At 40.4% G+C, this 288358-nt stretch overlaps 2 protein-coding genes across 5 annotated transcripts; one reads left to right on the top strand and one right to left on the bottom strand.

Moving 5' to 3' along the window:
* The first annotated feature begins 19193 nt into the window (after positions 1–19193).
* On the top strand, positions 19194–112722 carry LOC132822949 (zinc finger and BTB domain-containing protein 46-like). The gene is made up of 6 exons (XM_060836386.1): positions 19194–19337; positions 37067–37181; positions 53463–54439; positions 73945–74199; positions 104163–104338; positions 110367–112722. The coding sequence occupies exons 2-6, from the start codon at positions 37123–37125 to the stop codon at positions 111120–111122; spliced, it is 2223 nt and encodes a 740-aa protein (XP_060692369.1). The 5' UTR covers positions 19194–19337; positions 37067–37122; the 3' UTR covers positions 111123–112722.
* Positions 112723–141276: 28554 nt separating this feature from the next.
* Positions 141277–261134, bottom strand: LOC132822948 (zinc finger protein 704-like). Of its 4 annotated transcripts, none has more exons than XM_060836385.1 (9): positions 260981–261134; positions 259144–259385; positions 166649–166758; positions 161995–162227; positions 153036–153136; positions 149732–149993; positions 147795–147899; positions 144449–144564; positions 141277–143822 (listed from the first exon to the last, which is right to left on the bottom strand). In XM_060836385.1, exons 2-9 carry the CDS (start codon positions 259383–259385, stop codon positions 143711–143713), a joined length of 1281 nt encoding a protein of 426 aa, XP_060692368.1. In that variant the 5' UTR covers positions 260981–261134; the 3' UTR covers positions 141277–143710. The 4 variants fall into 4 exon arrangements, with proteins under 4 accessions (XP_060692368.1, XP_060692366.1, XP_060692364.1 ...); XM_060836383.1 differs by having other exon boundaries at positions 260985–261134; XM_060836381.1 differs by lacking the exon at positions 260981–261134 and adding an exon at positions 259941–260421.
* Positions 261135–288358: the final 27224 nt, after the last annotated feature.

The raw sequence follows: 288358 nt of genomic DNA, 5'->3' as shown, positions 1-288358 counted from the left end.
TGAAGGCAGGAGGAGTATACTTAAGAGGTAAATCAGGAGGGAAAAGGGGGGACATGAGATAGCTTTGGCAAATAGAATTAGGGAGAATCCAAAGGGTTTTTACAAATACATTAAGGACCCCTCAAAGATCAGCAAGGCGGCCTTTGTGTGGACCCGCAGAAATTGGGGGAGATAATAAATAAGTATTTTGCATCAGTATTTACTGTGGAAACGGATATGGAAATATATGGTGACACCTTGCAAAATGTCCATGTTACTGCTGGATGTCTTGAAATGCAAAAAGGTGGATAAATCCCCAGGACCTGATCAGGTGTACTCTAGAACTCTGTGGAAAGCTAGAGGAGTGATTGCTGGACCTCTTGCTGATATTTGTATCATCAATAGTCACAGGTGAGGTGCTGGAGTACTAGAGGTTGGCAAACGTGGTGCCACTGTTGAACAATGGTGATAAGGACAAGCCAGGGAACTATAAACCAGTGAACCTGACGTCGGTGGTGGGCAAGTTGTTGGAGGGAATCCTGAGGGACAGGGTGTACATGTATTTGGAAAGGCAAGGACTGATTAAGGATAGTCAACATGGCTTTGTGCATGGGAAACCATGTCTCACAAACTTGATTGAGTGTTTTGAAGAAGTAACAAAGAGGATTGATGAGGACAGAGCAGTAGATGTGATCTATATGGACTTAGTAAGGCATTCGACAAGGTTCCCCATGCAGACTGATTAGCAAAGTAAGATCTCATGGAATACTGGGAGAACTAGCCATTTGGATACAGAACTGGCTCAAAGGTAGAAGACAAAGGGTGGTGGATATTTTTTTCAGACTGGAGGCCTGTGACCAGTGGAGTGCCACAAGGATCGGTGCTGGGTCCTCTACTTTCTGTTATTTACATAAATGATTTGGATGTGAGCGTAAGAGGTACAGTTAGTAAGTTTGCAGATGACACCAAAACAGACCTAAGGGGTAACCTTTTCACGCAGAGGGTGGTACGTGTATGGAATGAGCTGACAGAGGAAGTGGTGGAGGCTGGTACAATTGCAACATTTAAAAGGCATTTGGATGGGTATATGAATAGGAAGGGTTTGGAGGAATATGATCCGGGGTGCTGACAGGTGGGACTAGATTGGGTTGGGATATCTGGTCGGCATGGACGAAGGGTCTGTCTCCATGCTGTACATCTCTATGACTCTATAAGTATCAGAAGAATCTGGAATCAGAGTTAGGAGTTTACCACATGTAAATATAGAATGACGTAGTGATGGAATACCACCCTCTGCGGAGTTATTTCAGATATGTTTAAGGTTATGTCGTGGAGAAAATGTAGAGAATCACCAGGGGACGCAGAGAGCTCTTCAATAGTAGGTCTGTTATTTGCAAACAAAAAACTGTGACACGAAGAAAGCAGATTCTTGAATGCCCACAAACCGCAGGGTCCATGGCGTTTTATATATTTTTTATCATGTTTCTGTTATCTTATCAGCATGTCCAACTGTATTAATCAAAGTACCTTACTCTAGCTACACAATAAACCAGTGATGTTAGTTCCCATTATCACTTTAGTTGTCCATTCTACTTAATGTTATTCTAATGTCACAGTTAGATATTTAGTGTCAACATTTTGCAACAATGGTCTTTCATTCCAGACCCTACTTAATATTTTCGTAATGTCATGATTTGGTATTTATTATCATCTCTGCTACAGTGGTTTTCCATTCCAAATTAACCTGTATTTATTAGATATTTAGCTATTCCATCTATTACAATAGTCTCCTGTCTCAAGCTGACTCTAATAACTATTAAATAGATATTTATTGTCATGTCCCAAATGCTTATGGTCCCAATCTTGTCATAATGACACTTAATATGGAGACGACCTTTACTAACTGTTATCTCATCTCGTTATAGTGACCTTCCATCCTCAACCTTACTCTGCTAATTGGTGTCAGAGCCTTCCACTATTCTTAACCCATCCTGCCTTCCACAGATCACAGATTGCCAGTGGTCTTCATGCTTTAACCCTTCCCATGCTTTCATGCTCTTCATTTTCCATGGTTGCAGCATAGTGGTATTTGTAGTTAATAATTTCTTTTGCTCCTCATTAAAGGAGAGGCTTATTTACAATAAGTTTGGTTTTGTACATTGATGAAACCAGGTGGAAATTTCCTTTGTCTTAGATATCAAAGTTAGGTTAATTTGTCATCTTCATGATTCAGATGTGAGCATGTGATTGTAATGAAGAGATCGCGTCATGATAATATCACTGAACTACTAATCCAGAACTCCGAGGTAAATGCTCCATAGATATAAGTTGAAATCCCTCCATGACAGATGATGAAAGTTGAATTAAAATAAAATCTGCAAATGAAAAGGCAGCCCAATGGTGACCATATAACCACTGTCAGTTATTACTTAAAAATCCATCTGGCTTGCTAATATCCTTGAGGGAAGGAAATCTATCATTCTTACTGTTCTGGTTTCCATGGGATAATGATGTGGTTGACTCTGAAGTGCCCTCTGGTCATTTAGGAATGGGCAATTAAAGCTGGCCTAATCAGTGACATCCCATGTCCCATGAATGAATTTATAAGAGGGTTAAATCTCACATTCCACAAATGGAGTTTAAAAATATGTTGTCATAACTTTGTGTGTGTGAGACTGAGTTGATGAAGGCAGGGATTTTTGAACATAAGCATCATTTTTTTTATGGCTTGGATTTCAAAATACTGGTATATGGGGCTGGTTACTTTTGTGAGTGGTTTAAGTAAAAACTAGGTCAGACAGACTTCCCAGAACAGTGATCTAATCCAGTATATGTCTAAGGGCAAGGTGATGTCTGGAAAGTTGATGAAAGATTGATTTTACTGTCATGAATTATGACCAGCGTGGTAAACATTGAATGCCATTAACTTGATTTTGTTCAAAATAATCGAGTTGACTTTCGCTTTGAGAACAGACATGAAATGTTTTGGGGAGTTTGAAGGAGAATTTTATTAAGATTTAGACAAGATAAGTGAATGGGCAAATGCACAGCAGATGCAGTTTAATGTGGACAAATGTGAATTTATTCATTTTGGTAGCATAAACAGGAAGGCAGATTATTATGTGATTGGCTATAAATTGACAGAGGAGAATGAGGTATGAGACCTTGGTGTCTTTGTGCACCAGTTGCTGAATGCAAGTATTCCTGTGCAACAGGCAGTAAAGAAAGCAAATGATATGATGGCCTTTGTAGCAGGAGGAGCAATATCTTGCAGCAGTTATACAGGTCCTCAATGAGATTACACCTGGAATATTGCAGAAAAAGAACAAAAATTGCTGGAGATTCCCTGTAAGTCTGAGAGCACTTGTGGACAGAAAGCAGAGTTAACATATTGAGTCTAGTGACCTTCTTTGAAATTCCTATATCCTTTGATCCACTTAGCCTAAGTGCTATATCCAACTCCAATTCTGAAAAAGGATCATTGGACTCAAAATGTTATCTCTTCTCTTTCTCCATAAATGCTATCAAATCTGCAAAGTTTCTCCAGCAATTTCTGTTTTTGTTTCAGATCCTCTGCAGTTCTTTTGCTTTATCCTGGAATACTATGTACCATCTTGGTTTCCTTTATCTGAGGGAGGATGTTCTTGCTATAGAGGGAGCACAGCATTGGTTTATCAATGTAACTTTGGGATAACAGGTATAGCACTTGGAATGAAAGGGATCAAAGGATAGGGGGAAAGTGGGAACAGGCCATTGAGTTGGATCATCACCCATAGAGTCATAGAGTCATCAGCATGGAAACAGACTCTTCAGTCCAATTTGTCCGTGCCAACCAAGTTTTCCAAACTAAACTAGTCCCACTTGCCTGTTTTTGGCCATTATCCCTCCAAACCTTTCTGATTCATGTACCTATCCAAATGTCCTTTAAAATGTTGTAACTGTAACTGCAGCTACCACTTCCTCTGGCAGTTCATTTCCCCCACACATGAACCACTTCCAGTAGAAAACGTTGCCCCTCATGTCCCTATTAAAATCTCTCTCCTCTCACCTTAAAAATATACCCTCCAGTTTTGAACTCACCCATCCTAGGGAAAAGACGTTTGCTATTCATGTTATCTCTGCTCCTCATGGTTTCATAAACCATTTTAAGGTCACCCCACAACCTCCTACCCTCCTGTGAAAAAGGTCCCATCCTATCCTAATAACTCAAACGCTCCAGTTCCAGCAATATCCTTGTAAATCTTTTCCAAACTCTCCCCAGTTTAATAATATCATTCCTATAGGAGGGTGACAGGAAGTGTACACAGTACTCCAAAGGTAGCCTCCCAAGATCATCTACAACCTCTACATGATGTCCCAACTCCTACACTCAATGGTCTGAACACTGGAGACAAGTGAACTAAATGCCTTCCTCACCACCAGGTCTACATGTGATGCAAATTTCAAAGATCTATGTACCTAAGTCCCTCTGTACCTAAACAGGTTTCTCTGTTCAACAACACCAAGGACCCTGCCATTAATTGTATAAATCCTGTCCTTGATTGGTTTACCAAAATGCAACACCTTACATTTATCCAAATTAAACTCCATCTGCCACTCCTCAGTATATTGGGTTAATTGATCAAGATCCTTTTGTAATCGAAGATAAGCTTCTTCACAGTCAGCTCTACCACCAATTTGGTGCCATCCGCAAACTTACTAACAATGTCTCCTAAATTCTTCTTGAAATTATTTATATAAATTACAAGCAAAAGTGCTTGTACAGATCCCTGCAGAGCATCACTGGCCGCAGAACACCACTGACCACAGACCTCCTGTATAAAAAAGCAACCCTCCAATACCACCCCTGTCTCAGACCATTAAGCCAATTTTGTATACAATTGAGAATCTCTCCGTGATTTTTTTTCTCCTGTGTGTAGTTCATAAACTAATTCATTTTGTTAATTCAAGAAAGCAAGGTTAAATTGTCTCTTTTTAAAATATAAATTTATTTGAGCTTGGGAGAAAAGTATCCATAATGAAAAGGATCTGTTTTTAAATTAAACTTGTGACCAAAAGGATAGCCAGTTATCCTTCTTCACTGGGAAGCTTAATGATTTGATGTATCCCACCCGGATCTGTTACAAATTGAGGAACCTCAACTGGCATCTTTGGATGGTAAGATTTGGGCTTGTCCATGATTTGATGATAAGAAATTGGGGGCTCTTGTTGTGAGTTGAACCAACAGATGAGGCAAAAGAAATAGTGTGTAAATTGTTGCTGTGAAACGAATATTAGAGGAAAGAGATTGCAAAAGGCTTGAGATTGCGTTGCTAAATTTCAGAAACGTGTACATTTGATTCCAGAGAATACCAAACAAAATTAGAAGTTAATTCTGAGGATGTAAATTTTAAAAGAAGTGGGCAATGGTTACGGACGGAAATTGAGGGAAGGTGCGAGTACTGCAGAGTAGTGGTACAGAAACTAAAATTGAAATAACAGAAATTAGAAGTTCAAAAAGAGAAATGGGAAAGAGGTAGGAAAGGGCAAAGAGAGGAGAGAATTTCAGCAATAACTACTGGAAAAGGAGAATAAATCCGAAAAGCTCAAGCTGAGAAAAAGGAACACTACTATATCTCATGGAGGCACACCTGACTCAATTTTGAGGGCCGAGGCAATTTGTTTCGTTCATTTAATCCCTCATTTTGAGGATGCAGGGAGAGCATCTTTCTCATTTTGCACATGGTTGATAGAGCAGTTCAAGTGGTATTTCCAACATTACTCCAGCAGAGTAAGCTTTCAGTAACAAGGCACAATATTTACTTGCTCTTGGCTGAGGAAAGTGCCACTGATTTACAGGTAATAAAAAGGGCTATTTTAAAGTACGTAGAAGTTAATGTCAGGGGTACACCAGTAAAAATTCCATACCTTCAGACAATGGACTGATTAGATGTATCTGGGACTTGAAAGGCTGAGATAACTTGCTGTTGACGAGTGGATATGAGCACTAGAAACAGGGGCCACTTCCAAAATGAAATCTGAAATAATCTGCTTCAGGAATTTAATAATGTCAACCCCTTCTCAATAAGTATATACCTCAGAACAGAGAGACTGAATCAAAGCAGGCAGGTATAATGGCTGATGAATATGAGCTAATCCACAAACCCCTGTTCCAGAAGAAACCTTTCCTAATCACCCCAATCAACTGGAAAAGATTGAGGCCAAGTGAGATGGGAGGGGGAACTGCTGGAGTCTTTTCTTGGGACAGAAAAGGGGATGCCGAGATGAGAGTTGATGCCAAGAAGCTTGTCCATTTTAACTGCTGTTAGGTTGAGCATATTGGTCCAACTGCTGGAGACCACAGGAAAAAACAATGGGATTTATCAGGGCACATAATCCCAATACAGATAATAGGAGAAAGTCAGAAACCAGAGCGGATTCTTGTAAAGACACTCTCGATAAGGTTAAACAAATCCCTAACTTCCATGGAGTTTGCATCGAACAGGGTGACCACATTTCCCAGGGTGAGGCAAATAAAACATGGAGTGATTTTGGGGTCTGCCAAACTCTACAGCTCAGAAGAGGCATGACCCTCTCATCAGATGGTGCAGTACGTGCCATTGTGCTCATCAAAGCAATTAAGGAGGGTATATGTCATCTTCCCTTTACTTAAATAATCTAAGATTGTTTATTGTATAACATCTCCATGACTCTGGACTCCTTTGGCTATAAATTCTGTGAGCATGATCTTAACCTCCACAACTCCAAAAGCTAGTGCTTCCAAATAAACCTGCCTGACTACAACCTGGTGTTGTGTGATTTTAACTTTGTCCACCCTAGTCCAACACCAGTACCTCCAAGTCCCTTGACTGGTTGTTCCTGGAGTGTGATCTTTTGTTGGTACTAGTGACCATGGGAGTTATAGTGAATTTACTTGTGGATGGGATCAACCTGCTCATTGGAAATGACCTGGAATGATTAAAGGTAATAGCATCTTCAATAGTCGCAATATTTCTTATTTGCTCACCTAGGTGCAGAACAGCAAATAGATTTAATGAGGCTGCTCATTGTATTTAAGGTGGTATGCAGATTCAAGCCAGATTGCGTTACCCTTGCTCAACATGATGTATGATGTAGAGGTGTCTGTGTTGGACTGGGGTGGACAAAGTCAGAAATCACATAACACCAAGTTCTAGTCCAACTGGTTGATCTGAAAACACAAATTTTCAGAACGTACTCCCTTCATCAGATGAAATGAGAGATGTATATGTACATATAGATGTGGGAGATGCCACATTCCACTTAGCTATGCCTAGAAAAGCTGGCCTTGGTTTGAGAGGAGATGAACTTGCAAGAGCACCAATAAATGGAGACTAGTAGCAGGAGCTGGAGCTCCTCAGTTGTACTCTATCTCAAGCTGTACAGTTACACAAGCTCTGCATGACATTGAGAAGTTAATGTTCTTAATTGGAGCTGACTCATACCCATACACTTGCTAGAAAGTGGCAATGTTGGGAGTAAAAGCCACCTTACATTAACAAATAGATTTACTCAAGTGTTTTGGGCACTTTCCCCTGACTGCCCACATGAAGGCAATATCTACCTTCCAGATAGGTCATAACAAGTGCCAAGTCATGCTACTTGGAGTCTGAAATGTCCAGCCAGCTTTCAAAGGTTGATGAACCAGATAATGGCAGATTTATCTAATTGAAGAAGTACCTAGGTGACATCTCAGAATAGGAAATATGCCTGGGTCAACAGCAAGCTCTCTTCCAGAAAATACAGTAGCTAGCCTGGCAGTGATCAATCTCAGAAAGAATGAGTTCACTAGGGCCCTATTGACCAACCAAGTCACGTTGTGGAATAAAGACAAGTACCACCCAGGACAAAAAATGTAAAAGCTGTAAAATAATTACCCATTCCCACAATAAAATGGGAAATTATGAGGTTCTTGGGAATGTGTGAGTCCTAGTGAAAGTTGGTCCCAAACTTCAGTATAATCGCAGTACTACTGACAGACCTGCTTTAGCAAAAGCAATGTAATAGGGTCTGAGAAATGCCAAGCTACTCTTGAAAAGCTGAAGGCTACTTTAACATTTGAGTCTGTGCTTAAAATAGCCATTGATGCAGATAACACCAAGGTCGGGGTTATACACTTTCAGGCAGACTAACTTAGAATTGACAGACCAATTGGGTACATCTTCGGAAACTAAACAAACATTCAACACAGTATTCTACAGTAGAGAAGGAAACCCTTGGTTTATTACTGGCTCCCATACAGTTTGAGATATATGTCTGAAATTGGGTGCAGAGAGACCACAGTCTATATTGACCACAACTTGTTAGTTTTTGTGGAAAGTTTTAAGACAGAGAATACCAGGTTATTCCATTGAACTTTATTCCTTAAAACACCTCAAAATCAACCAAATTGTTGCAAAATCAAATGTGATTGCAGACAGCCTGTCTGGAATTTAGACAGATGCAGTTAGAGCCGAAAAAAAGATGTTGACTGAGGCTAAGAGAAAAAGTGTGTGTGTGTGTTCATTTCATATATTTAATTCTTTTTCACCCTTTGTGATAAAATGTAAATAAATCCAGTTGAATTTTTTAAATGCAAGGTAAGTATTATACAACCATAAATCAGAATTCTGAAATTCTATGGATATTTTTAACTTGCAATTCTGTGTTTTTTTTTGAGAAGGCTAATTCAGCCAAAATTGCTGCAAAGTTGAATTAAGTGACTGTCTAGAGAGACAAACCCACAGAATTTCACATGTATGGATAAAAAGGGACAGTCTCATAGTCCTTCAATGGAGGGAAGAGACAAGTCAAAAGAGATGGTGTTCTCTTCAGACAGTAAGGGGCTGCTGACCTGATGGTCAACAGCAAGCCACTCTCTGCAGACTATGTCACAAACTGTAGAAAGATTTTTATCTTTTTCTTTTGAGGAATACACATTGACTGAGATTAAAAAGACAGCGAGTGATTAGTACTGCTGTCTGACAGCACCGGGGATCAGGGTTTGACTATGACTCAATAACTGTCTGTGTGGAGTTTACACATTTTCCCAGTGTTTGCATGGGTTTCCTCCGGGTGCTCTGGTTTTGCACCCACAATCCAAAAATGTGCAGATTAGGTAGATTAGCCATGCTAGATTGCCCATAATGTTCAGGGATGCCCAGGCTAGGTGGGCTAGCCATAGGAAATGCAGAGTGACATTGAAAGGTTAGGGGAATGGGTCTGGGAGAGATGCTTCTTGGAGAGTCAAATGGACTCAAATGGCCTGTTTCCATACTGCAGGAATTACATAGAACATAGAACATAGAAAAATACAGCGCAGTACAGGCCCTTCGGCCCTCGATGTTGCGCCGACCAAAGCCTACCTAACCTACACTAGCCCAATAACCTCCATATGCTTATCCAATGCCCGCTTAAATGACCATAAAGAGGGAGAGTCCACCACTGCTACTGGCAGGGCATTCCATGAACTCACAACCCGCTGAGTAAAGAATCTACCCCTAACATTTGTCCTATACCTACCACCCCTTAATTTAAAGCAGTGTCCCCTAGTAACAGCTGACTCCATTAGCGGAAAAAGGTTCTCACTGTCAACCCTATCTAAACCCTTAATCATTTTGTACACCTCTATCAAATCACCCCTAAACCTTCTTTTCTCCAATGAGAATAGCCTCAAGTGCCTCAGCCTTTCCTCATACGATCTTCCTACCATGCCAGGCAACATCCTGGTAAACCTCCTCTGCACTCGTTCCAATGCCTCCACGTCCTTCCTATAGTATGGCGACCAAAACTGCACACAATACTCCAGATGAGGCCACACCAGAGTCTTATACAACTGCAACATGACCTCAGGACTCCGGAACTCAATTCCTCTACCAATAAAGCCCAGTACAGCATATGCCTTCTTCACAGCACTATTTATCTGGGTGGCAACTTTCAGAGATCTGTGTACATGGACACCAAGATCCCTCTGCTCATCCACACTACCAAGTAGCCTACCATTAGCCCAGTAATCCATCTTCTTGTTGCTCCTACCAAAGTGAATGACTTCACACTTAGCTACATTGAACTCCATTTGCCACCTTTCTGCCCAGCTCTGCAACTTATCTATATCCCGCTGTAACCTGCCACATCCTTCTTCGCTGTCCACAACTCCACCGACTTTCGTGTCATCCACAAACTTGCTCACCCAGCTTTCAAGCCCCTCCTCTAGGTCATTTATAAAAATGACAAACAGCAATGGTCCCAAAACAGATCCTTGTGGAACACCGCTAGTAACTGCACTCCAAGATGAACCTATACCATCAACTACTACCCTCTGTCTTCTTTCAGCTAGCCAATTCCTAATCCAAATCTCTAATGCACCCTCAATGCCAGACCTCCATAGTTTTTGCATTAGCCTACCATGGGGTACCTTGTTGAACACCTTGCTAAAATCCATATACACCACATCTACTGCTTTACCCTCGTCCACTTCCTTGGTCACCTTCTCAAAGAACTCAATGAGGTTTGTGAGGCACGACTTGCCCTTCACAAAATCATGCTGACTATCCTTGATCACATTATTCCTATCCAGGGGACTTATCTATTTTCATCCTTTTCAGTATTCCCCAGACCTCTTCCCTACATACCTCAAGGTCATCCATTCTAATCACTTGTGACTCAATATTCACATCAGCAACAGTGTCCTGTTCCTGAGTGAATACTGATGAAAAGTATTGATTTAGCGTCTCTCCAATCTCCACCGCTTCCATGCACAACTTCCCACTACTATCCTTGACTGGACCGATACCTACCCTAGTCATCCTTTTATTCCTGACATACCTATAGAAAGCCTTTGGGTTTTCCATAATCCTACCAACCAAGGACTTTTCATGTCCCCTTCTCGCTGCTCTTAGCTCTCTCTTTAGATCCTTCCTGGCTACCTTATAACTCTCAATTGCCCCAACTGAACCGTCACGCCTCATCTTTACATAGGCCGCCCTCTTCCCTTTCACAAGGGATTCCAATTCCTTATTAAACCACGGTCCCTCATAAGACCCTTTACTCCCTGCCTGACTGGTACATACTTATCAAGGACACCCAATAGCTGTTCCTTGAACAATCTCCACATATCATTTGTGTTCTTCCCTTGAAGCCTATTTTTCCAATCCACGCATCCTAAGTCATGCCTCACCGCATCATAATTTCCCTGCCCCCAGCTTTAACTCTTGCCCTGCAGTGCACACTTATCCCTCTCCATCACTAGAGTAAAAGTCAGCGAGTTGTGGTCACTGTCCCCGAAGTGCTCACCTACCTCCAAGTCTAACACCTGGCCTGGTTCATTACCTAGAACCAAATCCAGTATAGCCTCATCTCTTGTTGGCCTGTCTACATATTGTGTCAGGAAACCCTCCTGCACACATTGGACAAACACCGACCCACCTAACGAACTCGAGCTATAGCTTTCCCAGTCAATATCTGGGAAGTTAAAGTCCCCCATGACAACCACCCTGCTACTTTCACTCTTCTCCTGAATCATCCTCGCAATACTTTCCTCTACTTCTCTCGGACTATTAGGAGGCCTGTAGAAAACTCCTAACAGGGTGACCTCACCTTTCCTATTTCTAACCTCAGCCCAAACTACCTCAGATGGCAAGTCTTCCTCCATCGTCCTTTCCACCGCTGTAATACTATCCTTGACAAGCAATGCCACATCTCCCCCTCTTTTACCCCCATCTCTGACCCTGCTAAAACATTTAAACCCTGGAACCTGCAACAGCCATTCCTGTCCCTGTTCTACCCACGTCTCTGTAATGGCCACAACATCGAAGTCCCAGGTACCAACCCACGCTGCAAGTTCACCTACCTTATTTCTTATACTTCTGGCATTGAAGTATATACACTTCAAGCCACCTTCCTGTTTACAGACACCCTCCTTCGAGATCAATGCCTTGTTCCTAACCTCCCTACTCTCAAGGTTCTGTACCCTAAAGCTACAGTCCAGGTTCCCATGCCCCTGCAGAGTTAGTTTAAACCCTCCCAAAGAGCACAAGCAAACCTCCCCCCAAGGATACTGGTGCCCCTCAGGTTCAGGTGTAGACCATCCTGTTTATAGAGGTCCCACCTTCCCCAGAAAGAACCTCAGTTGTCCAGAAACCGGAATCCCTCCCTCCTGCACTAACCCTATAGCCACGCATTTAACTGCTCTCTCTCCCTATTCCTCGACTCTCTATCACGTGGCACAGGTAACAAACCAGAGACAACAACTCTGTTTGTTCTAGCTCTGAGCTTCCAACCTAGCTCCCTGAAAGTCTGCCTAACATCCTCACCCCTCTTCCTACCTATGTCGTTGGTTCCAACGTGGACCACGATCTGGGGCTGCCCCCCCTCCCCCTTAAGGACCCGGAAAACACGATCAGAGACATCACATACCCTTGCACCTGGGAGGCAACATACCAATAATGAGTCTCTGTCGCCCCCACAAAACCGCCTATCTATGCCCCTCACTATTGAGTCCCCAATAACTATCGCTCTACCTTTCTCCACCCTTCCCTTCTGAACAACGGGGACAGGCTCCGTGCCAGAGGCCTGAACCTCGTTGCTTACCCCTGGTAAGTCATCCCGCCCACAAGTATCCAAAACGGTATACTTGTTCTTGAGGGGAATGACTGCAGGGGGTCCCTGTACTGGCTACTTCCTCCCACTCCCCCTCACTGTCACTCATCTCTCTATAACTTTCGGAGTAACTACTTCCCTAAAGCTCTGATCTATGACCACCTCTGCCTCCCGAATGATCCGCAGTTCATCCAACTCCAGCTCCAGTTCCCTAATACGGTCTTGGAGGAGCTGGAGATGGGTGCACTTCTTGCAAGTGTAATCAGCAGGGACGCTAATGGCTTCCCTCACCTCATACATGTTGCAAGAGGAACATTGCACTGCCTTCGCTGCCATCCCTCTAAAAGGTAAACTTTAAAAAACTAGATCTAAAGAAACAAACAAGCAAAATGCAGCACTTACCTGCTTACCACAACGGGTCTTATTGTTAGGTTAGAGGAGGAGGGCGGGTGGGAGGCTCTACCCCTGTAGTGCCTCGGGTTCCTCGCCTGCGCGCTTATATAAGAAAAAAAAACCTTCCCAGATAAGCTAGCGCGACACCAGCTTCCGGGTCCGCTAGGCGCATAAAAAAAACCTTTAAATTTTAGCCGTTAAAAAACAAAAACTGGACTATACCCGCGACTTAAAAAACACCACCAGACAGCCGTTACCTGCTCCGCCGAGAGAGCGAGCTGTATTCTATTCAAACAAAGACTCCTCTTACTCTATAACTGGGATTCAATTGTGATTGAAAAAATCAGAACAACAGAATATCAATCAATCTACAAAACTAAGGAACTTGAAACTGGTTGTTGCAACTAACCTTATGGAATTGTCTATTATAACAAATAATGGATCATCATTTTAGGTCTGGCATAAAAGAGTGTATAACTGAGATAAAGAAGAGAAGGACTCTTATCATTATGTGAATGTGGGTGCATGTGAGTTGAAGAAGGTAGAAATTATTTTATTTGTGTGCCTGTGACTGAGTTGAGTAGACAGGGACTTGTATTTGTGTATGAGTGATTGAGTTGAGGGAGGCTGGAACAGTTGTATTTGTGTGTGTGTGTGATTAAGTTGAAGGATACAGAGGTGTTGGTGTTGGACTGGGTTGGACAAAGTTAAAAATCACACAACACCAGGTTATGGCCCAACAGGTTTATTTGAATGTACAAGCTTTCAGGGTGTAGATAATGTGGGGCAGGATAATAGGACACAGAATGTTGAAGGAGGCAGGGACCATTGTATTTTTGTGTGTGATGGAGTTGAAGGAACCAGGGACTGTTGTATTTGTGTGTGCATGTGACTGACTGAGTTGAAGGAACCAGGGACTGTTGTATTTGTGTGTGTGACTGAGTTGAAGGAACCAGGGCCTGTTGTATTTGTGTGTGTGTGACTGACTGAGTTGAAAGAACCAGGGACTGTTATATTTCTGTGTATGATTAAGTTGAAGGAGGAAGGGACTGTTGTACTTGTGTGTGATTGATCTGAAGGAAGCAGGGACTATTGTGTTTGTGTGTGTGACTGAGTTGAAGGAAGAAGGGACTGTTGTATTTGTGTGTGATTGAGGTGAAGGAAGCAGGGACTGTTACATTTGTGTGTGATTGAGTTGACGGAGACAGGGATTGTTGTGTTTGCGTGTGACTGAGTTGAAGGAGGTAGGGACTGTTGTGTTTATAAGTTTGTGTGATTGAGTTGAAGGAAGCAGGGACTGTTGTATTTGTGAGTGTGCTTGAGCTGAGGGAGGCAGGGACTGTTGCATTTGTGTGTGATTGAGTTGACAGAGTTTATTTGTGTGTGTGATTGATTTGAAAGTGGCAGGGACTGTTGTACTTTTGCGTCTGACTGAGTCAAAGGAGTTGAAGCTGAGAAGTGGGGGCGTGGAGAAGATCTTGGTGAGATGCTCATCCTCATTGATAATGTGTTGCAGGCTGCAAAGAACATGGCGTAGCTTTTTGGCTCCTTGGAAGTACTGGACAACGGAATGTTTCCTTTCGGTTGTAACTCATGTCTGTCTCCTGAGGAGGTCATTACAGTTTCTCACTGTGGCACGTCGGAACTGGTGGTCGATGAGTTGAGCATCGTACCCCGTTCTTCTGAGGGCAAGGACCCCATGGGTCTTGCAGCAGACACAGGGGAATTCATCAGACGAATGAGACTCCGGGAATTCTTCCAAGATGCCAGCAATGATCCCAATCAGCCAACCAAGAAACTGGAACAGTCATCATAGGGATCCGTAGAGGAGCGACCAAAATAGGAGTCAACTTAGACCCCAGCGGAGGGCCGCTGTACTGGACTTGACATGTATGCTAAAATCATCAAGAAATATATAAATGCCAGATTTATCAGCTGCACCCACAAGGGAGAGTAAAACATCACCCAATCACAATGCAATGCCACCCATGCTCTCAAGACCAATCACAACATTGTCATCAAACCAGCAGATAAAGGAGGAGCCATCACCATTCAGAATAGAACAGACTTGTGCCTGCCCCTCTTCCACAGGTATGTCAGAGCCTGGGTGTCCCTGGAGAGGGAGCACGCGTTGTCCACCAAAACCCTCGAGATGTTCAGGGAATTGTAGGGAGTGGAGTGTATTATTTCCCCCTTCAACTCTATTTTGATTTGATCCCTGCCCTGCCCCTCATGACTGATCATGCAACATTGCCCTCTGAGAAGAGCACTGCTTGTCACTGACCACTTGGGTGTTTCCTTTCTTCGTGGTGGTGGAAATGGAATAAAGATTTATACACCTGTTGTCTTTCACTGTGTCTCACACCTAAAGAGAGGAGAAAAAAAATGAAAAAGAAAAAAAGAAAAAAATAGAATAGATTACTGCAAGGAAGTGAACTGACAACTGAACGACCAGGAACACCATAGGCAATTACCAGTTAATCCGACCAAGGAGCACACCCGTGAACTAAACACATTGACCAGGACTTTGGATCCAGTCCTTCAGAGTTCCCTACATGTCCTCATCCCACATACTTCTTGCGTAGGTGACTCCTATCGCTTTCCAAAGATACACAAGCCAACATACCAGGACGTCCCATCATATCAGGCAATGGGACCCTGCGTGAACACCTCTCTAATACACACACACACACACACATCCTCTCATACTTACACCTTTACACTCACACTCACATACATACACACACTCTCTCACAGACACTCATCCCCCGCACCCCCCACCCCCCCCACCCCATACACAACTGCCCACATGCACAAAGGTGGCCTTTGTGTAGCTGCAGGAGATGGGGAGAAACTGAATGAGTATTTTGCATCAGTGTTGATTGTGGAAAAGGACATGGAAGATATAGAATGTAGGGAAATAGATGCTGACATCTTGAAAAATGTCCATATTACAGAGGAGGAAGTGCAGGATGTCTTGAAATGCATAAAAGTGGATGTATCCTCAGGACCTGATCAGGTATACCCAAGAATTCTGTGGGAAGCTAGGGAAGTGATTGCTGGGCCTCATACTGAGATATTTGTATCATCGATAGTCACACGTGAGGTTCCGGAAGACTAGAGCTTGGTTAACGTGGTGCAATTATTTAAAAAGGAGGTAAGGATAAGCCAGGGAACGATACACCGGTGAGCCTGACATCGGTGGCGGGCAAGTTGTTGGAGGGAATCCGGAGGGACAGGATGTACGTATATTTGGAAAGGCAAGGACTGATTAGGGATAGTCAACATGGCTTTGTGCATGGGAAATCATGTCTCACAAACTTGATTGAGGTTTTTGAAGAAATAACAAAGAGAATTGGTGAGGGCAAAGCGGTGGATGTAATCTATATGGATTTCAATAAGACATTTGACAAGGTTCCCCATGGGAGACTGGTTTGTAAGGTTAGATTTCATGGAATAGTCATTTGCTACAGAACTGGCTCAAAGGTAGAAGACAGAGGGTACTGGAGGGTAGGGTTGTTTTTCAGATTGGAGATCTGTGACCAGTGGAGTGCCACAGGGATAAGTGCTGGGTCCACTCCTTTTCATCATTTATATAAATGATTTGGATGTGAGCATAAGAGGAGTAGTTAGTAAGTTTGCAGATGACACCAAAATTGGAGGTTTAGTGGACAGCGAGGAAGGTTACCTCAGATTACAATGCGATCTTGATCAGATGGGCAAATGGGCTGAGAAGTGGCAGATGGAGTTTAAGTTAGCTAAATGCAAGGTGCTGCATTTCAGGAAAGAAAATCTTAGTAGGACTTATACACTTAATGGTAAGGTTCAAGTGAGTGTTGCTGAATAAAGAGACCTTGGAGTGCAGGTTCATAGCTCCTTGAAAGTGGAGTCTCAGGTAGACAGGATAGTGAAGAAGGTGTTTGATATGCTTGCCTTTATTGGTCTGCGTATTGAATACAGGAGTTGGGAGGTCATGTTGCGGCAGTACAGGTCATTGGTTAGGCCACTGTTGGAATATTGCATGCAATTCTGGTCTCCTTCCTATCGGAAAGATGTTGTGAAGTTTGAAAGAGTTCAGAAAAGATTTACAAGGGTGTTGCCAGGTTTGGAGGATATGAGCTATAGGGAGAGGTTGAATAAGCTAGGGCTGTTTTCCCTGGAGCATCGGAGGCTGACCTTATAGAGGTTTATAAAATCATGAGGGGCATGGATAGGATAAATAGACAAAGTTGTTTCCCTCCGGGTGGGGAGTCCAGAACGAGAGGGCATAGGTTTAGGGTGAGAGGGGAAAGATATCAAAGAGACCTAAGGGGCAACATTTTCAAGCAGAGGATGGTACGTGTATGGAATGAGCTACCAGAGAAAGTGGTGGAGGCTGGTACATTTGCAACATTTAAAAGGCATCTGGATGGGTATATGAATAGGAAGGGTTTGGAGGGATATGGGTCAGGTACTGGCAGGTGGGACTAGATTGGGTTGGGATATCTAGTTGGCATGGACAAGTTGGACCGAAGGGTCAGTTTCCCTGCTCCACATCTCTATAGCTCCATGACATATAAGTTTGTGGGTTAAATTTGTACTTGCAGAATTACATATTATTTTCCCCAAAAACTGCATGAATCCATGTAAGATTCTGTCAATCCCTTTTTTAGATTAAAATTAGTCTGAACATTGGGGCACAGGCAGTCTCACACAGGCTACCTGACACCTTAAATGCATTATCTGGCCCAACATGGCACCTATTGTTAAAGTTCACTTGAGAATGTAACACAAAAAAAAATTCTGAGATTTACATATGAAAGAATTGAAACCAAAATGGTCACTCTAAAAGATGAGAGACTTAATAAACAATCCAGGTCTTTTTCAAATTATAACTTTAATTACATCAGACTGTAAACTTTTGCTGTCAATTTTGTGTCTTACCATCTTATACTCCACAACCAGTTGATGAAGGAGCAGTTCTCCAAAAGCTAGTGCTTCCAAATAAACCTGTTGGACTATAACCTAGTGTTGTGTGATTTTTGACTGAATTGAAAGAGGCAGAGACCATTGTATTTGTGTGTGTGTGTGTGTGTGTGTGTGTGATTGAAGTGAAAGAGGCAGGGACTGTTGTACTTGTGCGTGTGTGATTGTGTTGATGGAGGCAGAAACTGTTATATTTTTGTGTGTGATTTAATTGAAGGAGGCAGGGACTGTTGTATGGTTTGTGTGATTGAGTTGAAGGAAGCAGGGAATCTTGTATTTATTTTTCTGTGACTGAATTGAAGGAGGCAGGGACTGTAATATTTGTGTGTGATTGGGTTGAAGGAGTCAGGGATTGTTGCATTTGTGTGTATGATTGAGCTGAAGGAGACAGGGACAGTTATATTTGTGTGTGTGATTAAGTTGTAGATGGTAGGGACTGTTGTATTTTTGTGTGATTGATTTGAAGGAGTCAGAGACTGTTGTATTTGTATGTGTGTGAGATTTAGATGAAACAAGAAGGGACTGTTGTATTTGTGCGTGTGATTGAATTGAAGGAGTCGAGGACTGGTATTTGTGTGCATGTAAGTGAGCTGAAAGAAGAAGGCACTGTTGTATTTGTGTGTGTGATTGAGTTGAAGAAGGCAGAGACTGTTATATTTGTATGTGTGTGAGATTGAGATGAAACAAGAAGGGACTGTTGTATTTATGTGTGTGATTGAATTGAAGGAGTCAAGGACTGTTGTATTTGTGTGTGATTGAGTTGAAGGCTGTACAAAGTTAAAAATCACACAACACCAGGTTATAGTCCAACAGGTTTCATTGGAAGCACACGAGCTTTCGGAGCAACACTGGTTAACCTTTGTGAAAGAGAGTGACTATTGTATATGTGTGTGTGTGATTGAGTTGATGGAGGCAGGGATTTTTGTATTTGTTTGTGAGATTGATTTGAAGGAGGCAGGGACTGTTGTATTTGTGTGTGAGTGTGACTGAATTGAAGGAGGCAGGAACTGTTGTAGTTATGCGTGTGTGACTGAGTTGAAGAAGGCAGGGACTTTGTATTTGTGCATGTGTGATTGAGTTGAAGGAGTCAGGGACTGTTGCATTTGTGTGTGTGCTTGAGTTGAAGGAAGAAGGGACTGCTGTATTTATATGTGTGTATGAGTGAGTTGAAGGAGGCAGGGACTGCTGTATTTGTGTGTGGGATTGAGTTGAAGAAGGCAGGGCTGGGTCTTTGACTTACCCACAATACCAGGCTGTGGTTTCCGCTGGTGAGGGGGAGCAGGTTCCTGGTTACTCAGGACTGGGAGGAGGAGGCAGAGACTGCTTCTCGGGATCATTTTTTTTTCTTCCCTCTTCAGTGGTTTCGGGGCCCTTTTCCGTCGCTGCACACATACATGGGGTGATCGGTGAGTGTGTGGGGCGCGGATCGCTCTGATATTGTTCAGTCGGCGTGCTGTATATTTGTATTTTTGCTCCGCTCTGGCGGTGGGTTTAGACCCGGAATGAGTGTGCGGCCCGAGCCCCGGGGTTGTGGGGGTGGGGTGGGGGGAAGCGAGGCCCGGGCTCCATTGCTGCTGCGTCAACGCCCGTCTCTCGGCTCCACAGACCCCCCCCCCCCAAAGGCCTGTGGTGGGGCTGGAGCTCACTCTCCCTCAGCCTGACCCCCCGCCTTACCCTGCCCCCCACCCCCTTCTGTGTCCGGCCCTGGGGCGGGCTGAAAGCGAGTGAGGGGGGAGATGGCGGTGTGAGGCCTGCTCTGGCCAGGCCAGGCCGGGCATTGTCTCCCACCCAGGCCCGACTTTGTCTGGAGGCAGCTTTGGGGGTGGGGGAGATTATCCAACCATCCCCCCTCCCCATGACTTAAACCAGTAAAACCTCTTAAAACCGTCTGGATTTTGGGAGACCGATCTCGCCTCGTTTCATCTTCTGACTTTTAATTATAACGGTTAGTCCTTTTTTTCTTTTTAATCTTGGGGAAGAAACTCCTCGACCGCTTGTTTCAAATTTCAGTTTTTGTTTTGCGGAAAAAAAACCCTCCAGATTTTTGGAAGAGTTGGGGGTGTAAACTGTTAGTCTGTACACATGATTTCTCCCATGTGCCGCTTCCTCCTTGCTGGCCGTAAATAGAGGGCTGGTTAATTTATTTTGCTTTAAATATTTGCTGGAAAAGGTGGTAACAGGTAGCAGAGCATGTTGTATTTTTCCGAGTTTGCGAGGATGCTGTTTAAACGTAAAGGGCAAAGTTAGATGTAGTGTATTTACGTATTGCTTTCCACCAGGAAGGAAATGCGAAGACCCCTTTTTTTTTAAAAAAAGAAACGCATATTGCTTGATTGTTTTCTTTTTTCAGGTTAACCTTAACCTTATTAAATTATTAATCCTCTTGATTACATGTGCGATTATTACATAAGAATAAAGCGTTGAGCACCTATTATAGTGATCACAAGTGAATCATTCATAACAACAAACCTTCAAATAATGGAAATGTTTTATAACTTAGTCCGACTTCGCAAATCGGATCCCTATAAAGAAAAATAAACATTAGTTTAGGACTTGTGAAGAGCATACACCTAGCACGGTTTGGTTATTTTCTTTCAGGAGTTACACATTTTGGAACTTGGCTGTGTTAATTAAAATATCGTTTTTTTAAAAAAAAACCACAACCGTGTTTTGGGGGTTTCCACTTGGGTAGGAAAACCTGATAGTTTGGCTGCTGGGCTAAGCTAGGGTGCTGTTTGCCCACATCCTTCATTTGTTGGTGCAAATGTGCTCCAGCACTGCATGCATACATTCGCAGGGTTGTAGAAGCAGTTGCATCCTATTCAACCACTTCCTGGTTGGAGTTTCCAATGAAAACAGATATTCCCGGAAAGGGCTTCCCTATTCTATGAAATGTTTCACGGCTGAAGAACTGAGATAATTCATGAAATATGTTTGATTTCACAGTTCATATTTAATGAAAACATGTTGTTGAGGTACTGCTTTATATAAGGAATATTCTTTTGTAATACTGAATTTTAATAATTTATCAGAAATCAATGGTTGTGTCAGAGGATCTTAAGACAGCAGAAGTAACTTCAGTCATATTTGTGTGTTTACCAGCTGCTCTTGACGAGTAATTTGTGCAAATAAATCAATTTAAAAAATAAACTCAAACAGCGCAAATATTTTTAAAGCAAGTGGGATGTGCTGGTTATCTTTAATAGAAAAGATGGGTTAAGGAACTGTGAGCAGAGACAGAGGACTAAACAAACTTCCATACTTGTTCTGCTCAGTAAAGTTGGCACAAGATTTATGATTGCATTCGGGATCCTTCTACCAACAGTATTGGTAGATGAAAACTGCTGAAATTGATTGGAATGTTGGAAGTGATGCTTGGTTTGTTGTCATTAACAAATATGTGAATGAGAAAACTGTCAGAAGTTTGGGAACCCACAAGGTGGTTCTGAAGCTGTCCTCATTGATCCTGTTGAAATGTAGTAAATTGGTGCCAAGATTTGAAATGTTGTGAAGCTGTGTACACCTTCATGTTTTGTGTTAATGAGAAAGTTGAGCTGAATATTTGTGCTGTCCAATGAGAGGAACAGATGTTTAGCTAAATACATGAATAACTGAGTGGAATGAGAACTTTGTGATCCAATAATACTCCCAGATAAAGGGGTGGGGGGGGAGAAATATGTTTGGAATGCAGTGTATTTGAACAAATGTATTCTAAATGTTTTTGACACAACATAAATATTATGTATTTCAGTACATTCTTATCTATATTTCACTTCCAATTCCTTCCCCTTCCAATATTTATGCATCTCTTTTTGCTTATGCTTCCAACTTTTACTCCGTTTGGAAGTTGCATACAGTTTTCAGGTGATGAATTAAGGTGCATGCTACACTGAAGTTCTAGATTGCTGCAATTCTGTATCATCACAAAACATTAGATCTGTGACGATCAAGCTTTTGAAATCTTCATTGTATTTTAGACAGGAGTTAGTAATCCGAGTAGTTAGTTCAAATAAGAATTTGAAGATTTTCAACATTTGATTTGAGCAGTCCAGTGTCCGCCTTGACTTTTTTTCAAATTGAGCCTGCACTGACCTTCCGAAAAGCATTCCACCCCTACCCTATCCCTATAACCTGGCATTTACCGGGCCTAATGCACCTAGCCTGCTCATCTTTGGATTGTAGGAGGAAAGTGGAGCACTGGCGGAAACACAGGTAGATACATGGAGAACATGCAAATTCCTTACATATAGTCACCAGGGCTGGAATTAAAACCCAACTGTACTGTGAGGCAGCAGTGTTAACTGCTGAACCACCATGCTGCCATAATTTGTTGTCATTACTGTGGGAGTAAGCACATTTGAAACTACAGATACTGTAGTGTATCAGTTTCTGATTTGGAGGTGCTGGTGTTGGACTGGGGTGTACAAAATCAACAACATCAGGTTATAGTCCAACAGGTTTATTTGGAGGCACGAGCTTTGGAACAGATGAAGGAGCAGTGCTCTGAAAGCTAGTGCTTCCAAATAAACCTTTTGGACTATAACCTGGTGCTGTGTGATTTTTAACTTTGTCTCAATTTCGGTGTGTCTTTAAACACACCTTCAAAGATAATGTCAATTCTGACAAAAGCATGGCAACTTGATTTGTACTCCATGTCCATGTCATCTGTTGTTTCGTCAAACTGTCTGGAAGCAGCTTTAAATGCTGACCACCATTATCTCTGAGAGGACCATTGATTGTGAACAGTGATGTTTCAGATTCCATGGAATTTTTAATCATTGTGGGCATGCTCAAGAACAAAGCTTGTACTTAAATATAAACACAACAAAATATACCAATAATTGCCCAAACCCTTTCCACTTGGGGGAGTTTGTGGTAAAGATATCTTTTAATTGTGTGCAACTGGGAGTTTCCCATTACAAATTTCCTGCTCAAAATGGATGGAGTGGGGGAGGAAACCATCGTACTGGGACACACTAGTGACAGTCCAGTGTTTAAACTGATGGTATATGTTTTGAAGTCACAGCAGCCTTTCTTTAAGTTTATTTTGTGAGATTTGGGGCTTACAACAATGTGAATTTGCCAATCGAAAATAACATTTTATGTGATTTTGAATAACTGCGGCTTGCGGGTCTTTGCGTGCTTGAGCAGCAGGAGCAATATTCAGGGAGAAACTTGGATGTAATCTTTAGTTCAGACATAATAAAATCACTCCAACTAGTCAAGTAAGCCAACTTGTTAGGTGGTGACAAGCACTTAATCAGTCAACCAAATGTAAATTTATATTTTTATGTCCAAACAAAAATTGCAGTGTGAATTGGAGTAGTGCTAATTGTAACATTGCCTTAATTTCCTGATTTGAATAAGGAAGCTTTTTTTGGTCATGCCTGAAGGAATTTTGTAGCCTGATTCTTGGGCCAGTGTTGTCTCTCTGCTATTCTTTTTAGTTTGTCATGATGTATCATTACTTTTTTAAAAATAAAATGTTAACAGTTCAATATAAAAACATATTTTTGAAATTCTTAGATTTCTTCCTGAGGTCAAACTTTTATTTTCTGCTGTTGTCCTCCTTGTGTAACGGAAGTTGGCAGCTAAGACTGTCAAATCCTTGTGCTTGAATGTTTTAAGAATGCAGTGCAGATCAAGGCAAAACAAGCCATAAAGATGAATAGTTCTAATAAAGGAAAAAGAGAAATGTAAATGCATATTTTGCTAGGCTTTACAGTAATCTGTTGTTTGAAGGAAATAGTGTCTCTCAGATTTGTTGTTTTTTTGAGGAAGTACCTGAAACGATTGAGGCCAGAGCAATAGACATTGTCTGTATTGACTTCAGTAAAACTTTTTGACAAGGTTCCGCATAGTTGACTAAGTAGTAAAATTAGATAATGTGGGATTCATGTTGAGCTTGTCAATTGGAAACAAAATTTCCTTGATGATAGGAGAAAGAGGGTGGTGGCACAAGGTTGTTTTTCGGCCTGGAGACCTATGGCCGTTGTTCCGTAGGGATCTGGTTTGGATCTGCTTTTGTTTGTCACCAATTATAAATGATTTGGATGAGAAGATAGGAGGCATGGTTAGTAAATTTGCAGATTATGTCAAAATTGATGGTATAATGGAAAGTGATGAAGGTTATTTAAGTTTCCGAAGAGATTTTGATCAATTGGGTCAATGGGCTGAGGAGTGGCAGATGGGATTTAATTTGGATAAATGTGAGGTATTGCATTTTGGTAAAACAAACAAGGACAAGACTATACAGTTAATGGTACGACTGTGTATAGTGTTGCCAGACAGGAAGACCCAGGGCTTCAAGTGCATGATTCCTTGAAATTGGCTTCACAGGGTGATTTAAGAAGGCATTTAGCACGTTTGCCTTTCCTCACTCAGACCTTTATTTGTGTATAGAAGTTGGGATGTCATATTGAAGTTTGGTAGGGGGAGGCCTCGTCTGGAGTATGTGTACAGTCCTATCGCCCTGCTATAAGAAGCATGTTTTAAATTGGAGAGGGTTCAGAAAAGATTGAGCGGGATGTTGCCAGGAATAATGGAGGGTTTGAGTTCGAAGAATAGGCTGGGATCTTTGTCAAATGAGTATAGGAGGTTGAGGGTGACCACATGTGTTTGAAATCATAAGGGAAATAATGAGTAGCAAGGATCTTTGCCCTCATGTGGATAATTTCAAAACTAGCGGGCATATTTTTAAGGTGAGAGGCGAAAATTTTAAAAAGATGTGAGGGGCAACTAGTTTTACAGAATGGTTTGTGTATGGAATGAACTGCCTGAGGAAGTGGTGGATGCAGGTACAGTTACAACAGTTAAAAGGCATTTGGATAGATCTGTGAATAGGAAAGGTTTGGAGGGATATGGCCCATTCAGTCAAGTGGGACAGATTTAGTTTAGGAGCATGCTCGGTGTGGATGACTTGGAGTATAAGGTCTGTTTCACGCTGTATGACTCTGACTCTGGTGTCTGTCAAGTTTCTAGTCATGTCATTCAGAAAAATTTTCAAAGGAATATTTGAAGAGAGTGAATTGAAAAATGAGTAATTAAATCTAAAGTCAGTTTCACATTTTTTTCAAAGTGAACTTGTGGACAGTTAGATTGTCTCACTTTTTTTTGAACATCATGAATTATGGCCGAACACCTTGCCGAGCCTCGTGCTTTGTTGGTCCATATTGGAGAAGTAAAATCTGTGTTTCCTGTTGGGTATTTTTGGCTTTGTAAGTTGGATTGCAGCATTTTAATCTGTATTTTTTAAAGAACTAAATCACTCTGTTTATCATGTTCGGTGCCTCCCTTCTGATAGTTATTTGTTTTGAACTGAGTTCTCCATAGATGGGAAGTGACAGCATCATCATTCTGCTATAACAGTACATGGTGGCCTCCAATATGGAATTCCTGCGTGATGTAGCTGGTGTGCGTATTGCACAAACATCCTGTTACTTTGACCATATTCCACAAGGGTTGTCATTTTCTGACAAGAAATGCTTCTTAAAAAGAGCTCCAATTTTCAGTCTGACAGTTCAAATTGTATCTAAAGTTGGAAAGTTAAATTAGACTCAGTCATAGAGATGTACAGCATGGAGACAGACCCTTTGGTCCAACTCGTCCATGCCAACCAGATATCCCAATCCAATCTAGTCCCACCTGCCAACACTTGGCCCATATCCCTCCAAACCCTTCCTATTCATATACCCATCCAGATACCTTTTAAATGTTGCAATTGTACCAGCCTCCACCACTTCCTCTGGCAGCTCATTCCATACACTTACCACCCTCTGCATGAAAACGTTGCTCCTTAGGTTTCTTTTATATCTTTCCTCTCTCACCCTAAACCTATGCCCTCTAGTTCTGGACTCCCTGCCCCAGGGAAGAGACTTTGTGTATTGATCCTATCCATGCCCCTGATGATTTTATAAACCTCTATAAGGTAACCCCTCAGCCTCCGACGCTACAGGAAAAACAGCCCTAGCTTATTCAACCTCTCCTTGTAGTTCAAATCTTCCAATCCTGACAACATCCTTGTAACTCTTTTCTGAACCCTTTCAAGTTTCACAACATCTTTCTGATAGGAAGGAGACCAGAATTGCATGCAATATTCCAACAGTGGCCTAACCAATGTCCTGTACAGCTGCAACATGACCTTCCAACTCCTGTACTCAATACTCTGACCAATAAAGGAAAGCATACCAAACGCATTCTTCACTATCCCATCTACCTGCGACTTCGCTTTCAAGGAGCTATGAACCTGCATTCCAAGGACTCTTTGTTCAGCAACACTCCCTAGGACCTTACCATTAAGTGTATAAGTCCTGCTAAGATTAGCTTTCCCAAAATGCAACACTCACATTTATCTGAATTAAACTCCATCTGCCATTGGCCCATCTGGTCAAGATTCCATTGTAACCTTTGTTGCCCACTTTTGGTGTCATCTGCAAACTTACTAACTATGCCTCTTATGCTCACATCTAAATCATGTATATAAATGATGAAAAGTAGTTGGCCCAGCATGGGTCATTGTGGTACTCTACTAGTCACAGGTCTCCAGTCTGAAAAGCAACCCTCCACCATTACACTCTGTCTTCTACCTTAGAGCCGGTTTTGTATCCAAGTGGCTAGTTCTCTCTGTATTCCATGAGATCTAACCTTGCTAGTCAGTATCCATGGGGAACCTTGTCAAATGCCTTACTGAAGTCCATATAGATCACATCCGCTCTGCCCTCATTAATCTTCTTTGTTACTTCAAAACCCCAGTCAAGTTTGTGAGACATGACTTCTCACAGACAAAGCCATGTTGACTAACTCTCAGTCCATGCCTTTCCAAATACATGTACATCCTGTCCCTCAGGATTCCCTCCAACAACTTGCCCACCACTGAGGTCAGGCTCACTGGTCTACAGTTTCCTGGCTTGGCCTTACCTCCTTTCTTAAACAGTGGCACCACATTAGCCAACCTCCAGTCTTCGAGCACCTCACCTGTGACTGTCGATGATACAAACATCTCAGCAAGAGGCCCAGCAATCACTTCTCTAGCTTCTCACAGAGTATTCGTGTACACCTGATCAGGCCTGGGGACTTATCCACCTTTATGCGTTTCAGGACATCCAGCACTTCCTCCTCTGTAATATGGACATTTTGCAAGGTGTCACCATCTATTTCCATATCCTTTTCCACATTTAGTATCTACCCCCATTTTCTGTGGCTACACACAAAGGCTGCCTTGCTGATCTTTGAGGGGCCCTATTCTCTTGCTAGTTACCTTTTTGTCCTTTATGTATTTGTAAAAACCCTTAGGATTCTCCTTAATTCTATTTGGCAAAACTATCTCATGTCCTCTTATTGCCCTCCTGATTTCCCTCTTAAGTATACTCCTCCTGCCTTTATACTCTGAGGATTCACTCGATCTATCCTGTCTATACCTTACACATGCTTCTTTCCTTTTCTTAACGAAACCCTGTGTTTCTTTGGTCATCCAGCATTCCCTACACCTACCAGCATTTTCTTTCACCCTGACAGGAATATACTTTCTCTGGTCTGTCATCTCATTTCTGAAGGCTTCTCATTTTCCAGCCGTCCCTTTACCTGCGAACATCTGCCCCCAATCAGCTTTTGAAAGTTCTTGTCTAATACTGTCAAAATTGGCCTTTCTCCAATTTAGAACTTCAACTTTTAGATCTGGCCTCCCCTTTTTCATTACTATTTTAAAACTAATAGAATTATGGTTTCTGGCCCCAAAGTGCTCACCCACTCACACCTCAGTCACCTGCCCTGCCTTTTTAGACTATTTCACAACTATACGGGTAGAATCGGTTGTAGATATATTAGCAACAGGATGCGTAAACTACTTCGTTGCTTGATCCAGTCGTAATCCTGGTTGGTTGAATTACCAGGCTTTGAGGAGCATTATTCACTGTAATAACAGATGAATGGAGTACGTGCAGCACACTGTTATGGCAAATATGTAATTTCATATATTAGATAGATTGCTCGGAGAAATGACTTTTTGCTTAACATGAATCAAATGACAAGCTCTAAGCTGGGGGGCTAGTTTATTTGGGCTATTTCTTCTCTTGTCCTATGGGGGTGCCTTATACTTGGGTATAGTTACGTGTGTTTTGGCAAGCGTCCAGTGCCAAATCAGAACCCAAATCAGCTTTCTTCAAATATGAACCAAAACAGTCAATGTTAGCAGGCTGCTTCAACAGTGAGGACTTCATAACTGAGTTTGATTTTTGTCTACAGCTGACATCTGCATATGTACACATCCAAGTAGAGAGCATTTGATTGGATGCATGAGCACAAAATCTGGTTCTTTTCCTCCTCTGTGATCCTCTTCTTGTGATCATCCCCCACCTAGCCATCCAACTGAAATGTTCTAATTTATTTTAATTTTTGGTGAGGAATTGTCGTATGACTTAAATAGGTATATAAGGGACTAAATTAATGTTGTGCTTTTTTATGTTTGTTAACCTTTTTTTAACACAATCTCCTTTTTGCAAAATGTAATTCCTGTATTTTTTTTTCTTTTAAAGTATTCTGAATGATACAGAAAATTCTGGGTTTGATGAGAATGGGAGAATTTTAGCAGCCTTTGCTTTTGGCTTGATGCCTTATTCTGCATCTAAACTTAAAATGCCCTGAACTAATGTGTAGCTTGAGAACAGAAAGTTAGTGTGCGTTTTCCATGTGGACAAAAAAACAAACGAGGACAGTTGGATAGCATCAGTTATTACTAATGGAGGGAGTCATACAGCATGGATCTTTCAGGCTGTTGTCTATGCTGGACAGCAAATACCAAACTACACTAATCCTGTTTGTCTGCCCTTGGTCCATAGTCTGCTTTGCCGTTGCATTTTAAATGCTTGTCCAGATGCTCCTTAAATGTTGCAAGAGTATCTGCCTTTGCCATCCTCTCAACAGCACATTGCATATTTCTGCCACCTTGTTGAAAAAAAGTTTTCCTTAGATTCTTTCTAAACCACTTACTCGCCTTAAATTTGTGCCCTGTAGTCTTAGACACGTCTGCTATGGGGAAAAGATTCTCATAATCTACTCTAACTATATCTTCTGATTGAGGTAGACTAAATAATATCTCCACTCAGCCTCTTCTGCTACAGGGAAAACAAACCCAGCCTATCCAGTCTCTCCTAATAACTGAGACTTTCCATCCCAGGTAACAACCTGATGAATCTCCTCTGCCTCCTCTTCAGCACTATCGACAGAACTGTGCACAGTATTCTGTGGCCTTTGCAACTAGATTTCCTTGCTACTGTATTCTATTCTCTGACTAACAAAGACAAGCATCCTTTATGCCACCTTCGCCACCCTATCTGCCTGTACTGACACCTTCAGGAATCTGTGGACTTGTACACCAAGGTCTGTTTGTTCCTCAAAATTTCTGAGACCTACTATACACTGTATGCCTTTCCCTTATTAGACCTCCCAAAATGCATCACCTTGCACTTATCAGAATTAAATTCCATCCACCATTGCTCCGGCCCAGTTTACCAGCTGATCACTATTGGACTGTAGTTTGAGACCATCCTCCTCAGCATCACCAATTTTCATGTTATCTGCAAAATTACCAATTATATCGTCTGCATTCACATCCAAGTCTTAAATGATAACAGCAAAGATCCCAGCACCGATCCCTGTGTTACACCACTGAGTGACCGGCTTCTAATCACAAGTGCAACCCTTCATCATCAACCTTTCTTTAAATTTGAAAGTCAATTTTGGATCCAGTTTGCAAACTTGCCTTGGATTTCGTGGGCTCTGACACTTTGGACCTTGTCCAAGGCCTTGTGAAGTCCATGTAAACCACATCAATTGCACAATCTCATCAATATATTTAAGACATCTTTTCACAAAACTCCAGTAAATTAGATAGGATTTCCCTGTAATAAGTATGTGCTGATTACTCCTGATCAAGAATACCTTAGAATTCTTTCCAATAATTTCCCTATCCTTGACATAAGACTAACTGGTCTGTATTATATGGCCTGTCCCTGCTACCCTCCTTGAACAAAGGAACCACACTAGCTATCTTCCAGTTATCCAGCACTTACTTATATCTCTGCTAGGGCCCCAACAATCTCCTCCCTTGCCTCCCACAGCAGTCTGAGCTAAATCTCATCAGGCTCTGAGTTTTATAAAATGGTTTGGAGTCTTTTTGAATTATACTTGCCCTCTCCCTCCCCCTTTGTCCTCTTAACTACTTTAAACACACTCCTAGAAACTCCTGCTAAAAGGGTTCCCTGCTTTTAATCACAAAACTAAAATTTCTGGAAAAGCTCAGCAGGTCTGGCAGTGCATATAGAGAGAAATCAGCGTTAACACTTCGAGAAAGTGAGGACTGCAGATGCTGGAGATGGGAGTCGAAAAGTATGGTGCTGGAAAATCACAGCAGATCAGGTAGCATCTGAGGAGCTGGAGAATCAAAGTTTTGGGCACAACCCCTTCAGTAATGTTTTGGGGGGTGGGGGGGAAGGAGGTTGAGAGGTGAATGGGACCAGGAGTTGGACTGGGGGGGGAAGGTAGCTGGGAAGGCAATAGGTGGATGTAGGGTTGGGGGTGAAGGTGATAGGTCAGGGTGGAGCAGATAGGTGGGAAGGAGGATGGACAGTTACAGCAGTTCAAGAGGGTGGTGCCTGGTTGGAGGGTTGGATCTGGGCTGAGGTAGGGGAGGGGAGATGAGGAAACTGGTGAAATTGTGGTTAGAGGGCCCCAAGTTGAAAAATGAGATGTTCTTCCTCCAGGCATCAGGTGGCTAGCGTTTGACAGTGGAGGAGGCTCAGGACTTGCTTATCCTTGGTGGAGTGGGAATTGGAGTGGTCGGCTACATGACTGTGGGGTTATTTGGTACATGTGTCCTGGAGATGTTCCCTGAAATGTTCCATGAATTGGTGGCCTGTCTCCCCAATGACGAGGAGACCACATTGAGAGTAGCGGACAGTCGATGAAGTGTTTGGATGTGCAAGAAAATCTCTGCTGGTTGTGGAAGGATCCTTTGAGGCCTTGGACAGAAGTGAAGGGGGAGGTCTAGGTGCAGGTTTTAGACCTCTTGCAGTGGCAATGGAAAGTGCTGGGAGTAGAGGGTGACTTAGTTGTGGGGGTGGGGGCGTGGACCTAACAAGGGAGTTGAGGCGGGAATGGTCTCTGCAGATTGCTAGTAGGGGTGTGGAGGGAAATATATCTCTCAGTGGTGAGGTCTGACTGTAGGTGGCAGATATGGCAAAGGATGATGTGCTGTATCTAGAGATTGGTGGGGTGTAATGTGAGGACCAGGGGGTTTTAATACTTGTTGTGGTTGGATGGGTGGTGTTCAAGGATGTACTGGAGGGCATTGTGGAACATGTGGAAGGGGCATTTGCGGTCCTTGAGATAGGAGGCCCTCTGCAGTGTTCAAGAGTGGAATTGCTCCTCCTGGGACCAGATACAGTGGGGGCACAGGAATTGGGAGTAAGGGACAGCGTTTTACTCGAGAGGGAGTAGGAAGAGATGTAGTCCAGGTAGCTGTGCGAGTCTGAGAGTTTGAAGTCCATTGTGGTCGTCAGAAATGGAGATTGAGGGGTTCAAGAAAGGGGGTGGGGGGGTGGGGGTGCAAAGTGTCTGAGATTGTCCAGGTGAATTTGAGGTTAGGGTGGAAGTTGTTCGTGAAGTTGATGAACTTTTCAATGTCTTTGTTTTGGGTCAAGTGACACTTGAGCCATGTGACTAGCTTCATTTTCTAGGATTAGATCTAACACTGCCCATCTCATGAAAACTATTTATTTACTGGCATGAAAAAACTCTCCTGGATACATTTTATAAAGTCCAACCTATCTAATCAGAGAGTCATAGAGATTTACAGCTTAGAAACAGATGCTTCGTCCAACTCATCCATGTCTGTCATCCCATCCCCCAAGCAGAACACCCACAGTATGGTATTACCTCCTTCATCTTTATTCTGGGCCCTGGAGGGAGAGAGAAGAATTGCCCATGTGCACCAGGACACGAGTTCTCCAGTTCTCTCTGGAACAGCAGTTTCTTAATGAGTTATAAAGTCATTTTGCAGGGAGCAGCATTCAGATAAGGCAACATACATTTTGGTTGGGTGACCATGAGATTCAGTGAGTGCCAGTCGTAAAGATTAAGCCATCTGCTATTACACAATGAATAACTGGCTTCACATAATGAATACTTATCACCTTGTTAACTTTACATATTGAATGTTTTGAATATTGTTAAATGGCTCCACATAATGAATGCTTTTCCACCTTGTTAACCCATTACCCTTGCCTCCAGCACACCATTTGTTAACTGCAACTTTTGATCTGAGTCATGCTCAGGTGAAGCTCTTGTTTGACAAAATTCAAGACTTAACTCTTCCCTACCTGCTCATACTCTGTATATATTTTCATACCAAACAGATATTCTAAATTACTTGAGTCCCATTTGCCAGTACTTGGCCTATATTCCTCTGATTCCTTCCTGTTCATATACCTATCCAGATGCCTTTTAAATGCTGTAATTGTACTAGCCTCCACCACATCCTTTAGCAGCTCATTCCATACACGTACCACCCTCTGTGTGAAAAAGTTGCCTCTTAGGTCCCTTTTATATCTTTCCCCCTCCCTCTAAACCTATGGCCTCTAGGTCTGGACTCTCCCAACCCAGGGAAAATACTTTGTCAATTTGTCCTATCTATGCCCCTCATGATTTCATAAACCTCTATGAGGCCATCCCTAAGAGCCTAATCAGCTTCTTCCTAAAGTTCAAACCCTCCAGTCCTGGCAACTTTTGTCTGGTTGATGGTTGTTTTTGATCTGACTTTGTGAAGTCAGGAGGTGAACTGCTCACCGAAGAAATCATTGACTCTTGATCAGCAATATAAATATTGGCTTTGAGTTCAGTCCCCAGAATGATAATAGTGAGGAATTCAGTAACAGGAATGTGACTAAATGTCAAAAGACAATGGTTAAGTTTTCTCTTGCTGGAGATGGTTATAGCCTGGCACTTATAACATGAATGTGATTTGTCATTTATGAACTCAAGCCTGCTGTTGTCCAGGACTAACTATACATGGACTGCTTCAATATACAAGTAGTTGTCAACAGGGTTGAACATTGTACGTAGATTAACACATCTTCACTTCAGATTTTATGATGGAACGAAGGTCATTAATGAAGCAACTGAATATGGTTGGACTGCCCTCAGGAGTTTATAGCATGGTGTGCTAGGGATGACACCAACCAGTGGTCAGTCTTCCCTGATGACCAGCCTTACTCTGTCAAAAGCTATCTTGAATCAAGAGCAGTCATTCTCAGCTCATTGTTGGAGTTCACAAAACAGAGTTAATGTTTTGAGACCAATGTGACTCTTGTTTGGACCTGAGGAAATAGTAAGTTAAGTAAAGAGAGATTTTTAAATGGTAATGTCATCAAGATGTTTGGGAACAGTGCAGAAACGTGATGATCCATGATCTCGAATGGTGAAGCAAACAGTGAAGGATGAATGGAATAGTTCTGCTTCAATGAATGTCAAGCTGACAGATCTGTAGTTCTCATCCTCTTGCTCTCTTTTTGACATAAAGAGCTTACATTTGCAACCTTTCAATCTGCAGGTATGAATCCAGAATCTGAAGGACTTTGAAAATGATGAGCAAAGCATCCACATTCCTTGTAACCATCTTTTTGAATGCTTGAGGATATAGATCATCAAGCCCTAAAGATTTGTCAACTTTTTATTTGCCGTTTTATTTGCCCAATGTTTCTTTTTAAAATTAACACTAATTTCTTTCAGTTTCACATTATTTCCAGCCGCTTGGATATCTTATTTCTGGGAGTTTTTAAATCATCATCCATGAGGATGGACGCCAGGGAATTATTTAGCTCCTCTGCTATCTTGCATATCTGTTTTAAATTCCCCTGTTGGGGTCTGTAATGGACCCAAATTTAATTTAGCTAATCTTTCCCTTTTATATATAACCAGAGAAGTTTTCAAATTCAAGCTAGCAAAGTTGAAGGCTGTACCTTCAGAGATTAAAAATCAAACTTGAGTGTTGGTTTTCTATGCCTTATTTTTGAACTTGTGCAGTATTGTGAAAATGTTAAAAGTAATAGCTGTCAATAACCATGTAAATACACCATCTTGTGCATAACCGACAATGCAGGCCCAGCGTTCTTTGTCCACTGTCTCCTAACAAAATGTTGAGAATGGTGTTGAATAAAGTCCAAGCTTGAACATTGTTCTGGTGCTTTTCTAGGTTGTTATCTCTTCTTATTTGTTTCTCAATAAGAGGAAGAGCCATTGGCAAAGTTTAAGAATGCAACTATGTCTCATATAAATCAATGTCTTCCTATTGTGAAGGAAAGAAAGAGGATGGTGTAGCTACTTAATGAGACAATAGCAATGTCATGTCAAGAAACTACCTGAATTATAGTGGATTTCTATGAAAAACACCTCCCTTTATTTCTGTTGCTAAGAAACTGAGTGTGATCCTTTGAAATGAGAAGTTGTCATGATGGCGAATTTATTGCAATCATACATTTGCTTTATTTGGTGAAGTATTGTTAAAAATAACTGAAACATTCAACGCATAAGCCCATGTTTGAAATGGGCAGCCATTCGTATTGACCCCAAAAAGGACTAGCTGTTAGTCAGTTGCTTTAATGTTAGTTTCAGACTTGCTGGTTATAGCATCTAAAAGTTTATTTTGGCCGGAACAGCTTGTTTACAATGGTTCACCTCTTTTAAAGTTTCATTTTCATTCAAGCCACCTCTGTATTCCGTCCTTGGTTTTAGCTTGTCTATTGTGGAGTAATGCATTCTGATTATCTTGTCCAATCCATATCCCATGTGATTTGCACTGTGATTCCTTGTTACTGAAAGGCCACTGCTTTTTTTTCCTCTCTGAAGCACTGTTTTTCGCCTCATGCAAATGTTTTGGACATTTGTCACATTGCATTTTTGAAGAACCTTGAATATGTGTACATTTAGTATGGTTGCTCAGTAATTAGCACTGCTGCCTTACAGCGTTAGGGACTTAGGTTTGGTTCCACCCTTGGGTAGGTGGGGTATGTGTATGGTTTGCACATCCTCCCCAGCTGCATAGGTTTCCTCTGGATGCTCCGATTTCCTCCCAAAAAAAACGTGCAGGTTAGGCGGATTGGCCGTGTTAAATTGCTCAGTAGTTTCGAAGCTTCAGAGGATTGAAGTTGACAAGTTGGGCCAAATGACCTGTATTGAAACTGTAGCATTCTATGGATTTATTGGCATTTAAAAGTATCCTAATTGATTGTGCAAGGCATTGAGATGTTTGACATGAAAACTGTTTAGTTTCTCTGTCGTTGCTAAAATCTTTAAATGGCTGTGTTTATGCATTTTACGAACTGTTTGGGCCATTCCCCATCATTACAAAAGTTCAGAAAGACCTGTGTGGGCTATAAAGTGTAGTGGGGCCCCCTGAAATCACGGCATCGGTTTCATAAAATGTCAGTTTGTTATGAATTAAGAATGTTCAACACAGATTACTGGTGATTTTGGCTGATGTTCGTGCAGTTTTATATGTAGAAATGTGGTATGGCAATGTTGTGAAAATAGTATAGGTTTAACCTGCAGCCTTCATTATTGTTGAAAAACATTCACACTTGTATAATCAAAAAGGTGAAGTTTGTTCCTTCAGGTTAACTTTTAGTAACTCCGGATTTTTTTTTTCAATTTCTTTTTTTATGGAATATGGGTGTCACTGGTAAGGCCAGCATTTATCATCCATAACTAATTGCTCTTGGAAAGGTGGTGAAGAGCTGCCTTCTTGAATCATTGCAGTCCATCTGATGTAAGTACATCTATGGTGCTATTAGCGAGGGTGTTCGAAGATATTGGCAGTGACAGTGAAGGAGTTGGTATTGGGTAGTTAGTAACTTGAAAGGAAATTTGCAGGTTGTGGTGTTCCCATGTGCTTGCTGTTCTTGGTGGTAAAGTTCACAGATTTGGAGGTACTGTTGGAGTACTGTGATTATTGCAGTGTATCTTGTAGTTGGTATACTGCAACTGCCATCTGCCTGTGGTGAAAGGAGTGAATGTTTAGTGTTAATGATGGTTAGGCGGAGTCCAGGCATATGCTTTTCTAGTAAGAGTTTTATTTATCCTCTTCATAAACTCCACTAACATTGCTTGTTCCCCTATAAACTTCACCGAATCAAATGCACACCCAATTATCCCTTAATTATCATATTACCATAATCAGTTCCTGATTTATGTTTGGTTTTGGATATCCCTGCCAGGCTTCACTAGATTTAAAGGTTGCACACTTGGACAGTGAAGACCTGCAATTTGTGGACCTGGGATGATTGATTTGCAATAAAGACAACCCACCAGCATTTGTGGACATGGGATCCAAAAATGATTAGTTTTTCCTCAATACAAGAAGACTTCAGTTGTATGCAGACTCTTTTATTCAGCACTCCCTTTGAAATGATTAACCTTGTGCTAGTGAACTTGAATATAGAAATATCCAAGACCTTTTGCAATTGTTTGTATGCAGAGTATAATTACAGCATGAGTAAATTTTTCAATATTTCAACAGTGTTCAGCAATAAAAAATATTACTCATTTTTAGGTGCTGATTTCAATGCTTTGCCGTCTGTTCATTATCTGTTCTTGCTGCTGTTTTTTTTCAGGGACTAATTTTTATAGTTTATACTTTGCATTAGGAGTTAAACAACTGATAGCTATGTCAAACTGAAATACAGGTCATTCTGTTATAAAGCGTGTTTTAATAACGAGAATTTGCTATAACATTGACGAATTGGGAACACTTTCTAAAGCGCGAACTTTTAAAATGTGTGTTGGCTGTAACGTGATTACGTAGGCAACACTTCAAAGCACTGCATGTAAAATGCAATTTTTCTATGCTATGGTGTCAGACAAGAATGCAACCGTTGCTTTATAGAAAAACTACCTGTAGAAACAAAGGAGAAGATGGTCACGTTTATCGGCCTTGTTATTAAAATGTTTCATGTTCAAATTTGACCTTAACTGAAACCTGTAGCTTATTGAGCTTTATTCGTTACTTTGTGCCTGGCTGCTAATTGATATTGCATCATTGGTGCTATTGTGCAAAAATGACATTTGCTGATTATACATTTCACTTCAGGTGGGAGTTCTCTTCATTTTAAAGCGCTAGGAGATTGTGAGCAATCCTGAGACACAATGGGGAGAAACTGGCACTACGTTGATGAAGGAGAGGGACAGCGAGACAAAGAAAGACAGTAAGTAAAAATAAGTTGAAGTATAATAAAGAAGTTGCTTTTTTTTTTGAATGGAGATAATGTAGGAAAACCAGAAAAGGTCGGATCATAATTGAAGTAGATTTGCTACTTTCAAACATTATTCTCTGTTAATTCACGTATACTGAAATGGCTCTGATATCTATTTCTTAAATGTGCAATCTTGTACTCCAGAGGATCACAATGCATTAAAGTAAAAACCAGCCACTACATTTATCTTGTTGGAACTGATCAGCTAGTTGGCAGAGTAGACATTGCAGCTTGCACTGCTGTTTGCTGAAAGTGGATTGGATTTTATTGGATTAGATGGCATGGTACACTTGTGAGCTACTAAGCTGGTGCTTTGCCATGCAAAGAATTTCTGTGAGAATATTGTTGAGATGAAGGCGACCACTATGAAACTTAATAAACCACTATGTTTTTATGGATTATTTTTGCAGTTGCAGAATACCTTATACTTCTGTTGAACTTGGTTCTAGATAGAATGCATCTAATCAACCAATCTGGAATTATCCAGTGCTAAAAACAGAGTGTCAAATTGTAAGTGAACTCCAAAGTAACTTGCCACAACTAAATGGTCAACGTACATTTCAACACAGAATACTCCTCTTCCTCGACTTGATCATATGGATTCGTTTTGTTTCTCTTGAGAAGGTGTACATCAAAGTGATGTAGGGAAATCAGTATTACTCACTTTTGTTTTCTCTTGTCCTCAACCTTCTTGATGTCAAAGCTCTGCTTGCTCTTTCTGGATAGAGAAATGTTTTTAGAAATAATTTGTTGATGTGACTGTTAAGGCGTGCGACTTGGCATTGAGTATTTGATTCTGAAATGTGTGAGAACAATCCTATCCTGTCCTTACACATGTACTTTTCAACAGTAGTAGTCAGGAATTCCTGGACAACAACCAAGAGTGGAAGAACTGAACTTGTTTTCTTTCCTTCCTTGTAGTTTGGCCATTTGCAGGTCAACTGTCACAGCCTTACTGCTAATCTGTGACAGAATAGTTCCAATTGTAGATTGGACTGAATTCGAGCATTTCTCTGAATTGTGAAGCTGGTCGACACTGATGCTTGCTTTAATTAAAACTTTACAGTCTGTCTTAGATTTTACAAAAAGGCTTATCATCTTCATTGGTTGTGAGAAAATCAAAAAATATGTTGTTTCACTATTCAGTTTTCCATCGTTACTTGTGTTTGAGCCATGTATATGAGAGAACTGGATATTGACTGTCATCCCATGTTTTTAGTTTTCTGCTTCAAATATGCACACTTGAGGTCCTGTTTCATTGTGTATTCTGTCTTTCTTTCCTTTGCAAATATTCATTTCAAATTGTTCCAGTAACATTTGGAATCAAAGTGCTGTCTATGTCAAATTCTGTGTCCAATTTCCAATCCCCATGTGGTCTTTGGTCAATCATGTCAAAATGTAACACAGTGGAGGCTAGTGACTAATAAGTGTACATCTTGTAATGTTCATTGATTAAGTTACTATTTAAGGAATGCTATTCTTTGCAGATGTTTTCCACTTAAAGGGGAGGAGAGAGGGAGGTTTGACATGGCAAATTTGAAAAGTTCACGACGGGCTTGTTGCCAGACATGCATGTTGACCGTTAGCAGCCCTCTTAAGATCGGTATAACAGCAGTTGAGCAGACTTGGTTTGCAGAAAACCATTGATGTATTTTTAAGACAAGTAACCTTTAAAAATCCAAAGATGTGCAGGTCAGGTGAATTAGCCATGCTAAATTGCCTGTAGTGTTGAGCGCATGAGTCAGAAGGAAATGGGACTGGGTGGGTTACTCTTCGGAGGGTCGGTGTGGACTTGTTGGGCTGAAGGGCCTGTTTCCACACTAGGGAATCGAATCGAATCGACTCTAATCTATATTAGGAAGTCCATTTGCATTTGGATTGGCCAGAAAACATTAAAAATGTTGTATTCAAGGGTTAGGTATGGTTTTGCATAGTTTTGGCTAATCTTTCTCTAAGGGTCCTTAGAATTCTGTTGCTACTCGACATCAATACCAGTGATGAACCACAACAATCTTCAGGCCAGGCAATATAAGTTGTTTCGTTTTTAGCATTTTTAAAATTAGATTTTAGGGACTTTGTAAAAACTGCATGAATCTTCTCCATAACTGATAAACTGCATCCTCTACTAAAACTCTGCCATATGTATGGCTTAGACATATTACAGTACATTACGGTAATGGTTGTTAATCAACACTGAGCTGTCAGCAGACTTTTCACCTGGTCAGTGAAGAGCTGTGTGGGCATGGCTACAGGAAGTATCTGTATACAGTATTTTAGTCTCTATTAATGCATAAACTAACCAAATGTTTTACCAGGTACATGTTACTGAACCTGTGTGACAGCCATTGGAAGGATGTGTCTCATATGTGTATGCTTTTTGTGTATGATAAAGCTCAATCGTGCAATTAAATTAATCAATGCAATCCATTCTGTAATGATGTAATCTCAAATGCATTCACCTTATCAGCAGTACAAGTCTAGGCCATAAGGTGACATTCTGCCTGCCCAGAAGTGTCCGAACATGTCCAAAATAGTTTGGTTTAAAACAAAAAAATCAAGGTGAGTTGAAAGTGACTTTCCTTGATATCAAGGTGATGTTTTGACCAATTGTGGCATTAAGAAGCCTGAACAAAAGTAGCCAAGGGGAATCTGAGGGGTGTATCTCCACTGGTTGGAGTTATATCCAGCACAAGGAAAGGTGATTTGGTTAATAAATTCAGTTATCTCATTTCAAGATATCTCTGTAGGAGTTCCTCAAGATAGATCGATGATTATCAGCTTTTCAGCAAGGTTGTTACATACCTCTAAAGCAGGTGGCATTTGAACCTAGACCATGACTCCGAGGTAAAGTTCCTCTTGTCGATGTTTTCTAATTTACTTGCCTTGCGATGCTATTATCCACATCTGGAACTGGTGAGACTTGAACTTGGTTCTTCTGGCTCAGAGGAAGTGAGACTAGCACTGCAACACAAGTCTTCTTAGTTCCTCAAGGTAAACCAGGCCCAATCGTCCTCACCTATCAATGAGCTTCCCCGATCATAAGTTTGGATATCGGAATGTTCGTTTATGTTCACCATTGGTGACTGTGTCAGTATCCGAGGAGTCAGTGTCCAAATGCAGCAAGACCTTGAGTTTGGATGATTAGATTAGATTAGATTAGATTACCTACAGTGTGGAAACAGGCCCTTTGGCCCACCAAGTCCACACCGACCCGCCGAAGCGCAACCCACCCATACTCCGACATTTACCCCATACCTAACACTACGGGCAATTTAGCGTGGCCAATTCACCTGACCTGCATATCATTGCACTGTGGGAGGAAACCGGAGCACCCGGAGGAAACCCACGCAGACACGGGGAGAATGTGCAAACTCCACACAGACATTCGTCCGAGTCGGGAATTGAACCCGGGTCTCTGGCGCTGTGAGGCAGCAGTGCTAACCACTGTGCCACCGTGCCGCCCAAATGCATCGGTGGCACGATGTTCTCAAACAGTTATTCCACCTAGCACTAATGATGTATACTTGTCTACAAGAAGCATTGCAGAAATTCACCAAGACCCTTTAGTACTTCCCAAACTTACAGCTACTGCCATCCAGAAGGAGAATGGCAGCAGATAGATGGGAACACGACCACCTGCAAGTTATGTTCCAATGCACTGTCCATCCTATTGGAAAAATATCATGTTGTTTTGGTGTCAATGGATGAAAATCCTGGAACTGCTTCATAAGGGCATTGTGGGTCTGCTTATACCATATGGACTGCAGTCCTGATGAAGGGCTTTTGCCTAAAACGGCGATATTTCTGCTTCTCAGATGCTGCCTGACCTGCTGTTCTTTTTCAGCACCACTTTCCTCTTAACTCCCAAGCAGTCAGCTTACCACTGCTTTATCAACAGAAACAAGGCATGGCTAATAAATGCTTGCCCAACCAGCAACACCCACAACTGATGAATAATTTTATAAGGAAAAATATCAATTTGGATCATTTTTAAGGATTGTTTGGAAGTATATATTGGAAAAAGTGAAGGTATGCAACTGTTTGCACACTTCATTAATTGAAAATCCCTTTATCATTTGGCTTCGGAGAAAATGAGGTCATTAGTTTATTGTATGCTGTGATCTGTCAGCTCTTAAAATGAAATTACTCTGGACAAAAGTTAATTAAAGCTTTCAGGGAGATGAGAGATGTGTTGATGGCCTTTACTTGATGGAAAACTAGGCCTCTGTTCCACTGGTTGCCTGCAGTCTTGAGTCTCTGGAAACGAAGAAGCTGTCAAAGTTGGCACAAAAAGAAGCCCCAAGAGTTGCAAGTGTCTCTCCTTCTCTCAGTGGATGTTTCTTGGAACCTGAGATTTTACGATTACCAATATTTTTAACTATGTTAACGCTGGTGAACTAAACTGTGACCACTTTCCGAAGCCTCTGACCCAACTTTATTTCAGTCCAAACTGACTGACTATCATCAATATATGGTGGTCAACAATTTTCATTTTGTAAACAAGATGACCCTTGGATTGTAAGGGTTCATCAAGTTCTATCCTTTGTTGGCTAAGTGTCTGAAACAGAGGTGTTTTTGTTCCGTTTTAAAGCAAGTATTAATTTGCAGAGCTGATAATCTTTTTTGAGGTATTTTGTGAACAGGAGATATCATTGTAATTCCAGAAAATAGATTAGTGTGAGTTAGAGTTTACCACTCATAAATAGTCAGTTTTGTTTGATAGTCTTATTTTGGGTTATTTAAGAAGCCTGGTCTAAGTCTTGCTATCTGGTGGAGTTGGGGAGCTTCATTACCAGTCCATTCCTCATGTCACAGTTGAAACAGCTCTGTCTGAAAATAAGTGAGAAGTTGCACAACATTTACATTAATTGAAATTAAAACTGTTTTTGTGCCCTTTGAAAAGCTGGAAAATGGCACCATTATTTATTGAGTGTCAGTTATCTGTTGTCGGCATCAAATTGTAGGCCTGTAACAATATTGGTTAGTTCAAGAATGTGTGGTAATACCCATGCCAGCAACTCTGAGAAGCAAAGATTTGCTTTATTGTTTGTAGTTAGAGATATTCAGACTTGGCTGAAATAAATTAAAAACAAATGCAAGATCAGTGCTTTATTTATGGTGTTATTTCAGAGCTTCATATAATAAATATAGAATTTGTTTTTACTGGCAGATTATTATGACTAAGAAGGATAGCAGTTATGTAGCGTTAGTATATAAAACTTGTTCGGCTAAAATTGTGTAGTAAAGTTGAACTTAGTTGCTGTCATAATATCAGAGGTGTGACCCATGCTTACTTTATGAAGTCTGATCTGGAAAAAGCTGAGTAGTCTGGCATTCGAGTAGCCCAAATAAAGAGGATTCATGGTCAGGATAATTTCAATGCAATGAATAGATGCTGATTTCAGAAATAGAATGAAGTGATTTTTCTTTTGATGCTTTAGGATTGTATTATTTATGTACTGCAGGGGACACAAAATAAATACTTTAAAATCTAAATTACTAAGTTAAGCTATGTCTGTCTCAAATCTCTCATGATCCTTATATGAAAAGGAAATCTGAGATTTTGTTGAGAAAATCATGAGTTTAATGTTACTGCTAATGAATTATCTAGCAATTTATGGCAAGGAAGCAACGCATTGTGAATTGCTTTAAGATATTGTGGTGTCATTTGTCCTTGGCAAAACACAGCACACCCACACATACCCCATGCATTGTGAAGCTAATGCATTTTCACTAATGGCCAATTAAATGTTTAGTCAAAAGTTGGTCTCTACTGAACCCCAGTATCTTGTTAATGAACTAACAAACACTTTAAATACTTGTCAATATCCCCAGTTTAAATATTTTCCTTAGCATTATGTACTTTTCTGATGCATCCAATTTTTAATCATTAATGTTGATCTTCAGTTGGTACACCAAGCACTGCTTAATTCTTGGTTGAATTTAATGTCTACTAAAAATTGAAGGTATTAAAATACAAGCACAGAAATTGGGAACAGAAATAGGTCATTGGGCCCTTCAAGATGGCTTCACCATTCAGTGATATTTAGCTAATCTGATATCGACATTCTGGATTAGTGGTGCTGGAAGAGCACAGCAGTTCAGACAGCATCCAAAGTACAGCGAAATCGACGTTTCGGGCAAAAGCCCTTCATCAGGAAGGGTTGTGCTCTTCCAGCGCCACTAATCCAGAATCTGATATTGACATTGACTACTTAGCACTTAGTCAAGCATCTGTGTATCTTTACCTTAAAAGAAAACTCAGACATTGTCACCACTGTATGAGGAAGAGTTCCAAAGATACAAAATCCTCAAAGCCCCCTTATTTTTAATTACTGATCCCAGTGCTAGATTTTTCCTTATGAGGAAACATCTTCCCACATCCACTCTATAAAGACCTTTCAGGATCCAGTATATTTCAGTCAAGTCAGTACTAAGTTCTTTTTTGTGAGGTGCTTACACACTTGATGCAACTGCAACATACCAACTTCAGTGAACAAGGAACCAAGTTTATTAAATACAGTACAGTACAAGCTTTTGGAGAAACTTTGAACATTCCTTGCCGTACTTGCAAGGCATGTCTAGGGAAGCTCTCTCTGAACAAAGGAAACAGTCCTTCCTTTATACAAAATCTTTACGTCACAGTTAGTAATGCTAACAAGACAACCCCCAGTCACTTCCTCACAGTCATATGCCACTCGATACAATGCAATGACCACCTCACCTTAAGAAATAATGTAATGCAAATCATCTCTTAATGGTCAAATCTGGTGTTAAATTTTTCAAGTACAGGGAGTAGTCAGAATTCCAACTATAATGTTCTTATTGATTTCTGAATAGGTGATGATGACAGTGTAAATCATCACTGAATGGCAAGGGATGGAAATATAAATCTCCGACATTCTACCGATAAGACAGAAACAAAGACCCACCACCCTACCCTCAGGACTTTCAATTTCTAGCAGGTCAACAGAGCAAATTAACTCTTTAATATTCCATCACCTCTTCCTTTTTGAAACTCCAGTTGGTAGAAGTGTCGTCTGTCTGAGCTTTATAAGAAATCCACACAGTGCAGGTATTAGTCTCTGTATGTTTCTCAGAAAATACCCCAAAGCTTCTGATAAACCATTGATCCAGGCTGTTTATAGGCACCTGATTTTTTTTTCCCCATTGTAAATGGAGATTAAAATCCTCAATGATCACTATACCTTTTGGACAAGCTCCGATTCTTTCTTGTTTGTAACCCATCCTACAGTGTGCTTCTCCCATAATTGATGACTTGTCTTTCGCATTTTCCATCTCTACCTCAGTCACTTCATACATCTTGGAGTCCTGAATTTAGGCCACCCCTCTCTATTGTGCTTGTACCTTCAGTAATTGAACAAAACCATTTTTCCATATTTTTGCAACCCCATGTACTAAGACGTTTCAGTGTCTCCAAACCTATTAGAATTGCAGTGCCATCTCTCATATGTTCTGGCATCAGCTCTTAGTTACTTCGATTTGCGCACTCAGTTCATTTGTTTGGTTCTGAATGCTATGTGCATTCAGTTACTGAGTTTTACTTTTGGCATTCTATTATTATTGTAACCTGTATCTGATCTACTGAGTCATTACCCTTTAACCCTTTCTGTCATGATGTATCTTATCATTTCCTTCATTCATACTTGTTGGAAAACTATCAATTATCTGTCAATATTGCAGAAACAGTCACTTAAAGCCTGAATAACTTCGTAAGTTTTATGTAAACTTTAAAATGGTGCTCTTTTATTTTGGAAAATTTGGGATATTTATTGTTGATAATATGAATTCAAGTTAATTATATTCCAGCTTCAGTATAATGTGTAATGTCCAAGAATAATTTTTGAATGTACCTTTTCTTTAATTTCCAGAAGCATTGGTATTTTAGTAAGAAATGTAAAGCCTACAGCTTAACACTGAATGACCTTCGTCTTTTAAGATAACATTTCTGGAATTGGTTTGGTATATGCAATGTTACCAACAAATGGCTCTACTTTACTCCTCAAATGATTGGTGGATTTGAGTTATGTGACATCGAAATTGAGGACTCTTGACTGGTTTGATCTTTAAAGCAACAATATATCAAACATTGTCACGTAATCATGGGAAACTATTGTTGATAAGAAGTTGTATAAGTGCAGTAGCTCAGTTCATCTGACTTTCAGATGAATTTATTTTGTTTTACACTCTCAGTTCATTTGCTTTGTTTTGCGTGCTGCTTGCATTCAGTTACAGAGCCTTGGGTTTTGTTTAGAGCCAAAACAGTCTCCCACAGTAGACTGTGTAGGCCATAGAATCAGAGTGAAAATGTGTTGCTGGAAAAGCGCAGCAGGTCAGGCAGCATCCACGGAACAGGAAATTCGACGATTCGGGCATAAGCCCTTCATCAGAGCTTATGCCCGAAATGTTGAATTTCCTGTTGCATGGATGCTGCCTGACCTGCGCTTTTCCAGCAACAAATTTTCAGCTCTGATACTCCAGCATCTGCAGACCTCACTTTCTCCTCATAGAATCAGAGATGTCCAGCACGGAAACAGACCCTTCGGTCCAACCCGTCCATGCCGACCAGATGTCCCAACCCCATCTTGACCCACCTGCCAGCATCTGGCCCATATCCCTCCAAACTCTTCCTATTCATATACCCATCCAAATGCCTCTTAAACGTTGCAATTGTACTAGCTTCCACCACTTCCTCTAGTAGCTCATTCCATACACGTACCACCATCTGTGTGAAAAAGTTGCCCCTTAGGTCTCTTTTATATCTTTCCCCTCTCACCCTAAACCTATGCCCTCTAGTTCTGGACTCCCCGACCCCAGAGAAGAGATTTTGTGTATTTATCCTATCCATGCCCCTGATGATTTTATAAACTTCTATAAGGTCACCCCTCCGTCTCCGACGCTCCAAGGAAAAAAAGCCCCAGCCTCTCCCTGTAGCTCAATTCCTCCAACCCTGGCAACATCCTTGTAAATCTTTTCTGAACCGTTTCAAGTTTCACACCATCCTCCCGACTGGACGTAGACCAGAATTGCACGCAATATTCCAACAGTGACGTAACCAATGTCCTGTACAGCCGCAACATGACCTCCCAACTCCTGTACTCAATACTCTGACCGATAAAGGAAAGCATACCAAATGCCGCCTTCACTATCCTATTTCCCTGCGACTGCACTCCCTAGGACCTTACCATTAATTGGATTGTGGGAGGAAACAGGAGCACCTGGAGGAAATCCACACAAACATTGGGAGTACGTGCAAACTCCACATAGACTGTCTCCAGAGGCGAGAAGCGAACCCAGGTCCCTGGCGCTGTGAGGCAGCAGTGCCAACTACTGAGCCACCGTGCCACCCCAAACCTAAAGCATATAGCCCTGTCCCAGTCTTTCATGTGACAAATGGGAATATTAACCACGACACTACTGAGGACAGCAACATAGGGAATATCTATTATTCAAAGAGGGAAAAAAGGCTAGTAAAAGGTCTTTGCTTCCTGATTTCTTTAAGAGGAACCTAATTTGGCTAGAGTCATAGAAATGTACAGCTTCAAAACAGACCCTTTGGCCCAACTCATCCATTCCTAGTCCTATTTGCTGGTATTTGGCCCATATCCCTCTTAATCTCATCTTATTCATGTACATATCCAGATGCCTTTTATATGTTGTAATTGTACCAGGCTGCATAATCTCCTCTGGCAGTTTATTCCATACATGTGCTACCCTCTCATGAAAAAGTTGCTGCCATAGATCCTTTCAAAATCTTTCCCACTCTCTTTAATGTATGCCATCTAATTTTGGACTCTCCCACCCTGAGGAAAGACTGTCTATTCTTCCTGTCCATGCCCCTTATGATTTTATAAGGTCACCTGTCAGCCTCTGCCACTCCAGGAAAATAGCCCCAGCCTATTCTGCATCTCCCTGTAGCTCAAACCCTCCTATCAGGCAACATGCTTGTTATTTTCTGAACTGTTTCAAGTTTCACAATGTCATTCCAAAGGAGGGAGACAAGAATTGAATGCAGTGTTCCAAAAGTGGCTGAACCAATGTCCTGTACAGCCATGGTATGATGTTCCAACTCCTATACCCGATGAATTGACCGATAAAGGCAAGTCAAACAAGCACTACTTTCACTACCCTCTTTGCCTGCAGCTCCACCCTGAAGGAACAATGAACCTGCACTCCAAGGTCTCTGGTAAGCAACACCTCTCAGGACCTTACCATTAAGTGTATAAATCCTGCCCTGATTTGCCTTTGCAAAGACAACACCTCATATTTATCTAAAGTAAACTATCTGTCACTCCTCAGCCCATAGGCCATGATCAAACGGGCCATTCTCTGGACATTTTCACTGATTTGCAAGAACTACAGAGTGATTGATTGGCCTGGAAAATATCTCTGATGTATCAGTTCAGTTGAGGCAGGAACGATTAATGGTTTTCTCAAGATAAAATCTTTTTTACTGCAGAGAGCAGGCAGTTTCTGCTGGGAAGAGCAACTGTGTATCTTTCTTTATTTTTTCTCTGTGTACTTCTGTACTTTATTTCCAGTTCAGTCATGTTCAGTTAGCTAAGAGCCAATCCACTTCACTTGTAAACAACTCCTCAGCTCGAGATTTGCCTACACATTGTAGGATCTGATAGCGACAAAAATAGAGTATAAATGAGTTTAAAATACCTTGCTGTGAAATTCTGGAATTCTTGTAAATCCCTATTTATAAAAAAGCTGTTCATTCTCATTGCAGTTCACAGTTTTTAAAGATGCAAAAATAAAAGACATGTTTCTTATGTAGATGCGACTCTGACTGAAAGATACAAAAATGATGTAATTTGCGGAGTAATAGTATGCAAATCCTTCTATCCTTAAAGATACGGCAAATTTGAAATAACTACCAGTGTGGATGTTGCCATTTTTTTAAAAGCGCCAACCATATGCTTAGTGTATATAGGAAACAAACCTGGATTCTGACATCATTCTGTCTGAAAATAATGTTTAGTGCCACAAATGTAATGAGTTTGAAGGTCAGCAGAGTTGAAGTGTGAAAAGGAACTTCCAAGGTGAGAAATTACCTGCTGAGGTTGAAATAGAGAAACATAACCCAGAAAGCTTACTGATAAATAATTTCCAGATTTTTATGAAATCTGGCGTTAGTCTAATTAAGAAGGACCTCCTCATTGCAGCAAAGTTGTGTGAAAGGAGATCAAAATTTGTTTGTAAATTATTCTCTGTAATATTGGCTGCAAGATCAGTACCCAGTTTCTACTTAAGAAAAATGAAAAGAATGATTAGTGACAGGTTAGTCTGTTTGATTGTAGGATGCGCATTTTAAAACTTAATTTTTACAAGTGTGATGCATGGACGTTTTTACATCCCACAAGAACAGATGAATATGACCTTAATTGAACTGTTGCAATTACCTGACCTTTGACATCAACAATGATTTATCCTTGTATTGCTCCTTTAGTTTCATTTAATTGCTAAAAGGGTATTCTGAAGGGTGTCATCAAGCAAAGTTTGACGTCAAATTACATTCCTCACTTCTGCTTGCTAGGTGGTGGAAAGGCTTTTGGAAGTTAGGTGGTGAGTTGCTGTAGGCTACTAAACCAGTTCATGTTCTTAGTGGTTTAAAACTATTTTGCTCAGAGGTTGCAAACATTTTAACTGCTGTCCCATGTTGGAAGAACCTTCGTTTTTAAAACAGCTAAAGATAGTTGAACCCAGGAGATGGTGAACTCGTCCTGGACCTGAGATGATTGGCTTCCAGCAATCACAACTCTCTTCCCTTATGTTATGTGTGACTTCAACCAATGATGATCCTTTCCCTGATAACTATTTGGCTTCAGATTTTCCTGTATCGCCACACTCAAAGGATCCCTTCTGTCATGGGTAGTTGCTCCTCTCTGCTCTGCAATTTACCTCCATTGTTTGGACCAAGATGAAAGTGGGGTGTTGAGCCAAATGGCCATAGTTGTATTCCTGTTATCAATGCAAAGTTGTTCATGTTCCCTGTTATGCTGATAAAATACAAAATGTGTCCAGCCAGTGGGTCAGCCTAAAACAACAATTTTACAACATTTTTTGTCATCCGAAATGGCTGCACAAATTGTCAAATGTCATATTTGTTCATGTTGCCCAAGTGAGGAATTATTTCACTCTAACTCATAGTTTGGAAGGCTTTGCTTGTTTATGTTTCTTGCTTCACTTTGTTCCTTTGCTCACTTACTGTTGTTAGACATGATTTTGATTGATATGTTGGGATCAATTCTCTGCAAACTGGGAGTAAGTTCAAGTCTCCCACTTCTTTTGAATTACCCAAGAGCTTGAGGAGCCTATAAGTAAGTCCACATCATTTGCTATATGGAAATGTCTGGATTAACCAGAGTTGACTTGCCTATCAATCACAGCGATTTCTCCTGGGGTATGGATTGTTGCGATTGTTTGAACTTGGTGTTCTTGCATTAGTCCTAATGAGTGAAAAATGAAAACTTCAGCAACATCTCTCCGCTCAGCACTCATGTTCTCTATGACCAAGTGACTGTTCATTCTCTTTGTTTTGTTCAAAGCATAGCTAGTTTCTCAAATGTTAATATTTTACATATAAGCTTTGTTTTTATCTTGCTTTAGTTATTTGTGCTGAGACTGACATAATAAGGGTCTTAAATAATTAGCTTATGCTCCGGTGGGCACTTGAATTAAATGTGTACATGTTAAGTTCTTTTTTGTGAGGTCCTTACACACTTGATGCAACTGCAACACACTGACTTTTGTGAACAAACAACCAGATTTATTAAGCACAGTACCGTATAAGCTTAGAAGAAACCTTTAACACACCTCGTAGGGCTTCAGGGGTCATGACAAGAGCTCTCTCTGAACAAAGGAAACAGTCCTTCCTTTACACAAAATCTTTACATCACAGTAATGCCCACAGTCACATGCCACTCAAGATACAATGCAGTGACCACCTCACCGTGAGAAACAGCGTAATGCAAATCATCCCGTTAGCGGCCAGATCTGCTGTGAATTATATTTTTTTAATTACAGGGAGTAGTCAAAACTTCAAATTTTATTTCTTATTGATGTCTGAATAGGGGGTGAAAAATGTAAATCATCCCTGAATGGGAAGAAAATGGCCATGTAAACCTCCCACCATCCGCCTATAAGACAAAGACCCACCCCCTTACCCCAGGGCATTCAATTTCTTGAGATCAGTAGAATAAATTAACTCTTCAATATCACACGCAAGCTGTAAAATGTTTGCCACAATAAAAAGAAAACGCTGGAACTATTCAGGTGTGGAAGCATCTATGGCAAGGGATACAGTTCAAATTTGAATGACCCAAAGAGAGGTGGAGAGATAAGTTGTGTTGACTAAGTGGCATGCTGCACAACTGCTTGGACAGACTAGAAGAGTGGGCAAAGAGATGGCAGATGGGATATATTGTAGGAAAGTGTGAGATTATGCCTTTTGGTAGGAAAAATAGAGGGTTTGACTATTGTCAAAAGTTTCTAAATGTTTTGAAAAATCAGATGCACTAAGGGACTTAAGATGCCTAGTTGAGGATTCTAAATTTGCTCTACACGTTTAGTTGGCAGTTAGGAAGGAAAATGCTATGTTAACATTCATTTCAAGAGGGCTAGAATGGAAGAGTAGGGATGTCCTGCTGTGGCAGTATAAGGATCTGGTCTGACCGTATTTGAAATATTGTAAACAATTTGGACTTTGATATCTAAGAAAGGATATGCTGGCTTTGGAAAGGGGTCCAGAGGAAGTTCACAAAAACAATCCCCAGCAATGAAAGGTTTGATATGTGAAGAGTGAATGAGGACTCTAGTTCTATGATCGATGGAGTTCAGGAGGATGCAGGGGGGAAATTCTGCTTGAAACTTGCAGAATGCTGGGAGCTCAGGATAGAGTGGACCTGGAGAAGATGTTTCCACTAGTAGGAAATACTAGGACCTGAGGGAGAAGCTTAGGAACAAAGTGGCGATCCTTTTGAACTGAGGTGAAGAGGAATGTCTTCAGCCAGAGGTGGGGAACCTATGGAATTCATTGCTGGAGCCGGCTGTGGAAGCCAAGTCATTGATTGTATTTAAGACAGAGATAGGTTCTTGATTAGAAAACTGATCACAGGTTGTGGGGAGAAGGCAGAAGAACAGGGTTGAAAAAACATTAGCCATGATAGAACAATGTAGCAGACTCTGAGCCGAATGACCTAATTCTCCTCCTGTGTTTTAATGATCAGGATTAGAATCTGGGAAGTTGGGACTTAGACAAGCTGAGCAAGTTGTATCCAGGCAGGACTGGGATTTACTACTTAGCTCCATCCAGACTCATGGATTGTGCATCTGGATTTTCTGAGCCAATAGCTTTTCTACCTATTGCACTGATTTCATCTTTCACTAACAACACAATCCCAACTCCTTTCTGGCAAGTTATTTGTTAGTACTATGAAGGACTGAAAATCGAGGAGCAGGAGATGAGAACGTGGAGGGCAGTGACAATAGTAAAGCAAATAGATGGAAATGAAAAGTAGAAAGCAAAGCCTGAAGGCAGTGGAAACAGTTAGCAGCAAATCGTCATGGTACAAAAATACTAAAAAGATAAATATATTATATCCTAGAGTCCACACAGCATAAGATTGGTGAATTAACAACACAGGCATAAAGGGCTATACGATTGTGATGACAAGACAGGGCTACAAGGTGACCAAGATTAAGGAATGTACAAACGAGATTATTCAACCTTTAAGAAGGAAAGGCCATTCTTGTACAAGGATTTGAATATAGAAGCAAGCAAGTTTTAGTGCAAGTACATATGGCTTTTGGTGAGACCACATCTGAAGTATATTGTTTTCAGTAAGGAGACCAAAACTGCACAATGTGTACTTGCCAGCCAAAGAGTACAACAAAGGTTTACTAAACTGATTTGTGTGATAGCAGATTTATGTTAAATTGGAAGCTAAAATGCTTTCAACTTAAACCCAGCTTATGTTGAGCTTCATTAGAATAATACAGCAGGCCAATGATATAAACGTGACCATGCAAACAAAGTGGTGAATTCAAATGGCAAGACATTGGAAGTTTGGGGTTCTGTTTGTGAATTGAACAGAGGTGTTCCACAAAGTGATCATTCTGTCTGAATTTCATTTCATTGATGCAGTGGCAATGATATTGTGACTAACAAATGTGTCATAGTAAATTGAAAGAACTACAGGTAAATTGCTGTTGCACAAGAAAGGAGTGATTTAAGGTTTTAAGAGAGGAGATAAAGGGCAAGGTGTTATATCACCTCCAGTTGAAGGGAAGGTGCCATGGGAAAAGGACAAGGTGTTGAGGGTGATTGAGCTGTCAGAGAGGCAACGGTTCTGGCAAAATACTAATTGGAGGGAAAGTTTTGAGAAATTAGAAGCAGCATGGTGGAGAAGGCTGAAATAACAAAGACTGACGCATTGAAGACAGAAGCTGATGTGTTTGAAAGTTGGGACAAGGAGAATCCTCCAAGATGGGATAGAAAGCATGAAAACCGAAATGCACATACTGAGTCAGAAACAGTTGAGGGCCTCATCGACCATGGTTGGTGAGATCCATAGTGAGATAAAAAGAGAGCATCAGAATTGCTTTTGTAGAAAGTGACATGAAAAGAAGAATTGCACTGGAGAGACTTGAATAGTAGGCAAATTGAAGGAGGCAAGGTGTGAGGAAGTGCGATCAGAGTAGTTGCAAATAGCCCATGCCCAAGAAGGAAAGACAAGAAAAGGAAGTGAAGGGAACTGTTGGATTGATCATCCAAAGGCGAGAAGGATAAGCATTGGAAGCGAAGCTGAAGCTTTGGCGTGCCTTCTCACTTAATAGTTCATTCTGTCCTATTAATTCTTTTGTGGGCCGTGCTTATCATCTGCATTCTAAAGGTTTTAACTCTAAACTGTAGAAGAAACTACTGCTTTTCTTGTTGTTTTGGGTAGCAAATTGATTTTAATGAACTGTATGCTACAGTACTGAAGATTGTCGTGCTGTGTAATGTTTTCTGAATGTACATTATGAAATATTCAGCAATGTTTATGAATTTATAGTTGGTTCTGTTTACTGTCAGACATAGCTTTGCATTTGGTGAAAATTATATTGTTCATGGCCACTTAAAATTGGATTAGAATTCTGGTTTTGTTTTACCATTCATGTTGTGCAAAGTTGATACTGATTTTCTTCATTCTTTCCTGTTATTAGGATTCAGAAACAACAGCAATATCTGTCAATGAATAATCGGAAGGATGACATGGAGATCACTTCCCATTATCGCCACTTACTGCAGGAGTTGAATGAACAGCGACAACATGGCATCTTGTGTGATGTCTGCATCATTGTAGAGGGGAAAATATTCAAAGCACATAAAAATGTCTTGCTTGGTAGTAGTCGCTACTTCAAAACCTTGTACTGTCAAGTGCAGAAGATGTCCTCAGACCAGGCCACAGTGACTCATTTGGACATTGTCACAGCGCAAGGTTTCAAAGTAATCATTGATTTTATGTATTCAGCACACCTTGCACTGACTAGCAAGAATGTCATTGAAGTGATGTCAGCTGCAAGCTATTTGCAGATGACAGACATAGTTCAGGCATGTCACAGTTTTATCAAGGCAGCTTTAGATATCAGTATAAAGACTGAGCCATCAGAGGATATAATGGAGTATGATATGGGAGCTCCCTCAAGCAGCAGCATTGATATTGTGACACCAGTAGCAGTGGGCAGGAGTAGTTCTCCCTGGTTGGAAAGGCGACGAACAAGCCCTGCAAATTCTTCTGGCGATTCGGCGATTGCAAGCTGTCATGATGGTGGGAGCAGCTATAGTAAAGAAGAACATGAGCAGAAAACTGACAGTCATGATGACATCTCATCGCAGTCTCTCTGGTCCAGTGATGTTGGTTACAATTCATTTAGAGTCAAGGAGGAACAGATATCTCCTTCCCATTATGGAGGTGTTGAACTGAGAGAATCTCATCTTGGCAAGGGCAGCACTTCACAGAACACCTTTTCTGATCCGGTCCCTGAGGTGTGGCAGCTGCCTGGCCGAAAAAAGAATCGTAAAAATAAGCAAACAGTGCGCCATATTACACAGCATGTTGAAGTCGACAGTAGAGCCAGCTCTCCAGTGCCATCGATGCTTACTGTTACAGGGTGGCCATATAACAGCCGGGATGGATCAGGTAAGCTCAAGATTAAAATAAATTAATGTTTTCTTGAAATGTGATGGATATTGCCAATTACTAAATCTTGCACTGCAGAACAAAATTATTCCTTGAATTGTACCTGGGCTTTTTGATAACTGTCCAAATAGTCCTGTTGTTCTTTCCCTCTACCTCAAAATATGTTATAGTAAATCTGACAGTAATGTTAAATTTGTCACTTAAGTTAAATAGTCTAACCATCTTTTCATGGTAAGAATAGATAAAACATTTTCAGTGGTTAGGCGCAAAATTTGCACATTCGCAAAGAAATGCCATTGAAGCTGCATGCATTGATACACAAGACTCTGTTTTTTATCTCTGCAAACAACGTAAATATACTGTGTCTGTTCCACCTTGGCAAAATAACTGACAGTCATTCATTGCTATAGTTCTCCAGGAAAGCTGCAGTAATCAGCGTTAACCTAGCTGGTTTAAAATTTAAAACGTTGCAGTTAAATTTAATCATTAATTGATGCACTTTTACTAATTGGAATCCACCAGTCAACAAATCAGCACTCTTGTACAGTATAGCTATTGGTTTTCTTCTGTATTTGTTTACTTGTCAGTTGTCCTGGTGAGTTTGTTGAAATGCATTGAGAAAATGTCTTAGCAATAATCAAGTTCTGTACTACCAAATAACTAAGAGCTAATTTATTGAATTTGACATAAATCATGGTGGGTATTTTCAATTTTCATTTCAAGATTGAAAATGGAAATTTTTTTTGCCATTTCAACATTTGAAATGATTGCACTGTGGAATATGTTGTGTGGACTGCAACTGTGTTAACTTGCCTAAATTCTTAGGTATGGTATTGAATTTCTATGGACGCTATTTGAAAATTTGAATGAAGTGGCTTTTAACAACAGCTTTGAATCTCAAGTTTAGTTGTTCACATAGTTGAAGCAGACTGAAATTTGGAGTTTCTATTTGCATGGGGGTTCAGCGGTTAGCACTGCTGCCTCACACAGCACCAGGGTCCCAGATTCGATTCCAGCCTTGGGTGACTGTGCAAACTCCACACAGACACACACATAGGGAGAACGTGCACACTCCACACAGACATTCTCCCCGTGTCATGGTGGCTCAGTGGTTAGCACTGCTGCCTCACAGCACGAGGGTCCCAGATTCGATTCCAACCTTGGGTGGCTGTCTGTGTGGAGTTTGCACATTCTCCCCATGTCTGCGTGGGTTTTCTCCAGGTGCTCTGGTTTCCTCCCACAATCCAAGGACATGCAGGTCAGCTGAATTGGCCATGCTAAATTGCAGGAATGCTGCCTGAACTGATGTGCTTTTCTAGCACCACTCTACTCCAGAATCTGGTTTCCAGGATCTGCAATCGTTGTTTTTACCATTTTAAATTGCCCATAATGTTAGGTACATTAATCAGAGGGAAATGGGTCTGGATGGGTTACTCTTCGAAGGGTCGGTGTGGACTAGTTGGGCTAAAGGGCCTGTTTCCACACTAGGGAATCTAATCTAATGCCTGCTGAATAGTTGCTGGTTATTCCAGAAGTTAAATTCAAATGTGTGAGATTGTCATTTGATTATTCATGCTTCATATGTTTAACTCTCCTACAATCAGTTCACAGTGCGATATTTTTATCTCTGTTGATTTGAGCTGAACAAGGGACTGACCGATTTATTCTTGAATGAATACATGTGCTTTTGTCTTCTCTTGTCTGTTAAACGATTGCCTCCCCTACAGTTCACTTGCATGGAATACACTGTGCCCTGCAGGCAGCTCTTTTGCTGTCCATTATTTTCTAGCAAATGGCTCTAGACTAGGCAGGTACGAATTAATCACTTAACACAAGGATTCCTGCCTAAGTGTCTTATGAATTTCCACCTTGATTAAAGTTGTTGCGATCGTGAACATGTTCATACGTTGTTTAAAATACTCCCTTTTGTTTTGCACTAAGTTACTTAAAATACATTTTTCAGTTTGCTCATGTAGTAAAATGAAGGGACTGGAAACTCAGGATCTCATGTTAAATTAGTAAAGCTGTTCCACAAATTGACTAAATTTGCATTTAGTCATTCCAGTGCAGAGGCGACTACACTGAGCATGGCCTCTTAAATTCAAAGTACGCAAAGTACTAGACAAAATGCTAAGCTGCATCTCTTGGAGTGGTTGAGGTTCTAGGTGATGGGAATTAACTCCCGGTATAAAGCCTGAGTCAGTGAGTGGTAATGATTACATCAGTTGATCTCATCAATATGTCTTGATGTATAGTACATACTAGCAAAGGTGCAAGTAGAGTAATCCGAGTGAAAGATGATGAGATGAGGTCAATACTTTTACGAAAGACAGAGGAAAATGTGGGAACAAATCAAGTAATGACAGGAATGTCAATAAGGAAGAGGTCAGAGCAGCGTTCCAAGGATTGAAGAATGGAAAAACAGTGGGGTTGGATGGTATGGAAGCAGCATTATGGGCCTGTCTGGGTTAATGTGAGGTCCAGGTCCTCAAAAGCTAATCATTTATATCATCATAGAGAAAATCTCAAGGCCATGAGGCAAAGCATGTTGGCACCAATAGTCAAAGGAAAGACAGACATTCAGCTTGTAAATAAACATAAGAATTAAACATGAAACATGAGTGTGTTTATGGAAACCTGTGATGCCAAGAGGAAGCTTACAGGTGCAAATCTTGTTTTCAGGCAAGTGGTGGAGAAATATCAGGAAGACATTGAACATTGAAGGTTGTGTTCATTGCTCTAGGAAAAAGTTTATGACTGGGTGCTTAGGATGGAGCTGGTTGTTGTTTTCCTCGAAGTGCATGCTTAAGGAATACCAGACAAGTGAGCAGCAGTGTGCAGAAAGGAGAAAGTTTCAAAGCCAAAGTTTGGGTGGCTCTGTGGATTGGGAACGGAGTCCCTTTGTCTGGATATTCCAGCTGAGCAAGTGAGACGGGAAGTGCCACGGTCAATGATGTTTGCACTGTTGTTGATCCCTTCCATCACTTTATTGATGATCGAAAGCAGACGGGTGGAAATTGTCTGGCTTGAATTTGTCCTGCTTTTTGTGCACAGCAAGTAGCTGGACAATTTTCCACATTGCAGGGCAGATGCCAGTGGTGTTGATGTATTGGACTGCTTGGTTTGGTGCATGGCAAGTTCTGAGGTTCAGGTTTTCAGTAATGCTCCCCGAATGTTGGGGCTCATGTCCTTTGTAGGATCTAGTGCTTTAAACTGTTTCTTAATGTGGGAGAAGCTGAAAGACATAATAGATGAGTTTTGCTTAATTTGTCCTGTATATTGACATAGTTGTGTGAACTTACCATTTATATGTTACAAAGTAGCACTTGTGTTGAATTAATGTAGTGCCTAATGAGCTGGTCATTTCAGTTTTGCCTTTAGTCCTAGGAGAAGATATGTCCTAATATTCAAATGGGGTCCAGCTGATGACACGAAAACATCTAACAATGGCAATTAGTGCAGTGTCAGGCCACCTCCAAATGAATTTGTACAAATTTGCAGTGTAATTGAGTAAACATTATAAGTTAGGAGTTATTTTTGTGAAATAAGTACATTCGTCATGCCAGTCAGTAGATTTGCCTGTTGAACAGAACAGTGGGGAGAATGTAATGTCATGATAGTGGTAAAATACGAAGAAAGAACTTTGGATACTAGAGATCTGAAACAAAAATAAATTTGGTGAAATTCAGTAGGATTGATGGGGAGAAATCAGTTCATGTTGTGAGTCTGGTGATTCTTCATCAGAACTCAGATCAATTTTTGACTCCTGTCATCTGATTTTAATATCTGGGACCGGTTATCAGATGTTTCATGGAACTCTTGAAAGTATGCAGCAACCGTCGAGGTTAGATCAGTTCCATGAAACATCTGATAATTCTCCATTTGACTTCCTCCCTCTCAAAGGACGTGATCTCTTGATACAGCAATTTGGATATGTGTTAATGTACTGAGAGCAAAACGTCAATTAAACGATCTTGGTCTTCGATTTTAATCTAAAACCTCAAATTCACTATAAGGACTTTTATAATTGCATATACTTTTAAATTGTTTTAGTGTTTAGCACACTCTCATTTTTTAACATTTATACCAGTTTTTCTATGTTTAATGCCATGCCTTTTCTTAGTGTTTGCAATCAAAAAATAGCTTTTCCTTTCATTCAAGTAATCCTTGTCGTTAGTTCCTTATTCGATTCTGCTGGACTGGCAAACTACATGAAGAATGGCTACGCTGCACAAAGAATTAAAGATGTTTGTTGCAGCCAGCTAAGATGATTAAAACCCAATTCATCCTCCTCACCTAATTGTATCAATAGATAGACTTGAATAAACGAGTGGAATCCTCACATTGCCTCTGACTTGAAAAGAAAGAAGTGAATGATTTAAAGCAATGAGAATGAGCCATGTTAAGCCAGAATTACTTGCTGATCAATTCATTTTGGCTTACTTTGGAAATTGCCATGATCACAAATGCCAAGCTTCAGCCTGTTTGGTTCTCACTACATTGAATTAAGTGAAAGCATATCACATGGTGGCTCAATGGTTAGCACTGCTGTCTCACAGCACCAGGATCCCAGGTTCAAGTCCAGCCTTGGGTGACTGTAAAGTTTGCACATTCTCCCTGTGTCTGCGTGGGTTTCCTCCAGTGCTCTGGTTTCCTCCCACAGTCACAAAGATGTGCAAGTCAGGTGAATTGGACATACTAAATTGCCCACAGTGTTAGGTGCATTAGTCAGAGGGAAATGGGTCTGGGTGAAGGGCCTGTTTCGATGCTGTCAGGAATCTAATAACATGTGGACTCTGATAACATCCCTTCTGCTGTGTTGAAGATCTGTGTTTGAGAGCTAAGCCATGTTTGTTGAAAAGTTGTTTAGGTGCAACATTGGCTTCTGCTCAAAAAGAGTTTAGTATTTTATCAGTCATGTCCTGTGTGCCAAAAAGGGAAAATCAACCCTGGCCTATATATTGGCTGCGAAACTACTCTTATTCATCAGCAAATTAATCTAATGTATTGGCAATATTATCAAGCAATATAACTCTCCATTCGTCAGAATCAAAGCTTGCACAAAGCTGCCTGTGGTTGTTTTGAAGCCAATCATCACTGCAGGAATTCCACTGGGCAGTGTCTTAGGCCCAGCCATCTTCATATAGCTGCTTTATCGGTAACCTACCTAGTAACAATATGCATGGTGTAATTGCTGCCTGCCACTTAAGTGTCAAGCATCGAAATTCTCTAACAACTGGGTTTCTAACCAACTTAAATTGATTTAGCAGTATTACCACTGTAAATACCTCAATGTCACCATCCTGGAGGTCGCTAAAATAAAGCTAAGAAGTGTGGATGCTGGAAATCTGAAACACAAACAGAAATTGGTGGAAAAACTGCACAAATGTAACCATACCTGCTGAGTTTCTTTAATTCCTGAGTTTGTTTCAGGTTGGTCAGATTTACAAATGGATCGTTCACCAACATTTCGAGAGGAAACTTGGAATGAGCAGTAAAGACCGGTTACTAATTTTTGTAAGCGATGAGAGAACAAATATTACTAAGTGGCACCCAGTTAGAAAAAAGCTTTTGGCTGTTGTTTGGGTTAAAATATCTGGTGTAACAATCAAGACATTCGTATCTCATTCTTAAATCATGCCCTCTGTGTTTGGTTCTTTTCGTCTTGATTGTTGCACACTTGATGCAACTGCAATACGCCAATCTCTGTGAACAAACAAAATTTTATTAACCAAGTACAAGCTTTGGAGGATCACTTAACACTCTTAGCTTGCAAAGTGTGTCGAGAGAGGCTGTCTGAACAAAGGAATAGTCCTATCTTTATATAAGATCTTTACATCACAGTCAGTAATGCCCACAAGGCAATCCCCAGTCACATGCCACTCAAGACGCAGTGCAATGATTTGACCATTTCCAGAAACAATGTAATGTAAGTCATTCCCTAAAGGTAAGATCTGGTGTAAATCATTTTTTTTAACAGTAGGGAGTTGTCAGAATTTTAATTGCAAAGTTCTTATTGATCCTGAATAGATGATAATGTAAATTCTTTTACGTTGTACCAGCAAGATAGAAAAACATAGCACCCTACCCCCGGGCCATCCAATTTCTGACAGGTCAGCAGAGCAAATTAACCCCTTCATATCTCGTTAGCTTCCAGATTATAACATTAACAGAATTAGCGCATCTATTACAACAGTTATTGTCAGGGCTGCAAACATAATGTGTAAATCACTCAAATATCTAAATTGATGAAAGTTAAACCTGGTCATGAGAATGTGTATAAGGAATGAGCAGGTAGGGAAAGAGGTAAAAACAATGACTGCAGATTCTGGATCAGTGGTGCTGGAAAGAGTTGAGTTTAGGGTTGCAGGACAAAAGTTCAGTTAGCATGACTGTGACCAGCTAAGAACATGCAATAAACAGTGATGTGCTGGAGGCAAGATAATGCTTTAGCGAGGTAAAGAATATCTATTGTTAAAAATCCAACAACACCAGTTTATAGTCCAACAGGTTTAATTGAAAGCACACCAGTTTTTGGAGCGCTGCTCCTTCATCAGGTGATAGTGCCTGATGAAGGAGTGGTGCTCCAAAAACTGGTGTGCTTTCAATTAAACCTGTTGGAATGTAACCTGGTGTTGTGTGATTTTTAACTTTGTACACCCCAGTCCAACACCAGCATCTCCAAATAATATCAATTGTGTAATGCCAGATGGCTTAATCTTTACTGTTGATGCTTTCAAATTGTAATGGTCACCCAGTCAATATAGCCGAGGCTGTTGCTCCCTGTAAGTGACTATGTAATTCCTGAAGAGTCTGCTCTTCGAGAGAAGGCTGTGAACTCATGTCTTTGTGAACATGGTCGATCATGTCTTCAGGGCTTGGAATAAAGATGAAGGAGGTAGAGCCATACTGTGTCTGAGTGTTTGCTTCGACTTATACAGAAACAGGGTGACAGTAATGTGAACATGAGCAATCGCTTAAATGTTTTTTGAGCATCCAACAATGGCAAAATACACAGAATATTTCATGGAATTACTGAACAGTATTGTGTTGCTTAAGGATGGCAAGTTACTAAGATTTACAGGAGTTTAAAGTATTGACAGAAGTTTGTTCTGTTTGGAAGTAATTCCATGTAATCTGTGCAGGTATTATCTTTTAAGATTTGGACTAATAATTATGCATGAGTTTTTCCATAGATAGTGGAAAATGTGCTGATCAGAGCAGCTCCTCAGCAATGTCCTTCCACAAATGTACTTTTAGTTAGTGCTTAGAATCTTGTGTTTTGCTGGTTGTTTTGACACATATTACAATTCCCAAACAATTGATAATCCATCTAATTACTAAGTCCAGAATTTCACATCTTGCCAGAACAATTCAGTCAGATACAACTGTCTGGAATAGTTGACAAAACTTTGCACTTGAGATATTACTGTACAGTATTTCATTAATATCACTGATTATGCTCTCCAGGCTGTATTTCCCCTAAACTATAACTTGATATTTACCCCTGACTAATCACCTAACCTACATAGTCCTGAACACTGGACAATGCAGCACGGGCAATTCACCGAACCAGCACATCTTTGGACTGTGGAAGGAATTCTATGTAGACATGAGGAAACTGTGCAAACTCCACACACAGTTGTCTGAGGCTGGAATTGAACCGGTGCTGGTGCTGTGAGGCAGCAGTGCTAACCACTGAGCCCCCATGCTGCCGCTTTAAACAAGTTTCTTTATAACGCTGTGTAATTGCTCTTTAAGTTGAGGGCAGTGGTTCGCTATGAATTGCTTTCTCAAATTGAAATTGGCATTCATAATGTCCTGTATCTGTCCTTGCAAAGCTCCGTTTTCTTTCACCCATCCAGCTTGATGAGTTGAAGATCCCAGTTCACTGTGATGTAAGGGCTGTTTTATGTATGTATTAATGTCATGTATTTTAGTGATTGGATTTTGAATTAGTGAGCATGTGGATTTTGGTCTCTGAGGAGATTTAATGATTAACTAGTTTGATTATTCTGGAGTTGTGATTTTTAAAAAAAAAGTTAAGAGATTTGTTTGTGTGTAATGGGGCATAGTTTCTATTGGGTGTATTTTACAGACAGAAAAAAACAATGAAGGCTATTTAAACATCCAGTTGAAGGATTTAGTTTTTTGTCTTTCGGAAAAACAACCATTGCTTGGAAGGCCTTTGGATTTCAGTTAGCGCAAGTCCTGAAAGATGTTAAATGTGTACAGCAGTTTTCTTTGAAGAAAGAAGATAGCTTAGAAGTGTTAGGGAATAGTTTACATCAATGTAAGGAATTTAGTTAGAAAGTTCCAGATCAGAAATGTTTGGTTCGAACGCTGAAGGGATTATTTGAAGCTGAGAAAGTCTAAGCTTATTTGAGTAAAAACTCGAGGTCAAGGACTCAAGACTAGGAATTTAAAGTAAGAATTGACTCAAGAAGAGACCTCTCCTTTTGGTATTTAAGTACAGTAAAGGGCTGCTATTGGGCCAGATGAGTAGTGTATTTTAGGATGCATTTCAAAATATTTCAAGTTATGTTAGGTGGAAATTATTTTATTTTCATTTCTTTTGCTTAATCTTTATTTTTATTATTGCAACCAAATCTGTAGCAAAGCCTTTAAAAGACCACCTTGTTAAATAACAAAAATGTGTTTTATCCAGCCAGTCTGGCATCTGAATAAGGAGAAAGTGAGGACTGCAGATGCTGAAGGTCAGTGTCGAGAGTGTGGTGCTGGAAAAGCTCAGCAGGTCAGGCAGCATCCAACGAGCAGGAGAAGTGATGTTTTGGACATAATGTTTCCTTCATCAGGAATTCCTGATGTGCTTTTCCAGCACCACGCTCTCAACTCTGACCTATACAGTAAATACATGAACTGGGATCATACCACTTTATCCATTCATACTTTCCCTGATCGGATTCACATTATATCTTTCCCTTAGCTCAATGTCTGAGCTTATGCCCTTCAGTCCTCCCTGGGGTCTTTGAAGAATTCCCAGTGAACTACAGATATAAATACTCATGTGGAGATTATTAGACTAGATTACTTAGTGTAGAAACTGGCCCTTCGGCCCAACAAGTCCACACTGACCCGCCGAAGCACAACCCACCCAGACCCATTCCCCTATATTTACCCCTTCACCTAACACTACAGACAATTTTTAGCATGGCCAATTCACCTAACCTGCATAATTTTTGGACTGTGGGAGGAAACGCACACAGACACGGGGAGAATGTGCAAACTCCACACAGACAGTCGCCTGAGGTGGGAATTGAACCCGGATCTCTGAGGCTCTCAACTTCATTTGAGAGAAAAACAAGTCACAAATTTTAGTAGTTCTGTCATTTCCTGCCTTTGTTTAACTTTGGCGAGTTTTCATATTAACCCCAAATTTCTTCTTCAAACCAGCAAAATGGCACAGTAAAGAATGTTTATTTGTGAGACGTTGGTTTAGTAGCATGTTGGTACTCACTCTGAGTTAATTAGAAATTAATTGAATTAACTTGCATAATTTTTCTCAGGAATGAGAGTCAGGAAAGGAATTTGTCCTTCTTTGATGGTTAGTAGTTGTCAGTGGACAGAAATATATTTCAATATTTGGTGATATAGTACATCGTTTATCACAATACAAAATCTTTAAATTACATGAGAGATTTCTATTTATTATGCTCTTCTCTGAATTCTAACAAAACTGAAATTTTACAGCTCTTTGTTAAACAAAAGTACCGTATATACTTGTGTAAAAGTCAATCTCGTGTAAAAGCCGACCCCTTATTTTTGGCCAAAATATCTTGTATTTTACATATATCTTGTGTAAAAGTTGACCCTAATTTATCGCATTATGAACCTCTTACAAAGGAAATTGCATGTTCCCATTAACCCACTTAAACGAAATCACTTGCCAGTAACTCAAATTATCACTCTTTGTGTACGATATTACGTCTCTCTTCATTCATTTATTCATAACTCTGCTTAGCCGACTTGGTTTATAACAGCACGTTTTGATTAATTCAGATTGGTACTAAGTCTATTGGTACTTATCACACTATGTTCACTATGCAGACCAAACTTGATTGTCTGGCTTTTGATTATCCGGCAAGATCGCAAAGTCCCGATACTTGGTTTAAATTGTTATCTGACATTTGATTATCTGGAATTCGGTTTAACTGAACAAAATACTCTCTGCCCATGTCTTTTAGGATTATTGAGGTTCCTCTGCACGTCCAAAAGTTAATATCGTTAAAAAGTTGATCATTTTAATTGTGCCATTATATCTGAATAAAAGTGAGATATATTAGCTGCATATATCTTTATATCTTTGACAAATTTGTTAATGTTGCTGAGTTTCATTACGTGTGAAAGTAAATGGGAGGGAAACGGAAGAATTTGGTGGGAATGTTCAAGATGCTTACACATTCAGAATTTCATAAATGTTTCATTTTAAGTGTGCCATTATACCAGGCCATGACATTGTTGAACAGTATAATTTTGCAGGATTTCAATGAATCTTTGACAAGATGTATATATAAAGCAAATTTAATACCAGTAATTCATTTTTGTTTCTCTTGCTTTTATCCAGTAATTACCTGTGATTCATTGTGTTTTTCTTCTTTACCCAGGATTAGTTGAATGATCAAATTGACTTGTTAATAATATGGTATTTCAAACTCAGCGTGAATTTGAGTCCCTCAAAACTAGTCTCCGTGTAATAGTCGACCCAATAAATTGAACCTTTAACAATAGTCTTAAAGTCTGACTTTTAGATGAGTATATACGGTAACTCCCTGTTGGCTTTATTTGGAAAATTGATATCAGAAACCCCCCTTAAGGCAAGTGTAAATTCCGTTGCTTTAATTAAAAGCCTTTTAACAGCAGCATTAGCCCCTCCATGTTGCCTTTTTAATATTCAACTATGTCTTGCATCCTTACATTGATTTTTCAGTAAATAAGTTTGTTAATAATCTTAACTTCTGATGCATTCAAGTTTGTTAATAGGAAGTACACAAATAGCAATGCAAGTTTGTTGACTTGAGACAATTTCCTCTGCTTGGTGCTGCTTGCTGGGCCAATTCTGAGCTTCACTTAGGAGTGAATAGATTTACAAAGCTTTGAGATGATGAAAGCTTTAAGATTTTTGAAATGGGAGAAAGAGGTGGTAGTCAGGAATTTTCTCTGGCAAAAGTTGACTCTGAGGTGGCAGAAAGGTTTGACATGAGTTAATTCGTTCAACTTGAGGTGGTCATAAGGGAATGAAGCTGAGGCTTTTCTGAAAAATGGTTGCTCTGGGGCAGAGGACAGATGATCAGGGAGATAGGAGATAAGCATGAAAAACAGTAGTCAAAGATAATTTGGGTGAAGAATTTTCAGGAGAGGCCTGGGCTCCTTAATGCCAGACACGAAATAAACTGACTACTCATGATCTGGACTTGAATGTCAGTAAATTATTTTCTCAATAATTTGATCTTGACTTCCAAATTCTCTTCTTGTTTTTGCTCAGGTGCCACCAAAGTGTACGTCTTATAGAACATTAAAATCTTAGTGTAGATTTCAGTTTGTGGGTCAGGAACTTTGTCAATCTTTCACCGAGTCTAATCATTGGCATAGTTGATGGGTTTTCAGTTCTTGCATCCTAAAGTAAATGGATGTATTCTCACTTGCATATTGCTGAATATCAATGTGGCTGTCTTGTATATCTGTTGTTTTCCATTGAGAGTCATAGTCATAGAGATGTACAGCATGGAAACAGACCTTTTGGTCCAACCTGACCGACCAGATATCCCAACCGCACTTAGTCCCACCATTGATCAACATGTGCAAAACCCAACAAGGACACTTCGTGTAAACATTGTGCAGAGCAAATCAATCTTTCAAATTATCCAGGTACAGGTTGTGGTGTGGAATCTTACTGTATCACAGAAAGATAAATGCAAAATACCAGTCTGCAGCCTTGGGTACTAACTGTTGATGTGGATTTGTGATCTTGGGTAACGTAATAGAGTATACTGTGTGCAATAAATTACATTTCCAAAATTATTTGATCGTTTCCAGCAAAAACGAGGACTGCATTTTGTTGGGAATCTGTCCTTAGAAATCAGCCAGATGGATTTTACTCTCCATCTCCTCAAAAGGAATTCTTCTAAGATGTGAATGATTTAATCTATATCTGTGTTCAAAGTAAGTTATCTTTATCCCAGCGTTGAATGTTTTGCTTTATTTTTGTTTTACCTGCTGATCACCTGCTACTCTGAACCCCCACTATCAGTGGTTTCTGAAGACTTCTTTCTGAATCGTTGGTGGATGATAAGTTTTGCCCAGTAGCAGTACTACTTTGTACAGTACTACAGCAAGAGTAAAATTGCTTTAAATATAGGCTGTAGTTCAAGGTTTGTGCGAAGATTTGTAGCTCGGGTGCTCGTTGTTGTGGTTCTGTTCGCCGAGCTGGAAGTTTTTGTTGCAAACGTTTCGTCCCCTGGCTAGGCGACATCATCAGTGCTTTGGAGCCTCCTGCGAAGCGCTGCTTTGATGTTTCTTCCGGTATTTATAGTGGTCCGCCTATGCCGCTTCCGGGTGTCAGTTTCAGCTGTCCGCTGTAGTGGTTGGTATACCAACCACTACAGCGGACAGCTGAAACTGACACCCGGAAGCGGCAAGGACGGACCACTATAAATACCGGAAGAAACATCAAAGAAGCGCTTCGCAGGAGGCTCCAAAGCACTGATGATGTCGCCTAGCCAGGGGACGAAACGTTTGCAACAAAAACTTCCAGCTCGGCGAACAGAACCACAACATAGGCTGTAGTTAATGGGCAGGTGGGAGTTGAGCAGAGAGATGAACAAAAAGACAAGGCAAAAATGGACTATCAGAAAAATTTGCACAAGTGAAGTCTGATGTCTTTCCTAGATTCTCCCAACATAGCTAACATTTACATTTCTCATTATATAGAAACCTTAAGGAAATTGTTCGAGCAGTTTTTGAGGATTTGTTAACAATGTGTTTAGTTTTGCACTTAGTATTGTTGCTAAATGTTCTCCTTGATGTTAATCTTGAGATCTGTTGTTTCACATGATAAGCTTAGATCGCAATGAATGTTGAATCTGGTTTGACATGTGTTTAGTCTTTGTGATTGTTTAAACATACTTTTGGTTCTTTTACACGCCATGTTCAAATGATTTGAAGTTTAATGGCCCAGCAGCAAACTTTGAGCATGTGTGTTGCATTTTTAGGTTTGGAAATTTGAGTTATAAAAAGCTGGTCTGATCTTTGCTGATGCAAAGTAGACAGTAAAATTGAGTGAAACGATTTCTACATGGAATATTGATGTACGTGAAGAGTGCAGTTATGTTGAAGGCATGGAATTTGAATAGCACGGGTGTTGTAGATTAGATTAGCACGTGACTAGATTTTACAAGGGTTAATTAATGCAATAAATTTGCAGGAGAGCCTTTTGTATCTGCCACTATAATGGTCAGTGAAGAAATGCATTAATTTTTTATAAATATTTGAAGATTATTACAACTTAATTATCTAGCTTTAATCTACAAAAGTTTAAAGTTCCAGAATTTTTCTGGAATGCTATGGATACTCTGGCATTATACACTCCTCTCTCCTGTTGCCTCTAATCTGAAACGGCCGTATGATATCCAACAGCCAAGTGTAAGGAGCATAATGACAAGCACATCCATAAGATTGAAGCAGTTCTTTCATCTGCCTCTGTTGCTTCCCTGCCTTGCCTACTCAGTGGGCCCAGCTTCTTGCATGAATCCTCTTTCTCTGTACCTGAAGTTGGATTCTACACTGTCAGTCGTATCTTCTGTTTATAATTTATTTGACCATGAAACCCATTAGCTACTCGTAACACCACTCCCAGTGAATTGTTGACTACTCAACTTCATTTCCAGGCTCACTGTTGACTGATAATAGTGACGATTCTCTCCTCCTTGAGCACTGTTCACCCTCCCCTTCAAATTTGCAACTTCTCTGTCTGTGTGTTGGGGGGAGGGGGTTGGTGATGGAAGAAATGGAGGGGAGTATGGTGAATGGTGGTGAACAGAACTCCTTCCTGATCCCTCTGCTTTTAAATTATCAGTCCATCGCAATCTAACTGTTATCTCAATTTTTCAAATAAGCTGTTGGTTTTCACACCTTGTCTATTCTGAAATTCATTGTCAAATGCCTTCAATTAGGGTTCTGCTCTTGCTACAGTACTGAGACTGCTTGAATCAAAGTCATGAATTACAACCCGTCAGACTACAATGGTGGCTGTCGATGCATTTTGGCCTGGTTGCAGACTTTGCTGCAGTTAACCACACCATTTCCCATGTTATTCATCCGAATGGAGTTGCGTCCACCATGTTGCATTCTAAACAACCCACTAGTGGCCAGAGAAACGCCAGCATTGGCTTCTTTCCTGATGATATGTTATTTCAGATGACCCCAAGGCTTTCACTTTTTTCTTTGCCATCTATATTCCACCCTCAACATTGTCTGAGAAGAGCATTGGTTTCTAGTTTTTTAAAAAATTCACTCATCAAATGTAGACCTTGTTGTCAAGATAAGTAAAATTTTGCATCCTCAGTTGTCCTTGAGAATGATATGGTGAGTACCTCATTGAACCAGTGCAATCTGCATGGTGTAGATGTGCCCAAAGTCCTGTTGGGATATTCCAGGTATTTTAGCCGATTGAAAGTGAAGGAACAGCACCATGTAATGTGGAGCATTTGGAGGTTTTGTCATTCCACTCTGCTAGCTGCCTGTTTTCTTGGTGTTCAAGGTTGTGAGTTAGAGTTGCTAAAAAGGCTTTGATTTTTCCAATCTATTTTGTTGAGGTGCACACTGAAACAATGCTTTGTTGCTAATGGAGGAAATGAATATTTAAGATGAGGTATTCAATTTATTGAGCTGTTCTACAGATCATGTGAAGAGTGTACCTTTTGTAACACTGATTCATTCATTGTGGACAGTGGAAAATGGTGTTTCGGTGCAGCTGTGCTTTTGAATTTTAAGGGAAGTTGGTCATATATGCGACTTTGATGCCTAGTGTTGCGTTACTGGCCACATTTCAACAGAAATTCTAAAGACGGACGAGTCATACGGCCGTTTCTGCCTGCATGCATTATCATCTGAGGAATTTTAGGTGAATTTGAACATTAAGGATGGACAGATATTCACTGTTAATTAATGAGGGGAGAGGATGTTGATGTAGCAGCTGAAGATGGTTAAGCTGATACGATCTTGAGGACCACAGAACATTACTGTGGAGTAAAGGCCCTTCAGCCCTCAATGTTGTACCGATCAATGGAATCAATTTGAAGCCTATCTTTTCCACACTATTCCATTTTCATCCACATCTTTATCCAGTGACTATGGAAATACCCTTTAAGTTAGTGAGTCTACTACTGTTGAAGGCAGTGCCTTCCATGCCCCTACTACTCTGAGTAAAGAAATTACCTCTGACATCTGACCTACATGTATCACCCCTCAATTTAAAGCTATATCCCTTTGTGGTAGCCATCACCATTTGAGGAAAAAGGCTCTCACTGTCCACCCTGTCTAATCCTCTGATCATGTATGTCTCATAGTCACCTCTCTACCTCCTCCTCACTAACAAGAACAGCCTCCAGTCCCTCAGCCTTGCCTCATAAGCCCCCCCACCGTACCTGACAACATGCTAGTAAATCTCCTCTGAGCCATTTCCAAAGCTTCCACGTCCTTCCTATAATAGTGACCAGAACTGTATGCAATACTGCAAGTGTGGCTGCAACAGAGTTTTGTATAGCTGCAGCATGACCTCGTGGCTCCAAAAAAACACAATCCCTCCACCAATAAAAGCTAACACACTGTGTATGCCATCTTAACAACCCTATCAACCTGGGTGGTAACTTTCAGGGATCTGTGTACATGGATACAGAGATCTCTCTGCTCACCTGCACTACCAGGAATCTTACCATTAACTCAGTACTCTGCAATCCTATTGCCTGTGCCATGATTTTGTGGGAGTTAAATAATTGGCACTAACATAGTTAGTCTTCCTTTTTGCTCAGTGACAAAATTGAACTGTATCTTTCCACTATCCCTCTTTTCTCTTGCATATCTCTAATGTGTTAGATGGCTTTGGTTTTCGATGAACAGAAATTGTCTTCTACCTAAATACTCAAGATTTAAATTATTTTCTGTGATTCTTATCATAAATTCACCTGTTGAATCTATCTGTTTCCCTGAGAGCTTTCTGATGCTGTTTCACAACATTTGTAATTTTAATATTGTATTTGACCTAAAACAGATATTTACTGTATCACAAAGATGGCAATAAAACAAAGAGCTGTGGATGCTGGAGATCTGAAATGTGCATAAACATATATTTCTGGAGAAACTCAGCAGGCCTGGCAGCATTGTGGAGAGGAAACGGTTACTGTTTTGAATCCTATAACCCTCCTTCAGAATTAAAAACAGCTTCGATGGCAGTAGAATGGGGGTTGAAGAGAACCCAGAGAGAGGAAAGGATATGCTGATCAAAAGGTTGTTGATAGTAGGCGAAGGAACAGAAGCTAGATAGGTGATAATGGGGACAATGAATAGTTGAAAATGTGCTAGCTGTAGTAAAGGCAACATTTTTGGGCAGGCATATCCTTAACTATACATCCTCACTCCTTGCTTTCTGCAATGATTGCAAACAATCTCCTTGTCTATCTTCCTTTTTTTTTCTCTTTATTTGGGCTTCCTCACCACGAATCTATTCTCACAGTTGAAAGTACTTTCAAACTTTGTGTTTAACTGCAGCTTTTGAAATTAAGCCTTTTACCCACAAGTACATATGTTTCAAGAAGGCCAGTAGTCATAGTACTGATCCTTTGGGAATCATGCAGTGTACCATCCTCCAGTCTGAAAAATAGCCATTCAGCACTGCTGTTTTCTGTCATTCAGCCAACATGATGTCCATACTGCCAGTGTCCATTTTTATTCCATGGCTTCATGCAACTCCACCCCTGCTCCAGCTCATGTGTTGCTAAAACCTTAATCTATGCTGTTGTTATCCCTTAACTTCAGTCCACACCTCCCACGTTCCACCCTCTGTGAATTTAAGCTCAACCAAAATTGGCTAAACAAATCTCAATTTTGAGTTCTGATCACTAGCACCCTTGTGCTCATTGTTTACTAGCTAACTACTGATTACTAGACTTGAACATTCTTAATTTTTCTTTGTAAATTCCTCACTGGGTTTCATCCTCTTTATTTCTGTTACCACTTCTAGTTGTACAACACTGAGCGAGCTTATTGAATCAAATTCTGCCATATTTTTATGTCCTGGATTTTATTTTGGTATGGATTACTCAAATGGTATTAGCAGTCAACACGTTTAAGAAATTTGTATACAGCTTTTCATTTATCATTGATATTACTGACACTACAGTTAATTTGACACATGCTCACCCACGCTCTAATTAATAAATTTTGTGATTATTTTTGTGTTTTTAATGAGGCTAAATTAAACTTAAGTCTTGAATCAGCTGCATTGATTTTAAAACAGTCATGTATAGTAAACTATCACTAGAATTCTGAGGCACTAGTTAAAAGAAAAAAATTAGGTGTCCTATTTGAGGTCATGAGAAGGTATGTTTTTTGCGGATCATGATTTTTTGTAATCCTTTGCCCCACGAAGGGATTGAAGTGGTGTCATTTGCTTTTTAGCCAGAGATAACGTTTGACCTATTGTTGCAGATTTTTTCCAGGGGTAGGCAAGAATGTGGATTTAAGGTGATGGTTGACCCAAGTTATAATCTTATTAAATGATGGATCAGGCGAAAGGGTCCAATTGGTGGTCTTCTGCTCGTGATTATTAACTTTTTATATAGCTGACTTGAACAATAAAAAAAATTCTAACTAATTGTATTTAGATTGGACTGTAGATTTAACTTATTTTTAACCCACAAGTACAGGCCAAAAAAAGGCCAAAAACAGTACAGGTCCCTCACGTCGCAAGGGACCCAGGTTCAATTCCCGCCTCGGGTGAAGTTTGCACATTCTCCCTGTGTCTGTGTGGGCTTCCTAGAGGTGCTCCAGTTTCCTCCCACAATCACAAGATGTTCAGGCCAGGTGAATTGGCCATGCTAAATTGCCCATCGTGTCAGATGCATTAGTCAGGGGTAAATATAGAGTGGGGGAATGGGTCTGGGTGGGTTGCTCTTTAGAGGGTCAGTATGGACTTGCTGGGCTGAAGGGCCTGTTTCCATATTGTAGGGTATCTAATCCAACGCTTGTTTATAAGCCATCAATTTAAATGCCAAAGCAACGATCACTCATGTAAGAAGGAACCTGCAGTTATAATAATAATCCTCATTAGTTGTGAAGTACATTAACATAAAATGTATTTCTTTTTAGAGCGTACTGTAAGTCCCCGATCTGTGAACGCCCACCTTACGAACTCTTGTATTTATGAACACAGTCTCATACAGGAATGAAATTTTAATGACCTGAAATAGCAACATTTCTTGTACTTATGATTGGCTCTATTATATTCTCCTGCATTGTGTTCTGACTTGCATACTCCAGAACAGAACCCATTCACCATATGGAACATCTGTAGTTAGTCTTGTAATGTCAGCAAGCAAGCCCACTTCCCAAGGCTTTTGTTTAAGTTGCAAGTGTGTTCTTCCAACTTGATGTACTAAATGTATTTCATGTAAATAAATATTGAAACCAATGATATTTGTCATTACTTATCACTGACATTTTTGTAAACTAATGAAATCCGGTATCTGTAGTATCCTGAAATGTTTACATTGATTTCTTCTAATGTATTAAATTTATTTATGGCATCAGTTAAGACTTGGTGGTAACACGCTGACCCTTAAGTCAGAAGCTTATATCATGATGTCTGAGTTGAGAGGTTTGAATGCTTAATCAAGATGAACCCTCCAGTTCGGTGCTGAAGGAGTGTTGAACTGCCTTGAGGGGTTGTGTTTTAGATGAAATGCTAAACTGAGGCATTGCCTCTTGCCTTGGGAGTGAAAGATCCATTAACATTATTGCAAACGAGTTCCAAGCCAATATTAGTACTCTTTCATGATTTGTGGGGCTACTCTACGCAACTTGGCAATATTTCTTACAACAGTACCTTCACCTTTTCCTCTCAAGAAAAGTAACAGTTTGTTTTATGTTGTTCTTGCCGAAAATTGATTATTGACTTTAAAGCTGGTACTTGAAATCAGCAGCTCTCTAGCACCAATGTCCTAACTCGTCTACTAGACTCCTGGAAATGGATAATTGCTTCCATTTTGGCAGATGTTCATTTAGAAATTGTTCTAATTTGTTTCAGAGATGAATCAAATTGTATTGTACTTGTCCATTTTAACAATCCTGTAAACTGCTTATGTTCAGGTTCTTGATCTGTTTACTTGAATAGCATTAATATATTTTTTATGAAGATTAATTTGAATAGGCTCATTAAATTTCCGTAATTAAAAATAACACTCATAGCTTACTAACTTGCTTGTGTTTCCTAGGTGTGGATGTCACTGAACCAAGTAGTTCAGATAATCGAGGAGACAGACCCGATTTCTGTCCGAATCCAGAGGAGCCACTAACTGGCGTAGAATCAAATTACCTTTCTCAGTTTGTTGCCTCCGTAAAAGAAGAACAGCAGGCATCTACAGTGGCCAACTTGAGAGCTGCACTTCTGAGCAAGCATAACTTCTTATCTGTCAAGTCTGATCAACCAGGAGATGATAATCCTATTATTTTTGAATACTTGCCTAAAGGTACAAACTTACATTTTGAAAAGAAATTCACAGTTTATGCTAAATTGGACACAGTCTATTAGATGGAATTTTAGAATTATTTCCTTTTATATGTTATGTAGGCAAACTTGCTTTTTGTCTTTAGTGGCGAAACAAAAAAGGTTGTTGCAATAGTTTGATATTATGCCTCTCTTTGTTAATGTAATAACTGGTTTTAGCCTCCGAGATAAACCAGAGGGTGTGTTTGTCCGATATGTTGACTGATAAGGTTCCTGTTGCAGCAGCAGGCCTTCTGGCTCTATTTATATTAATTCTGATGAATGGACCTCTGTGGCACTCCATCTTGTATTTGGGGTTTCTCACAAAGCACTCCTGGTTTTTTAAATGAGTTTGTCTATCCTGTTGTTTTCCCTGACGTTGTCATTTACCTCATTAATGCTGAGGAATTTAATCAGATTAATTTAGTCACTGTTGTCACTACCTATTCTTCAAAGCTCTATAGATGTGTACCTTCTCTTGCTTGTCAATAATGTAACGTAAATGTTTTCCAGCAAATATTTTGCTGGAATAAAAGTATGTTTATTGAGTAATTCCTAATATTTTAATTTTTATTTTTATTCCTAAAATTAAATAACCCATACATCTCTAATGATTGAAGCAGTGCATTGTTGATCATTAAGTTTTTAGAAGTAATATTTTTGCTCTGTTTATAAAGGAAGTGAAACGTGAAGCTTTTGTTTAACAACTGCATTTTGAGTAGTTGCTGCATTCATGGAGTAGGGGAAATGATTGAGGAGTCTTAATGGCCAAGGCATTAACGTGGGGTTCCATGCTTACTTTCAATTTGCTTTTAGAAATGAAGAAAGTCATAGCAAAAGGACGCTTATTGCCTGCAGTAATGCCTGACTCAGTTTATATAAGGCAGCTGATCAAATGTGCACCCCATATTCATTTTTATCATCGTTCTGACTTTCTTGAAGAAATTATGGATCAGGAGGTGGTGAATACTTATTAGTGAAAAATGATGTTGAAAGCCATGTGTTGGAAGAAATACCAGAGAAGGAGTGGTGGGGGTAGGGGTAGGGGAAGGTTTTGGATGTGAATTTGAGTGAGCTGAGTGAAGTTTTTTTTCTCTCGAGTGAATGTTGAAGGTTGGGCTGAGTAAGATATTTGCTGCTGAGAAATGAGGTAATCTTGGGCATCACAAGAGTGATGAGGTCACAAATATCAGTCATAAGGGTGACTGTAGATAATTTTGTGGGAGATTTTGAAAAAGCTAAGGCTAAATGGATGTGAGAAGTTGAAGGAGAGGGAAGATGGTGTCCAAATTCACTGATATTTAATGCAGAAGCGAAAGAGGCTTTTCCCAGGACTTTGATTTAAAGTTCTGAAGGATAGAATAGGGTGAGGTGCTTGCCAATGGAGATGGTACTAAAGGTACAAGAACAAATACAAGGCTTTTGGTATTAAAGTATACATTGCCACTGGTTGTTTGGGCTGCCCGAGTGGAATTAGAGATTTTTGTAAATGAGAATGTCATCTGAACAAATGGCTGTGTTCCAAGTCATGAGCTGAATTGTGATAGATCAGTCCATGATGAAATTGGTCAGAATGGACCTTGTTAATAAAGGGCTAAGTGTCTTCTGCATTTATGATGAGATTTAATCCATGTGCGCAGTTATATTGTCAAATGGGCTGGGGGGAGGGGGGGGTGGTGGGAAGAGCTGATTGCTTGGTGTGAAAAGTGGTACAGTTAAGGCTATTGTGGTTTGAGATTTGCTGAAGGATGCCAAATGAGTTGCATTACAAAACGCAGGCTCAATTACAGTTGCTTGAGGTATTGGACAGTGCTGCCGTGGAACAAGAGGTGTCAGAAGGGAGTTAAATAATAGTCTAAGTTTAAAGCTGTTATAGTTTCAAGCCCCACTTGTCAATGAAAAGAAAATCTGGGTAGATTCTATATTGTACCACTGAAGGATGCTGCTTTGCCTGGGGAAGCCATTGTTCAGATGAAATATTAATCTGGGAACCCACTGAGGGGGCACCCTTTGATCCAGGAACCAGTGAAAGGTATAGAGCTTGACACTCCTAAATAATTGGGGAGCAGCTAAAGCCCAGTAATGTTGGAGCTGGGACCGAATCCTGGAGCTGATGAAAGAGTGAGCCCTGTGTAGGCTATTAGTAGGCAGCAAAAGTGTGCTTTTGAAACCTTTACTGTAGTCGTCAAAACTTCCATTCCAATGCTAGATCAGGATAGAAAGTCAACAACATGAGTTTCAGCTCTGGAGCCATGCCTGAAAAGAACCTCACAAGGAAGAATAGTGGAATTTCCACTTTTATAGAAGAGAAACCAGGGTGTAGGCATTTCCCCCTAAGTGAATTACCTTTCATAGGATCATCCGTGAAGTAGCAGAGTTGTGAGTGATTAGCATGTGAGGCTGGGAAACAAGGATTGTAAGACCATAAGATGTAAGAGCATAACTTAGGCCACTTGGCCCATTATGTCTGCTCCGCCATTTGAATCATGGTGGATAAATTTCTCAGACCCATTCTCCCGCCTTCTCCCTGTAACCTTTGATCTTCTTAACAAACAAGAATCTCTTTATCTCTGTCTTAAGTGTGCTCAATGACCCGGCCTCCACAGCCTTTTGTGGCAATGAATTATATAGATTCACCACTCTCTGGCTGAAGAAGCTTCTCCTCATCTCCGTTCTAAAGGGTCTCCCCTTTATTCTAATGCTGTGCCTTTGGATCCTAGTCTCTCCTGCTAATGGAAACATCTTCCTAACATCCACTCTGTCTAGTATGATGTAAATCTTTCTAAATGCCACCCAGAGTCCTCAAATTTCCTCTTTATGTTGAGCCTTCCATTCCTGGGACTATTCTCGTGAACATCCTCTGGACCTGCTGCAGGAGCAGACGTCCTTCCAAAGATTTGGGATCCAAAATTGCTTTCACAACTGTAAGAAGATACAGTGCAAGATAGCTGATGATGACATATCCCTCCCAGATCATCTCAACGCCTTCTCTGTTCGGTTTGAGCAGAACTTCAGCGGAGAGATAACACCTATTCTGACAAGTCCTGATGAATATACCTCAAAAGTCACTGCATCGGAAGTAAGATCAGTTTTCCTTCATGTGAATCCAAGGATAACAATGGGACCAGCTGGAGTACCAGGCCGTGCACTAAAAGCATGCGCTGATCAACTGGCAGAGGTCTTCTCTGACATCTTCACCTCTTCCTGCAGCGTGCCACTGTCCCTGCCTATTTCAAGAGGGCCAACATCATCCCTGTGCCTAAGAAGGCTCATGCAGCATGTCTCAATGACTACCGCCCAGTAGCCCTAACTTTGGTGGTCATGAAGTGCTTTGAAAGGCTGGTCATGGCATTAATCAACTCCAGCATCCCCACTACTCTCGACCCACTCCAATTTGCCTACCGGACCAACAGATCCACATCAGATGCCATGTAACTTGCCCTTCACTCTTCCCTAGGACATCTTGACACAAAGAACAGATACATAAGAATTCTACTCATTGACTACATTCAACCTTCAACACTATTCTCCCCTCAGGACTGATTACTAAACTTAGTAATCTTGGACTAAGCCTGACTTTCTACAATTGGATCCTCCGTTTTCTGACCCACAAGCCAATCAGTGAAGATTGGGGACAATATTTCATCCTCTGACAGCTGAAACTGACACCCGGAAGCGGCAAGAACAAACCACTATAAATACCGGAAGAAACATCAAAGCAGCGCTTCACAGGAGGCTCCAATAGCACTGATGATGTTCCTAGCCAGGGAACGAAACGTTTGCAGCAAAAACTTCCAGCTCGGCGAACAGAACCACAACATTTATAGATGCGCTATGGAGAGCATTCTGTCTAGATGTATCACTATCTGGTATGGCAACTGTACCATTCAAGATCGGAGATAGTTACAGAGAGTGCTGAACTCAGCCCGGACAATTACAAAGGCCAACCTCCCATCTATAGAACCCATCTACCAGACCTGCTGTCAAGGAAAGGCAGTCACCATCCTCAAAGATCCATCCTATCCTGGCAATGTTTTTCTACAACCTCTACCATCAGGGAGAAGGTACAGAAGCCTGAACACACCAGCTTGTTTCAAAACAGTTTCCACCCTACTGTTGTTAGTACACTGAATGGATTCACAAACTCTTAATGTTCTCCTTTACCTGTATTTTTGTTTTTGCTGCTGTTTGCCTCTTATTTACTTATCTATGCTACTTAACTATGTGATCTGCCTATATTGCTCGCAAGATAAAACTTTTCGCTGTGTCTTGTGACAATAAATTCAATTCAATTCAAATTCAGTATGTTCCGACCAGAGCCTTAAAAAGCGCCAGAGCTACATCTGTTCTTATTTCTAGTCCTCTCAAATAAATGCGAACATTGTATTTGCCTTTCTAGCTACTGACTTAGCTTACAAGTTTACCTTAAGAGAATCCTGGACTGGGACTCCCAAGTCCTTTGGCAATTCAGATTTCTGAATTTTCTTCCCATTTAGAAAATACTCTATGTCTCTATTCTTCCTACCAAAGTGCAAAATCTCACACTTTCCCACATTGTACTCCATCTGCCACTTGTTCACTGACTCTCCTGACCTGTCTAAATCTTTCTGTAGTCTCCTTCTCAATATGACCTGTCCCTCCATCTATCTTGGAATCATCTGCAAGCTTTGCCAGAATGCCCCAAGTTCATTCATCTAGATCATTAATGTATAAAGTGAAAAGTTGTGGTCCTAACAGTGACCCTTACATAACACAGTAGTCACTGGTTGCCGCTCTAAAAAGGACCCTTTTATTCCCACTTCCTGACTAGTAACAGAAAATTTGCACTGCAAAATGTAAGAAAGACACTAGTGATTTTAAAAATTAAATCTGCGATCTATTACTTGTATTACTTGTTTGTTTTTAAATAATTCTGTTCTATTAGAAATGCTTGCTTAAAGTTTATTCACTGATAACTAGCTTCAAATGTGAAATCAAATTCTTACTAGAGAAATTTGCTCAATGTTTTCTGTACATTGCAGAATTTGCAGTCCTTTTGTTGGGTTCTCTTTTTTTTTTGAGATTCTTACACATTGTGTCTTTGAGCATTTTGCTTCGACTCAGTGGAGGAAATGGGATGACATGACCACATCTGAAACTTTAATATTGCTGAAAAGAGTGAGGTGCTGCCAAATCTTGATGTCTTGCACACATCAGGGCAAATGTAAAACTGCAAAATTTCAGAAATATCTCAACAACTTATACTTCAAGAGAAACAATGCTGACTGGTTGCCAAGTTGAAATCGATGAGCTGAGGTGTTGCTGTGGAGATGGTGATGAGAGCTGTGTGCTCCCTGAGCTCCAAAATAATACAAAAAATGGATAGATGGGTCACCATGTATGAATGTATGTCAGTTGTAACATAAGTGAGCTGCATTTGAGATTGCGCTGATTATTTTGTATTGGTTGTTAGTGTTTGTATTATTAGACTTCGGATTGTACAGTAAGTGCTGTCCATTCTAAGAGTAACTCTGTGTTCATTTTGATTTTGATAAGCTTGAGTTGGTTGAGTATAGTCTGTACCCTGCCTATTCCAAACAATTACAAGTACAGGTTTGGTTGGATCAACAAATTGCTAAAACCCATGGTCTATGTACCTGGCATCATATTGTAACTGAAATTCATGAATGACAATGGGTGGAAGGCAAGTCGTCATTTTAGACTGAGTTTCTAATTACCATTCATGTAGTCATATGTGTAACAGTAGCATGAAACTTGCCTCTTCCTTTAACCAGTTAATCAAATTTCTGCACAGAAGTCAGTAAATTCTTGAAGATGGGAGGATAGATTAGGTATTTAAAGGGTGCTTTATTTTATTAGCCATGGCATACATTGTAAGAGGAGCTCTGTTTTGCTGAACCTGTATAAACATTTGTAAAGCCATAGCTGGAATGCTGTGCACGGTTTTGATCAAGCATTGCAGGAAGGAGTGATCACAGAAGAGACATGACAGATGAGATTTGCAAGAGACTGTCAAGAATGGGAAAGCTATAAGGAAAGATTTCATAAGCTGCTGGGGGAAGTTGTAATTTTGTAGAAATTTGAGAGCATTGATAAGGAAGAAACACTTTTGTTGTTTGAAAGAGATCAACGATAACTAGAGGTTGTAGATTTCAAGTAAATAGTCGAAAGCTAAAAGTCGGTGAGGAGAAATATTTTCCACCAAGACTGGAACGGTTCTGAACTCTGTGTCTGAAAGAATGGCAGAGGCAGAAACTCCCGTGGCTTTTAAACATTTGGATGCAGACTTGAAATACTGTTAACTGTAGAGTTACAGACAAAAAGCTGAGAAATTGGCTCGGTTGAATAGCTTTTTATGATTTTGTATAGATACATTCACTGTCAAAATTTGTAGCTGAAATATAATTTTTAGTTTGAAAAACCTTACTTGCATCAATTGTCTTTTCCAATGTGTCGTCTTGCCCTCAACTGAAGAAGCCTCAACACTCCAACCATTGCTGACACTGATGTAAAAATGGACTGTAACTTGTGTGTAGTGTTAAACCAGGTTGCTTAAATGTATTGGTGCTATTGGCCTGTTAAATACATGAGTACAGAGTGCTCTCCAAAATTTGAGACAATTTGAATTAAAGTAAGTTAGTTTAAATAAGATGCTGAATAATGAGAACTTATAATTGATCAATAAATGTAGCTTATTACACTTAAACCATATTTCTGGCTACTGAAAAATATTGGAGGCAAATTATTTATTTGACTTAGTCATTTAAAGCCTTGGCACAGTTGAGTATTTGGCCAAATTAGAAAACGTTCATTGTAATATTCAGCATATAATAGTTTTATATATGCAAATAGGAATAGATGAATGTCATTTGTGAGCAGGCATCTTTTACTTGAAAGACAGTTTGAAGGAAGTTTCATGTGGTGGTGTAATGATGAATAGAAAATACTCAAATCATGAGTTCACACTCATGCAAATAGAAGTGGGAGATTTAGCCTCCTGATGTTTTAGTGTTTCATGGTGTTAATTGCAACTATACTATTATCCAAGTGCATAAACCTGTCTTTAGTTCGTATTTCTGAAACATCAGCTGCATACAAGTGCCTTTTGGTATATGCATTCCATTGATATATTATGTCCCTGATGATCAGAGTTCTTCATGTAATAATTAGATCAAAACAAAACTCAGCTGATTATAGGGAATAGCTGGCTTTGCATCAGAATATTGTTTTGATAATATGACCCTTCAGATAACCAGGTGGGTTATATTCCAAGTGGTGACTTTACTGTATGTTTCAGAAATCTAGACAATAAGGAAAGAGCTCTTGGGGGAGGAAGCTTTTAAATGTAGATTGTAAGACATATGTGAAAAGTTCTTCAGATCTTCTGAAGATAAATGATGGGATGCTTGAACTTGTAGGGGTAAAAAGAACTCTCTGGTTTGAGCAAAACGTGGCATCCAGAACAGAAAAAGACGACGATCATTTGATCAGAGTTAGAAACCTGCAGTCATCTCTTCTGGAAGGCAAAGTGGAGAGCAGAAGAAAGGGCGCTCAAGCTCTGTGGAGTTAGATGACAAATATTATGAGTCATTGCAGATGAGCTACACTGGACATGTGAAGATGTGCAAAGCAGGCGAATGTGACAGCAAATCTCCTGGTAGGCTTCGCTGTAAACAGTGACTGGCCGAAACTGATTTTCATGATAGTGACTTTGTCTTTGGGTACTAAATCCATAAGATTGTCAAGTGCAGTAAGCATCAAGATAAAAGCATTTTCACTTTGCAAGTCAGTTTTGGTGAGACCATCTTTTACTGGCAGGGTATTTTTTTTGTTGATAAAAGCATGTTATAAAAATGAAATTACATGTTCTGTATTATTTGCTGTGGTGGTGTTCCTATTTGGGACAGTGCAAGGTGGTTTTACTTTTGCTTTATGGCACATGGTTGACTAGTGTTGTATATGGAGTTTCCATACTTTATATTATGATGATTTTCTTTTTCAAAATACAACCACCTGTTCAATTTCTTTTTGAAAAGAATTATCGCCACAGGCTGGGGGAAAGTGGTGCGTTGAATTTTCAGCCAACCAAATTAGATTGTGCATTACTAAAGTTCAAAATGGATCATGGTGGATCAAATAAGTGGATCAGGGTGGTCATCAAAAGGACCATGAGAACATTTTGAAGTGGGAGTTGAGCTTGGCAGTGGTATATTTCTGACACTGTTTCAGTAGCAGAGCACCATGCAGAATATCTTATCACATGAAGTTGCCTGGCAAGATAAGACGATCCTGTGGATTGAAAATGTGGATGTGCAACTGAGGCAATACAGGAAAGACAACCCATTAAGTTGATGCTGAATGAGTTAACAAGAAATTTGTTGCTCCATCTCAATGTGAATGCTATGAGAATTAAACTTGAGTTTAAGAAGAAAGCTGTGTCACAAATGTAATTTAAAAATTGAAAATTGTGTTTAAGGTTTGACACAAACTATGATGACTTAGGTGAATTGAGATATACAAACCAAATGCATTGGTTGCTTTGAATCAGGATATTTGAAATGTTATGCATTATAATTTATACAACTTAAAATAATCGAAGATCAACTTAAGAAAACATTTCAAGGACAACTGTCAATATCAATGCAAATTGAACAATACATGTAAAAGGCACGTGGTCTATGTAGTCTTGTGCACATTAGTGTTAGCATATTGCCTCTATATATATCTCTATGCAGCTAATGAACATGAATAATATCCAAAAGATCTGGCTGATATTCAAAAATTAGTATCATTTAAAAGATTTGAAAATTTATTGAAGTATTTCTGGAATGTTGTTGGTGTCTCGGTGGAGTTCACCCCCTAAAGCTCTTTTGCAATGGATTTTATCTATGTATATAATGGCCATGTTTTAATACAGGTTGTTATGGAGGCCTTTGTAAAGGATCCATATGAAACTTGACAGAAGCTTTATCTTTCAGCTGCAATTTGCTAACAAGCCTCAGTTTGACCATTTTATTCAAGTGATGTCCATGTATTTGTGTGGAGCTGACACTTTGCAAGTAATAAATAAAAGACCTACGACATTTCATACTACGTTCTTGTGTGGAAATATTTGGTGTTTTTCTGATTTCACATGAGTAATCTTTGGCTTAATTCCTTACTGATATTTGTACAGCAATTTCAGACTTCAAATTGTACTATTTGTGTTCTTCTGGCTAAAATATCTGATTTGTGTTAGCATTTTGTTGAACTTTTTTTAATAACTTGTTCTTTCGTTACTTTTTAACCAGCAGTAATTGATTGATTGTCCTTTCAGGTGATTCAGGAATCTCTCTGTTACGTTAAGAATATAATATCAGTAGAGAAATTTGGAATGCTAACTCTCCTATGCACAGGTTGACAATGAAATTTGGGCTGCTTCCCTAATTTGTGTTATCATTCCCTGCAGTGTATCTTTTAGATTAAAAAATCACACAACTAAATGTTTTATTTACAGTGCTGAGTAGAACCTAGTGTGGATTCATATAATATTTTCTTGAATTATGAAGATCAAGCATGCTTGCTTAATTCCATTTAAAGATGTATTCTAAGCATTTGTGTGCCAAGGTGATATGTCTTAGGCTTTTCTGAACAGTTTGTGCTGTATACTGTCGTATCCAAAGTTTACTTCAACTACAAGTCACTGTGTAATTTGGGTAACTGATTTTTGTAAAGAAAATTCGTAATATTATAAGAATAGTTGTATTTTTGGCTGTATTGGCAAACTGAACATACCAATTTGTGTTCTTCAAATTGTAACAATTTAATGTCTCGACTATTGCAAGACACCTTAGGTTTTATTTTTTTGAAGCTTTGGGCAATTCCATTCAAACTTTAGGATCTCCTTTCCTCCTCCTGCCAGAAGAGAAACCGAAAAACAGTTTACTGCAGTGTGATTTCTTTTTTGTCGAAAGCCAGCTGGTGCTAGTTTACGTGGGTGAGACTCGTTTCCTGTGTTCCTCAGGGCCCGGAAATAGCTTGAATCACACAGAAGATGTGCATGATTTCCAACCAAGAGATTTGACTCCACTGACTTCCCAATTGCCAGAACAGAGTCTTCCTAGAATATTGCAATGCGATGAAATGTTACCTAAGCAAATGTCACATAACCCGACTGATTCAACACCACAGGTAAGAATCAAAGGCTTTGAGTTAAAGAGACACTTTTAATTTCAAGGCTTATTAAAATGTAAATAAATTTGGGAGTCGACTGTGAATTTGTAAATATTGAACAATTTTACTGCTACCAAATATTTTTGGACCTTAAATAGGTGCATGCTTGAAAAATCAATAAGATTGCACTCAATTAAAAAAAATTTAGTAAGTCATATGCCTGCATTTATTTTCATTGATATAAATCACAGTTCATACTGTTAACTTGTATCATTTTTGCAGTTGCAGATCAAGATGGAAACTACAGAGGGAGTTGCAACATCATTCAAGTCTTACGAACATTTCAATTCTGGTAAAGCCATTATTGCTTAAAATTTGCACTACCTTTCCCTTTGAAACAATACTCTAGTCTAATACATGAATTTCCCATCCTAGGCCTTGATGTCAACTTTGCAACAGATTTCTTGAAAGGTCAAGATTTAAAAATGGAGAGCTGAAAAACATAGGGAGCCTGAGTATCAGCACGCATTAATAATGCTGCCAGTTGATGCTTCTGGTTATGTAAGGCCAACCCTTACAACTACAGGGATCCATGTGTTTCCTGGGCAAGCTTTGCGGTATCAGTGCCCAAGGTGTCCTGCCAGCTTCACATTAAAGTCAAACGCTGAACGTCATGAGAAAACTGTCCACTGCAAATGCAAAAACTTGCATTGTTCATTTTGCCTGAAATCTTTTCGTGATGGAACCGATTTAAATCATCATCTAGCATCTGTACATTCATGTGAGCGTGCTTTTGTGTGTAGTAACTGTGGGAAAAGTTTTTGTATACAGAAAACCTTGATGAACCACATGAGAATTTGCTACCAGCATAGTACCCAGGTCGATATTGAATTTTCTGACCAATCTTTTGAATAGTGATGACCAAAACATTGAGGAGCAGCTTGAATGTTATGATGATATGAGTGTACATGGCTCCCTCCAGCAACTATCCCATTCACAGCCAGTGAAATTGAGTTGTCAGAATAACTTAATGTTTCACAGCTTAAATGTTGTTCTTGCAAATTTTTTTTTGCCTTGCCAATTATCAGAGAGATGCACAGCACGAAATCAGACCCTTTGGTCTACTCATCCATGTCAACAAGCTATCCTAACCTAATCTCGTCCCATTTGCCAGCACTTGGTCAATATCTGTCTAAACCCTTCCTATTCATGTAGCTGTCTAGGTGCCTTTTAAATGCTGTAATTGTACCAGCCTCCACAACTTCCTCTGGCAGCTTATTCCATCCACGCCTACCTCAACATGTATACACTGTACATAATATTTTGTTACTTGGCACACAATTGGTCTACAAATATTTTAATAGATTATTGTACACTTTGTATTTGTAGCACATTGACTTTGCAGAGCAAAGTTATTCTTTTAGAGTGCTAGGCACTTTTATCTAATGAGTACAGTGGTCAGAAGTAAATGGATATATTTTATTAGATTTTAACTAAATCATTAGGAATTGTTCATGTTTTTGTCATTGTCTTAATTAAATGATATTAAAAAGGCATCCTGTCATGTTTTACTTCACTGTTCTTATTATCTATTCACTTAAATAGTTGGTTAATGTTTCTTGTTAAATACAAAGTTTTGAAATGGAAGTGGTTTTCTTTTATGAATTATTTAATTTTGATCTCAGTGCTTACTTACCCAATGCAAAAATCTGTTAAACAGGACTCACTAAATTTCTGACTAAATGTTATATGACATGCAGGAAAAATTTGTAAATTTAATTCAGTCGTGGGTATATACTGTATGTTTCGTTTGTTAACACAAGTATGTTATTTGAATAATGTTCCTATGTAACTTGGTATCCAGCTATTTATGAATGATTTTTAAAAACTTTTATAAAAGAGACTCATTCAGGAGGTTCTCTGTTTATGGACATTTTGTTGAAGTAAACTCGATGTTTGATCCTCCTATTAGTCCAGATTCTTTGTCAATGTGATGTGAAATTAAATTCATTTTTATCTGTTGTTGAGCTCTTGACTTTGTTTAGTGTCAACAAAATAAGGATTAGGTTTACGTCCCTACTTAAGAATTCATTTGTTGGAAAATAGTGTTTTGAGCCTCAAGCAAATTGTTAGTCAACTCGTAGTTTAACTTTGTGCCATTATGTCTATGGTTTTACATTCATGAGACCTTGTTGTTGAAAGCATTTCATGTTTTATAAATTTGATGTTGAATCCCTGATGTTTTGTTCCAGAGTTGTTTTTGCTGACATTGTGAACTGCACTCTATTTCCACAGTCTAACCAAGCAGTTGATTTTTAGTCCAGCATTTGCAATAGAATATGATCTGGACATTGCTGTTCCTGCTGCTATGCAGTTAATTTGTTCAAGGCATACAAAAATTAGAAGCTACATTTTTTGCCTCTCGCTTGTCAGCTGTTACATGTATCTTAAGAAATTCTCAGTCTACCTTCACAGGAAGGCATGTAATTTTTTTTGGTAGAAATAGCAAAACATATCTTGCTGCAAAGTACACTGGTATATTTGATCATGCTGTTTTAAATTGCTTTGAACTCAATAAAGTTTAGAAAACAACAACTCTGGAAATGTAATGAGTTGTAGTTCTTGTTTAATCGTTTCTTAATGGGGCAACTGGTTTTAACTGCATCTAGTTATTTTACCAGGATTTGGCTATCTCATGCTGGTACATTAGTACTTGTGTAAACAATGATGCTGCTTATGTTGCAAGTTCACATTATATTCAGTGTATTGCTACAGCCTGAAATTTCGATTTGTGAAATAGGTATGAAGTTAATTATGTTTTACTGATGTTTTCTGCATTGTTGATTTATGTATGTTCATCTGTGCTTTATGTGGGTTCAAGTAAAGGTTCAGTAGTTTCACTATTTCAACTTGCTGCTGCTGTTAGTTACAGGATGCATGTTATTATACTCTTTGCAGTATTTTTGCTTCGTCTGGTTTTGAACAAATTATTTATTAGAAGCAGTTGGCAATAATTTAATTTCCCATAAATCAGGTTGATGGAACGTTAAAAAGAGAATTCAAATAGCACTTGCATTTTCCAAGACACATGCAGTGCTTTGGGACATCCTGAGGTTGTGAATGGCACTAAAGGAAAAAAGATTGTTTCCTTCATCTTTTAGTTGTATATCTGTTTCGGATTAAAGAATTAAACAATTAAACAAAAGACTAAGACTAACTATTATTTAGATCACTTGTTTGCTTTTCTTTTTAAAAAAAAAATTGCATTGTGCAAAGTAGGGAGGTGCCACCCCTGAGTGCAGGAACTGCACCATTCCATTTCTCGTTCACTGGGTTGTACTTGTTTGCACATTGAGGACTCTGTGATTTGGAAAAAGCTATTTTAACACTGCTATGTTGATAATATAAAAATGTCTGAATCAAAATGTCATGATCTATGAGTATCAGTGACCTGAGAGGTATTTTAATTAGTTAAAATATAAGTTTACGTTTTACATGTCCCATGACAAGTCTTTGTGAAATCTCAAAATAAAAAACCTGAACTTTCTTCATCTTGGGTTATTTGAGTTTTTGCAGTCACTTCTTTATGACAGCTGATGGTGCTGTTTAGCTGTTTGAGACCACCTCAACCAGGGCTCTGTCATTGGATCTAAGTGTCCTTGACCACATCCCACAGCACACTACTTTCCATGAAGCAGAGAAGGCCATCAACCAGTTCAAGGACAAGAAGGCTGCTGGAGCAGATGGTAGCTCTGCTGAGGCAATGATATGGAGGCAAAAAGCTCCTGCTGCAGCGACACGACCTTGTCAGCCTCCTCTGCAAGGAGGAGAGCATCCTGTGAGAGCTCCAAAGTGCCATTGTCATGAGCATTTTCTGAAAAGGGAAGTAGTCTGACTGTGGTAACTGTAGGCAATGTTCCTGCTGTTGACGTTTGGAAATGTCATCGCCAAAGTTGTCCTCAATCATCTATTTCCCCCAGTGATTGAGGAACTCCTTGGAATCGCAATATGGCTTTGACCATGGAGGGACACAATGAACATGAGTTTGCCATGCGATAGCTGTGAAAGGAATGTAGGAGTTTCTGTACACTGCCACCTTTGACCTTACAAAGGCCTTTGACATTGTCAATCAGGAAGCATTATGGAGTGTTTTTCTTCCTTTTGGCTGCACCATCCTTAGATCCTGACCTGAAATGCAGACTCCATGCTCATCTGCTGCTTAGTCTGCTTTGCTTTGTCCAGCTCCACACTTTATATTATCTGTTCATCTCACCTCCAACAAGCTGCTCGCTGGAGTGAAACTAACCTACAGAAATATTGGGAAATTATTTAACCTTCAACAGCAAATGTGAGATGATGTATTTTGGGAAGTCTAATTCTAGAGCAAATTATACAGTAAACGGAAGAGCCTTGGGAAAAGTTCATGAGCAGAGAGATCAGGTCCATTGTACCCTGAAGGTTGCTGCACACGTGGAAAGAGTGGTCAAGAAGGCATATGGTATGCTTGCCTTCATTGGACGGGGTATTGAGTATAAGAGCTGGCAGGTCATGTTAAAATTGTACAAGACATTAGTTTGGCTGCATTTAGAATACAGGGTACAGTTCTAGTCGCCACATTACCAAAAGGAAGCTTTGGAGAGAGTGCAGAGACGGTTTATGAGGATGTTGCCTGGGATGGAAGGTGCTAGCTACGAAGAGAGGTTGAGTAGGTTAGGATTGTTTTCATTAGAAAAAAGGAGATTGCTGGGGGACCTGATCTGAGGTCTATAAAATCAAGAAGGGTATATGTAGGGTAGATAGAGATATGCTTTTTCCCCCAAGGTGAAGAATTCAATAATGAGAAGTCATGCTTTCATGGTGAGAGGTGACAAGTTTAAGGAGGATACACGTGGCAAATACTTTACATAGAGGATGGTAGGTGCCTGGAATGCATTACCAGCAGAGGTGGTACAGGCAGGCTCGACAGATTCATTTAAGGTGCGTCTGGACAAATGCATGAGTAGGTGGGGAGTAGAGGGATATGAATGCTTGGGAATTGGGCGATAGGTTTAGACAGTGGGTTTGGATCGGCTCAGGCTTGGAGGGCTGTAAATTTTCTTTGTTCTTTGTTCACCTCCAAGCCAAAACCAAAGTCAACCCATGCATTGCAGTCGAGCTGCAATATAATGATACTTGCATATGTGCAGACTCAGAAGATGATCTCTGGACTATCATCAGCACCTTTACAGAAGACTACGAGACATGCGTCTCTCCCTGAACCTCCACATGATAAGGATCCTCTACCAACCTGGTCCCACACTGCATTGTTAACCCTCGATCACAAAGATCCATGGTGACGCTTTAGAGAATGCTGGCCACTTCCAGTACCTCAAGAATACCCTGTTGACCAAAGCAGATATTGAAGAGATCAAGCATCATCTCCAGTGTGCAAGAGCAGCCATTGGCCCCTGTGAAGGAAAGGTGTTCAGGGACAGCCTCAAGTCTGACACTAAGCTCACAGTATACAGAGCTGTTATGGTTTCTGCCCTCCAATATGGCTGTGAGGCGTTGACTCTCCAGAAACTTGAAGACACTGGAGTAGTACTCCCATTGCTGCCTGTGCAAGATCCTGTGAATCCACTGGGAAGACAAGCCACTCCAACACCAGTGTTTTCTATCAGGCTTACATCCCCAGCATTGAGGCACTGACCACCCTTGATCAGCTGTAATAGACTGGGCACGTGGTCTGCATGACTGACATGAGACTCCGTAAGCATGCACTCTACTCCCAGCTCTGTAACAGCTGGCAAGCCCTAGGTGGATAGAGGAAACACTTTTAGGGATGCCTTCAAGGTCTCACTGGTGAGGTGTGGCATTCCCACTGACAGTCAGAAATCACTGACTTAGGACTGTGCAAAGTGGGGGAGGAGCATCTGGAAAGGTACTTTGATACTTGTTGTTGGAGAAAAAATGAGGGAATTGAAAGCCCAATGAGTTCTTCCAATAAAACTCTTGAACTTCACTTTTTATGATCCATTCCATAGGTTCAGTATTTGGTTGTGTCCTGCCCACAAAAGTGGACTATTTTGGTCAAATGTGTGTTTGTAGATTGTTGTTGAGGAAGGCTATTGAAAGATCACTCATTTTCTTTGGTGCACAGATAGTAACAACACACTTTTGAAACTTCATATCACAAAGCGCCTTCATTTAGCGTTAAATAAATTAGTGCACACCATTGAAGGAAATAAATGTCTGCAAGTTCAAATTAAAATAAAATTCTTGCATGTAGGGAAATACATGGTGACAACTTGCAAAATGTCCAGACTACTGAGAAGGAAGTGCTGGATGTCTTGAAACTGGTAAAGGTGGATAAATCCCCAGGACCTGATCAGGTATACCCGAGAACTCTGTGGGAAGCTAGAGAGGTGATTGCTGGGCCTCTTGCTGAGATATTTGTATCATCGATAGTCACAGGTGAGGTGCCGGAAGATTGGAGGTTGGCAAACGTGCCGCTGTTTAAGAAGGGCAGTAAAGACAAGCCAGGGAACTATAGGCCGGTGAGCCTGACCTCGGTGGGCAAGTTGTTGGTGGGAATCCTGAGGGACAGGATGTACATGTATTGGGAAAGGCAAGGACTGATTAGGGATACTCAACATGACTTTGTGCGTGGGAAATCATGTCTCATAAACTTGATTGAGTTTTTTTGAAGAAGTAACAAAGAAGGTTGATGAGGGCAGAGCAGTAGATGTGATCTATATGGACTTCAGTAAGGCGTTCGGCAAGGTTCCCCATGGGAGACTGATTAGCAAGGTTAGATCTCATGGGATACAGAGAGAACTAACAATTTGGATACAGAACTGGCTCAAAGGTAGAAGACAGAGGGTGGTGGTGGAGGGTTGTTTTTCAGACTAGAGGCCTGTGACCAGTGGAATGCCACAAGGATCAGTGCTGGGCCCTCTACTTTTTGTCATTTACATAAATGATTTGGATGTGAGCATAAGAGATACAATTAGTAAGTTTACAGATGACACCAAAATTGGAGGTGTAGTGGACAACGAAGAGGATTACCTCAGATTACAACAGGATCTTGACCAGATGGGCCAATGGGCAGATGGAGTTTAATTCAAATGAATGTGAGGTGCTGCATTTTGGGAAAGCTAATCTTAGCAGGACTTATACACTTAATGGTAAGGTCCGAGAGAGTGTTGCTGAACAAAGGGATCTTGGAGTGCAGGTTCATAGCTCCTTGAAAGTGGAGTCACAGGTAGCAAGGATAGTGAAGAAGGCGTGACTTATACACTTAATGGTAAGGTCCGAGAGAGTGTTGCTGAACAAAGGGATCTTGGAGTGCAGGTTCATAGCTCCTTGAAAGTGGAGTCACAGGTAGCAAGGATAGTGAAGAAGGCGTTTGGTATGATTTCCTTTATTGGTCAGAGTATTGAGTACAGGAGTTGGGAGGTCATGTTGCGGCTGTACAGGAAATTGGTTAGGCTACTGTTGGAATATTGCATGCAATTCTGGTGTCCTTCCTATCGGAAAGATGTTGTGAAACTTGAAAGGGTTCAGAAAAGATTTCCAAGGATGTTGCCAGGGTTGGAGGATCTGAGCTACAGGGAGAGGCTGAATAGGCTGGGGCTGTTTTCCCTGGAGCGTCAGAGGCTGAGGGGTGATCTTATAGAGGTTTACAAATTATGAGGGGCATGATAGGATAAATAGGTAAAGTCTTTTCCCTGGGGTCGAGGAGTCCAGAAATGGAGGGCATAGGTTTAGGGTGAGAGGGGAAAGATATAAAAGAGAACTAAGGGGCAATTTTTTCACACAGAATGTGGTGCATGTATGGAATGAGCTGCCAGAGGAAGTGGTGTAGGCTGGTACAATTGCAACATTTAAGAGGCATTTGGATGGGTATGTGAATAGGAAGGGTTTGGAGGGATATGGGCCGGGTGTTGGCAGGTGGGACTAGATTTGGTTGGGATATCTGGTTGGCATGGACAGGTTGGACCGAAGGGTCTGTTTCCATGCTGTACATCTCTATGGCTCTATGTGGGATTACTGGACATTAACCTTATTCTTTTCTTAATAAACTCATTCAGCTGGTACCACCAGATCTCCTTGGGTTGCTATTACACGCAGAATGTTTTTAATAGAAGGGAACAAACTCTTGTATTCTATTTTGACTGTCTCAATTTACAGCTTCATGTGCGAATTTTATGTTTGTGTAAAACTCTTCATAGAAGCATAGCCATGGCCTCATCTGGCAATATAATTTAGAGTGCATTTAGGGCACAACTTCCCAATTGCGTCTGAAACCCCATAGACTATATTAGACCAAGTGATGCATGCGGTAGGCAAGCATATGTTTACGTTTGTTTTCATTGAATGGTTGTTCCTAGAATAGGTCACTAGTCTGTCACCGATATAAAATAGAAATTTCTGGAAAACTTATCAGGGTGTCTCAGCATCTGTAAAGAGAAAGCAGAGTTTGCATTCTGGATCCAGTGACCCTTTTGAACTCTCTATGTTCACGGACTAAATTCATAAATCATTCCTACAAACTTGTTGCAATTTATTTGTTAAATCAGCTTAACTGTGGTTTTCTTTTTTTAAAAAAATCTTATTCCCTCTGTGTTTATCCAAAAATCTTTTTCTGGTTGCTGCCTCCTTCCTTCTCAATCTTCCTAAACTTAATTTTTTTTCTTCAGTCTATGCTTATAACTGGATCACAAGTACGCTTTTTTAACGATATATTGCAAGAAATATCATTTGTCTCAGCTGTATTTTCATGGCTTGTTTATTGGTCCTTTCATGACCCACACCTTCCTCTGTTCCATTAGTGGTTTATAAATGCCATCAACTTGCTTTAAGCAAATGGTTGAAAGTTCAGACTGGATTTTCTCGCACGTTCACATGGTAACAGTAATATAGTACTATCGAATATGAAGGGTAACTTGAACTTTTAATTTCTTCCATGGGATACGTGGCATTTGTGCCCATTACTAATTGCCCTTGAAGGTAACTGTGAGCCACCATATCGAACCATTATGGTGTGTCTGCACTTTCACAGTGCTATTTTTGAAAAGGTGTTCTTTGATTTGGAGCCAGTGACAATGAAGGATCAGCAAAATTGTTCTAAATTAGGCTGGGGACTGGCTTGCACAGGAACCTGCAGGTGGAGGTGTTCCCATATGGCTGTTGCCCTTCTAGCTTGCAGAAGCTGCAGACTTGGAAGATGCTGTCAAAAGATGTTTGGCAAGTAGCTTCTTCATACCTTACTGGAAATTAATGTTTAAGATGGCGGATTGGGTGCCAATCAAATGGATTGCCTTGGCGTGAGTAGTGTTGAGTGTCTTATGTTGGTGGAGCCTTGTAGATGGTGCTAGGTTTTGGCCTTGGAGGAGGTGAGTTACTTGCCTCAACTTCCCATCTCTACCTGCTCTTGTACTCATGATATTCATCTAGCTGTTCAATACAATTAATTCCCAGGTTGTTGATGCACAGCTGATAACATGGCTTAATATCAAGGATACATTGTTAGATTCTCTCTTAGTGGAGATGGCACTTATTTGGCCTGCATATTAATTGCTACTTATCAACACAAACCTGGATGTTCTCCAGGTCTTGTTGCATGTAGAAGCAGAGAATTTTAGTATTTGAGGAGTTATGAATGGTACTGAATGTTGTGCAACCATTGTGAAGTAGTTGACAATGGTCTAGACTAAGGTACTACCCTGAAGAACTGCAGTGATGTTCTTGAGCAGCGATGATAGATCTCCAATAAACAGCCAAAATCAGTTCATGGACTATAAAAGAGCAAGTAACAAATGGTAGGTGTGTTTTTGTTGTTTTTGCATTAGAGAAAAATGCTTTGCATTCTTGGTCAAAAAAGGAGATTAAGAATGTTCTGTTTGTCAACAATTCCAGTCGAGGGTGGTTATTTCAAATTGGAGAACTCAATGTTGGAATGGGAATGGAAAGGGGAATTAAAATCGGTGGTGAGTGGGAGTTCCAGTCGGTTCCTGCTTCCAGGTGAGACTCTCTTCTAACCTCGTTTACTGCACTAGGTGCTCCCGATTGGTCTTCTCTACATCGTGGAGATCAAATGTAAATTTCGGGAACAGTTCTCTGAGCATCTCAGCCAGGTCCGCAGGGGCTGACCGGACCTCCTAGTCACCATCCATTATAATTCCCATTCCCACTCTCTTTCTGACATGACCGTCCTTGGGCGCCTCCATTGCCAGAACGAACTAAACAGCATATTAGAGGAACAACAACTCATCTTCTGCTTTGGAAGCCTACAGCCTGATGGACTCAACACTTGAGTTCTCCAATTTCAAACGATCTTCCCTTCCCTTCCCCTGACTCCCTTCCCAGCCCCTGTCCCTTCCTTCCACTTGTCCCAGACACCTACCAGATTCATTCCTCCCATTGATCAACCAGGTCATATCCTATGCCTGTCCCCACTTCACCCTGCACGCAGCCCCAACCCCCTTTATCTGCAACTACCCGTACACCCACTCCCAGTTCTGGAAAAGGGTTACACCCAAAATGTCGATTCCTGAGGCTTGCTGTGCCTCCTTGTCTACCTAAGTATTAGCAGGTGGCAGCATCTCCAAATGATACGTGATGTTATGTGATCATCATTCCACCAAATAGTGATTATTCAAAATTTGTTACAGGTAGTTCTGGAATACGCATGCTTTGGCAGTGAGATTTGCCTGTAATGTTGCTGAAGTATTGGGGGACAATATTTTCGAGAACACTTACCTCTGTTCACAATTACACGAATCCAGCAGGGCTCCGTTTGTGCATTGCATTCTTTCACAAATTTATTCTGTTCTGTCAGTTTTCTGTGAGAGTTGCAGCTTAAATGAAGTCAAATTCAGTAAATCAGTATGTTTTGCATCCTGTATTTCAACACTTGGTTGAAGAAATATAAAGGCATTTGCTCTTTTCAAAATACCCCACTAAGAAGTGGATTATTAGTGAAAAGCTGCACTCTGACCATATGCTTTGTTTCCACTACTTTTTTCCTTGTTTAGAGCAATTTTGGGCTGGTTCCTGGTTGGAAAGTAATGTGATGTTCATGATGCATGTCACCACAAGAAGCAAGATTTGTTTTTGGGGCGGTCGTGTTGAGATAGCTGAGAGTTCTGACTACTACAATTTGCAGATTGATTTTTGCCAGTTTTGTTGTTTTCGTTGCACAAACAGCTCCCCAAATGTTCAGTCTCCTTTTTACGTGTCATCAATTGTTAGAGATTTTGAATGCATAAAGGATGTGATTTTCTTTCCCTCTCTCTTAGTCTAACCTTCCTTTAATTCATTTCATAGTTTTTTTGGTATCTGACTTGACTCTTAATTCATCCTGTTGTGTCATTGTCATTTTGTTTTCTTTGATTCATAACTGTCAATTTAAAGGAGATATTTTGGATCACACCATTTACTTAGCTCACAGATGTTCCATTTCACGCACCTTGCCAGTATAAGCTTGCACTTGATGATGCCATAATTTCCAAGCTCTGGCAAAAATGCCATCTGCTGTTTTGCAAAATGAATTGTCTCATTCTCAGAAGGAAAATGAGTACTTTGGTGTTAGGTTTTATTTGCAAGTTGCTAACTTCTGTTGCTCACGTAACCATTGAAAAAGGCCAGTGCTTGCTGTGGTGCATTTGTATACAAGTTGGATAGTCGTAGAATTTTAAAAGTACTCTTTGATTCAAGATTCAAGTCTATTTTGATCAAGCCATAGAAATTGTCTAGAGATTAAGCAATGGACCGACAGGAATAGTGGTCCTTAACAAAGTTGAACATACTTTTCATGCAACAGTAGTGTGCATGTCTTTTTAATTGATAGTTACTGATTTTTATAGGTGAATTGAAATTCTATCCAATCAATTTTGGAGTGTCATTCAAAGTTTTTTCCAATCTAAAACTGTTCCAAATTTGCCTTTGACTAATACTTTAATTTATGGACACCATTTCAAATTTAAAATGTCCTTGGTGGACATATTCAAACTACTGTGTGTACACAGATACCAAAAAGACTCTGGTTCATCCAGCATCGCCACTAACACAGATGAAGTTAAAAGTCACACAACACCAGGTTATAGTCCAACAGGTTTAATTGGAATTAAACCTGTTGGACTATAACCTGGTGTTGTGTGATTTTTAACTTTGTACACCCCAATCCAACACCGGCATCTCCAAATCATGAACACAGATGAAGACTGCCTATGGGTGGTTCAACATGAACTCCCTCCGAGAATAGACTACCTGTGAACTCTTCCAGCAAACCCTGCATTCCAAACTTGTCACCTTCCCCATTGCTGGTGCATTTAGTCTACCCGTCTGCTTTGGCCTCAAAAATGGCATTCATTTTAACCTGTGCTAAATTACTGGGCTTCAAAGTCACTGTCACCAGGGGTGGTTTAATCAAAACAACACTGCGACTAACTAAGTGAATAAAGCAGAAGAAAGCTGCTTTCTGTCTTTGGCAATCCAAAAACAGTTTGTTTCATAAATGTCCCACTGGCAATCCAAGGCTGAAGACAGAATGTGATCTGAGAGGTCCAGCACATTTGGTGGCACGTGAAAGCCAAGAAGATCCATGTATATGGCAACAAGCATGATTTTAAGAAGCTTTCTCCAGACTTCATGAAAGCAATGATGCTTTGTTTCAGATTGGCCCCATGTCAGTGTTCACAGCTGACTGGTCTGCCTTACTCTCTGACTGACTCCATCAGGATCAGGTCGAAAGAACACATTGGGGCTCTTCTCAATTATGATAATCTTGGATCCTGCTCTGTAGTTTGGAGGCCAGCATACAGTGAATGCATCCTTAACAGAACTTGGGCCCTGGATGAAGTTGTCAAACCACTTTAAAAAGCCAAACCACGTAATCCCAGGAATACATGCACTGTGAAGACTTGATTGTGTAGACCTTATATTTTTCTGAGAATTGAACCTCCCAGGAGATTTAAGCAATACCAACATTTTATTAATCTTGAAAAGTAAGCTAACTTAAATACAACTACCACGAGCTACAAATCTATACTCCATTGCAGGTAAGATTGTTGCTGTAGCACCACTAGAACACCTACTTTCACTTACATAACGTTTTTTGCTGGAATCCCTGTGTAAGTTCAGAGCATTATGGAACCCTGAGATGTAATTCTTACAATTTAGCAGATCCAAGGGCAAAACTGTGAGCAAAAATAGAGTCTCTCTACGGCTTTCCGTAATCTGTTGAAGACTTGTGCCTTCGTTATTCGGAAGCTGTCTAGAAGGTCCTGGCCGTCGGTTGACAGGAATACATCAGATTGTGTAGCCGGTTCATGACTGCCACTGTCTTGGTAGTGGATTGGAATTTGACTTTTTTCAGGAGAACTGGTGTCAAACCAAAGATGTCTGCTTATCCCTTGTCTCCATCTTTGTAGTGACCATCCTGGATGGTGAAGGGTGCCTTTTAACTGGAGGCCTGAATTCAGTGCAGGTTGGATGAAAGGTATTCAACCTGAGAAGGCTATTGGCATTCCTTGACCTGTTACAAGAAACCTATCAAGCTATACAAAGAACAAAAGAGGAGAACAAAGAACAGTACAGCATGGGAATAGGCCCTTTGGTCCATAAAGTCTGAACTGACGCATGACACCTCTCTAAGCTTAAAAAACCTTTTGTCTCCATGCAGTGCGTATCCCTCCATTCTCTGCCTTTTCATGTGTCTGTCGGGATGCCTATAAAACATTGCCAATGTACCTACTTCTATCACCACCCCGGCAACACATCCAGGCACTTACCATCTTCTCATTTATCTTTCAACTTTTTCCCCTTTTGCTTTAAATGCATGTCTCACAGTAATTGGCATTTGCATCCCAGGAGAAACAGTCGGACTACCCATTCAGTACTATATCTGAAGGCCAATAAGATGAATGTTATCCTCTTATCAAAACCCAGGCTTGCACAAAATATCCTGACCCTCTAACTTCCTTGCATTATGGTTACGATCACTCCTGGAGGTGGTCGCAAACTTGAGCTATCTTGATGGCCATACATCTGAGTCAGCAGCCATAAACTAGAGATATGACACAAGATCTTGGTGCATGAGCTTCTCCTTTTGGGAAGCTTCTCAGATGTGCTTCACCAAGAAAAGACACCATGATTGCAGTCTCCAGTCATCTTCCTGACAGCTCCCATTGGCTGCAAAAGTTAGGTGATTTATCGCTGACTGAGAAAGCTTAACATACTGCCAATGTTGACCAGGGAAGATTCTATGCATCATCATCAAGATGATCACTAAACAAATATCTTAGCATCCTCCAGGAAACCAGAGTCCTGAACATAGACGTGATCGGTCTCTAACAGTAACTGTATCAGTCAGGTCAGTGCATCAGGATGCTGAGCACTTATCTTTAGAAAGGCTCTTTGTTCCCAATTTGTGACTGGTCTTGGTATGTTTTCAAGATACCCTGAAAGCTTGCTTGAAGAACACTAGCCTTGACCCCAACAGCTTAGGAAGAGTGTACACTGAACTATTCACAATAATTTACCACTTCAATGATAGAGGCTAAATGTGCAACCTGAGTGAGCCTGGACTGATCAGCAGTCTAACTTATAACTTACTGCTGATATGGAATATGGGCTTTGGATTATTAACTTTGAATGCTGTTTCTTCTTCAGCCGTGTACCATCTGTTTTCTGTCTGTCTTGACTTCATTCTATTTGTGATTCTTTTGTCACAAAACTGTCTTGCACATTACATGTCACTCTTGATTTTTCAGATTTAATGTGGGAATTGCAAAAGATGAATTGATTCTTTTTTGTTTATGTTGGAATTATAAAATAGTTAATTCAATCACTTAGTGACCAACTCTCTTTAAAGTGCAGTCGCATTGTACATTTTCTTGATCTGTCTTGTTTTCCATCAAACATAATGAAAGGTGTATTATGTGTATTTTGGGTTTTAAAGTTGAGGCAGATAGATATTTGGTCAGTTCTGACAAGATAATTTTTGTATGAGTAGGTCAGAAATTCATTTGCAACAGTCATTTAAGACAGTTGGTTCCAGGAAGGCACGTATTTCAGTCAAGAGCCCAGCAGAACTCCTGTAGTATCCACGTACCCATTACTTTTTGTTTTGGAACTCCATTCATGATGGATAGCAGGTTTTCCCAGCAGGGAAAATCAGTCACCCAAATCAAGGTGTTTAGTTTGTGAAGTTTCCAGCCAGGACAGTTTGAATAGAAATATTCAGTTATTAGAATTGAAAAAGTTTAGGCCATCAGAATTGGGCCATCAACTTCAACTTCAGAAAGGAACCAAAAAAACTGACTCTGAAGTCAAAGGAAAATAAGCCTGCAAGAGTAAAAATTGAGGAGATATGAGTGATATTTATAAAATTGGGTGTCTAAAAGGTTAGTGTTGGGAAACGGACTTATTTTGTTAATGGTATTAAGATCTTTCTAACTGCCTGATTAGCATAATAGTTTTGTGTGTGACTCATTACCACAGGAATAACTGCAAAAATTAAACATATGATCTTTTACTCTGGGATCTGACTTGTCCAGTATTACCATCAGCTGAGATCTTAACAAATGATTTCAGGGTTGAAGCATCTGGTACAAAAGCATCTTCCAATTTCACTGTTCCTAAAGCAACTAATAGGATTAATGTGCTGCGACAGGTAGTTTTGTTTTCCAACAATGAAATTTAACACATCTTTGCAACAGTCATTGTTACATTTATTACAGATGTAACAACGTTTGCATTTGTTGAGCCAGTATACACATTGGGACCAAGGTAGTGTGGACTTTGAGGAAGCCAAAATCCTGCAATATCAAGGATATTGAATTTTGGCTTTGATTCTAATTGAGAAATAAACTGTATGGTTGTATTTAAAGAGTCTTTCAAGAGCTTTTAAAATTTTCTCCTGCAATAAAACTCATTGTGTATTATCATTTTTTGACGAGTTCATCTCCTTCAAGTTGTGTGATTGGAGTCAGTACTTGTGACATTTGTCTGTTATGTTTGCTTTTTTTTTCAACTGTGTACCTACTCCTTCCACTTTTACCTCACTACTCCTTCATGTTGGCTTCAATATCTAGATGAATCTGTTATTTACCCGTCTATCCACCCAGTCCTGGGTGCACAACCATCCATGACACATCACATTCTGCATATTCCGAAGTTTCTGTGAATCGGAACAGAATTTCTCAATCATAATGAACGCTTTGGGCAGCTTGTTATCTATGTTTTCTCCTGCAGTCAAAATTAAACATGTAAATGACACCTAATGCTTAACTTATTAATTATGTCCTTTAGAACTTGAGCATGGTATTACAATTGTCTATAAGGTTTAAATCTTCCTAACACAGTATCTACTATGTAAGTATCGGGCGGCACAGTGGCTCAATGGTTAGCACTGCTGCCTCACTGCACCGGGGTCCCAGATTCAATTCCAGTCTCGATTCCTAGACCGTCTGAGTGGAGTTTGCACATTCTCCCTGTGTCTGTGTGGGTTTCCTCCGGGTGCTCCAGTTTCCTCCCACAGTCCAAAGATGTGCTGGTCAGGTGAATTAGCCGTGCTAAATTGCCACATAGTGTTAGGTGCATTAGTCCAGAGGGAAATGGGTCTGGGTAGGTGGGTCGGTGTGGACTTGTTGGGCCAAAGGGCCTGTTTCCACACTGCAGGGAATCTAATCTAATACAAATCTAATCTCGTTATTTTCTAGCTTGCATTCATGTTACTTGAAGGTGCCCTTGTCAGAATACAAAATCATTTTCATGTGCTAATGCACACCATTTGAGAGTACCACAACTAGTACAAATCTTCTGGTGTAATTATTCTTTCCAATGCTGTCAGGTTATCTTCATATCTCTCTTGTTTTGAACTGATTAAATTCTTCAAAATTCCACTTCATTCACTGAAATTGCTACTTTCAACCTTTGAATGGACTGTTATACATTATGTGATATGCATCTGGCTCTGTTGGCAGTACTGCTTCCTAATTCTTGGACCTCAGTAAATGCTGATACCTAGTTGCAGTCCTTCTCTTATTTTTAACTAACCTGATCAGATGTGCATTGACACACCTCTGGGTAGGTGCGATCTGAATCTCTGACTTCTGATGTACAGATGGTGACACTAAGGTTGTATCTCAAGACATCCTGGGTGCAATCTTTTGATGAGAAGTTAAAATTGCCTGCCTTTTAATTGGTTTTTTTGGATTTTATGAAAATTCTTCCCTCAGCCCAATAAATAAAACAAACTGGCCATCTCATTTGCTGTATGTGGAATCTTTAATTTGCATAAATTGATTGCTGTTTATGTTTGCACAATATAGCTTGTGTCTAATGAAGAAAATGCAATACTATGTGAAATATAGCCTGACGTTTTTTGTCCTTGATGCAAGATCGCCTGTTCACTTTTTTTTGTTCATGAGCGTTTTAAGTTTAGGAGTCTTAAGTGATTGTACCTTGTCTAGACTTAAAGCTAATTGGTTTCATGCAGTTCAACAGGAAATGACTTTTCTGTATTCTCCGAGAGAACCCAAACACCTCAGAATCTGTTCCGCACAATGCTTGATTTTAAATGTTGACACTGAACTGTCATTTTAACAATATATTGCATAACGATTTAAGAAATCTTTTCACACAGTTCAGTAGCACTGACTGACTATGCAAAGTTTGTTTAAGTTATTAACTTGTCCAGATAGGTTGATCTAAAAGTGTATTCAAGCAGGTGGTACTCGAATCCAGGCCTTTGATTCAGAGATAAGGACATTGCCACTGCCACAAGATCCATTTTACTAGCAACTTTTGAGGGATGGTTTGTCCAAATAATATGAATTGCTTCAACCTTCTTTTCAGTTTTGGCTGATATCCATCAATGCCACTGTGGACTTCCCTACTGACTCTGCTTTCCGACCTTCATTTTGAGTTGAATGCTCTGGGTTGCCTCCTCAAGTGTTTGGGAAGAATAGCCCATATATGCTGTGATTTTGTTTTATCGCTTGTTTCTGATTTAAATACTTCTGTTAATGTTATTCATGGGAAAGAAAAGTTGCATTTTATGTCAGAGTTTGTCCTCATTTCCTCCTATCATTCTGTCTCTCTCACTGTCCCCAAAAGCAAAAGATTTTAAAAAAATTTTGAGTTGAAGCAATCGTAGCTTCTCGTGTTTTGTGGATTATTTCTGTGCTTCTAGCTTTCATATGAAACAGGTGCTCAATGTGAAATGTAGTTGGATTGTTGATTTTTGTTCTGTTTCTGTTAGGGGAGTCATTCGTATCAAAACAGCCACTAGAAATTGTACTGACTATTTTTTTTGTGTATTTGTTGAGGAACTGCATATCATTGCCAGTTCCAAAGTCCTCAGATTTTATTGTTCAAATAAGGAGCTTTCTCTTTTTTAGGAATTGGAGTTTTCAATGTAAATTCTCTACCTGTAGTAAAGCAGTAGTTTGTTAAAAGTTGAAGTAGAAGGGTTGCTGTGAAAATAAATGAACATCCACCATAATCGAATGATGGAACAGGCTCTTGGGGCCAAATAGCCTTCTCCTATTCCTATTTGTTATGGTCTTATTGAGCGAGTGTGAGGCAATCAGAGAGAAGATGGCGGCACTTAAGCTCGCAGAGTGGAGAATGACATTGACCTTTCTTCTATAGATTGCCTTCAATAGACATTCTGGTATAACACAGTTGACGAGTTGTGGGCATTGTTTGGATTACACAACCTTACTGCTGAAGGGGTATAGCGACCTTCTACAGCGCAATTTTCTGTAGCAGTTTTCCAAAGCACAATGGTTGCAGAGGAATGTAATTGTCACATTATAGTAGAACAAGCTGTATAGTAAAATTCTCCATATTCTCATAAATAGATCAAATTCCTTCTAATTTCAACACATCCTAGAGTGCTGCGTGCTGCGATTGTCACCTTATTTAAATGAAGATGTAAATGAATTGGGACTGTTCAGAAAAGGCTTGCTAAACTGACAATTGAAATAGATGAGTTGTCTTACTAGAAAAGGTTAGACAATTTCAGCATGGATGAGTTGGACTCGAGGGTTTGTTTCCATGTTGTATAATTCTATGTTATGAGTGTAATTGAAAGTATAATTTTGCTTTAGAGTCATGGAGATATACAGCATGGAAACAAACCCACCGGTCCAACTCTTCCAAGTGGACCAGATATCCTAAATTAATCTAGTCCTGTTTGCTAGCATTTGGCTCTTATGCTTCGAATTCCTTTCTATCATATGCCTTTTAAATATTGTAATTGTACCAGCTTCCACCACTTCCTCTGGCAACTCATTTCATACACGCACCACCTTCTGTGCAAAAAAGTTGCCCCTTAGTTTCCTTTAAATCTTACCTCTCACCTTAAATCTATGTCTTCTAGTTTTGGACTCCCTAAGGCCAGGGAAAAGACCTTTGTCCATTTATGCTATCCGTGCTACTCATGATTTTATAAACCTCTGTCAGGTCACCCCTTAGCCTCTGACACTCCAGGGAAAATAGCCCCAGCCGATTCAGCCTCTCCCTGTAGCTAAAACCCTTTGATCAACATCCTCGTACATTTTTTCTCAACCCTTTCGAGTTTCACAACATTTTTCCCTGTAGGAAGGAGACCAGAATTTCATACAATAACCGTTGTTTTCGTTTGATGGTGCCTACTTAGTAGAATCTATGAATTACCCATACTTAAAAGAAAGAAGCAAAGTAATATTCTAATAAAAAACAAAAGTTTTGTGTAATATTCTAAGAATATTTGTTGAAAATGAATCCACATTAAATGAATTTTTTCTTCACATTTTACAGTTAACGAATTTACCGTGATACGAAAGAAGTTCAAATGTCCGTACTGCAGCTTCTCTGCTATGCATCAGTGTATCCTGAAAAGGCATATGCGCTCCCACACAGGTGAAAGGCCGTATCCTTGTGAAATTTGTGGTAAGAAGTTTACACGGCGGGAACATATGAAAAGGCACACGTTGGTAAGCATTGTTCTTGTTTATGGGTACAGGTCGTTCTGCTATAACGCGTGTTTCGTCAGCATGAATTGGCTATAGTGCAATTGATGAATTATGCTTACATCCGCTACGCCGATTCTTCCAATGCTCTGATGCTGCCTGGCTTGCTGTGCTTTTCCATCACTACACTCTCGACTCGGATCTCCAGCATTCGCCATCCTCACTTTCTCCTTCGAATTGTGCAAACTGTTTGGGTAATGTGAACTTTCTACTGAATTGGTATTGCGATCTTCTGTTAGTGATCCTCTATAGTGCAATTTTCGATAACCCGAGATTGCAGACGAACACAAGTGTTGCGTTCTAGCAGAGTGACCTGTACTGAAATTGTGCAGTGCAGATTGTATAATTATGTTTTAAAAGTAGTTTCAACATTATTTGGATGTGTTAGAAGAACATAAATGTGTCCACAGGCTTGTTTGAAATATTTTGGTATTTTTGAATTAATGAAATGACAAAACTAGTAATTATTAAAGGAAATAGGTGCAATGCCTAAACGTTCAGCATTACTTGCATTGATCAAGACTAGACTATCAAACATTAAATGCAGCATCCACTTCATTGAAATTTTTATCTTTGGCATTTTTCTTAAAATGTGCAGATTAATTTTTGTATCTGGCAAAGTTGTTTATGGTTAAATTTACACACACTCAGGTGTTGCACTCTTTCGCTTCATTTAAGCATTGTTTTGGACCTTGGAAGTGTTTGAGATATCATTTAAGAATAGTGAGTTCAAGTTACTTGTTAAACCTGCCACTTAGACTAGATAACTCAGTCATATTTTAGATTAGATTACTTAGTGTGGAAACAGGCCCTTCAGCCCAACAAGTCCACATCGACCCGCCGAAGCGCAACCCACCCAGACCCATTCCTCTACATTTACCCCTTCACCTAACACTACGGGCAATTTAGCATGGCCAATTCACCTAACCTGAACATTTTTGGACTGTGGGGGGGAAACCGGAGCACCTGGAGGAAACCCACGCAGACACAGGGAGAATGTGCAAACTCCACACAGTCAGTCACTCGCCTGAGGCAGGAATTGAACCTGGGTCTCTGGCGCTGTGAGGCAGCAGTGCTAACCACTTTGCCACCGTGCCGCCCCTTGACGCCCCTTGTGCCTCTGTGCGGCCCGATGTACAGCATGGAAACAGACCCTTCGGTCCAACTTGTCTATGCCAACCAGATATCCTAAATTAATCTAGCACTTGGCCCATATCCCTCCAAACCTTTCCTATTCATATACCCATCCAGATGCCTTTTAAATGTTGCAATTGTACCACCCTCCACCACTTCCTCTGGCAGTTCATTCCATACACACATCAACCTCTGCATGTATAAACTTTGTAAGGTCACCCCAAAGCCCCTGACACTCCAGGGAAAATGGCCCCAGCCTATTCAGCCTCTCCCTATAGCTTAAGCCCTCCAACTCTATATTTAAGAAGGTAAAATCAATTGCCTTAGTCAATGATGTAACAGTCTACGATTCATGATAAAATGTGTGAATTAAGTTGGGCCTCAAATTAAAATTCAAGCTGGCACCTGTGTGGGGGGAATTAAACTAATTGTTACTGTTTTGTCGTTTACTTTTGGATCAATACTTCTGTTTCATTCTGTCATGGGCTATGAATGAAGTCAGCATTCATTGCCTATCCCTAATTGTCATTGAGGTAGTAGCTTTCTGAAGCACTGTAGTCCTTGTATGTAGAAAAGCTCAGTGCTGTTAGCAAGAGAATTTGATAATTTTGATCAAATAACTATGAAGGAAAATCAATATAATTCCTGTTGGGGTCATGTGTCCTTTGAGAAGAACTTTGAGGTGGTGATGTTTTGTCTCCTTTGTCCTTTTAGTTGGTAAAGGTTGAGAGTTTGGAGGGGGCTATCAAAGAGTTTGGTGAATTGTGAGAATGCATTGCTGCTCCTGTGTCAGAGGGAACCCTTAGATTAGTGAACATTTGTGTTGATCAAGTACCCAGTCAGTTTTTCTCCTGGATTGTAACAAATATCTTGAGTATCATTGGAATTTCATGTGTCTAAGCAAATTTGGAGTGTTCCAAAACACTCCTAACTTGTGCCTAATAGATGTTAGGCAATGAAGAGTCAGGACATGAAGTACACACCTCAGAATTCCCAACCTCTGACCTGTTCTTGTAACAAGTCCAGTTGGTCCTGTTGTGTTTCTGGTCAACAGTTTCACTCTAGGATATTGGTGGGAAATCAGTATAGTAATGTCCTGTATGACCTGTCATAAAGGTGGGAGGAAGTTTAGGATAGATTAGGAATTGAATGTGTTATCTTAGCGGATAGTATATATCTACAGTTTTGGCATATGGTTTCATGCAATGACCAAGACTTGCATCAAATAAAAACCAATCTTATAAATATTTTCTTTTCTTTGGTGTCCATTGCTACAAAAGTTAGTAATCCTTGCATGCTGTTATTTTAAAATGTAACCAAAACCTGTTGAACAGCTTACATCAATTAGAGTGAATAAATGAGCCTAATGTGAAAGGCAAATCAAGGAATGGATCATCTAAAAAAAAATTGAGGATTATAAAATCGAAATGCTTTTCACGTAACTCTCTTTCCCATCTGGTAAAATCACCTGAAAATAAAGTTACCATAGTCTTAGAGGACCATTTGGGCTGCTCTCTCATTACACTATGATAACTGGTAGATTACTATGCCTCAGATGAAGGGAGAGGAAGATGGGATCTTTATGGTAACCTCAGCCAATGCAGAAATTGGATTGTAATGTTAGCGTCATTCTGCATTACCATCCAGCTTACTGACTCCTGCCTGAGAGTAGAACACAATTGGTTGCTCTGTACCAAAAGCCTGTCTTAAATAACCCTATAGATGTAGCCATCTTGAATAGATTTGATAAAGTAAATTACATTTCTCACATAGTGATTAATGCCATTGAGTGGAATTTGACTGAATGTCATGGAGAAATTGAATTATATTTTTCATAACATTCTCTCTGTCTTGATTATTTGTTATTTTCACGTTGTCTTTTTTTTTGCTTCCTACCATATTTTTATTTCTGTTGTATTTTAAATTTAATATGTAAAGCGGGTATTTCATTGAAAGCTTAAGTTCTGCAGCTATTCTTTTTGTGATGGACAATTTCAGTATTAAACAATCATGTACAATACTTGTTCATTTATAATGAGAGAATTTCACCTTATGATTACAAAGTTTGTCACATGGGTCCTAAAAATTAGTGCAAGTGCTGGCAGTGTTTATCATCCATTTATTGTGTGGATGATGCTAAGGTTGTTGGAATTGTGGACAGTGCCAAAGGATGCTGCAGGTTACAGAGAGTCATAGATAAGCTGCAGAGCTGGGCTCAGAAGTGGCAAATGGAGTTCAATGCAGAAAAGTGAAGTGATTCACTTTTGTAAGGAGCAACAGGAATGCAGAGTACTGGGCGAATGGTAAGAGTCTTGGTAGTGTCGATGAGCAGAGAGATTTTGGTATCCATGTCCGTAGATCCCTGAAAGTGGCCACCCAGGTTGATAAGAAGGTCAATGGTGTGTTAGTTTTTATTGGTAGAGGGATTGAGTTTCGGAGTCATGAGGTCATGTACACACTTGGAATGTTGTGTACAGTTCTGGTCACCGCATTATAGGAGAGATGTGGAAGCATTGGTAAGGGTGCAGAGGAGATTTACCAGGATGTTGCCTGGTATGGACGGAAGGTATTATTATGAAGAAAGGCTGAGGGACTTGAGGCTGCTTTCATTAGAGAGAAGGTTGAGAGGTGCCTTAATCGAGACAAACCAGATAATCGGAGGATTAGATAGGGTGGACGGTGAGAGCCTTTTTCCTCAGATGGCGGTGGCTGGCACGAGTGGCCATAGCTTTAAATTGAGGGCTGATGGATATAGGTCAGATGTCAGTGGTAGTTCCCTTAATCAAGTAGTACTAAAAGTATGGAATGCACTGCTTGCAACAGTAGTAGATTCGCCAACCTTAAGGGAATTTAAATGGTCATTGGATAAATGTATGGATGATATTAGGTTAGATCGGCTTCAGATTGGTTCCACAGGTCACAGGAACATTGAGGGCCGAAAGGCCTGTACTGCGTTGTAATGTTCTATGTTCTATTTCTTACTAATTGAAATTTCTGTTACTGAAAATGTAGGTTTAAACAAAAAATTTGCAAATGATGTTTTGCAAATCCTCATGATTGGATATATCCAATTTAAAACATGAGAAAACGCCTGGTGCTGATGATATTAAAGGCTGTGGATCCTGACAATATATCAAGAAGCTACTGAAGAATTGTTCTCTTGAACTCTCCCAACCTCTTCTAGTTGAGCTTTTCACAGCTTTCATATTATAACCTCCCCAACAATGTGGAAATCTGCTCTGTTATGTGATCCCATTCAGATTTAAGTAGGATAAATTTAAATGATTTTTAAATTGCGACCTCAACAATTCAGGAACAGCTGACTTCTCACTTGAACAGTGTAGGTAGGTCAGTTTAGAGGTAAATATCGCACTTGAGCCATTGTGAAGCACTACAAGAGATGTAAGGAAAAAGATCAGCTAGCTCATTACAGCATGTTGTAACTAAGCATCCGTGCATCTCGCTCCTCAGTCATGTGATCTCCTGACTGAGGAGAAGAGATTTTAAAGAAAATAAATCTATGCTAACTCAGGGAAATTAAAATTTTCCTTCCTCCCTCCCCTCAGGAAGGTAATCGAAAACATCTGACATAATAGTGACTACAGGACACACTATTCAATATTTTGCCTACCTTTGTATGCATTGAGATGGGCATTCTCTAGGAGCACATCCAGTTCCCTTTTTAGAACATTGCTTGTCAATTTGTCCTCATAAGACAAATTGGCAATGTTCCATATAGCTCTGACTCTGTAAATAAAGCTTCATTGCACGTAACTTTATCTCTTGCTTTAAATAACATTTACATATCCCTTATTCTTATTAATTCAAATATATTCTATCAACTATAAACAGCCTAGTCCTTTAATCATTTTAAGTGTATCAGGTCTCCCAAGGTCTTCGTCATTCTCAAGTAAAAATGACCACTTCAATGAACCACTCCCAAAAGTGAAGGGTTTTCAAACTAATAGTAATCCAGTGACCCTCTCAAACATGTTGAGAGCCTCTGTTTCCTATCATGTGAGGAGACCAGAACTGAACATAGGTGTTACCCAACCTTGGAAACTGTGGTGTTCTTTATGGTGGATTATCATAATAATACACTTGACACAGAATGTTCTTGACCTTAACTGCTGAGTATTTCCATCAATTTCTTTTTGTTTTTATGGTTGGAGGCACATGCATTCTTCACTCCTACTTTTTAAAGAAACTTGAAAGTAAATTCTTATTTGTTTTTTTTTCTTTTTTGCTCTCCCATCATTATTCTGGCAATATTGGAGTGAAAGAATTTCACTGTAACCCCCATCTGCTACTGCTTGTAAGTTGTGAAGCCTACTTTGTAGGGTCAGTAGGTGCCTTTTATGATTTATCCACTTAGGTGGACAGCATTCAGTGATAGACAAACTGTATTTCTCAGCTTGGATTTACCACTATTAAATGCTGTCACCATAACCAATGGTTTAAGAAAATATATCAAGTGAGAATCAGAAACTGTATCCAGGTGGCAGAGAGGAACATTAACCAGCGTTCATACTATTATCTAGTGACCCTAATGAAGTGTGCCTCTGGATGTGGCGGTCAAGGAGGTCAGGTAACCTGATGGCACTTGTCCTGAGTGACATGTTCAAATGGTGACCAAGTCTGTGGGAGTTAGAAGGTGCCTGTAAAACCACAATGCAGCAAACTTGTAGCAAAAAAAAAGACAATGGAAATATTTTTCTAATATTTTCTATCAGATCACACCTGAGCTGGTTTTTTGTGTGACGACCTGAACAACTTTAAAGTTCTTTTCACTAATGGCTTTTTAAGTAGAATTATTTTTTAAAGGAAGAACTAAACATTATTTGTTTCATTTATTCAGGTCCACAGCAAAGACAAAAAGTATGTCTGCAAAGTCTGCAACCGAGTCTTTATGTCAGCAGCCAGCGTTGGCATTAAGCATGGCTCTAGACGCCACGGAATATGTGTGGATTGTGCAGGTGGAAGTCTAATGTCTCAGCTAGACCAGGATGGTGCAGATGAGTCTCCAGATGGAATGTTTTCTGCAGAAAATCCATACCCTGATGAGCATGGAGAAATGCAGTATGTTGATGAGCATGTGGAAGGCCAGTACCCCGACGAGCATGGCGAAGGCCAGTACCCTGACGAGCATGGCGAAGGCCATTACCCTGACGAGCATGGCGAAGGCCATTACCCTGACGAGCATGGGGAAGGTCAGTACCCTGACGAGCATGGGGAAGGTCAGTACCCTGACGAGCATGGGGAAGGCCAGTACCCTGACGAGCATGGGGAAGGCCAGTACCCTGACGATCATGGTGAAAGTCAGTATCCCGAGGATCGTGGAGAAGGCCAGTACCCCGATGAGAATGGGGAAAGTCAGTATCCTGACGAACATGGGGAAAACCAGTACCCTGATGATCATGAGGACAGAGAAAGGGAGGTTGATGAAATGGCAGATGGTGAGGAGATGAAGTGGAAGGATGACGATGTTATTCCCCAGGCTGATATAGTTATTGAAGATGATAAGGAGGTGATTGATTCCCAGCAAGACCAAGAGAATCAAGGAATTCCTGTAACAGATGACAAAGATTTTGGATGGATTTCACAGGAAATGTAACCTTCTGGGTTACTTACACATTCTGGAGTGCACCATAGTTCTTTAGAGTGCTAGCTGTTTCACTAATGTAAATGTTAAATTGTAGTCGGGCAGTTTTACAAGAACATTATATTTACAAAGAATACTATTCAGAAAGATATTTACACCAGTGATTTTTCAGGTTCATTGTCCACTTGTGAAATTTAGGATTAGATGTTAAAATCTGGGGCATTTTACCAGTGGTTCTATACACCTTTCTTTCTTAAATTTCATAATATTTTTGAAGAATGTTGGGAAATTTAGAAATTTTCAATCATTTTGTGAGCAGTTGTTGTCCTTTAAAATGTTATCCAGATCTGGATCTGGATTGCCCAATATGTATACAGGATCCAAAGCATATTGCTAATTGTTGCAAGATAATGAAGCAGCCATTGAGTAACGCAAGTTTTATCTGTTTGCTTCACAATTATCAATCCATAATAGTACAAGTTATCATTCCCTCCAGCAGCCCAAAATACAAATTGCTGTGAAAATCCTATCATTATATGTATTAGTAGATTAGACATCACTGACAAATTATGCATTAAAACAAGAAAGGTGTACATTCCCAAACAAGAGATTCTTCACTTTGCAAACCGATGAGACATTCCTTCATTCTGTAACGTCTCTGTGCAAACAAATTTTACCATAGATTTAGTTTTGAGTTAGTGCATTTTAAGAAGTGTTTCATAATGGGCTTGGCTGTGGCGGGTGTGAGTCATGTGCTGCGTTGTGTTCTTTTAACATTTCAATGTCTATATTTTTGACCTCGTGGAGATTAATTTTTGGCTGTGTCATGACATAAAGCTTTCACAAAGTTCAAAGCTGTGCCAGATCTCTGCTCTTCAGACAAGGAAGTAAGGAGTTAACTTATTTGTTGCATTGATAAAAGGGTAGCACATGCTTTTTTTAGTTATAATATACACTAAATACTGAATATATACCAAATTATATGTTTTAATAGAATTTACTTTGGATATTTTACTGATGATTTTTGTTTATCATTTAGAAAATGCAAAAAAACTGGAATTGTTCAATATATTTCAGAAAATCAGATCTTATCATGTTTTGGCTTGTTAGTGGTAACATGTGCAAATCCTTACTAAATTAAGCCATAACTGTGGTTACTTTTTAGAAATCTATATTGTATTTCCGATTTCTGCCTTTTACATTAGGAGTTTTGCCTGATGAAAGTTTTTAAGAGTGCTGTGTGAGTATGCTCTCATATATTTATTTTTTTTTCAACATGCTTTCAGCTGGATTTGTTAAAAGTGCTTAAAGCTGTTGAAATCTCCAGTGCTTGGAATATTATTCTATATGATACTGACTTTGTAATTATAAAACCTGTGTTTGTATTCAAGATGTGTTTAATATTCAGAGTTAGTTATGAGTAGTGGGAGAAGATGACTGTGCATTGTACTGATCTCTGTAAATGTAGTAATTACATTTTTTAAGTGATTATGCTTTCTGTATCTTAGGCATGCCGAAGGTCTGCCTAAAGTTCATGTGCTGGGAATAGCTTGGATATACTCACACTCGAATCAATCTTAAATAAACCGGGAAGTGCTGCCAAAGCAAACCAGTTCTCTGCTCGTTTTGAAGCTTTTCTGTTATATACGCTGTACATTCCCTAAGATATAAAGAGATAACATGAGATTGCTGTATGTATGCCTTTATATGAGTGGACATATCCACTGCTTTTGTTACTAGCATGTGCAACATAACAATTGTTGAAAAACTGCAGCTATGGAATTTGCACAGGGTAAAATGAAGAATTATCTTGGATCATTATAGTTCTGTTGTTGCACTGACCTCTTTCTTTCAGTTACTTTATACTCCTGTGTGTAAACTAAATTGTTGATATACACATTGATGCAAAAAAATTGTTTAGTTATTTATATTATACAAAACAGTGACTTTGAATCCAGTGTTTTAATTTATGCATTTGAAAAACTTCAGTCATTTTCAACATGGGATAATATATTCGACACGCTGGATTAATATAATGGGAATCATAACTTTGCCTAGCTCAGGAATCTACACTTGTGAAGAATCATATCAGTCATTTTTTAAAGTTTAATTATCTGTGATAGTTCAAGGACTTCTGGATAATGTAGAATCAAGTATTAGCAATACCGGAAAGAAGCTGTTTTCTCATAACGAAATGCTGCATTGTTCCTGTTTGAATCACAACAATATCTTTTAACAGATATTCATACTGTGAAGGAAGCTTTGGAACTAATCATATTTTGATTAGCTTACAGAAATGAGGCGGAGCAAGATGTGAAAGCAGTTAGAGTCTTTGATTCTATCTTAACACTGAAGTAATTAATAACACCTACAAACTCAGCAAGCATACTCCCATGTAAGCACAATTGTCTGATCAAAAGAAAAAAAATTTGGTAAAACAGATGCTTTCAAGCAAATTCAAATGAATTAATCTCAACAAAATCCATTTAATGATCCAAACAGCTGAATGTCACTACAGAATAACACGATACAGAGGTATCTCAGCAAATCACCGACTCACTGGATTTTTGATGAATGGCCCTTATAGAAACAGATCAAAAGACAGCATTGCATTTCCAATTTAAATAAATCAGTATTTAGTATCAATATTTAGAAGGCAGCATCTGTGGCCAAGAAATCCCCAGGGTTTCCCTGTCTGTCATTCAGTGATCATCACTCCTGCTGCATGTTTTTTAAAGTGAGCACCAAGATGAACTTATGTCCTTTGTATTGTTTCTTCCAGAATACCGTTTCAAAACCTGTGAAATACATATGCAAATCATTAGTTCATATTATTCAAACATCCACCTCAATAAACAAAGTGTGCAAAATAAATTTAAACTCATGTTTACAATTTTTTCAGAATGCTGTTCTACTAAGTTATTTCAAGTAAATTTGGCTAAAACCACAGATTCCCCTCATCCAAATATATTCATTATTTTATAGTTTATAACTGCTTGCCACATGGTATTAATATGTCCTCTGTTTTCAAATTTAATTGCAGAAACACACAATTAGTTTTTATAAAAAGCCATGCATGCACATAGTAACTTGAAAACTTTCTTCCTGCTTCTTGCAGCTGCCTTACAGATGGGTCAGTGCATGTACTAATGGATCACAACGACTGTTTTTAAAGGCAGAGCCTTATTTTCTGCTTTGGGACAGACTCTACATGGATTTTTTAAAAAAAAATCCAAGCTAATCATACTTATATGAATGCTTACATAAAGTTTCTATTAACAAGTAAAGCAATGACTAGATGGAGTTCTATTTTCTTTAAGGTAGAGCATGGTTTCTTACCAGGAAAAATAATGCAAACCCCACTGTGAAAGGAAGGAAGTGTTGATATGTGGAGACAGTTAAAATCATGTGAGTAAATATCACAGTGGGCACCAATATTCAGAATCTCAGAATTGTTACGGTGCAGAAAGAGGCCATTTGGCCCATCTTGTCTGTGCCAGATCTCTGCGTGAGTACTGTGACTTAGTGCTGTTCTGTTGCCTTTTCACCAAAACCCTACACCTGGTTTCTATCAAATAATCTTAATGCCTTCTTGAATGCTTTGATCAAATTTGTCTTGATCGCATTTTCAGACTTAAAGTTCTTAGTCAGAGAGTAATAGAGATAATCAGTATGGAAACAGACCGTTCGGTCCAACTTGTCCATGCCAACCAGATATCCTAAATAAATCTAGTCCTATTTGCCAGCATTTGGCCCATATCCCTCTAAACTTTTTTTATTCATACATCCATCTAGATGCCCTCTAAATGTTGTAATTGTACCAGCTTTCACACATGCAGCACCCTCTGTGTGGACAAGTTGCCCCTTCGATCCCTTTTACATCTTGCCCCTTTCACCTTAAACTGTGTGAAAAGGTTTATTTCTCGCATTGCATTTGTTTCTTTACAAATTAGTTTAAATCTGTGCCACCTTGCTCTTGATCATTTTGTGTGGGATTAGTTTCTTCTTAACTGCTGTGGACAGATGACTCATGCTATTGAAATTTGTATCAAATCTCTTCTTAGACTTCTCTTCAGTCAGTTTTTTCCAAATTGGCTTCAGAGGTGAGATTTCCCATCCTGGAATCATTCGTCTACATCTCTTCTACACAGTGTACAGTGCGTTCACGTCCTTCAAGTGTAGCACCCAGACGTATACGGTACTCTGCCTGAGATCAACATAGTGACTTACGCAAGCTTAGCACAGCCTCCTTGCTTTCCTGCTCAATGTGCAAAGAGTCTGCATTATTTACAACTCTTTCCATCTTTGCTCATTTACACACAAGTTTCCCTGCTCCTGGACATCTTTTCAAATAGTGCCCTTTGTTCTCCACTCTGTCTTATTTTTCTTTCTTTAATTCATGGAATGTGGGTGTCCCAGTTGGGCCAGTATTTATTGCCCCTCCCTAGATGTCTTTGAACTGAGTGGCTTCTTCGGCTATTGCAGAGGGCAGTTAAAAGTTAACCATATTCCTCTGGGTCTGAAGTTGTACGTAGGCCCATACAAAAATGGTTGATTTTTGCCGACTCAAAAGTGTCTCTTAATCATAGTGCACTCTTCCTATGGCTTAAGTTAAACTGACTGGTCTATAATTGTTGGGCTTATTCTTACAAGCTTCATTGAACAAAGGTGTAAATTGGAAGAACAACGTCTCATCTTCGCCTGGGCAGCCTACAGCCTGGTGAACTCAACATTGAGTTCTCCAATTTCAAATAACCTTCTCACCCATTCCGTGATCCCCTTTCCAGCCCCACCTCATTTCCATCCCTCCAATCGACCCTTCCTTTCAGCTACCAACTGGATTCATTCCTCCTCTTGACCAACCAGTCATACCCACCACCTGTATTCACCTATCGCTCTGCCCCTCTCCCCACCCATAATTCATCAACCACCCTCTTTTTATTTGTAGTACCCCCATCTCCATTCTTGAAGAAGGGTTATAACCAAAGCATTGACTTCTCCACCTCTTGATTCTGCTTGGTTTGCTGTGTTCTTCTAGCCTCCTGCTTATCTAGTTTGGATTCCAGCATCTGCAGATTTTTTTGTTTCTAAACAAGCAGTCATGTTAGCATTTCTCCAGTCCTCCCAATCATTTATAGAGTCATGACCAGTTTTCACATACTCACTTCCTTCAGTATCCTTTGATATGTCACCAGTTCTGATTCCTTGTCAACTTGTATAGTCAATTTATCAATACCACCCTTTAACCATTTTCAACCCTTTTAGTGACTGAATTCCCTTGTTTTGTTACCATTGCCTGGGTCACATTGCTTCCTTGGTAAAGACAGTTGCATAATATATGTTTAAGCTCAGCTACGCCACTTGCTTCCATATGTCTTTTTTTTTAGCCCTTCATACTTGATTATTCTTTTACCATTTCTGTTTCTAGAGGTGACTTTGGCATTCTCTGTTATGTTAGCTGCTAGTTTTGCTTCAGTTGCCTACCCTGGCTTTGTTTTTGCTTCATTGATGTCAGCTTTCTCCCAGTTAACTATTCTTATTCTGGATTGTTTATTGTACTGTAAGGTTGATTGTTTCCTACTATGATCGCTATCCCTTAATGATCTATTTAGCCCAACTCCGAAGAACTACATCAAGCAGCCTTTGATCATTGGACTTGACCCATCTTTTTTATTTGTTCATGGAATATGTTTATTACGTGCTATAACAGACTTATTGCCTGTCCCTAAGTGCCCATTGGGTGGGTTAAGAGTCAATTACATTGCAGTGGAGCTACATGTAGATTTCACTCGAAGGAAGGTAGATTTCCTTCCCTAGTGAACCACATGGGGTTTTCACAATCATTGACATTGTCACTAGGCTAGTTTTTAATTTTGCATTCTTATTAAATTCAGATTTCACCATCTGATTGGTGAAATTCAAACACGTGTCTGCAGAACAGTAGCCTAGGGTTTGGATTAACTAATCCAGTGACAGCACAAAACCACCTCCCAAACTGCTGTAGGACATTCTCCTAAACATGGAGCAGGGTCGCAGCCATTCTCTGGCATTTGGGCGATCACTATCCCAGACTACGTTCAGATTATCGAAAGTCACCCATTACAACTAAGTGGAAGTCAGCAGAGTAAAAGATGACCGTTAATTTGCTAAGTCAGTAGAGTCCATGTGAGAAGGTGCCCCACTGAATTGCTCTGGTTCAGAAAGCTAGAATATGTTCAGCTTGGCACGAGAGTTGGACAAATTTCAGAAGTGATGCTGATTTGTGTATCTATGTTATGGGAATATATTAAGGAAAGAATTAATTTCAAAAAAGTGAATAAGCAGTTATTTAAGTTACATAGTGGAATAGAAAAGATTAGCCCTTAAACTGAAGGGGTTAGGGTTGTGAATCTGTCCAATTCTTGGAGGATTTTCAAAGCTGGGTTGAACTAATTCAATAGGCTGAATGGCTTACTTCTCCTACCTCTTGTGGTCTAGTTCAAATCAAATGATGACTATTAAACAAACAAAATTAAATATAAATTAGTTAAAGTACAGTTCCAGATTGGTTTGAGGAAGCACTTTGTCACGAACGTGGAATTAATATTTTGAGCCATTTTCTCGGTAGTGTAATGAAGACAAAATTCTGTAATCTTGCCCAAGGTGTTCAGAGAGAAACTGTAGGTTTTCATGGACTATGAACTGGATGTGCGAAATCACCTCCATCTGTGCCCTTGATATTTTTACTTACAATATGAATTACTACTTGGAAGTAGTTAAGATTTAATTTTTTAACTCGTTTTTAATACTTCACTTCCTTTCCTCATTAGAGATTGAATATGGATGAGATATTGTTTCGCGAATGCTGATCATTTGCCAGTCCATTATTTAAATAGCCAATATTCACATTGAAAATTGTTGGTAGATGGTTCAACTATCGTTATCACAACATGCCTTACCTGATGTTTAATGCATATGCTTCCAGGAGAACTGGCTGGTCAGCAGTTAGTACGGAATCATGATTGATTATTAAGAGCATACGAAATAGGGATAGTTCTTCTAACTTCAATCTTGCATATCCAAGTACAATACCTCAAATCAAGTAGCATTGAATCCAAGGCCATGCTCGATTTCACTTTGGGCCAATGGCAGTTGGGAATAAGGACCATTTGGAGCATGGGATTGAATGGCGCACAAAGTAGTGCAGACACTAACTGACCACACCCCATCAATGTACAGCCTAGTTAAATTATTCAGGCAAGTTCATTATTCATTATGCAGACAAAAATTTTTCATACAAAATGGAGAGCGGTTTCTGGATTACTCTTACAAGAGAGGGGTTGTTCCATACCATGATAGATAGACAAGGAAGAGTGTAGAGATGGCAGTGTGTGACCTGACCATTCAGTGAAAGACGAGGAGTTGGCAGGTTGAAGCCCAGGGACTCCTTGGAGCTGTCTAACAGGTATAACATTTTAGACACCTATTTAGTGAGAAACACAATTGAGTTGGTAGTTCCAACTTGCATGGCTACCTTCAGAGAGTCATGCACATGAACCTGAGGTGTCTCTGCTCTTGTACTCCCCTCAAAGTTGTACCATTGTCTCTCCATGTAGTTTCTAGCAAAATACATTTCCTCTCATTTCTCTGCATCAGAATTCATTTGCCAATTGTCTGCTCATTTGGCCAATGTGTCAATGTTCTTCTGAAGTCACTCAGCATCATCCTCACAATTCACTATCCTCCCTAGCTTAGCATTATCTGCAAATTTAGATGGCTGTGCAACTTTGGAACTTTTAACTCCGGAAGCAGATAGAGGGTCATTATATATTTTTAAGACTGAAGTAGATAGATTCTCGTTTAGGGGATTGAGTTACTAGTGGAATTTGAAATACAAATGGAGCTGTTTCAAGTGGCCAAATGGTCAACTGCCCGTGTTTTGTGTGTATATTTGTATTACAGCTACTTTAGTGAAAATTGTGTTCACTGCACATGTTTTCAAACATAGAACAATACGTAGAACAGGCCCTTCGGCCCACGATGTTGTGCCGAACATTTGTCCTAGCTTAAGCACCTATCCATGTACCTATCCAATTGCCGCTTAAAGGTCACCAATGATTCTGACTCTGCCACTCCCACAGGCAGCGCATTCCATGCCTCCACCACTCTCTGGGTAAAGAACCTACCCCTGACATCCCCCCTATACCTTCCACCCTTCACCTTAAATTTATGTCGTCTTGTTGTAACACTCTATTGTACCTGGGGAAAAAGTCTCTGACTGTCTACTCTATCTATTCCCCTGATAATCATATAAACCTCTATCAAGTCACCCCTCATCCTTCGCCGTTCCAATGAGAAAAGGCCTAGCACTCTCAACCTATCCTTGTACGACGTATTCTCCATTCCAGGCAACAGCGTGGTAAATCTCCTCTGCACCCTCTCCAAAGCTCCCACATCTTTCCCAAAGTGAGGCGACCAGAACTGTACACAGTACTCCAAATGTGGCCTTACCAAGGTCCTGTACAGCTGCAACATCACCTCACGACTCTTGAATTCACTCCCTCTGTTAATGAACGCTAATACAACATAGGCCTTCTTACAAGCTCTATCCATCTGCGTGGCAACTTTCAAAGAGCTATGAACATAGACCCAAGATCCCTCTGCTCCTCCACTTTACTAAGAACCCTACCGTTAACCCTGTATTCCGCATTCTTATTTGTCCTTCCAAAATGGACAACCTCACACTTGACAGGGTTGAATTCCATCTGCCACTCCTCAGCCCAGCTCTGCATCATATCTAAATCCCTTTGCAGCCGACAACAGCCCTCCTCACTATCCACAACTCCACCTATCTTCGTATTGTCTGCAAATTTACTGACCCACCCTTCGACTCCCTCTTCCAAGTCATTAATAAAAATTACAAACAGCAGAGGACCCAGAAATGATCCCTGCGGAACTCCACTTGTAACTGGACGCCAGGCTGAATATTTACCATTTACCACCACTCTCCGATTTTGACCGGTTAGCCAGTTCTCTATCCAACTGGCCAAATTTCCCTCTATCCCATGCCTCCTGGCTTTCCACAGAAGCCTACCATGGGGAACCTTATCAAATGCCTTACTAAAATCCATGTACACTACATCCACTGCCCTACCCTCATCCACATGCTTGGTCACCTCCTCAAAGAATTCAATAAGACTTGTAAGGCAAGACCTACCCTTCACAAATCCGTGCTGGCTGTCTCTCATCAAGCTGTGTCTTTCCAGATACTCATAAATCCTATCTCTCACTACCCTTTCCATTACTTTGCCTACCACCAAAGTAAGACTAACTGGCCTGTAATTCCCAGGGTTATCCCTATTCCCTTTTTTGAACAGGGGCACAACATTCGCCACTCTCCAGTCCCCTGGTACCACCCCTATTGACAGTGAAGACGAAAAGATCATTACCAACGGTTCTGCAATTTCCTCTCTTGCTTCCCACATAATCCTAGGATATATCCCGTCAGGCCTGGGGGACTTGTCTATCCTCAAGTTTTTCAAAATGCTCAACACATCTTCCTAACAAGTATCTCCTCTGGCTTACCAGTCCATTTCTCACACTCCTCTTCAACAATATGGTCCCTCTCGTTTGTAAATACTGAAGAAAAGTACTCATTCAAGACCTCTCCTATCTCTTCTGACTCAAATACGGGCGGCACGGTGGCACAGTGGTTAGCACTGCTGCCTCACAGCGCCAGAGACTTGGGTTCAATTCCCGCCTCAGGTGACTGACTGTGTGGAGTTTGCACGTTCTCCCCGTGTCTGCGTGGGTTTCCTCCGGGTGCTCCGGTTTCCTCCCACAGTCCAAAGATGTGCAGGTCAGGTGAATTGGCCATGCTAAATTGCCCGTAGTGTTAGGTTAGGGCTGTGGGTAGGTAAGGGGTAAATGTAGGGGCATGGGTGGGTTACGCTTCGGCGGGTCGGTGTGGACTAGTTGGGCCGAAGGGCCTGTTTCCACACTGTAATCTAATCTAATCTAATCTAATCTAAAAAAAATACACAGTCTCCGACTACTGTCCTTGATCGGACCTACCCTCATTCTCGTCATTCTCATATTTTTCACGTACGCATAAAAGGCCTTGGAGTTATCCTTGATCCTACCCGCCAAAGATTTTTCATGCCCTCTCTTAGCTCTCCTAATCCCTTTCTTTAGCTCCCTCCTAGCTATCCTGTATCCCTCCAACGCTGCGTCTGAGCCTTGTTTCCTCAACCTTATGTAGACCTCCTCCTTTCTCTTTACTAGACATTTAACCTCCCTCGTCAACCAAGGTTCCCTCACACGACTATCTCTTTCCTGCCTGACAGGTACATATATATCAAGGACACGTCATATCTGTTCCTTGAAAAGTTCCACATTTCAATGACATCCTCCCCTGACAGCCTATGCTCCCAACTTATGCTCCTCAGATCCTGTCTTGCAGCATCGTATTTACCCTTCCCCCAATTGTAAAACCTACCCTGTTGCACGCACCTATCTCTCTCCATAACCAAGGTGAAAGTCACAGAATTGTGGTCACCATCACTAAAATGCTCACCCACTAACAAGCCCATCACTTGTCCCTGTTTGTTACCGAGTACCAAATCCAATATGGCCTCCCCTATGGTCGGACAATCTACATACGGAGTTAGAAAAGCTTCCTGGACACACTGCACAAACACCACACCGTCCAATCTCCTTGATCTAAAGAGCTTCCAATCAATATTTGGGAAGTTAAAATCGCCCATGACTACTACCCTGTGGCTTCTGCACCTTTCCAAAATCTGTTTCCCAATCTGTTCCTCCACATCTCTGCTGCTATTGGGGGGCCTATAGTAAACACCCAACAAGGTGACTGCTCCTTTCCTATTTCTGGCATCAGCCCATACTACCTCCAAAGGTGGATCCCCCTTGAACTGCCTTTCTGCAGCCATATACCATTTCTAATTAGCAACGCCACCCCCCCTCCTTTTTTACCACCCTCCCTAATCTTACTGAAACACCTGTAACCAGGAACCTTCAACAACTATTCCTGTCCCTTTTCTATCCACATTTCCGTGATGGCCACAACATCGTAGTCCCAAGTACCAATCCACACCTTAAGTTCACCCACCTTATTTCTGAGACTCCTTGCGTTGAAGTATACACACTTGAGCCCATCTCTGTGTCTGCAAGTATTCCCTGTCAGTGCTACCTTCTCCACAGCCTCCCTACATTCTTGGACATCCTGAAAAACAGCTAACCTACTTGCTGGATTACAAGTCTGGATTACAAGTCCGGATCCCATCCCCCTGCCAAATTAGTTTAAACCCCCCCACCCCCTCCTGAAGAGTGTGAGCAAACCTTTCATAATTTGGTAAATATTCAGTAAATCTGATTAGAAGAAATTAAAAAGTTTTTACAAATGACTTCGAAGTGCAACTGTGTATCAGTTACCAAATTACACCCAATTTAGAGTTTTTTCAAGTAAAAATTGATTCTCTTTAATCAACCTGTTCCGAGTTGCTATCATAAACCTCGAGAACAGAACCAAGGCTTGGGACCTGAACCAAGGCTTTCTGGTTAGGGACCTTCCTACTGCACCACAAGAACACTCAATCTTTATCTGATCTTTGAAAGATAACTTCCTTTTTTTTCCAGTCAGGTTTCTACTACAAAAAACGTAATTTCCCTGCATCAAAATTTGCAATTTGCACGTACTTGGTTTTCAGTTAATCCACTTATATTGAATTGTTTGCAGTGAAGTAATTTGCACCGAAGGAACCAAAGGGAAATGATCTGTTAAAATTTCAACTCTGATTGTTGCAGTGCTTGTTGTGAATGGCAGCAAGTGTGACATTGAATTCAATCTCATTTTGTTAACTGGTGTCATCCTCAGAGTTGCTGATATGTCAACATGGAAGCGGTTTTGAATTGTCTCGGAGTTCAAATGAGATATTCTTTCTTTTTCACATGACCAAGCAGCCTGGAGGCATCTGGTTCTGTTGGGTCTAGCAATAGGAAGGTTGTTAATTTCTGATATGAATGAAGCCTATGACAACATGGTAAGCTCCGATTTACTTAAATGAACAGAAATACTAATCTACGACAGATTTACTTTTGATTTTCGGGCTTATCTTGATTGTCAGGTTACCTCCTTCGGTCTTCAAAAAAAATCATTACATGGAAAATATGCAGATGGAAAATAAACCATTTATGATGCATATATCTGGTGTGTTTAAAGTGTGTTGGAATCACTCTAAGTCTTGATTATGTAGCATCTTGCAGTGTCCTGGTTTGCTTTAAGCCTTTGAAATACAGTCACTAATGAAATGTGGGAGACATGACAGCCAATTTGCACACAACCATATCCCATCATAGTATGATAATTATCATATGATCTCTTTGGTTTTGCAAATGCTGGAAATACTCAGTAGGTTTGGCAGCACCTGAATAAGATTGATAAACCTTTCAGCATTTTCTGTTTTTGCTTCAGATTTCATACTCTGATAAGTTTTATCTTGCAATCTGTTTTAGGTGTTGATTAAGGAATGCTACTGGGCTGCACACTCCTGTTTGAAAAGTGAACTAGCATCTTGTACATCCAGCTGAGAGGACAGGTGGGGCAATAGTTTAGCATTTCATCTGAAAGGCAAAAGGATGTTGGATAAATGCTTGAAAAGGAAAAATAATGCAGAGTTTTGGGCAAAGAAATAGAATTAATGAAAGGCTGTTTAAGTGAGTTAGCATGTGTGCTACTCGCAATGTAGAACTAATGTTTTGCAACTAGGATTTACTAGTGGGTGGCATGGTGGCACAGTGGTTAGCACTGCTGCCTCACAGCGCCAGAGACCCAGATTCAATCCCCGTCTCAGGTGACTGACTGTGTGGAGTTTGTACATTCTCCCCGTGTCTGCGTGGGTTTCCCCCAGTGTTCTGGTTTCCTCCCACAGTCCAACAATGTGCAGGTCAGGTGAATTGGCCATGGTAAATTGCCCGTAGTATTAGGTGAAGGGGTAAATGTAGGGGTATGGGTGGGTTGCGCTTCAGTGGGTCGGTGTGGAGTTGTCGGGCCGAAGGGCCTGTTTCCACACTAAGTAATCTAATCTAATCCAATCCATGTAAGGTTGCTTCGATATAACAATGCCATTAAGTGCAAACTACAGTAAAATCTTATACTTGGGTGTTAAAAATAGGTTAATTTCCATTTTATGCACCTTATACACTAAACTGAAAGTTACATTTTCACTTTTTATAGCATGTTTGCAAATTCGCATGAGTTTGAGCAACATATTCTCTGTTTCACTCCTAAATGGCCTAGCTTCAGTTTGAATCTTGTTTTGGTCTTGGGAATATTGAAATCCTTGTTGCAAAGCTGGATTAGAGCAGGAAAAAAACCGGTTGTCCCGTTTGGTCACCTGTCTTTTAAACTTTATGGTCACCTAATTCAGGGCACTGTGACTGTATGAAATTCCTTCTTTAGTTTTTGCTTACTGGTTTGGTGTCCATTGGAGGAGTGTCCAAAACAAATACATATTTCATCTGTGCCCGGCTCTAAGAGTAGATTAAAGCCATACTGCCATCTACTGAATCCAAGAAGAAGGTAAATTATTGCCTTTCTTCAGTGCAGAAAGTAACAAGTTTGTTATACTTGAGTTCTTTTGACTGAATTCTTGGAAAGCAGTCTCCAAATCCAACAGCCATTACTATTATCACAGACCTTTTCATGCTTGAAGTAATCATTTGATCACTGCTCCAATTTACAGGTGCAAAGCATTATTTGATGGCGTCGAGGTGACATTTTTGGCCTGTGGCTGTGTTGCAAGCAGGTATTTATGAAAGACAGCAGGTCAGGCAGCATCTGAGGAGCAAGCAGGAGAATTGACATTTTGGGCATAAGCCCTTCATCAGGAATGATCAGGGCTTATGCTTGAAATGCCGATTCTCCTGCTGCTTAGGTGCTTTTCCAGCACCACACTTGACTCTAATCTCTAGCATTTACAGTCCTCACTTTCTCCTCAGTCATTAGGGAAGTCAGAACGAGGTAATTGAAGTTGAGAAGCATATTCCTGAGCAGAAGTAGCAGAAATGTCAGTCCTTGGGTCAAAAGTATTTAGACAGTCATCACTGTGCTGCTACTGTGAACAAAATGCCATTACCAGCAGAGCACTAAATTGATATTCAAAACTGGTCCAGAAAGGTGCAGCAGATGGTAGGGTTGGCAGCAAAATATAATACCGTGTGGCAATATGAGAGAACCGTGATGTGGAAGTGCTGGTGTTGGGCAAGGTCAAAAATCACATGACACCAGGTAATAGTCCAACTGTTTTATTTGAAAACATGAGCTTTTGGAGCGCTACTCCTTCAGGGGCTAGTGAGGGCCAGTATGCGAGAGGACTTTTCATCAATGTGGAGCAGTCTTGAATAAATACGAGAGGTGTGGAGGTAAGTCACATTCTTGTGTGTATAGGCTTTGACTGATGGGGTTAAAGTACTAAGTGATGGAATGAAAAAAAGTAATATATTGCATTCTGAGATCTTAGTATGATTTTGTAGGATTTGCAAGACATTTTGTTATATTTTATCCCCTTCCCATCACATACGTTGTAATGTTCAGGACTTTCTCTGTGGGCATCAGCTCATTCTCACTCCTTTATAAAAGCAACTTCCAAACCAAGCCAAGTAAAAGGAGCAGGAGTCGGGCTGATGGTCTGCCCAGCATTTCTGTACGGTTGTTTCACCTGCTCTGGCCTCACTTTGTCTTTTGTGTTAGCTTCTGATGGCCCTCAACTTCACAATACTTCAAAAATCTATCTACCTACTCTTTTAAATATTGTTATCTAGCTTCCACAACTCTCTGGGATAGATATCTCCAAATATTCACTACTCTCTGAGAAGAAATTCCTATGCAATTGAGTTTTAAATGACTGTCACCTTGTTTTGTAATGATGTCACATTTCCCCCCACTATTATAGTGGAAACATCTCCGTATTTGCTCTGTCAAGCCCCTCAGAATCTTGTACATTTCAATAAGATCATCCCTCATTTCTTCTAAAAATTAATAAATAAGGGCCTATTTTGCTTGCTGTTCTTACTAAGTCAATACCTCATTGCAGGAGTCAGCCTCAGAAATTTCTTGAACTCCCTCCAGTGCCAAAATCATCTTCCTTACACAGGGGGACCAAAACTACAAACAGGACTGCAGATGCAGCCTCACCAACACCCTGTACAGTTTTAACACTACTTCCCTATTTTTAATCTACAACCCCCTAGCAATGATAGCCAAATCTGTTGGCCATTTTAATTGATGGTTGCATTTGCATGTTAGCTTGGATTTTATGCACAAGAACAACCAAGATTCTTCTCTTCAGTATTGGAGTCTTTAAGTCATCAGACTTTTGATTATTCCTGTCATTTGCATGACCCCTCAATGTCCTGCTTGGAATTCCATCTGTCAGGTTTTTTTGCCCACTCGCTCAACCTATCTATATCCTTGTTGCAGATTCCCTATGTCCTCATTGCAATATGCATCTTGGCTATTTTTGCATCATCACATTTTGATACATTATACTTTGTTGCATCATAAATATGTGATAACCCAGGATTTTTGTAGTGTTCCTGTAATAATGTCTTTCCAACCTGAAAAGTCTCCAATAATCCCTGCTCAGTCTTCTGTGTGTCAACCAATCCTCAATCCATGCTCATACATTATTCTTCATACCTTGTGCACTAACCTGTTATGCAACACTATCAAATGGTTGCAAATCCAAATACAGTACATCAACTGATTCACCTTTATCTGCTCTGCTGTTTATACACGCAAAGCAATCTAGCAGATTTATCAAGTATGATTTCCTTTTCACAAAACTATGTTGACTCCATTTGATTGTGTTAAGCCGCTCCTAAATGTCTTGCTACTACTAAATGGGCTCGAGCGTTTTCCCAATTGATTAGACTTACAGTGTGGAAACAGGCCCTTCGGCCCAACAAGTCCACACCGACCCGCCGAAGCGCGACCCGCCGAAGCGCAACCCACCCATACCCCTACATTTACCCCTTACCTAACACTACGGGCAATTTTAGCTTGGCCAATTCACCTGACCCGCACATCTTTGTGACTGTGGGAGGAAACCGGAGCACCCAGAGGAAACCGACGCAGACACGGGGAGAACGTGCAAACTCCACACAGTCAGTCGCCTGAGTCGGGAATTGAACCCGGGTCTACAGGCGCTGTGAGGCAGCAGTGCTAACCACTGTGCCACCGTGCCGCCCACGATTATTGATGTTAGGCTAAAAGGTCTATAGTCTCTTTCTTGAATAATCCACTGAAACCTTCCCAGAATCCAGTGAGTTCTAGAATATTTCAGCCGATGCCTCCAATATCTCTGCAGTCACTTCCTTTATAACCCTTGGATTCAAGCAGTCAGGTCTATTGACTTGATTGCTTTAGTCCCATTTGTTTGTCAAATACTTTGCCCCTGGTGACATTTCCTCCCCGTTAGCTCCTCATTTATTTTATATCTTTGGGATGTTTACGATGTCCTTCATCATGAAGATGGATACAAAATATTGGTTTAAAATTATCTATCATTTTCCCATTCTGTGTTCACCAACTTATCAGTCACATCTTCCAAGAGTTCCATATTCTCATTAGCTACTCTTTTTTTTATATTCCTGTGTAAGTTTTTGCTGTTCTTGCCAATTTACATTCATATTCAATTTTCTTCCTCTATATTAGTTTTTCAGTCATCTGCTGGTTCTTAAATCATCTCAATGCCACTAACGTTTACTGCTTTTAGTGCCTTTGATTTTGAATGGATATTCTTCTTGAATGCCTTAACCATAGGTGCACCTTCCTTCTCACTGAGTTCTTTTTGATTGGAAGTAATTTTTGCTGAGGGTTATGGAATCTCAACTTTAATGTCTGTGACTGCCCATCTGACCTGATTCTATTTTCCCAGCTTGCTTCAGTCAACTCTTCATACATCTGTTACTGCTCTTATTTAGTCCCTCAAATTGGATTTGAAATTCCACTATGTTGAGCACTAATCCCTGGAGGATCCTTAACCAAGAGATCTCTTATTACTCCTACCTCGCGACACATTACTAGGAGAGCCTGTTGCTGAATAGGTAATGCAATGTATTCCTTTAAAAAAGAATTCCTGATGCACTCCACAAATTCACTGTTAGCCATGTCTGTCTGCTTTTTATTGTCAATATGCAAATTCAAATCGCCAATGACAATTCTCATACACTTTACATGCCTGCATTATTTCCTGGTTATGGTTTATCCTATAGTGACTCTTTGAGGGTCTAGAGATGACTCACATCAATGACTTCTTTCCTTCCCTCTTCCTTATTTTTATCCAAATACCACATTACAATATTCCACATTACGATCTATTGCTGCACCTAGGTCACTATGCACTCTGATGCCTTCTTTTATTACCAAAGCTACACTACTTTCTTTTTATTTAGACTACATTTCTGGAACATTGAATACAATACTCTTGGATTTTCAGTTCCCACTCCTGGTCACCCTACAACCACAACTCCATAATAGGTGTCAAGTCATAAGCATGTGCTGTCAACTCCCCTATCTTGTTAGAAATACTTTGGCATGTACTCAGATAAACAGCCTTAAGTTTTGACCTTTCCCTTTAGTACTCACTCTAGGTCTACGTTTTGCTGCACACCACTGCTTTTATTTTCTGCCCTTTCTAGTTTGATCGTTGTTTGCCTCTCTGCTACCCTGGATTTATCTTTTTTTTAAAGCTTTCTTTCAATTGAACACTTCCCTCTTCATGAATTAATTTAAGGCTCTATCTACAAGACCAGTTATACAATGTGCTAGAACTCTAGTCCCAGCTTGGTTCAAATGAAGCTTATCCCAATAAAATACATCCCTTGCAATGAACTGGATCCCATTTCTTTCTCACCAGTCAGAGTTACATATTTACCTCTAATCTTATTTACCCTACACTAATTTGCACATGGATTAGGTAATAATCCTGAGGTTATTAATTTTGTGGTTTTGCTCTTTAATTGAGCTCTAAACTGCTGGTAATCCCTCTTTTCTCGTCCTACCTATGATTGATGGTACCTGCATAAACCATGATTCTTGCTGAGTTTTTCTCCAAGCCAGAAGAGATGTCCTGAACTTTGGCACCAGATAGGTAACAGTCTTCAAGTCACTGTCTTTGCAGTGAAAAACAGGATTAGGAATTACTAATAGTAATTATGCCATTCCCCTATTACTATAATGCTTCTCTTTTCTCTGTCTCCCTGGAAGTGCTATGTATACCTTAATTTCTGAATGGATGTTTGATGTTGTTTGAGCATTGTCTATTTAAAAATGGGTGTGTTGTAAGCTGCAGAGGTAATGTCTCATCTTTCACCAGTAATCCCTTCTGCCTTATGTGTGAGAGGGAAAGGTGGCAATGTCGTGGAAATTGAACAAGAGGCTCACGTTAATTCTCTAACAACATGGATTCATATATGATGGCAGATAATGGAATTTTAATTCAGTGAATAAATTGAAAGCTAGTTTGGGTAATAGTGACCATGAAACCATTATTGGCTCGTAAAATTTCCTTTTAGAGAAGGCAATTTGCCATCCACATCCGATCAGACCAACATTTGACCTTTAGCCAATCAGTGAAAGGGCAATTCTGCACGTGGTGAAGTCTACATCTGAAAGAACCACAGCTGCTTCTCTGTACATTTAAGCTGTAAAATTTGCTGAGAATGGTTATGTCTGGTTCAGAATTCAGAAAGGTTGGAAAAAATATCGCTGGAAGCTGGCATTAAGAAATACTGAAGACTTTATCTTCTCCTTGTACCACATTGAGGGAGGAAAACACACTAGAAGTTAAAATAAACTCACGAGTAAAACTTACCTGACTCAGTGGGTGCACTATACTGCCCACTTTATTTGAAAGGATTAGTATGAGAATTTCATGATTTGTGAATTACAGAACATGCAGTGGGAGAAGAAGCAGCATGTTTGAATGAATGATCCAACTGTATGTTACTTACTGCATCATTGATATCATGCAATTACCTTGATTGCTTGCGATATCTTGAGATAATGTGCTATTTCTCAGCTCAACAGAGTGAGATATTTATATTGCATGGAGCAATCATTAGGGTCACCACTTGCACCATGAGCAGGGGATAAATCTAACTCATCAAACTTCCAGTGGGAATAATGTACATGTGGAAAGCCTGGCCTATTTTTGTTTACATGTTCATTTGAATTAATGGTCAGATTATTTCCATGTTCTTTGTACTTTCCTTGTGCCCTATTAAAGGATCAACAACATACAAAGACTTTACTGTAAATCGCCAAAGGCAAATTTATCCACAGCAATTGCAGAATTTAGATGCTGGAGCCTATTCAGAAACAATGATGTTAGCATAACTGCCCTAGAAAAAATGTTTTGCAAATGTTGGAGGCACTGTACCATAATAGAGCATGTGGATTCTGGCTGCAAAACCATTTAATTTAGAAGCAGTTTCATGTTCACAGGTTTGAGAATAGACCACTGGGGCTATTTTAAAAGTTTAATTCTCTTTACAAGTGCCAGTATGACTATCAGCAAGAAACAATGAAGTATGGCATGGATAGGATAAATAGACAAAAGTCTTTTCCCTGGGGTCGGGGAGTCCAGAACTAGAGAGCATAGGGTTAGAGTGAGAGGGGAAAGATATAAAAGAGACCTAAGGGGCAACATTTTCACGCAGAGAGTGGTACGTGTATGGAATGAGCTGTCAGAGGATGTGGTGGAGGCTGGTGTACAATTGCAACATTTAAGAGGCTTGTGGGTGGGTATATGAACAGGAAGGGTTTGGAGGGATATAGGCCAGGTGCTGGCAGGTAGGACTAGATTGGGTTGGGATATCTGGTCGGCATGGACGAGTTGGACCAAAGGGTCTGTTTCCATGCTGTACATCTCTATGACTCTAATAAATATAAAAGGTTATGGAAAAACAAAGTCATAGCTTTGTACTGAGAGAGGCAATATTAGGAAATGCATATTCTGTTTGTTGAGTGATGCTGACAAATCAATTGCTTCAGTAATCTAGAATAGAGGTGCATAGATTTGAGAATATTAAAGACATTACAGTTTCATTACACATGATGCACATACTTGGTTTGTGTATTCCCAATATCTGTTTGCAATTTATCATAGCACTGGTGGAATAAATTTCAATTTTCCTCAACTTCATAAATAATGTCAATTCTGTTTTGTCATCAAGTTTTTGTGGCATGAGAATCCCCGGACAGTAAATAATTATAGGAGTTACTTGATACAGATCTTTGGAGGACTGTGTGACCTGATTATGTTAGGAGAGTAGTTCTATCATTTGATAGTGTGTCAAGGAACAGTGTGGGGAAGGTGTCAGGTCTTGGAGAGAAATAGTAATGAGGTTGTGGAAATCAGAACACAGAGGATGGACATAGTGTTTTTCAACTTTTGAACATATGAATTAGTTTGGGTCTCTGAACATATCCAAATACTGCAGTAACCAGGGAACCACTAACTGAAACTGACTAACATGCAATGATTTTTCAGAAGTGTATGGGAACAGGTCTAGGGGAGCAGCAGAGAAAAAAAATAAGGGTGAATGCACTTCTGAAGTTAGCGATTTAAAAACAAGCTTCTTATCAACATTCAAGAGAAGAACAGATGACCGAAGTAAAGGAAATTAAAAATTACGGGGACAATATTTGCAAGTCATTACTACTCTGAGGACAATTATCATCGTGTTACATATCAGCTGAATGTTTAATTTCTACATATGTATTATATAAGAACATTCATTAGTGACATAACTTAGGGTAGTTTAAATGCTTTAGGTATATTAAAACAAAAGTTAATGGTTTTTGTTACATGATTAAAGTCATCCCAGAAAGCTGCCGGAGAGGCATGTGTAATCCTGGGATGACCTTGAACAACAGAAATAAATGACATCACCACCCCAAGGAAACCCAAACATATAAATAGAAAGCAGGAAACACCAGCAGTGCTTCATCTGGAGGCCCACTGAAGATGTTATCTGGGATGGGGACAAAATGTCTGAAAATGAACCTTCCAGCTCAGCAAGCAAATCTACATCCAGACCCTCAACCTGAGCTACAAATCTTCTCAAAACTCACTAGCACATGGTTTTTGTATAGGCCATTTCCATTGCCACTGTGATATTTGCAACTGCTTTGCATTGTTAGAGCCACATCCAACTGAAGTTCTGATGGTACCAATTTTCACCTGTTATTTCAGAGTTAACCATTTCAAAGCCTAAAGATAGAATCTTTCATTCTCTCTGCATGCTTCATGAATGATGAATAATAAAGGAAGGCTCAATGAAACCTTTTTTCCTATAGAGTAGGACTTTTGAATATCTTTGTTCAATTGTTCCAAATCCTATAGCACAATCTGCATAAGTTCACTTTTATGCATAAACCTTGCCCCCAAACTCTGCAAAACATTCTAAATAAAAGATGCTTTAAGCGTCAGTCCTTTTTCATCCCATTGCAATGTGCTGAATGAAAATTTGAGCTGTGAAAAACTAATCAGATTGCATCCAGAGGAAAGCTGTAAAGTTTAAGTTTGTGTCCAGATCCACCTTTGTGTCTTTGAGAGTGTATTATTCCACACAACAGTAGATGTACATTCATTTAATAGTCTGGAAGAGAGTGGTACTTTAATGGTTAAATATTACACATTTGTAAAAGGCCTCCACCAATGCATTCATGTCTTGTTTGAAACGTATAATGCCCTCGCTTCCATCTCAATCTCAGTTTTATTCTACCAAATACTCCTATTTCATGTTTGGCTTCAAATACTTTATTTTAAAGCGTTTGGGATGGCTCATGACGTAGTGTTACTTTGACACACCTAAATCGTTGATTCAGTATACCGAGTATTTCTGGGGGTTCACCTTCTTGTAAATTCCAAATTCTCCCTGCTTCTCAAAATTCTTGATAGCATTTCTGTCCTGATTTGTGTCAGTTCTCCTTTCATACTGTTGCTTGTGGCCTGTATTTAGACAGTCTCATGAATTTGTTAACGTTATGTCCTCTGCTCTGTTATACCACTGACCCCTTTGTGCTATGAATGCTGCTGGAAAATAGCTCTAGTAATGTATGATGATCCTCAAATTTAACTCCATCAAAACTAGATGTCTTTCCATATTTGATACTTTGGCATAGTCCAATAACAAATGCAAGTACAGATTAGGTAATTTAGTTTTTGCAGTCTTGCATAGTCTACTGAATTCCATTATGCATTTCCTCTCACCGTAGTCCCTGGTCTTCTCCAAATTTATCAAATTCTGACGACCTCATAAGTCAGTCGATTAAAATTTATCCATATCTCGCGAGATGTTGGGGAAACAGATTGAAGAGAAGCCGGCTCCAGTCTCTCTCATGCTGCAGAAACATGAGCAGCAGCTGGGAGACCTGGAGAAGAGGACGGATTAGGTGGAGCACAGGGTCACAGTGGAGGAAGCTGATGCCAGTTCATTCAAGGAAGAGATCCAAGCCCTGAAGACGCAGGTTCGTAATTTGCGTGGATGATCTTGAAAACGGGCAGGAGAAAAAACATTTGGATCATCAGTCTGCCTGAGGGTAAGGAAGGTGAGTGACCTGCAGAATTTGTTGAAGATTGGCTTCTGAAATTCCTTGACTTGGAGACTGGCATGAGGGGATTGAAGATCGAGAGGGCTCACCAGGTAGCAATGTGGAGGTCGGGTCTGGGTCAACGCTCTCGACTTTTCCTGGTGCAGTTACCGGGATAAGGAGAGAGTCATGGAGGCTTCCAGACTCCAGGAGCCCTAATTTATGACTGGTCTAAGATCATGTTTTTTTCAGGACTTTTCAGCGGTGGTAATCCAAAAACGAAAATCGTATGATGGTGTCAAGACTGAAGGAGCTGGGAATTCATTACTACCTGAGATATCCGGCAGTGCTTCGGATCACCTTAGATGGATCCATGCATCTCTTTGACACATCGGAGAAGGCAAGAGACTTTGTGGACAAACTAACCTAAGTTAAACAATTGTAGTATGTATAAATATTGTTGCTTGGGTATGTGTTTATCATTCTGTAAAAGAAATGGAGGAAATCCGGTTAGAGCTTTGTTTTTCCCTTTTTTTTCCTCTATTGATGATAACTTGGTTCAGACTATGTTTGGCAGTGGTTAAGATATACATTTTAAATTTCAAAGTTAGGACATACCAAAGGATGGGTGGGGTATATATTCCCCCTTTCTTTAAATAAAAGAATGGGTTGTTTTATTCAATTGATATTCTATGGGCTGTTTATTCTTTTTAGCTTGTGCTTGCAATGCGACTCTAGCTGGGAGAAGTGAAGGTGGTTGAGATGGTTAGATGCCTATTTGTGGGCAGTTCGGGACAGATAGTTGTCCCCTACGGGCAAGGGTTGAGTTCCCCAACTCAGCGCTATTGGCGCTTTATATGTTGGTTTGTTTTCTGGTTTTTGTTTTTTTATTTTTAATAATTTTGTATGTTTGTTAAATGTAGTGGTTTTAGTTTATGTAGATTTTATATTTGGTGGACCGTGCGACTCTAAGGCTCAGCAACTTGTGGTTCGGGTTCCTGCAGAAGATTATGGCTAATGATTTGATTAAATGGTGTACCTGGAATATCAAGGGAAGTCACTCACCAATTAAGAGGAAGAAGGTACTCTTGAGTCTTAGAAAGAAGATGGATATTACTTTGTTACAGGAGACACATTTGGATGACAAGAAGCATCTAAAATTACAGCAGAATGGCTTTGACTGAGTTTATTTTTCTTCATTTAATACCAGAAGTAGGGGAGTGGCTATATTGGTTGGGAAAAATCTCTCATTTAAATTGTTGGAATGTGACACATACTGGAGGTTTGTAATTCTTAAAGCCTTGATAAATGGGGAAGAATGTGGTATTTTAAATGTTTATTGTCCCCCAGCTCACCCTCTTAAATTCTTTGTAGATGCTTTTTCTAAACTGATAAGTCTCCAGTCTTGGCACATCATTATAAGGGGAGATTTTAACTGCCTCATGGACCCCACAGTAAACAGGTTGCCTAAAGGTCCCTGGATACCCTCTACACAAACTAAATAGTTATTGGGTTTGTGTGGGGAATTAGGATTGGTAGACATCGGGAGGTGTCTCCACCCTACAGGTAGGCATTTCACGTTTTTCTCCTATCCGCATAGATGTCACATGAAGATTGACTTTTTTTTTCTGACCCCTGCGGTAACCCTGGATCTGGTGGCATCCTGTACGATTGGTAATATTGCCATCTCTGATCATGCTCCAGTGTACATCATGGTTAAGATTAAGAATGTTACAGTGGATTCAAGGTACTGGCGAATGGACCCCTTTATTCTCATGGACAGTAAGTTTGTGGAGTATTACTCTAGGGAATTTCGGGAATTCCAAGATATCAATATAGGCTCGGTTGATAGCTCATCTGTTCTCTGGGAAACTGCCAAAGCTTATGCTGGGGGTTAGTTATTTCATATTCTACCAGTAGGAAGCAGCAGAAGGGTGAGCAGCAACGTCTCCTTGAAGCACGGTTGAAGGCAACCAAGAAGGCCTATTTTGACAGACCCTCGTTGGTCAAACTACAGAGGATTACGGCACTGTGGTCTGCACTAAATTCAGTGCTCACGCAGACGGCAAAGAAGGAGCTGGCTTTTGCAAAGCAAAGGTTATACGAGCATGGTGACAAGCCAGGCAAATACTTAGCATACCTTGCCAAAAAGAGAAGTGTCTCACAAATCATTACAGCGACTAGGGAAGTGTCTGGGAACCTAACGTGATTCTAAAAAGATTAATGTGACGTTCCAGAGATTCTACTCTAAGTTATATCAGTCTGAGAATTGTGAGGAGGGGCAGGCCAAAATGGAATCATTTTTTTAGAGATCTGAAGCTCCTGGGTGTGAATCACAAACAACAGTCCTTTCTCAATTCCCCATTATCAGAGCAAGAAGTGCAGGAAGCTGTGAGGCAGCTTCAGAGTGGAAAGGCCACCGGGTCCTGATGGACTTCCCAGTGAATTCTATAAGGAATTTATAAGTATACTGTCAGGCCCGATGTTGAATATGTTTAATGATTCATACAGTCATGTTTGTCTCCCGCCATCTCTGAGAGAGGCCAATATTTCACTTATCTTTAAAAAAGGGAAGGATCCAGAAGACTATGCTTCATACAGGCCCATCTCCCTCTTAAATGTGGACTTTAAAATCCTCTTTAAGGCTTTCGCATTAAGGCTGGAGACTGTTACCCTCTATTATTAAAGAGGATTAGACAGGCTTCATAAAGGGTCACAGATCCTCCAATAATGTTAGGAGGCTGCTTAATGTAATTCAAGCATGCCAACAGCAGTCAATACAGGGATTGGTGATTCCTTTAGATGTAGAGAAGGTATTTGACTGAGTTGAGTGGCTGTACCTTTACTATACTCTAGACTGGTTTGGGCGAAGTTTTCATAAGATGAGTAAAGGTTCTCTACAGTGTACCTCTCGCGGTGGTCATTACCAACGGGGTACGATCAAGCAACTTTAATATTTATAGGGGCAGCCGGCAGGGCTGTCCCCTTTCACCATTACTTTTTACGTTGGTGATTGAACCATTGGCAGAGGCCATTTGTGGGGATCTCAATATATCAGCTCCAGAAGTGGGGTCAAAATTACATAAGATCTCACTGTATGCAGACAATGTTCTGATTTTCTTGACAAATCCAGCAGTCTCAGTGCCTTGCCTGATACGATGCATTCACGTGTTTGGTGCTTTTTCAGGGTATAAGATTAATTTTGCTAAATCAGAGGCTATGCCTATGGGTGGTCTTCTGAAAGAGTTGGCTCGAGAGAGTGACTGTAGATTCCCATTTAGGTGGTCACAGTGGGGTTTTGTGTATTTGGGTATATTCATTACTCCAGTTCTGGATTGGCTGTTCAAAGCCAATTTTACTCAATTATTTGAAAAAAATGAAACAAGATCTCCAAAGATGGGAGGCACTTCCAGTCTCGTGGTTGGGTCGGATAGTGCTTATTAAGATGAATATTCACCCTTGTTTGCTATACCCTATACGGCTGCTCCCCTGATTTTCAATAAACAAACACAGTTGCCTCACAGATTGGGAGGAGTAGATGTTCCGGACATTAAAAATTACCAATTAACTCGTTTTTGACCTACGTAAGTGATTGGGTTTGTGGGGACCCTCTTTCAATATGGCTAGATATCTAAGCCTCCCAGGCAAGGTTCCCCCTTACCAGTTTGCTGTTTTTGGACAAGATGAGGACAGTTAGGGAATATTGCCATAACCCAATAGTCATCAATACTGTTAAAGCATGGAGGGCAATTCGGCAGAGGGAAGGTAATATTGGCAAAACATCTTTGTTTACACCTTTAGTTGGTATGCCGAGTTTTCAACCAGGTATGAAAGATTCAGGATTTAAACGTTGGGCAGCTAGGGGTATATCTTGCATGGGTGATTTATTTAAGGGAGATGTAATGATGTCCTTCGATCAGTTAGTACAGAAGTACGAGTTACCTAATAGAGACCTCTTTCGATTGTTATGGAGCATATTTCCCCTGGATTTTCTCACAAATATGGTACACCACAAAACCGAGAAGTTTTACAAGACATGGCAATCCTTTTCGAAATACCTGGACACAAATTTATCTGCCACACTAACAAGAGCTTTTATATAGCTGTAACGATTGTGTTTCATGAGTCCAATATCCAGGGAAGAGGAACTGTGAATGTATGAGTATTTTGTTTGGCTGGGCTGAGTTATTATTATTTATGTTTGTTGTTAGGTATTTATTTAGTTAAATAGCTAGTTTTGGTTTTTAAAAAATTTTTATACTTCTCTATATATGTTTATACATTCGTATAGGAGGGTGGGTTGGGGAATTGTTTTTATTATTTGGGTTTAGTTTTGTACTATTTTTGTATTGTTTTGTATTTGTGGTAATATTAACATCTTTTTTCTTAAAATTATTTTTAATAAGATTTATCCATGTACATTAACAATTTCTCCAAATCTTCATTTGTGTTTACATTATCACGTTCCACCTCCAAGGAAACTTTGCTTCTGTCCGGTAATAAAAATGCTAAGGCCGTACCTTGTTTTGTCTTTGGTAACTAAGTAACTCAGGTCCATCTCGTAAACAGGGGTGGGTAGCTGTACCTTGAAATTTTATATTTTAACTCAACAATACTCTGCTACTAATGTTATCCTCTTAAAAGATGGCTTGCATTTGAACTGAATTCAATTCTATGCTTTATTTTAGTTAACTGCACTCCATAAAATTCAGACTCTACTGATTGGTAGCTCCCTACATTTATACTACCAATTCAAACTCAATTATCTGTTCCAACTTTGTTAGGTCTCAGGCATTCCTTCTGACAATATTAGGTGTTGATAACTCTATATTCTCCCAAGAAGAAATCAACTTTCTACATCCACCCTGCCTGGACTTTGTATGCCTTAATCAAAGTAACCTCTTTTTTTTTTAAACACAATGAATGCACATCTAACCTGGCCAACCTTTCCTTAAAAGATAAACCACCCAATCTAGTCAACTGTGTGCTGCTTCCAATATATTTACACCTTTCCTAAAAGAGTAAACCTATATAGTACTAATGAGCTATATAATCCAAACCTCCTTACTATTACATTAATTTCGCTCAAGAAAATGGTGACATTCTATTTGCTTTCCTTCTGACTGAGATGGAGAGTTGGATATTGCAGAGTCATATTATCTCTCACCATATGCTTCCTCCTCATTCTGCCTTTTAACATAGATAACTTCCCACACTTGCATTTTCAGATTTTGGCTCATATACTTTTGTTTTTGTGTCATCAGCAAAATTAGCAATCATATCATGGGTCAATTTGTCCAAATCATTTATGAATAGTGAACAGTTGAGGACCCAGCACTGACTAGTTTATTCTGTTAAGGCTTTCAATGCTTTAAGAGTACAGAACTCCTAGCACATGCATCATTGAAACAGAGGCTATCAACTCTTTAAAATCCATTTCTAGGTTTAATGCATCACTGTTATTACTAGAAATATTTTAGTATTTTTAATATTTGTAGGAGAGTTCTGAAACTACACTATTCAACAATGAACATTCCTAAATAGTAGTAAGTGTAATACTAAAATAAGCCACAAAAAGGCGCTAAGCAATTCAGATTTATCTCAGCAAGATGTAAATTCTTTAATCTGGAGAAAACTATAGATTAGATTAGATTTGATTACCCACAGTGTGGAAACAGGCACTTCGGCCCAACAAGTCCACACCGACCCTCCGAAGATTAACCCACCCAGACCCATTTCCCTCTGTCTAATTCACCTAACACTGTGGGCAATTTAGCATGACCAATTCACCTGACCTGCACATTTTTGGGTTGTGGGAGGAAACCGGAGCACCCAGAGGAAACCCACGCAGACACAGGGAGAATGTGCAAACTCCACACAGAGTCGGCAGAGGCTGGAATCGAACCTGGGTTCCTAGTGCTGTGAGGCAGCAGTGCTAACTATAGCTTTTAAAATGTACCATTACTTCATGCTGACTATGGTAGAACCCAATAAATTATCAGTCCATTAAAATTTTAATATTTCATAGATTAAAAAGAAAGTTGCAATGTCATGTTACCTGCTATTAATAGATATGAATTTTCAAGATAAAAATGTAAAGTGATTTAGTATGAATCCAACAAGCATTAAGAAAAATGATGTTTGTGGGTATTTATACTTGATGATAAAACTCTACATGTAGTTATTGCAAAAAGCTAATGATTGGTTTAACTATGTTCTGTACATTTGAACATTTGGCGATGATTAAAAACTTTTTAAAAGTGCTGTAGAATGGCAGCAGGTTTAGCAGTATCTGTGAAGAGAAAAACAGTTAACATTTTTGGTTTGATGAGTTGTCTTGGAACTGAAATGCCTGAGAAATGGTGGGTTTTATGTTTTTTTGAGAGTGAGGGGTGGTGTAATAGTTGGTAATGGTCCCACAGCAAAAGATTAATACTATGCTAATAGTAGTAAAGGTGAGATCTAGATACGAAACAGTCATTAATGATGGATGTGATATTGTCAAATGTAGATGGGCTTTCCTGAAAACCCATGCAAACAATACACAGGGAGAGGAAGTAATGTAATGGAGGACTGTGTTTAATTTCTGAAGACGATAACACACAATTAGGCTATTCAGCCTATCGAGTCTGCTCTGCTATTCAACCATGGCTGGTAAGTTTTTCAACCCCATTCTCCCACTTTGCTGAACTCTATGTCGTGTCCTAAAGTCTATAATATGACTAAGTGAAAAATTGTGTGTTGTTCTTCTAGTTTGCATTGAGGTTCACAGAGACAGCAATAGGTCCAGGATAGATGATGGGATAGTGTAGGGGGACGAGTTGAGAATAGCTCACGGGTCGGTGTAACATTGAGGGCTGAAGGGCCTGTTCTGTGCTGTGTTGTTGTATGATCTAAGATGGCACAAGAACAAGATGGTGTTTTGGAACTGCAAGCAAATGGAAGGTTGGGATTGTTCATATGGGCAGAACAGAGGTGTTCCCAATGTGTACTTGGACTCACCAATGTCTAGAAGAGCAAGAGACCACACTGTGAGCAGTAAGTAGAGCAGACTGAATTGAACCAACTGCAAGTAAATGGCTGCTTCATCTGTGGCTTGAGGGAAGAGCTAGAAGAGCAAGGTTACATGGAAAGATGCTGGGGTGGGGTGGTGGTGATTAAATATTAGGAGTGATGAGAATTTTGCTTCACCTTTGAAAATATCTTGGAACTAAACTGTCTGAAGATGTTTGCCTGGTTCTTGTAAAATTTTCATTATAGTTTCAATCATCGCATTCATAGAATACTAATAATTTCTGATCAGTACCATGGTCCTGATCTCTTTATTAAGCTTAACTGAGTCCACAATGGAGTTAAATTCCAGGCAGATCCAAGCTAAGTATGTATTTTCCAGGGAACCTGGTATCACTGCTTCAGGTTCAGGAGTCAATTCCAAGCTGTCTTGCAGCTTTGTGTGATTTCCAATGAATAAAATTGCGATTTTGGTTGTCAATAGTGCTGCTGTTTAGGAAGACCATTTCTTCTTACCAGTGTTGCTTTTCAAAATGCATTTCCATTTGAAACAAATGCTTTCTGAGGATCTTTATTTCTTGCATTTTTAAAAAAAAATATGAAACCCAGCATTACATTGGCACGTAAACCTCAGCAGTAGGCATTGCTGATCATGGAAGACATGACACAGCATTACAGGTGTATCTACAGAAATAAGAGGTCCTTCCCATTCTGGTTAACTTAGTAATTCTGTTCCTTTGTAAAATGATGAGGATTTTACATCCCCACTGAAAGACAGTATGGAAAACAAATGCTGCACCTCCAACATTAATAAAAAGCACACTATACACATCATCCATAACATTTTTCATACAAAAAGTGCATTTTCCCCAAAAGGATTGATTACTTCACCTGTTCAATGATTATTTTCTGAAACCAAAGTTGGTACAACTGCTGGTAATACACATTGTCTTCAAAGCAGAAATAAAGTTCTCTCTTGGAATGTTTACTGCCACAATTATACAATACAAATAAGTTTGGCAATAAAACAAGCTTTGTTGTGGGTTGAAGTTTTCTTTGCATATTGACATATGAAAATTAACCATTAATTATTCTTTTTCCACATACAAAGAATTAATGTAATGAAAGCTGCAAAAGTTAACAGTTTACATTCATTTGCTTATGTCACCAGTTGTGGTCAAAGACCAGTTTAGAGCTACTTATGCGAGATCTATTTTACAGGTAAGCCCTTTTTAATCAAAAAAAATCCAGTATATAATTAAAATATTAGAGTCTCTGTTTTTCCATTTACAGTTGTTATAAACATTTAAGTCCTGAGAATACAGCATTCAAACTGCCCATGGAGAGACTTACTTTGGTATGTTATCTCTAAATACTACAATATGAACACTGATATAATGTGACTGGTTTTCTTCACTAACTATAGAAACAAATGGTTCATTGGGGCTGGATTCTGTTGGGATTATGGATGGGTCAGTATGCCAACACACCTTTTAAAAATAACTTCATAGCTGAGTACTAGAATCATTTTAAAATGTTGGTATACAAAGCAATATTTTCTTTGTACAGAAATCAAACAACATTTTTGGCAATATTCATCATTAAACTGCCATCCACTATAACATGTTTAAATCCTTCAATAAGTGACTTACTCACTGGCCAGTGACTATCTGGGTTGGAAAGAAATCTTAAACCCTGTATTTCAAACTGCTAAAGTTTTAAGCTGCCATTTCTATTCACTGTTAAACGTTTGGCAGAAACTTATGCCTGAAGACCCCGAGATATAGTTGGTGGTAAACTGGATTGGATTTAGCTTAATATCCTGGTACTAAAAGAAGGTGCAGCATTCTCTGTTGGTCACAGTTAGTAACCGTAACCAATCAAGAAAACAAAAATAAAATGCAGTGGTGAGCAGGTATAGTTATGCAACAGCTTAAAAGAAAAACAATTGTAATAGCAACCAGCACTGAAGAATGGACTAAACACTGTAAAAGGATGGTTGTCATACATTCGTGAAAATGGATTATAAATACAAAACCATTTTCATCAGTTTTTTTTCCTTTTTCAAAATACTCAACTAAAGCTATTGCTACAAATCTTATTTTACAGTGAAGAGACATTATTTACACCTCACATACTTCCTCACAACTACAACATGTTGCACCTTTGGCAACCTCCATGTGTTTCTAGAATTATTCATTGTGCAGTACAGCCTAATTCAATTCAATTCAACGAGACTTTCCCATTGGCACATCCTGAATTCTCCAGGCAGGTCTGACCCTATTTTAGTTCCAAATTACTTATCAAATTTTATAACAAAAAAAAGTTTTTAAAAAAATTCAGGACAGCAATATACAAGTGTTTTCACCGTAAAAACAATTAAAATTTGGTTAAAAGACTCCCCACCCCCCTCCATATTCTATCAAAAACCAAAACTGTAAAATTTACATTTTTTAAAAAATGCAGTAAAAGCAAAGCTGTACAGCAAATAAATTCAATTTGCTTTACTTATTTTAAAATCTGCATGTGTTTCCTGAAACAATACCAGTCTCCTGGTCCAGCAGTGGAATGAAGAGTCAATTCTTCTCCAAGATTGAAGATTATTTTTAAGGGAGGAAAATAAATGAAACAAGAGGGTGCAAAGATAGCAGTCAAAATGCCTGCTGTTTAGGAATTTCATCAAATTGCCAAAGATTTAATATTTTAAAAAACCCAGCAAAACTGCCAGTTGGATCAAGTGCCATTAAAAACACAGCAAGTTCAAAGAAAAACTTAAAATGCAAAACAGTCACCATACTTAAAAAAAATTAACTTTTTTTTGATTGCTTTCACATATAATTACAAGTGCGTCATTCAAACAGAATCATGCAATTAGCATTCCCTGCTAATAAAATACTTTGCCCTCCCTGTTCTTATTTCAATTGATTGTTCAGGAAACAGCGTGTAGTCAAATCTTAGAGTGTACAAAATTCAGAAAAGTGCCATTTTTTCAGTCAACAAACCGCTGGCAGGCCTTCTTCCAGCGGCAGGCAGTGCACCACATATCCCTGTTCTCCATTCCGTAAACTTTTCGGCATTTCTTTCCTTCCCCTCTAGGCTTTCTGAAAGGGGATGCATAGAAATTTGTCAAACACACTTATTTAACTTTTTAAACTCTTATTTCTGCTATTTCTTTACGAGAAAACTGAACTGGTGCACAAGCCACCTTGACACTCAGCTGCCAGCAACACTTCAGAGAACTTAAATGGTTGTAATCCTGATCATTTCGAGTCGGGTCGTTGGTGATTTATTCTTTGGCTTCCAACTAGTGGACAAATGGAACCTTGGGAAATTCCATGCACTCCATTTCAGAACCTGAGATCAGGTTACTGAAACAAACATGACTGCAAGCAATGCCTTTCAAACAGTAAAGCAAAATTCTCACTGTCTATCTCCAAGCAGCAAAATTTAAAGTAAATTGGTTTCTCTACTGGTTCTTTATTCAACTAAGACCTAATAGTCTACAAATCGATTTTGCCTTGTTCATAATGTGATCAGTTTCACTGATGCAAAGAGAATACCCTCCTATTTCAGGGTTTGTTTTTGTCAAGTTGTCTGGAATTTTCCAGACCCATATAAACTTGCTGTTACTTAACTGTAAAGAAAACTAACTTTATAAATGGTAAGTTTGTCATTAAAATTGAATCCCTTACATCAAAAAGTATGGAACATAAAATAAAGATAGTACCTTGTTCCTGTCCCTGGTTTAGGGGATGACACGAGAGAGGTATGTACCTTTAAGGATGGGTGGGAAATCTGTCGCTTCTCAACAATATTGATTGGACGAATTTGTGCTAGAGGATCCTAAAAATAACCAGAAATTCACAATCACTCCCAGTTTCCACGGTGTTACATCAAGTACAAATAAAGACAATAAAAATAGGACACAAAAACAGAACAGGAACAGCTGTGTCTGAAATGTCAACTTGCTATTTCTCTCTACAGATGTTCACCACTCAGTGCTGTAATTCCTGCATTTTCTAATTTTGTTTCATAAAGTTCAAGTATATATTGAGGATCTGTACTGATTCTAACCCTTAAACTAGAATGCATGATGTCAGTTAACATTCCTTTTGCATTAGACACTCATTTCTCAGATTTTCATAAACAAAAGTGTGTTCTACAGTTACTTTGAATCACTGACAACAGATCAATCCATGCTACTTAATTATTAGTTAATAGAAATTTCTACATCAGATTCTTCTGAACCTCAAAAGAACTTTCTGGAAACTTGCAGCGGCAAATCTAATTTTATTTTCTTTTTCTCTTCTCACATATCAGCTTGTATTTTCCAGACTGGCAATGAGCCTGACCCAAAGGTTAACGTCCAGTGTAATTTGCATCCATTTGATGTGATGTTCATCCACTGCTTTGAAAATACTAGGTTCCACCTCATTAATATACTTTGGGTGAACTCTGGGCAGCTGGAATGCTTCTAATTGGGATTGGAGCCAACTGGGGACAGGAAGTGATATTCCGATGGCAAAATTTAAAAGCCTTCCAGCATTTTCAAGGTACGGGCAATATTGTTACTGTTCAGGGAAAGGTAGACTCAAATTGGCTTCAGGCGGGGAGAGACCTGCAAACTCACTCAGGGCCACCTAAACATATCTCCAGCAGGGAGACTGACTAGGCAATACAAAGGATGCTCAAATGAACACACGGGTCATAAGAAAATAAGTAGCCAATTATGTGCTTAAAAAAAATCACACATCACCTGTAGTTTTGTCACAAACTATATGAAAAGCTAGACAAATTTCAACTTTGTTTTGTACAATCTACAGCTTACATTGCATTGAAATGTTTTAACAGCTTATTAAGGCTGCGACGCTTCCATATAATCCCATAGCCTTCGTACATGTTTGCAATCTTCTACATGGCAAATGTATGGAATGTAACTGTTGATTGCATAAGGCACCATCCTCTGTATTATGGTGACATCTGGATTTTCTGCAGGCCACCTTAATGAAAAGGTAATTCTCACCTCCTTTCCTGCTTTATTTGAGGATGTGAGCACAAAGCAATGGGAGCATGATTGTGCTAACAAATTATGACATAGGTTTCTGCAAACATCCAATCAATCACCTCCAGTGAGTTTAACTGCCTCTGTCCTTGGAATTTGTTAATGTGTCCGAGAGGAGCAAGCAGAAAGGCCTGAGGCAGCTGTGGTTTGTGATCAACATGTGCATATATATGTTAGCTGTCAGTGAATAATCAGATCTTTGTTTTATTCCTTTGATATGTGAAGTCTTCCTCCATAAGCTGCAGAATAAAGCAAAAGCCTGAGGTTATCTGACTTTTTTACCCTTTTAGTTAAAAAGCCTGGGGATTATTTCTTACATCTGTGCTGTAAAATCAAATCCTGACACCAAGACAGCTGGGTCAGGAAGTGCAGCTTGGCTGTAGAATTGAGCAGCAAAATGAAAAGGAGACTGAAGAACATGTTTACAACTTTGCTGCCCACACAGTACTCCAAGGATATTGCAGACAGAACTTCGAGAGGCTCAGTGTTGTTCCATCGACTGGTGTCAAAAATGCCTGGGTTGTCAATTTGGGAAAGTCAGATAAGTCTTCTTGTGATGTTCTTATGAATACTTCACTGACTACTCTGGGACCATTAAGCCTTCTTTACTGGAGATGTCTGCCATCCTGAGCCACTGCCTAGGACAAATTTGATAGCTGGAATACATTTGAGGGAAGTAGAAACTCTTGGGCTACTATCTCCTCTGACAGTTGGATGTATAGCAGGAAGTATGCAGACAATGACTGATTTCCCATGGAATATCACAATAGATACAGCCTGCAGCAGATCTGTAATCATTGTATTGAATGATAAGAGTATTTATGACCTGAAATAGCCACCAGCAGATTGTTGCCTAGGTTGAGATGGTCTGCAGGCATTCTTGCAATAATTAGCATAACTTGGTGATAGCTAAGTGAAGCTTCTGCATTCATTGAAAGAAAGAAATTAAAAGTCTTGCATTTAATTAGAGTTGTCTTTGTTTTATAGCCGATTAAATATTTCTTAATTGTAATGACAGTTGTAAGATGGGTGTCATTTCATCAGTTAGACAATTATTACTCTCCATTCTCTTATCTTTAAAAAAAAGTTATGGGACAGTTCCCAAGGGGAAACCAACCTTAGTTTCTAAAAACTCTTCTTCATCTTAAACCATATCAGTGTTGCTGCCATATCTCTAAACTAAGGTCCTAATTTCATGTCTCACATTCAGTGCAGCATTGAACTATTAAAGATTTAATGATATTATTCAAAGTGTAGGATTCTTGCCAACATTTATTCATCAAAAATCACTACCAAAATAACTGATGGTGAATTTCATTTGCTGTATGTGAAACCTTATTGACTGCAAAGTTGCATTCATCCTTGTTTCTAATAATACTGACTGTATTTTGAAAGTCTCTACATAAAGGCAATGTTTAAAATTACAATTATACCTTGCCTTCAGAATCCCTATGGCTTCTCCTCTCTTTGTATGTGCAATGTCAAGCCTGAAGCAAATTATTGACAAAGAAATGCAAACAGGGAGCATTATCCAGTGAACCTACATAATGTATGAAGGAAAATATCGCAAATATCCAAAACCTCAAAGGCAGCAGCTCTGGCTTCTTTACAGAGACCTGTTTTACCAGATCAGCACCTAGGTACCTCATGAACCAAATTATAATAAGCAAGGCTTCTGCTTTAAGCAGAGTACTTTTAAGAGTCGAATGCCAGAATGAGATATTTTATATGAGGCAAACTGTTGTTGGCTTGTTTCCATTGCTTTAATCAATATTAACAAGTCTGTTGGGCTGATTTTGTGCTGCACATTGAACCTTGGAAAATTGGCTGTATGAACATACAAAGGGCAGCAATAATCCATCAAGAGGCAGAATTTTCAGACAGGAATGAGGGCCACAATTAATGCTAAATAGGTTAGCAGGCTACAACTTTGTCCCAGCTGGAGGTCTGCAATGTACTGAAAGCATGTATACAATGCTGACTGAACAAGACTACACTGTACAGTACTCACCTGTGAACCTTTAAAAATTATAGGTGGAGACTGCAATGATATGCTGAACCCAGTACCATTTGGCATAAATTTTGATGATAGAGGGATGCTCACCGGGGCTGTAGCCTGTAAACCAAGAAAATAAGATATTTAAGTCTGTGACTGTGATAATAAATGGATTCACTGAATTTCATTTAGGTTTCCATAAAGGACCTTAATTAGGTCAAAAAAAGGGATGTGTAGAACTGACATGCAACCAACAAAATACTTCTTAGCTAGTAGCTAGTAACAGTAAACAGGCAATAGCAGGCCTGCTGGGAATTTCCTTCATTTTCAGTTTTAGGTTTCTGTTTTTAGCATCCAATATATTTTGACAAAATACTTGTGAAATGGAATTATTGCTGTGATGTAAGGATAGAAAATTCAAAACAGTATAAATAATTCTACTGATATTTAAAAAGTCCAGCCTGGCTACCTAAATAAGCAGCATTTCTTTTATCCTTTTCAAATTTGACCAGAGTTGGACTGCACAGCTTTGCCCACATTAATTCAGAATTAGATTGGATAGATAGGAAGATCTGTAAGGACGGAACTAATTTAATCAAAGGACAGGTATTTCACCATGATACGTGTGTATTTATGATTTTTTCATCAATTTTTTTCATTTTGTTACGATACAAATGTACGGCATTATAATTATGTAATGGGATACTATTGTATGATCATACCATTTGTTGTCAATGGGTTAATGACAATGCTAAACCAAAAGAGAAATAAAATTCAGATGGACATGTTAAATGACTGAATACCGAAGTAAACAATGGGACAGGGCATAAGTAGCACAAAAAGACTACGAATAGACAAGTTCCCACAAGAAAACATAAAGTCAAGTTTTAACATGCAGTCTTTACAAACAGATTCAAAGAAGTGACTAAATAAAATAGCCACTGTGGGTATACAGAGTAACCTAAGCAGAAGTTATAGAAATTTCTCACAAGGTAAAATTCTCTGCCAGAGTTCACATATTCATTTTATAAGAATTAGATAGCTGCTGGAAGACAATTAAAAGATCTGGGAGTAAATAAGAAAGTTAGATAGAAATAAATGGCTCATTGGAGTCTTTATGATGCAAGTATTTGCTTTCTATGGTCCAATAATTGTGATAATACCATATTATTTTTGTTTGTTGATGGAGATAGAAATAAAGAGCCTCATTTCTGATGAGTATGGTAATAGCTGGAGTAGGAGGGAATCAGCACCAGAGCCTTTGGTTGGTTACCAGTGCTTGTGGCTAGATGCTCAAATTAAACTACACTATTTTGACAGTACTTCAGTAGTATTCTTTCAATAAAATAGTTTAGAGCAGAATCAAATACATAATAAACATACTAATCATTCTTCAGAATCAGTTTATTTTAGTAGTAGCACCTCCTTTAAATCAGAAATTTGAGAGATATCAAATTCTTTTTGAGGTTCTGAGGAAATGAAACTAGAAGGATTGCAGTTCTGCTGCTGCACAGTCAGCTGCTGTCTTCTATAACTGAGATCAGAAAGTAAATAGATCCCATCACAGTTAGAAGGTGGGACTTTGACAACCCCATTTTCCCCAAAACTAGTCAAACTAGTTCTTTGTGACTCTTTAATCAGTGTAAATAGGCTGTCATCATCACCTGCAGAACAGAATATCTTTACTGAAAGTAACCTATTAGTTGTGAAGTGGTCAGGCATGTCCTAATGATAGAAAAAGATGCTTTATAAAAGCAAGTTTGTTCTTATCTTCCATAATATTTTTGAAATAAATTTTGTCTTACAAATGATAAACTAATTTCCAACTTTATTCAAATAACTATTGTACAATTTGTCGCTTGGACAACTGGCCAGATGAACCAAACGAAGGATGTAAAAATGTCTGCCATCTTTTAATCATGCTTTAATGCAACTTTTTTCTGATTACTTACCTGATAAGCATGGTCAGTGCGTACATGATACAAGTTAGTTGGTGCAGACTGGCTCAAAGGGGTCACTAATTTCTCCTCACTCTTTCCCAAAGCTGGATCTGAACATCCAGAATCCACATTAGGAAAAACTGGTGGCATTATGGTAGTTGGAGACATTGGTGTGAGGCTACTCAATCCATCAGTTAATGAATCTACATCCACATCAATCTCAGAGTAGTAGAAGTCTTCTTCACCATCACAGTGATCAGAATCACCATTATGCCTGTAACATACAATGTGTAGGTAATATGGGTATCAAAACATGCTGAAAAACCTACTGATGTAATCTCAAAATTAACTGAAAATATTGCTAAGTTTTTTTGTATGAATTAGAAATGATTGTTTGTAAAAATACTATTTGCTACAGATTTGTAGGTTTTGTTCTCCATCTGGCATATTCTTTTGTTACAAGAAAGCAGAGTTCCACTTTACTCTTCCAATACCTTTCATCAAGCAACTCAAAATCTTGGCTTTAACTTGTCAGTCTGGATTGCTTGCCTGTCTCTAGCAATGCCCTCACCCAATGAGACCTAGTCTCTGCAATTCTCCTGAAATTTCTGGATTCATATCTTCCTACCTCTTCCAAAACCTTGTCTTTTAGTCACCTCAGCTTTTTTGGAATCTTATTTCCTCCTCTCTGCCAGTCCCCATTCTTGTAAAGCACTTCAAGATATTTTGATATAAGGTTTTTAATCAGAAAACCAGAACAAAAACAAGCTTTAAATTATGTTAAGAATGGCTGCTCATTTGGTTTTATTTACCTGACAAGCTTAATATTACGAATGCGTTTGTACAGACTGGCTCAGTAAATATAAATTGGTGTTTACATTTAATGTATAATGACATTTTAAAAATTGTGTATAATGTATCAAAACACTCTGGAAAGTATTTTATAAAGATCCAACAGTACAGCATTAGCTTTTAACTTGGACAACTTATCTGTAAATACAATAATAAGTCACCGTAGAAGTAAGAGTGGCTGTGAATTTCATTCCTCAAGGATTTTAACTATGGATCGTTGTCTCTACACATCTTGCACCAGCTGCAACCATGTTTCAGTCAAAGCTACCCTCTGCCCTTCCTCCAAATGTATTCTTTTGGGAAGTGTTTGGGGCATGAGTGAAGGGGCAAGAGGAAGGTCTGTCAATCAGTAGACATTCTGTCCCTCACAAGTTTCACCAAGATCGAATGAAACGAGGAACAATAAACATACCTTCCACTATCACATCAAGAAGATTCGTTCAGTCATCGGGTGGAATCATCCTGATCCTGTGGGAATGGGATCAGGAACCATGTTGAAGGAAAGGGTGCCAGAAAAGGGACAGACGTGTTCGGGTTTGCAGGCAACCTGCCAAAGGTGGGTGAACAATGGCAGTGACAGCCATCTTGGCACTATCAGGCAGTTGCTACTCCATAACTAAGGAAGAATTCTCCCGGAGTTGGGGTAAATCCTCATCAAGTTCGGGCCATAGCAGGCCCTTGGAGCTGGCCTCCCAGTAACAGGTTTGGTGAATATTGCATCAGAAGCTCCACGCCCCAGTGATGCAGATTTCAGACGCAGGCCCAACCTGCAGCCTGGAGAGATCACCCAGGAAGGTTTCTTCTCCACTCAGTTTGGTACACCGACCTATTCCACTTCAGTTTCTGTTTTTATTCATTCATGGGACGTGGGTGTTGTTGCAATCCCTAGTTGTCCTTGAGCTGGTGGTGAGTGACCTTGGGTTTGGGAGCTGCTGCCTGAGGAGCCTGGGTGAATTTCTTGCAGTGCATCTTGTAGATGGTACACACTGCTGCTATTGTCGGTGGTGGAGGGAATGATGATTTGAGGATATGGTGCCAGTTAGTGGGCTGCTTTGTACTGAATAGTGTTTAGCTCTGTTTTTCGAGCTGCCCTCATCCAGGCAAGTGGATATAGGTGGTAGGTTATTAGCTGCAGATTTCTAACCTCTAACCCACTCATGTAACTGCTGTATTGATATGGCTAGTCATTTTCTGAGTGTTTCAGAAGATGCCTCCATCTGCAGCTCCCTCATGCGCTCCTTTTAGTCTGAGTGAATTCCCCATTCCCCATGGGCTGCTGGTCGTCTTTAGCTACAGGCCCACTAATTTACCCAAGAATTTGTACTTATGGTGGCATCTTAAGAATCTGTATCTATGTTGCAACTTATAAATGTTTCACTGTATTCATTTGAGTTTGTGGCAAGGCTCATTCTCCCGTAATTGTACGCAGTTCTGTTCGGTAACCATACTCTATTTCTGGGTCACGAGCAAAATGTATCACTGTACCCTCTTAAGTCAGCGCTATTCTTTGTTGATAAGAGTAATTGACTCTTGGACTGCACTTTGGAGGAATGGTGCTTACACTTTTTATCCCCATCAAGAAAATAATCTATTAATCACCACCCTCTTTCTGGTTTTTAACCAGCTTCTGATCCATTCTGTCACAATCCCTTAGAAACAAAATGCTCAGGTTATTTCTCAGTCAGCTTCTTGCAAATTTATTGCCATGCACTATGTTAATTCTGTCGAAGACAGAGAGGAGGAGCACAGTGTTGTTTTCAAGATTTCTGTGCTACTTTGATATGTTACATAATGGAATTGAGAGATGACACAAATGGAAAACTACATAGTTGTTAAAATGCAGATAAATTATAGTGTTTAACTGCCTAAGATGGATTGTTAATTTTTCTTCCTTCCACAGATGGTCGCCATCTTACTGTTCTGACAGTATAAGAATTTTCAAATGCAACAACATATTCAGTGCAATACAGAAATACAGTGCAATCTGTACAAGTTCCATGTTAAAGGTTATGTTTAAAGTAGATTACCATGTTACAAATCATAATATTACCAAATAGACATGAAAAACCACAGGAAGTGACTTTCACACCTAAATAGCAAATTGAGGGCAGAGTTCAGTACCATTGTTACCTATATATTAATAGAGTACTGTAATTAGTTTGGTCAAAAGTGTTACACTCTCTGTTGAAGGAAATATACTATTGATCAGGTGACAGTAGAATGGTTCCATAATGTTCACTTAACTTCCAAATTTATTACAGGTCTCCACAAGAAGAATTTCATTAGAAGAATATCACAGGAACATTAACAGAAAAAGTGTACAAGTTCTGAACCAAGCACTACTACTATTAACTTAAGAATTTGAACTCATCAGTCTCAGATTAACTAAATTTCAAATTGAGTACAATGATTCTGGAATCCCACTAGACACCGGTAAACATTATTTGAGAAATTTCAGACCTACCCCAAATGGAGTGTGCGAACATGCTTTTGTATCCCTGAAGATGTACTCAGAACTTTCCCACAATTCTTCCACAAACATTTAAACATGACCTTCATGGAGTTCTGCAAGAGTGGAACAGACAATGTAACCAGAATAAACTATTAATACTAAAATCCAGAAGGGCTACATTCCTAGCAAGTTTCACTAGCAGCAAGTGCATGATGTAGACAAGAGTCAGGGTGCTGGGAGGATGGCTTCATGAATTTGGCCTTTCAGGACCAGCCAAGAGGCCAATTTGACATTGTCTAAAACAGGGACATACCTCTTGCAAATTTATAATATTTGTACTTTCTCACTGAAGAGAGAGAATCTTCCCCTGTTGTGATTGCTGGTAGATATGAGGAATGTTCATTCTATCCATCATTAGCTTGACTAAGTACTTTTATCATTACAAAGATTGTTACTGCAGGCTTGTGACATCTGCAATTCAGTGGACCATCCTGACATGCGCTCAAGAAGTCTCCAAGTCTCTTTGAAAATTTTATTTTTGTTGCCACTGAACTGGTTAAAATTCATATGATACAACTGATACCTCAGCATCCAGTGTCGCTGAAGTGCTAATGATACAAATAGATTTTGAGACACCATCAGTGGCCTGTCTGCAGCATTTGGCACAAAGGAGATTGGGTTTAGCTGGGCTAGATTCCTGTTCCAAATGCAGCTTGGTAGAGGACAATCCTGCCTCCAAGGAAACACAATCTTTGACTGAACACATTACAGCGTGTTATTTTCACTGGAAACAAGTTATTGTCCTGCTCAATCTTTAGGTTCTTTATCTTTCTCACATTCTACTGAAATGATGTACAGGATTTAACACATAGCATTCCATGGTTTGACTTGAATGGGGTGTAGCCTCCAATAAAGGTTAAAACTTGGTCTGAATTTACATAGAAAGGGAACACTGCTTTATTTAGGATATGGGACAAACTTTGGCCTCTGGGTGAGTGCAGGATAGCCTTACCTATGCCCTTAGGAACTGCTAAGTACACACAAAGCAAGATTCCTCATTTGTTGGTTTATAGAAATACAAGAAGCCTAATGCTCCACCTCCATGAAAATAACTAAGCCCTTCAAAGCCTTCAATTCTTCTTGGACATAGGCCAATATATGATTGCAAGCAACTAAAAAGGATTTCTAAAATATGCGCTTTGGGCAGTGAATGCACCAGGTTGATTCTGAAGTTTTTTTGTAAGGTGGCAGTCTCTAACTAGTTCTTAATTGGGAACAGGATTCCCCAATTGCTCACATAGAGCAGTGAAGTCATACAGCATGGAAACAGGCCCAACTGGTCCATGCCGACCAGGGTTTCTAAACTGAACTAGTCCAATTTTCCTGCATTTGACCCACAGACCTCTAAAGCTTTCCTACCCATGTACCCTTCTAACTGTCTTTCAAATGTTCTAATTGTACTCACCTCTACCAATTCCTCTGGCAGCTTGTTCCATTTACACACCACCCTCTGTGTGAAAAAGTTGTCCTTCAGGTCCTTTTTAATTCTTTCCCCTCTCACCCTAAACCTATGCCCTCTAATTTTAGACTCTCCTACCCTCAGGAAAAGACCATGGCTATTCACCTTATATACGTACCTCATGATTTTATAAACCTCTATAAAGGTCACCCCCTCAACCTACTATGCTCTAAGGAAGACAATCCTAGCCTATCCAGCCTTTCCTTATAGCTCATACCTGCAAATTGTTTTTGCATCCTTTCCAGCTTAATAACACCCTATATCAGAGTGACCAGAATTATATGCAGTACTTCAAACGTGGCCTTACCAATGTCTTGTACAGCTACAACATGGATCCCAACTCCTATACTCAATGCTATGATGAAGATGAGCATGCCAAACACCACCTTCACCATGGAGAAAGTGAGGACTGCAGATGCTGGAGATCAGAGCTGAAAAGGTGTTGCTGGAAAAGCGCAGCAGCAGAATCGACGTTTCAGGCATGAGCCTGAAGAATGGGTCATGCCCGAAACGTCGATTCTCCTGCTCCTTGGATGCTGCCTGACCTGCTGCACTTTTCCAGCAACACATTTTCACCACCTTCACCATCATGTTTAGTGGTGACATTATTTTCAATGAACCGCTTAACTGCAACTCCAGATCTCAGTTTGACAATTCTCTCTGGAGCCGTATAGTTAACTATGCAATTCCTGCTCCGGTTGGTCTTACCAAAATGCAACCCTCCACCTGCCTTTCCTTGGCCCTCTTGCTCAGGTGATCAAGATCCTCTTCCATCGCCTTTACTGTCAAGTATAACATCAATTTTGGTGTCATCCACAAACTTACTAACTGTGTACCCTATATTCTCGTCCAAACCATTTATACGTCTGAAAGTAGTGGACCCAACACCAATCCTTGTGCACACCGCTGATCACCAGCCTCTAGTCTGAATAGCAACTCTCTACCACTACCGTGTCTCCTATCATCAAGCCAATTTTGTATCCAATTGGCTAGCTGTCCCTGGATCTCATGTGATCTAACTTTACTAATCAGTCTACCATATGGAATCTTGCCGAAGGTCTTCTGAAGTCCACGTAGACAATGTCGACTGCTCCGACTTCATCTATTGTCTTGGCCACATCTTCAAAAAACTTAGTCAAGTTTGTGAGACGCTATTTCCCATGCACAAAGCCCGTGCTGACTATCTCTAATCAATCCTCCCCTTTCCAAATGCATGTTGCACAGAATAGGAACATGAAATGTAGAAGTGCAAGAAGAAGTATAGTTTTGAAGCTGTAGTTAACTACACTTTGAGTCATTGAAAAGCATGTTATCCTATAGGAAAATCCAGCCTGCATGTTGCAATACAACCACATGTTAACACAGCATCCAAGAAAACCCAAAAAATATTCGCTGCCCAATCAAAATAAAAGTTCATGAACAATTCTGCAGCATCTTTGCAATTTTATTGAGGGGTTTGTCTCTATTGTGTCTGGTTTCCAATAAATACACAAAAATCAAGACTGAAGTTTCATCAAGTTAAGTATCTTTTCTCCAACATGCCACAGTCTAAACTTAAGGCATGAATGCTTAAAATTCTTGATCTGCAGTATTTTGACCACATGTAAGTAAAACAAGCTAATATATACCTGAAAAATAGCAATGACTGTAAAAATGCATAGCATTCAGACCTTCCCACTTTAGTTAAGTATTAATCTAGTTGACAAAAAAGCACTAGACGTCTCCTCCCATTGTCAACGAAACTAAATAGCTGGAAGGGGTTTTAGTGAATATGAAAGACACACAAAAAAAACTCTGAAGTGAACAAGCCAGTTCAACAGCAGTAAGCTGTTTTGTGGTTGGTGGAGAAATTACATTGTTGGGGTAATTGCAAGTGCCAGCCATCTCACAACCCTCAAATTAGATTTTAAGTGAAGATATAAACAAACACAGCAAATGACACACATACACAAACAAGAGATAATTTAAGAGCAGCATGAGAGCTTTATGTAAAGGAATTATCCACGTTTTAAAAAAATCTGTGCGATAAAATTGCATGGGTAGCTGGATAATAAAGAAGCACAAAATCTGAGTCACATTTTCCATTCACTGCAGAATTGTGTGTGGATTGTTTGAGAAGATATATACCCATTATATAAGGATAATAGCTGAACTTCTGCAAACTTGCATTTCAATTTCTCAAAAATTAAAAACAAAAGAATCACAAATTAAGACTTTTATAAAAACTCTTGCTAAGAATCAACAAAGTTTAACTGCATTTCCATTAATAAGTTTAGGTGAGGTGTTTTCCCATAAAGGTAAAAACAATGACTGCAGATGCTGGAAACCAGAGTTTAGATTAGAGTAATGCTAGAAAAGCACAGCAATTCAGGCAGCATCCGAGGAACAGTAAAGTCGACGTTTCGGGCAAAAGCCCTTCATCAGGAATACAGCTCATAAAGTAGGTTTTGCAGGACATTCAAACTGTCACATGCATGACTGAAGAATGAATGTTTTGATAATATTTTGAACCAAAAAAATGAGTTGGTCTGAAATAATTTGCAAATTCATTGGAGTTGACAATAGGTGTTGCTCACTAGTGAGGGGATTTTGAAATAGATTGCATTGCTGGAACAAAACACACTGAAAACATTCTAACCAAGTTAACAGTGTAGGGTGGCAAGGACAAACAGCCTGCAACTGATATGTCTCAAACTTAACATTATGATTACAAAATTGTTTTTGGGTTTTAATATTCTTTGCAGATATGTTTCATCATGTTGACACATATTTTATCATATTTTCAGTTTCCTAAACTACACAATTAATTCTATAAACTTTGTAAGTTAATTTACCTTGTGTTTTTGTATATTTCTCATTTTCTCCTAATAATGATGTTTGTCAGCAAAATTTCATTAGTTTTCTAAATCTACATTTAAAATGTGAAACTAAGAATTAAAAGGTTAATCTGAAGAAAACCTATAAAAACAGTTTCATAGAAAACATACTGTACATAATAATTGGGGACTTCATTAAATCTGAGATTAGTCTTCAACTGAGCTCCATTGTTTAAAGTATTTCTTAGACTTTGATTCTCTGAATGATGTGTGTATCCTCACTCCTTAGCTGTACTCACTTCAAAATACAACCTATACAAGCATAACATTTAGAAATCCTGCACAAAAACTATTTGGAATGGTGCAAGGTTCAGGTGACAATTCCCTGCTCCCTCTCTTCGCTGCACAATATCAGCTGACCGAACAGCCCAATCTTACTGACCTTTTCTACTTATGTCAGTTCACTCTACCATCACTCTAACTTTTTCCTACGCTATATCTCAATATGTGCACTGTACTGTTTAATAATTGATTGATGCATATCTCATTCCTTTCCCACCAATTGTGCTGCGCCAACAATTGCACAATCTTCAGCTATTACCACCCTGTATTATCAGTCAATTTTCTCTCTCTCTCTAAACCTCTTATATGTTTCATTATCTATCTCTAACCTCACAATCTGCTCGCCTTCCCCCCCACCCCCCCACCCCCAATCGATTTTTTTCCACAAATGCTCCTCTATTTTAAAATATTTCACTATCCCCTGAAACGTTTTGGAATGTTTTGCTCTGTACCATATAACCGTAAATTGTTACTCAAGAATGACTGGAAGGAGCAGACAGAAACTAGCCAACTAATTACAAAATCTCCCAAATGATCAAATGCGTGAAGCTTACAATGACAGTAATGACTACTTTATCTAAGATAAATGAAGCTCCTACTTCATGTGCATCACCTGCATGTAGTAACATAACAGTTATTACACAACTAATTCTTATTTCAATAATAAACACAGCCATGGTCTGTGCCCATGGGTCCTAGTATACCTGCCTAACAGAAACAATTTCCCAGCGTCCACCATTTCTAACCAACTATCTTGTAAGTTTCCATTAGATCTCCCCTCAATCTTCTAAATTCTAATGAATACAATCCTAGGATTCTCAGCTCATCATATGTCAGGCATATCATTCCAGGGATCATCTGTGTGAATCTCCATTGGATACACTCCAGTGCCAGTATGTCCTTCCTGAGGTGTGGGGCCCAGAATTGGACACAATATTCCAAATGGGGCCTAAGTAGAGCTTTATAAAGTTTCAGTAGCACATCGCAGCTTTTACATTCCAACTCTCAAGATAAATGACAACATTACATTTGCTTTCTTAACCACCGACTCAACCTGCAAGTCAACCTTTAGAGAATCCTGGACTAGCACTCCCATATTCCTTTGTACTTTGGCTTTATGAATTTCCTCACCATTTAGAAAATAGTCCATGCTTGTATTCTTTTTTCCAAGGTGCAAGATCTCGCATTTGCTCACATTAAATTTCATCAGCCATTTCCTGGACCACTCTCCCAAACTGTCTAAATCTTTCTGCAGCCTCTCCACCTCCTCAGAACTACCTTCCTGTCCAACTATCTTTGTAACATCGGCGAACTTCGCCAGAATGCCCCCAGTCCCTTCATCCAGATCATTAATATATAAAGAGAACAGCTGCAGCCCCAACACTGAACCCTGAAGGACACCACCTGCCACTAGCTACCATTCTGAAAAAGAACCTTTTATCCCAACTCTCTGCCTTCTGGTCAGACAATCAATCCCCAATCCATGCCAATAGCTCACCTCAAACACCATGGGCCCTCACTTTACTCAGCAGCCTCCCGTGAGGCACCTTATTAAAAGGCCTTTTAGAAATCTAGGTAGATAACATCTATTTGATTTCCCTGGTCTAACCCACTTGTTACCTCTTCAAAGAATTCTAACGGGTTTATCAGGCAGAACCTTTCCTTACTAAATCCATGCTGACTTATTCTAATCCAACCCTGCACTTCCAAGGATTTAGAAATCTCATCCTTAGCGACGGATTCTAGAATTTTACCTACAACCGAGGTTAGGCTAATCGGCCTATAATTTTCTATCTTTTGTCTTGATCCTTTCTTGAACAAGGGGGCTACAACAGCGATTTTCTAACCATCTGGGACTTTCCCTGGCTCCAATGATTTTTGAAAGATTATAACCAATGCCTCCGCTATTTCCTTAGCCACCTCCCTCAGAACTCTAGGATGTAGCCCATGGAGGCCAAGAGGTTTATTGGTTTTTACACCTTTTAGCTTTTCTAACATTTTCTCTTTTATAATGGCTACCATACTCAACTCTGCCCCTTGACTCTCCTTAATTGTGGGATATTACTCATGTCTTCCACTGTGAAGACTGACGCAAAGTATTTGTTAAGTTCTTCAGCTATTTCCTTATCTCCCATCATGAGCCTTCCTGCATCAATTTGGAGCAGCCCAATTTCTACTTTTGCCTCTCATTTGTTTCTTATGTATTGAAAAGAAACTTCTACTTTCATTTCTAATATTACTGGCTAGCTAACCTTCATATTTGATCCTCTCCTTCCTTATTTCTCTCTTTGTTATCCTCTGTTTATTTTTGTAGTCTTCCCAATCTTCTGATTTCCCAGTGCTCTTGATTTTCTTTGTCAGCCATGGCAGCCTAATCCCATCCACCAATACCACACCGCCCCCACCACCAACACAGACCAGATAATCTTTCTTTTCTTTGAGATGAACCTCTGTACTGTGTCTTCAATTACACCCAGAAACTCCTACCATTGTTGCTCTACTGTTTTCCCCACTAGGCTCTGCTTCCAGTCAATTTTCGGCAGTTCTTCTTTCATGCCCCTGTAATTACCTTTATTTAACTGTAACACCATTATATCCGATTTTGCCTTCTCTCTTTCGAGTTGTAGACTGAACTCTATCATACTATGATCGCTGCCTCCAAAGTATTCCCTTACTTTAAGATCTTTTATAGTCTGGCCAAGTGGATATAACATATGGGCAGGCATGTGGCTGATGCAAAAAAGTGTGAAGTGACATATTTTGGTACATATAAAATGGAGAAGTGCTAGGCAAAATATACAATACTGAAGTTGGTGAGGCAACAGAGGGACCTGTGAACAAACATGTACAAAGTCCAGAATAGTCTGCTCCCTTGTGGGCTCCATCACAAGCTGTTCCAAAAAGCCATCCTGTAAGCATTCCATTAATTCTTTCTTTGGATCCACTGGCAACATTATTCACCCAATCAATTTGCATATTGAAGTCCCCCATGATCACTGTGACCTTGCCTTTCTGACATGCCCTATCTATTTCCTGGTAAATCCATTATGGTTTTTTTTGCCTTTGTGGTAACTCAACTCCACCCACACATCATTTAACTAGATTTATGTTTTTGTTGCAACACTAATGTCAATGTCTATACTTAATTTTGTTATAGAAGTACTTTTGTTTCTTTGCTTTCAGGTAACTGTAAAGTTATCATTTAATTAGATTTAGTTTCATTCTTAACTAACAGGACAACCCTCGCCCCCACTGCCCACCTCCCTGTCTTTTCGATAAGTTGTAAATTCTTGGATGTTTAACTGCCAGTCCTGAATGCCCTGCAACCACATCTCTGTGATGCCTACCACATCATAATCATTCACGATGATTTCTCCTGTTAATTCATCTACTTTGTTATGGATACTACATGCATTCAGGTAAAGTGCCTTAATGCTAATTTTTTTATCCTCATAATTTCTATACCTAGGTTATCCTTCCTTTTTGCTTCATTCCTAATCTGCCTTGAACTTAAACCCAGCACACATGCTAACCTGCTGCTTATCTTTCTACTTGATTCCATACTTGCTGTTGCTTTTCCTTTCCCTTTCCTCCCGACACACCAGTTTAAAGTCCTGGTGATCACCCTATTTATTCGTTTCGCCAGAACAGAGTTTCCGGATCGGTTCAGGTGGAGACAGATCGGTACAGATCACCCTGGTTTCAAAACTAATGTCCCATGAAATGGAATCCCTCTTTCCCACACCAAACGCAAATATTGATCTATTCCTAATAAACACAGCTCTCCTAAATTGCATGTCATTGATTACTTCAAAATCTGACCTGAATAAGAGCAAGGAAAACTTTTTCTACCTTGACTAATTAAATAAAAACCCATAAATGGCTATAGTCATCTATTGCCTGTCCCTAGTTGCGATTGAGAAGGTGGTGGTGAGCTGTCATCTTAAACTGCTGCAGTCCATGTGCTGTACGTTGACTCACGATGCCCTTAGGAAGGGAATGGAGTTTGTGAGGAAGAAGAATCTCACCCAGTAGTTCCAGAGTAAACTTTGCACATTACCAGTGTTGCAAAGGCAATTATTAGAGAGGAGGAGGGAAAGAAAGTTTTAAAAAGCAAAGTTTAGCATTTGTAATTTTCGTATCAAGTCAATTAGCAAAATGCATACGGGCATTGAATTATCTGTGTAAAACTTAAATGGTACATTAGTATAGCAATTTACAGAGGAAGTAAGTGATATCTGAGTTACAAAATCAAAATCACTGATCAGGTCCAGTTCTGAAATAAAACTCTAACCTTTCTTTTTCTGGGTGCAGGCTCTTCAAACAGGAAGTGAGATGCCTCTGGTTCATCAATACCATCATCTGATTGTCCAGATAATGGCTTAGAGCTATCAGCTGGCAATGGTGGCGATGGTGTGGATGGGTTGGAGTGGTCACTTGGAATGTCCCAACTCCAATTCCCACTGGTAGTGCTGCTGCCATAGCTGGCTGACAAAGTTGGCCCCTCCTTTGACACTTTACAGTTATCTGAAAGCAAAGAAACACAAGTACTTCTTTAACAAAATAAGTATAGACATTAACATAATTAGTGTTGCAACAAAAACGTCAATACACAATATATAAATAAGTATTTTGAAAATCATATGTAATATTGGCCAGACTGTATACCTTAAAGAAATTAAAATAATTACTGCAAATGTTTGTAATGCAGCCAAGGTGGGCAAACCATCTCCTCCTAATGTTTAGCTGGTTGAATTTGCTTCTTCAGAGAATAATGGTGGCTGTGTCACTGAACATAATCAAAGTGGCACTGGACTGATTATTGGTAAACCAAGGCTATGCGGCATGATGCAAGCAGACAGCAAGGTGCAATTGGAGCTGCATTTGCATCAGCCCTAATCTCAGCAAATGGTGAATGAGGGGACAAATGGCCTATTTTATATGCATTTCCATTAGAAAAGTCAAAAAACATTGTGATAGTCTTTCCTTCCCATATAGGAATTTGCCAAATGGTAGGTTGGCAGCAAAGACCAGAAATTCATTGGTCTGGTTTGGAAAATTCCCCTATCCATGTGGCAATAAGATATCAGGAAATAACTGGTGTTTATGATACCTCCTTAATACCAACCCTCTGTACAACCGGTAAGAGATATTGCTAATTCAAACTAATGGTTGCTAACAAAGCAAACTACAAAAATAATAATATTGCTGCAAGATATTTCAAAATCTAACTGAACTGTAGGACAGGAGGCACAGTATTAGATTGACAACAAAAGAAAAACAGATTGTCAAAGTAAGTGTACTGGATCATTGTGTAAACAAAGCAACAAGAGAATGAGAAGGCGAGGAGGGAAAAAAATACGTGTATAGTACCATTCATGGGCCAGGATGTTTCAAAGAGCTGGATTGTTAATTTAATACTTACAGTGGTCACTGTTATTGTTAATGGAAATGCAACCTGTTTGCAAACAGCAAGCTCCAATAAACTACAACTGGACAATGACCAATTGGACAAAGGTTTATTCTTTGATGTTGATTGGGGATTAATTGAGGCTCGGACTCCAAGGATAATTTCCCTGGTGGTCTTCAAATAGGGTCATGTGATCTTTTATATCTGAGAAGGCATATAGGGCCTCAGCTGAAGTTTGGGGGAAGCTTACAAATAGTTATAAATCATTGGAAAATTGTTCTGTAACTTTGAACGGAAGAAGGCGAGAGATATATTTCCTGACAGACGCTGGCCTTATACAAACTTGACTATGTTTATCTAGTTCTGCTCTGTGTACTTTAATTACAGAGGTTAACCCGGTTACTTTGAATGGGTTAGTGAAAGTGACACATGAAAGAACTTGACAGAAGCATGTTAAGTTAATCAGATCACAAACAACTAGAGTTGAAAAATATACTCTATCATACTTTATACATTTCCTTTTTTCACTTAAGCTTGGATTTCAATTTTGCATATTAGATCAGAGATATACAGCACAGAAATAGACCCTTCAGTCTAACTTGTCCATGCCGACCAGACATCCTAAATTAATCTAGTCCCATTTGCCAGCACTTGGCCCACATCCCTCTCTAAACTCTTCCTATTTACAGTCATCCAGATGCTTTTTAAATGTTATAATTGTACCAGCCTCCACCACTTATTCTGGTAGCTTATTCCATACATGTAACACCCTCTGTGAAAAAGTTGCCCCTTAGGACCCTTTTACATTTTTTCCCCTCTCACCATAAACCTATGCTCTCTAGTTCTGGACTCTCCCACCCCAGGGAAAAGACCTGTCTATTCACCCTATCCATGCCCCTCATGATTTTATAAACCTCTATAAGGTCACCCCTCCGCCTTTGACGCTCCAGGGAAAACAGTCCCAGTCTAGTCAGCCTCTCCCTATAGCCTAATCCCTCCAAATCTCTCAATATCCTTGTAAATCTTTTCTAAACCCTTCCAAGTTTCACAACAACTTTCCGATAGGAGGGAGACCAGAATTGCAGGCAATATTCCAAAAGTGGCCTAACCAATGTCCTGTACAGCCCTAACATGACCTCCCAACTCAATACTCTGACCAATAAAGGAAAGCATAGCGAATGCCTTCTTCTACCTGAGATTCCTCTTTCAAGGAACAATGAACTTGCACTCCAAGGTCCCTTTGTTCAGCAACACTCCCCAGGTCGTTACCACTAAGTGTATAAAGTCCTGCCATGATTTGCCTTTCTAAAATGCAGCATCCCATTAATCTAAATTAAACTCAATCTGCCATTCCTCAGCCCATTGACCCATCTGATCAAGATCCCGTTGTACCCTGAGGTAACCTTCTTCACTGTCCACTACATCTCCAATTTTGGTGTCATCTGCAAACTTACTAACCATATCTCCTATGTTCACATCCAAATCATTTATATAAATAACGAAAAGCAGTGGACCCAGCACCGATCCTTGTGGCACTCCACTGATCACAGGCCTCCAGTCTGAAAAGCAACCCCCCACCACCACCACCACCACCACCCTGTCTTCTACCATTGAACCAGTTCTGTATCCAAACAGCTAGTTCTCCCTGTATTCCATGTGATCTAATCTTGTTAACCAATTTCCTGTGGGGAACCTTATCGAATGCCTTACTGAAGTCCATATCGATTACATCTACTGCTCTGCCCTCATCAATCCTCTTTGTTATTTCTTTAAAAAAAACTCAATCAAGTTTGTGAGACATGGTTTCCCACGCACAAAGTCAGGCTGACTATCCCTAATCAGCTCTTGCCTTCCTAAATATATGTAAATCCTGTCCCTCAGGACTTTCTCCAACAACTTGTCCACCACCGACGTCAGGCTCACCAGTCTATAGTTCCCTGGTTGGCCTTACCACCCTTCGTAAATGGTGGCACCACATTAGCCAACCTCCAGTCTCCTGACACCTCACCTGTGACCACCAATGATACAACTATCTCAGTAAGAGGCCCAGCAATCACTTTCCTAGCTTCCCACCGAGTTTTAGTGTACACCTGATCAGGTCCTGTGGATTTATTCATCTTTATGCATTTTAAGACATGCAGCACCTCCTCTTCTGTAATCTGGACATTTTTCAAGATGTCACCATCTATTTCCCCACATTCTATATTTTCCACGTCCTTCTCCATAGTAAACACTGATGCAAAATACTTGTTTCATATCTCCCTCATCACCTGTGGTTCCACACATAGGTTGCCTTGCTGATCTTTGAGGGGCCCTATTCTTTTCCTAGTTACTTTTTGTCCTTAATGTATTTACAAAATCCCTTTGGATTCTCCTCAGTTTGCCAAAGCTATCTCATGTCCCCTTATTGCCCTCTTGATTTCCCTCTTAAGTATACTCCTACTGCCTTTATACTTTTCTAAGGATTCATTCAATCTCTGTTGTCTATACCGGACATATGATGATTCCTTCTTTGTCTTGACCGAAACCTTAATTTCTCTAGTCATCCAGCATTCCCTACACCTGCCAGCCTTGTCTTTCACCCTAACAGGAACATAGTGTCTCTGGACTCTTGCTATCTCATTTTTGAAGGCTTCCCATTTTCCAGCTGCTCTTTACCTGTGAATGATTGCCCTCAATCAACTTTTGAAAGTTTTTGTCTAATACCATCAAAATTGGCCTTCCTCCAGTTTAGAGCTTCAACTTTCGATTCAATCTATCCTTTTCCATCAGTAACATTTTCGTGAAGAGATTATCTTTAGACGAAACTCAGCGTTTCCCTTAAGTACCTCACAGTATCTTGACTACTAGCACAGATCAAAGCAATGACATATATCATTGAAATGCTTTCCTCTGGCGACTTTTACATAGATAAGAATAAACTGCCAAAACTGCATGAGTGTTTCAATATTATCAATGACCCTGTCAAAAATAAAAGTAGAATTGACTTTAATTGCCAGTCTTAAACTTCTAGAGATGACATCATCATCTTAAACATTGAAAATGGCAGTGATTCTGTGAAGAAGAATGCTGGGTGGGGGGGGGAGAAGGAGAGAGAGAGAGAGCGCTCATGTTTCTTAACCTTTTCAACTGCTTTTGCTTCCTATAAAGTTCATCCAAACACCATCACTTTTAAGAATGTTTCCCCAGAAACAACTCTGTGGCACAATCCATCATTTTGTTAATGAATGGAGGCCAATGAATGGACACCAAATTTCAACTTGTCATGTTCCCAATGCCCCATTGCATTCCGTAGAAACTGTAGCGTCCCTTAGGGGAAGCATTTAGTCTCAGGAGAGACCTTGTTCCTGTGGTCAAGCTGTAATCTGCATTCACTGTAAGAAAACTGGTCAGGACAAGAACTCATCGTAGCACCAAGAGCATATCAGTATTCTGTGTTAGCGAAATTATTTACTACGAAATAATGTTACAGTGTGTGCAATGTTAGGAAAACCTCCAATGTGGCACAAAAAGACAATCGAAGTTTCAAAGCCTATACCTAATGTGTGTGTTCCGGAGGGTGGACTGCGCACCAGTGGACTGGTGGAGAGACTGGTCAAAACTGCAGCTGCCATAACTTCGTCCATGTCAGCTTCTTCTGAAGGCTTCCTGTAAAAAACATGAATTACACTGTAAATGAAACTGTTTAAAACTACAACAATCTAAAAAAATAAGCTTTTCAGTGGTTAAGCAAGTTTACAATGCAAACAGCATTGTCACTTTATATTCACATTCATTTTATTTACTGTGCAGAGGATGTGCACAAATAAAAACGTGACGTAAAAAACATTTTAAAAACTTTTGTTCACTATAATATCATCTACAGTACTCATTGCAAAAACAGATATTTTAAAAGGGCTGTACGTAGAACCAAAAGTAAGAACACATTTTGAAATTTGTTCTCTTGCTACATGAATTTCATATCCTTATTGTATTATCTAGTGTTGAATAACCACCAGTTCACTCCTACTCTGTGGACTGTACAGACTGCGAACTGGTGCTTCCTCTATAATTTTGATCATTTCCCGCAGCCGCTTATATAATAACACAAGTGCCATGAACAGCAACGCTCTGATGCTTTTCAGAAAATACCAAAGTGCCCAAACTGTGCAAGGTGTGCATTTGGCCACAAATTATTCATACTGTTTTCCAGTTTTACAGCTCATATTTGCAACAAGAGATGAATTAGCACAACTGTTGTATGTTTTAAGTCCTGGTAGAAATTCAGGTATTTAACCAAAAGAAGCACTTTTCCACTCTTTGGGCTTCTTTTGTCAGTTCTCCACGTGCCAAATTGAAACTTGACTGCTTTGATTTCAATGTTATAATTCACATTTTAAGACAAAGATTGGCACACCGAGTTTACAGTCACACTAACAATCATACCTTGGATTGTATAGAGGAAACACTAACCAATCACTTTATCTTGAAGAATGAATACAAACATCAATTGTACGCCTACAGCAAGGGTTCACTGCCAATGACTGAAATCCTCCAATTTGTAATGGTGAATTCCCTCATTTTGGTGAGATGCGATTAATGAGACCTTCATGCAGGCAGAACCAGAAGAAAAGTGGGCAAAAATTAATCTGGCCAAGCCTCCGAGAAGAACATTTATCTTTAAGAATGCATTAGGTGCTGTATATATCAAATTTTAGGCTTAATGTTTGCAAAATGTGCCTCAGCCATAACATCCCAGGCCTAGGAAAACAGGAGAAAAGGGAAACAAATTGTTTAGTTGGGATGACTTTTTTTTTTAAAAAAGCGATAGATTATAGGACAATGTCTTTTAGTTAAAAAGGATGCTAAATGGCTAAAACAAAAGTGAGTCAGAAAGAAGACATGGCAAGCAAGAACATTACTTTTTCAATTTAAAAGGCATTTATAATGGAATTTTGTGGTACAGAATTATTACTGTAATTAAAAATTACATAGACATTGAAAGAATTGTGACATTCAAGTAACTTTATTATGCTGCATGAACTAGTAACTTCAAATATTTATGCCAGGGAGATAGGAAATATTCCCAGAAACTGCCACCTACAATGTGAGGGTCAAAAAGGTCTTTACCATTTTCTGAAATGTCCCATTTGTATACTATGCAAAAATATATTCAAGCAGAAGAAACACCATGAGCCTGAATGAATTTCCAAGGCACAGTCATCAATGATAAGCCCCAAAGCACAGATTTTCCCCATGGTACTTGTGTTTTGTCTGAAGATTAATGCCACCTTTTCACAAATATTATATTTTTCTGGGTCTTGTGTCAAAGACAATATAGATTATACAATACATGTGCTTCATATGGTCCAAACTAAACCCTCAACTCAACCTCAAATCCTCAAACTAAGCTGCATTTATACTGTACTAGCAACGTGAAGATGTTTCCACATTTCACTAATTCAAACTTGTGTAATGAAAATTTACAGTCCATTCCGACTGCAGAGCACAGTGGGCATGCTTTGAGGGGAGTCGAGAGTGTGGTGCTGGGAAAGCACAGCAGGTCAGGCAGCATCTGAGGAGCAGGAGAAATCGGGCTTTTGCTTGAAACATTGATTCTCCTGCTCCTTGGATGCTGCGTGACCTGCTGTGCTTTTCCAGCACCACGCTCTCGACTCTGATCTCCAGTATCTGCAGTCCTCACTTTCGCCTATGCTTTGTAGTGGTACAAGACTGAACTTTGAACTTGGATTCAGGTTGCACGTGGAACATAATGACTATGCATTCAGAAACCTGAGCAAACCAGCCATGTAAGAGTGTGTCAGAGTATGGGAATTCTGCAGAGAACTTCTGAGTCCTTAAAGCCAATCTGCCATCAACAAAACTACAAATCAGGAATGTGATGGAAAACTCACCATTTGCCTGGATGGGTGCAGCTCTGAAAACACTCAAAAAGCTCAACAGAATTCAGGAAAAATAGTTTGTATGATTAGCACCCCGTTCACCACCTCGAACATCCACTCTTCCCATCCTTCAGGACTGTAGCAGAGTTGTACATCATTTACAAAATTCTGTGAAAAAACTTGTTCAGGATCCTTTGATCAGATCTTCCAAATCTGTGACTTCTCTCATCCAGTAGGACGAGGGCACAGATGTATGGGAATAACCACTTGCTGCAAATTCCTCTTCAAGCCATACAGAATCCTAATTTGGAACAATATCACAATTCTTTTGACTGTTGTTGGGTCAAAATTCTGAAACCCCTTTCCCTCATAACCCTGTGGGAGTGTACCCACACTGCAGGGTTTCATGGAGGCCTCTTAAGGGCCCCCAAGAAATGGAGTAAATATCTACTGCCTTTGTTAGCAATGCTCACATCCCACGAATAAAAAAACGGAACACCAGCAGCAGCCTTCCCCTCAACTACCTGCTTCTCAATAGTACATGGGAAAAGAACTCCAAGCTCTGGCTCACAAAGTAATAATATCCTCAACACAGGTTCTACAGACAGAAGAGTGGCTTTCCTGAATACGACTGGGCACCAGTGGCTCAAGTTGTCACATCGGGTTGTTGCTAGCATTCTCAGTCTCCTTTCAAGTGAATTGGCATTAGCACTCAGGTTCATCAGTGTTGAGAGACAGAGAGAGAGACAGAGAGAGAGAGAGAAAGAAACTGACAGAGCAGTGAACCTGCACAGTTATTGCCTTTGCTGTTTGAATTCATATATTGTTGGACACCGGAGTGCATCTGGGAAAACTAACAAACAAGCAGCGAAGTTCACAACTAATCTTGGAGGAACCTGTTTGGGAGAGGTCACAGCACAGACACAGAAATGAATATTTAAAGCCTGGCCTTACAGTAAGTCTGCAGTATTGAGTAGAGTGGATTCTTTCTTGATTATATGTTTATTGAGATATGTCTCTTGATTAAACTTAAAACATAAGCCATAAGTATTAATTTAACCTGGAGCAGTGTTTTGTAGAGGAACAAAACAGTGCTATTTTCTGGGTGTGTAGATTGTGAAGGAGCAAAAATGGCCCTTAGTAGAGTGATGCTCTTCTTGTTGTATGTGGGAGTTTAGGGAGAGTTTACGGGTTACTGAGGATTATATCTGCAATAAATACCGTTGGTTGCGAATCCTATCAGATTGAATGGTTCGGTTGGAGAGACAGTTAGGGGCAATGAGGAATTTATAAGAGCAAGTGGATGTGACGGATGGCAGTTATGGAAGGGGGAAATCTCAGATACAGTCACATAGATGGGTTAACTCCAGGAAAGGTAAGAGAGGTAGGCAGTTAATGTAGGAGTCTTCTGTGGCTATCCCCATTTCAAACAAGCTTGCTGTTTTGGAAAACATAGGCGGTTACGGATTCTCACGAACAGCAAAGTTTCTGGTATTGAGGGGTATGTCGGGTTCCAAGTGATCAATTGTGTTAGGGGACTCTCTAGTCTGAGGTACAGACAGATGTTTCTGTGGCCAGCAGTGAAAAATCAGAATGGTGTGTTGCTTCCCTCATGCCAGGATCAAGGATGTCTCAGAGAGGATGCAGAATGTTCTCAAGGGGGAGGGGGGGCCAGCAGGAGGTCATTGTTCGCATTGGAACCAACAACGTAGGAAGGGAAAAGGTTAAGATTCTGAAGGGAGATTACTGAGATTTAGGCAGGAATTTAAAAAGGAGGTCCTCAAGAGTAGTAATATCTGGATTACTCCTGCTGCTTCGAGCTAGTGAGGGCAGGAATAGGAGGTTAGAGCAGATGAATGAATGGCCGAGGAGCTGATGTATATGAGAGAAGGGTTCACGTTCTTAGATCATCGGAATCTCTTTTGGGGTAGAATTGACCTGTACAAGAAGGATGGTTGCACCAACCTTCCTATGTTTTTGATAAGGGATAGCTGTACTGAGGGAGGATATTCCCAGAAATACATTCAGGGAAGTTATTTGGGTGGAACTGAGAAATAAGAAAGGGATGATCACCTAACAGGGATTGTATTATGGACCCCCTAATAGCAGGAAACTGAGAAATAAATTTGTAAGGAGATCCAACTCTTCCATGCCGACCAGATATCCCAACCCAATCTAGTCCCACTTGCCAGCACCCGGCCTATATCCCTCTAAACCCTTCCTATTCATGTACCCATCCAGACGTATTTTTTAAAATGTTGCAATTGTACCAGCCTCCACCAATTCCTCTGGCAGCTCATTCCATACACGTACCACTCTCTACATGAAAAGGTTGCCCCTCAAGTCTCTTTTATATTTTTCCCCTCTCACTCTAAACCTATGCCCTACAGTTCTGGACTCCCCCACCCCAGGGAAAAAAAAAGACTTTGTCTATTTATCCTATCCATGCCCCTCATGATTTCATAAACTTCAACAAGATCACCCCTCAGCCTCCGATGCTCCCTGGAAAACAGCTCTAGCCTATTCAACCTCTCCCAATAGCTCAAATCCTCCAATCCAGGCAACATCCTTGCATATCTTTTCTGAACCCATCTGCAGTACTCACTTTTGCCCATTCAACCCCTCGAGCCTGCTGTGCCATTCATTATGATCATAGCTAATCATCGCTCATCCCACATCCTCCACATCCCTTGATCCTTTTGGCTGAAAGAGTTATGTCCATCTCCCTCTTGCACAACCCAGTGCAGCACCTAAGACTGGTGCTGCAGCAGTGAGAAGGTAATTCAAGGGGAAAAGCAATAGAAGTAAGAATAAGAATCTGGTGCTATAAGTGGAGCTGCAGCTACTCACTTAGAAGTGCCACAGATGTTCAGGACAAACCCATTCGGTTAATCTCCGGCAGTGACAGCCATTTGGTTCACCAATGCTGAACCTACTATGCCCAGCCAAAAGCAGTCCCACAGTCAACATTCTACCCCTCTCACTGGTATCAACTGCTCAGCTACTATTCTGGTTGTTCCACTTTTCTCAAGGCTGGAGGACAGAGTCCAAGTGAATACGGACTCTCTACCTCCACACAAAGAAAGCTCACTACTTCAAACTCTAATCAGCTAGTTGAGAGGTGAGAGAAATCTCAATCGACATTGTGCAGATCATAATTGTTCATTACCTGCTGACACTGCGTCAACATGAAATGAGTGTTGGTGTGCCATATGACTGTGATGTCTGTCCCCAGTTAATGGGACACTCAACTTGTCAGTGTTCATGGACAGTAATATTCCTGATCCCTCGCCACCATGGCCTCATCCAACAGTTGCTATAATGATTGGATAGTCAGCCCTCTGACTTTCACTGCTAAAATCCATAGAATCCCTGGTGTGGAAACAGGCCATTCAGCCCGACAAGTCCATATTGAGCCACCAAAGAGCATCCCACCCTTACCCTATCACTGTAACCCTGAATTCTCTGTGGCTAATGCACCTAAACTACAAATCCAAGAACACAATGGGTAATTTAGCATGGCCAGTCCACCAATCTGCACATCTTTGGACTGTGGAAGGAAACCAGAGCACACAGTGGAAACCCATGCAGACATGGGGAGAATGTGCAAACTCTACACAGTTATCAGAGGGTGGAATCAAACCCGGATCCCTGGTGTTGCGAGGCTGCAGTGCTAACCATTGAGCCACGGTGCTGTATGCCTGACAACAAACAGTAGTTATGGGTGTGAAAAGTATCGAGAGAATGGAAAAACAATGTTTGTGGATGATTGCTGAGAGGAATTAGTGTGATATGGTGGAGGCAATGGCCAGTTGGTATTATCGCTGGACTGTTCATCCAAAAACCCAAATAATGGCCAGCGAAGCTCACATTCCGTGAATGAATTTTTTTTAAAAATGGCTATAAAAAGACAAGAGGGATTGTCAGAAGGGAATGTGTGCCTCGATTCAAACATACCAGGTATAACTATAACGTTTGGTATTCTGGAGGAGTGGTCTGCTGTGGAAGTCAGAATATAGGAACTGTGACATACCACACCATAGCTATAGCACAGGAGGAAGCTGCTTGGCTCACTGTCTCTGTGCCGGGACACAAGCAATTCGCCTTCTGCCATTCTCCCATCTCTTACCCATAATCTTGCAGATTCGTTTACAGATAAATAGCCCAATACCCTCCAGTTTCTCAAGGGAACCTGTTTCCAACACGCTGTCAGGCACTGCACTTCAGATCTTAATCACTTGCTGAATGAAAAATCTCTTACGTCCTCATTGTTTCTCTTGCCAAATATATTAAATCAGTGTTCTCTCATTCCTGACCCTCTCACCTTTGGAACAGTTTTCACAAAGTAGCCTTTCTAGATCCTTTATAGTTTGAATACCTCTATCAAATCTTGTCTTAACCTTCTCTTCAAAACAAACAGTCCCAATTTCACCAATCTATGTCATGTGCCTGAACTTCCTCACTTTGGAACAATTCTCATAAATCAATGACCTACTCTCCCTGTTCCAAAGTATGGCACCCAGAATGGACACAATACTCATCTCTAGCCGAACCAATGTTTTACACATATTTAACATAACTTCTTTGATCTAGTACTCCATACTGCATTACTTTTCTTGCCTTGGAGAAAACTATTAAAACTCTTGCAATACTGTAAGCATGCAGGTACAGCAGGTAGTGAAGAAGGCTAATAGCATGCTGGCCTTCATAACAAGAGGGATTGAGTATAGAAGCAAAGAGGTTCTTCTGCAGCTGTACAGGCCCCTGGTGAGACCACACCTGGAGTATTGTGTGCAGTTCTGGTCTCCAAATTTGAGGAAAAACATTCTGGCTATTGAGGGAGTGCAGCATAGGTTCACGAGGTCAATTCCTGGAATGGCGGGACTACCTTACGCTGAAAGACTGGAGCGACTGGGCTTGTATACCCTCGAGTTTAGAAGACTGAGAGGGGATCTGGTTGAGACATAAGATTATTAAAGGATTGGACACTGTGGAGGCAGGAAACATGTTTCTGCTGATGGGTGAGCGCCGAACCAGAGGACACGGCTTAAAAATACGGGGTAGACCATTTAGGACAGAGATGAAGAGAAACTTCTTCACCCAGAGAGTGGTGGCTGTATGGAATGCTCTGCCCCAGAGGGCAGTGGAGGCCCAGTCTCTGGATTAATTTAAGAAAGAGTTGGATAGAGCTCTCAAGGATAGTGGAATCAAGGGTTATGGAGATAAGGCAGGAACAGGATACTGATTAAGGATGATCAGCTATGATCAAATTGAATGGTGGTGCAGGCTCAAAGGGCAGAATGGCCTACTCCTGCACCTATTGTCTATTGTACGAAGATGCAAGGTCCCAAACTCTGGCTGCTCACCTCCTTGGTGACACTAGCTTGGTTTCTAAGTCTGGCTACGTCTGTCCTTCAAATGTGAAAGGAATCACACTGCAGATCCTTACAGTCTGCAGCTTAAGTCCAAGGATACATGGGGGGACCAAGGCACAGACTTTCGTTATTGACATTCCAACTTTTGAAGTAGCTGGTTCTTTTCTTAAAGTTTTAGAATGCTTCCATTGTGACTCTCACAGGAATCCCTCATATAGTGAATCTTCAGTGATCAGGTTGTGTTACCACCAACTGCCTGGTGTAGAGTTGGGAACTGCAGGCATGAGATACTAATGCAATGGTTCTGTTTAGAAATCATTGACAGGCCCAGAGACCAAACTTCCAGATTCTTGATATGCAGCCAGACTGAGTATGTCAAACTGTCAAAAATCAACCCATAAATTTTGAAAGTTGCTGCAAGATAAAGCTAAACAAACTGGGAGAATATTCCAGCTTTGGCAGCACTATTAACAACTTGAATTTATGTAGTGCCTTTAATATAGAATATAGTGCCTTTAATATGGTGCTTACTACAACCTACAGAGGGTAGGTGTTGTGCTGGTTGATCATTACAACAATACTTGTGTCGGAATGCAATAAACTGCAACCTGTATATAGTTGCTGTAATGCAATAAATTTCATTTATTTCATTCAACAAGATTCTTCTACTTTGATCGGAAAGATAGATATCTGATCCACTTGAGATCACTTAGGACCTGAATGAAATTTACCTGTTGAGCACCTATTCAACATTCCTTTGCTCAACACAGCACTCAGATTCATGCAACATCACCATGATCTGAACAGGAGGTGAATTATACCAGAGTGCGATTGAGGTGATTCCTGTTGTTCCATCCCCAAAACCCCTTGAAGGAACGTCAGTGGCTCACTGAACACTGAACAAGGTCATACACAGCAGAAACAGGTCACAAGCGCCCTGAAGGGTTGGGGATCAAACTTCCACCTTTGGGAGGAGCGCTGGAGAGGTGCCCTGCTCCCAGTGTGCATTTACAAAATTACCCGCATAAGGTACATGCGCACAATAAAGCCTTCTTAAAACGTAGGCTGAATTTGCAGATTTTCAACAGGAGTCCTTGAAAATTGCTGACTCCAGATGTTCATTGTGTTTCTTAGCTAGAAGAAAATCTATTGGCTCCTGAACAGAAAACTGATTTGCATCTGGAACTACACCCTCCACCCCTATTACCCACGCCTCACGCCTACCCTGTCCAGTCATGCCGGTTGCAAAATGTTATGAACCATCTGTCTTCTTTCAAAACATGGTAAAAATTAACAGTAGTCAAAAACTCCAATGCAGTACATCCCTTTTAAAAAGGAAAAGCACAAACCACGATCTAGGGTTTCATATACGGTCTGGAAGAGGGGGAAGATTGGTGGGACGAGAGAAAAACTGTTGCTATAATGAAGGTACTATTGGCATTAACAATAAAGGAGTTCAGATAGAGCACACAGTCAGACAAGCAGCTCAAGTATTTATTAGAACATCCCACAGTAATTGCTATCTTTTTGTCTTTCCCACAGTACCACAGCATTAAATCCTGCCAGCAGTACTCCACAGCATTACTTTCAGCTGTCAGTACATGAAGAAAATGAAAAGAACGCAGGAGGTAATTACATTGGTCGGGTGGTGGTGGTGATTGTTGGGGGGGGGGGGGGGGGGGGTGGGGGAGGACCTACCGAGTTCCTCCAGCATTCTTTGTGTTTGAACATTATACTTGCCAATTTTGCCAAAACACAGAGCATGAGTGTTTCAGTGCCAAGTTTTTTAAATTCATTCATGGGATGTGGGCGTAGTTGGCTTGGCAGCATTTAATGCACATTCCTAAGTTTACTTCAGAAAGTGACAGTGAGCTGCCTTCTTGAACCATTACAGTTTTGAAAGTGTAGGCATGCTCATTTTGTTTTTAGGGAGGGAGTTCTATGATTTTGATTCAGTGACTGTGAAAAAAATACAGAGAAAGTTCAAAGTTAGGATGGTTAGTGGTTTGAAGGGAAACTTGCAGGTACTGTGATATTCCATGTTACCTGTTGCTATTATCCTTCCAGGTGGTAAAGGTCATGGGTTTCGAAAGTGTTGGAGAAATTGCCAGAATGCAACCTGTAAATATATATAATGCTACAATCATGGGTCAGCGATGAAGGGAGTAAATGCTGAAGGTGATAGATGGGGTGCCAATTAAATGGGCTGCTTTGTCCTGAACGGTGTTGAGCTTCAGTGCTTTTGGAGGTGTGCTCACCCAGGCAGGTATAGAGTATTCCATCACACTCCTGATTTGTACCATGTAGATGTTGTACCATGAAGTTGGGATAGAGCAATTACTATTCTTATAGCCATTGTATTGATATGACTGCTTAATTTCAGTTCCTTAATTAGATGTAACAGTGTGGTATTCAGTGATGATGGTGCCAATGAATGTCGAGGGGTGATGGTTGAATTTCTCTTGTTTGAGAGTCATTACCTGACACGTAGCAGTAAATAATATGTGTCACATATCAACTCAAATCTGGATATTGCCTAGGTCTTGCTGGAAATGGACACAGGCCAATCCCAGTTTCTGAGCAGTGACAAATAATGCTGAACATTGATTGCACAATGAACATCCCAAACTCTGAACTTATGATGGATGAAAGGTAAGTGATGAAGCAGCTGAAGATGGTTGGGCCTAGGATTCTACCTTGAGGAACTCCTGCAGAGATATCCTTGAGCTGAGATGACAGATTTCTAACAAACACAACCATCTTCCTTTGTGCCAGATATGATTTCAAACAGCAGGGAGACTGCCTCCACCAAATGGCACTGACTCCAGTTTTCCTAAGGCTCCTTGATGCCACACTTGGTCAAATGTGGCCTTAATGCCAAGGTCAGTCACTCTGACCTCATCTCTGGAATTCAGTTCTTTTGTCCATGTTGGAACCAAAGCCATAATGAGGTTAGAAGCTCAGTGGCCCTTGCAGTTGCCAAACAGAGCATCAGTGAACAGGTTATTAATTTGTAAGTGCCACTTGACAACTCCCTCTGCCACTTTACTAATGTTTGGAAGTAATTAGCCGGGTTGAGAGCACGGCAACATCCAGGTTTTGGATGAAAGTGGCAATCAATGTTCACTCCACACAAGTGCCAAGCAGTGACCATCTCAAAGAAGAGATAATCTAATCATTTTCCTTTGCCATTTAACGGCATTATCTATTATCAACATGGTGGAGGGGTTACCAGCCAAGACTGAATGGTGGAGCAGACCCGATGGGCAAAAAGGGCTAAATATGTCCTATACCTTTTGGTCTTATTGATCAGAAACCAGACCAGCTATGTACATTTAAAGAATGCAAGAGCAAGTTAAGGACTAGAGCTTCTGTGGTCAGTAATTCATCTTCTACAAGACACCTGCTAAGAGTAAAATGGAATATGCTCCAATGCCTGCAGCTTCAATAACATTCAAGAAGCGTACTACCACCCAAGAAAAGCAGCCCATATCACTCACCACCTTCAAAATCCAGTCACTTCCAACACACAGCAGTAGTAGCAGCATTGTCCACCATCCACAAGATGTACTGCAACTACTCATCAAGGCTCCTTCTATACTCTTTTCAAACCCTGACCTTTACCACCAAAAGGAGGACAAGAGCCACAAACATCATCTGACTAGTTCCCCTCCAAGCACCACACTATCCTGACTTGGAAATACATTGCCATTCTCATCAATGTAGTTGGGTTGAACTCCTGGAACTCCACTTCCATTAACAGTGTGATTGTAGCAACAGCCCAAGGACTGCAGCAAGTCAAGAAAGCAGCCATCTTTTCCAGATCAATGAGGATGAGCAACTTGCCAGCATAGCCAAATGAACAAATACAAAATCTAATGTCAGAACCATCAACTCCAAAAGGAACAGCAAAAATGAAGATCCTCTCGTAAGGTGGGCAGCACTGTGGCCAGCAGCTAGCACGGTTACCTCACAGCAGCAGGGACCTGGGTTCAATTCCAGCCTTGGGTGACTGTCTGTGTGGGTTTCCTCTGGGCAAAAAGATGTGTAGTTTAGATGGATTGGCCATGCTATATTACCCCATAATATCCAGGTCTTTCCAGGCTAGGTGGGTTAGCCATGGTAAATGCAGGATTCTGACAGTGGGGTAGGTGCTCTTTGGAGGTTGGTGAAGACTCGATGGGCAGAATGGCCTTTATTTGCACGATAGAGATTCTATGATGCTATGTTTCACTATTCCTCTGGTTAAAATAATATCAGTCCTATTACCTTACCACCCATCAAGACAGGGAGCAAGTGAGGCCGTGTCATCTCCCCCACTCTTTTCTCCACCATCACCACCACGATATTTCATCTGGTCAACAGCAATGTTCCTAATGTGGATATTGGGTACAAGATGGATGGAAAACCTTTCAACCAGAAACAGTTGAAATCCAAGAAAAAAAAACAAATGACTTGAGTCTTTTTTGAAAACACCCAGTGTAAGGACAGACAAGGAACCGGAGAAAGGAATTTCAGGCCAAGGACCAATTCCACCTCTCAGGAACATATGCCAAATGCATGGAGAAGCTAGTGTAGAATTGGGCTCATCAGCCACATGAGAACCAGGGAACCCATGAGCAGTGGCACCAAAGTTCCTGGGTGGACAGTCATATTCGTCAGCTGATAATGATGACAATTGGAAGATGTGGTAATATCAGAATAGTTTGTTGGCATCATAAGTTGAAAACTCTGAATTTGAAAATTAAATTTAAGCAATCAATGCCACAAAGCTCAGACAACTACACCATATATTGGTGTTATTATTCCTTCATTCCTGATTCTTTTTCCCTCTTCAGTTTTGGAAAGTGTGTCTTCGCCACTATCACCCATCTCAAATTCTAACACAGACTAAAATCTATTGCCAACACTTTGATATATATGCCAAGTTACAGTAACGTTATCTTAAATTTTTTAATTGACTCACCTAGATTTCAGATATACAGCCACAAATCTTAGATAACCTGCTCCAGACTAAGAGTCAGACATTTTGTTCTATAAGTCATAGAAAGTTTATTGAACAACAGCAAATTATTCTCTATTATGTAATTCCACTTATGGGTAGCCATCTTGTCTCACACACCTGGGTTATTACACAGTGAGGAATGTCATTGTCTAGGGTTCATTCAGTAATTGTGTTCACACTTGGTTAAATCCATGTATCTCCCATAATTTCCCAAGTATTTCACCAGACAGCGAGAAAACATTAAGTAGGTAAACAAGGGATAGCAAGCCATGGAAAATGAAAAGCTAGGTAGGTGATAATGAGGATAATGAGTGGGTGAGAATGAATTGGCTGTGCTGGCAGTAAGCCATGTCATATCAGCACCTGGGATGTAGGGATGGGTGAAAGAGATCATAAAATCCAACAGTGTGGAAGCAGGCCAGTTAGTGCATTGAAACCACACCATCCGAACAGCATCCCACACAAACCCACCCTCTACCCTGTCCCTGTAAACCTGCATATCCCATGGCTAATCCACTAGCCTGCACATCCATGGACACTTTGGGCAATCTAACATGGCCAATTCACTTAACCTGAAGGAAGGTGGTATTCAGTCTATAAAATTATTGAACTCAATATTGAGACCTGGAGGTTGCAAGGTTTCCCAAATGGAAAATGAGATGCTGTTCCTCCAGCTTGAGATGAGTTACATCAAAGCTTCCTAGATATTTTCTAATCAACCTGTTCAGAGATATTAGATTCCATATGGTTTGGAAACAGGCCCTTCCGCACAACAGTCCACACCAACCGTCCGAAGAGTAACCCATCCAGAGCCATTCCCCTGTCCTATATTTACCCCTGATTATTGCACCTAAATTTAGTATAGCCAATTCACTTGGCCTGCACATCATTGGGACTGTGGGAGGAAACCGAAGCACCAGGAGGAAATGTGCAAACTCCACACAGACAGTCATCCAAGGCAGGATTCGAACCTGACTCCCTGGCACTGTGCCACCTATTTATTACACACCTGTAGAGCAGGTGGGATTTGAACTTGGGCCTCCTACTTCACAGGTACAGACTCTAACACTTTACTGCAAGTGCCTGCAAAGCTTAGTGTATATGTGTCTTTCATTCTGTTGCAATAGATGATCTAAGCCTCAACAAATGGATTTGGCATTTTGGAAAGTGTGCATTCCAAAATCTTGCATCTACAAAAATTTCACGTCATTTTTTCCACTTTAAATTTCCCTTTCACACTGACAGCAGAACCTACTAATTTGGACATGCTGTAATGCAGTTGTACCATCCTGCAGTTCAGGTTACCGAGCTCCTCAGTCTGTACTGTGGAGAAGTCAACAAAACTCCACAATAAAACTTTTACTTACATTATAGCTTCACAGGAATATAATATTCCATGGTGTAAAACAGGAGCTTTAATTCAATGAAATATTGCACTAAGTTAAATTAGGAGGGCAGATGACCAAAAGCATTGCAAAAGGTGTTTTGCTTTAAAAATGGTTATGTTTCACTATTTTATCACAATATGAAAAAAAGACAAAAATGTGAAGAGAATGAGACAGTAAAATCTACAGACAGAATTCATCTGCATGCACTGTCCCATTAGGCTCTTCCTTATAGCCTTCCCCACCAGCCACTTCCTATTACTTTGGTGTGGATTTCCCAAATATTACAGCACAAACACACAATTTATTGTTTAGAAAAGATAAATCAGGGCATGCTTTAAAAAAAATAAACTTGCTAGTGGTTTGCAATGAAAAGTAGTCCACGACAAACTCAACGACAAAATCTAGTATTCCACAGGATATCCCCCCCAGATGCTCCATGCAGTATAACCAGTGCAAACTGGTTTTGACTGCAAACTGAGCCAAGCAGCCGAAAATCTTGGCAGGATGCTGACCACAGTATTTCAAAATGCCAAAAACACATTTTCTAGGTCAACTGGTTGATCTACTGGCCAAAGGGGAGTTCACAACGCTATGGAACACGACCAAAGAAACAGCTTCTTTCTCATCGCAACTCCAATAAACATTAAAAGTTACATGCAAATATTAAGGCTGAGATCTAATCTCTTCACAACATCTCTCCACCAGACTCGGAGCAGTTTTAGCAACCTCCCACATTAGCTCCTCCCCACCCAATGTTGACGGGCTGCAATTTAAAACAAACAAGGTCACAGTATTGACAGCCACTGCCTCAGAGGGGGAAAAAAAACAGGCTTGCTGTATGTAACTCTCTCTATTGGTTGGCTTGCAGTCAAGATAAGCCTTGAGGAGAAGTATAAAAAGCAAACAGTTGGCAGGGTCCAAACTCCTGCAGCTCACTTGCTTAAAAGCAACTTTTCTGTTCCTTTACACATTGAAAAAAATGCACATTTGCAGCTGCAAAAAAATACACAGTGCACCGCATTAACATAGTTTTGTTTTCATTAGCACATATCACATATGGCAGATCAATGCTATAAACATAAGTACTGTACTAGCTGGGCTACCATCCATTGTAAGTATTTTATCTTTGCAGAGAATTGTGTCCAGACCTGTTCTGCAGTCTGTCACTGAAAAAAAATGAATAACTCTTTCAGTGCCAAGCAACTCATGGCCATCAGCCATCCCTTCTTGATTACATGTAGCAATTCTAATCTTTTCAGGGTGAACTTCATAACAGAATTACCATGGATGAGACCAGTCAGGCAGAGTCCACCAAATCCAATCATTTTGAAAGTAATAGACAGTTTTAGCTGCATTTGGTCTTCTACACAGCTACTGTAAAACGCCTTAATATGAAAGAAAAACTTTTGCTACAATACTAGAAACCTGAAATAGAATCATACAGCACAAAGGAAGCCATTTGGTCTATCATATCATGCTGACTCTTAAACAATTAATTAGTGCTGATTCCTGCAATTAATTTCTCTAAATATTTCCTCTTGAAAGTTCCTACTGGATCTACTTCAGCCCCCTCACCCCTCCTCGCTCGCTTTCAGGATCCTAAAAATTGAACTCTTTAAAATCAATTACAGTGAATCGGTTTCCTACAGTTACTAACCCTTCTACCAACAGATACCATTTCTTGTTATTTATTCCTCCAAACCTCATGAAACCCGCCACCAAAATTAATCTTCCCCACTCCAAGGGGAATAATCTGAATGTCTCCAGTCTCTCCACAGGATTCCCTGAGACCATTCTACGAAATCATTTTTCACCCTCTCCAAGCCTTGGAGGTATGTTGTGCAGAACTGAACAATGCTAAACATGACAGTTAACCAGCCATTTATATAGCTATTGCATAAATCTGTGCTTTTGTATTTTATGCTTCTACTTGCACAAGGGCAGGAGTCACAGGACACTGAGTTATAGTCCAACAGGTTTATTTAAAATCACAAGCTTTCAGAGCACTGCTCCTTCATCAGGTGAAGTGAACTTCACCCGATGAAGGAGCAGTGCTCCGAATGTTTGTCATAGACTCAGAAATGTACAACACAGAAACAGACCCTTCGGTCCAACTCGTCCCTGCCAACCAGATATCCCAACCCAATCTGCCTACCCACCTGCCAGCACCTGGCCCATATCCCTCCAAGCCCTTCCTATTCATATACCCATCCAAATACCTTTTAAACGCTGCAATTGGACTAGCCTCCACCACTTCCTCTTGCAGCTCATTCCATACATGTGCCATCCTCTGAGTGAAAAAGTTGCCCCTTAGGTGTCTTTTATATCTTTCCCCTCTCACCCTAGACCTATGCCCTCTAGTTCTGGACTCACCCACCCAAGAGAAAAGACTTTGCCTATTTATCCTATCTATGCCCCTCATGATTTTATAAACCTCTGCAAGGTCACCTCTCCAACGCTCCAGGGAAAACAGCCCTAGCCTATTCAACCTCTCCCTCTAGCTCAAACCCTCCAATCCTGGCAACATCCTCGTAAATCTTTTTCTGAACTCTTTCAAGTTTCACAACATCTTTCCAATAGGAAGGAGACCAGAATTGCACGCAAAATTTTAACAGTGGTCCAACCAATATCCTGTACAGCCGCAACATGACCTCCCAACTCCTGTACTCAATACTCTGACCAATAAACGAAAACATACGAAATGCCACCTTCACTATCCTGTCTACCTGCGACTCCACTTTTCAAGGAGCTATGAACCTGCACTCCAAGGTCTCTTTGTTCAGCAACACTCCCTAGGATCTTAAGTTCTGCTAAGATTTGCTTTCCCAAAATGCAGCCCCTCGCATTTATCTAAATTAAACTCCATCTGACACTTCAGTCCACTGGCCCATCTGATCAAGATCCCCTGATAATCTGAGGTAACCTTCTTCACTGTCCACTACACCTCCAATTTTGGTGTCATCCGCAAACTTACTAACTATACCTCTCATGCTCACATCCAAATCATTTACATAAGTGAAGAAAAGTAGTGGACCCAGCACCGGTTCTTGTGGCACTCCACTGATCACAGGCCTCCAGTCTGAAAAACAACCCTCCACTACCACCATCCTCTGTCTTCTACCTTTGAGACAGTTCGGTATCCAAATGGCTAGTTCTCCCTGTATTCCATGAGATCTAACCTTGCGAACCAGTCTCCCATGTAGAACCTTGTCCAACACCTTACATAAGTCCATATAGATCACATCTACTGCTCGGCCTTCATCAATCCTCTTTGTTACTTTTCCAAAAACTCAATCAGGTTTGTGAGACATGACTTCCCACGCATAAAGCCATGTTGACTATCCCTAAATCACTCCTTGCTTTTCCAAATACATGTACATCCTGTCCCTCAGGATTCTCTCCAACAACTTGCCCACCATCGACATCAGGCTCACTGGTCTATAGTTCCCTGGCTTGTCCTTACTATCTTTCTTAAACAGTGGCATCACGTTAGCCTACCTCCAGTCTTCCGGCACCTTACCTGTGACTATCGATGATACAAATATCTCAGCAAGAGGCCCAGCAATCACTTCTTTAGCTTCCCACAGAGTTCTCAGGTCACCTGATCAGGTCCTAGATCAGATGGGGATTTATCCACCTTTAACCGTTTCAAGACATCCAGCACTTCCTCCTCTGTAATCTGGACATTTTGGAAGATGTCACCATCTATTTCCGTACCGTCTATATCTTCCATATCCTTTTCCACAGTAAATACTGATGCAAAATACTCGTTTAGTATCTGCCCCATTTTCTGCGGCTCCACACAAAGGCCGCCTTGCAGTTCTTTGAGGGGCCCTATTCCCTCCCTTATTACCCTTTTGTCCTGACTGTATTTGTAAAAACCCTTTGGATTCTCCTTAACTCAATTTGCCAAAGCTATCTCATGTCCCCTTTTTGCCCTCCTGATTTCTCTCAAGTATACTCATACTGCCTTTATACGGTAAGGATTCACTCGATCTATCCTGTCTATATCTTACATATGCTTCCTTTTTTTTAACCAAATCCTCAATTTCTTTAGTCATCCAGCATTCCCTATACCTACCAGTCTCTCCTTTCACCCTAACTCGAACATACTTTCTCTGGACTCTCGTTATCTCATTTCTGAAGACTTCCTATTTTCCAGCCGTCCATTTACCTGCGAACATCTGCACCCAATCAGCTTTTCAAAGTTCTTGTCTAATACCATCAAAATTGGCCTTCTTCCAACTTAGAACTTTTAGATCTGGTCTATCCTTTTCCATCACTATTTTAAAATCAATAGAATTATGGTCGCTGGCCCCAAAGTACTTCCCTCACTGATACCTCAGTCACCTGCCCTGCCTTATTTGCCAAGAGTAGGTCAAGTTTTGCAACTTCTCCAGTAGGTACATCCACATACTGAATCAGAAAATGTTCTTGGACACACTTAACAAATTCCTCTCCATCTAAACCCTTAACACTATGGCAGTCCGGGGAGTCTATATTTGGAAAGTTAAAATCCCCTACCATAACCACCCTATTATTCTTACAGATGACTGAGATCTCCTTGCAAATTTGTTTCTAAGATTTCCCTCTGACCATTAGGGGGTCTATAATACAATCCCAATAAGGTGATCATCCCTTTCTTATTTCTCAGTTCTACCCAAATAACTTCCCTGGATGTATTTACAGGAATATCCTCCCTCGGTACAATTGTAATGCTATCCTTCATCAAAAGCACCACTCGTCCTCCTCTCTTGTCTCCCTTTCTGTCCTTCTTGTAGAATTTGGATCCTGGAACATTAAGCTGCCAGTTCTGTCCATCCCTGAGCCACGTTCTGTAATTGCTATGATATCCCAGTCACATGTTCCTAACCATGCCCCGAGTTCATCTGCCTTCCCTGTTAGTCCCCTTGCAATGAAATAAACGCAGTTTAATTTATCAGTCCTAACTTGTTCTCGGCTTTGTCTCTGCCTGCCCTGACTGTTTGACTCGCCTTTGTTCTCAATTGTACCAGTCTCAGATTGAAATCTTTCCTCACTACCTCCTAGGGTTCCCCCCACCCAACCCAAACCTTACCAGTTGAAATCCTCCCTTGCAGGTTCAGCAAATTTCCCTGCCAGTATATCAGTCCCCTTCCAATTTAGGTGCAATCCATCCTTGTTGTACAGGTCACTTCTACCCCAAAACAGATTCCAATGATCCAAAAATATGAATCCTTCTCCCGTACACCAGCTCCTCAGCCAAGCATTCATCTGCTCTATCCTCCTATTCCTGCCCTCACTAGCTCGTAGCACCAAAAGTAATCCAGCTCTCTATTCCAGCACCCCTTCAAATTGTTCCATTTAAAACTACTTTTTCTCATTCTCAGATGAATTACTTCATATTATTCTACATTAAAACTTCACTTGAACGTTTCACTATTAACCTTTATTATAGCAAAATATAAAAATCAGCTAATTCAGTCAATTAACACTCAAATTGTTTTGACTTTTGCATCAAAATTCTTACCACTCACAACCAATGCAAGCAGTATACCAGAAGCAGGAATTAATGAATTGGGCCCTGGTGATTTAAGTATATTCCACCATTATATTTGAAAATTAAATTTTCTAACTAAGTTGCACAAGGATTATAGCAAAAGGCAAACGCACAGCCATATATTAAAACTTATTTGATAAAGGAACTGCCACGGCTGTGCTCATTTTTCAGTGAGATCATAATTTTGTAGTGACTGAAACATTTTACAATGTTCTGTAGAATGTGCTGAAAGGCTAAAGGAGACTAATGTGAAACAAATGCACCGCTCTGCAGAATACTTCCGGTCCATGCACAAGCATGACCCAACCTTTCCTTGGCCAGCCATTTGAACACAGCATCCTGCTCGCATGCCCACTTGTCGGTCCTCCAATGCCCCAGCGAATCAGAGGGCAAACTGGAGGAAAAAGATCTCATCTTAGACTAGGCCCTTGACAACCTTCTGGACTCAATATTGAGTTCAACACCTTCAGATTGTGAACTCACTCCCATTTCTTTCCTTTCTCTTTACTTTACTTTTTGCATTCTCTGACACCATGTCCTCTCTCCTTCACTCTGGTGGGACTGTCAGTTCTTGCCAGTTTGGCAGTTGTTCTGCCATTTTCACATTCCGATCATCTAATCTGCACTATCAGCAGCCTTTCTCCTCCAGCACTCCATACCCTGCACCACTGCATCAATGCTGCCCCCTCCACACTTCACATCAGCTCTGACGAAGAATCATCCAGACTCGAAACGTGAACTTGCTCTCTCTCTACAAATGCTGACTGACTCACTGTGATCTCCAACAGTTGTGTTTTCAGTACAGATTCCAGCATCTGTAGTAATTTACTCCTCCAATGTGTAAGTTGACCTGCCACCTTTCAGACTCCAAAGATTTAATGATATATAAAATGTGCAGATCCCAAGGTCCATTAGATACTTAATTGTGTTTTGGCTAAGCCAGAGGTCAATTAATAATGACAGTCATGATTCTAAAAAGAATTATTTTCTAAAGCTGTCTACTAGATTTAGATGCAATGATGAGGTACAGCTTTTCTGTTCATTTCAGGATATGCCAGACACTGTTACCAAGTCAACGCATCAAACTGCAACCACCTTTGCCCCTTTCTGTCACACTATTAGTCCTTAATTTTGCTATCAACCATTTCTGTTTATGTATAACTCCACCATGAATAATATCAGTTTGAAACAAAACACCTGCATTATACACTTAGTGAAGATTACTGAATTAGCCATATAAACTACATTTACATAGCTCTTAGCTGGGTCACAATGGCATGTACTAGGAGGGTTGGAACGTGGAGGACAGAAATACTTCTTAAATGTATTCTTGCTCACAACATCTACCATCAAAAACAGTAACAATCCAAAAGTCATCTCCATTACCTTTCAAATTTATATTACTGAACAACTACATTACATTAGTTTATACAGGTACATAATCCTTTATCCAAAATTTCAAAATCCAAAAAGCTCCCAAATTTTCTCTGTGAAGGCATTTTCTGCATAACAAGGTTGTTTGGCGTGCAAACAGGTGATCCAATTTCCACACCCACTGAACCCATGTCACTTAGATGTGACATAGAGGCGTGGCCCAGCACTGGCAGGCATCAACTGTGTCTCAGCACTTGTTCTAGTCACATGTGGGTCTCCTGTTCGGTAAGATTTTTTTTACTTCACAAAGAAAATGTCAGTTATTCCGAAATCCAAAAAACAAGGGGTGGTATGGGAGCTCAGTGATTAGCACTAATGCCTCACATCGCCCAGGACCCAGGTTCGATTTCAGCCGTGGGCGACTGCCTGTGTGGAGTTTGCACATTCTCCCAACGTTTGCGTGGGTTTCCTCCCATAGTCCAAAGATGTGCAGGTCAGGTGAATTGGCCATGCTAAATTGCCCAGAGTATTCGGTGCATTAGTCAAAGGGAAATGGGTCTGGGAGGGTTACTCTTTGGAGGGTCGGTGTGGACTGGTTGGGCTGAAGGGAGTGTTTCCACATTGTAGGAATCTAATCTACTCTAAAACTGGCCCCAAGAATTCCAGATAAAATATTGTGTGCCTGTATTTAGAATAAATAAAGCAATAGCAAATTTACATCCAAATGTTGTCTGCATATTGTTAATATGACAGTACTTGTTGGAAAATAAAACTACTTTCTAATCAAACTGTTCTTGAACCCAGGCCTCCTGGCTCAGAGGTAAAGGCACTATCACTGTACCACAAGAGCCCTAAATACTGATTCTGCTGAATTCAATTCTCCGTACAATTGCAAAGGTAATGATTATGGAATTTAGACTCATGAAGAATTAAAATGAGATATGCAATCATTCTGACTTGCTTCACAAGAAATGGAGATAATTTTAAATACATATGGCGCAAATATGCAATGGAAATGCCTCAATGCCATAGTTTGGCAGAAGTAACAACATTAAATTGTATTCTACTACAACACTATTGTATCATGACAAGGTAGTGCCATGTGGATTTGACACCAGGGGGCCTTGAGTTCTGAAAGGGTAATAGATGTTGTAGGACTCTGACTCAGTCTTGAATAGGCCCCTGCTTTGACTGCCCCTGCTACCCACTCTCTAAGTTCTCGCTGAGGGGCTCATTACAAATTTCAAACCTTGATATTGGGGTCACTGTGAGAAAAGCTTTGGTTAACACTGGGCTATGGGCTCTGACAATATTCTGACTGTAGCAAAGGAGATCTGGACATCAGAACTAATTGCTTGCTGAGCCAGGCTGTTCCAGGACAACTACCTGCTGGTGAAGTTTGCCGAAATATCCAAAATCAGGATTAACCTAGTTATTCAATTATCAGCCCAACATCAGGAAAACTATGCAAGTAACTATCAAGATTACCACCAGATTACACTGATGCATAAATAACCTGCTCACTTTGGGTTCTGCAAGAGTTATTCTACTCCAGAAGTTTGCTATAACTTCTAGAAAGCCCATGGGGAATTACTAATTAAATCTCCTTGTAGAGCTTGTTGAGTAGGAGTTCACTCGGTGACAGGAATTGGCTTGCCCAGCTGAAATTCATCACCTGAGCCCCACTACATATTCCCCCAGAGATTTGTAATATCTCCGAACAGGCTAATTAGAAAAATAGGTTAAATTAAAAGAAAAGCAGACATCAAGTGCCTCTTGTGGTGCAGTGGTGGTATCCCTGCCGCTAGAATGGGAGGCCTAGATTCAAGTACCACCTGCTCCAGAGGTGTACATAATAACAGGTTGATTAGAAAAACAGGTTAAATAAAAAAATTCAGATCCCAAAGGCCCTTGTTATGGAGTGATACTGTCTCTACCTTTGAACCAGGAGGCCCATAACAACATCTTTGGACAGGCTGATTAGAAAAGCAAATAAAGCAGACTCCTTAATGGGTTACATGGTTGATTACTGGTGGTAGTTAAAGGAAAAAGAACACAAAAAGAAAACAAAATCAATGATTTTGGTGGTGGAAAGGCCATTCAGTTGTGTGTAACAGCACTTCTGAGGATCGCAAAGTAAAAACAGAAGATAAAGCTGATACTTTAAGAAAAGAAGCAGACACCTTAAATGGGTCCAGGCACCAAATATTGAGCGGGTTATACCTGCTGACTGTTTGCTCCTCTTCCGCGGTTATAGTTGTGCCTGGGTGGCTCAGAGGGAGCACGCGGTGTCCACCAATGCTCGCACTGCTTTTAGAAAGGGAGGTGGGCTCAACGGGCAATTCAGTGTTTTAGAGCTGAAAATGTGTTGCTGGAAAAGCACAGCAGGTCAGGCAGCATCCTAGGAGCAGGAGAATCGACGTTTCGGGCATGAACCCTTCTTCTGGAATTGTAGAGGGAGGAAGAGAGCTTCTTCAAGGAAGGCATCCTTGTAAGAGGATTCGCAGTAGGTTAAAACCTTCTAGGAGAAGGTGAGGACTGCAGATGCTGGAGATCAGAGCCGAAAATGTGTTGGTGGAAAAGCACAGTAGGTCAGGCAGCATCCAAGGAGCAGGAGAATCGACGTTTCGGGCATGAGCCCTTCAGTGCTCATGCCCAAATTCAGTGCTTTAGTCAGTTTGCTTTAGCCCCTTCCCACTCTCCCTACCCCTCCCGCAGTTTTGATGGTTTGAAGCCCATAATGGACTTCTCATGTAAATATCTAATTTGCTACATGGGTGATTTACTGGTGGTGGTGGTTAGCAGTTGGAAAAAAATGGCACGGTGATTTGGTGGTGAGAAAACCAATTTTGAGTAAGAGCACTTCCAGATAAAGAGGAAAATAAAATAAAGCAGACCCAGCCTGTAACTAATTGGCTACACAGGTAATTTACTGGTTGCGATTAACAGTTCAAGACAAAAAAAAGTCACTGATTTGGTGATGGGGAAAAGGCTGCTCGGTTGTGTCTAACAGCACTTATGGATATAAAGATGTTAATTATTTTTTAAATATGCAGACCAGAGGGGTTTCTTTAGTGAAACGGTTGTGTCCTTACCTCTGAACTAGGAGTCCTAGATGCAACTCTCATACGCACCAGAAGTGTGTAACAACATCTCTGAACAGGTTGATTAGGGCTCTTGCACAAAACGCCGATTTTCCTGCTCCTCGGATGCTGCATGACCTGCTGTGCTTTTCCAGCACCACTCTAATCTTGACTCTGATCTCCAGCATCTGCAGTCCTCATTTTCGCCTAGAAAATATATTGACCCAGGCACGGGGTCTGTACTGGATTGGGACGACCTTGTTGGTTGCAATATATATGGATGATTTAAGGAGAATGTAGGTGGCGTGATTAGTAAATATTTGGATGACACAAAGATCGGGGGAAGCTGAGGATAGTGAGGAGGATTGCCACAGGGTTCAGCAGGACAAAAGGTTAGAAACATGGGTGGAGAAACAGCACATGGAATTTAACACAGACAAATGTGAGGCGATGCACTTTAGAAGATCTCATACAGGAGGGAAGTATACAATAAATGGCAGAATCTTTAGTGGAATCAACGTACAGAGGGATCTTGGCATACAGATCCAGAATTCCCTGAAAGTAACAACATAAGTGGATAAGGTCAAGGTGGCATATGGCATGCTTGCTTTCATCAGTCAGGGCACAGTATAAAATTGGTGAGTCATCTTGCGGCTGTATAGAACTTTAGTTCGACCACATTTGGAATATTGAGGCCGGTTCTGGTTGCCACACTCCAAAAAGAATGTGGAGGCTTTGGAGAGGGGGTACAGAAACGGTTCACTAAGATGTTGTCTGGTATTAGCTATGAAGAGAGGCTGGACAAACTTGGTTTGTTTTAACATGATGTCAAAGGATGAGAGATTACTTCGTAGAAGTTTACAAGATTATGAGAGGCACAGATAGAATGGATTGTTGGAGTCTTTTTTTCCCTAGGGGAGAAATATCAATTACTAGGGGACGTAGGTTTAAGATGGGGGGGGGGGGGGGGGGGGCGCAGTTTAAAGAAATTGTGAAAGGCAAGTTTTTTTTAAACAAAGGGTGGAATGCACTGCCAGTGGAGGCAGGTACAATAGCGATGTTTAAGAGGTATCTTGACAGATATATAAAAAGGCCGGGAATATAGGTGGAAACAGACCAGGTAATGGCAAAAGGTTTTTAGTTTAGAAAGGCATTGTGTCTTGGCACAGTCTTGATGGGCTGAAGGGCTTATTCCTATGCTGTACTGCTCTTTGTTGTTTTATGTAGACCAGGAGTAGGGACTCCGTTTTGGTGTTCAACAGTAAACAATGTTCCTTTCCAATCAGGTTGCCTCAATTGTTACACACAGCTGTGACTGGAACAGGTGAAAGTAGTTGCAGAGAATATCAAGACAATATTAAAGAGTAAGAATGAGGAGCCACTGGGGTGGACAGGATTAAAAGGAAAATCCCCCAAACATTGGAACCACAGCTGACCAAGAGTAAGTGGTTCTAAGAGCCACTGTTAGGATATCATTGCAGGGCTTCCTCAGGAGCACATTCCAGACTCAAAATTCAGCTGCTTCTAAAATGACCTTTCTTTCAGTATAAGATCAAGCGTAGGGCCACGTGCTAATGATTCCAAAGAGTTCAACTCAATTCACAACTCCTCCGAAAATAAGGCAGCATTTTAAACAACGCGTTCACAGGACGGTGTTGCCTATCACTAATTTCCCTTGAGAAAATGCTGGTGAGCCACATTCTTGAACTGTTGGAGTTCCTGGAGAGTATAGGTACACCCAATAGCACTGTTAGGAAGGGAATTAAAGGATTTTGACCCAGGAAATACTTCCACTTTACGTGGCTTGAAGGTCTACTAGCTGGGTGGTGATGCTCCAACATACCTGCTGCCATTGTTCTAGGTGGTAGAATTCAGTGGGTTTGGTCAAATTTGTCAAAAGAACCATTCAATTTGCTGTAGATAGTACACTGCTTTCACTTCACATCAGTGATGTAGAGCGTCAATGTTAGATGTGGTGGATTGGGTGTCAATCAAGTGGGCCTGATGGTGTCAACCTTCTTAGAGTCATCGAGATGTACAGCACAGAAACAGATGCTTCGGTCCAACTTGTCCGTGCTGACTAGATCTCCTAAGCTAATCTAGTTCCATTTGCCAGCACTTGGCCCATATCCCTTTAAACCCTTCCTTTTCATATACCCATCCAGATTACTGTTAAATATTGTAATTGTACCATCCTCCACCACTTCCTCTGGCAGCTCATTCTATACACATACCACTCATTGCATGGGAAAAAAAAATAGCCCTTAGGTCCCTTTTAAATCTTTCCCCTCTTACCATAAACTTATGCTCTCTAGTTCTGGACCCCCCATCCCAGGGAAAAGACTTTGTCTACTAACCCTCTCCATACCCCTCATGATTTTATAAACCTTTATCAGGTCACCCTTCAGCCTCTGACACTCCAGGAAAAATAGCTCCAGCCTATTCAGCCTCTCTCTATAGCTCAAATCCTCCAATCCTGGTAGCAACCCTATAAATCTTTTCTGAATTGTTTCAAGTTACACAATATCCTTCCAATAGGAAGGAGACCAGAATTGCAGGCAATGTTCCAAAAGTGGCTTAACCAATGTTCTGTACAGCCACAGCATGACCTCCCAACTCCTGTACTCAATACTCTGACTGATAAAGGGAAACACACCAAACGCCTTCTTCACTATCCTATCTGCCGGTGACTCTACTTTCAAGGAGCTATGAATCTGCACTCCAAGGTCTCTTTGTTCAGCAACACTCTCTAGGACCCAACCATTAATTGTAAAAGTCCTACTCTGATTTGTTTTTCCAAAATGCAGCACCTCGCATTTTACTAAATTAAACTCCTCTGCCCATTGGCCCATCTGATCAAGATCCCAGTGTACTCTGAGGTAACCTTCTTCACTGTCCACTACACCTCCAATTTTAGTGTCATCTGCAAACTTACTAACCATACCTCCTATGTTCAGATCCAAATAATTTATAATAAATGACGAGAGGTAATAGAACCAGCACCGATCCTTGTGGCACACCACTTGTCACAGGCCTCCAATCTGAAAAGCAAATCTCCCCCACCATCCTCTGTCTTCTATCTTTGATCTTACTTCCATCAGGTTGAAGTTCAATTAGGTTCAGGGTGAGAGGGGAAAGGTATAAAAGGGACCTAAGGGGCAATGTTTTCACGCAGAGGATGGTGCGTGTACGGAATGAGCTGCCAGAAAAAGTGGTGGAGGCTGATAGAATTATAGCATTTAAAAAGGCATCTGGATGGATCTATGACTAGGAAGGGTTTAGTGGGATATGGGCCAAGTGCTGGCAAATGGGATAGATTAGGGGGTATCTGATTGGCGTGGATGAGTTGGACCGAAGGGTCTGTTTCCGTGCTGTACATCTCTACGACTAGTTGTGAAACAGCCAAATATGGTTGGACTAACCTCAGGAATTTATAGCATGATGCACAGGGACTGGGATGATTGACCTCCAATAATGACAATGATCATCCTATGTGCTCAAAATAACTCCAGTGGTCAGCCTTCCCTGATGACCAGCCATACTCAGTCAAAAGTTATCTTGAGTCAAGAGCAGTCATTCTCACCTCACCTGTGGAGTTCAGAAAACAGAGTTAATGTTTTGAGACCAATGTGACTTCTTCAGAAGTGAAAAAACCCAGTTATTTAATAAGTTAAGGAAAGAGAAATTTTTAATTGGTAATGTCATCAAGATGTTTGGGAACAGTGCAGAAACATGATGCTGAGTTGATGATCATTCATGATCTCGAATGGTGAAGCAAACAGTGAAGGATGAATGGAATAGTTCTGCTTCTATGCATGTCAAGCTGACAGATCTGTAGTTCTAATCCTCTCGCTCTTTCTGACATAAAGAGCTTACATTTTCAACTTTTCAATCTTCAGGCACAACTCCAGAATCTACAGGACTTTGAAACTGACTACCAATTCATCCACATTCCTTGTAACCATCTCTTTGAACGCTCGGATATTGACCATTAGGTCCTGGGAATTTAATCAATTTGTACCATTTTATTTGCCCAATGCTTATTTTTAAAATTAATACTAATTTCTTTCAGTTTCTCATTATCTCCAGCTGCTTGGATCTCTCTTATTTCTGGGGGATTGCTTTTATCATCATCCATGAAGATGGACACAAAGCAACTATTTAGCTCCTCTGCTATCTTGGTATTTCTGTTATAACTTCTCCTGTTGCAGTTTGTAAAGTACTTAGCTAATCTTTTCCTTTATATATAACCACAGAAGCCTTCACAATCCATTTTGATGTTTCTTGCTCATTTACATTCATAGTCTATTCTTCCTTTCTTTATTAGTTTCTTGGTCCTCTTTTGCGGAATTCCAAAATGCTCCCAATCTTCAAGCTCATCACTTTACCAGCAGCTTTATAATCCCTGTTCTTTTAGATTCAAATCAAGAATGTGATGACATATTGACCACTTCTTTGAATGTTATACCTATAACCACTCAGGACAGAACAAATCAGCAGAACCACGGTGCCAATCACTGGACCATCAGTGGTGCACCATGGCTTTTATATGGACCATCCACTGGAGCTCACCAAATTACTTTGAAGGCACCTTCCTCACCACTGCCCTTTACCAACAAGGACAAGAGGATCAGTGATGTGACAAGACCATTATTGATTGTCAAATACTATTTTGATTGTATAGATATTATGGTTACTTCACTGTTACCTAATCAAGATTTTGTACTTCTACAATCAAGATTACTGCTGTAGGTATTGCAACCTACTGTGGTCTTCTCAAGGAAACTACAAATGGGTTGTAAATGAGAAACTATATTATAGCTCACATCCAGAACTTTTAAAAACAAATGTTGGAAGTATCCTAAAAGTTTACATCTAGTATGACTACAAGACCCACTGAATTGTACGAGGTAAAAACACTGACTGCAGATGTTAGAAACCAGATTCTGGATCAGTGGTGCTGGAAGAGCACAGCAGTTCAGGCAGCATCCAAAGTGCAGCGAAATCAACGTTTCGGGCAAAAGCCCTTCATCAATTGTATGTCATACTAGAATATGGAGAGGTGTGATTAAAATGAAATGCCACTGCATAATCAGCTTAATAACTTTCTTTCTTCAGCACAATGGAGTCATGTCTTTCAAAGTGGCCATTATTCACACTGCAAACTGTGAAACACTTCGGGAAATACCTCCCAAGGACATGGCACAATGCTATGTCAATATATACTTTTCTTTTTAATCAGAGTGGCACCTGAAATTTGATTCAAACATGTTATTACAACAATTGAATTTTAAAGTCCAATCTTTGACTAGAATGTCAATGTAATAATCAGATTACTAATAGCTAGCAGTATTTACTGCACTAAAGCAAAAATCTGGAAGTATGTGGGGTGGGAGGACAAGTTCATGCACTACAGTTGGCGAATTCAATGTTGAATCCATAAATGTCACAAAAAGCCTAAACGAACCTCTGGATTACTAGTCCAGTGACCTAACCACAATGCAAATGTCTCACTATTGATATCTGAGAAACCTTCTTCCAGGAAATCAACAACTCTTCATATTCATGCCATCCCGTCCTATGCTGCATAATACCAGCAAGTCAGCCTGTGTCTGAGACATACAGATGTGAGCATTCAGGTATCACCATCTACAAACAGCTCACATTCTCACATGAGGAACGATATTCTTTCAACAGCTTTGTTCAGGTCACAAGTTTACTGTAGAGCCTCACAGAGATTTTCTAAATCTGAAAAACCTAAGGAAAAGTAATTATCACTTAAGTGAGAAACAAAGCAAATATTTATTTTTGACAGTAAATTAATCACTATTGCTGTAGTTGGAATTTTCCTTTGCATTATGACCAGGTCACAGCTCCCCACTTGTTTTTCCCCAATTCCTCTCAGTCACTTTCAATAACTATCTTTTTACTATTTCCTTTTTAACACATCGCTATCACAGTTCAATTAAACTTAGCTAACCAGATCTAAAATGAAGGGAAGCTATTCCTAAATTTCCTTGAGTGAAAGAAAGAGGAGTTTTATTGCCCAATAAGACTAGATTAAAGTGATGCAATAATTTACAAAGAAGGTGAGGGTGCAGACAGGAAGATAAAGGCACTTGCAGTTTGAGAGTCTTTGAGTTATAAGAGTAAATAGAGTCATAGAGTCGTAGAGATGTACTGCACAGAAAAAGATCTTTGGATCCAACTCGTATCTGATCAACCATAGACCCTAATTTAATCTAGTCTCATTTGCCAGCACTTTGTCCGTATCCCTCTAATCCTGTCTTATTCATATACCCATCCGGATGTCTTTTAAATATTATAATTGTACCAGCCTCCATCACTTCCTCTGGCAGCTCATTTCATACACGCACCACCCTATGTGTGAAAAAATTGCCACTTAGGTTCCTTTCAAATCTTTCCTCTCTCACCCTAAACCTATGCCATTTAGTTCTGGACTCCCCCACCCCAGGGAAAAGACCTTGTCTATTTATCCTATCCACGCCCCTCATGATTTTATAAACCTCTATACGGTCACCCCTCAATCTCCGATGCTCCAGGGAAAACATCCCCAGTTTATTCAACCTCTCCCTGTAAGCTCAAACCCTCCAACCCTGGCAACATCCTTGTAAGTTTTGTCTGAAAAAACTTTCAGGTTTCAAAACAGCCTTCCGATAGGACGGAGACCAGAATTGCACGCAATATTCCAACAGTGGCCTAACCAATGTCCTGTAGAGCCGCAACATGACCTCCTAACTCCTATACTCCGTACTCTGACCAATAAAGGAAAGCATACCAAACGCCTTCTTCACTATCCTATCTACCTGAGACTCCACTTTCAAGGTTCTATGAATGTGCTCTCCAAGGTCTCTTTGTTCAGCACACTCCCCAGGACCTTACTGTTAAGTGTGTAAGTCCTACTCTGATTTGCCTTTCCAAAATGCAGCACCTTGCATTTATCTAAATTAAACTCCATCTGCCACTCCTCAGCCCATTGGCCCATCTGATCAAGATCCTGTTGGACTCCGACGTAAACAATCCTGAATCACTAATTCCTTAGCTACTGACCTGGTCCTCAGGGGTGGCAAAGTTATAGATATCTTTAACTTCTCAGTCAATGAAAATTCTTCCATGTTGATTTTTAACCAGTATTGATTTGTTGAGATTGAGAGATATAGGGGAGCTTTCCATATCTTTGTTGTGTTCAGTCCATGTTGTGTTCTCTCTCTCTTTGTTGCTCCAAGCAAGCTACTTATCCTTATCCAGCTTAAAGTATTTTTTCTCAACTGTATATTCTGCAGGTAACATTAAATCTCCAAGTAAAGCAAGTGAAGAAAATTTCTTGGCATCTCCCCAAGTTTCAGTGCCTCTTGATTAAAATGGGAAAAATGGTTCCAAGGCAACCAGTTTTCCATATTCAATGTGAGATGTCTAGGATTATTACGTTATACAAGCAGCCATTTTAGGTCAGCAGTGTCTTTTTTAAAAAAACATATTTCAGTCCTTGACAGACTAAGGTATTAAAGTCAAATGGTGAAAGTTGAATATTGGCAGTGGATTTTCACAATTGGTAACAGATTTAAAAGCTACTTCAGAATCTGCATTTTAAGAATGACATTGATATAGAAGATCCAGAAATTATCTGAGTGTTCTTTGTATAAGACAGGAGGAAGAACACACGAGAACTGTCATGCAAAGTCTTGTCCCTCAGTTACTGAAGAAGAGTCATACTGGACTCAAAATGTTAACTCTATTCCTCTCTCCACATACACTGCCAGACCCCCAATCAGATCGCCAGAAAGGAATGACCATATTGGTGACTGTTTGTAAGTTTCTTATTTAATAATACAGAAGCAACTTTATAGCTGAAAATGACATAATAAAAAGTCTTTTTATTTGCTCTGCAGTACTTTAAATACTCATATATGCCCCTCCTGAAACAGTCAATGTGAGAACTTCACAGGATTTAACCTGTTAGTTATATCATTTTTGTGGGTTTCAGCAATTTTCTTCTATTTACTGCTGTCATTACACCCTGTTCTCACATTCATCTGAAGTATGGCTCAGCCACACAAGTTGGGACATGTCATGTTTTGTGTAATAGTTAATTTCAAGTAAAACATTTTTACATTCTCAGCATATTTAAAGAAGGTACAACACGGTCAGTTTCTTTTAAAAAAAACAAGTGAGCCACAGCCATTTTAAAAGTTAAGCAGCATAACGTGTGGAAGCACCAGTAAGTAGTGTCACAATGAGAGAAAATGTAACTCAATTCCTGATCTGAAGTAAGCAGGAAGGCAAGCAAACACAGTCATATACACCTTGAAGCCACCCACTGTTGTGGCCTACCCAAGAATGGTACAGGCAGTGGTCTGGCAAATCATCAGTCTGTTTTCTCAAAGAGATAGCTGCAGAATAGTGGACGCAATAACTGCCATTTTTCAACATTTCCGAGATTCTAGGAGTAGTCCCACCAGCTTAGAAGTTAGAAAATGTAACACCACAATTCAGGAAGGGGGATGAGAAGAGCTAGAATCCATTACTAAGAATGTCTTCACAAAATGCTTATAAATTCAGACAAAAATCTGATTATTTCATGACTATGATAGATGAAAATTGTGTTCAACAAATTTGAGGATGTATCTAGTAGGAGAGGTGAAGAGGAACTAGTGAATGTATAGATGGGAATTCCAAAAGGGATTCAATAAGATATGCAAGGTTAATATGCAAAATAAGGGCTCATGGAGGTAACCTCTCTCTCTCAGACAGCTCTAAGGATTAACTTGTCAGCCATCTCCGAATCCATCAAACATGAGTGGAAGTAAGTCCAATTGCAATCTACAGATTCTGCCACATGTGGGCCACGTGACGCTTGTAGCATTCTGCCAATGAGTTGTTTATAGATTCATGGGCTCTCCCGGACATTAAATTCACCTCAGTGCGTTCCCAACAAAATCCCACAACATGTCTGGTGCCTTCCTGAACCAATCACTTACATTCTGGTTGATCACAGACTGGGACTTATATGACTTAATCAGGGATATTTGACCTCTTCAGGAGTGCTTGGGAACATAAACAAGATATTTACAACCCACATGTAGAGTAGTTTCTTTAAGAATCTGGAGAGAGTAATTTTTTGTGCACCTGTCCTTCCCGCTATATGCTTCCCCTTTTTGGAGCAATTTGATTTCCTTTGAAATGATACCAAACCTCAGTGTAAAGTAAGCTATTTATTAATAACTATGACAAAAAAAGAATTTCTAAGTCAAAAGGACATAGACTTGACCTTGTCAGATTTTGAACTAGCTTAGACATCCATGACCAGATCTGGCTAGATCACATCAAGTGCTGTCTGGGTTGTTCTCTCCTCTGTCTAAACTGCACACTGTACCAGGCTCAGTGCTGTGAATTGGTTGTTATGTTATGCCTCACAGTCAGAATGTCAGTATATCTTTTAAAGAGACTTTGTAGATATAAGTATGCCTTTAGGAGACATGTGAACGTTACCATAATTGCATTTCAGCAGATAGAAGACCTCAGACTGAAGTTATCACTTGAAGCATGACATGCTAAAAGAAGCATGCTGTTGTTGTAACCAAATAACTTGATTGGGAGCCTAGACATTGATGCGCTTGTGAATGCAACATTTGTATAGGTTAGTAAGCGTTAATAATTGTCTGTTGGATTCTTCCATACTATTATTCACACTTAGGTTATCTGTTGTGACGTTGGAAAACTAAGCATTGCTGAATCAGGTAAAGGTACCCTGAAGAATGCAAAATGCATATCAGTGGCTGCCTATAAAATAATCTAATATCCGGTTGGCAAATATTTAGGTAAACTAATTGAAGTCCAACCAGATAACTAAGTAGTCAAATGAAGGGGTAGTTCCACTACCCCTTCATACATCATCACCTTCTGTGTTAGACAGCCACACAGATCTGCAGGTCAGGCACTGACTATCCCAGAAGACAGCTAACTTATTTTCATTTTTTTTAAATTTCAAAGATTGAGAAAGTTAAAAAATAAAAAAGCTGCAGTCCACTTTTGAGCAGACACCAGAGAACTGGCAACCTAGAACACTTTGTTCTGTGAACCGATACAAAATTAACCATCTCTCAGAACAATACCAGCTGCAGGATCTGTTCTTAAAGAAGAAGCACTCTTAATTTCCGCAGACAAAGTCAAGGACCACGTCTAGTTTACTAGAACTGTGCAACATCTTTTAAGAATGAATCATGGAGAACAGAAACTTCATTGTGGAATGGATATCCAGTGACATCTTTACTGTACTAAACCTGTTCAAACAACTCATACAGTTCTATTTTATAGATGAACGGAAAGAGGATCCAAAAAAACTTGCTTGCCATTGACTTTGTAGAATTTAGATTAATTTTTCCATGAAACTGTCTGAAAGACTTTGTGAATTAGTCACGGACTCTTACGCTAATTCAAACCTTTAGAAAAAGGTCTCTTTAGACAAAAAAAACCATACCGTGATGCATTTCTTGAGGATGAACCCAATATGAAGCCATAGTGACAGATCAACAACAATTACATACATGTTTTAGGTGCAGCCAACACTCTTGCTCTGGTCAGCAAAGTGCAACAAACCAACAATGTGTGCAAAAGATACAGCTTCCATCAATGACCCAAAGGCTGTCCAGCCTTTTTGTTTGACATCTGGAAAGTATGTGGCACTGAGGTACACACACGTGCAGGAAAGCTGGCTCCAAACTAAACCCCAGATCAAAATGTGGGTGATCAAAAAAATGGTACAATTTCACAAAACTGACAGCAAGGAAACTCCAAGCTGTACAAGCAGAAACACATTAACAAAGTGAGAGGAAAACTTCAGAAGATGACTAAGCCTTCCATATTGTTAGCCTCACACATGTTGATGATATACAACAATTAGAAGCTTTTACAACCAATAACATCATGTGTTCTGGAAAGGTAAGCCAAGACATTCTAAAAGCTAAAATTAACATGGAAGTTACAGCTAACACCATAATACCATACCTTCTGAAAGACCTCAACAAGTGGCACTCCACGGTACAACAGATGAAAGACCATCTCACGGTGCATAATGGATCACAAGTCCTGTGCAAGAATCACAATCCTGTATCAGCATGATGTTCATCTTGGCTTCCTGAAATTTTGTACTGGCAGTTACATGACTACCAGTATGCACAGACCTGAGTAGTTACAAGTCAAGAGATTCAAACCAACTCACAGTGGCAAAATAGACCAGATGTGATGCGCAGTCAACCATCTCCAAACATATGACTTTGAAGTGAGATATATGTCAGGATAATTACATCTGATGAACTGCAAAGGCCAAGATATTCCTTCTGATGTACACGTGGATGCTGTAGATTTATAAACACTGAAGATATTCTCAAGGTTGATTTTAGCCAACGCCAGTGCGAACAGTTGCAAACGGTAACTGCTAAAGATGAACAATTACAGAAATTGCAGCAGATAAATATCCAGTGGTGACCTTAAATAAACTACCCGAGAAGATTAATTTGTTTTGGCTATACAGACATGAACTTAATCTAACACAAGGTCAGGAGTCATACGACATCAGGTTATAGTCCAACAGATTGATTTGAAATCACAAGCTTTCGAAGTGCTATGCCTTCATCAGGTCCACATCATGGTTTATCACAACAAAGAGCAAACAAATCTGAATCCTGAAAGGTGCAGTTGTGAGGAGGGTTGACAGGACCCAAAACCTTAACTCGGATTTCTCTTCACAGATACTGCCAGACCTGCTGAGCTTTTCCAGTAATTTCTCTTTTTGTTTCTAATACCGAAAGCATTAGACCAAGATACCAATCTATCTTACACCAAGGTTTTATGGGTAGTTAAATACACAAGGCAGCTAACACACGAGTCTGTGTACTGGGCACGGATGAATCTGGACACTCATGAATGCAAGACAGGGATGTCAAACATATCAAGCTCAGCAGCAGGGGGAGCCTCTACAGACACGTGATGCCTGGATAGATTAGCAAACACATCTATTCATCATAATGAGGAAGATTACATCTTGTGATAGGTTACTTCCCCAAATTCTCCACTCTGTTCGATGACAACACAAGTGAACCATTAATGACATGATGTGTGCTATTTTCAGTATCCTGAAATAGACAGTTTCTGACGATATGCCACAGTTTACTGGTGAACCATTTCAAAATGTGTACTAAATGGGGAATGATCCACACCACATCAGCCTCCTATCCCATACAGTCCAGCAGAATACATGGTACATACTGTCAATTAAGTGTCAAGCAACAAAACAAAATTTTAGTATGATGTTGCTGCATTTCATACATCAATGGAGAACAAAATGTGCAGCCCCAGCACAATTTTTTAATCAGAAGGCTAGTGCAAATGATCTTGCCCAACAACAAAATATCTAACCATTCCAAGACATGGGACATTCTTCTTCAAAGATAGATGAAAATGAAAGAGACATATGAAAAGTGAGCAAATAGAGAACTATCAAAATTGTTCACCATGCAGAGAATGCGTGTTAGAAGTATGGATACTTGAACACCAAAGATTTCAAAAATATGCAAACAGCTCAGATCATACAAAATCATTCCCAATCATGGTGCTACATTGCAACAGAACAGAAACTGGGTCATTCCAATATATAAGCACACCAATCATGCATGAAGAGGGTGACTAAGGATGCTTGGATGATGATTGGCAGTGATGGGGAAAAGGAATCAGCAAGACAGACAACCATTTTGTCAAACACTGGATGACTGAAAAATTGTAAATTAATTTTGAAGCCCAATATCAGCTCTGGAGATCAGAAAAAATATCTCAAAAACGATAGATTTCAAAATGCCAATATTGATAATGTGTCAAACACTGGCCATTTCTCACTCTTGGTTCATTGATCAAAATGAAAAGCCATTTTGAAAAAAAACTTAATGACAAAATCCGGTTTCATGTTCCCTCTCAAATCTTTAAAACAGGTTCTATTCCAAAACTACTGTATCTTCTGGTAAATCAGTCCTTAAAAACTAAATTGGGACAAGTTTGCCAATATCATACCAGACCTCACTAAGTTGTTAGGAGATTGTGACATGATCACCAACATGATTTGCACTCCTCTTCATAAAGAGTCAGGAGTGTTGAAACATCACTGACAACACCAACTCTAAGAGAATTCAATGGCTACTCTCAGGGGAGGAAGTGCCAAAGCATCAACAAACTGCAAAGATATCACTCAGTAATGAAAATCAGGTCAGTGCCCCAATGTCTAACCACAAATCTATAATTAGACAACTGCAAGTTACATCCAAAACAGTAAGTCTTCACTTTTACATAGTTTGCTGTCATAAATTTATTGAACAATTTCAAATTAATTCACAGACAAGTACACAATTTTGATTAATATTTTAGAATTACCGTGTATAAACAATATAGAAAATTCAACTTAAGCCATCATGCCTTAACCAGAGTTGCAGCCACAGAAAGACATTTTTGGAGAGAGGCCTCAGAGGGAGAGGGCACATTCAAGACAATTCTGGGATCTGCAGCAAAACTGGAAAGAGAACATAACACAAGCTGGAAAATCTAAGGGTAGAATAAAGACAGTATACAGCTTCCCTCTTCTTACCTTTAGCTAATTACTACCTATACCCTCATCCTCCTCCAGATGACAAATCAATTCTCTCTCATGTAGGATAAGACTAGGATGAAACATTATCATAGCATTGTCACAGAACATATTCTGGGCAGGAATGTTCAATATCCATTAATGAGGACAGTTCTATAGTACCACAGCTAAATAAAGCCTGAAGAACATGGGAGCCAGAGAACACAAGGACCTGATCCTCACCAACCTTCCTGGCACAGATACATCTGCCCATGACAGTTTTAGACACAGTGAGCATCAGTAAGCCAGGAGAAATGAAATCCCAGTTTCACATGGAGAATGTCTTGTATCATATTGTGTAGCATCAACACACAGTGCTAAATAACATATATTCCAATGAGATTTTCAATGCAAAGCAAGCGTCAATGGAGGCCCTGTAAGCCATCAGCACCAGAACTGTATCTCAACAGAGTCTGTAGCTTCTTCTGGCATATCCCTCACATTACCATTAATTCAGGCAATCAACTGCAACAGTACCAGGTCTACTTAAAATTGAGGTGCCCACAATACACATTACATAGATGCTAAACAGAGCAAGCAGCATGGTTATTGAGAGAGTTACACAAATCATTCATCCAACAAATTTGATCAAAACTCTGCAATCCTGTCACATCCAGTTATAAATGTTTGGTGAAGAGTTAAACAGCAATACTGAGAGGCTCGATGAACAATCCCAGCCTCCAAAGATGTTGGAGTCAAGCACGGGAGAGCAAAAATCAAGACTCAAGTATACATTTAACATTTTTATGGTATGAATGGACGACTAATTACAGAACTGGTGCTTGGAAGATTAAAGCAGGGCAAGCCAGTCAAGCAGGAATGGGCTCACTGCCACATTTACACTGGGGTGCAAGGAACCCTGCCACTGGTATGCAATCAAGCTTTATGTTGTTAGTGAGGGTGTTCAGTACTTAGGAACAGGAATAGGCCATTTAGCTCAGTGAATCAGCCCTGCCATTCTAGATAATGACTGATCATCTTCTCAATGCCGATTTTCCACGGTATCATCATATCCCTTGATGTCTTTGGTCTGTAGTGGCCAGTCTTCTGTTGGCCAGTCATTTTTACAAGACTGGCTTTCACTGATCTTGCCAATGGTCTTGTTTGCGGACATGTCAAAATTTCTCAGTATTTGGACCATATTCCTAATGCAATGAATCAGCACATATTCTTCTATGTCAGGTGGCATTTAGTGACTTTATTGTTGAATTCAGGTGACTGGCACTCTGAAATTTGGGACAGAATGCTGAACTGTGCCCTACATGGACCTTCTGTACCAGACAGCACTGGCCTTGTATTCTGAGATACCATCTTTCTTCGCTTCTATGAAGACAGAGTTGGGTAGCTTTGAGTGCGCTGATGTGGTCACTGTGTCATGCTCATGAACACAGTCTGCCATTTTTTCTCCAGTTTAAACGTGTTATTCTGTTCAGAAAGCCTCATGATAGATCATTAGTATACTTTAGTCTCGTGGATAGGCTGGGTGATTGCTACTAGATTTGGAAGCGAAAAAATTAGTGTTCCCATTTGCATCTACATTAATGAACTGCAGTAACTATTGACAAATAATTAAACATTGCATCATGGTTCATATTTGAAAAGCAAGAGTTGACTTTTATGTTGGGGGTATGAAAAATCTTCCAAGCAAAAATCATGCGATTGATTTATACATACATATATAGTAATTATCATGTGACAAATACTGTCATAAAACATAGCGAGCAATGTATTTTGATTTGTTCTGTTCATATGACATGGATATCTCTGGCGACGCCAATGTTTATCCCTGATTATTCTTGACAAAGTGTGGCAGAGGTACACCCACATGTTAAAGATCAGACGTCAAATATTGGTTAGACAGAATCCTGGCATCTGATTTTCTTTGAGTTTTATTCTGACACACCACCAACTCCAAATCCACTGATTATTCTTTTCCCCATATGGAGTCATAGAGATGTACAGCATGGAAACAGACCCTTCAGTGCAACCCATCCATGCCGACCAGATACCCCAAACCAATCTAGTCTCACTTGCCAGCACCCAGTCCATATCCCTCCAAACCCTTCCTATTCATATACCCATCCAAATGCATTTTAAAATGTTGCAATTGTACCAGACTCTACCACTTCCTCTGGCAGCTCATTCTATACACTCACCACCGTCTGTGTGAAAACATTGCCCCTGAGGTCTCTTTTATATCTTTCCCCTCTCACCCTAAACCTATGCCTTCTAGTTCTGGATCCCCGATCCCAGGGAAAAGACTTTATCTATTTATCCTATCCATGTCCCTCATAATTTTGTAAGCCACTGTAAGGTTACCCTTCAGCACCTGACGCTCTAGGGAAAACAGCCCCAGCCTGTTCAGCCTATCAACCTGTTCAGATGTGTTATGACACAACTCTGGAGCAGGTGGTACTTGAACCCAGGCCTTCTGAATTAAAAACAGGGATATTATCACAGTGCCACAGGAACCCTTCCTCCAAATGCATACCCCAGGCAAGTTCTCCCCCACTAATCTGTGAAAACTTTCCCTTCAGACCTTATCATGAAGGTCAGGTCACTGGCCACAGGATTTCGATGTCTGGGCCTAGGAAATTGCACTGAAAGACTCATGCACTCATATCCTGGGGTTGATAGTTATAAGTTTGAAGGCCAAACCTATCTTTCTTTGTGCTCATTATGACTCCACTTTCTCCCCAAATTTCCAGTAAGTTCAATTTTACAAGGGCTCCCTGATACCGCACTCAGTCAAGTGTTGTTGGGATGTACTTTTACCTCAGCTCTGATATTCCAACCATTTGTCCATGATTGGCCAAGGGTGAGATGAGGTCTGGGGAAAAATGATCCTGGTTAGAGCTAAACTGTAACTCACTGGAATGCATGTGACTGCCATGGGCTGGTAGCAGTGTAGGCTGATGGAGGCAATAATTTTTATTTCAAACCTGTAATTGGTTTTGCTGGCTAGCAATGCATTATTGAGCAAAACAAGTAGCTGAAAATGTGTCTATGTTTACAGCAAGTGAAAAGAGTGATCAAACATAATAAAAACCACTTGAGCAACTTGATCATTAGCTTTGGGGGAAAAAAGGATCCATTTCGTTTTGAATGGTTCTGTGGTTCTTTTCTTGTTCCAGGTTAGAGCTTTTCTTAATTTGTCAAGGATCGAAATGGGTTTTTGCTCAGTTCCTAATTGATTTGGATGTACGAGTTATCAACATATTTAACATATTTGCAAATCAACCATTATTTTGGAACCCCAAAGGCAATCTAAATTGTTAAAGATGTGCTGCTTTTGAGGCTGCATCAGAGATGTTACATGGTGCATACCAGCTGTAAGCAAACTTTCATTCCGGCAGTTGGTTACCTGGGATGACGAGAAAACTTACATTTATAAAGTACTGTTGGTGACCAGTGATGGAGCTTTGAGATTATTAAATACTTCTGACATTATTGTGATGTAAGAAAGTTAATTTTTGTACATCAAGCTCTACAAATAGAAATGTGTTATTCACCCATCAATCTCTAAGATGTTGATAAGGGGATAAAGACAGTCCACAGTGTAATTCTTTTGCTCCTCTTTGAATCAGTACCATGGGATGCTTTATGACCACCTTACAAGGAAACAAAGTCTCAGCTTAACGTCTGATCCAAAAGACAATACTTCAAACAGTGCCGCACTCCCTAAATACTGCAATGCAATGTCATGCTTGATTTTTCCACTCAAGTCCTGGAGTGGGATTTGAATCCAGAACCCAATGATTATGAAATGAGCTCGAGCTGATAGTTCGTGAGGAATTAGCAGGAAAAGAGATGAGGTCCTGAAGAGTCATTATAGGGAGTTAGACCAGAGGTTAAAATGCAGGATCTCAAGGGTAGTAATTTCTGAAATGTGTGTCATGTGTTGAGCCAGTAGGAATAGGAAGATTTGGCAAATGGATGCATGGCTTGAGAGCTGGTGCAGGGGGCAGGGATTCAGATTCTTGGATCAGTACGATCTCTTCTGGGGTAGAGGTGACCTGTACAAGAGAGACTGGTTGCACCTGAACTGGAGGGAGAGATTTGCTAGAGCCATTCGGTAGGATTTAAACTAGTCTGGCAGAGGGGTAAGATCCAAAGCAGTAGTGAGAGAAAAGGGAAGGCTAAGGACAGTACAGAAGTTAATGAGAGCAAGTTAAATAATAAAGGCAGTGATGGTAATCCTAATACTACATTAGGCAGGCAAGAACACTACAGGGCGCAAGGGAAGTCTAGATTAAACTGCATTTATTTCAATGCAAGGTAAGACAAATGAACTTGGGATTGGATGGGTACATGGGACTGGGATATTATAGCTGTTACAGAAACATGGCTGAGGGAGGGACAGGACTGGCACCTCAAAATATAGGGGTACAGATACTATAAGAAGGTCAGAAGGGGAAGGAAGAGAGGAGTGGGTGTTGTGTTTTGATTAGGGAGTACACCATGCCAGTACTGAGAAAGAACATTCTTAAGGGTCCATCTAGTGAATCTATGTGGGTACAACTGAGAAATAAAAAAGGGGAAAATCCTTTTGATAATATTGTATTATAGGTCCCCCAAGTCAGCGGGAGATTGAGGAGTGAATACATAAGGAGATCGCAGATATATGTGAGAATAATAGTCATAGCAAGAGGATTTTAATTTTCCTATCATCGACTGGGACTGCCATAGTGTTAAGGGCTTGAATGAAGAGAAATTTGTTAAGTGTGTTCAGGAAGAATTTCTCATGTAATATGTGTATGTGTATAACCCTATTAGAGAAGGAGCAAGACTTGACATCCACTTGGAAAATAAGGCAGAGCATGTTACAAAAGTATTAGTTGCGGAGCACTTCAGGACCAATGACCGTAATTCCATTCGTGTTAAAGATACAGTCAGTTGTGCTATAATGTGTGTTTCTTCAATGTGAATTGTCTATAACACCATTGAAGAATTTAGATCATTATTAGTAGAATGCTTGTATTTCCTTTCCTATACCGGCTGTAATGCGATTCCAGTTCCATTGGTTTAAATGGTGCTGTTATTACACAATTTTCTTATAATGGAGGATTGCACGGGAATGGAATTATCACATTATATTAGAACAGAGTGTAGCTATGAAAAGACTAGGTCTGGTCCACAAGTTAAAAAGTTTAAATTGGGCATGACCAATTTTGATGGTCTAAGACAGGAACTTTCAAATGTTGTTTGGGGGAGGTTGTTTTCAGGCAAAAGGGCGGTCTGGTAAATGGGAGGCTTTCAAAAGTGAGAGTTACTGAGGGTTCAGGGCCAGCATGTCTCTGTTAGGGTGAAGGGTAAGGCTGGCAGGAATAGGGAACAGGCAGACAGGGTGAAGAAGGCATTCAGCATGCTTGGTTTCATCGGTCAGTACGCCAAATACAGGAGTAGGGATGTCTTGTTGCTGCAGCTATACAAGATGTCAGTAAGGCCACAGATGGAGGACTGCATACAGTTCTGGTCACTTTACTACAGAAAGGATATTATTAATTTAGGAAGAGTGCAGAACAGATTTACTAGGATGCCACCGAGACTGGAAGGTTTGAGTTATCAAGAGAGGCTGGAAAGGCGGAGACTTTTTTCCCCAGGAGGAGTGTAGGAGCCTGAGGGATAACCTTATAGAGGTAAATAAAGTCACGAGAGGCATTGATAAGGTAATAGCCTTTCCTCGTGGTAAGGGAGTCTAAAACTAGAGGGCTTAAGTTTTAGGTGAGAGGGAAGAGGTACAAGAGGGCCCAGAAGGACATTTTTTTTACACAGAGTCTTGGGAACAGGCTGCCAGAGGTAGTGGTGGAGGGGAGTACATTTTTGTCATTTAAGAAACATTTGGAAGGTACATGGATGGGATAGGTATGGAGGGAATATGGATGAAAAACACGCAAATGTGACTGGATTGTGAAAACTGGGTGGTATGAACAAGTTCGGCCAAAGGGTCTGTTTCCATGCTGTGAATCCTTCTGACTCTAAGATAAACAGAGCCACATGGATTTTCATGGGGAAGAGAAAGAAGGGACTTTGCAGAATGCCAGTTTTTTTTTTAAACTTGTACTCGCAGGAATAAAAATGAAAGAGAAGTCCCAAAACATAATATCACCATGTGGCCAGGGTGTGGGGGAAAAAACTAATTTGGTTCAATACGATCAACAGTTCTTTTATGGCAAAATAAAAGAGAGTAAACACAATCCATTGCATTTGCATCTCCAGAGGGAGAAGCACTGCACAAGCATTTGCAGTTTTGCTGACCCAAGGGACTGAACTCAAATATTTGTTTTGAGTTTGAACAATAACGGTCAGCATTGACATAGTGTGTTTATAGCATCCATGTGTCAACAATCAAACCCAGCATTATATACAGAAATTGTTCAGTTTTAACATTGGCACAGCTCTCAAGATCTCACCCTTTATTTCGTGTTGTTTATGTAGCATTCTAAATCAATGAGCTCCATTTAAATGCTCTCTGCAAACTTTATTATCTCGCAAGTTTTGCAACAGTTAGTAAATGATCTACTTCAAACTGCTTTACCCAACCACATTCAAAATTCTGTTTTGGCATAAACTTGTATTAAGAGAAAAGAGTAAAATTGACTTTCCTGACAACTTAGATACATACATTTTATTTTATATACGAGAAAAGATGGATTGCTATGACGCAAAAATTCAAAATGGTGAAACCAATCATTTCACCCAATTCTTTGTATGCTTAAACCAGTTACTCACCATATGTCTTGTATAAAATACCAAATTAACATATCTAGCTTCCAATGAGTAAGTTTGAAAAACAAGAGATTTTAGACATTTCAGAAATAAAATTTGAAACCATTAGCTTTGATTACAAAGTGACTGAAGATAAAGCAAATATTAACCACAGCCAGAAGGCAGATTATAACCTTTTCTTTCCAGCAGTTATCTCATCCGAATGAATGTTTTACATCACAGGAAAGACATTCCTAACAATGTGAATCCAGAAAAATCCTTTTAAAGGTTACTGATGCCATATCTAACTGCACTGGTAAGAGTGATGTTCTGCATTAACCAACATTAATCAGCGCTAATCCTAGCTTGCCTATGTTTACATACCTGAGCTCAATTTTAGTTTCAGCAAAATGTCTATGTTAGCAGTATCTGATTATCAGATAGAAATGGAGTGGCTTAAAAGTAAAAATGGTGCCATTTTCTTTCCTCCCCTTTTGCTGCTTTTTAAAGTCATTTGCTTCTGCCCAAATTCTCTTTGCTTCCAAAACAAGTGAAGAAAGATCCTGTTGTTCTGTCTCCTTCTGCTAAAGAGTTCATTTACAGTGTGAATATCTCTTTGATTTTCTCTCTCTCTCGCTCTCTCTCTCTCTCCTGTTTATGGGTGGGGAGTTGATAGAACAAGAGGGAGGGGAGAGGTACATTATCTGCACACACAGCTTGTTGAAAAGCTCATGTGGGTAATCATACTTGAAACATGTGTCCTCCTATTTCAGAGCTCTGCCATTCCTATGAATTTTCAATCAACACAACTCTATTGAATTAAGGAATTCAACACTTGTTCCACGCAAAAAACTCCCCAGAAGGAATTTAACAAAAAGAAACACCTGAAAAAGATAAGTCTAATTGCCAGCCCTGCTGTCTCAAACTCCCTCCCTGAACCACATTTCACTTTTGAAACTAGAAAATCCATCATTTCAACCAATTTTTCTGTAACCTCTGGAAACGTTGCTGAAATGACTTGGAATCCACTCCTCCCCCTTAGGTATAAATGCACACAGATGCCAACACAGATAGTTAAACAAATAAACACACCTTAATTTAGCAGAGCTAACTTTACAGGATGATCTTTGAAACATATTATAAGAAAAATCGACAACTCTAAAGCAATAATTTGGCGCTATCACTGTGTATTTAACTAACAGTACTTAACCAGAACAATGCTGGTTTCATTGACATCATCTCCTATAACCTTAAAAACCTTCCAATATTAAAACCTTCCACTTCCTCCGCATTTCCTGCAGAGTTCTGTTTCTAATGCAACTGAACTCCACAGAATGAGCCCAACACCTTGAAGTACTAAATAAAGCCTTTAGACTTTGAACACTATTTATTCAGATACCAAAACTTGACAAAACATAATAATGTCAGTTGAATAAAGAAGAACATTTATTTAATAAAATTGCAAGGGCAAAACCAGACTCAGATCAGCAATTCAAAAAGTTGACATTTATCAACAATTTCCGAGCCCCAGTTGGAGGGGAAATCCCCATGACATTACTCACTTTATTTTTGTGCTCCCAGTGAGACAATAAAAAGGTATATCAGAGACCATGAAAGTTCAAGTGTGCCCAGCTTTATCGGATTGTTGTTGTGGAAACTACAAGATAAAAAAGGATAAAGGAGAGGTAAAAGCTGAAGTCGGAAGTTCAAGCAGTAAACATCAGAAGTCTTCAGGAGCCACTTCCAGGGAGTTTGGACAAATTGAAATGGATTGGTTTCTCTGCAAACCACAGCTCTGTCCAAAATCATGAAGCAGGTTCCTCAGGAGAAAGAATCACTAAGCACTCAGCAGATTAGATACAAATAGCATTAGCGAGGAATCTGTTAACTGTGTAAGAAACAAAACCATTTCCAGACGAGTATTAATAAGAGCATGATGTGGCACCACAAAAGCAGAGATAAAATACAGGTGCACACTTTTAAAAGGACTGAAAAAGGACCAAGGAATGAAACAGGACCGAAGGCAGGAGAAGCAGAAGCCCCAAAGGAAATCTAAACATGCCCAGCTTTTCCCCATCATAACCAGGTCCACTGCAATAACTCTTTTAGAATGAAACATAGCAGAAGGGGATGCTTGCTCTGCCATTGTTTACCCACAGCAGTATCTGGTAAAAACAGCACTGGCTTCCCCAAAACAAAGTTGACTCATTTTGAATGTAAACAAAATATTACATTCTGTTAGTATTTGTAAAGTTCTGATCTATATATAAATGGGTCATTCCATTCAGCAGTCGTCTGAGGCTCTGTTTTACTGTTGCACTTCAGCTGTCACTGTGGAACTAAATACAGCATTGAATGCAATGCAGAATGCAATGAGAAACTACGACGCGTTTTTTGCAGTTTTTATTAGGTGTGGGTGTTGCTAGTGAATAACCAGGAGCAGGTTTGCTTTCTATGCTCTTACACTGCCCACGTCCACAAAAGGAGATGCGGCCAACAGACATCCAAGACATTTTATAATTCTCAAAAAAGTAAGTTCTTGGACCAATAAAAAGTACAATGTGTTACTAACCGGATAGAGGAGAATTAAATTATTTGAATAATTAACTTGTTCTGCAATGTTTTCCTTTAGACTTCTAGCTAGTTGATAAACCATATGCCTCTTTTTAAACTTTTACATGCATGCACAGAATATATTACAAAAGTAATTTTATAAAGGAGAATGCAAACATGGCAGTAAACAGAAGGAAAAGTTACTTGCAGTTTTATGCTTTAGTCTCAGTTTAGTAAATATTCATGTGCAACATATTTTCAACTCTGATCTCCAGCATCTGCAGACCTCACTTTCTCCTGGATGTATCACTACCTGGTATGGCAACTGTCCCATTCAAGATTGGAGACAGTTACAGAGAGTGGTGAACTCAGCCCGGACAATCACAAAAGCTAACCCACCCATTTATAGAATCCATCTACCAGGCCCGCTGTGAAGGAAAGGCCACCAGCATTCTCAAAGATCCATCCCATCCTCGCAATGCTTTTCTACAACCTTTACCATTGGGAAGAAGGTATAGAAGCCTGAACACACGCACCAGCTGGTTTTGAAACAGTTTCTACCTGACTGAATACTGAATGGACTCACAACTCTTAATATTCACAAGTACCTGTGTTTTTGTTTTGCCACTAGTTTACCTATTATTTAATTATCTATGTTATTTAACTCTGTGATCTGCCTGCATTGCTCACAAGACAAAGCTTTTCACGGGGTCTCAGTACACGGGACACTAAATTCAATCTGCTCAGGGCCAGAAAGAAACATGCAGTGGAAGGGGAGAACCCAGTGACCATAGTCCGTGTAGGTACTATTAACATTGACAGAACTAAGAGGCTCCTCGTAGTGAGTATGAGAAGGTAGGCACTCAACTAAAAAGCAAAACTTCAGAACATTTTAATTTCTGCATTATTACCTGAACTACATCAAAATTAGCAGCATAAAGAGATGATTGTGTGCTTTTGATTAAGGGACTGCAATAATCATGGATGACTTTGTGAATGGAAAGAATAGCAGTAATAGTCTTGATGAAGAATATTTTCAAGATAGTTTCTTAGAGCAGTACATTTTGGAACCAGCCAGGGAACAGATTATATTATATTTGGCATTGCATTTAAAAGCTGAAAAATGTGTTGCTGGTTAAAGCACAGCAGGTCAGGCAGCATCCTAGGAACAGGAGATTCGACGTTTCGGGCCAGAGCCCTTCATCAGGAAAGGCTGATGAAGGGCTCTGGCCCGAAACGTCGAATTTCCTGTTCCTAGGATGCTGCCTGACCTGCTGTGCTTTAACCAGCAACACATTTTCAGCTCTGATCTCCAGCATCTGCAGACCTCACTTTTTACTCATTGCATTTAAAAGGAAAGGTGTAAAGCAACGTTAATCCTCCTGAAAGTCAGACTGGGAAACTAGTATCTGGTTATAAAGAAATGCCAGACAAAATGAACAAGTAATTTGCTGCTGTCAGCAATGATCTCATTGAATGAGGAAACAGGCTCAAGGAGCCAAGTGGTCTACTCCTGTCCTATTCTGTATGTTTGTGAATAAACATTTTAAACAGGTTAGCTAACCTTCAAAGTAAAATTAAGATACACTTCTAAATTATATGCTTTCAAATTTGGGATTTGGGGATTTTGGCCGGAAGACATCCCCTGGGACAGCCAGATTCATGTGATTCCAGACTGGGCATACTGGTGAATTCCAATCTAAGTTTTGTTATTACATAGTGGATAACTGACAGAAATTTCAGAAGTTAGGAAGCGGTCTGAAGAACTCCTCAGTGTATAAATATTGCAGAATTTGCACTCTTCCAAAGCAAAATTAGAAAACAACTCTCCTGACTTCCATGTTGTAACTTTGTTGTAATTATAAACTCCACTGAAAACAGAAAGAACGTAACTCCTGTAACCTGATCTGGCTTGTACATTATTTAAGATAATCAAGCTACCTTCAGACCATGATACTATTGTGAAAACAGTGACTTTGGTTAGGACACGTTAGTTATTATAAAATCTCTTACAATAACTGGAAACTAACCTTTGCACGTTTGAATTTTAAGTTCAAGTTTCCAATGGTCACAATCTATGAGAACATATCCAAGATTAGAAAACTTCAATTGGCATCTTTACGCTACTGTACAGACAACTAACCACAACAAAGTACTACAATGCTGCCTTGCTTACTTGAAACAAACAGCCCAGCAGTTGCAAGTTATGGCCCTGGCAGTGAAGCAAATTTAAATTTAGAGCAGAGGCCATTGACCTAAATTCTATTACATTGCTGCAGACTGTAGACAGTTATTTCTGTCATCCTGCTGACCATGAACAACTGAATCTTCTCAAGGTGCAATCGACAACCATAACTGGTCGCTTGTCATGCCAACCTGTCAAGATCTGGACACTTATAAGGAATGTTCTTTTAACAAGCTCTTTTGTAAAAATGTTCCCCTTTCTGGTTCAACGCTAAAAGATTTACAAGACTCACAAACTGTAATTTTTTCCCATACCTCGGCATTATCCATGACCATGGTTAGAAAGAAAAACATTAATCTCATGATTTTTCAGATATAACATTGTTTGTAGGGTTTGCAAATTTAAGTGATTTTCAAGAACACTGGGAATCAGGTGTGCTATCTTCTGCTGCAAATTTATCTTCAAATACAGTTTTGAAGATTAAACTTAGTTCCTACAAAAATAAAATTTGAAATAAAAATAGATAGTTCAGAATTTCTAGTTCTGACATTTGGTATGGACCCATCTTTTTTTCCCCAGATATGGACAGATCTGATGTCATCCATTTCACCTTGAAATTAATTTAATATAGTCACAAAAAATATATAAAAATGGAACATCTGCCAAAAATAAATAGTACATTTGATACAGAGAGAAGGCAGTGGACTGGAACTAAGTTGATAAATCTTTCAAATAATCAGCTCAGGCATGATGGCTCAAATGATGTCTTTCAGTGCTGTAAGATTATATGAAGGTGTGATTTGGGAGGAACAGGGTTGCATTAGATCAGCAAAGGCATCACTAAGAAGAAAACCAACAGAATGAACAGACCATGCATCAGAATGATGTAGAGTCAAGCTGACTTTAGAAGCCTTTAAAAATGGCATGCAAAATCCCTATGTGAAAGTCCCAATGTGTACAGATCTCATTTTTGTCAATGGGGAAAAAGGATAGGGGTATGAATCAGTCAGGAACTTCGCCGAAGTTAATGCTGGGTTAAACTGATCCCACATTTGCTGTATCATTGGTCTAAACTGGCAAAACAGGAGTTGCGAATTTATGCAGCCAATGTAAATGCTTATGAAGTGCAGATAAAATATGTGAAAATGACAATTTACTAGAATCCCCAGGCCTTGAAATATTCAAAGCAAAAATTACTGGCTGCTGAGCCGCTTTAATTGTCAAGACATCTGGTGTAATTTATAAATGAAAAAAAAGGCATTTGTCCCTTCATTTTTAGTGGGCCTAATTGTTGACATTTCCCTATGGCTGTTATGAAAGATGAACCAGTTATAAAACCAATAAGATATAGGAAGAGAATTAGGATTCCACTATATGATTGTGGCTGATATGTTTCTCAAACCCATTTTTCTGCTTTCTCCTCAATATCCCTTGATCCTCTTATTAATCAATGGCCTATCTATGTCTTAACTACATCCAAAAACCTGGCCTTCACAGCCTTGTGTGCCAGCGAGTTCCACAGATTTTCCACCCTCTGGAAGAAGAATTTACTCCTCATTTTAGTTCTGAAGAGCCATCCCTTCACTCTGAGGCTGTGCCCTCAAGTCCTAGTCTCTCGGTTGTTAAAACTTGAATTTCCATATGGCTTCGGAGATATGCCCACATTGGATGTTGCTTCAGTAGTTATACAGGCAGCATGGCAGGGGGTGATGAGGTAGCTTGGAGAGTGGCTCGGATGGGCGACAGCTAAAAGACCTAACAGCTTGTTTTTGAAAAACACAGACAAAATTCAAGAAAACAAAGTTGTGCCTTCTAACCAGCCCATTTCAGCACTTACCAGACCATTGTCACTTCTGAAAATGTGTTGCTGGAAAAGCGCAGGTCAGGCAGCATCCAAGGAGCAGGAAATTCGACGTTTCGGGCATAAGCCCTTCATCAGGAATTATGCCCGAAACGTCGAATTTCCTGCTCCTTGGATGCTGCCTGACCTGCTGCGCTTTTCCAGCAGCACATTTTCAGCTCTGATCTCCAGCATCTACAGACCTCACTTTCTCCACTGTCACTTCTGATCAGTCGATGGGGTCAGTGGACCCCATGTTGAAACTCCCCCCAAAGCTTCATGACAAATGTAATCTGAGCTGATACACACAGTCGCCTGACAATATATCATTGGACTCTTTGTTCCAAGTCTTTCCAAATTCGACATCAGAATTAGTGAAGCAGCAGAGAAGGTACATACAAATAGGTGCATAAAAACCTGATAAAGTCCATAAAGAAAAACAATCTTTTAAGATTCAGAAGGTTATCAACTATTCACCACTGCACCAATAAACGCGGCCAGCTAGCGAAATTCATTAAAAGTAAAATATTTAAGTTTTGCGCAGTTGGGTTATTTAAAAATGTCTATTTTAGTCCAGTTCAGCATTTCATACCACACTAACATGTACCATGGATAATATACTTCAAATACTATAACTTGATGATGCCTCAAGGAAGAGATTAATCTCAGTCGGTTTGTAACTGGCACTAAAACACACCAGTCTGTGTTTTTCCCACTGCCACTGTTGCCAGAATTGTGGAAAAGCAGGGTCATTCCCTTCCTGTACATTTGCAAACACCAGCAAATTTTCTAGTGGCCAGCTCCCAAAGATGTCGCCACCTTGGCATGGAAGATCTTCATTAGTGATAGAATGTGGCAGAAAGTGGAGGCATCCACCATTCTATAACTTGCCCACACAAAGAAGATAAATGCAATTTGTAAGGTGTTTTGCATAGAATATCTCTTTCTTCAATGAAATTCTTGGGACAGCCATTTAAGTTTTCACCCACTCTGGTACCTGACTATGCAGGATGCTTGCCATTTACAGTGACTAGGCTTGTAGATTTTAGAATGACAATGTCAGTGACTAAACCAGTCCAACATCTATTTAAATACATCTGCCTGTATCTTGGTGGCAAGGCAGCTAATTAACAAAGCAACAAACTACAATTATCAGCATAATTTACAGCAACAATGAGTGCAGGCATCTTACCAACAATAAATTGCATTTTACCGTATTACAATTGGTGGTTTCAATGTATGGCCCAGATTTATGTCTTTTGTAAATCATACTGCAGAGAGTATGCTGTCACTGACAAGTCCAACATTTATTGTCTATCTTGAACTACCCTCGAAAAGGTGGTAGCTAGCTGTCATCCTAAACTGCTGCAGTCCCTCCACAATGACATTATGAAGTGATTTCCACGATTTTATCCCAGCAACAGTGAAGGAAACATTAAGAATATTCGATCACCTTCCTGACTTAAGTGCCAGCTGATGGTGGACTGGCCTTGAGGATTTAGCAGTCAATCCTTCCATCACTATCAAACAGTGTTTACACAATGCACTGCTACAATTCACCAAGGATCCATCGAAAGCTACAACATTCATCTCCGAGAAGGAGGAGGATAAAGCTTAAGACTGAATGCCATCCAGGTCATGTGTGTAGGTATAGATTGCTTCGCCAACGGCAATAATGGGAGCAGGAAGTCCGGGGTGTTGGTGAGCGAGGGCAGGTGCAGGGAGCCCCGAGGCATTGGTGGGTGTGGGGTTGAGCCCTTGTGAACACTGCAATCCCAGCATGGCAAGGTGTTTATTGACCGTGGTATTGAACTGTTAAGTGTTTCTTTGTTTTTTTTCCCCCTTTTTAGTAAGAAGGACTGTAATGTTTGCCTTTTTAAACATTGTTTTCCTTATTTTTATGCTTTGCACTTAAGATTTTGTACCCGAGTAGCTTTGTACCTTAGACAGCGCCGTAAGAGACTACGTATGAACTTTTCACTGTACTCATGTCAGTATGTAACAATGAAGCTAATTCAATGCAGTTTGTCCTTCAGTGAAAATAAGATTTTTTGCATATTTTGCCTCTTCAACTAAACCAGATGCATTACAATTAAAAAAAGTGGAGAGGCAAAATCTATGGCTGAATAGAACAAACTGTGAGTTAGGAAATAACAATAATTAAACCCTGGGCAGAATCTTATGGGTTCTGTGCAAATGGGCCCCATGTCTGGCAGAATCAGGCAAGGTGTGGGGCAAGGCCCATCTCAACATGGAGACCATCTTCCTCCAGCTATGATGTTTCTCCACAAGCAGGCTGGCAAAATTCTCATCAGGCCATGAGAAAATGATAAAAAAAAAAGCGGTAGCAGACCCGGAAGGCGCGCTAGGTTACCTGGGTAAGGTTTTTTTTCTCTCCCCTTATTTAAAGGCGCAGGCGAGTCACCCGAGGCACTACACGAGTAGTGCCTCCCACCCTTCCACCTCCTCTAACCTAATAATAAGACCAATTGTGACTAGCGGGTAAGTGCTGCATTTTCCTTGTTTGTTTCTTTAGATTTAGTTGGTTTTTGTTGTTTTTTTTAAGGAAAGCTTACTTTTAGAGGGATGGCAGTGCAGAGAGGGCAATGTTCCTCTTGCAACATGTATGAGGTGAGGGAAGCCATTAGCGTCCCTGCTGAGTACACTTGCAAGAAGTGCACCCATCTCCAGCTCCTCCAAACCCGTGTTAGGGAACTGGAGCTGGAGTTGGATGAACTGCGGATCATTCGGGAGGCAGAGGAGGTCATAGATCGGAGCTATAGGCAAGTAGTTACTCCGAAAGTTCAAGATAGATGGGTGACAGTGAGGGGGAGTGGGAGGAGGAAGCCAGTGCAGGGACCCCCTGCGGTCATTCCCCTCAAGAACAAGTATACCGTTTTGGATACTTGTGGGGGGGATGACTTACCAGGGGCAAGCAACGAGGTTCAGGCCTCTGGCACGGAGCCTGGCCCCGTTGCTCAGAAGGGTAGGGTGGAGAAAGGTAGAGCAATAGTTCTTGGGGACTCGATAGTGAGGGGTGCAGACAGACGGTTTTGTGGGGGCGACAGGGACTCACGTTTGGTATGTTGCCTCCCAGGTGCAAGGGTACGTGATGTCGCTGATCGTGTTTTCCAGGTCCTTAAGGGGGAGGGGGAGCAGCCCCAGATCATGGTCCACGTTGGCACCAACGATATAGGTAGGAAGAAGGGTGAGGATGTCAGACAGGCTTTCAGGGAGCTAGGTTGGAAGCTCCGAGTTAGAACAAACAGAGTTGTAGTCTCTGGTTTGTTACCCGTGCCACGTGATAGAGAGTCGAGGAATAGGGAGAAAGAGCAGTTAAATGCGTGGCTACAGGGATGGTGCAGGAGGGAGGGATTCCGGTTTCTGGACAACTGGGGTCCTTTCTGGGGAAGGTGGGACCTCTATAAAAAGGATGGGCTACACCTGAACCTGAGGGGCACCAGTGTCCTTGGGGGGAGGTTTGCTAGTGCTCTTTGGGAGGGTTTAAACTAACTCCGCGGGGGCATGGGAACCAGGACTGTAGCTTTAGGGTACAGGACCTTGAGTGTAGGGAGGTTAGGAATAATGCAGCGATCTCTAAGGAGGGTGCCTGTAACCAGAAAGGTGGATTGAAGTGTGTATACTTCAATGCCAGAAGTATAAGGAATAAGGTAGGTGAACTTGCAGCGTGGGTTGGTACCTGGGACTTCGATGTTGTGGCCATTACAGAGACGTGGGTAGAACAGGGACAAGAATGGCTGTTGCAGGTTCCAGGGTTCAAATGTTTTAGTAGGATCAGACATGGGGGTAAAAAAGGGGGAGGCGTGGCATTACTTGTCAAAGACAGTATCACAGCAGTGGAATGGACGATGGAAGAGGACTTGCCATCTGAGGTAGTTTGGGCTGAGGTTAGAAATAGGAAAGGTGAGGTCACCCTGTTAGGTGTTTTCTACAGGCCTCCTAATAGTCCTAGAGAAGTAGAGGATAATATTGCGAGGATGATTCAGGAAAAGAGTGAAGGTAGCAGGGTGGTTGTTATGGGGGACTTTAACTTCCCAGATATTGACTGGGAGAGCTATAGCTAGAGTTCATTAGATGGGTCGGTGTTTGTACAATGTGTGCAGGAGGGTTTCCTGACACAATATGTCGACAGGCCAACAAGAGGGGAGGCTATATTGGATTTGGTTCTAGGTAATGAACCAGGCCAGGTGTTAGACTTGGAGGTAGGTGAGCACTTCGGGGACAGTGACCACAACTCGGTGACTTTTACTTTAGTGATGGAGAGGGATAATCGTGCGCCGCAGGGCAAGAGCTATAGCTGGGGGCAGGGAAATTATGATGCAGTGAGGCATGACTTAGGTTGTGTGGATTGGAAAAACAGGCTTCAAGAGAAGAACACTAATGAGATGTGGGGATTGTTCAAGGAGCAGCTACTGCGTGTCCTCGATAGGTATGTACCAGTCAGGCATGGTGTAAAGGGCCTTGTGAGGCAGCCGTGGTTTAGTAAGGAATTGGAGTCCCTTGTGAAAGGGAAGAAGGCGGCATATGTAAAGATGAGGCGTGAAGGTTCAGTAGGGGCGATTGAGAGTTATAAGGTAGCCAGGAAGGAGCTAAAGAGGGAGCTAAGAAAAGCGAGAAGGGGACATGAAAAGTCTTTAGCTGGTAGGATTAGGGAAAACCCAAAGGCTTTCTATAGGTATGTCAAGAATAAAAGGATGACTAGGGTAGGTATCGGTCCAGTCAAGGATAGTAGTGGGAAGTTGTGTGTGGAGGCGGAGGAGATTGGAGAGACATTAAATCAGTACTTTTCATCAGTATTCACTCAGGAACAGGACACTGTTGCTGATATGAATATGGAATCACAAATAATTAGAATGGATGCCCTGGAAATATGCAGGGAAGAGGTTTTGGGAATATTGGAAAGGATGAATATAGATAAGTCTCCTGGGCCTGATGGCATTTACCCCAGGATCCTATGGGAAGCTAGGGAGGAGATAGCAGAGCCATTGGCCTGGATTTTTATGTCGTCATTGTCAACGGGAATAGTACCAGAGGACTGGAGGATGGCGAATGTGGTCCCATTGTTCAAGAAAGGGAGTAGGGATAGCCCTAGTAACTATAGGCCAGTGAGTCTGACTTCAGTGGTGGGCAAAGTCTTAGAGAGAATGGTAAGGGATAAGATTTATGAACATCTGGGTAGGAATAACGTGATCAGGGATAGCCAGCATGGTTTTGTGAAGGGCAGGTCGTGCCTCACAAACCTTATTGAGTTCTTTGAGAAGGTGACTAAGGAAGTGGACGAGGGTAAAGCAGTAGATGTTGTGTATATGGATTTTAGTAAGGCGTTCGATAAGGTTCCCCATGGTAGACTAATGCTAAAACTTCGGAGGTATGGCATTGAGGATACATTAGAGGTTTGGATTAGGAATTGGCTGGCTGGAAGGAGACAGAGGGTAGTAGTTGATGGATTATGTTCATCTTGGAGCGCAGTTACTAGCGGTGTACCACAAGGATCTGTTTTGGGACCATTGCTTTTTGTTATCTTTATAAATGATCTAGAGGAAGGACTTGAAAGCTGGGTAAGCAAGTTTGCGGATGACACAAAAGTCGGTGGAGTTGTGGATAGTGAGGAAGGAAGTGGTAGGTTACAGCGGGATATAGATAAGTTGCAGAGCTGGGCGGAAATGTGGCAAATGGAATTCAATGTAGCTAAGTGCGAAGTCGTTCACTTTGGTAGGAATAACAAGATGATGGATTACTGGGCTAATGGTAGGCTACTTGGTAGTGTGGATGAGCAGAGGGATCTTGGTGTCTATGTACACAGATCTCTGAAAGTTGCCACCCAGGTAAATAGTGCTGTGAGGAAGGCATATGGTGTACTGGGCTTTATTGGCAGAGGAATTGAGTTCCGGAGTCCTGAGGTCATGTTGCAGTTGTATAAGACTCTGGTGAGGCCTCATCTGGAGTATTGTGTGCAGTTTTGGTCGCCATACTATAGGAAGGATGTGGAAGCTTTAGAACGAGTGCAGAGGAGGTTTACCAGGATGTTGCCTGGAATGGTAGGAAAATCTTATGAGGAAAGGCTGAGGCACTTGGGGCTGTTCTCATTGGAGAAGAGAAGGTTTAGGGGAGATCTGATAGAAGTGTATAAGATGATTAGGGGTTTAGATAGGGTAGATACTAAGAACCTTTTACCGCTAATGGAGTCAGGTGTTACTAGGGGACATAGCTTTAAATTAAGGGGTGGTAGGTATAGGACAGATGTTAGGGGTAGATTCTTCACACAGCGGGTTGTGAGTTCATGGAATGCCCTGCCCGTATCAGTGGTGAACTCTCCTTCTTTATGTTCATTTAAGCGGGCATTGGATAGGCATTTGGAAGTTATTGGGCTAGTATAGGTTAGGTAGGACTCGGTCGGCGCAACATCGAGGGCCGAAGGGCCTGTACTGCGCTGTATCCTTCTATGTTCTATGTTCTATGTTCTATAAAATGCCAATCAACAGGGTTAGCGCTTTATTAACACCACAACTCAGCTCATTAATAGTTGCACACCCAGCTTTACCAAACTCAAAACAAGCTAGATGTCAGGGAAGCCTAACAAAGAAACCAGAGCGAGTAGCTGACAGATTTAGCTTGCTGCTCGCTGCAAACATCCTCCATCTTGAACAGGGAGCAGAATCTGCTCAGGACATAGTCAAAGGGGACCAGCATCTGGAGGAAAACTATAAGATTTGAGAAGTTCAATGACTGCCTAACATTTCTGACGTGCTAATGTGAGTATTACTGGACAAAAGCCAAAGAAATACAGATGCTGGAAATCAGAAAGAAAAACAGAACTCGGCAGGTCTAGACAACATCTGTGGGTAGAAGCAGAGTGAATGGTTTGGATCCAGTGACCCTTCTTCAGAACAGACTGAATCGAGGAAAAGGTTGGTGCACATGTTGAAAAACAAATTAGCGGAGGGGTAAAGAGTGAATGATAGGTGGAGGTGAAACCAGAGAGAGAGAAACAGTTGGGCAAATGAAGGAATGGGTAAAGACCAGCTGAAGAGAATGAATAGCTGCTAACGAGGACCATTAGAGGCTGACAATAGGTTGTTGTGAAGGCAGTCCATGTGATGATAAAGCCTTATATGTGGGGATTGGGGTAAGGAAAATGGGAAGTGTTCATGCCCTCAAATTGTTAAACTCGATATTGAGTCCAGGAGACCACAGAGTTCTCAAGCTGAGTGACACAGCTAACACTTGTTAAGTCCGCTTCCTGTTAAGGAGACTAGGCAGCAGCACACCGCACATGCCCCTGCCTCTGGCCACCCCCTCCAAACCCGTCTGTCCCCCAAAACTCCATCCAACACCACTCCCCTGTCCGTCCCCAAGCCCACCCACTGTCTGTCCTCCTGCACTCCTTCCAACCTGGCCACCCCACCCATTGTGTATCCCCTCCGTCCGCGCCCCTGCTCCCTGTCTGACCCGCCTCCCCCCCCGCCTCAGAAAGGCAGCCAACATCATCAAAGACCCCTCTCACCTGATTTGAATCTCCTCCATCAGGTAGAAGGTACAAAACCTTAAACACAGGTACCAACAGATTCAAGAACAGCTTCTTCCTTACAGTTATTATGGACCTCTGAATTTTTAAAATTTAATGTTGATCTTAGTCTTTCTGCACCTTCTCCGCAGACATAACATTGTATTCCTTGCTCTGTTCTATTATCCTTATGCACTTTGTATGGTATGATCCACCTGTACTGCACACAAAACTTTTCACTGTACTTGGGCGGGTGACAATAATAAATCAAAGCAATTCAACTCATTCAATCCACCTATATTGTGCATACATACAGTCACTTGGGAGGCAGCATGCAACTGATTGACCACTCTCTTTAAAGCACATAATGAAGTGAACTCAACGCACAACAAAAAAACTGGAATGAACATTGACAATAGGTACTTGAAACAGCATACAATTTTGAAAACCTTCTGCAACATTATTCACTCCCTTAAACTGCTGGTCTATGACAGAAAGCAATCGTATCAGAAGAGTAGTCATTCAATCCTTGATGTGCCATACTATGGGAGCACTATGACTAGATTAGAGAAGTAAGACACATGACACATGGCACAGTGAGCTGAAACTAGGTAGGACGGCAATAAACATATCTGAGCAATTGCTTGAAACAATGGACTAGAGCCAAAAATATGGGCAAGATAATTAAATAACAATCTTAGTTGGGAACTGGGAAAGAAAATAGATAAAAGTGGAATGAAATAAGGCAAAGAAAAAAATGCAGTGAGTTAAACAAGATGGCTACTGGAGATGCTGCACAAAGATTACATTTTAGCCTTTGATTTATATATAGACTTACAGAAATTCCTAATACAATAAATGCACTTTGAAAAAAGATAACTGAAAGAACTATTATTTCCGTAAAGACAATCATGATCTTGCATGACATTTTACAAAACAAACCACGGCTTGACCACTTTAACTTTTAAATGAAAAATGACATTTTAACTGAATTACAGGGACTTTTTTTCTCCCTCCAAAAACAGTGACAAGGAAAGAAATCTTTGCCCTGTAGTAAAAACGTTCTTGACAAAATCCAGAATGAAGTTTTGGCACATTTCTATTTCTGCCATGCCAATATTGATTTTCATTTTTGCCTGAAGCTGATCTCTGCAGATGTCTGCTTCTTATCCCAAACCATCCCCGCAGGGCCAAAGGGAACAGTTAAGAGAGAGCACTGTGTGTGAAGGATACTCATCATTGCAGATTGATCAAGGTCTGACACAAAAACAAAGTAGTTATCTTCATCAGGCAGATTCCTCCCCATTCTCACTACCCACCATGCAAAAGCCATGTTAGAAATGTTATCAGTAACCTGTGTCAGGAACTAGCTGAAAAGTCCAATCGATGTTGTCAAGACAGCAGTGCAAAAACACTATCCTGTGCTATAACCAAATTATTTCAGTTAGATTGATTAAAAAGTTACTCTCTCACACATGACCAGTAGATTCACCCAACACTACCAAACTAGCAAGAAAATCTGACCACTTGGGGAAGTTTCTCCCAAGACAGAGGGGGAGATTTCCTGATTCAAGGTGCCCAACTTGGAAGCAAAATCTCAGGCTCATTCTTTTTGCCTTTACCATTAACTGTTAATGCACCTTAAATTATTACTTCCCAAATACATTCCTGTATTGCTGAAAAGCCCAAAATGTCTTCAATCACTCTTCACTGAGCTGCATCAGAACTTAAACATTGTGAGTTGGTGATCAAAACTTTAAATGGGACTATTCAACAAGAAATATGCACTTCAACAAGTTATTTTTTTCTTCACTTCTGCGAAGCTTGCCAGGACTACGCTCAGTCTTGACACAGAAAGCAATTGGCAATGCTTGTGAAGCTTCATTGTTAGTCAAGACTTGTACTTGAACCCAAAACCGTCTAGCTGAGATTCCAATACTTCACAGTAGGAGAGCTACTAAAAATTAAGCCTTCCATCTTTTGTCACAGGAACAAGAAAGCAGCCAAAACATATCTGCCTATGAAAAAATAGAATCAAAATTTAAGGAAGATTCATGGAGTTTGGCGATGCAAAATCAGTTTAGACAGATGAGATTAAAGTCTTATTTCTTACAGAACCTAACAGCTCCAAAAGCTTTTGGCAGTTTTAACCCAGAACCACAGGCATTCATTGATTTGGCTCTCCAAATTCCCAATTACTTGAGGAATTTTACAAATAAATTTTACAGCTAAGGGATTTCCATTATGGCTCAGGGATAAATACATGGTCAGCAAATTATGCTGACCGTAAAACGGTCCCAGATCTGAACTTTGTCTGGTATTTTGAGTTTTAAAACTCCATTATTTATCTCATGAGGGTTGGAATATAAAAGCACCGTTGTGCTACTGAGACTTTATAAAGCTCTGGTTAGGCCCCATTCGGAGTACAGTGTCCAGTTTTGGTCCCCACACCTCAAGAAGGACATACTGGCACTGGAGCGTGTCCAGCGGAGATTCACACGGATGATCCCTGGAATGGTAGCTCTAACATACGAGGAATGGCTGAGGATCCTGGGATTGTATTCATTGGAGTTTAAAAGATTAAGGGGAGATCTAATAGAAACTTACAATACATGGCTTGGAAAGGGTGGACGCTAAGAAATTATTTCCATTAGGCGAGAAGACTAGGACCCGTGGACACAGCTTTAGAATTAGAGGGGTCAATTCCAAACAGAAATGCGGAGACATTTCTTCAGCCAGAGAGTGGTGGGCCTGTGGAATTCATTGCCGCAGAGTGCAGTGGAGGCCTGGACGCTAAATGCCTTCAAGTCAGAAATTGATAAATTCTTGATGTCACAAGGAATTAAGGGCTACGGGGAGAATGCGGGTAAGTGGAGTTGAAATGCACATCAGCCATGATTGAATGGCGGAGTGGACTCGATGGGCCGAATGGCCTTACTTCCACTCCTATGTCTTATGGTCTTATTCAAGTTGATTTCAGTGATCGAAAAAGATTAAAAATCTCATTCTTTCTCCCAACTGCTGTGGAATTAGGTTTAGTTGGAAACCAGTACACACCCGTCAAAGGTTGTCTTTCTTTAGACCCCGAGCACAAGCCCATGCAATGCAGGGTATAATGAGCACTGTTGGAGGTGATATTCTTTAAATAAATTGCCAAACTCTCTCTCTGCTACAATAGGTCACACAGAATGGACTCCCCCTTCACCTACACTTCAGGAATTACCATGAACTCGAGTGTTAGTCTCAGGTCGGAAGGAGATAATTAATTTTTTTTGGCTCCACAAACCTGGACCAGATGAAAATTCCCCAGAAGTCCGATTTTCATCCCAGGGTGACAGTGTCCCATGGGATTCAGGTCAAGCCAGGTGAGGGCCTCAGCCCTCACAGATCACTCTCCGTATGCTCCATCCATGCTAGCCCCCAGATCTCTTGCACTTTATTCACCATCCTATAACTCCTCACCACCATCACATGATGCCTTAAACCTCCACACGATGTATGCCTCCCTACATACCCACCCCATCTCCTCCAAGGCTTCTGTTATGCTTGAAATAATCCTGTGCTCCTGTATGCAACATCCTGACCCTTTATAATCTCTATGCTAACCTCATTGCCTGTAACTTTGTAACCCCTGTTTCAACTTACAGAATTCATTTTTTGAAATGTAGGCTATGTAAAGCATACGAATTCAAGTTCCTCACTCTCTGCCCATAACCCCCACCAAAAAGTAAGGAATGGGAGGTGAAACTGATCTTAATGGATATTGAAGAAAACCCAAATGAGAAGTTTTCTGACATTCATTGTTGATTTCATTCAAAAATGATCATTTATTGCAGATAAAGGAAGATTGTCGATATTTCGGGTGTAACCCTTCTTCAGGACTGGGGTGGGTGTAGGGGGAACTGCAGATAAAGGGGGTGGCGGGGACAGGGTGCATCAGGAGGTGAAGAGCTTGAAGTCTTCGGTGTAACGCTTCTTCAGGACCTTTCACCTATCCCCACTTCACCACCCCTTTCATCTGTAGCTCCCTCCACACCCACCCTCAGTCCTAAAGAAGGGTTACACCAAAAGCATCGACTTCTCCACCTCCCGATGTTGCTTGATTTGCTGTGTTCTTCCAGCCTCCTGCCCGTCTACTTTGGATTCCAGCATCTGCAGTTTTTTAAAAGCAAATTACTGTGGATGCTGGAATCTGAAATCAAAAGAGAAAATGCTGGAAAATCTCAGCAGGTCTGGCAGCATCTGTAAGGAGAGAAAAGAGCTGACGTTTCAAGTCTAATTGGACCTTCCTGTGGCTTGCCATTTCAACACACAATCCTGCTCCCATACCCTCATGTCTGTCCTTGGCCTGCTGCAATGTTCCAGTGAAGCTCAACGCAAACTGTAGGAACAGCATCTCATCTTCCGACTAGGCACATTACAGCCTGCCGGTCTCAACATTGAACTTAACAACTTCAGATGATTATCCCATCTCGAGCCCTCTGTTTTCATTCTGCTCCGTAATTTTGTTTCATATATTTTATTTTTAAAAATTTTTTTTCACTTCTGTACCTATTTCTTGATTGTCTCTTTCTCACTCCCCACTCTCTCATCACCTTTTTCCTCTCCTCTTCCCCCTTTGCTACCCTTCTCCCTGTCTTCCATTTTGCCTCGGCTTCACCCATCCCCCCCATCCTCCACAAATTTTGTCACATAGCACTGGCTTCAGCCTTGGTCATTCACAGCTCCTAATCTCCCTATAATCTCTGTATGCACCATCGTTATCACCTCTTTATTGCTACCTTTGCTTCTGGAGCCATGACTCACCTTCTCTCAGCCTAGTACGTATACCTCCCCATTTCTCCCTTTTTTTAGCTTTGACAAAGGGTCAGTGTCAGCTCTTTTCTCTCCTTACAGATGCTGCCAGACCTGCTGAGATTTTCTCTGCTTTTTTTGTTGTCTTTAACGGAAGGTTGTCAGCAGACAGACATCAGAGCCCAGCATGGCTCCAGGGGAAGAGAGTTAACAGAAATGCAGGAAAATTAAATCAAATCTCTGACTTAATAAAAAGTGAGGCTTTGGTTTAGCAACCAGCCCTCACACATAAAACGATGTAATAAGAATACTTAAACTGTCTGATTTAAAGTAAGTCCAAACAGTTTTGGGATGATGTTTAGATCATCTGCCTACGGACTGTGAGCTGTACACAAAGTCTGGCACTAAAACCAAGTTGCCAATATTATTTCCTCTCAATGGATTTAAAACAAGTCAGCAGAACATAGCTCATTGCTGTTTATGCCTTTTCAGAAATAAGTTCTCTCTCTCTTATCCTACCCTGCACAGTCAGCAAGCTGAGATGAGACCAGGTTTCAGGAATATATACCAAAGTATTTTTAATATCAACTGAAACTTCAAAATGAAACCTGTAAGTTAAAATTTCAGCTGGCAGAAAATACTGTTTATAAAGTGTCATCTTGAGGATAATGATGGGAGCAAAGAAAACCTATTAGAAATAAAAATAAATAGCTGTAACACTGCAATAAATTACTGCAGCTGCAAAAGGTGTGAAATTACTTCATCAGCAGCAATGTCTTCTACAGACTTCTGCAAAACACCCACTGCTCTCTTAGCTCTTCTGTTCCAACTACTATGACCAGTTTCTCCCTTTACCCTTAGTCTCCTAAAGTTATGGGCAATTTATAGTCTAGAAGTGCTTGCATCTCTCTTTTCTATCAAAGTTGATTATGTTTCATGCACAAGCCAGGACAGCACTAGCTGGTAGAATATTTTATCTATAGCAGTGACACTGTTAGGCCCAGTTGCAATGCCCATTAACAGATGAAGAGGAGCAGGAAACCCTGACTTTCCCCTCCTACAACACCACTCCTACCCCAACTTTTCTTTTTATTTCAAAAATATACTTTATTAATAAAATTATTTGGATCTCTATACAATTGGTCATGCCATTCTTGTGCACACATTACATTGCTTTACATCGAAATTTATTTTTCCTATATACAAGTCTGTACATTTACTATCCAGCTCTTCTGTTGAGGTGTCAGCAGAGCCCAAATGACTGGGTGGGCCCCCTGTTCTTCTTTGGTAGGGAGATGTTACACGGTGGTCTTTCCCCACCGCGTCTTGGCGGCAGCTGCCCCAAGCTTCAGCGCGTCCCTCAACACGTAGTCCTGGACCTTGGAATGTGCCAGTCTGCAACACTCAGTCAGGGTCAACTCCTTCAGCTGGAAAAATCAACAGGTTTCCGACCGCCCAACCACTCTTACCCCAACAGGAATACCAAAGTTTCTTTTTGTTTCAAAAATATACTTTATTCATAAAATACTTTGACGATCTGTACAATTGGTCATGCCATACATTTGTAAACATTCCATTTCTTTGCATACCGAAACAGTAATCATTCCTATTTACAGGTCTGTACGATTACATTTTTTTAGCTGAGGCATCAGCAGAGCCCAAATGACTGCATGGGCCCCCTATTCTTTAGGCAGGCAGATGTTACACGGTGGTCTTTCTTCACCGCACCCGGGCGGCAGCTGCCCCCAAGCTTCAGCGCGTCCCTCAACACGTAGACTGGACCTTGGAATGTGCCAGTCTGCAACACTCAGTCAGGGTCAACTCCTTCAGCTGGAAAATCAACAGGTTTTGGACCGCCCAGAGAGTGTCTTTCACCGAGTTGATGATCCTCCAGACACAGTTGATGTTCGTCTCTGGGAACAGGCCGTAGAGCACGAGTCCCGCGTCACGGTGCTGCTCAGGACGAACCTCGACAAACACCACTGCAGTCCTCTCCAGACCTCTTCTGCGTAGGCACATTCCAGAAGGTGTGTGACAGTCTCGTTCCCCCCGCAGCCGCTTCAAGGGCAGCGGGCATACAGGATCTCATAGGCAGAGCCCTTCTCACCACCAGCTAAACCATGTCTTAGTGCTTGTTGGAAAGTTCTGACAATGAGGCATTCTGCCAAATGGCTTTGACAGTCTGCTCGGGGAACCGCTCGATAGGATCTGCTTCTCCTCTTCCCAAAGGGTTTCAAGGACACTACGTGCTGACCACTTCCTGATGGACTTGTGGTCAAAAGGTGTTTTTCTTCATAAACTTCTCCACGAAGGACAAGTGATACGGAACGGTCCAACTACTCGGAGTGTTCCGTGGCAGTGAGGCTAGGCCCATCCTTCGCAACACTGGGGGCAGGTAGAACCTCAGTACATAGTGACACTTGGTGTTTGGGTACCGGGGATCCACGCACAGCTTGATGCAGCCACACACAAAGGTGGCCATCAAGGTGAGGGTGGCACTGGGTGTATTTTATCCCCCGTTGCCCAGATCTTTGTATAGCGAGTCCCTTCGGACCCGGTCCATCTTTGACCTCCATATAAATTGGAAGATGGCCCGGGTGACTGCAGCGGCACAGGTTCTGGGAACAGGCCAGACCTGTGCCACGTATAACAGCAATGACAGTGCCTCAAATATGATGACCAGGTTTCTTCCCCACGATGGAGAGCGACCGTAGCTTCCATCTGCCCAGTTTCTGCCTCACTTTGCTGATACGCTCCCCCCAAGACTTGGCTCACGCCCCAGCCCCCCCAACCAAATACCCAGCACCTTCAGGTGGTTGGTCCTGACAGTGAAGGGGATCAAGGATTGGTCGGCCCAGTTCCCAAAGAGCATGGCCTCACTCTTGCCTCGGTTTACCTTGGTCCCCCCGAGGCCCGTTCAAATTGGTCACAAATGCATATGAGTCTGCACATGGACAGCGGATCCGAGCAGAAAACGGTGACGTCATCCATGTACAGGGAGGCCTTAACCTGCAGGTCCCCATTGCCAGGAATAGTCACCCCTCTCAGGCTCGCATCCTTCCTGATGGACTCAGCAAATGGCTCTATACAGCACACAAACAAGACAGGAAAGAGAGGGCAGCCCTGCCTGACTCCAGATCTGACTGGGAAGCTATCTGATTCCCACCCATTGATGGAGACTGCACTGACAATGTTGGTGTTGAGCAGTCTGATCCAATTACAGATTCCCTCCCCAAAGCCCATTTTGGAGAGAACATTTCTCATATACCTGTGAGATATCCTGTCAAAGGCTTTCTCCTGGTCCAGGCTGATCAGGCAGGTGTCCAACCCTCTGTCCTGCACATAGGCGATTGTATCCCTGAGGAGTGCGAGACTCTCAGCAATCTTCCTGCCCGGCACAGCACAGGTTTGGTCAGGGTGAATCACCGACCCCAGAGCAGATGTGACCCGGTTGGTGATAACCTTTGACAGAATTTTGTAATCCGCATTCAACAGCGAGATTGGTCCCCAATTTTTGAGTTCCTCCCTCTCCCCCTTCCACTTGTAATGATGCTTTTCCTCATGGTACCTGCCCAAAGCATACAGACATGGACCTGCTGGAGGTCCAGGCCAATCAAGTCCTCCAGAGCAGAATAGAGCTCGACTGGTAAGCCGTCGCTTCAGGGAGTTCTATTCTTTTCGAAGGACTCTCGAGGGCCTTGGTCAGCTCATCCAGAGAGATGGTGGCTGGTCCAGCATCTCCTATGTTCTGTTGCCTAAGACCACCGTGATAGAGGACAGGAACGACTGGGAGGCCGTGCTGTCGGTTGGCTTCGCGTCATACAGGCTGGTATAGAAGGATTTACTGATCCGCATGATGTCAGCCTGAGATGATGTTATCGAGCTATCTTCCTCCTTCAGGCTGCTGAGCACAGAGCTCTCTGTGCACCTTCTGCAAGAAGAAACACGAGCACGTCTCGTCCTGCTCCACCGAGCGGACACTGGACTGGAAGATTGTTTTAGAGCCTCCAAGGCAAAGAGTGAGGCTTGCTGGCCCTTCACCTCCTTGAGGTCCTCCGTGACATCCACCCCCATCATCTGCAGCAGGAGCAGGTTCTGCATACTTTCCTGGAGTTGGGACAGTTTTCTCCGCCTCTCTCTCGCCTCCTGAACACCTTTGAGGATGAAGAACCTCTTGATGTTCCCTTTTACTGTTTCCCACCAGTCCACTGGGGACTCAAAGAGGGGCTTCACGGTTCTCCAACCTGCGTAGTCCCTCTTGAGCTCCTCAATGTTTCCCAGGGTTAACAACTTTGTGTTCAGCTTCCACGTTCCCTTACCAGCCTGCTGCTTGTCCTGTAGGTGACAGTCGGCCAGCAGGAGGCAGTGGTCAGAGAAGAACACCGGCTTGATGTCGGTGGGTCTGACTGAGAGTGTTCGGCCAAAGGCTACTTTGAGACTCTTAATGCTTTCTCTCAGCTGGACTCACAGTCTGAAAAAGTTCAGTGAAACATAGGGTGTACACACATTACAGAGAGACTGACTGGCACTGAGTTCATTCGGAGGGGCATCATACCTTATGGTAAAAGGGAAGGTTAAGAAGGCAGAACATTTGTGCTAACCACAGCTGGAATTGACCCTGCACTGATTGCACCACCCTGCATCATAAGTCAGTCACCCAGCCAACTGAGCCAAACCAAACCCTGTAATAGAGAAGTTTAGGGCTCCAATCTAGAGAGTGTTCTGGATTTGCATATATCTCATCACCCTGCAATGTACACTAAGTCAATCAACCAGAATGATTTTTGTTGTTAAGGAGAGAGAGTGCAGGACACGAGTAAATCTGCAGCTTTATGTTCAATGTTTATCAAGAGGAGGTGTTTTTTGCTCTTAAAAGCAAGACATTTCTGTACAACATCTGCATAGCATCCTGAATTTCTGAGAGGCAAACAGCAAACCACAGTTGTGCTACTAAGTGTGGTTTGGTAATGTTACAGGCTGTGTCTCAAAGAAACAGCAAAGGTTCAGTCTGTAAGAAAGCCTGCCCAATATCTGAGCCCTTTTTCACTCCACTGCATTAAAGGGCCAGATATCTGCAACCAATGCAGATAACCAAAGTCAAGAAACTTCCAAACTCATTTTAAAGGGCCTCATTAGACTTCATTTCCTTTCTGAGGAGGTGACACTCGCATTGGCTTCGGCCTGCAGGCCCTGGAAGGTGGATGCCAAAGCATGTGAGTACTGAGGCAGGCCGATTAGAAACCCACCTTGTTGGCTCTCTTGAAGCCCTCGAGGTTTCAAATTCCCATGTCACCGCTGTGCTAACTCATGTCACTCATCTCCGTGAGCACAAAACCAACATTGCCCCATGTCAACTCATGCTCCCATCCACCATTCAGGCCACTGTCATAGGCTTCCTTGTGATGAACAAAAGGTCATATGGAGATGAAAAACTAAACTTCTAACAATCTAATACAGGTCTCACTAATACAGTCTTCAAAGCGATAAATATTCTCATCCTTGAATGATATTAAAAAGCTACTAAAATGCAAATAGTTAGTCACTATAAAACAGATAAAAACTTTGCATTCATATCCCACCAACACAATTAATCCTTTAAAGCTGCAGTAAGTGATCAGCCAAGCATTCATAGCCATATTGTTAGCGTTTGGGAAATGTTAACAAATATCTCCACTGAAACCGCACAACCAGGTGATTATGACTTTTCTAACCTGCACAAGATGGCCTTTCACCAAGCAATTAAGCAGAGCTCTTTTTAAGCTCTTAACTGACAAGGCCAGCTAATTTTAATCACTTTTAAGGAGCAGAATATTTTAAAATCTTCATGCCATGACACTTAGAGGCTTCACCTTCCCTTCAACAAAGCTTAATGTGTACTTCATCAATTTATGACTCCACACTGTCAGTTAAAGCTTTTGGACAATTCAAAATGGAATCTGTTTGAATTCAACACGAAGTTCAAATGGCCTTGCTGAATCCAGGTTTTCCTTCTCAGTGTGGGTCAATGCACCACAGTCCTCCCCACACCAACCAAGACCCCATTCAGCTTTGTTTAAATATCAGAATTTAAAAATATTACTGGGATCAAACATTGACATATTCAAATGTGAACAATTACAGCCAAAAAGAGGCATGGTTAGGACGATGAGCACAGATGCATTTAAGGAGAGACTGGATGCAGACTTCAGAAGAAGAAAATAAAGGACTCTGCTGTCAGCTGGATATGCAAGGATGGGACAAAGCTTACATGCTGCCTAAACACTTTCATGCACTGGGGAGGTCAAATACCCTGTTCACTACTGTACATTGCATAGTATAAATATGCCATCCTAAGGATCCAGACCATTTATTTATTATTAGATTGTATTAAAATAATATTTTTTAAAGTAAAAACTTCACATGAGCAACCTTTTTGTAAAGGAGAGGAAGAAAATTTGGACAAATTGTTGTGAGGTTGTGATGTGAAAACATAACAATATTTTGGTTAGTAATATAGTGCAATCAGCAAATCTAATATTCCCTCGATCCCATTCACATTGTCATCATCAGAGAACATCCCAAAATATACCAGGAACTTTGATGAGGAATCAAGAACCACAAGAATGAATTCAAGCATTTTACTTATCTTGTACAGCACAGTGCATCTGCTTCAGATATTTAGATATAAATCCCAAGCAGTTATTGGAATTTTAATGCATTTTAAGACCAGCAATGATTGTAAGGGATTATAATTGAAAATTTCCTCTTTGATAGCTTTTACATTAGAATTGCAATTGAAAATTGCAATTCTAATGTAAAAGCTATCAAAGAGGAAAGCACAAAATGCTTGATTCAAAATATGCTCACTCAAATCATATAGAATGATATCAAGACAACCCATGCACAATTCTGTACCTCTAAAAATCACAACTACGTTTCTCTTGAAATCAGGATTTAACGCTTTTAACTCAATGCTCATTGCTTTTTGAACTAGGACCTAGAAAAGTCCCAGTGTCACCCCATTTGATAGGATACAGTGCTCCTACAGGGATGAGCTTGCACTACAACATTTAGCACCCATCTAGAGTAAGATAGCAAGCAACAAAGCCAGAGCGCATCATCTGTATGAAGACAAAAACCACACAGAGCAATGTGGTTATAGAGGTGATGTAATAAATATGCTATATGCAACTGAACAACGCAAATTAAAATGGATTGTATAGGATTATATTGCATAAATATTACCAGCACGTTTCTCCGTGATAGTACTGCTGGCAATTTGAGAATATGCAGTTTTACAGGGGCTAGGTCATCATATTATGTGAGGTGCAAAATACTCTACCGTTGCTAGGTAGCAGATCTCATGTAACTGGGCTGTCCTATAAAATTAGAATATCTACTTGGTGATTTAGTTAAGAGATAATGTTCTGCTGTTGAGAGATATCCTGTATAACACTGATCAACTGTGATTTTTAAAATTAGAGAATTTTGTTCTGCCACTCCCAAGTCCCAGACCTCCTAAGATTATTTTTTCCAGTGGATTACGGACTGGTTTAATTATAATCCATACGGAACTTAAAAAAATAGAAAAACCTTGGAGGGAAGTACTAACAGGCCATTTACTACATTATTTCAATTTACACAAGATGGAGTAAAGTACAGCTAATGTCTGTTGGATAAGATCCAAAAAAATGCATGAAGATGAGTTGCATCTGTTAAATTCATACCAGAAGACCAAACGTTGATGCAAGAGAAAGACTACAAAGTTTTCATGAAATTATGAAGCAAATATATGCATGCTACACGTTTACTTGCATTGCATACAACACTTTCCCCTAAACTTAGTATCAAAACAGTTTAATTGCAGCCACGTTGATGATTGTTCAGTGCTCCTACTGAACAGCAATGTTTTGTTATCTGCAAGTCATATCCAAATTAGTATTAACAGGCACAAGTCAAGATGAAAATTGAGAATCCATTTTAAACTTGCACCATATTTTAAGATTTAGTCTGCAGTTGGAGATGAACTTTCCAAGTACACTGGACAGTCAGTTATGAATTCAGAAGAGTATAGGATTACAAAATGGTCACTGTCAGGATAGAAAAAAATAGCAGCTATAGTTATATAATTGCTTCTATACCCTCAGGATTCCCCAAAGTTCTTTACAGTCAATTAAGCACTTTAGAAGAATAGTTACTATTGTAATGTAGAAAACATAGTAACCAATTTGAGTACAGTAAGGTTTACTTGCTCATCGAACGATCGCACTTCCAACAAGGCAACATGAACAAATTATCCTAGATTATATGCTGATATGTAGGAACAGCATTTGAATCCTTAACCTTCTGGCTCAGAGGTGCGCACTGCCCCTCAGCCAATGTGACACTGGTTTCTTTGTTTCTGCGACATAAAAGGATACATATTACAAGTTGGAACTTCAACATGTTGGACCACAACAACACATTAATAAAGGTGCACACATATTTCAATGTGTCTAATTGATCCAAAATGCCTGGTAAATGTGAATCTATTCAATGTGCAGAAATAAAGAAGGTTCTGGCTGTGGAATGGATATGTGACATACCTGCATAAAAGTACAAGCTAAAGTCAGCAGATTCTTCAAAGATATATTATTCATAAATGACAAATGTTGCAAGTATCCTTTTCTGATCGTAACGCTTTGTGCTGACATCTCTGTTCCTGGCCGACAGCATGGACAGGGCTGAAATCAGTTAGCATTTATTGAGACCACATTTAGTTATTGCATAAGTTGACTTGGACATTCATCAGTGCAAGAACAGTTGGGATCCAGTGCCAGAATTCCACACTTTGCCAAATATGCAAAAGCAGCATGAATCAACTTGCCCTCCAACTTTCATTAACACAAATCAGAAATATACTTTGTTGGAAGAAGGATCATGATCTCCCACAGCACAGTTCTGAAATGTACTATATCATCTCTGGCAGGAAATCTGTCCAGGGGTCATTTCAATTTTTCATTTGCAAAAAAAAAAATTATTTGGATGTATCTTCATATTAAATTTGGCAAACTGTAAGAATGCAGCATATTGTGCAAAGAAAGGCACATAAATCGAGTAAGAAATAGGTAACTATTCAATGTAAAGAAATGTGAAGAGTGCACACTGTGAAGAACAACAGTGAAAAGCAACTCGTAGAACAACTTGCATTTGTGTGGCGTAATTGAGAAGTATAAAAATATCCTTAAGGCGAATTACAGAAAGGTTTCAATTACCAGATTGACAGACTGATTGAAAATGAGATATTAGGCTGAATTTTATGAGAAATTAGCTAATCTCTGAGATTTTTTGAAGATGTGACAAAGGTGATGGACAGAGGTACTTCAATGGAAGTTGTTTACATGGACTTCCAGAGGCTTTGTATAAAATCCTACACAAGAGACTGTTAATCAAGGTGGAAGATCACAGAATTGAGAGCAAATTACTGACATCAATAGAAAATGGTTAAATGGCAGGAAATAGGAAGCTGGAATAATGGTAAGTACGCAAATTGGCTGGACTGACTAGTAGTGGTCTTCAGAGATTGGTGTCGGGGCCTCAATTATTCACAATATTCATAAATAATTTGGAAAATGGCATTTAATAAATCAAGTATTCAAATATGCCGAGTGGACAAAATTGGACTGCGTTGTAAGTAGTGTTATGACAGCATTAAATTACAGAAGTATATTGACAGATTAGGTTAATGACCAAAGCTGCGGCAGATAGATTTTAATATAAGCAAGGCTGAGGTCATCCATTTCAGACTGAAAATGATTAGGGTATTTTTTTTTAAAAAGGCACAAAGTTAATTAAGGTGAATGCCCAGTGAAATTTGGGGATTCAAGTACACAGCTCTTGAAAATGCCACAAAAAAAAGTGCAGAAAATAGTCAAGGTGGTTCAAGCTGGCCTTCCTATCTCTGAAGGGCTGCAGTCATACAAAGACCTAATTAGACCCCTGAGAGTACTGTGAGCAGATCTGGGCACCACACCTTAGGAAGATGTTTTGACCTTGGGAGGGAGTTCAACACAGGTTTACAAAGAATACCTGGACTTCAGGAGTTAGGTTATGAGGAGAAATTAGTCACATTAGGCCTTTATTGGCCAGAATTTAAAAGGTGAAGGGGTGATCTAATTGAGGTTTTTGGGATATTAACAGGGAAAAATAATGTCGATAAAACCAAACAGCATAGTCTAAGAGTTAGGGCTAGGCTATGCAGAAGAGATGATAAAAAGCAGTTTTACTGGCACAAAGTAATGGAGGTTTGTAATTCTCTTGTGGTCGATGCTAATTTAAATTTAACTCCAAGATAGACATTTTTACTGAGCGATGGTATTATAGGATATGGACCTAAGGAAAACATATAGAATTAGGCCACAGAGCAGCCATGAATAGAGGAGCAGGCTGAAGGGACTGATTGGCCTACTCCTGACCTCTCTGTTTCGAAGCGTCAGTCAATTCAGAAAGGTTCATGGAGGGTTTCTCTTGGCAATTTCTCATGCTATCTTCCTAAACTTGCCTTATTATCAATGCAATTATGTCCCTATAGCACCCAATCATTGTATTCTCCACTCGCCATAGGTGCAAATTCTTGCCACTGTCAGGACTTCCCAGGATCCATGGTACTATGCCACCTTTAATATCCAGCCACATACTTGGTCAAGCACTGTCAGTCCAGAGCTGCTCGGCACAGTTTGTGTGAGTTGCCACAAACATGTCAGACAAAGGGAAATTAGTCCCCCGATTCAGTGACACCAGAAGGTTGTAATGTACAGGGTAGGAGAAAGGTAGGTCTTCTTCCTTCAAAACTGGCAAAGAAGACTGCACCAACAGATGCTGACAGCCAGCTTGGAGGGTGCTACCCAGATCAGTATTGTTTAGATGGTCTGGAGAAACTCGCAATGCCACAAGAATGTCAATGATGTTCTCCATTCTGCCAGGATAAGCACCACGCTCTTCCCTCTCTCGGCTACCTCACACTCATTCTATATTTGCTACTGAACACAAATCTCAAGGCTCATGGCCCAACACTCATTATTGCATGCAGCATCTTCTTGCATTCACCCCACCCCCATTCCACTCAATCTTCTTAACTTTGACCCTGCAAGGCCTCTGCAATGTATGCATAATCACTCACCACCTAGACCCTCACGTAGCAACACTAACAGCTGCGCTATCCAGTTCAATCTCGCTCTACTCCTCCGTTGGCTCATTCCAGGAGAAAACAACCCACAATGCAGCAGAAAGAGTCACAAATGGTAGTACCTTATGTTTGGCTCCTCACCCTAGATGAGGAAGGGATCGGACTGTGTAAAGCTGTAAGAATGCAGCATATTGTCTGAAGAAGGACGCATTAATTAAGAAATAGACAGCCATTCAATGTAGAGAAATATGAAGCTGTGCACACTGGGAAATACAACAGTGCAAGGTTGTGCCCAAGCCTTTGGAATGACATAGGATTCTGCCCTCAACTTAAAGTACCAGGAACTTGTGACTTCAGTTGACTGAGGACTAGTACCAGTAAATGCTGAAACAAAGCCAACTGCTGTATGTCTGCCGCATATGCTCCTAGCACATGGCATAGATGTGACGTCGTTTAGCATGGTGACGTTCAGCAATAAGTCCATCCCCCTTGAATGATCACTGCTGACAACCATGTTAAGTTGCTGGAGTTGGGGGCAAGACGCGACCTCCATGGTTACGTGAAAATCTAGTCCCATGTGCTGTGCTAAGAACTCGTGGGTTAATGGAAGAGACAAGAGGTTGCTGGTCAGAAAGATTGCTGTTGTAAAGATGCGTGCCAATTTGCTAATCTCTTCTCGCCTTGGTGTCAGTTTCAAGGAGCCTGGATCAGAGGCCAACAGCTGCCTGTCTCTGCATTCTTGCTGTCAATGCAGAAACGATGGTCAAAGGGGCTCCCCCTCCATGTTGAGGAGGTGCAGGTGTGACCAGTTTTGTTTTCAAAGCTTTTAACAGTGCTGAGAAAACACTTGTCTCTCTGCCCCTTACATGTATCTGACAGGTAGTGATGGAGAGCCTCTTATTAGACCTCCAGGGATTGAGATCCTGCTTGTTGGTCTCAATTACACAGCATGCAGACCCCCGTCCATTAATTAACCAGCCCCCCCCCCCGCCATTTCTTGGAAAATTGTGCCCGATAACTGTTCCATATGGTGGAGTGTCAGGCCTTATTTTTGATTGATAGTCCAAAATAAAAATCCTTCCAAAGAACCCAGATGTCCTGTAGAGGGCAACATGCTGAAAAGGATCTCTAATTAATATAAGCGGCTGCCCAAAAGCCCATGAAAAGCCTGTGGTCGCTTATCAGAGCAGTAACAGTGAGCTGTTTGTTTGCTGCTGTATGCAAAACCTAGGCCAGTCTCTATTTACTTAAACCCAAGGAACAATCGTGGTGTTGTTACACCATTGGGCGTATGCCAGTAAATAGTGTGAAAAGACGCAGGGTGGCAAATCTGAAGGAAAATGACAGGAAGATGCAAAAATCATCATGAAAAATGATATAGATATAGTAAACAAAAGGAGCAACTGTGAAATACTTGAACAAATTAGCGTGGAGAAGGGGGAGGTAATAGCAGTTTTAAGGGCTTAATGTTGGATAAGCTTCTAGACCCAGTTGAGATATATCCTAGGCAAGAGAGGAGATTGGAAGGGTTTGACATTAGTTTTCAATTCCTCTCTGGTAGGGAAGCTTTTGGGAAAAAAAATCTGAGAAACAGAATTTCTTACATGGGAGGGACAAGGTTTAATTGACGAAAGTCAACATGGCTTTGTCAGATGGAGATCATGTCTGTCAAATGTGATTAGAGTTTTTTTTGAGAAGGATGAAGAGATGTGTGGATGACAGTAGAATGGTTGATGTTGGTCTACACAGACTTCTGTAAGGAATTGGTTGGGGGGAGGGGGGGCTGCATGTGCGAGTCGACAAAAGAGCCTTAAGGATCCACAGCAAATAGGATCCAAAATTGGCTTAATAATAGGAGGCAGAGAGTAATGATCAAAGATTCTTTCCGTGACTTGAAGCCTGTGTTCAGTGGGGTACTGCTAGATTCAAGTGCTGGGTCCCTTGCATTTGTAAATGTACATTATTGATTTGGACACAGATATAGTAGGTTTCATCAGTGTTCACAGATGACAATAAAATTGGTAGTGTGGTAAACAGCGAGGAAAGCTTTAGACTACAGGAAGATGTAGACAAACTAGTCAAATGGACAGAATAACGGCAGACACAATCTAGGTTCGAGAAAGTGTGTAATGATGTATTTTGGGAGGACTAACAGGACAAGCCAATATGTAGTGAATGGTAGGACACTGGGTAGTACGGAGGATCAGCAGAACCTTGAAGGCTACAGGCCATATACAGGCATTGGTTCATGCAGCACATGGGATATTTGTTTTTATTAGGTGAACCATAGAATACAAGTTAGGAACAAGGGTTTGAGGATTATTTTTAAACTCAGAAGGTGATATGTATCTGGAACTCACTGCCTAAAAGGGTGATAGAGGCAGAACTATCAAAACATTTAAGCAGTATTCAGCCAGAGCATACAAGACTACTGACCAAGTACTGGAAAATGGGATTAGAATAGATGGGTCATTGATGACTTGTATGGTCACAATAGGCTGAAGGGCCTTTTTCTCATGCTGTAAAAAATTCTATGGCAAAAGCTGGGAGGTTATGATGAAACCAGATCGGACATTAGTTAGAGTACTGCATGCAGTTCTGATTGTCACACTAAAAGGATGTAATTGTTCTGCAGAAGAGATTCACCAGGATGTTGCTCAAGCTATAGCATTTCAGTTATCAAGAAAGACTATGTACGTTAAAGCTGCTTTACTTGGAGTAGAGAAGACTGAGAAAGGACATGATTGAGTTCTACAAAATTGTGAAATGTTGGTGGGAATAAACTTTTCCCCCTCTGTAGAAGGATCAGGGAGCAGAGATTTGAGGGGCAGGAGAGTTCAAGAAGGAGAATGTGTTTTATCCAAAGGGTGGTGCCTATCATGAACTAAGTGCCTAAATGAATGGCAAGGAAGGAACCATCACATTTATTCATGTTAAGCTATTTCATTGGAGTTCTTTGAAAGAAATAACTTATACTGTCGATGAAGGAGAACCAGTAGATGCTTTGTATTTATATTCCCAGAAACATTTGAAAAGCTGCCAGATCAACACTTACTGCAGAAAATAAAAGGTCATCATGTAGAGTTATACAGTCATACAGATGTACAGCACGGAAACAGACCCTTCGGTCCAACTCATCCGTGACAACCAGATATCCCAATCCAATCTAGTCCCACCTGCCAGCACCTGGCCCATATCCCTCCAAAACCTTCCTATTCATATACCCATCCAGATGTCTTTTCAATGTTGCAATTGTACTAGCTTCCACCACTTCCTCTGGCAGCTCATTCCATACACGTACCATTCTCTGCGTGAAAAAGTTCTCCCATAGGTCTCTTTTATATCTTTCCCCTCTCACCCTAAACCTATGCCCTCTAGTTCTGGACTCTCTCCCACCTCAGGGAAAAGACCTTGTCTATTTACCTTATCTATGCCCCTCATGATTTTATAAACCTCTAAGGTCACTCCTTAGCCTCTGATGCTCCAGGGAAAACAGCCCTAGCCTATTCAACCTCTCCCTATAGCTCAAATCCTCCAATCCTGGCAACATCCTTGTAAATCTTTTCTGAACTCTTTCAAGTTTCATATTGGCATGGTGGGAAAATTGGCTGGTTAACAGGAAGCAGGGAGTAGGAATAAACAAGCTCTTCAGAGTGTCAGGATGTCACAAGTAGCGTGTCAAGGGGGTTGGTACTGGGGACTTAGCTCCTTAAGATTTATATGAATAAGTTGGATGAAGGGGCCAAAGGTATACAATCTAATTTCACTGATGGCACAAAGATATGTAGGAAAGAAAGTTGTAAAGAGGACATAAGGCTGCAACTGGATATAGATAGGATAAGTGAGTGGGCAAGGATCTAGCAAATGGAATACAATGGTGGAAAAGTATGAAATTGTTCATTTTAGCAGAAAGAATAAAGAAGAAGTGTATTATTGAAATGGTGAGAGAATGCAGAATTCAGAGATGCAGAAAGGTCTGGGTGTCCCACTGCCTGAATTGCAGAAAGTTAGTATGCAATTACAACAAGTAATCAGGAAAGCTATTAGAATGTTATGATTTATTACAAGGATAACTGAATGCTAGCTTCAGTTGCACAGGGCTTTGGTGATATTGCATTTGGAGTCCTGCATACAGAATTTATAGATGCATGCTAATGTATTGGAAGCAGTTCAAGGAGGTTTACTAAACTAACAGCTGGATTGGGTAGACTGCCTGGTGATGAAAGACTACCCAGGGTTCTGTATTCTGTGGCGTTTAGAAGAGTCAGATGTAATTTATTGAAACATATAAAATGCCGAAGGACTTGACAAAGTGGATGTGGAAAGCACTTTGTGAAGAATTTAGAATGAGGGATCATGTTTTATAAAACAAAGGGACGTTCATAAAAAACAGAAATGAGGAAACATCTTTTCTCTGAAAGGTGGTGGATCTTTGGAATTCCCTTCTTGATGCAGCATCTTTAAATAATATTAAGGCAGAGATAGATAGATTATTGATTACTAAGGGGGATATTATTAGGGATATCTGGAATGTAGAGTTTAGGACAAAAGTTAAATCATTCATGATCTTACTGAAATGCAGACCAGGCTTGAAGGGCTGTGTGGCCTACTCTTGTTCATAAGTATATAAGTGAGCACTTGAAATGTCATAGCACAAAATGTTATGCCATTACTGTAATCCTATTTCCCAGTACAAGTGATGCTTGATGATAGGCATGGATTCAATGGGTCAAAGGGTCTCTTTCTGTATTACTCTATGACTCTCATTACTAAAAAGAGTAAAAAAAATTGTGGTAATATTGTGAAATTCACAACTTTAACTGAAACTGGAATGGATGTTAAAATTGGAGTTAGGTTCCCTAGCATCTTATTTGTCAGAAAGAAGACACAATAATTGAAACATTAACCCTGTAAATTGGAATACCTGACACAGCTAAATTCCTACACTGGCAAATGAAATAACTATCAGTTTTAAAATAAAAGAAAAATGTAACCTGCTAATTACAGTACCCCCTGCTCATCAGGACTCCTGTTAGCCACACACTCCCCTGGGTCACTCTAGATCCATTCCTTCGCTGATCCTCCTGCCTGTGGCATCACCCATGCCCCCTTCCCCCTCCCCCTCACAGGGCAAAACCTGCAGCCTCATACCCTCCCTGTCCCACTGAGCATGACCTGAAGCACTACTTCAAGCTCTGTACCAGATAATCTTTGCTCTAGCCACTTCACAGCTGCTGCATCTTTCTGATTGGCTGCATGCCTCTTCTGATTGGTCACCACTATATCCAGGATTTGTCAGATACAGGAGTTGCTCATCTTGGCTGACTGCTGGGCCAATGGTTTGTGGAACACCTCCACGTATGTCTCTTTATTGCAGACTCTCCAACAATGTTCCCCACACTGCTCTCGGAGGGCTGAGCAGCCATTGCTTTTTACCCATCAATCCTGATCAAATTTAGCAGCTCCCAACTGCCTTGTAAGAGAGATTGAGGGAAGGGAGGAAAAAGGTACGGCCCACATGCTGCTAATCAGCAGGAATGGGTGGGAAGCCAAGATGTGCAGCCAACTAGCCAAGAAGAGGATTGTGGAGGTAGTGACAGCAATTCAAAAAGTATGCTATCAAGCAGCGTCAATTGGTTGCCAACATTCTGGAGCCTGGTCTCAGTCGGAGGTGCCCTGGGCTCCGCTCTCATAGTCAAGCATGGGAAAGGCCATACTTGGAAGGTCAAGAACAGGGAGAGGCTGCACCTTAGAAGGCTGGGCATGGGGACTGGCCGACAAAATGGCACCAAGTAAGTAACATTAGAATGAATCTTGCAAAGCATAATGCAGTTACAGGCTCCATTAAACAGGGCCATGTTAAACCAGGAATTACTGGTACAATAAATAATATAGTATGTTTCATCATTCATTTCACAACTGTTGCTGAAGTGTTTGCCACATAGCAAAGCAAAAAGCAGCATAGTTTTAAAAAGCACATTAGTGCAAATTAACTAACTTATTTTCAGTTAATGCATCAATAGAGCCAATTTACTTACCATTTGTAAACTAGAACATCAAATAATAGCAAACACAGCTTAATCAGGGCTTTGTATTTGTTAACAGTAACTTGCTTGTCTCAATACGTACTTGATTAATTGAATCCATCAATTTAATATTGGGTTGAGAAGTAATTTTACCAATAGGGACTGCAAATATCCCAGTACTACTCATCCTTTCTATCACTTATAACACGATTAGGCTTTAATAAAAACAGTCAATAATTGATCAAGGGAAAAAAAAAAGTGAGAACCTTTCAGAAGTTGGCCCTAAAAGACACACTGCAAAGTACCAACATTAGTCTTAAGATTTTTACTTATTAGTTTAGAAGAATAATTAATCAGTCTAAACTAAACAGATTAAAATCTGTTCTAAAATGTTCACAGAATCCCTCGTGTAGAAACAAGCCATTTGGCCCAACAAGTCCACACCAACTTCCCCGAAGAATAACCCACCCAGACCCATTCCCCTATCCGATTAGTCTACATTTACCCCTAACTAATGTAGCTAACCTACATATCCCTGAACACTATGGGCAGTTTAGCATGGCCCGTTCACCTAACCTGCACAACTTTGAATCGTGGGAGGAAACCTGAGCACCCAAAGGAAACCCACGCAAATAGGGGGTGAATGTGCAGACTTCACAAACACACTTGCCAGAGGCTGGAAAACGTTTAAAAAGAGCATTTTCAACAAACGCACTAAAGTGCTTGCTGGTTAGTATTTTATGGCATATATTTAATGGTCTTCATTTAAACTTGGAGAAAGGAATGAATGATAACAGGCAGTTTTCCATTATTCGGGGAAAGGAAAGACCGGGGTCTAAGGGATAGTTTTGTGCTTGCTCCACATCTGATGCACAAACTGTACTGCATGTCAACATAAGAAAGTTAGTGAGCACCAACAATACAATGAACCAAACCACTGGCCTTTAACATCAGCAATTATGTAAATCCTCCCATATAAAATGGGATAGGAAGTCTCTTCTCCCGAATGGTTTTGCAGATTCAATGTATAATGATTTTGAGCAATCTCAAAATCAGTTTGAAATCACCACACTGAAAAGAAAACTGAATGTAGTTGTGCCTATGTAACAATTATTGATTTTAATTGTTGTGTCATGCTTTCTTCTGATTGATACTCTTACTCAGAGAGACAACAGTCGGATCAGCATTGGAAATAAAAAGGGCTAATGTTTGAAACCAGCATATGTAAAACCAAGTGGCTGCCAACTTAAATGCAGAAATACGAGACCAGAGACAAACTTCAAACTGATTCAAAAGTTCAAAACATAACACAAAATGCAGTAAAATTCACACACACACACAAAGTGGAGCCCTCCCACAGCAGCAATATGTGAGGGCCCACATTAAAAAGGAGTAAAGAGACCTCATCTCATCCCAAGGTCCGCTTTCATGAAGCTACAGCAGTAACATAATTAGTCCAATCAGGAAGCATGCATTTTTGAATTCCTCCAGGCTAGTGTCATTTAAATTTTAAAAGGGCTTCAACTGAACCATCATATGGGGCCCAGTTCTTCTGAGTGAGCGCACAAACTCAATTTTAACTAGAGATCGTTTCAGCTTCTGGTGAAAGAAACCAATGGTTGAAACTGGTTTAGTATCTTTATTAGGAATGGGGCTGGATTTGACATGTGGGTTATCTGTTGCACACTGTGCCAGCAGGAAATCTTCTTTTCGAATTGGCTCCTTCGTTTGGACATCAAGTCTCTAACCAGAAAGTAAATGATATGGAATAGCAGGGCACAAAAAAAATTGTAAATAAAAATTGGAATATAGTCAAATTAAATCATAAAAAACAGTCACAATTAGAATATTTTCATCTGTAGTGCCAGAAACTTAGGAATGCAGGACTGATGTTAATCCATCTGCAATGTTCACAAGAACCACAAACTAAAACAAGTAAATTGTAAACAATGCACAATTTGTTTTTCTAGTTAATTCTCACATTTACTGAACAATTAAAGAACCTCTCTGCCTTTTATGTGAAATGTAATCATATGGCAGAACAGACTTAAAAGCAGTAAAACACAATTGAAATTTCAACTAACAAATTACTACAGTCTTATACATTAGGACGGTTAACGTTTCCTCCTTATCAAACAGTTGGTCCGAACTGCTTTTTAGAGATGACATATTGGACACAGATATATTAAATTAGAAATACATACCAGGCACAAAAGCAAATAAATGCACTAAGTTTCAAAGATTTGAATTTTGCAACATGCTTTCCTGCTAAATATAAAAGGAGTTGAAATTTGCTTGAAAGGTTGAAGTATTAAGTGCTTAGCTTTTATATGATGTTTCATTATATGTAATGCTAATGACCACAGTCCTCAATTCAAGATAATTGAAAATGTAATTACCATTTCTTATGTCCAAGCAAGAAACATGTAACCCTTCACGGCACTCATCCAACTCACTACTCCCTGGTTGGCAAAGACTCCTGACACAAACAGCACCAGTAATCAAAAAATAACCAAAATAAAGCCGATTTCTCTTGCATACAATACAACTGAGTCAAAATTAATAACTGATAATACTATGTCATGCCACAAACCTCAAGGTATAATCAGAAAGATAATGTTCATTACTTGATATATCTTCGTGTTGACTCAACTTGCATTAATCTGGTGTCTCTCAATCTCAGCGAATCCAAAAGCATTTCACAGTCAGTGAAGTAATAGTGAAGTGTAGCAACTGTTCTAACTTTTGGAAATATGGCATCTCACAAACAAAATATAGTGATAGAGAGCAGATAATCTGATCTTAGTTACAATGGTTATATATTGGCTAAGACATCAGGAAGAAAACCCTGGATCCATTATATCCAGAGATGGGTCCAACAATTCATCCAATGTCAAGGTTTACGTATTTATCATGATTTGTTTTTAACATTTTAGTTCATATATACAGCTGATCTGATATGCAAAATGTGAACTGATTTAAACTATTTGATATCAATATGGTCTCATAATTTATAAGGCAACCCACAACATAAATTTACCATATTGCACTAATTCTCCTGCCAGTGGAGATGCTACTATTGATAGGATAGTACAATCACCACACAAGTTCATGCAAGTCTCTTAGAACAATAGAAATGATAATTGAAATGCATACATTTTGTGAAAAGTACATAATTATAGCTGAAGACCTGGCCCTTTAAAAACACCTCACTGGAACACTAAATTTCAGTTTGGCTCATGGGCTAAATTCTGAACTTGGTGACTTGGGCTGTGATGTGTGCAGCTGATATATTGGGAAAATCATGTTGACATCAACTTATGTAGACAGGAGTTCTAAAAAGAGGGTGGGGCTTCAAATTCAAATTAGTGGATATGGTAATACCTTCACATTTGTTTGATTTGACTTTACAGCTGTTTATATTGAGATGTCTGATGGTGAAGTACGAAACCAGACTCCAATCTTTTGCTTTAAAATTTGATTTAGTGCCCTAGTGTTCAAATCCCACAATGGAAGCTGGTGGAACTTAAATTACTAATTTTGCAATGTACACCAGTTTCAGTAATGACAACTATCATCGACTGCGTCAAACAAAAAAGGAATCTAGCTCACTGATACCTCACAGAACATGTCTTTATTTGGTCGTCTTCATGATGCTCCAGCCCTCTGGGAAATGCAGTTGAGACTAAACACCCTTCTGCAACATGGAGAAAGTGAGCACTGCAGATCAGAGTCAAAGAGCGTGGTGCTGGAAAACCACAGCCAGTCAGGCAGCATTCGAGAAGCAGGAGAATCAACGGTTCAAGCACAAGCTCTTCATTGGGAATCCTGATGAAGAGCTTATGCTCAAAATATTGATTCTCCTGCTCTTCAGATACTGCCTGACCGGCTGTGCTTTTCCACACTGCCTTCTGAAATAGCCTAGTCACTTGGTTCAAGGGCAATTAGGATTGGACAACAAATGCTAGCTTTGTCAGCAACACCCACATCGCATGAAACATAGCAAACCTTTTATTAACTGACACCTATGGGACCAGGAGTGTGCTGGTTGATCAAATATTCCAGATGATCAAGTGATCCACATAAATAATAGAAACACTAAGTCATATGAGTGTAATGCAGAAGGTATACACATCACTTTTATTTCATTTACAGCACAGATCACTTAAATAATAATACAATTTTGCCTTAGATAAAACCTACCAGCAGACAGCCTTCTCATTCACACCCTCAGCTGATTACTCGGACATTGCAGTAGATGGTAAGAAAAGGACTTAAAATTGAATCACCTGTTGATATTTTGTGTGGTCATTCAATTGAACAAGTATATTTACAGAAAGGTAAATAGATTTTTAAATCTATAATATTTGGACAGAATAATAGTAGTCTTTACGGTATTTGAGGTGCATAACGTTTGCCAGTTTATCGAGAGTGCCGGTTCATAGAATGCCAGTTAAAATAAAGTTTGCTATAATAAAACAAGTTACTTAATGAATATCCTTTAATGTACCTCTCCTGAGCATAACTGACATGCCATTATGCATTTTTTAAAAAAAATCAAAACTTTATAAACACTGACAATATTTTTGAACAAAAAAAAGTGAAAGAAAATGAGAAAAATAATTGTCCACATTCTGCACACCACATATTACAAGATGTCCATCTTCTCAGACGTCCAGTAGTCTCTTCGAGAGAGTATTTTAGTTTATAAAGCAAGCTGACAACAGACAACTTGATTCAACCCATTTCATCCTGAAGATTTCTGTTCTTTTAAGAGTCTCTTTTATGCTAGCAAGGTCAAAACGTAATCTTTCTGCACATTTTACATTGAAAAACACAGTTTTCCCACTGGATGCAATTCTCCATTTACCATTCAACAGACAAAATATTCTGTGACGGCCTGTTACATAGAGACTCTCTCATAAAATATTTGATAAGGAAAACTCCACATCTATTTCTTCTAGAAGAGCTAGTATTGCAGCAGCTTGAGTAGTTTTAACCACATTTTTATTTTCTGAGCTTCCCAGACTAAGGAACAACATTTTCCATATTCATTCACCATGAATATTATAAAACCAAGTTCAATGAAATCCCAGTGATGGCAAATCATATTCTTAACTTTATACACAGATTTTTTTTTCCAATATAATACTTCTAGAACTGCATTTAAAAAAAATAAAAGTCAATACTACACTAGTTGGGTGACTTCCCACAATTTTTGCATTCTCAAGTATCTCAAGTCATTGGAAGATTTATACTATAATTGAATACCATTGTATGTTCATTCAAGGGAGCCACTTCAACTGAAGATGAAACCACCTTCTACTGGTTGTGAACTTAGCCAAAAACTCAATATCTATGGACCTCTGGACTGACTCAGAGCATGGCATTTATGCAAAGGCAGCTGCAGAAGCTAGTTAATTATGAAAGGAGTATGAATGGCTAAAGGTCACGTCCCTTGCTCAGCATTGGCTCTGAACTTCATGCCATTCAGTGGAGACAACAGAAGCATTAATCATGTGGACGTCTGATGAAAACTTCTTCATATATCTCAAGAATCAGGGAGAATCCCTTTGGTCTGCAAACAACACAGGAAGCAGCAGCAGCAGCAGATACCAACACCCAAGCCCTTTAATACAAAGGACAGCAATATCAGGGTCTCCCAGCTCCTCCTTTCCAAGTGCACCATTACAGTAACATCACCTTTATTGGCTTACTCCCTTACTAACAAATGCAAACATCCAAGATATAATTGATAGTTTTTCCAACCAACTAGTTCAGAGAGATTACACACGCTGGTGCAGTGTGGGACCTGAACCCAGGCCTTCTGGCTCAGATAGGAGCTCCCACCCAGCTGTACTCACATTACTTGATCAACGCCCTTCACCTGTATATCCTTAATACAACAACTAACATGATAGACTGATTAGACGTTACCATTAAAAAAGTAGTAAACAGAACAAAATATATATATATATATATATATATATATGGCTTGTCTAATAAGTTTAAAAGTGATACTTTTACAAACAATGTCTATACCGATAGAAGTCCCTCCAATGTGGAAACAGGCCCTTCAGCCCAACAATTCCACACCAACTCTCTGAAGAGTAACCCACGCAGACCCACTCCCCCAGCCCACCATCCTATATTTACCCCTGACTAATGCACCTAACCCACATATCCCTGAACACAATGGGAAATTTAGCACTATGGCCAATTCACCTAACTTGCACATCTTTGGGTTGTAGGAGGAAACTGGAGCACCCGGAGGAAACCCATGCAAACTCCACACAGACAATGGAGGCTGGAATTGAACCCGGGTCCCTGGCACTGTGAGGCAGCAATGCTAACCACTGAACCACTGTGCCACTCTGATAAATTAATAGTTGCCTGAAATAGTTGATTATGAAGCAGCAAAGGTGGTACAATTGTTGAAGATCATTGCATAAACTGGTTGGTTCGGAATCAACACCCCATTTTGTTGCCCATTTCTTTCTTTCATTTAATTATTGCTACTCCAGGACATCATCATCATCCAACAACCAACTACTTTCAGTTTCAATGATTTTTCTCTTTGTCAAATGATCGAAGGTGGATTTGATTACTGATCGATCACCTTCATTTAAAATTCAGAGAAAGAAAAGACCACACTCAATGTTATAAGATCTCAATAATATCCAGTCTGAGGCTGATAAGGGGGAAGTAATATTCATATTAATTGACTACTGACTATTTTCAGGTCCAACAACCTTACCTTAAACTTGACCTTGACATCTTGGAAGTCACTATTGGCCAAAAACTCAAAGTTGACACCAGTCACTAGCTCAGTGGCTGGAGGCAGTGTATGGCTCGTTTTGCAAATCCTCAAAGTATTGCAATCAGCTACAAAATGCAAGTCAGGATTGAGATGGGACTATCACTACTAGTAGAAGTTGCTACAGCTCCAAGAATATTCAAGGTACTCAATAACACCCAAATCAAGGCAACCCAGCCACCACTGCTGTTGTCCCACGGATACAATTTATAATGTTAACCAGCGTTCCAACCCTTTAACATTTCTTCAGCAGAAACCTGCAACTTCCACTATGCAGAAGCACAACCACAACACGTAAATGAGAACAACACTGCCTCCAAGTTTCTCTCAAAACACATACTACACTAACTTGGACATAGGTTGTAATTCCCCCACTGGCACAAGCATGCCTTCTAGAACTCTTTCCCTACCAAACCTGTGCGAACACCTTTACTATACAGACCCCAGAGGTTTAAAAAACAAAAAAGGTCCCCACCACTCTCTCAGGTCAACTTGCCAGTTTATGCAATGATCTTCAACAATTGTACCACCTTTGCTGCTTCATAATCAACTATTTCAGGCAACTATTAATTTATCAGAGTGGCACAGTGGTTCAGTGGTTAGCATTGCTGCCTCACAGTGCCAGGGACCCGGGTTCAATTCCAGCCTCCATTGTCTGTGTGGAGTTTGCATGGGTTTCCTCCGGGTGCTCCAGTTTCCTCCTACAACCCAAAGATGTGCAAGTTAGGTGAATTGGCCATAGTGCTAAATTTCCCAATTCTCACAGCCTTGCCAGTGACATCTATTTCAAGAAGTAATATAAAAAAGTAATAAGAGTGTATATGAAGTAAATGAGGATAAAAGGGGTTTGTTGGGTTTAGGAATAGTACTTCACTGAAAGAATGAAGGGGAGTAATGTCTGGAGAGAAAAAGTGGTGTGTAAAGAATGGGAAGCTGTTTAATGATCTGAGGAGTATTTTAACACTTGTCAGGAACAATTGCTTTGGACATCTCTATAGTTAAAACTGTCTACAAATGTTAACATTAATTTTCCAAACTATACCCAAACTCAAATTACGAACTTCTCAGTTCAAACGACACTTGAACAGTAATGCGCCTTACAGGAGGACACCAAAATTGGAAGTGTAGTGGACAGCATAGAAGGTTACCTCAGATTACAACAGAATCTTGATCAGATGGGTCAATGGGCTGAGAAGTGGCAGATGGATTTTAATTCAGATAAATGAGAGGTACTGCATTTTGGAAAAGCAAATCTTAGCAGGATTTATACACTTAATGGTAAGCTCCTAGGGAGTGTTGCTGAACAAAGAGACCTTGGACTGCAGATCCATATTTCCTTGAAAGTAGAGTCGCAGGTAGATAGGATAGTGAAGAAGGTGTTTGTTATGTTGTCCTTTATTGGTGAGAGTATTGAGTACAGGAGTTGGGAGGTCATGTTGCGGCTGTACAGGACATTGGTTAGGCCACTGTTGGAATACTGCGTGCAATTCTGGTCTCCTTCCTATCGGAAAGATGCTGTGAAACTTGAAAGGGTTCAGAAAAGTTTCACAAGGATGTTGCCAGGGTTGGAGGATTTGAGCTATAAGGAGAGGTTAAATAGGCTAGGACTGTTTTCCCTGGAGCGTCGGAGGCTGAGGGGTGACCTTATGAAAGGTTTAGAAAATCACAAGGGGCATGGAAAGGATAAATAGCCAAAGTCTTTTCCCTGGGTTGGGGGAATCCAGAACTAGAGGGCATAGGTTTAGGGTGAAGGGAGAAAGATATAAAAGAGACCTAAGGGACAACTTTTTCATTCAGAGGGTGGTATGCGTATGAAATGAGCTGCCAGAGGAAGTGATGAAGGCTAGTACGATTGCAACATTTAAAAGGCATCTTGATGAATATATGAATAGGACAGGTTTGGAGGGATATGGGTCGGGTGCTGGCAGGTGGGACTAGATTGGGTTGGATTGGCATGGATGAGTTGGACCGAAGGGTCTTTCCGTGCTGTACATCCCTATGACAATGCCTCTATGACGCTATACACTTCAGATGCTGCAGTACTCGTGTTAAAGCAGGATGAATACAGAGCCAAAGCCCAACAAGTAGATTTCCCAGGAGAAAGCAGTCTCTATTTGCATTATTTATTTTGGAGATATTCAATCTTTAAATCCAATATAGATTACAAAATTTTAATGCATGTTTAGGAGCAAATAAAGCATTGCAATAACCCCAAAAACTGAAGTGTAAATACACCATAAATATCAACTATTCAGATAAAAACCACATAACACCAGGCTATAGTTTAAAAGGTGTAATTGGAAGCACTAGCTTTCAGAGCGCTGCTCCTTCATCAGGTGGTCACTTGTTGGACTATAGCCTGGTGTTGTGTGATTTTTAAACTTTGTACACCCCAGTCCAACACCGGCATCTCCAAATCATTCCTGTATTCAGTGTACGTTTTAATGATGTGAAGAAATGATCTAGTTTTGAGTGGCAGTTTAAAGATTTATTGGGGCGAGGTATAATTTGAGTTATATCAATGATTTTGCAATACCGGAAGCTCATGCTTAAAAGCAGAATTAAAATCCAAGTTATGTGCAATTTTAAGTTAATAAGGCATATAACACAGAAAAACACAAGAAAACTTCAAAGTTAAACAAAACACTCGCACTACTGATCAATGTTTTCCCTTCTTTTACATGTTATTTGTCCCATGTGCAACAAGACTACTTATATTACAATGTATTAATGAAGCACCCTAAATGGACACATGAAGACTTCAGTTGCAACATATCTCCGGAGAAAATGTTTCAAATGATAAACTCAAAGCTAAGATGCACTGACAAATTAAATAAATCATTAAAATAGGAACCAGAAAACATTAGACATTCAATAGATGATAAGAATAGTATGAAACGATGGAACTTAGTCAAGAATATGGAGGTTTCAAAAGGTAAGTATGAATCCTTCTTGTTTTTTCAAAGCAAAATTTAGTAAAATTTCAGATGTTCCATACACTATATCAATACTACACGTACGTACATATATATACACATAATATATATATACACACACACACACACACACACACACTACAAACTTAAGAACTTCCTTAAATTGTTTTGGATTTTATTTAATTGAACGTATAATTGATGTCCAGTGATGTTGCTCTATTCATCCTCCGTCTGGAGCATGGCTTTGGCAATAACATGCCGAGAAGAAAGAGGTGTTAGGTTTTAAGTTCCGGTATATAATTCAGGTACCACACCTACAAATTAAATTCCTGAAGAGAAATATTCTAAGCTAACTTTAAGACTAACTGAAGAGAAATACTTCTTAAAACTTCAACTCTTTTTCCTTGTGAAATAGCAAGGTTATCAATGCAGAAGAAGGATAAAAAAATCCAGAAACCACTGGATTTCCTTCCTTAAAAAGTGAATTCTGAAGGTGACTGGATGATATTGCTGAAACACTTGAAACCTTTCAATACAATATAAAAGCACTGAGTGTTTGTGGAATTTGATTGGAACTGACTCCACTATTTCTACTGACTGGCAGTTAGCAGTAAAATGAAAGCTTTGACTGGCAACTGCACAGAGTTATGAGGAATGATAGTGATGCCCCTGACCACTGTGATAAGCTTAGCTACACAGTCAGCTTATTCTGCCAAAATGCATGTCACCCCCTATTCTCCTATCACTTGGCTGTCAACCCTTTGAATAGCTTGACATACCTGACCAATGGATGCTCTAGTGCAATTAGGGTGGAATGGCATGAACAGCCAGAATCCAATAGTTATGCAGAAGTACTTTTTTTGCATTTTTAGCTGCATCTCCAATCACCAGCAGGAGTTGGCCAGATGGTGAATCCTGTGCCAGATGTAAATCCCCAACAGTATTAAGGCCTGGGCACCAACCTCTTTTCTTTAGGCATTCTGATGATCTCTAAACCCAGATACATGTCTTCACTCTATTCTAAAGTTGTGAAGGTCTTGAAGTTTCTTCAAATCTCAGTGTGGAAGAGAAAAAAGAATATTCTTCGTCAAGTGTATTTGGATTGTGAAGTGCATGAGTTTTCTTTGAATAATGAACAAGATTTGAAGTATAGCAGAATATTAGGTGTACTGGGCATTAGACCTATTAATTAACCAGACTTTACCAAATTTAACATACAATTGCAAGTAAACAAAATAATTTTAAAATATAATCATAAATATTGCTAATTTAAAAGACAATTGCATACAAATCACTTACCACAATTGGAATTCTTAAGTAGAACAAGCTGCTTCTACAACCACAATAATTTAAAACAGGCACATAACCAATCCACTCTGCTATTATAAAATGAGTTTTCACTATTTTCTTTTAAAAAAATTTGAATGACTAATCACTGGGCTTTCCGACCACCGCACTTTTGTAGATGCTATTGCTTTAGCTCAAAGAAATTAAAATAATTTCTTCACTGAACCAAGTAACCATAAGTATGTCTTCTTCAGTGTTGTCACTATTTTTCTGGTAGTCACCTTCATCTGCACAGGTCAACTGCTTCATCTCATAGGTCAATATCTTCAGCATTCAAGTTGGTGGCAATGACCATTAGAAATACTGGCAGTGCAGTCACAGTAATTGTAGCTAACATAAAATGCCGGTGACAGATCATGATTGACTGAAGTACCCTTACAACCAGAAAATCCAAATAATGAATTTTTTTTAAAAAGTGACAGATCAATGTTATACTAATGTCAGACCACAATAAATGCCACTGGAACCTTAACAGTGATACAAGGCAAGTACACCGTGACAAAAATTTATAAAACTGGAGAGTCAAGTGATTTTTACATTTCAGCAGTTGCTAAGTACAATGGTGTATGTACTTGAGTAGACACTCGAACTGATAAGTTGTGAACTACAAACGGGTCGACACTCCAGAGTATGAAAGGTGGGCGTTCCCATTCCGGGTGGGGAAAAATACACGTTGAGGGGGGCGGAAGATAGGAACATTTGTTCAATACGTTCAGAACATGTTCCGTGCCGTGGTTAGTTCCATTTGAGGATGTAATCTGACCTCATCCGTTCCTAGATATCCGAAAAGTAGCTCGGAACGCTTGCAAAAAAAGAGAAAGCCTACCTCTGAGGAACGTCGATGTTTGCCGAAGGAAGGAGGCGTTTCTGTTCTGACACCGAGCCAAGGGGGAGGGTCGTGTGCTCCTTCTCCACCTCGCGAGTTCTGTTACATTTGTTTTCCAGATACCGGTCTTCGGGTTTTTTGGCTGTCAGGCCGCGTGGCTCTGGGGATCTTAAAGGAACATCATTCTTTTCTCGTTCTTGCAAAGCCCCCACCGATTCACTGCCTTTGCAGTTCAGAAGCATCTGCAATTTTATAAAACCCAGAGCTTAATGACTTTTTTTTGTTTTCCTCCGCCGCGGCAAAGGAAACGTTTTTCTAAAAAAAACCTTTATTTTCCAAAAGTAAAAATCAGGCAAATGAACCCAAAACGTTCGGTTAGTTTTCCTATTGCAGACCTGCCTGTTGCCAAGTCAAACTGGACAAAACCCAATGTCCAGATATTGAAATGACAAGTCCACAAGTGGCAAAGTTGTTTGGACAGTTCACTCCAAGGAATATGCTCTATCTAGATTGACACGTTTACTTTCAAAAACGGGACCGACACTAATAATACACCAGTGTAACAGGGGTTTGGTCTCGCTGGAGGTGGGCATTTAATTTATCGGTTTCCTTGCTCTACTCTCTTTAAACTTTGGACGTGCACTTCAGGCGCCATCTTAGTTTCAATATGTATTCCAAATATAAAAAAGTAATATGTCTGATTGCAAAAAAAACATAAATAAAATCATGCATCGACTTTGCAATCGGTGGAAACAATTTAACCTTTTGTGCAATGAAATGAACAGATGTTTAAATACCTTTTGATTATATCCGGATTTTCCTTTTCCAGATACTTTGACATCGATGCAGATTATTTCTTCTTCTGCATACTCTCTGAGAGAGCCATCGTCTAACATGATTGTGTATAAATTATTGCCCGCAGGGTCGTTCTTACAAGCCTGAATCACTCCAGAAACTCTGACTTCGCCGGATGAACTTGGCGCGCAAACCTTTGTCCCTACAACTTTATATTTTTTTGCAAGGCGTTTGGAGCTCATGGTCTTGCTTTTTGAGGGGAGGGGGGGAAAAAGAGTGACGAGGTGAACTACAAACTAGGCGCCTATAATTTTTTTTCTCCCTCACGGAAGAGGCTAATGCAATTTTACATTCGTGTGAGATTCTGATGTTTGCAGACAGAGAGCGGGAGGGAGGAAGAAGCCACCCCTCCACTCTGCGAGCCGGCGTTCCTGCTGATTACAATTGTTTTGCTTCTCTCCCTCTCTCCGCCCGGGCTGAGCCGGGCCCCGCCCCCCTCAGAGCTAGGCCCCGCCTGCCGTTCACACCGATTGGTGGCTGCACGTTATAAACATTCCATTAAAGAACGCTGACACTGGCAACAAGGCGTGCGACTGGTGTAGCGACTTGTCACTCAGCGCCGCCGGCCCGGGCACTGCTGCCGGTGCTCGGACAGCGCAGTTTGCAGACCGGCTGCCCCACCTCGCCCCCTTCCACCCCACCTCCTCTTCGTCCCTCCCTCCCTTTACTCCCACTTCCCTCCTTTCCAACCCCTCTCCCGCCTTTTCCAGCTCACCCCATTTTTTCCCTCTTTTGTACTTCACCCCCTTCTTCTCATCTCCCCACCCTTGCAACCAAAAGTTGGGTCAAAACATTTCAAAACCAACCATTTGACTGCCATGTGCCTGTCACTCATTTCCAAGTTTGGCCACGCCTGTTTGATTTATTTGTAATCCAGTCTCGGATACGATTGGATTTTAAGAAGTTACGCCTCTTCTATTTTCGTTGATTGCATCTGCCCCTTTTCAAGCGATCTCTGGATCTCAGTCTGTTTATTACTCACTCACTTAGTTGCCTTGTCCACCTGCAACTTGCTGCTGCTGCTCAGCTTCCTTTCCGCGTCAAAGCTTGCTCCGAGGGGGCGGAAAGTTGCACGTTAAGAAACGGTGCTGACTCCCCACCCCCTGCGATCAGCCTGTGGGCAGGAGTAATGGAATGGACTGCGGAATGCGCCGGCCGGTTTCTCCGCCCATCAATCAAAGCAGAGAGCTAGCAGGGACTTGACACTGTAATGTTTACAGCACGTAGTGCACGTCGCTGTTCAAACGGAGACCCAGTAGATCTGCCAGCGGCCGGAGGGAAAATGGCAGCCTTGTTGAGTCTTGCTTGGTTAACTTCAAAAAAATTAATCTAGAATTTGCATCATTGTGATATGAATACAGTCCTTGTAGGTAAACGCACACATTTCCTTTCTCAGTGGAAAGCGAGGGAGAGGGGCTAACTAATTTCATTTGACTCGTGAAAGCTAATATGGTTTAAAAAGTGATTAAGTGACAGGCGAATAATATATATTTGCATATAATTAGGGTGAACTGACATGACAGTTATTTTATCTAGGCTTTTTAAATAGCTTTTTAATGCCAAGGTGAAGCGAAATTTTATGACTTACGTGTCGAAACATTAAAATTTTATCCAGCCCATCGGGCTTGTATTTTTATCCTTATTGAGAATTCAGTGATAACGTGTTAAGAAACTTTGCAGTGCAAATTATTTGTTTAGACTAATCTTTCTTCTAAATGTTTTCTATTGTCCAAAACTGTTTGGTTTGTCTACAGTTGAATTTCTGGGATGGGGTGGGATGAAATATCTGGCCAATTGCATATGAATGATGGGAATTTTGTTTCTACAGTGCTACTTTTAATCTAGAGCTTTTCTTTCACATTGAGGCTTCAGTTTGGAAACTTGCACATTTTCTTGTGCGAATACAAGTTTTAAAGCATTTGTTGCTATTTTTACTAATTGGTTCACCGGGATTGGAATATTTCTTGTATGGAATATGTAACAATTGATAATGTGTTTCTTGAAATGCTCACGCGGTTAAAGGTATATGGAGAATGTGTCCTTCACAGTCATGGTAAGTTGTTGCCTAGTAAAGCTGGTAATATGGATATAGCATCCATATATAAACAATATAAAACTGAATTGTCCATATTACATAATGTGCTCCCATACTCCATTTTCATACCACATTTTCATCTATTTATGATTTTCGTTAAAAGCAATCCACTAATTTAATAGGGTTGCAATTAATTTCACTTCAATTAACAATCACTATTTCTGACAATTTAATCTTGGCAGCATTATTTATTGAGAATCTGTTAACACTGATCATACACTTCCTGTTAAAATGTGCTGGGACTTAATTTTTACACATAACATGAATCATGGATTTAAGAAGGGCTTTCTTTCCCTGGACCGTCAGAAGTTGAGGAGTGGACCTTATAGCAGTTATTAAAATCATGGGGAATGAGCTGAATAGCCAATGTCTTCTTCCTAAGGTAGGGGATTTCAAAACTAGAGGACATAGGTTTAAGGTGAGAGGGGAAAGATTTAAAAGGGACCTGAGGGGTAACTCAGAACATGTTATGTGTATGGAACGTGCTGCCAGAGGAGTTGGTGGAGGCAGTTACGATTACCACAGTTGAAAGGCTACAAGAATAGGAAGGGTTCAGAGGGATATGGGGCAAATTGCTGGTAAATGGGACTAGATTGATTACCAATAACTGATCAGCATGGATGAGTTGGAATGAAGGATCTGTTTCCATGCTGTGTAATTGGATCTCGAAATAGTGGATATCTTGTCATTTGTCAAGATTCTATAGACTCTGGGATAGTTCCTATGGTTTGGAGGGTATGGATTGATTTTGGAACCAGAGGTCACTGTCTAAGGATACAAGGTAGGCCATTTAGGAGTGAGATGGTGATAAATTTCTTTACCCATGGTGGGGGGGGGGGGGGGGGGGGCGGGGGTGAACCAGTGGATGTGGCTTATTTGAACTTGCAGAAGGCTTTCAATAAGGTCCCACATAACAGATTAGCATGTAAGTCAAAAGTGTAGGGGATTGGAAGTACTGAACAGACATGGATAAATAACTGGTTGGCAGACAAGAAACAAAGAATTGGAATAAATTAAATAATCCATTTTCTAAGTGGCAGCCAATGACTGGTGAGATACTGCAGAAATCAGTGCTTGAGTTTCAGCTATTCATTTATGACTATTTGGAAAGCATAGCATGATTGAAGGCAGTCAGCATGGCTTTGTGAGGGGCAGGTCATGCCTCATAAATCTTATTGAGTTCTTTGAGGAGGTGACAAGGTCAACGAAGGTCGAGCAGTGGATGCGGTGTATATGGACCTCAGCAAGGCCATTTGATAAGGCTCCCCACGGTAGGCTCATTCATAAAGTCAGGAGGTATGGGATAAAGGGTGTCTTGGCTGTCTGGATTCAGAATTGGTCGGCTGACAAAAGACAGAGAGTGGCTGTAGATGGAAAATATCCTGCCTGGAGGTCAGTGGTGAGTAATGTCCCGCAAGGCTCTGTTCTTGGACCTCTGTTCTTTGTAGTTTTTATAAATGACTTGGTTGAGGAGTGGGTTAGTAAATTTGTCGCTGACATAAAGGTTGGAGGTACTGTTGATAGTATTGAGGGTTATTGCAGGTTGCACTGTGACATAGACAGGATGCAGAGCTGGGCTGAGAAATGGCAGATGGAGTTCAACCTGGATAAGTGCAAAATGATGCATTTTGGAAGGTCAAACTTGAATGCTGAATATATGATTAAAGATAGGCTTTTGGCAGTGTGGAGGAACAGAGGAATCCTGGTGTTCTAGTGCATAGATCTCTCAAAGTTGCCACCCAAATGGATAGGGTTGTTAAGACAGCATATGGTATTTTGGCTTACATTAACGGGGATCGAGTTTAAGAGCCGTGAGGTTTTGCTGCAGCTCTACAAGACCCTGGTGAGACCACACTTGGAATATCGTGTCCAGTTCTGGTTGCCTATTATAGGAAAGATACAGAGGTTTTGAGGAGAGGGTGCAAAGAAGGTTTACCAGGATGTTGCCTGGACTGGAGGGCTTGTCTTACAAAGAGAGGTTGACTAAGCTTAAACTTTTCTCGCTGGAGAGAAGGAGGAAGGGAGGTGACCTGATTGAGGTGTACAAGGTATTGATGGAGTCAATAGCCAGAGACTTTTCCCCAGAGCAGGATTGACTGGCACGAGGGGGTCATAGTTTTAAGATATTAGGAGGAAGGTATAGAGAAGACCTCAAAGGTAGGTTCTTTACGCAGAGTGTTTTGAATGCATGGAATGTGTTGCAGCAGTGGTGGAAGCAGAATCATTGGGGACATTTAAGTGACTGTTGGACATGCATATGGACAGCAGTGAATTGAGGGGTGTGTAGATTAAGTTATTTATTTTAGATTAGGAATAATCCTCAGCACAGCATCATGAAGGGCCTGTTCTCTGCTGAACTTTTCTGTGTTCTATGTTGTATATTCACAATACATGATAATGATTTAGAAGAGAGAGCTAAATGTAATATCTCCAAGTGTGTCTTTGATGAGGGTTCAGAAATGCTTCGATGCGATTTAAACAAATTGAATGTGTGGCAAATGCATAGCAGATGAAGTAATGCAGATAAATGTAAAGTCATTCACTATGGTAGCAAAAACTGTAAAGTGAATTATTAATTGAATGTTGTTAGATTGGGTAAGGAGGAAGTGCCACAATACCTGGGTGTTTTTGTACAAAAGTTGCTGAAGGTGACCGTGCAGGTGCAGCAGGCGATGAAGAAGGCAAATGGTATAATGGCCTTCATAGCAAAGCAATTACAATACAGTAGCATGGATGTCTTACTTCAGTTTATTACAGATCCTTGGTGAGACCACTCCTGGAGTATTGTGTGCAGCTTTGATCTTCTTTATCTGAGGAAGAATGTTCTGGTGATGGAGGGAGTGGGATGAAGGTTTATCATACTGATTCCTGGGAAGGCAATACTGATGTATGAAGAGAGACTGGATGACTGGATCAGTTACGCCCATATTCAATGGAGTTTAGAAGAATGAGGGAGGAATCTCCTAGAACCCTATAAAATCCTAACAGGACGAGACAGGGTAAAAATGGGAAGGATGTTCCAGATGACTGGGGATTCTGGAGTCAAGAGTCCAGTCTAAGATATGGGGTAGACCATTTAAGACTGAGATAAGGTTAAAATGTCTTCATCCAGAGAGTGGTGGCCTTGTGAAATTCTCTGCCACAGAAAGGAGTTGAGACCAAGACATTGAATGTTTTCAACAAGGAGATAGATATGGTTCTTAGTGCTAAAAGAATCAAAGAGTCTAGAGCGATAGAAGGAACAGAATACTGAGTTGGATAATTAACCATTATCACATTGAATGGTAGAGCAGGCTTGAAGGGCTGAATGGCCGACACCAATTCCTATTTTCTATGTTTCTACAAACGTTCATCTCGTACCTTTGGTACTTGCAGCTTTGAAGGTGAAATTTTGATGACAAGTATCTCAAATTTTTATAGTGATGGGAAGAATCCACAAGTCAATACCCATTTAGAGAATAATTTCAGAAGTGGCCAATCTCAGTGTCAAATCTCCTCTGATAATGTACCTGTAATGCTCATTGGAATATTCTACAACATCAAAGCACCTATGTAAATACAACTTATTTTTCTAAATACACATCTGCTGAATAGGTGAAAGGAATACAATAAGCTTTAGTGGTATTTTAATGGTATTGTTTTTTGATTAGCTGGGAAGGTGAAATTGTCCATAATTCCTGCAACTGATTGTGGCACTTGAAACAAAAACGCATTGAGTTAGAAATGGCTACAGAATCCTGCATTTCATTGCGTGCTGACATTCTCTGCCCGTGTTCACTGTGTAATGTGGAAGAGGATGGCCGGCTATTTCCACTTGCCTTGTCATTGTCGGCAGTGGCTCCTGCATGTCATAATTTTTAGGATATCAATTCAATTTCTTGAATAGATAAGCCCCTAGGACAAAGCTGCTGATGGTGTGAGCATGTAATTCAAAGGTAAATACTTGATAATAGAAATGCTGAAGTGGTGGTTAGCTGAGATTGATATAAGATATATAGTTGTAACAAAACTCTCTACTCTGCGTTTCTTATGTACTGTACAATATGCTCTGTAAATAAAAATGTGAAAATGGGACAGAAGATTTCAATGACTTCACAGTCAATAATACATAGTATTGACATTAAAAGTGGAAGTTTGATGTCTGATTAATAATATTGATACAATGTGAGGTACTAATTTGTGAATTACACCAAAAAGTGCATATCCAGAGAAAGATTGTAAATCAATAAATCGTTTTAATCCCTGAAGAAAATTGAATGGGCTGGAATCTCTCTTGAAATATGCTGCCTAGTTAAAACTGTACTTCTCAGTTTCATTCATCAAAGCTACAAGTAGGAAAAAGTGAGGATTGCAGATGCTAGAGATCAGACTCAAAAAGTGTGGTGTTGGAAAATCACAGTCAGTCAGGCAGCATCCGAGGAGCAGGAGAGTATCATCAGGAATGTTCTGATGATGAGCATATGCTCGCAATGTTACTTCTAAAGCTACAAGTGGGCATGATCTGCACCCACATGAAATTAGTCTGAACCCCAATGTTGAAGAACCAGTAGAAATTTGAATTTGGAGTAGACTAGATATTTTAGAGGAAGATCAGAAGAGTTACATGGAATTTCATAGAATACAGCAAAAAATACATGATACCCCATTTGGTCCAACCAGTCTATGTCATTTATTCAGGACAATCAGGACCAGTTTTGAGATTTAATAAGGACTCCCCTTGATGAGAGCAGGAACAGTAGCATATTTTTACCCAAAGATATGAAGAAGAGACTTGATTTTGTCAAGGTCTTGCATGTGAGAATGATTAAGAAGGAAACTCAGACCTCTTGGCATCATGGTAGCCCACAAACCACAACAGCTAACGAATTTAAAACATCCTATACAGACAACAAACAAAACAAATGTCATTTACAAAATGCCTTGCAAGAACTGTAATAAACACTACATTGGAGAAACAGGTAGAAAACTAGCCACCAGGATACATAAATATCAACTAGCCACAAAAGACATGACCCACTATGACTAGTATCCTTACATATAGATGAAGAAGGACACCACTTTGACTGGGATAACACATCCATCCTAGGACAAGCCAAACAGAGACATGTATGAGAATTCCTAGAAGCATGGCATTCCAACTGGAACTCTATCAACAAACACATCAACTTGGACCCCATTTACCACTCTCTGAGAAAAATAACAGGAAATGACATCACCTAAATACATAAATGAAAAGCTGGTCATAACATCAGTGTTTCACTGAAGGTTCACTGATGATATTACCTAGCATGGAGACGAAACGTCTGAAAAAAGCCTTCCAACTCAGCAAGAAAACTCATATCCAATCGATGGAATCTAGGGCAATTTGGCAAATTAGATTCACAACTTGCTTAGTGGCAGGGTGCAGAGGGTGATGGGCTAAGTTTGCTGTTGCGACAGGAAGTCTGTGTCCAGTGAGTCTTGCAGGGTTTGGTACTGGGACTCTTATTGTTTGTAGTGAACATTAATGATCTAGGCTTGAATGTAAGAGGTTTGATCTCTTAGTTTGTAGATTACATGAAAATTGGTCATGTGTTAAAATAGCAAGAAGGAAAACCTTAGATTACAGGACAATGTAGGCAGGTTGGTCAGATGGGCAGAACAATAACAACTGGAATTTAATCCTGTAAAGCGATGCAGGAGTGATGCATTTCAAGAGGACTAATATGGCAAAGAAGTATAAAATGAATAGTACAAAATAACGAGAATGAGAGAGACTTTGGTGAGCATGTCTACAAATCCTTGAAGGCAACAGGGCGGGTTTTTAAGAAGACAAATGGGATATTTGCTTTTATTAATCACAGCATTGAATACAAGAGTAGGATTGTTATGGTTGAACTCCAAAAGACATAAGCTAGACTACTGCTGGAGTTCCTTGTGCAGTTCTGCTCACCACACATCAGGGAGGATATGATTCCATTGGAGTAGGTGCAGGAGAAGTTCACCATAATGTTGTTCAGGCTGGAGCTTTTGCTATGAAGAGTGTCTAGGGGTTGTTTTCTTTTGAGTAGGGAAGGCTGAGGGGAGGACCTGATTGAGGTTTTCAAAATTATGAGGGTCCATAACAGTAGACAGGAAGGAACCTTTCTCATTAATGGAGAGGTCAATAATTGGGGGCATAGGTTTAAGACAATGGGTTGGAGAATGGGAGGGGATTTAATGAAAAATGTTTTCACCCAGAGGGTATCTGGAACTCATTGTCTGCAAGGCTGGTAAAGGTGGGAACCAGCACGACAATTAAGAAGTAATTACATCAATGCTTGAAATGCCATAGTATACTGGACTATGGGCCAATTGCTAGAAGATGGGACTAGAGTAGATGGATGCTTAATTACAGTGCAGACATGATGGGCCGAAGGGCCTCTTTCCACACTTAACCACTCCGTTGCTATAAAAAATGCATGGTCAGTAGTGCTGAGAAGGTCAAAGAAGTGGGTTAGTTGCATCCCGTTCTTGGATACAGTGGAGGAAGCAGTTTGATACTATAAGCAGGACAAGAAAGCAACGTATGTTGCTGATACACATATAGCCTATAATATATGATGACCAACTTCACTATCACTGCCAAACTCTGTTGAGCTACTCCATCACATCACATCTCAAACTTTTCAAGACCATTCGGGATTCACTTTTTATATAACTCCTTGTCCTCCGCATTTATCTATCCATCTCACCACTCACCAAATGTTTATGTGGTGTGATGCATCTATCTCTTAGCAAATACCTTGCATCCACAAGGTTAATAGCCCTTTTTCATTCATTCACGGTCAAAGGAAGCACAAAGCAGTGGAACTGGAGGTGGGTAGTCACAAACTGTGCAGCTGACAGATGCAGAGGAGGAAGCCATGGAGATAAGTGGTACCTCTGCATGTCTGGTAATCCGAGATGGAGAGACTGGGAACGAGTACTTGACTGGTGACAGAATTAAAAATATCTCTGACACATGTTGACTTTATTTCTTAAATGACAGGCCTATGAGAAACCTGTGGCAAAATTGTATCTGCATTAGTCCTTTGTCAGGACTAATGCAGATCTGTTTCTTCTGTCTTTCAGAAACTACAGCCATGAAACAACGACCTTTGAACATGCCTGATGACAATTCCTCAGAGCAGCTTAGAGGATTACAAGAAAGCTTCAGCATATGTGGGTCCAGTTAAACAGGAAGTCAGGATTCACCAAATGGTTCACAAATTAAAAGTAAGTTCACAGACCCTGGTGAGACAGACAGCTGTAGAGAGCCACATAGTGGGAACGGGCTCCTCTTCAAGCTTTGCTCAGCTAGTGCAGATGTTAAAGCTCAAAGGCCATCATTGTAGAGGAAGATGATGAAAGGACAGCTGTAACTTTGGAAGGAACTGACACATGCTATGCCATAATTCAGTATAGCTATGGAAATCGAGAAGGCCTACTCTAAACCTAATGGACAGGTGCCTCAATTTCTGCAACATGTTTGTCTTGAACTGGGTGGCCACTTCCATAGAAGTTCAGGCAATGCTCTCAGATGAGTCTCTGCAAACCATGACCTCACCTTTATAGCAGATATCACCAGATTTAAAGAGTGTGTCAAATGTTTTATCCTTGGTGAGGTGGTGGTGTAGTGTAATGCCACTAGACTAACAATTCTGAACTTTAGGTTATGTTTGGGGGATATAGGTTTAAATCTCACCATGGCAGATGGTGAAATTTGCATTGAATAAAAATCTGGACTAAAAAAACTTGTCTAACGATGACCATGTAACTATTTTAAATTGTTGTAAAAACCCATCTGGTTCACTAATGTCCTTTAGAGAAAAGAATCTGTCATCCTTACCTGGCCTGACCTACATGTGTCTCCGGACCCACAGTAATGTGGTTGATGCTTAACTGTCTTCTGATCGAAGGACAGGCAATAAATCCTGTCCCAACCAGTGATACCCACATCACATTAACAAATATTTCTTAAAAAGTGTCACTGCTCTGCAACAAGCTGCAATGAGATGAGTATTTGCAGTGGTGCAATCCTTGCACAAGAGAGAGATGACAAGGAACATGGAAATAGTCAAAACAACCTCCTGCTATCACCATTAATCACCTACTCAAATACTCAACATGCTGCTTTAACTCCAAAAAGTTACATTAGGGACTGTTAACATTTAAAAGTAAATTTAAATAATTTGTTTTGACCAATAGAACTATATCACAACATTTCACTTATTTTTAAAACAAACTTTTTTCTCTGTAAGATAATTATACAAAAAGTCACCGTTAAAGTGGTTTTTAACAAAACGTGTTTTGCTTTGAGGTTCAATTCTTACTTTCCCCAAGAAATCCCTTGTAAGGCAAATTAGTATTTGCTTGTATCATGACCACTCATAAGTATGTCGCAGTGAAATGGAGAATTCTCTTCAGTGAAAAGTTGTTCTCAAAGGTAAATTGACATTTATTTTCTCTTGACTGTGGATGTCACAGTCCCTTTTCCTGGCTACATTTTCAATCTCTCCCACCTACTCTGCTGGTTGTTTTCTTTTTCAGTAAGATACTGTGAAACCACCAGAGATTCTCCCACTCGCTTCAAAGTAGACTCTTCTGATGACCTCTGTTCATCAGAAAATTCAAATTGAGATTCAACCTCAACTGCATTCCATACAGTCACTGACAAAGTTAAGAGTTTTAGTCTGCTTACAGTGCTGGTCTATCTAATGCAAGACTGCCTAACTGGCATTTATTTCGGAAAATTTCTCTTGGTGAACTGCAAACCACACGAAGTCCAAAGTGCAACTAAAAGTCTCTCCCAGCAAACACACAAACACACTGAAACCAGAGAGCCTTCTCTCGGTTCCACTCACCCCCATGCCAATGAAACCTGCTCTGAGCTGTCTTCAAACTGACTTCTAAATAAATTATTCCTCAGTTTTAATTTTTGCTTTGATCCAATGAAGTGAATATGTTTTTCAGCCTTCCATCGTCTACTGAATACTTTTAAGTACTTTAATTCCAACTTGCACTGTGGTCTTCCATTTGTAATGTGTGCAGTTGATTACACTCCATACGTGTGAGAAGCCACTTGGGACTGCAAACCAACTACTAATCGTTTTGGTTACTGTCAGCATAGGAAAAGTTGACTTAAGTTAATAGCCTGGAAAGTATTGGACCTGTGACTTACCTTCTGCATTTACGTGCAGCCAAGTGAGACCTCTCTATGTATCAGCTGACGTCCTGGAAAGAAGCACAAGCTAAGAAATTGAGATCATTTGGGTTTTTGACAGCTGCTGGTAATATGTGATCACCAGCTCCAGTAGCAAGGAATTTTTCTTCTAGGAGAATGTAGATATATGCTACCACCTGCTATGTCAATCTTAGCCTTCATCAGGTGGTCCTGATGAAGAAGCAGCACTTCGAAAGCTAATACCACCAAATAAACTTGTTGGACTATAACCTGGTGTCGTGTGATTTTTAACTTTGTCCACCCCAGTCCAACACTGGCTTCTCCAAGTCATGATTAGCCTGTCAGGGCACCGCTCTTCAAATAGGTCAAAAAGCCAACTCACTGCATGTACTAACCTGCGACATTGGTTGTGCCTGTTGCTACTTCAGTCCTTCTGTTTTGATCTTTTCTGCTGTTATAGAGTCATAGAGTCGTAGAGATGTACAGCATGGAAACAGCCCCTTTGGTCAAACTCGTCCATGCCGACCAGATATTCCAACGCAATCTAGTCCCACCTGCCAGCACCCGGCCCATATCCCTCCAAACCCTTTCTATTCATATACCCATCCAAATGTCTCTTAAATGTTGCAATTGTACCAGCCTACACCACTTCCTCTGGCAGCTCATTCCATATGCGTACCACCCTCTGCATGAAAAAGTTGTCCCTTAGGTCCCTTTAATATCTTTCCCCTCTCACCCTAAACCTATGCCCTCTAGTTCTGGACTCCCCGACCCCAGGGAAAAGACTTTGCCTGTTACCCTCCATGCCCCTAATTTTGTAAATCTCACCCCTCAGCCTCTGACACTCCAGTGAAAACAGCCCCAGTCTATTCAGCCTTTCCTATAGCTCAAATCCTTCAACCCTGGCAACATCCTCGTAAATCTTTTCTGAACCCTTTCAAGTTTCACAACATCTTTCCGATAGGAAAGAGACCAGAATTGCATACAATATTCTAGCAATGTCCTGTACAGCTGCAACATGACCTCCCAACTCCTGTACTCAATACTCTGACCAATAAAGGAAAGCATACCAAACGCCTTCTTCACTATCTTTTCTACCTGCAACTCCATTTTCAAGAAGCTATGAACCTGCACTCCAAGGTCTCTTTGTTCAGCAACAGTCCCTAGGAACTTACCATTAAGTGTTTAAATCCTGCTAAGATTTGCTTTCCCAAAATGCAGCACCTCGCATTTATCTGAATTAAACTCCATCTGCCACTTCTCAGCCCATTGGCCCATCTGGTCAAGATCCTGTTGTAATCGGAGGTAACCCTCTTCGCTGTCCACTACACCTCCAATTTCGGTGTCTTCTGCAAACTTACTAACTGTACCTCTTGCGCTCGCATCCAAATCATTTATGTAAATGACAAAAAGTAGAGGGCCCAGCACTGATCCTTGTGGCACTCCACTGGTCACAGGCCTCCAGTCTGAAAAACAACTCTCCACCACCACCCTTTGTCTTCTACCTTTGATCCAGTTCTGTATCCAAATGGCTAGTTCTCCTTGTACTCCATGAGATCTAACCTTGCTAATCAGTCTCCCATGGGGAACCTTGTCAAACGCCTTACTGAAATCCATATAGAACACATCTACTGCTCTGCCCTCATCAATCCTCTTTGTTACTTCTTCAAAAAAACTCAATCAAGTTTGTGAGACATGATTTCCCACGCACAAAGCCACGTTGACTATCCAAATCAGTCCTTGCCTTTCCAAATACATGTACATCCTATCCCTCAGGATTCCCTCCAGCAATCTGCCCACCACTGATGTCAGGCTCACTGATCTATAGTTCCCTGGCTTGTCCTTACCACTCTTCTTAAACAGTGGCACCACATTAGCCAACCTCCAGTCTTCCAGCACCTCACTTTATTTGGGCTCCTTAAGGGACTATCACAACAACCTAACTGCTAATGGTGATTACATTCCTTTCAAACTTCATAATTTAAATGGAAGTCACCCAATGCACCCTTCCTTCCTAATCTTGACTGTTGAAAGCTTCCAAACTACATGTGTGTCAACACACATTCTCAACAAAATGTTTACCAGAGGAGAACTGCAAAAGCAACTGTAAAAGCATCTTTTCATATTGGTGAATCTGAATTTTAAGCATCTCAAGGAGTACCATTCACTCTTTCCTCAGTTTCACTGATCAGTTTCCTAAACTGCTGGGCAAATGTATTTTTAAATCCCTGGTAAAATCTCGTCAAATAAACTTTATTAGCATATGGTTATGAGTGACCTGTCCCTGATAAGCAGAAGACTTGCATGCACCCAAAATGCATTTTTGTTGAACTCTAAAGGAGCATGTTGGAGGCAGATTATGATTGGTTTTGAGAATTTTGGTAATGTTATCTTCCCAGCCTCCTCCAAACCACCCATGCTGAGGGTTTGGTGCAGACTCTGTGGGAAGGGTGTGCAATGTTAGAGCCCTCCCTTTAGTCTCTTTCCCAGATCAAAATTCTATTTGGCTTAGCATTTCAGACGAGCTCTTTGAAAAAAAAGCTTTCAAATTAGTCCTGTTCTTTCCTATAGCCCTGCAAAAATATTTTTTCAAATATATATTCAATATCCTCATGAAATTTATTGTTGAATTTATTGATATTATGCTTTCTGGCAGTGTCATCCAGAGTTTTCAGAATTCTGTCACAGGGTATGACTTTCGCTGACAGGATCAGCATTTATTTTATTTGTTCACCTGCTGTGGCAGCCACTGACTAAGCCTGCATTTCATTTCCCATCCCTTGAAAAGGCAATGGTGAGCCAACCTTTTAAAACTGTTGTAGTCCAATCTGTAGGTACTCACACAATTGAGAGGAAATTTTAGGTTTTTGATTCAGCGACTGAAAGAATGACAATATAGTTCTAAGTCAGGAAGATCTGTATCTTGAAAGGCAGCTTGGAGATGGTGGTGTTCCCATCCATCTATGATCTTCGTGCTTCTAGATAGACAGAGAGAGAATAAATTAATAATAGTTAACTTCTAGATAGGAGAAGTTGCAGATTTGGAAGTTGCTGTCATAGAGTCACAGATTCAAAGAGATGTACAGCATGGAAACGGACCCTTTGGTCCAACTCGTCCATGCCAACCAGCTATCCTAACCTAATCGAGTCCCATTTGCCAGCACTAGGCCCATATCCCTCAAAATCCTCCTATTCATATACCCATCCAGCTACCTTTCAACTGTTGTGATTGCACCACCCTCCACCATTTCCTTTGTCATCTCATTCCATACAAACACCACCCTCTGCGTGAAAATGTTGCCCCTTAGGTCTCTTTTAAATTTTTCCCCTCTTACCTTAATCCTATGCCCTCTAGTTCTGGACTCCCCAACTCCAGAGAAAAGACCTTGTCTGTTTACCATATCCATGTCCCTCATGATTTTATAAGCCTCTATATGGTCACCTCTCAACCTCCGATGCTCCAGGGAAAGCAGCCCCAGCCTATTCAGCCTCTTCCTGTAGCTCAACTCTGACAACATCCTTGTAAATCTTTTCTGAACCCTTTCAAGTTTCACAACATCCTTCTGATAGAAGGGTGACAAGAATTGTACACAATATCCCAAATGTGACCTAACCAATGTCCCATACAGTCACAACATGACCTTCTGACACCTATACTCAATGCTCTGTCCAATAAAGGAAAGCATACCTCCTTCACCTATCTACCTGCCAATCCACTTTCAAGGAACTATGAATCTGCAATCCAAGGTCCTTATTTTTCAGCAACATTCAGGGCTTTACCTTTGTGTGTAAGTCTTTCTCTGATTTGCCTTTTCAAAATGCAGCACCTCACATTTATCTAAATTAAGATTCATCTGCCTCTCCTCAGCCCATTAGCGCAACTGATCAAGATCCCATTGTACTCTGAGGTAATCTTCTTTGCTGACCATGCCACCTCCAATTTTGGTGTCATCTCTGTCAAAGGAATCTTAGTGAGCTGCAAATTATATCATCTCACTGAATGGAAAAGATCTTGCCAGTCCCCTAGTATTTTTGCAACTTATTTTAAACTTGTGTTAAATGTATTGGGTACTTATGGTTCCACTAGTACATTAATTCCTAAACTATCACCTAAAATTGCCTGCTAAAGGTTTACAGAAGGGCCTCATGACACTTGGAATAACTGACCAGTATTTTCTTTTTGATTGTTTAGATAAATATGCCTGCTTTATATTGACCAGAGACAAAAATAAATTGCAGATGCTTTATTCAAGATAGACACAAAGGGTGCTGGAAGAACACAGCAAGCCAGGCAACATCAGTAGGTGGAGAAGTCAACATTTTGGGTGTAACCCTTCTTAAATCAACCAGACCATAACATTAGTCGGTTTACATTTGGTTGTTGCAAGGTTTGCCTTATGGGAAATTTGCACTGACAATGTGTAGAAATAAATGACTCTATATCCATAGGCACCGTGGGCAGCACGGTGGCTCAGTGGTTAGCACTGCTGCCTCACAGCGCCAGAGACCTGGGTTCAATTCCTGCCTCAGGCAATTGACTGTGTGGAGTTTGCACGTTCTCCCCGTGTCTGCGTGAGTTTCCTCCGGGTTCTCTGGTTTCCCCCACAATCCAAAGATGTGCGGGTCAGGTGAATTGACCATGCTAAATTATCCGTAGTGTTAGGTAAGGGGTAAATGTAGGGGTATGAGTGGGTTGCGGGTCGGTGTGGACTTGTTGGGCCGAAGGGCCTGTTTCCACACTGTAAGTAATCTAATCTAATCAACATGAAAGCAGAGCTTTAGTCTACTGAGTTATCATGTTAATGCTGTTCTTCTCACAAATCACTTGATCTTTATTCACATTCCTTAATACTGCTGCTTTCCAAGTTAGTATCAACATTTTAAGCATTGATTTACATTTTCAACTTGTAATATCCTAAAGAATACCACTTAGTAACCTGTTGTGGTTCTGCTCGCCGAGCTGGAAGTTTTTGCTGCAAACGTTTCGTTCCCTGGCTAGGGAACATCATCAGTGCTGTTGGAGCCTCGTGTGAAGCACTGCTTTGATGTTTCTTCCGGTATTTATATTGGTTTGTTCTTGCCACTTCCGGGTGTCAGTTTCAGCTGCAGTTATTTGTATGTGGGGTCCAGGTCGATGTGTCTGTTGATGGACGTTCTTACCGTTTCCGGGTGTCAGTTTCAGCTGTAGTGGTTTGTATATGGTGTCCAGGTCAATGTGTCTGTTAATGGAGTTTGTGGATGAATGCCATGCTTCTAGGAATTCTCTGGCTGTTCTCCTAGAAGCATGGCATTCATCCACAAACTCCATTAACAGACACATTGACCTGGACACCATATACAAACCACTACAGCTGAAACTGACACCCGGAAACGGTAAGAACGTCCATCAACAGACACATCGACCTGGACCCCACATACAAATCACTGCAGCTGAAACTGACACCCGGAAGCGGCAAGAACAAACCAATATAAATACCGGAAGAAACATCAAAGCAGCGCTTCACACGAGGCTCCAACAGCACTGATGATGTTCCCTAGCCAGGGAACGAAACGTTTGCAGCAAAAACTTCCAGCTCGGCGAGCAGAACCACAACAATGGATACCCGAGCTACAAATCTTCAATCAGATTTTAAACTTAGTAACCTGTCAAGAAGTCAGACCTGCATCTTCAATGTGGAAAGGTAGATCAGGATCAATCTGCACAACTTTGGTATTAGCCATATTTTGATATAATAACCATTGGACAGCTCTAAAATCTTACCTTTCTGAAATGTTTGTGGTAAAAATACCAGAATGGTGGGCCACTTTTACATTCAATGCTTATCATCTTACATTCATGTACATGATGCATTTTGGAAATGTGGCTTTAGTTGTGAATAAAAGAACAGCTGATACCTTTCATAACTTGGTAATGATTAAAAGTATTCTGTGATTTCAGCTGTTGTTGATGAGTTTCAGCGAGGCTTATGTGTGGAGATACCCAGTTGACCAACCATGAACTCTTTCCTTGAGACAAAATGTTGATTCTACTTCACAGATGCTACCGGACTTGCTGAGCTTTTGAGCAATTTCTGTTTTTGTTTCAGACTCTTTCCTTTGTTATGCTAAGTCATTTGTTTTTTAACAGTCTGCAGGCTGGTGTGAAAGTGGGCACCAGATTAACATTTATATTGGTGAATTTGCATCTGGCAATTCCAACTTTCCAGCATCTGAAAAACCAGCATGTGAAATGCAATAAAGTTTAAAAACATTGTAAAAAAAATGAGATTGACACATTTATTCTGAACAGAGTTCACTTTCTGATTGGACAAATGGGCAAATTTGACTTACTCTGAAGAATAAATGGTGCTTTTAAATGCTCTGATGCCATGTGGTTATGCTGAAGGCATTATTCTAATTATTACTCATGGAGCTTTAGGTTTTCTCCAGTACTCAGTTTCTCATCTTTACTATTCAAAGACTTTTGCTAACATTTCATAACATTTAAAAACACATTATTGAATTCTTCAAATCAAACTTTAATGTATTTGTTATGAGGCACTTTAAAGTGAATCCTTCTTGAGCTAAACAAAACAGATTTCAAAGATACCGTAGAGATTTCTTTAAACATACATATTAGACTTGATGTCACAGAAAGCAGAGATTTGCCTGTGGTCCCTGTGCATTGTTTAACAAGAATTGTTCAATTTTATTTCCAGAACTTCCTGTTTCAATTTAAAAATCAGTGATTGCTCACAGAGACATAGACACAGAGAAAATAGGAGCAGAATAGGCTATTGAGCTCACTCTCCATTCAGTGTGATCACGGCTGATCACGATCTTAATGTCATACTTCTGTTCTCTCTCCACACTGTCAGACACCTTTTGCTTCTGGAAATCTATTTCTTCCCTAAATATACACAGTAACTTCTGTTAAACAGCCTTCTGTAGTAGAAAATTTAACAGGTTTACCTCCCACCCTCTGAGTGAAGACATTTCTCCTTATCACTGTAAAATTGCTTACCACCTCTCCTGAAACTGTGACCCCTTCTATGGTACCTTCCAACCAGAGGAAGTATCGTCTCTTCATCCAGTCTGTCCATCCAGATCAGAATTTTATACTTTTCAATGAGATTCCCTTTCATTCCTCTAAACTCCAGTGTTTACATGCCCAGTCAAAGCAATCTTTTCTCTTAATGCAAGCTTGCTATCCCAGAAATCAGCCGAGTGAACCTTTGCTGCACTTCTTCTATGGCAAGTATATATTTTCTTCTGTAAGGACACCAAAACTGCAGTCAGTACTCCAGGTGTGATCTCCTTAAGGCCCTCTACATCTCTACTTGACTTCCATGCTTTTTTATTCAAACCCTGTGTAAGGAAGATCAACGTACCATTTACTTGTTGCACCTACAAAACAAAAACAAAAGTTGTTTTTACATATTGGTTGCATCTAAAATTCAGAAGATATAATTTTCCTTTAAATTATTCTGTCTGATTCCTTACAAAAACACACACACAACTACAAATTCACTTTGCCTATGTTAAGAATGATCAGGAAGGGTAATTGGATCCAAAACATTAACTCTGATTTCTCTCCACAGATGCTGTCAGACCTCCTGAGCTTTTCCAGCAATTTCTGTTTTTGTTAAGAATTGTGGGCGTGATTCCACATCCTACAATTCAGTTGATTTAAATGGCCTGTTCTACTAACTAATCTTGAAAAGTAACCTTAATAAGGACCAATTAACTGCTATTAAATTCTTTGATCCAAGATCACTACTTCTTAAAATATTTCATACCCTTGCTTTCTGTTAAATCTCAGTCCATGAAAATTGATGTATAATTAGGTTATACATGAGTTAACTAGAATTAACTAAATACATTAGTGGAATCGGAAATAATGAATATATTTAACACAGGTTTAAAATAAGTCACAAAAATAGGAAGAAGCTGGCAAGATCTTTTCTGTCCAGTGGGTTGATATGATTTGCAACTCACTAAGATTCCTTCAACAGCATCTTCCAAATCTGCAACTTCTACTATTTTGAAAGCACAAGGACAACAGATGGATGGGAACATCACTATCTGTATTATTAATATTTTTTACTTTTGAGTTTGGATCTAATTGTGTGACTCATGTAATACTCCACAATGGTCTATCAACATGGCACCAAATCACACCTCAAAGAAAATAAGACTTGACAGAGACATAGGGCAGAAATCTAGTGCTTTAGTATTTACTGAAAAGTTGGGAATGCTTTTGGGTCGCAGCCCCTACTGTGTGTGACAAGGCCTATTGGCCAAATTTAACAAGAAGTAACCATTTACCATCTACCTCTGCATTTGCTAAATATGAAGCATATCTGGCGGAATCGGAATTGGGAGTTTAGCGGAAATTTCAAAGGGTACCCACCATTCATGATATTAGCTTCATGGACAACAACCGTGCTGAGGAGAGAAAGTTAGAAGAAGAATAGAGACTTAATAAGGAATAATGAATTAAGTTTCACTGTGGAGATCGAGTAAGAGGCAGGGAAGGTGTGCAGACATGCATTGTTTCCAGACAGAAGCTGGAGGAGGTCAGCGGCACAGACGAAGTAGGTACTGTTGGAAGTGATACAGGTCTTCAGCTGCAGTGTATTCAATGCTCCTTCAATGACCTGAGATCTCGGAAAATGAGTAACATTAACACAACATGTGTGTTGCAGGAGTGAACATTAATGACCTCAACACAGCAATGATGCAGTAATGACAAACACACCAAAGCGGAGACTTGTGTGACTTGGTGCAGAACAGATGGGAGCCTTCAGATTCATGGAACTACTAATCTTTACCTTAAAATGAAAGAGGGAGGGGAATCTAAGATGGTGGTGATCTAAGAAGATCACACTGCAGAGCTTTGCATCGCAGCAGGAGCAGGACAGTCCTTTAACCCGCTCAACCCAGGTCATCAGGATTTCTTGGGGCATTGGAAAGACTGTGGAGCCCCAAGAAACATTTAAAAATTAACTTACCTGTATTTTCAGCTGTCCAGAAATGCCTAAAAAGGGAGGAGGAGCATCCGAGGCTGGGTCTGCAGCTCAGCCTGCAGCAGCCTCAGAGCCAATTACTCTCCAGGACCTGGTGAACCAGCTCTCGAAATCTCGCAAGATGTTGGGGAAACAGATTGAAGAGAAGCTGGCTCCAGTCTCTCTCATGCTGCAGAAACATGAGCAACAGCTGGGAGACCTGGAGAAGAGGACGGATGAGGTGGAGCATGGGGTCAGAGTGGTGGAAGCTGATGCCAGTTCATTCAAGAATGAGATCCAAGCCCTGAAGATGCAGGTTCATAATTTGCATGATCAAGTGGATGATCTTGAAAACAGGGACAGGAGAAAAAATATTCGGATCATCAGTCTGCCCTGAGGGTAAGGAAGATGAGCGACCTGCAGAATTTGTTGAAGATTTGCTTCTGAAATTCTTTGACTTGGAGACTGGCATGAGAGGATTGAAGATAGAGAGGGCTCACCAGGTCGCAGCGCGGAGGTCGGGTCTGGGTCAATGCCCTCGTCCTTTCCTGGTGCGGTTCCATCATTACCGGGATAAGGAGAGAGTCATGGAAGTTTCCAGACTCCAGGGGAAGGATCCAAAGACCCTAATTTATGAGGGGTCTAAGATCATGTTTTTTCAAGACTTTTCAGTGGCGGTGATCCAGAAACGAAAATCTTGTGATGGTGCCAAGAGAAGACTGGAGGAGCTTGGGATTCAGTACTCGGAGATATCCGGCAGTGCTTCGGATCACCTTAGATGGATCCATGCATCTCTTTGAAGGCAAGAGACTTTGTGGACAAACTAACCTAAGTTAAACAATTGTAGTATGTATAAATATCATTGCTTGGGTATGCATTTATCATTCTGTAAAAGAAATGGAGGAAATCCGGTTGGAGCTTTGTTTTTCCCCTTTTTTTGCCTCTATTGATAATAATTTGGTTCAGACTATGTCTGGCTGTGGTTAAGATGTACATTTTAAATTTCTAAGTTAGGACATTCCAAAGGATGGGTGGGGTATTTATTCCCTTTTTTTTAATAAAAGAATGTTTTTTTATTCATATTTATATTCTATGGGTGTTAATTCTTTTTAGCTTGTGCTTGCGATGCGGCTCTAGCTGGGAGAAGTGAAGGTGGTTGAGATGGTTAGGTGCCTATTTATGGGTAGTCAGGATGGGTAGTTGCCCCCTCCGGGCAGGGGGTGAGTTTCCCTACTCAATGCTATTGGCGCTTTATATGTTGGTTTGTTTTCTGTTTTTTGTTGTTTTTTTATTTTTAATAATTTTGTATGTTTGTTAAATGTAGTGGTTTTAATTTATGTAGTTTTTATATTTGGTGGACCATGCCACACTAAGGCACAGCAATTTGTGATTCGGGTTCCTCTCTGAAATTTAAATGTAATTGCAGAAGATTATAGCTAATGATTTGATTAAATGGTGTACCTGGAATATCAAGGGAAGTCACTCACCAATTAAGAGGAAGAAGGTACTCTTGAGTCTTAGAAAGGAGAAGGTGGATATTGCTTTGTTACAGGAGACACATTTGGATGACAAGGAGCATCTGAAAATATAGCAGAATGGCTTTGTCCGAGTTTATTTTTCATCATTTAATACCAGAAGTAAGGGAGTGGCTATATTGATTAGGAAAAATCTCTCATTTAAATTGTTGGAATGTGTTAAAGACACATACGGGAGGTTTGTAATTCTTAAATGGGGAAGAATATGGTGTTTTAAATGTTTATTGTCCCCCAGCTCATCTTCTTAAATTCTTGGTAGATGCTTTTTCTAAACTGATAAGTCTCAAGTCTCAGCACATCGTTATAGGGGGAGATTTTAACTGCCTCATGGGCCCCACAGTAGACAGGTTGCCTAAAGGTCCCCCTATATCCTCTGCACAAACTAAACAGTTATTGGGTCTGTGTGGGGAATTAGGGTTGGTGGACGTCTGGAGGTGTCTCCACCCGACAGGTAGGGATTTTACGTTTTTCTCCAATCCGCATAGACGTCACACGAGGATTGATTTTTTTCTGACCCCAGTGATCTGGTGGCATCCTGTACGATTGGTAATATTACCATCTCTGATCATGCTCCAGTGTACCTCATGGTTAAGATTAAGGATGTTACAGTGGATTCAATGTACTGGCAAATGGACCCCTTTATTCTCATGGACAGTATGTTTGTGGAGTATTTCTCTAGGCAATTTTGGGCATTCCTAGATATCAACATAGGCTCGGTTGATAGCTCATCTGTTCTCTGGGAAACTGCCAAAGCTTATGCTGGGGGGTTAGTTATTTCATATTCCACCAGTAGGAAGCAGCAGAAGGGTGAGCAGCAATATCTCCTTGAAGCATGGTTGAAGGCAGCCAAGAAGGCCTATTTTGACAGACCCTCGTTGGTCAAACTACAGAGGATTACGGCACTGCGGTCTGCACTAAATTCCGTGCTCATGCAGACGGCAAAGAAGGAGCTGGCATTTGCAAAACAAAGGTTATACGAGCATGGTGACAAGCCAAGCAAATACTTAGCATACCTTGCCAGAAAGAGAAGTGCCCCACAAACCATTACAGCGATTAGGGAAAGGTCTGGGAACCTAACATGTGATTCTAAAAAGATTAATATGGCATTCCAGAGATTCTACTCTAAGTTATATCAGTCCGAGAATTGTGAGGAGGGGCAGGCCAAAATGGAATCCTTTTTTAAAGATCTGAAGCTCCAGGGTGTGACTCCTGAAAAACAGTCCTTCCTCAATGAAGCTACAACGAGGACTACTTGCATGTCAAAACAGTAGAAGCACCATGCGATAGACATGGCTAAATAATCCCACAATTGAGGGATCTGATCAAAGCTCTACAATCCTCTACAAGCCAATCATGATTGTTGGTGGACAGTTAAGTAGCTAAAAGATGAAGGAGACTCCATAAATATTTCACCCCTCAATGATCAGGGAACTCAGCATATCAATGCAAAACATTTAACTAAAGCATTTGCAACTGTATTCAGCCGAAGTACTGAGTAGATGAGATGATCCATTTTGTCATCCTCTTGAGATTTCCAGCATCGAGACAGTCTTTAGCCAACTCAATTTGTTCTGTCACTGCCAGGACACTGATAAAAGGAATAGTTTTCTTTTTGTTCACTCCAACTCACCAAAAAGATTGTGGTTATTAAAGATAAGTGTTTTAATCCTTGAGTGCTGAAACTGTCAAGAACAAATTGTAAAAGAAAGATAAGGGTTTACTGTTCATCACCAAGATATGTAGAACTACACCTATTGTCACATTCATACAGATTCATGTCCACTCAAGGTAAAGAATGAGATTATAAAAGGAGTAGTATTCAGCTATCATGATTTCAAGAACTCTGTTAAATTTGCTTTTCGCAGGATGAAAACTTGAATTGGGGATGGCCTGTCATTATTTTCTGTCTGCTGAAGAAATGAGCTGGTAGTTTTAGAAGGATGGATTCACTGTTGATTTATGTTCACTGTAACAGTTTTCTCTTATTGCACTCCAGTTAAGGTGCAATTGCAAAGTACTGTGACAAAGCCTTCCTTATTCCTTAAGCAGAGACCTCAATGCTAATTCTGCTTACGTGTAGCTTGGAACTCAGAGATTCACAAGCAGGGTGTTTTCACTTTGCTTGCAAAAATGTTTCTATTTCAAATATACCTTTCAAAACCCCTGGCCTGAAACCTAATTTCTGACATGTGTGGATCTCTTTCCATTATCTTCATATATAGTTTCCTATGGTTAGGTTATTGTCAGTTAATGGAGGTTTAGTATCACTGATCCACATACCATTTCTGGATTTCAAGTGGAAGAGTCTGCAACAGTATTGTGAATCCTGCTTTCTTTTAATTCATAAAAGAAATGTAACCATTACGACATGAAAAGGTCACTTAAATTTTACTGAATTTATCAAGACGTGTCCACACATGCTTAGTGTTCTTGCAGTTCTAAATGAATTAGCAGGAAAGAACAGGTCAACTGACCTGCATGTTTCATAGGAAAGTGTCCATGTCAGGTTTATACTTCAAAATATAATGCAAAATTGAAACACACAGATGATCTGAAGATCATCAAGCAGTGATGTTTTTACTTCAATCATAACAAGTCTTTAGAAACATGAACAGAATTTAAGATTAGAACCAGGAAAACAGATTAAGTACCTATGATTAAGCCTTTTAGTTGAGGAACTCTTTGTCTGTCTCTCTCTTCATGAGGCCTCTGCCTGACAAAGGCACCCTTCCTCCAGAGAGGGTCCATCAGTGCTATCTAGATTCCTGCTTTGTGCAGTCTCTCATTGTCGGTAACTGTGATTGAAGGCACTTTTACATGCTTCCTTGCTTGAGATTTGCTTTCCCAGTGACCACACATAGCAGTGACCAGTTATTAAGCAATTGTGTGATCAGCTGACTCATTTGTACCATGATGACTAGAATGGTTAGGTCCACATTAGTGATAGGGTTATCTTCTTGCATCACTGATCCAGACAAATATTAAAGAGTGGGATGATATCCAGCATTTGCTCAAAGAGACATTCTCAGCCTCTTATCTGTTTTGGTACTTTCCATGGTTTCAGGGTCTATGCTGGAAAGCCCCCTTTTGGGTCTAGGTCAGTCAGGTCTCCAAGAGTTATGATCAGCAGCCACCTCCCAGCAAGTCATTCCTGTGTTGTTTACCACAGTAGGAGTAGGTCTCCTCAAATTGGATGCAGCCCCTGGATTCAGCAATACACAAATTATTCCAAGATTCATCATTGCTATCTACCTGCACTTTGCTCAAGCCATCATGCACTGACTCTTCCACACACCACTGAGTGAGCCACTCGTCTCTCCACATTTCCTCATGTGGCCTCAAGCAGCTTCCCTCGGTGAACCCTTTTCCCAGGCTTCCCTCTATCACTGGTTCAGCAACTTTGCTGTGGCCACTCTGCTTGGTGAATCTGTGGGATTCAGGATCTCAGATATCCCTGTATCTTATCCTCATCCCTGATATTCCAATTTCAGAGGTTGTGCTGATTGAAAGGTTCATCCTGTAGATTTCTAAACATTTTTCTTTTGAGCATTTCTCGCTCAGTCCTATTGGCCAGTGTCTCAAATAGCTGGTTTTCCCTTGTGCAATGATATACTATCCACTCATTCACCTGGCCATCCAAATCAAAAGGTGCGGTGAGAAAAAGATGATCTTTGGGATGGATGCAAAAAGAGATATTGAAGAAAATAGTTCATGCATGGGTATGGAATGCTTTAATAATCATGAACCAGCTCTAGAAGGCACTTAGGCCACTTTTGTTGACTGATGCGAGGCACAATGCACAAACAGCCATGCAGAGTGTGGTTGAATCTTTTGTATTATCCATTGCCCTCTGGAGAATAGAAGGTGGTGCAGCTCTTGACAAATCCCTAAACTCAGCACCGCCTTCCTAACCTGCAATCTTCTTCCTGACCTCTCCGCCCCCACCCCCACTCTGGCCTATCACCCTCATCTTGACCTCCTTCCATCTATCGCATTTCCAACGCCCCTCCTCCCAGTCCCTCCTCCCTACATTTTATCTTAGACTGCTGGACACACTTTCCTCATTCCTGAAGAAGGGCTCATGCCCAAAACATCGACTCTCCTGCTCCTTGGATGCTGCCTGACCTACTGAGCTTTTCCAGCAACACATTTTCAGCTCTGATCTCCAGCATCTGCAGTCCTCACTTTCTCCTCACCATAGATCTTGCAAACCTCGTCTAGGATCTTGCTCTCAAAGGATCTTACCCACCTGATAATTCTGAATTCAACATAAGCTGCTGAAACTGACAAACCAATCATGCACTAGAACTCTAGCTTTGGTTGACGCCTTTTGATCATGGGTGGAAATGGCCTGTGAGGATTTGGTGAAGCCATCTGTGAGTACAAGAATGGCTCATTAGTGCTGGGCTCAAGAACCATAAAAGCCCTTGCTGGGACAGAGGCCTTTTGGTGACCAGGGCTCATATGCTAAGGTGAAGCCATTTCTCTACTTTGAAAATTGTCAGTCTAGTGGCTCAGTGGTTAGCACTGCTGCCTCACAATGCCAGGGACCCGGGTTCGATTCCAACCTTGGATAGCTGTCTCTATTGAGTTTGCATATTCTCCCTATGTCTGTGTGGGTTTCTCTGGGCGCTCTGGTTTCCTCCTACAATCCAAAGATGCGCAGGCTAAGTGAATTAGCCAGGCTAAATTGTCCATAGTGTTCAGGAATGTGTAGGTTAGGGGCAGAAGTCAGGGGTAAATATAGGGTAGGGGAATTGGTCTGCATGGGTTACTCTTCAGAGGGTCGGTTACGACTTGTTGGGCCGAAGGGCCTGTTTCCTCACGATAGGGATTCTGTGATTGATCAGTAGCCAGCCCCAGATGAATAACGCTGCTCTCTGGTCAGTTGTCTTTTCTGATGCTTGATGTCCCATTTGATTATGCACTGCTGCCAACCCTGGACTCTTGAGGCAGTTGTGGGAGGGATGAGCTGTTTCGTCTTTCTCTTTCTCTTGTTGTGATGAACCAGTCGAAGAAAGACTCCACCTCCTCCCTGGTTCTCTTCCAGCATCTCAGCAGTTTCCTTCCTATTTGGGCTCCCTGAACAGCCAAAGCTGGCTTGGTGGACGTTAGGCATTCCATTAGTGGTGCAACCTGATGATATCCATGTCAAGCAGCTGTAGCTGTTTGAGGTCCTCTTTTGCAATAGGGAGCAAAGGTGGAACTGTATCTGGTTCTATCTTGCTGTAACTAGTTTGGATCTCATTCAAAGATTGTGACAATTTGTCTGACTGGATTCAGGGTCAGATTACTGTCTTTGACACTATAATCAGAATGTGAACATATTGGACAACGTTCACACGAGGTTTACAAGGGTAGTGGCAGGCATGAGAAACTTCAATTAGCATAATAGTTTGGACTATTTCCTTTGGAGAGGATAAGACTATAATGGTCCTGCATAGATAGAGAGAAACTATTATGGCTTGTAAAATGACCAAGAACCGAGGCACAGAATTAATGTGTTTTACCAAAGAAACAAATGTGAGGTGATAAAAAGCTTATAACTCAGCAAGTAGTGAGGGGATGGAATGCACTTCCTGGGAGTATGATAGAGGCAGGTTCAACTGTGGCACACAAGATGGCATTGAATGATTATTTAAATAGAAACAATATACAGGGTGACAAAGAAAAGGCAGGAAGTTGACAGTAAGTCAAAATGCTGGTGAAAATTCAATGGACCAAATGGACTCTGACAGCACCATAATAATTTGAGAGTCTGTGAACTGTGGTATGGACATAGTATCACAGCGCCATCCAAACAGACTGGAGTGAATTTCATCCTGTGGCCAGTCTTCCAACCAAGGGCATCAGTATTTGTATTACTTTTCCCTGAGCTGTTCTGATTTGGAACTGGAACTGAAACTGAACAAGTTCAATTGCCTATTAAGTCTCTATTGCTTCATGTTTGGTTGAAGTTTGAAAGTAGCTGATTGTGTTGTTGCCTGTAAACACTTTAAAGTATGCACCAATCAGAATTACTCTGAATCTGTAGAAAGTAGCCCACCTCAAAGTTAGCAGCTTGAGTTTCATACCGGAGTAATTTTGCATATTCTTATTGTTTGGCTTGTGACTTCAACTAACAACAACAATTCTTTTTTGATCTTAAACCTGTGATGACATCACTCCGAGTCCAAGGAACCTGCTGTTGGTTTCCAGTATGGAAATGAGTTGGTAATCTAGGTAGCAAAGGACAGTTGATGAGGCAAACCTCTGTTTGTGTGAAAAGTCTTCACGTGTTGGGGTACATCTCTATGTGATGCTTCATGAAGCATCGTGCCTTTCTACTAGCTCCTTCAACATTCTCTGGTATCACCTCCTATAGTAACTAGCTGGATTAAGGAACCCATGCAGTACTCATTCTACCTTAGGCCTCTGCCATTCCTGCACTCTTAGAGTTTTTCATTGTCAGGAGTAATACCTTTGATGGAAACAAGATACCATTGTTTTGGAAAAGTTGGTATTTCTTTGATTTGACTTTCAAGTTGAACTGCAACAAGCTGTTTAAGTCAGTGCACAG

This window comes from Hemiscyllium ocellatum, chromosome 15 (genome assembly GCF_020745735.1).
Source record: "Hemiscyllium ocellatum isolate sHemOce1 chromosome 15, sHemOce1.pat.X.cur, whole genome shotgun sequence".
Lineage (NCBI taxonomy): Eukaryota > Metazoa > Chordata > Chondrichthyes > Orectolobiformes > Hemiscylliidae > Hemiscyllium > Hemiscyllium ocellatum.
Note: the sequence above shows the minus strand (reverse complement) of the source record. Positions and strands in the feature narration are given on the sequence as shown.

What these genes read in the sequence shown, in the direction of transcription:
- LOC132822948 (XM_060836381.1), bottom strand. Translation starts at nt 260,180, where the DNA reads ATGAGCTCCAAACGCCTTGCAAAAAAATATAAAGTTGTAGGGACAAAG. An exon ending in CTGCACCCAGAAAAAGAAAG is followed by an intron (nt 153,137 to 161,994) that starts GTTAGAGTTTTA and finishes CCACTCTTGCAG; the next exon opens with AACTCCATGAAGGTCATGTT. An exon ending in GTTCGCACACTCCATTTGGG is followed by an intron (nt 149,994 to 153,035) that starts GTAGGTCTGAAA and finishes TGTATGTTACAG; the next exon opens with GCATAATGGTGATTCTGATC.
- LOC132822949 (XM_060836386.1), top strand. Translation starts at nt 37,123, where the DNA reads ATGGGGAGAAACTGGCACTACGTTGATGAAGGAGAGGGACAGCGAGAC. An exon ending in TTTTGAATACTTGCCTAAAG is followed by an intron (nt 74,200 to 104,162) that starts GTACAAACTTAC and finishes CACATTTTACAG; the next exon opens with TTAACGAATTTACCGTGATA. An exon ending in ATATGAAAAGGCACACGTTG is followed by an intron (nt 104,339 to 110,366) that starts GTAAGCATTGTT and finishes TCATTTATTCAG; the next exon opens with GTCCACAGCAAAGACAAAAA.